This window comes from Lampetra fluviatilis, chromosome 74, assembly GCF_964198595.1.
Source record: "Lampetra fluviatilis chromosome 74, kcLamFluv1.1, whole genome shotgun sequence".
Lineage (NCBI taxonomy): Eukaryota > Metazoa > Chordata > Hyperoartia > Petromyzontiformes > Petromyzontidae > Lampetra > Lampetra fluviatilis.
Window position 1 is genome coordinate 1,085,074 of NC_136348.1, and position 243,793 is coordinate 1,328,866.

The following is a 243,793-nucleotide window of genomic DNA, read 5'->3' on the forward strand; positions in this document are numbered from 1 at the left end:
GGTGAGTGAGTGTGTGAGTGAGTGAATGGGTGAGTTGGTGAATGGGTGAGTGAGTGTGTGAGTGAGTGAGTGAGTGTGTGAGTGAGTAAGTGAGTGAGTGTGTGAGTGGATGAGTGAGTTTGTGAGTGAGAGAGTGAGTGTGTGACTGAGTGAGTGAGTGTGTGAGTGAGTGGGTGAGTGAGTGTGTGAGTGAGTGAATGGGTGAGTTGGTGAATGGGTGAGTGAGTGTGTGAGTGAGTGAGTGTGTGAGTGAGTGTGTGAGTGAGTGAGTGTGTGGGTGAGTGTGTGAGTGCGTGGGTGAGTGAGTGAGTGTGTGGGCGAGTAAGTGAGTGAGTGTGTGAGTGTTGAGTGAGTTGGTGAGTGAGAGAGTGGGCGAGTGGATGAGTGAGTGTGTGAGTGAGAGAGTGAGTGTGTGACTGAGTGAGTGAGTGTGTGAGTGAGTGGGTGAGTGAGTGTGTGAGTGAGTGAATGGGTGGTTGGGTGAGTGGGTGAGTGAGTAGGTGAGTGAGTGGGTAAGCGAGTGAGTGTGTGAGTGGGTGGGTGAGTGAGTGAGTGAGTGAGTGGATGGGTGAGTGAGTGAGTGAGTGGGTGAGTGAGTGTGTGAGTGAGTTATATAGTTAGTGGGTGAATGGGTGAGTGGGTGAATGGGTGAGTGAGTGAGTGTGTGAGTGAGTGAGTGAGTGGGTGAGTGTGTGAGTGAGTGGGTGAGTGAGTGAGTGAGTGTGTGGGCGAGTAAGTGAGTGAGTGTGTGGGTGAGTAAGTGAGTGAGTGTGTGAGTGTTGAGTGAGTGGGTGAGTGAGTGTGTAAGTGAGTGGGTGACTGAATGAGTGGGTGAGTGTTGACTGAGTGGGTTAGTGAGTGGGTGAGTGAGTGAGTGGAGGATTGAGTGAGTGGGTGATTGGGTGAGGAGATGAGTGAGTGTGTGAGTGAGTGAGTGTGTGAGTGAGTGGGTGTGTGAGTGAGTGAGAGAGTGTGTGGGTGAGTGAGTAAGTGAGTGTTGAGTGAGTTGGTGAGTGAGAGAGTGGGCCAGTGGATGAGTGAGTTCGTGAGTGTTGAGTGAGTGGGTGAGTGAGTGAGTGTGTGGGTGAGTGAGTGTGTGAGTGAGTGGGTGAGTGAGTAAGTGAGTGAGTGTGTGGGTGAGTAAGTGAGTGAGTGTGTGAGTGTTGAATGAGTTGGTGAGTGAGAGAGTGGGTGAGTGGATGAGTGAGCATGTGAGTGGGTGAGTGGATGCGTGAGTGGGTGAGTGGGTGTGTGAGTGAGTGAGAGAGTGTGTGGGTGAGTGAGTAAGTGAGTTTGTGAGTGTTGAGTGAGTGCGTGGGTGAGTGAGTGAGTGAGTGTGTAGGTGAGTGAGTGAGTCTGTGAGTGAGAGGGTGAGTAAGTGAGTGTGTGGGTGAGTAAGTGAGTGAGTGTGTGAGTGGATGAGTGAGTTGGTGAATGAGAGAGTGAGTGTGTGACTGAGTGAGTGAGTGTGTGGGTGAGTGGGTGAGTGAGTGTGTGAGTGAGTGAATGGGTGGTTGGGTGAGTGAGTGGGTGAGTGAGTGAGTGAGTGAGTGGGTGCGTGAATGAGTGAGTGGGTGAGTGAGTAGGTGAGTGAGTGGGTAAGCGAGTGAGTGTGTGAGTGGGTGGGTGAGTGAGTGAGTGGATGGGTGAGTGAGTGAGTGAGTTGGTGAGTGAGTGTGTGAGTGAGTTATATAGTTAGTGGGTGAATGGGTGAGTGGGTGAATGGGTGAGTGAGTGAGTGTGTGAGTGAGTGAGTGAGTGAGTGGGTGAGTGAGTGAGTGTGTGAGTGTTGAGTGAGTGGGTGAGTGAGCGTGTAAGTGAGTGGGTGAGTGAATGAGTGGGTGAGTGTTGACTGAGTGGGTGAGTGAGTGGGTGAGTGAGTGAGTGAGTGAGTGGAGGATTGAGTGAGTGAGTGGAGGATTGAGTGAGTGGGTGATTGGGTGAGTGGATGAGTGAGTGTGTGAGTGAGTGAGTGAGTGTGTGAGTGAGTGAGTGGGTGAGTGGGTGTGTGAGTGAGTGAGAGAGTGTGTGGGTGAGTGAGTAAGTGAGTTTGTGAGTGTTGAGTGAGTGAGTGGGTGAGTGAGTGAGTGTGTGGGTGAGTGAGTGAGTCTGTGAGTGAGTGGGTGAGTGAGTGTGTGAGTGAGTGGGTGAGTGAGTAAGTGAGTGTGTGGGTGAGTAAGTGAGTGAGTGTGTGAGTGTTGAGTGAGTTGGTGAGTGAGAGAGTGAGTGGGTGAGTGGATGAGTGAGTGTGTGAGTGAGAGAGTGAGTGAGTGAGTGGATGGGTGAGTGAGTGAGTGAGTTGGTGAGTGAGTGTGTGAGTGAGTTATATAGTTAGTGGGTGAATGGGTGAGTGGGTGAATGGGTGAGTGAGTGAGTGAGTGTGTGAGTGAGTGAGTGGGTGAGTGAGTGAGTGAGTGTGTGAGTGTTGAGTGAGTGGGTGAGTGAGCGTGTAAGTGAGTGGGTGAGTGAATGAGTGGGTGAGTGTTGACTGAGTGGGTGAGTGAGTGGGTGAGTGAGTGAGTGGAGGATTGAGTGAGTGAGTGGAGGATTGAGTGAGTGGGTGATTGGGTGAGTGGATGAGTGAGTGTGTGAGTGAGTGAGTGTGTGAGTGAGTGAGTGGGTGAGTGGGTGTGTGAGTGAGTGCGAGAGTGTGTGGGTGAGTGAGTAAGTGAGTTTGTGAGTGTTGAGTGAGTGAGTGGGTGAGTGAGTGTGTGGGTGAGTGAGTGAGTCTGTGAGTGAGTGAGTGAGTGTGTGAGTGAGTGGGTGAGTGAGTAAGTGAGTGTGTGGGTGAGTAAGTGAGTGAGTTTGTGAGTGTTGAGTGAGTTGGTGAGTGAGAGAGTGAGTGGGTGAGTGGATGAGTGAGTGTGTGAGTGAGAGAGTGAGTGTGTGACTGAGTGAGTGAGTGTGTGAGTGAGTAGGTGAGTGAGTGTGTGAGTGAGTGAATGGGTGGTTGGGTGAGTGAGTGGGTGAGTGAGTGAGTGGGTGTGTGAATGAGTGAGTGGGTGAGTGAGTAGGTGAGTGAGTGGGTGAGTGATTGGGTAAGCAATTGAGTGTGTGAGTGGGTGGGTGAGTGAGTGAGTGAGTGGGTGGGTGGGTGGGTGAGTGAGTGAGTGAGTGGGTGAGTGAGTGTGTGAGTGAGTTATATAGTTAGTGGGTGAATGGGTGAGTGAGTGAGTGTGTGAGTGAGTGAGTGAGTGAGTGGGTGGGTGAGTGTGTGAGTGAGTGGGTGAGTGAGTGAGTGAGTGTGTGGGCGAGTAGGTGAGTGAGTGTGTGAGTGAGTGAATGGGTGGTTGGGTGAGTGAGTGGGTGAGTGAGTGAGTGGGTGTGTGAATGAGTGAGTGGGTGAGTGAGTAGGTGAGTGAGTGGGTGAGTGATTGGGTAAGCAATTGAGTGTGTGAGTGGGTGGGTGAGTGAGTGAGTGAGTGGGTGGGTGGGTGGGTGAGTGAGTGAGTGTGTGAGTGAGTGAGTGAGTGGGTGGGTGAGTGTTGAGTGAGTGGGTGAGTGAGCGTGTAAGTGAGTGGGTGAGTGAATGAGTGGGTGAGTGTTGACTGAGTGGGTGAGTGAGTGGGTGAGTGAGTGAGTGAGTGAGTGGAGGATTGAGTGAGTGGGTGATTGGGGGAGTGGATGAGTGAGTGTGTGAGTGAGTGAGTGTGTGAGTGGGTGAATGGGTGAGTTGGTGAATGGGTGAGTGAGTGTGTGAGTGAGTGAGTGAGTGTGTGAGTGAGTGGGTGAGTGAGTGAGTGTGTGGGTGAGTGTGTGAGTGCGTGGGTGAGTGAGTGAGTGTGTGGGCGAGTAAGTGAGTGAGTCTGTGAGTGTTGAGTGAGTTGGTGAGTGAGAGAGTGGGCGAGTGGATGAGTGAGTGTGTGAGTGAGAGAGTGAGTGTGTGACTGAGTGAGTGAGTGTGTGAGTGAGTGTGTGAGTGAGTGGGTGAGTGAGTGTGTGAGTGAGTGAATGGGTGAGTTGGTGAATGGGTGAGTGAGTGTGTGAGTGAGTGAGTGAGTGAGTGAGTGAGTGAGTGGGTGAGTGAGTGAGTGTGTGGGTGAGTGTGTGAGTGCGTGGGTGAGTGAGTGAGTGTGTGGGCGAGTAAGTGAGTGAGTGTGTGAGTGTTGAGTGAGTTGGTGAGTGAGAGAGTGGGCGAGTGGATGAGTGAGTGTGTGAGTGAAAGAGTGAGTGTGTGACTGAGTGAGTGAGTGTGTGAGTGAGTGGGTGAGTGAGTGTGTGAGTGAGTGAATGGGTGGTTGGGTGAGTGGGTGAGTGAGTGAGTGAGTGAGTGTGTGAGTGAGTGAGTGAGTTTGTGAGTGAGTGAGTGAGTGTGTGGGTGAGTGTGTGAGTGAGTGGGTGAGTGAGTGAGTGTGTGGGCGAGTAAGTGAGTGAGTGTGTGGGCGAGTAAGTGAGTGAGTGTGTGAGTGTTGAGTGAGTGGGTGAGTGAGTGTGTAAGTGAGTGGGTGACTGAATGAGTGGGTGAGTGTTGACTGAGTGGGTTAGTGAGTGGGTGAGTGAGTGAGTGGAGGATTGAGTGAGTGGGTGATTGGGTGAGTGGATGAGTGAGTGTGTGAGTGAGTGAGTGTGTGAGTGAGTGAGTGGGTGAGTGGGTATGTGAGTGAGTGAGAGAGTGTGTGGGTGAGTGAGTAAGTGAGTGAGTGTGTGGGTGAGTAAGTGAGTGAGTGTGTGAGTGTTGAGTGAGTTGGTGAGTGAGAGAGTGGGCGAGTGGATGAGTGAGTGTGTGAGTGGGTGAATGGATGAGTGAGTGGGTGATTGGGTGTGTGAGTGAGTGTGTGAGTGAGTGGAGTGAGTGAGTAAGTGAGTGAGTGTGTGGGTGAGTAAGTGAGTGAGTGTGTGAGTGTTGAGTGAGTTGGTGAGTGAGAGAGTGGGCAAGTGGATGAGTGAGTGTGTGAGTGGGTGAGTGAATGAGTGAGTGGGTGAGTCGGTGTGTGAGTGAGTGAGAGAGTGTGTGGGTGAGTGAGTAAGTGAGTTTGTGAGTGTTGAGTGAGTGCGTGGGTGAGTGAGTGAGTGTGTAGGTGAGTGAGTGAGTCTGTGAGTGAGTGGGTGAGTAAGTGAGTGAGTGTGTGAGTGTTGAGTGAGTTGGTGAGTGAGAGAGTGGGCGAGTGGATGAGTGAGTGTGTGAGTGGGTGAGTGGATGAGTGAGTGGGTGATTGGGTGTGTGAGTGAGTGTGTGAGTGAGTGGAGTGAGTGAGTAAGTGAGTGAGTGTGTGGGTGAGTAAGTGAGTGAGTGTGTGAGTGTTGAGTGAGTTGGTGAGTGAGAGAGTGGGCAAGTGGATGAGTGAGTGTGTGAGTGGGTGAGTGGATGAGTGAGTGGGTGAGTCGGTGTGTGAGTGAGTGAGAGAGTGTGTTGGTGAGTGAGTAAGTGAGTTTGTGAGTGTTGAGTGAGTGCGTGGGTGAGTGAGTGAGTGTGTAGGTGAGTGAGTGAGTCTGTGAGTGAGTGGGTGAGTAAGTGAGTGTGTGGGTGAGTAAGTGAGTGAGTGTGTGAGTGGATGAGTGAGTTTGTGAGTGAGAGAGTGAGTGTGTGACTGAGTGAGTGAGTGTGTGAGTGAGTGGGTGAGTGAGTGTGTGAGTGAGTGAATGGGTGAGTTGGTGAATGGGTGAGTGAGTGTGTGAGTGAGTGAGTGAGTGTGTGAGTGAGTGTGTGAGTGAGTGAGTGTGTGGGTGAGTGTGTGAGTGCGTGGGTGAGTGAGTGAGTGTGTGGGCGAGTAAGTGAGTGAGTGTGTGAGTGTTGAGTGAGTTGGTGAGTGAGAGAGTGGGCGAGTGGATGAGTGAGTGTGTGAGTGAGAGAGTGAGTGTGTGACTGAGTGAGTGAGTGTGTGAGTGAGTGGGTGAGTGAGTGTGTGAGTGAGTGAATGGGTGGTTGGGTGAGTGGGTGAGTGAGTAGGTGAGTGAGTGGGTAAGCGAGTGAGTGTGTGAGTGGGTGGGTGAGTGAGTGAGTGAGTGGATGGGTGAGTGAGTGAGTGAGTGGGTGAGTGAGTGTGTGAGTGAGTTATATAGTTAGTGGGTGAATGGGTGAGTGTGTGAGTGAGTGAGTGAGTGTGTGAGTGAGAGAGTGAGTGTGTGAGTGAGTGAGTGAGTGAGTGTGTGGGTGAGTGTGTGAGTGAGTGGGTGAGTGAGTGAGTGTGTGGGCGAGTAAGTGAGTGAGTGTGTGGGCGAGTAAGTGAGTGAGTGTGTGAGTGTTGAGTGAGTGGGTGAGTGAGTGTGTAAGTGAGTGGGTGACTGAATGAGTGGGTGAGTGTTGACTGAGTGGGTTAGTGAGTGGGTGAGTGAGTGAGTGGAGGATTGAGTGAGTGGGTGATTGGGTGAGTGGATGAGTGAGTGTGTGAGTGAGTGAGTGTGTGAGTGAGTGAGTGGGTGAATGGGTGTGTGAGTGAGTGAGAGAGTGTGTGGGTGAGTGAGTAAGTGAGTGAGTGTGTGGGTGAGTAAGTGAGTGAGTGTGTGAGTGTTGAGTGAGTTGGTGAGTGAGAGAGTGGGCGAGTGGATGAGTGAGTGTGTGAGTGGGTGAGTGGATGAGTGAGTGGGTGATTGGGTGTGTGAGTGAGTGTGTGAGTGATTGGAGTGAGTGAGTAAGTGAGTGAGTGTGTGGGTGAGTAAGTGAGTGAGTGTGTGAGTGTTGAGTGAGTTGGTGAGTGAGAGAGTGGGCAAGTGGATGAGTGAGTGTGTGAGTGGGTGAGTGGATGAGTGAGTGGGTGAGTCGGTGTGTGAGTGAGTGAGAGAGTGTGTGGGTGAGTGAGTAAGTGAGTTTGTGAGTGTTGAGTGAGTGCGTGGGTGAGTGAGTGTGTAGGTGAGTGAGTGAGTCTGTGAGTGAGTGGGTGAGTAAGTGAGTGTGTGGGTGAGTAAGTGAGTGAGTGTGTGAGTGGATGAGTGAGTTGGTGAGTGAGAGAGTGAGTGTGTGACTGAGTGAGTGAGTGTGTGAGTGAGTGGGTGAGTGAGTGTGTGAGTGAGTGAATGGGTGGTAGGGTGAGTGAGTGGGTGAGTGAGTGAGTGGGTGGGTGAATGAATGAGTGGGTGAGTGAGTAGGTGAGTGAGTGGGTAAGCGAGTGAGTGTGTGAGTGGGTGGGTGAGTGAGTGAGTGAGTGGATGGGTGAGTGAGTGAGTGAGTTGGTGAGTGAGTGTGTGAGTGAGTTATATAGTTAGTGGGTGAATGGGTGAGTGGGTGAATGGGTGAGTGAGTGAGTGAGTGAGTGTGTGAGTGAGTGAGTGGGTGAGTGAATGAGTGAGTGTGTGAGTGTTGAGTGAGTGGGTGAGTAAGCGTGTAAGTGAGTGGGTGAGTGAATGAGTGGGTGAGTGTTGACTGAGTGGGTGAGTGAGTGGGTGAGTGAGTGAGTGAGTGGAGGATTGAGTGAGTGAGTGGAGGATTGAGTGAGTGGGTGATTGGGTGAGTGGATGAGTGAGTGTGTGAGTGAGTGAGTGTGTGAGTGAGTGAGTGAGTGGGTGAGTGGGTGTGTGAGTGAGTGAGAGAGTGTGTGGGTGAGTGAGTAAGTGAGTTTGTGAATGAGTGAGTGAGTGAGTGGGTGAGTGAGTGAGTGTGTGGGTGAGTGAGTGAGTCTGTGAGTAAGTGGGTGAGTGAGTGTGTGAGTGAGTGGGTGAGTGAGTAAGTGAGTGTGTGGGTGAGTAAGTGAGTGAGTGTGTGAGTGTTGAGTGAGTTGGTGAGTGAGAGAGTGAGTGGGTGAGTGGATGAGTGAGTGTGTGAGTGAGAGAGTGAGTGTGTGACTGAGTGAGTGAGTGTGTGAGTGAGTAGGTGAGTGAGTGTGTGAGTGAGTGAATGGGTGGTTGGGTGAGTGAGTGGGTGAGTGAGTGAGTGGGTGTGTGAATGAGTGAGTGGGTGAGTGAGTAGGTGAGTGAGTGGGTGAGTGATTGGGTAAGCGATTGAGTGTGTGAGTGGGTGGGTGAGTGAGTGAGTGGGTGGGTGGGTGGGTGAGTGAGTGAGTGAGTGGGTGAGTGTGTGAGTGAGTTATATAGTTAGTGGGTGAATGGGTGAGTGAGTGTGTGAGTGAGTGAGTGAGTGGGTTGGTGAGTGTGTGAGTGAGTGGGTGAGTGAGTGAGTGTGTGGGCGAGTAGGTGAGTGAGTGTGTGAGTGTTGAGTGAGTGGGTGAGTGAGCGTGTAAGTGAGTGGGTGAGTGAATGAGTGGGTGAGTGTTGACTGAGTGGGTGAGTGAGTGGGTGAGTGAGTGAGTGAGTGAGTGAGTGAGTGGAGGATTGAGTGAGTGGGTGATTGGGTGAGTGGATGAGTGAGTGTGTGTGTGAGTGAGTGTGTGAGTGGGTGAATGGGTGAGTTTGTGAATGGGTGAGTGAGTGTGTGTGTGGATGAGTGAGTGTGTGTGTGAGTGAGTGTGTGAGTGGGTGAATGGGTGAGTTTGTGAATGGGTGAGTGAGTGTGTGAGTGAGTGAGTGAGTGTGTGGGTGAGTGTGTGAGTGCGTGGGTGAGTGAGTGAGTGTGTGGGTGAGTAAGTGAGTGAGTGTGTGAGTGTTGAGTGAGTTGGTGAGTGAGAGAGTGGGCGAGTGGATGAGTGAGTGTGTGAGTGAGAGAGTGAGTGTGTGACTGAGTGAGTGAGTGTGTGAGTGAGTGGGTGAGTGAGTGTGTGAGTGAGTGAATGGGTGGTTGGGTGAGTGGGTGAGTGAGTAGGTGAGTGAGTGGGTAAGCGAGTGAGTGTGTGTGAGTGGGTGGGTGAGTGAGTGAGTGGATGGGTGAGTGAGTGAGTGAGTGGGTGAGTGAGTTGTTTGAGTGAGTTATATAGTTAGTGGGTGAATGGGTGAGTGGGTGAATGGGTGAGTGAGTGAGTGAGTGTGTGAGTGAGTGAGTGAGTGAGTGAGTGAGTGTGTGAGTGAGTGAGTGTGTGAGTGAGTGAGTGGGTGAGTGGGTGAGTGTGTGGGTGAGTGTGTGAGTGAGTGGGTGAGTGAGTGAGTGTGTGGGCGAGTAAGTGAGTGAGTGTGTGGGCGAGTAAGTGTGTGAGTGTGTGAGTGTTGAGTGAGTGGGTGAGTGAGTGTGTAAGTGAGTGGGTGACTGAATGAGTGGGTGAGTGTTGACTGAGTGGGTTAGTGAGTGGGTGAGTGAGTGAGTGAGTGGAGGATTGAGTGAGTGGGTGATTGGGTGAGTGGATGAGTGAGTGTGTGAGTGAGTGAGTGTGTGAGTGAGTGAGTGGGTGAGTGGGTGTGTGAGTGAGTGAGAGAGTGTGTGGGTGAGTGAGTAAGTGAGTGTTGAGTGAGTTGGTGAGTGAGAGAGTGGGCGAGTGGATGAGTGAGTTTGTGAGTGTTGAGTGAGTGGGTGAGTGAGTGAGTGTGTGGGTGAGTGAGTGTGTGATTGAGTGGGTGAGTGAGTAAGTGAGTGAGTGTGTGGGTGAGTAAGTGAGTGAGTGTGTGAGTGTTGAGTGAGTTGGTGAGTGAGAGAGTGGGCGAGTGGATGAGTGAGTGTGTGAGTGGGTGAGTGGGTGTGTGAGTGAGTGAGAGAGTGTGTGGGTGAGTGAGTAAGTGAGTTTGTGAGTGTTGAGTGAGTGCGTGGGTGAGTGAGTGAGTGTGTAGGTGAGTGAGTGAGTCTGTGAGTGAGTGGGTGAGTAAGTGAGTGTGTGGGTGAGTAAGTGAGTGAGTGTGTGAGTGGATGAGTGAGTTGGTGAGTGAGAGAGTGAGTGTGTGACTGAGTGAGTGAGTGTGTGAGTGAGTGGGTGAGTGAGTGTGTGAGTGAGTGAATGGGTGGTTGGGTGAGTGAGTGGGTGAGTGAGTGAGTGGGTGGGTGAATGAGTGAGTGGGTGAGTGAGTAGGTAAGTGAGTGGGTAAGCGAGTGAGTGTGTGAGTGGGTGGGTGAATGAGTGAGTGAGTGGATGGGTGAGTGAGTGAGTGAGTTGGTGAGTGAGTGTGTGAGTGAGTTATATAGTTAGTGGGTGAATGGGTGAGTGAGTGAGTGTGTGAGTGAGTGAGTGAGTGGGTGAGTGAGTGTGTGAGTGTTGAGTGAGTGGGTGAGTGAGCGTGTAAGTGAGTGGGTGAGTGAATGAGTGGGTGAGTGTTGACTGAGTGGGTGAGTGAGTGGGTGAGTGAGTGAGTGAGTGGAGGATTGAGTGAGTGAGTGTAGGATTGAGTGAGTGGGTGATTGGGTGAGTGGGTGAGTGAGTGTGTGAGTGAGTGAGTGGGTGAGTGGGTGTGTGAGTGAGTGAGAGAGTGTGTGGGTGAGTGAGTAAGTGAGTTTGTGAGTGTTGAGTGAGTGAGTGGGTGAGTGAGTGAGTGTGTGGGTGAGTGAGTGAGTCTGTGAGTGAGTGGGTGAGTGAGTGTGTGAGTGAGTGGGTGAGTGAGTAAGTGAGTGTGTGGGTGAGTAAGTGAGTGAGTGGGTGAGTGAGTGTGTGAGTGTTGAGTGAGTGGGTGAGTGAGCGTGTAAGTGAGTGGGTGAGTGAATGAGTGGGTGAGTGTTGACTGAGTGGGTGAGTGAGTGGGTGAGTGAGTGAGTGAGTGGAGGATTGAGTGAGTGAGTGTAGGATTGAGTGAGTGGGTGATTGGGTGAGTGGGTGAGTGAGTGTGTGAGTGAGTGAGTGGGTGAGTGGGTGTGTGAGTGAGTGAGAGAGTGTGTGGGTGAGTGAGTAAGTGAGTTTGTGAGTGTTGAGTGAGTGAGTGGGTGAGTGAGTGAGTGTGTGGGTGAGTGAGTGAGTCTGTGAGTGAGTGGGTGAGTGAGTGTGTGAGTGAGTGGGTGAGTGAGTAAGTGAGTGTGTGGGTGAGTAAGTGAGTGTGTGGGTGAGTGAGTGAGTCTGTGAGTGAGTGGGTGAGTGAGTGTGTGAGTGAGTGGGTGAGTGAGTAAGTGAGTGTGTGGGTGAGTAAGTGAGTGAGTGTGTGAGTGTTGAGTGAGTTGGTGAGTGAGAGAGTGAGTTGGTGAGTGGATGAGTGAGTGTGTGAGTGAGAGAGTGAGTGTGTGACTGAGTGAGTGAGTGTGTGAGTGAGTAGGTGAGTGAGTGTGTGAGTGAGTGAATGGGTGGTTGGGTGAGTGAGTGAGTGGGTGAGTGAGTGAGTGAGTGGGTGTGTGAATGAGTGAGTGGGTGAGTGAGTAGGTGAGTGAGTGGGTGAGTGATTGGGTATGCGATTGAGTGTGTGAGTGGGTGGGTGAGTGAGTGAGTGAGTGGGTGGGTGGGTGAGTGAGTGAGTGGGTGAGTGAGTGTGTGAGTGAATTATATAGTTAGTGGGTGAATGGGTGAGTGAGTGAGTGTGTGATTGAGTGAGTGAGTGTGTGAGTGAGTGGGTGAATGAGTGAGTGTGTGGGTGAGTGTGTGAGTGTTGAGTGAGTGGGTGAGTGAGTGTGTAAGTGAGTGGGTGAGTCAATGAGTGGGTGAGTGTTGACTGAGTGGGTGAGTGAGTGGGTGGGTGAGTGAGTGAGTGGAGGATTGAGTGAGTGGGTGATTGGGTGAGTGGATGAGTGAGTGTGTGTGTGAGTAAGTGTGTGACTGAGTGAATGAGTGGATGAGTGAGTGGGTGAGTGGGCGAGTGAGTGTGTGAGTGTTGTGTGAGTGGATGAGTGAAAGAGTTTGTGAGTGAGTGAGTGGGTGAGTGAGTGTGTGAGTGAGTGAGTGTGTGACTGAGTGAGTGAGTGTGTGAGTGATTGGAGGAGTGAATGAGTGGGTGAGTAAGTGTGTGGGTGAGTGACTGAGTGTGTGAGTGTGTGAGTGAGTATGTGAGTGTGTGCGTGAGAGAGTGTGTGAGTGGGTGAGTGAGTGTGTGAGTGAGTGTGTGACTGAGTGAGTGGGTGTTTGAGTGAGTGAGGGGGTGAGTGGGTGAGTGAGTGGGTGAGTGGCTGAGTGTGTGAGTGTGTGAGTGAGTGTGTGAGTTTGTGACTGAATGGATGAGTGCGTCTGTGAGTGTGTGAGTGAATGAGTGGGTGAGTGAGTGGGTGGGTGAGTGAGTGAGTGGGTGAGTAAGTGAGTGAGTGTGTGGGTGAGTGTGTGAGTGAGTGGGTGAGTTAGTGAGTGTGTGGGCGAGTAAGTGAGTGAGTGTTGAGTGAGTGGGTGAGTGAGCGTGTAAGTGAGTGGGTGAGTGAATGAGTGGGTGAGTGTTGACTGAGTGGGTGAGTGAGTGGGTGAGTGAGTGGAGGATTGAGTGAGTGAGTGAGTGGAGGATTGAGTGAGTGGGTGATTGGGTGAGTGGATGAGTGAGTGTGTGAGTGAGTGAGTGTGTGAGTGAGTGAGTGGGTGAGTGGGTGTGTGAATGAGTGAGAGAGTGTGTGGGTGAGTGAGTAAGTGAGTTTGTGAGTGTTAAGTGAGTGAGTGAGTGTGTGGGTGAGTGAGTGAGTCTGTGAGTGAGTGGGTGAGTGAGTGTGTGAGTGAGTGGGTGAGTGAGTAAGTGAGTGAGTGTGTCGGTGAGTAAGTGAGTGAGTGTGTGAGTGTTGAGTGAGTGTGTGAGTGAGAGAGTGAGTGTGTGACTGAGTGAGTGAGTGTGTGAGTGAGTAGGTGAGTGAGTGTGTGAGTAAGTGAATGGGTGGTTGGGTGAGTGAGTGGGTGAGTGAGTGAGTGAGTGGGTGGGTGAATGCGTGAGTAGGTGAGTGAGTAGGTGAGTGAGTGTGTGAGTGAGTTATATAGTTAGTGGGTGAATGGGTGAGTGGGTGAATGGGTGAGTGAGTGAGTGTGTGAGTGAGTGAGTGGGTGAGTGAGTGAGTGAGTGTGTGAGTGTTGAGTGAGTGGGTGAGTGAGCGTGTAAGTGAGTGGGTGAGTGAATGAGTGGGTGAGTGTTGACTGAGTGGGTGAGTGAGTGGGTGAGTGAGTGAGTGAGTGGAGGATTGAGTGAGTGAGTGGAGGATTGAGTGAGTGAGTGGATGAGTGAGTGGATGAGTGAGTGTGTGAGTGAGTGAGTGTGTGAGTGAGTGTGTGGGCGAGTAGGTGAGTGAGTGTGTGAGTGTTGAGTGAGTGGATGAGTGAGTGTGTGAGTGAGTGAGTGTGTGAGTGAGTGGGTGAGTGGGTGTGTGAGTGAGTGAGAGAGTGTGTGGGTCAGTGAGTAAGTGAGTTTGTGAATGAGTGAGTGAGTGAGTGGGTGAGTGAGTGAGTGTGTGGGTGAGTGAGTGAGTCTGTGAGTAAGTGGGTGAGTGAGTGTGTGAGTGAGTGGGTGAGTGAGTAAGTGAGTGTGTGGGTGAGTAAGTGAGTGAGTGTGTGAGTGTTGAGTGAGTTGGTGAGTGAGAGAGTGAGTGGGTGAGTGGATGAGTGAGTGTGTGAGTGAGAGAGTGAGTGTGTGACTGAGTGAGTGAGTGTGTGAGTGAGTAGGTGAGTGAGTGTGTGAGTGAGTGAATGGGTGGTTGGGTGAGTGAGTGGGTGAGTGAGTGAGTGAGTGTAGGATTGAGTGAGTGGGTGATTGGGTGAGTGGGTGAGTGAGTGTGTGAGTGAGTGAGTGGGTGAGTGGGTGTGTGAGTGAGTGAGAGAGTGTGTGGGTGAGTGAGTAAGTGAGTTTGTGAGTGTTGAGTGAGTGAGTGGGTGAGTGAGTGAGTGTGTGGGTGAGTGAGTGAGTCTGTGAGTGAGTGGGTGAGTGAGTGTGTGAGTGAGTGGGTGAGTGAGTAAGTGAGTGTGTGGGTGAGTAAGTGAGTGTGTGGGTGAGTGAGTGAGTCTGTGAGTGAGTGGGTGAGTGAGTGTGTGAGTGAGTGGGTGAGTGAGTAAGTGAGTGTGTGGGTGAGTAAGTGAGTGAGTGTGTGAGTGTTGAGTGAGTTGGTGAGTGAGAGAGTGAGTTGGTGAGTGGATGAGTGAGTGTGTGAGTGAGAGAGTGAGTGTGTGACTGAGTGAGTGAGTGTGTGAGTGAGTAGGTGAGTGAGTGTGTGAGTGAGTGAATGGGTGGTTGGGTGAGTGAGTGAGTGGGTGAGTGAGTGAGTGAGTGGGTGTGTGAATGAGTGAGTGGGTGAGTGAGTAGGTGAGTGAGTGGGTGAGTGATTGGGTATGCGATTGAGTGTGTGAGTGGGTGGGTGAGTGAGTGAGTGAGTGGGTGGGTGGGTGAGTGAGTGAGTGGGTGAGTGAGTGTGTGAGTGAATTATATAGTTAGTGGGTGAATGGGTGAGTGAGTGAGTGTGTGATTGAGTGAGTGAGTGTGTGAGTGAGTGGGTGAATGAGTGAGTGTGTGGGTGAGTGTGTGAGTGTTGAGTGAGTGGGTGAGTGAGTGTGTAAGTGAGTGGGTGAGTCAATGAGTGGGTGAGTGTTGACTGAGTGGGTGAGTGAGTGGGTGGGTGAGTGAGTGAGTGGAGGATTGAGTGAGTGGGTGATTGGGTGAGTGGATGAGTGAGTGTGTGTGTGAGTAAGTGTGTGACTGAGTGAATGAGTGGATGAGTGAGTGGGTGAGTGGGCGAGTGAGTGTGTGAGTGTTGTGTGAGTGGATGAGTGAAAGAGTTTGTGAGTGAGTGAGTGGGTGAGTGAGTGTGTGAGTGAGTGAGTGAGTGATTGGTTGAGTGGCTGAGTGGGTGAGTGAGTGTGTGAGTGAGTGAGTGTGTGACTGAGTGAGTGAGTGTGTGAGTGATTGGAGGAGTGAATGAGTGGGTGAGTAAGTGTGTGGGTGAGTGACTGAGTGTGTGAGTGTGTGAGTGAGTATGTGAGTGTGTGCGTGAGAGAGTGTGTGAGTGGGTGAGTGAGTGTGTGAGTGAGTGTGTGACTGAGTGAGTGGGTGTTTGAGTGAGTGAGGGGGTGAGTGGGTGAGTGAGTGGGTGAGTGGCTGAGTGTGTGAGTGTGTGAGTGAGTGTGTGAGTTTGTGACTGAATGGATGAGTGCGTCTGTGAGTGTGTGAGTGAATGAGTGGGTGAGTGAGTGGGTGGGTGAGTGAGTGAGTGGGTGAGTAAGTGAGTGAGTGTGTGGGTGAGTGTGTGAGTGAGTGGGTGAGTTAGTGAGTGTGTGGGCGAGTAAGTGAGTGAGTGTTGAGTGAGTGGGTGAGTGAGCGTGTAAGTGAGTGGGTGAGTGAATGAGTGGGTGAGTGTTGACTGAGTGGGTGAGTGAGTGGGTGAGTGAGTGGAGGATTGAGTGAGTGAGTGAGTGGAGGATTGAGTGAGTGGGTGATTGGGTGAGTGGATGAGTGAGTGTGTGAGTGAGTGAGTGTGTGAGTGAGTGAGTGGGTGAGTGGGTGTGTGAATGAGTGAGAGAGTGTGTGGGTGAGTGAGTAAGTGAGTTTGTGAGTGTTAAGTGAGTGAGTGAGTGTGTGGGTGAGTGAGTGAGTCTGTGAGTGAGTGGGTGAGTGAGTGTGTGAGTGAGTGGGTGAGTGAGTTATATAGTTAGTGGGTGAATGGGTGAGTGGGTGAATGGGTGAGTGAGTGAGTGTGTGAGTGAGTGAGTGGGTGAGTGAGTGAGTGAGTGTGTGAGTGTTGAGTGAGTGGGTGAGTGAGCGTGTAAGTGAGTGGGTGAGTGAATGAGTGGGTGAGTGTTGACTGAGTGGGTGAGTGAGTGGGTGAGTGAGTGAGTGAGTGGAGGATTGAGTGAGTGAGTGGAGGATTGAGTGAGTGAGTGGATGAGTGAGTGGATGAGTGAGTGTGTGAGTGAGTGAGTGTGTGAGTGAGTGTGTGGGCGAGTAGGTGAGTGAGTGTGTGAGTGTTGAGTGAGTGGATGAGTGAGTGTGTGAGTGAGTGAGTGTGTGAGTGAGTGGGTGAGTGGGTGTGTGAGTGAGTGAGAGAGTGTGTGGGTCAGTGAGTAAGTGAGTTTGTGAATGAGTGAGTGAGTGAGTGGGTGAGTGAGTGAGTGTGTGGGTGAGTGAGTGAGTCTGTGAGTAAGTGGGTGAGTGAGTGTGTGAGTGAGTGGGTGAGTGAGTAAGTGAGTGTGTGGGTGAGTAAGTGAGTGAGTGTGTGAGTGTTGAGTGAGTTGGTGAGTGAGAGAGTGAGTGGGTGAGTGGATGAGTGAGTGTGTGAGTGAGAGAGTGAGTGTGTGACTGAGTGAGTGAGTGTGTGAGTGAGTAGGTGAGTGAGTGTGTGAGTGAGTGAATGGGTGGTTGGGTGAGTGAGTGGGTGAGTGAGTGAGTGGGTGTGTGAATGAGTGAGTGGGTGAGTGAGTAGGTGAGTGAGTGGGTGAGTGATTGGGTAAGCGATTGAGTGTGTGAGTGGGTGGGTGAGTGAGTGAGTGGGTGGGTGGGTGGGTGGGTGAGTGAGTGAGTGAGTGAGTGGCTGAGTGTGTGAGTGAGTTATATAGTTAGTGGGTGAATGGGTGAGTGAGTGTGTGAGTGAGTGAGTGAGTGAGTGGGTGGGTGAGTGTGTGAGTGAGTGGGTGAGTGAGTGAGTGTGTGGGCGAGTAGGTGAGTGAGTGTGTGAGTGTTGAGTGAGTGGGTGAGTGAGCGTGTAAGTGAGTGGGTGAGTGAATGAGTGGGTGAGTGTTGACTGAGTGGGTGAGTGAGTGGGTGAGTGAGTGAGTGAGTGGAGGATTGAGTGAGTGGGTGATTGGGTGAGTGGATGAGTGAGTGTGTGTGTGAGTGAGTGTGTGAGTGGGTGAATGGGTGAGTTTGTGAATGGGTGAGTGAGTGTGTGAGTGAGTGAGTGAGTGTGTGAGTGAGTGTGTGAGTGAGTGGGTGAGTGAGTGAGTGTGTGGGTGAGTGTGTGAGTGCGTGGGTGAGTGAGTGAGTGTGTGGGCGAGTAAGTGAGTGAGTGTGTGAGTGTTGAGTGAGTTGGTGAGTGAGAGAGTGGGCGAGTGGATGAGTGAGTGTGTGAGTGAGAGAGTGAGTGTGTGACTGAGTGAGTGAGTGTGTGAGTGAGTGGGTGAGTGAGTTTGTGAGTGAGTGAATGGGTGGTTGGGTGAGTGGGTGAGTGAGTAGGTGAGTGAGTGGGTAAGCGAGTGAGTGTGTGTGAGTGGGTGGGTGAGTGAGTGAGTGGATGGGTGAGTGAGTGAGTGGGTGAGTGAGTTGTTTGAGTGAGTTATATAGTTAGTGGGTGAATGGGTGAGTGGGTGAATGGGTGAGTGAGTGAGTGAGTGAGTGAGTGTGTGAGTGAGTGAGTGAGTGTGTGAGTGAGTGAGTGTGTGAGTGAGTGAGTGAGTGGGTGAGTGGGTGAGTGTGTGGGTGAGTGTGTGAGTGAGTGGGTGAGTGAGTGAGTGTGTGGGCGAGTAAGTGAGTGAGTGTGTGGGCGAGTAAGTGTGTGAGTGTGTGAGTGTTGAGTGAGTTGGTGAGTGAGAGAGTGAGTGGGTGAGTGGATGAGTGAGTGTGTGAGTGAGAGAGTGAGTGTGTGACTGAGTGAGTCAGTGTGTGAGTGAGTAGGTGAGTGAGTGTGTGAGTGAGTGAATGGGTGGTTGGGTGAGTGAGTGGGTGAGTGAGTGAGTGGGTGTGTGAATGAGTGAGTGGGTGAGTGAGTAGGTGAGTGAGTGGGTGAGTGATTGGGTAAGCGATTGAGTGTGTGAGTGGGTGGGTGAGTGAGTGAGTGGGTGGGTGGGTGAGTGAGTGAGTGAGTGGGTGAGTGTGTGAGTGAGTTATATAGTTAGTGGGTGAATGGGTGAGTGAGTGTGTGAGTGAGTGAGTGAGTGGGTGGGTGAGTGTGTGAGTGAGTGGGTGAGTGAGTGAGTGTGTGGGCGAGTAGGTGAGTGAGTGTGTGAGTGTTGAGTGAGTGGGTGAGTGAGCGTGTAAGTGAGTGGGTGAGTGAATGAGTGGGTGAGTGTTGACTGAGTGGGTGAGTGAGTGGGTGAGTGAGTGAGTGAGTGGAGGATTGAGTGAGTGGGTGATTGGGTGAGTGGATGAGTGAGTGTGTGTGTGAGTGAGTGTGTGAGTGGGTGAATGGGTGAGTTTGTGAATGGGTGAGTGAGTGTGTGAGTGAGTGAGTGAGTGAGTGTGTGAGTGAGTGTGTGAGTGAGTGGGTGAGTGAGTGAGTGTGTGGGTGAGTGTGTGAGTGCGTGGGTGAGTGAGTGAGTGTGTGGGCGAGTAAGTGAGTGAGTGTGTGAGTGTTGAGTGAGTTGGTGAGTGAGAGAGTGGGCGAGTGGATGAGTGAGTGTGTGAGTGAGAGAGTGAGTGTATGACTGAGTGAGTGAGTGTGTGAGTGAGTGGGTGAGTGAGTGTGTGAGTGAGTGAATGGGTGGTTGGGTGAGTGGGTGAGTGAGTAGGTGAGTGAGTGGGTAAGCGAGTGAGTGTGAGTGGGTGGGTGAGTGAGTGAGTGGATGGGTGAGTGAGTGAGTGGGTGAGTGAGTTGTTTGAGTGAGTTATATAGTTAGTGGGTGAATGGGTGAGTGGGTGAATGGGTGAGTGAGTGAGTGAGTGTGTGAGTGAGTGAGTGAGTGAGTGTGTGAGTGAGTGAGTGTGTGAGTGAGTGAGAGAGTGGGTGAGTGGGTGAGTGTGTGGGTGAGTGTGTGAGTGAGTGGGTGAGTGAGTGAGTGTGTGGGCGAGTAAGTGAGTGAGTGTGTGGGCGAGTAAGTGTGTGAGTGTGTGAGTGTTGAGTGAGTGGGTGAGTGAGTGTGTAAGTGAGTGGGTGACTGAATGAGTGGGTGAGTGTTGACTGAGTGGGTTAGTGAGTGGGTGAGTGAGTGAGTGAGTGGAGGATTGAGTGAGTGGGTGATTGGGTGAGTGGATGAGTGAGTGTGTGAGTGAGTGAGTGAGTGTGTGAGTGAGTGAGTGGGTGAGTGGGTGTGTGAGTGAGTGAGAGAGTGTGTGGGTGAGTGAGTAAGTGAGTGTTGAGTGAGTTGGTGAGTGAGAGAGTGGGCGAGTGGATGAGTGAGTTTGTGAGTGTTGAGTGAGTGGGTGAGTGAGTGAGTGTGTGGGTGAGTGAGTGTGTGAGTGAGTGGGTGAGTGAGTAAGTGAGTGCGTGTGTGGGTGAGTAAGTGAGTGAGTGTGTGAGTGTTGAGTGAGTTGGTGAGTGAGAGAGTGGGCGAGTGGATGAGTGAGTGTGTGAGTGGGTGAGTGGGTGTGTGAGTGAGTGAGAGAGTGTGTGGGTGAGTGAGTAAGTGAGTTTGTGAGTGTTGAGTGAGTGCGTGGGTGAGTGAGTGTGTAGGTGAGTGAGTGAGTCTGTGAGTGAGTGGGTGAGTAAGTGAGTGTGTGGGTGAGTAAGCGAGTGAGTGTGTGAGTGGATGAGTGAGTTGGTGAGTGAGAGGGTGAGTGTGTGACTGAGTGAGTGAGTGTGTGAGTGAGTGGGTGAGTGAGTGTGTGAGTGAGTGAATGGGTGGTTGGGTGAGTGAGTGGGTGAGTGAGTGAGTGGGTGGGTGAATGAGTGAGTGGGTGAGTGAGTAGGTAAGTGAGTGGGTAAGCGAGTGAGTGTGTGAGTGGGTGGGTGAATGAGTGAGTGAGTGGATGGGTGAGTGAGTGAGTGAGTTGGTGAGTGAGTGTGTGAGTGAGTTATATAGTTAGTGGGTGAATGGGTGAGTGAGTGAGTGTGTGAGTGAGTGAGTGGGTGAGTGAGTGTGTGAGTGTTGAGTGAGTGGGTGAGTGAGCGTGTAAGTGAGTGGGTGAGTGAATGAGTGGGTGAGTGTTGACTGAGTGGGTGAGTGAGTGGGTGAGTGAGTGAGTGGAGGATTGAGTGAGTGAGTGTAGGATTGAGTGAGTGGGTGATTGGGTGAGTGGGTGAGTGAGTGTGTGAGTGAGTGAGTGAGTGGGTGAGTGGGTGTGTGAGTGAGTGAGAGAGTGTGTGGGTGAGTGAGTAAGTGAGTTTGTGAGTGTTGAGTGAGTGAGTGGGTGAGTGAGTGTGTGGGTGAGTGAGTGAGTCTGTGAGTGAGTGGGTGAGTGAGTGTGTGAGTGAGTGGGTGAGTGAGTAAGTGAGTGTGTGGGTGAGTAAGTGAGTGTGTGGGTGAGTGAGTGAGTCTGTGAGTGAGTGGGTGAGTGAGTGTGTGAGTGAGTGGGTGAGTGAGTAAGTGAGTGTGTGGGTGAGTAAGTGAGTGAGTGTGTGAGTGTTGAGTGAGTTGGTGAGTGAGAGAGTGAGTGGGTGAGTGGATGAGTGAGTGTGTGAGTGAGAGAGTGAGTGTGTGACTGAGTGAGTGAGTGTGTGAGTGAGTAGGTGAGTGAGTGTGTGAGTGAGTGAATGGGTGGTTGGGTGAGTGAGTGGGTGAGTGAGTGAGTGGGTGTGTGAATGAGTGAGTGGGTGAGTGAGTAGGTGAGTGAGTGGGTGAGTGATTGGGTAAGCGATTGAGTGTGTGAGTGGGTGGGTGAGTGAGTGAGTGAGTGGGTGGGTGGGTGAGTGAGTGAGTGAGTGGGTGAGTGAGTGTGTGAGTGAATTATATAGTTAGTGGGTGAATGGGTGAGTGAGTGAGTGTGTGATTGAGTGAGTGAGTGTGTGAGTGAGTGGGTGAATGAGTGAGTGTGTGGGTGAGTGTGTGAGTGTTGAGTGAGTGGATGAGTGAGTGTGTAAGTGAGTGGGTGAGTCAATGAGTGGGTGAGTGTTGACTGAGTGGGTGAGTGAGTGGGTGGGTGAGTGAGTGAGTGGAGGATTGAGTGAGTGGGTGATTGGGTGAGTGGATGAGTGAGTGTGTGTGTGAGTGAGTGTGTGACTGAGTGAATGAGTGGATGAGTGAGTGGGTGAGTGGGCGAGTGAGTGTCTGAGTGTTGTGTGAGTGGATGAGTGAAAGAGTTTGTGAGTGAGTGAGTGGGTGAGTGAGTGTGTGAGTGAGTGAGTGAGTGATTGGTTGAGTGGCTGAGTGGGTGAGTGAGTGTGTGAGTGAGTGAGTGTGTGACTGAGTGAGTGAGTGTGTGAGTGATTGGAGGAGTGAATGAGTGGGTGAGTAAGTGTGTGGGTGAGTGACTGAGTGTGTGAGTGTGTGAGTGAGTATGTGAGTGTGTGCGTGAGAGAGTGTGTGAGTGGGTGAGTGAGTGTGTGAGTGAGTGTGTGACTGAGTGAGTGGGTGTTTGAGTGAGTGAGGGGGTGAGTGGGTGAGTGAGTGGGTGAGTGGCTGAGTGTGTGAGTGTGTGAGTGAGTGTGTGAGTTTGTGACTGAATGGATGAGTGCGTCTGTGAGTGTGTGAGTGAATGAGTGGGTGAGTGAGTGGGTGGGTGAGTGAGTGAGTGGGTGAGTAAGTGAGTGAGTGTGTGGGTGAGTGTGTGAGTGAGTGGGTGAGTTAGTGAGTGTGTGGGCGAGTAAGTGAGTGAGTGTTGAGTGAGTGGGTGAGTGAGCGTGTAAGTGAGTGGGTGAGTGAATGAGTGGGTGAGTGTTGACTGAGTGGGTGAGTGAGTGGGTGAGTGAGTGAGTGGAGGATTGAGTGAGTGAGTGAGTGGAGGATTGAGTGAGTGGGTGATTGGGTGAGTGGATGAGTGAGTGTGTGAGTGAGTGAGTGTGTGAGTGAGTGAGTGGGTGAGTGGGTGTGTGAATGAGTGAGAGAGTGTGTGGGTGAGTGAGTAAGTGAGTTTGTGAGTGTTAAGTGAGTGAGTGAGTGTGTGGGTGAGTGAGTGAGTCTGTGAGTGAGTGGGTGAGTGAGTGTGTGAGTGAGTGGGTGAGTGAGTAAGTGAGTGAGTGTGTCGGTGAGTAAGTGAGTGAGTGTGTGAGTGTTGAGTGAGTGTGTGAGTGAGAGAGTGAGTGTGTGACTGAGTGAGTGAGTGTGTGAGTGAGTAGGTGAGTGAGTGTGTGAGTAAGTGAATGGGTGAGTTGGTGAATGGGTGAGTGAGTGTGTAAATGAGTGGGTGAGTCAATGAGTGGGTGAGTGTTGACTGAGTGGGTGAGTGAGTGGGTGAGTGAGTGTGTAAATGAGTGGGTGAGTCAATGAGTGGGTGAGTGTTGACTGAGTGGGTGAGTGAGTGGGTGAGTGAGTGAGTGGAGGAGTGAGTGAGTGATTGGGTGAGTGGATGAGTGAGTGTGTGAGTGAGTGAGTTTGTGACTGAGTGAATGAGTGAGTGAGTGAGTGAGTGGGTGGGTGAATGCGTGTGTGGGTGAGTGAGTAAGTGAGTTTGTGAGTGTTAAGTGAGTGAGTGAGTGTGTGGGTGAGTGAGTGAGTCTGTGAGTGAGTGGGTGAGTGAGTGTGTGAGTGAGTGTGTGAGTGAGTGAGTGGGTGAGTGGGTGTGTGAGTGGGTGAGTGGGTGTGTGAGTGGGTGAGTGGGTGTGTGAGTGAGTGAGTGAGTGAGTGTGTGGGTGAGTGAGTGAGTCTGTGAGTGAGTGGGTGAGTGAGTGTGTGAGTGAGTGGGTGAGTGAGTAAGTGAGTGTGTGGGTGAGTAAGTGAGTGAGTGTGTGAGTGTTGAGTGAGTTGGTGAGTGAGAGAGTGAGTGGGTGAGTGGATGAGTGAGTGTGTGAGTGAGAGAGTGAGTGTGTGACTGAGTGAGTGAGTGTGTGAGTGAGTAGGTGAGTGAGTGTGTGAGTGAGTGAATGGGTGGTTGGGTGAGTGAGTGGGTGAGTGAGTGAGTGAGTGGGTGTGTGAATGAGTGAGTGGGTGAGTGAGTAGGTGAGTGAGTGGGTGAGTGATTGGGTAAGCGATTGAGTGTGTGAGTGGGTGGGTGAGTGAGTGAGTGAGTGGGTGGGTGGGTGGGTGAGTGAGTGAGTGGGTGAGTGAGTGTGTGAGTGAATTATATAGTTAGTGGGTGAATGGGTGAGTGAGTGAGTGTGTGATTGAGTGAGTGAGTGTGTGAGTGAGTGGGTGAATGAGTGAGTGTGTGGGTGAGTGTGTGAGTGTTGAGTGAGTGGGTGAGTGAGTGTGTAAGTGAGTGGGTGAGTCAATGAGTGTGTGAGTGTTGACTGAGTGGGTGAGTGAGTGGGTGGGTGAGTGAGTGAGTGGAGGATTGAGTGAGTGGGTGATTGGGTGAGTGGATGAGTGAGTGTGTGTGTGAGTGAGTGTGTGACTGAGTGAATGAGTGGATGAGTGAGTGGGTGAGTGGGCGAGTGAGTGTGTGAGTGTTGTGTGAGTGGATGAGTGAAAGAGTTTGTGAGTGAGTGAGTGGGTGAGTGAGTGTGTGAGTGAGTGAGTGATTGGTTGAGTGGCTGAGTGGGTGAGTGAGTGTGTGAGTGAGTGAGTGTGTGACTGAGTGAGTGAGTGTGTGAGTGATTGGAGGAGTGAATGAGTGGGTGAGTAAGTGTGTGGGTGAGTGACTGAGTGTGTGAGTGAGTATGTGAGTGTGTGCGTGAGAGAGTGTGTGAGTGTGTGCGTGAGAGAGTGTGTGAGTGGGTGAGTGAGTGTGTGAGTGAGTGTGTGACTGAGTGAGTGGGTGTTTGAGTGAGTGAGGGGGTGAGTGGGTGAGTGTGTGGGTGAGTGGCTGAGTGTGTGAGTGTGTGAGTGAGTGTGTGAGTTTGTGACTGAATGGATGAGTGCGTCTGTGAGTGGGTGAGTCAATGAGTGGGTGAGTGTTGACTGAGTGAGTGAGTGAGTGGATGGGTGAGTGAGTGAGTGAGTGAGTGGGTGAGTGAGTTGTTTGAGTGAGTTATATAGTTAGTGGGTGAATGGGTGAGTGGGTGAATGGGTGAGTGAGTGAGTGAGTGTGTGAGTGAGTGAGTGTGTGAGTGAGTGAGTGAGTGAGTGAGTGGGTGAGTGGGTGAGTGTGTGGGTGAGTGTGTGAGTGAGTGGGTGAGTGAGTGAGTGTGTGGGCGAGTAAGTGAGTGAGTGTGTGGGCGAGTAAGTGTGTGAGTGTGTGAGTGTTGAGTGAGTGGGTGAGAGAGTGTGTAAGTGAGTGGGTGACTGAATGAGTGGGTGAGTGTTGACTGAGTGGGTTAGTGAGTGGGTGAGTGAGTGAGTGAGTGGAGGATTGAGTGAGTGGGTGATTGGGTGAGTGGATGAGTGAGTGTGTGAGTGAGTGAGTGTGTGAGTGAGTGAGTGGGTGAGTGGGTGTGTGAGTGAGTGAGAGAGTGTGTGGGTGAGTGAGTAAGTGAGTGTTGAGTGAGTTGGTGAGTGAGAGAGTGGGCGAGTGGATGAGTGAGTTTGTGAGTGTTGAGTGAGTGGGTGAGTGAGTGAGTGTGTGGGTGAGTGAGTGTGTGAGTGAGTGGGTGAGTGAGTAAGTGAGTGAGTGTGTGGGTGAGTAAGTAAGTGAGTGAGTGTGTGAGTGTTGAGTGAGTTGGTGAGTGAGAGAGTGGGCGAGTGGATGAGTGAGTGTGTGAGTGGGTGAGTGGGTGTGTGAGTGAGTGAGAGAGTGTGTGGGTGAGTGAGTAAGTGAGTTTGTGAGTGTTGAGTGAGTGCGTGGGTGAGTGAGTGAGTGTGTAGGTGAGTGAGTGAGTCTGTGAGTGAGTGGGTGAGTAAGTGAGTGTGTGGGTGAGTAAGTGAGTGAGTGTGTGAGTGGATGAGTGAGTTGGTGAGTGAGAGAGTGAGTGTGTGACTGAGTGAGTGAGTGTGTGAGTGAGTGGGTGAGTGAGTGAGTGTGTGAGTGAGTGAATGGGTGGTTGGGTGAGTGAGTGGGTGAGTGAGTGAGTGGGTGGGTGAATGAGTGAGTGGGTGAGTGAGTAGGTAAGTGAGTGGGTAAGCGAGTGAGTGTGTGAGTGGGTGGGTGAATGAGTGAGTGAGTGGATGGGTGAGTGAGTGAGTGAGTTGGTGAGTGAGTGTGTGAGTGAGTTATATAGTTAGTGGGTGAATGGGTGAGTGAGTGAGTGTGTGAGTGAGTGAGTGGGTGAGTGAGTGTGTGAGTGTTGAGTGAGTGGGTGAGTGAGCGTGTAAGTGAGTGGGTGAGTGAATGAGTGGGTGAGTGTTGACTGAGTGGGTGAGTGAGTGGGTGAGTGAGTGAGTGAGTGGAGGATTGAGTGAGTGAGTGTAGGATTGAGTGAGTGGGTGATTGGGTGAGTGGGTGAGTGAGTGTGTGAGTGAGTGAGTGGGTGAGTGGGTGTGTGAGTGAGTGAGAGAGTGTGTGGGTGAGTGAGTAAGTGAGTTTGTGAGTGTTGAGTGAGTGAGTGGGTAAGTGAGTGAGTGTGTGGGTGAGTGAGTGAGTCTGTGAGTGAGTGGGTGAGTGAGTGTGTGAGTGAGTGGGTGAGTGAGTGAGTGAGTGGGTGAGTGAGTGTGTGAGTGAGTGAGTGATTGGTTGAGTGGCTGAGTGGGTGAGTGAGTGTGTGAGTGAGTGAGTGTGTGACTGAGTGAGTGAGTGTGTGAGTGATTGGAGGAGTGAATGAGTGGGTGAGTAAGTGTGTGGGTGAGTGACTGAGTGTGTGAGTGAGTATGTGAGTGTGTGCGTGAGAGAGTGTGTGAGTGGGTGAGTGAGTGTGTGAGTGAGTGTGTGACTGAGTGAGTGGGTGTTTGAGTGAGTGAGGGGGTGAGTGGGTGAGTGTGTGGGTGAGTGGCTGAGTGTGTGAGTGTGTGAGTGAGTGTGTGAGTTTGTGACTGAATGGATGAGTGCGTCTGTGAGTGGGTGAGTCAATGAGTGGGTGAGTGTTGACTGAGTGAGTGAGTGGATGGGTGAGTGAGTGAGTGAGTGAGTGGGTGAGTGAGTTGTTTGAGTGAGTTATATAGTTAGTGGGTGAATGGGTGAGTGGGTGAATGGGTGAGTGAGTGAGTGAGTGTGTGAGTGAGTGAGTGTGTGAGTGAGTGAGTGAGTGAGTGGGTGAGTGGGTGAGTGTGTGGGTGAGTGTGTGAGTGAGTGGGTGAGTGAGTGAGTGTGTGGGCGAGTAAGTGAGTGAGTGTGTGGGCGAGTAAGTGTGTGAGTGTGTGAGTGTTGAGTGAGTGGGTGAGAGAGTGTGTAAGTGAGTGGGTGACTGAATGAGTGGGTGAGTGTTGACTGAGTGGGTTAGTGAGTGGGTGAGTGAGTGAGTGAGTGGAGGATTGAGTGAGTGGGTGATTGGGTGAGTGGATGAGTGAGTGTGTGAGTGAGTGAGTGTGTGAGTGAGTGAGTGGGTGAGTGGGTGTGTGAGTGAGTGAGAGAGTGTGTGGGTGAGTGAGTAAGTGAGTGTTGAGTGAGTTGGTGAGTGAGAGAGTGGGCGAGTGGATGAGTGAGTTTGTGAGTGTTGAGTGAGTGGGTGAGTGAGTGAGTGTGTGGGTGAGTGAGTGTGTGAGTGAGTGGGTGAGTGAGTAAGTGAGTGAGTGTGTGGGTGAGTAAGTAAGTGAGTGAGTGTGTGAGTGTTGAGTGAGTTGGTGAGTGAGAGAGTGGGCGAGTGGATGAGTGAGTGTGTGAGTGGGTGAGTGGGTGTGTGAGTGAGTGAGAGAGTGTGTGGGTGAGTGAGTAAGTGAGTTTGTGAGTGTTGAGTGAGTGCGTGGGTGAGTGAGTGAGTGTGTAGGTGAGTGAGTGAGTCTGTGAGTGAGTGGGTGAGTAAGTGAGTGTGTGGGTGAGTAAGTGAGTGAGTGTGTGAGTGGATGAGTGAGTTGGTGAGTGAGAGAGTGAGTGTGTGACTGAGTGAGTGAGTGTGTGAGTGAGTGGGTGAGTGAGTGAGTGTGTGAGTGAGTGAATGGGTGGTTGGGTGAGTGAGTGGGTGAGTGAGTGAGTGGGTGGGTGAATGAGTGAGTGGGTGAGTGAGTAGGTAAGTGAGTGGGTAAGCGAGTGAGTGTGTGAGTGGGTGGGTGAATGAGTGAGTGAGTGGATGGGTGAGTGAGTGAGTGAGTTGGTGAGTGAGTGTGTGAGTGAGTTATATAGTTAGTGGGTGAATGGGTGAGTGAGTGAGTGTGTGAGTGAGTGAGTGGGTGAGTGAGTGTGTGAGTGTTGAGTGAGTGGGTGAGTGAGCGTGTAAGTGAGTGGGTGAGTGAATGAGTGGGTGAGTGTTGACTGAGTGGGTGAGTGAGTGGGTGAGTGAGTGAGTGAGTGGAGGATTGAGTGAGTGAGTGTAGGATTGAGTGAGTGGGTGATTGGGTGAGTGGGTGAGTGAGTGTGTGAGTGAGTGAGTGGGTGAGTGGGTGTGTGAGTGAGTGAGAGAGTGTGTGGGTGAGTGAGTAAGTGAGTTTGTGAGTGTTGAGTGAGTGAGTGGGTAAGTGAGTGAGTGTGTGGGTGAGTGAGTGAGTCTGTGAGTGAGTGGGTGAGTGAGTGTGTGAGTGAGTGGGTGAGTGAGTAAGTGAGTGTGTGGGTGAGTAAGTGAGTGAGTGTGTGAGTGTTGAGTGAGTTGGTGAGTGAGAGAGTGAGTGGGTGAGTGGATGAGTGAGTGTGTGAGTGAGAGAGTGAGTGTGTGACTGAGTGAGTGAGTGTGTGAGTGAGTAGGTGAGTGAGTGTGTGAGTGAGTGAATGGGTGGTTGGGTGAGTGAGTGGGTGAGTGAGTGAGTGAGTGGGTGTGTGAATGAGTGAGTGGGTGAGTGAGTAGGTGAGTGAGTGGGTGAGTGATTGGGTAAGCGATTGAGTGTGTGAGTGGGTGGGTGAGTGAGTGAGTGAGTGAGTGGGTGGGTGGGTGGGTGAGTGAGTGAGTGGGTGAGTGAGTGTGTGAGTGAATTATATAGTTAGTGGGTGAATGGGTGAGTGAGTGAGTGTGTGATTGAGTGAGTGAGTGTGTGAGTGAGTGGGTGAATGAGTGAGTGTGTGGGTGAGTGTGTGAGTGTTGAGTGAGTGGGTGAGTGAGTGTGTAAGTGAGTGGGTGAGTCAATGAGTGGGTGAGTGTTGACTGAGTGGGTGAGTGAGTGGGTGGGTGAGTGAGTGGAGGATTGAGTGAGTGGGTGATTGGGTGAGTGGATGAGTGAGTGTGTGTGTGAGTGAGTGTGTGACTGAGTGAATGAGTGGATGAGTGAGTGGGTGAGTGGGCGAGTGAGTGTGTGAGTGTTGTGTGAGTGGATGAGTGAAAGAGTTTGTGAGTGAGTGAGTGAGTGGGTGAGTGAGTGTGTGAGTGAGTGAGTGAGTGATTGGTTGAGTGGCTGAGTGGGTGAGTGAGTGTGTGAGTGAGTGAGTGTGTGACTGAGTGAGTGAGTGTGTGAGTGATTGGAGGAGTGAATGAGTGGGTGAGTAAGTGTGTGGGTGAGTGACTGAGTGTGTGAGTGGGTGAGTGAGTATGTGAGTGTGTGCGTGAGAGAGTGTGTGAGTGGGTGAGTGAGTGTGTGAGTGAGTGTGTGACTGAGTGAGTGGGTGTTTGAGTGAGTGAGGGGGTGAGTGGGTGAGTGAGTGGGTGAGTGGCTGAGTGTGTGAGTGTGTGAGTGAGTGTGTGAGTTTGTGACTGAATGGATGAGTGCGTCTGTGAGTGTGTGAGTGAATGAGTGGGTGAGTGAGTGGGTGGGTGAGTGAGTGAGTGAGTGGGTGAGTAAGTGAGTGAGTGTGTGGGTGAGTGTGTGAGTGAGTGGGTGAGTTAGTGAGTGTGTGGGCGAGTAAGTGAGTGAGTGTTGAGTGAGTGGGTGAGTGAGCGTGTAAGTGAGTGGGTGAGTGAATGAGTGGGTGAGTGTTGACTGAGTGGCTGAGTGAGTGGGTGAGTGAGTGAGTGGAGGATTGAGTGAGTGAGTGAGTGGAGGATTGAGTGAGTGGGTGATTGGGTGAGTGGATGAGTGAGTGTGTGAGTGAGTGAGTGTGTGAGTGAGTGAGTGAGTGGGTGAGTGGGTGTGTGAATGAGTGAGAGAGTGTGTGGGTGAGTGAGTAAGTGAGTTTGTGAGTGTTAAGTGAGTGAGTGAGTGTGTGGGTGAGTGAGTGAGTCTGTGAGTGAGTGGGTGAGTGAGTGTGTGAGTGAGTGGGTGAGTGAGTAAGTGAGTGAGTGTGTGGGTGAGTAAGTGAGTGAGTGTGTGAGTGTTGAGTGAGTGTGTGAGTGAGAGACTGAGTGTGTGACTGAGTGAGTGAGTGTGTGAGTGAGTAGGTGAGTGAGTGTGTGAGTAAGTGAATGGGTGGTTGGGTGAGTGAGTGGGTGAGTGAGTGAGTGAGTGGGTGGGTGAATGCGTGAGTGGGTGAGTGAGTAGGTGAGTGAGTGGGTGAGTGAGTAGGTGAGTGAGTGGGTGAGTGATTGGGTAAGCGATTGAGTGTGTGAGTGGGTGGGTGAGTGAGTGAGTGAGTGGGTGGGTGGGTGAGTGAGTGAGTTAGTGGGTGAGTGAGTGTGTGAGTGAATTATATAGTAAGTGGGTGAATGGGTGAGTGAGTTAGTGTGTGATTGAGTGAGTGAGTGTGAGTGAGTGGGTGAGTGAGTGAGTGTGTGGGTGAGTGTGTGAGTGTTGAGTGAGTGGGTGAGTGAGTGTGTAAGTGAGTGGGTGAGTCAATAAGTGGGTGAGTGTTGACTGAGTGGGTGAGTGAGTGGGTGAGTGAGTGAGTGAGTGGAGGATTGAGTGAGTGAGTGATTGGGTGAGTGGATGAGTGAGTGTGTGAGTGAGTGAGTGTGTGACTGAGTGAATGTGTGAGTGAGTGAGTGGGTGGGTGAATGCGTGTGTGGGTGAGTGAGTAAGTGAGTTTGTGAGTGTTAAGTGAGTGAGTGAGTGTGTGGGTGAGTGAGTGAGTCTGTGAGTGAGTGGGTGAGTGAGTGTGTGAGTGAGTGAGTGTGTGAGTGGGTGAGTGGGTGTGTGAGTGAGTGAGAGAGTGTGTGGGTGAGTGAGTAAGTGAGTTTGTGAGTGTTGAGTGAGTGAGTGGGTGAGTGAGTGAGTGTGTGGGTGAGTGAGTGAGTCTGTGAGTGAGTGGGTGAGTGAGTGTGAGTGAGTGGGTGAGTAAGTGAGTGAGTGTGTGAGTGTTGAGTGAGTTGGTGAGTGAGAGAGTGAGTGGGTGAGTGGATGAGTGAGTGTGTGAGTGAGAGAGTGAGTGTGTGACTGAGTGAGTGAGTGTGTGAGTGAGTAGGTGAGTGAGTGTGTGAGTGAGTGAATGGGTGGTTGGGTGAGTGAGTGGGTGAGTGAGTGAGTGAGTGGGTGTGTGAATGAGTGAGTGGGTGAGTGAGTAGGTGAGTGAGTGGGTGAGTGATTGGGTAAGCGATTGAGTGTGTGAGTGGGTGGGTGAGTGAGTGAGTGAGTGAGTGGGTGGGTGAGTGAGTGAGTGAGTGGGTGAGTGAGTGTGTGAGTGAATTATATAGTTAGTGGGTGAATGGGTGAGTGAGTGAGTGTGTGATTGAGTGAGTGAGTGTGTGAGTGAGTGGGTGAATGAGTGAGTGTGTGGGTGAGTGTGTGAGTGTTGAGTGAGTGGGTGAGTGAGTGTGTAAGTGAGTGGGTGAGTCAATGAGTGGGTGAGTGTTGACTGAGTGGGTGAGTGAGTGGGTGGGTGAGTGAGTGAGTGGAGGATTGAGTGAGTGGGTGATTGGGTGAGTGGATGAGTGAGTGTGTGTGTGAGTGAGTGTGTGACTGAGTGAATGAGTGGATGAGTGAGTGGGTGAGTGGGCGAGTGAGTGTGTGAGTGTTGTGTGAGTGGATGAGTGAAAGAGTTTGTGAGTGAGTGAGTGGGTGAGTGAGTGTGTGAGTGAGTGAGTGATTGGTTGAGTGGCTGAGTGGGTGAGTGAGTGTGTGAGTGAGTGAGTGTGTGACTGAGTGAGTGAGTGTGTGAGTGATTGGAGGAGTGAATGAGTGGGTGAGTAAGTGTGTGGGTGAGTGACTGAGTGTGTGAGTGTGTGAGTGAGTATGTGAGTGTGTGCGTGAGAGAGTGTGTGAGTGGGTGAGTGAGTGTGTGAGTGAGTGTGTGACTGAGTGAGTGGGTGTTTGAGTGAGTGAGGGGGTGAGTGGGTGAGTGTGTGGGTGAGTGGCTGAGTGTGTGAGTGTGTGAGTGAGTGTGTGAGTTTGTGACTGAATGGATGAGTGCGTCTGTGAGTGTGTGAGTGAATGAGTGGGTGAGTGAGTGGGTGGGTGAGTGGGTGAGTAAGTGAGTGAGTGTGTGGGTGAGTGAGTGAGTGTGTGGGTGAGTGTGTGAGTGAGTGGGTGAGTGAGTGAGTGTGTGGGCGAGTAAGTGAGTGAGTGTTGAGTGAGTGGGTGAGTGAGCGTGTAAGTGAGTGGGTGAGTGAATGAGTGGGTGAGTGTTGACTGAGTGGGTGAGTGAGTGGGTGAGTGAGTGAGTGGAAGATTGAGTGAGTGAGTGAGTGGAGGATTGAGTGAGTGGGTGATTGGGTGAGTGGATGAGTGAGTGAGTGTGTGAGTGAGTGAGTGTGTGAGTGAGTGAGTGGGTGAGTGGGTGTGTGAATGAGTGAGAGAGTGTGTGGGTGAGTGAGTAAGTGAGTTTGTGAGTGTTAAGTGAGTGAGTGAGTGTGTGGGTGAGTGAGTGAGTCTGTGAGTGAGTGGGTGAGTGAGTGTGTGAGTGGGTGAGTGAGTAAGTGAGTGAGTGTGTGGGTGAGTAAGTGAGTGAGTGTGTGACTGTTGAGTGAGTGTGTGAGTGAGAGAGTGAGTGTGTGACTGAGTGAGTGAGTGTGTGAGTGAGTAGGTGAGTGAGTGTGTGAGTGAGTGAATGGGTGGTTGGGTGAGTGAGTGGGTGAGTGAGTGAGTGAGTGGGTGGGTGAATACGTGAGTGGGTGAGTAAGTAGGTGAGTGAGTGGGTGAGTGATTGGGTAAGCGATTGAGTGTGTGAGTGGGTGGGTGAGTGAGTGAGTGGGTGGGTGGGTGAGTGAGTGAGTGAGTGGGTGAGTGAGTGTGTGAGTGAATTATATAGTTAGTGGGTGAATGGGTGAGTGAGTGAGTGTGTGATTGAGTGAGTGAGTGTGAGTGAGTGGGTGAGTGAGTGAGTGTGTGGGTGAGTGTGTGAGTGTTGAGTGAGTGGGTGAGTGAGTGTGTAAGTGAGTGGGTGAGTCAATGAGTGGGTGAGTGTTGACTGAGTGGGTGAATGAGTGGGTGAGTGAGTGAGTGGAGGATTGAGTGAGTGAGTGATTGGGTGAGTGGATGAGTGAGTGTGTGAGTGAGTGAGTGTGTGACTGAGTGAATGAGTGGATGAGTGAGTGGGTGAGTGGGCGAGTGAGTGTGTGAGTGTTGTGTAAGTGGATGAGTGAAAGAGTTTGTGGTGAGTGAGTGAGTGAGTGAGTGAGTGAGTGATTGGTTGAGTGGGTGAGTGAGTGTGTGAGTGAGTGAGTGAGTGTGTGACTGAGTGAGTGAGTGTGTGAGTGAGTGGAGGAGTGAATGAGTGGGTGAGTGAGTGTGTGGGTGAGTGACTGAGTGTGTGAGTGTGTGAGTGAGTATGTGATTGTGTGCGTGAGAGAGTGTGTGAGTGGGTGAGTGAGTGTGTGAGTGTGTGAGTGAGTGTGTGACTGAGTGAGTGGGTGTTTGAGTGAGTGAGGGGGTGAGTGGGTGAGTGAGTGTGTGAGTGGCTGAGTGTGTGAGTGTGTGAGTGGGTGAGTGAGTGAGTGGGTGGGTGAGTGAGTGTGTGGGTGAGTAAGTGAGTGAGTGTGTGGGTGAGTGAGTGAGTGAGTGGGTGAGTGAGTGTGTGAGTGTTGAGTGAGTGGGTGAGTGAGCGTGTAAGTGAGTGGGTGAGTGAATGAGTGGGTGAGTGTTGACTGAGTGGGTGAGTGAGTGGGTGAGTGAGTGAGTGAGTGGAGGATTGAGTGAGTGAGTGTAGGATTGAGTGAGTGGGTGATTGGGTGAGTGGGTGAGTGAGTGTGTGAGTGAGTGAGTGGGTGAGTGGGTGTGTGAGTGAGTGAGAGAGTGTGTGGGTGAGTGAGTAAGTGAGTTTGTGAGTGTTGAGTGAGTGAGTGGGTGAGTGAGTGAGTGTGTGGGTGAGTGAGTGAGTCTGTGAGTGAGTGGGTGAGTGAGTGTGTGAGTGAGTGGGTGAGTGAGTAAGTGAGTGTGTGGGTGAGTAAGTGAGTGTGTGGGTGAGTGAGTGAGTCTGTGAGTGAGTGGGTGAGTGAGTGTGTGAGTGAGTGGGTGAGTGAGTAAGTGAGTGTGTGGGTGAGTAAGTGAGTGAGTGTGTGAGTGTTGAGTGAGTTGGTGAGTGAGAGAGTGAGTTGGTGAGTGGATGAGTGAGTGTGTGAGTGAGAGAGTGAGTGTGTGACTGAGTGAGTGAGTGTGTGAGTGAGTAGGTGAGTGAGTGTGTGAGTGAGTGAATGGGTGGTTGGGTGAGTGAGTGAGTGGGTGAGTGAGTGAGTGAGTGGGTGTGTGAATGAGTGAGTGGGTGAGTGAGTAGGTGAGTGAGTGGGTGAGTGATTGGGTATGCGATTGAGTGTGTGAGTGGGTGGGTGAGTGAGTGAGTGAGTGGGTGGGTGGGTGAGTGAGTGAGTGAGTGGGTGAGTGAGTGTGTGAGTGAATTATATAGTTAGTGGGTGAATGGGTGAGTGAGTGAGTGTGTGATTGAGTGAGTGAGTGTGTGAGTGAGTGGGTGAATGAGTGAGTGTGTGGGTGAGTGTGTGAGTGTTGAGTGAGTGGGTGAGTGAGTGTGTAAGTGAGTGGGTGAGTCAATGAGTGGGTGAGTGTTGACTGAGTGGGTGAGTGAGTGGGTGGGTGAGTGAGTGAGTGGAGGATTGAGTGAGTGGGTGATTGGGTGAGTGGATGAGTGAGTGTGTGTGTGAGTAAGTGTGTGACTGAGTGAATGAGTGGATGAGTGAGTGGGTGAGTGGGCGAGTGAGTGTGTGAGTGTTGTGTGAGTGGATGAGTGAAAGAGTTTGTGAGTGAGTGAGTGGGTGAGTGAGTGTGTGAGTGAGTGAGTGAGTGATTGGTTGAGTGGCTGAGTGGGTGAGTGAGTGTGTGAGTGAGTGAGTGTGTGACTGAGTGAGTGAGTGTGTGAGTGATTGGAGGAGTGAATGAGTGGGTGAGTAAGTGTGTGGGTGAGTGACTGAGTGTGTGAGTGTGTGAGTGAGTATGTGAGTGTGTGCGTGAGAGAGTGTGTGAGTGGGTGAGTGAGTGTGTGAGTGAGTGTGTGACTGAGTGAGTGGGTGTTTGAGTGAGTGAGGGGGTGAGTGGGTGAGTGAGTGGGTGAGTGGCTGAGTGTGTGAGTGTGTGAGTGAGTGTGTGAGTTTGTGACTGAATGGATGAGTGCGTCTGTGAGTGTGTGAGTGAATGAGTGGGTGAGTGAGTGGGTGGGTGAGTGAGTGAGTGGGTGAGTAAGTGAGTGAGTGTGTGGGTGAGTGTGTGAGTGAGTGGGTGAGTTAGTGAGTGTGTGGGCGAGTAAGTGAGTGAGTGTTGAGTGAGTGGGTGAGTGAGCGTGTAAGTGAGTGGGTGAGTGAATGAGTGGGTGAGTGTTGACTGAGTGGGTGAGTGAGTGGGTGAGTGAGTGGAGGATTGAGTGAGTGAGTGAGTGGAGGATTGAGTGAGTGGGTGATTGGGTGAGTGGATGAGTGAGTGTGTGAGTGAGTGAGTGTGTGAGTGAGTGAGTGGGTGAGTGGGTGTGTGAATGAGTGAGAGAGTGTGTGGGTGAGTGAGTAAGTGAGTTTGTGAGTGTTAAGTGAGTGAGTGAGTGTGTGGGTGAGTGAGTGAGTCTGTGAGTGAGTGGGTGAGTGAGTGTGTGAGTGAGTGGGTGAGTGAGTAAGTGAGTGAGTGTGTCGGTGAGTAAGTGAGTGAGTGTGTGAGTGTTGAGTGAGTGTGTGAGTGAGAGAGTGAGTGTGTGACTGAGTGAGTGAGTGTGTGAGTGAGTAGGTGAGTGAGTGTGTGAGTAAGTGAATGGGTGGTTGGGTGAGTGAGTGGGTGAGTGAGTGAGTGAGTGAGTGGGTGGGTGAATGCGTGAGTAGGTGAGTGAGTAGGTGAGTGAGTGTGTGAGTGAGTTATATAGTTAGTGGGTGAATGGGTGAGTGGGTGAATGGGTGAGTGAGTGAGTGTGTGAGTGAGTGAGTGGGTGAGTGAGTGAGTGAGTGTGTGAGTGTTGAGTGAGTGGGTGAGTGAGCGTGTAAGTGAGTGGGTGAGTGAATGAGTGGGTGAGTGTTGACTGAGTGGGTGAGTGAGTGGGTGAGTGAGTGAGTGAGTGAGTGGAGGATTGAGTGAGTGAGTGGAGGATTGAGTGAGTGAGTGGATGAGTGAGTGGATGAGTGAGTGTGTGAGTGAGTGAGTGTGTGAGTGAGTGTGTGGGCGAGTAGGTGAGTGAGTGTGTGAGTGTTGAGTGAGTGGATGAGTGAGTGTGTGAGTGAGTGAGTGTGTGAGTGAGTGGGTGAGTGGGTGTGTGAGTGAGTGAGAGAGTGTGTGGGTCAGTGAGTAAGTGAGTTTGTGAATGAGTGAGTGAGTGAGTGGGTGAGTGAGTGAGTGTGTGGGTGAGTGAGTGAGTCTGTGAGTAAGTGGGTGAGTGAGTGTGTGAGTGAGTGGGTGAGTGAGTAAGTGAGTGTGTGGGTGAGTAAGTGAGTGAGTGTGTGAGTGTTGAGTGAGTTGGTGAGTGAGAGAGTGAGTGGGTGAGTGGATGAGTGAGTGTGTGAGTGAGAGAGTGAGTGTGTGACTGAGTGAGTGAGTGTGTGAGTGAGTAGGTGAGTGAGTGTGTGAGTGAGTGAATGGGTGGTTGGGTGAGTGAGTGGGTGAGTGAGTGAGTGGGTGTGTGAATGAGTGAGTGGGTGAGTGAGTAGGTGAGTGAGTGGGTGAGTGATTGGGTAAGCGATTGAGTGTGTGAGTGGGTGGGTGAGTGAGTGAGTGGGTGGGTGGGTGGGTGAGTGAGTGAGTGAGTGGCTGAGTGTGTGAGTGAGTTATATAGTTAGTGGGTGAATGGGTGAGTGAGTGTGTGAGTGAGTGAGTGAGTGAGTGGGTGGGTGAGTGTGTGAGTGAGTGGGTGAGTGAGTGAGTGTGTGGGCGAGTAGGTGAGTGAGTGTGTGAGTGTTGAGTGAGTGGGTGAGTGAGCGTGTAAGTGAGTGGGTGAGTGAATGAGTGGGTGAGTGTTGACTGAGTGGGTGAGTGAGTGGGTGAGTGAGTGAGTGAGTGAGTGGAGGATTGAGTGAGTGGGTGATTGGGTGAGTGGATGAGTGAGTGTGTGTGTGAGTGAGTGTGTGAGTGGGTGAATGGGTGAGTTTGTGAATGGGTGAGTGAGTGTGTGAGTGATTGAGTGAGTGAGTGTGTGAGTGAGTGGGTGAATGAGTGAGTGTGTGGGTGAGTGTGTGAGTGTTGAGTGAGTGGGTGAGTGAGTGTGTAAGTGAGTGGGTGAGTCAATGAGTGGGTGAGTGTTGACTGAGTGGGTGAGTGAGTGGGTGGGTGAGTGAGTGAGTGGAGGATTGAGTGAGTGGGTGATTGGGTGAGTGGATGAGTGAGTGTGTGTGTGAGTAAGTGTGTGACTGAGTGAATGAGTGGATGAGTGAGTGGGTGAGTGGGCGAGTGAGTGAGTGAGTGTTGTGTGAGTGGATGAGTGAAAGAGTTTGTGAGTGAGTGAGTGGGTGAGTGAGTGTGTGAGTGAGTGAGTGAGTGATTGGTTGAGTGGCTGAGTGGGTGAGTGAGTGTGTGAGTGAGTGAGTGTGTGACTGAGTGAGTGAGTGTGTGAGTGATTGGAGGAGTGAATGAGTGGGTGAGTAAGTGTGTGGGTGAGTGACTGAGTGTGTGAGTGTGTGAGTGAGTATGTGAGTGTGTGCGTGAGAGAGTGTGTGAGTGGGTGAGTGAGTGTGTGAGTGAGTGTGTGACTGAGTGAGTGGGTGTTTGAGTGAGTGAGGGGGTGAGTGGGTGAGTGAGTGGGTGAGTGGCTGAGTGTGTGAGTGTGTGAGTGAGTGTGTGAGTTTGTGACTGAATGGATGAGTGCGTCTGTGAGTGTGTGAGTGAATGAGTGGGTGAGTGAGTGGGTGGGTGAGTGAGTGAGTGGGTGAGTAAGTGAGTGAGTGTGTGGGTGAGTGTGTGAGTGAGTGGGTGAGTTAGTGAGTGTGTGGGCGAGTAAGTGAGTGAGTGTTGAGTGAGTGGGTGAGTGAGCGTGTAAGTGAGTGGGTGAGTGAATGAGTGGGTGAGTGTTGACTGAGTGGGTGAGTGAGTGGGTGAGTGAGTGGAGGATTGAGTGAGTGAGTGAGTGGAGGATTGAGTGAGTGGGTGATTGGGTGAGTGGATGAGTGAGTGTGTGAGTGAGTGAGTGTGTGAGTGAGTGAGTGGGTGAGTGGGTGTGTGAATGAGTGAGAGAGTGTGTGGGTGAGTGAGTAAGTGAGTTTGTGAGTGTTAAGTGAGTGAGTGAGTGTGTGGGTGAGTGAGTGAGTCTGTGAGTGAGTGGGTGAGTGAGTGTGTGAGTGAGTGGGTGAGTGAGTAAGTGAGTGAGTGTGTCGGTGAGTAAGTGAGTGAGTGTGTGAGTGTTGAGTGAGTGTGTGAGTGAGAGAGTGAGTGTGTGACTGAGTGAGTGAGTGTGTGAGTGAGTAGGTGAGTGAGTGTGTGAGTAAGTGAATGGGTGGTTGGGTGAGTGAGTGGGTGAGTGAGTGAGTGAGTGAGTGAGTGGGTGGGTGAATGCGTGAGTAGGTGAGTGAGTAGGTGAGTGAGTGTGTGAGTGAGTTATATAGTTAGTGGGTGAATGGGTGAGTGGGTGAATGGGTGAGTGAGTGAGTGTGTGAGTGAGTGAGTGGGTGAGTGAGTGAGTGAGTGTGTGAGTGTTGAGTGAGTGGGTGAGTGAGCGTGTAAGTGAGTGGGTGAGTGAATGAGTGGGTGAGTGTTGACTGAGTGGGTGAGTGAGTGGGTGAGTGAGTGAGTGAGTGAGTGGAGGATTGAGTGAGTGAGTGGAGGATTGAGTGAGTGAGTGGATGAGTGAGTGGATGAGTGAGTGTGTGAGTGAGTGAGTGTGTGAGTGAGTGTGTGGGCGAGTAGGTGAGTGAGTGTGTGAGTGTTGAGTGAGTGGATGAGTGAGTGTGTGAGTGAGTGAGTGTGTGAGTGAGTGGGTGAGTGGGTGTGTGAGTGAGTGAGAGAGTGTGTGGGTCAGTGAGTAAGTGAGTTTGTGAATGAGTGAGTGAGTGAGTGGGTGAGTGAGTGAGTGTGTGGGTGAGTGAGTGAGTCTGTGAGTAAGTGGGTGAGTGAGTGTGTGAGTGAGTGGGTGAGTGAGTAAGTGAGTGTGTGGGTGAGTAAGTGAGTGAGTGTGTGAGTGTTGAGTGAGTTGGTGAGTGAGAGAGTGAGTGGGTGAGTGGATGAGTGAGTGTGTGAGTGAGAGAGTGAGTGTGTGACTGAGTGAGTGAGTGTGTGAGTGAGTAGGTGAGTGAGTGTGTGAGTGAGTGAATGGGTGGTTGGGTGAGTGAGTGGGTGAGTGAGTGAGTGGGTGTGTGAATGAGTGAGTGGGTGAGTGAGTAGGTGAGTGAGTGGGTGAGTGATTGGGTAAGCGATTGAGTGTGTGAGTGGGTGGGTGAGTGAGTGAGTGGGTGGGTGGGTGGGTGGGTGAGTGAGTGAGTGAGTGGCTGAGTGTGTGAGTGAGTTATATAGTTAGTGGGTGAATGGGTGAGTGAGTGTGTGAGTGAGTGAGTGAGTGAGTGGGTGGGTGAGTGTGTGAGTGAGTGGGTGAGTGAGTGAGTGTGTGGGCGAGTAGGTGAGTGAGTGTGTGAGTGTTGAGTGAGTGGGTGAGTGAGCGTGTAAGTGAGTGGGTGAGTGAATGAGTGGGTGAGTGTTGACTGAGTGGGTGAGTGAGTGGGTGAGTGAGTGAGTGAGTGAGTGGAGGATTGAGTGAGTGGGTGATTGGGTGAGTGGATGAGTGAGTGTGTGTGTGAGTGAGTGTGTGAGTGGGTGAATGGGTGAGTTTGTGAATGGGTGAGTGAGTGTGTGAGTGAGTGAGTGAGTGAGTGTGTGAGTGAGTGTGTGAGTGAGTGGGTGAGTGAGTGAGTGTGTGGGTGAGTGTGTGAGTGCGTGGGTGAGTGAGTGAGTGTGTGGGCGAGTAAGTGAGTGAGTGTGTGAGTGTTGAGTGAGTTGGTGAGTGAGAGAGTGGGCGAGTGGATGAGTGAGTGTGTGAGTGAGAGAGTGAGTGTGTGACTGAGTGAGTGAGTGTGTGAGTGAGTGGGTGAGTGAGTTTGTGAGTGAGTGAATGGGTGGTTGGGTGAGTGGGTGAGTGAGTAGGTGAGTGAGTGGGTAAGCGAGTGAGTGTGTGTGAGTGGGTGGGTGAGTGAGTGAGTGGATGGGTGAGTGAGTGAGTGGGTGAGTGAGTTGTTTGAGTGAGTTATATAGTTAGTGGGTGAATGGGTGAGTGGGTGAATGGGTGAGTGAGTGAGTGAGTGTGTGAGTGAGTGAGTGAGTGTGTGAGTGAGTGAGTGTGTGAGTGAGTGAGTGAGTGGGTGAGTGGGTGAGTGGGTGAGTGTGTGGGTGAGTGTGTGAGTGAGTGGGTGAGTGAGTGAGTGTGTGGGCGAGTAAGTGAGTGAGTGTGTGGGCAAGTAAGTGTGTGAGTGTGTGAGTGTTGAGTGAGTTGGTGAGTGAGAGAGTGAGTGGGTGAGTGGATGAGTGAGTGTGTGAGTGAGAGAGTGAGTGTGTGACTGAGTGAGTCAGTGTGTGAGTGAGTAGGTGAGTGAGTGTGTGAGTGAGTGAATGGGTGGTTGGGTGAGTGAGTGGGTGAGTGAGTGAGTGGGTGTGTGAATGAGTGAGTGGGTGAGTGAGTAGGTGAGTGAGTGGGTGAGTGATTGGGTAAGCGATTGAGTGTGTGAGTGGGTGGGTGAGTGAGTGAGTGGGTGGTGGGTGAGTGAGTGAGTGGGTGAGTGTGTGAGTGAGTTATATAGTTAGTGGGTGAATGGGTGAGTGAGTGTGTGAGTGAGTGAGTGAGTGGGTGGGTGAGTGTGTGAGTGAGTGGGTGAGTGAGTGAGTGTGTGGGCGAGTAGGTGAGTGAGTGTGTGAGTGTTGAGTGAGTGGGTGAGTGAGCGTGTAAGTGAGTGGGTGAGTGAATGAGTGGGTGAGTGTTGACTGAGTGGGTGAGTGAGTGGGTGAGTGAGTGAGTGAGTGGAGGATTGAGTGAGTGGGTGATTGGGTGAGTGGATGAGTGAGTGTGTGTGTGAGTGAGTGTGTGAGTGGGTGAATGGGTGAGTTTGTGAATGGGTGAGTGAGTGTGTGAGTGAGTGAGTGAGTGAGTGTGTGAGTGAGTGTGTGAGTGAGTGGGTGAGTGAGTGAGTGTGTGGGTGAGTGTGTGAGTGCGTGGGTGAGTGAGTGAGTGTGTGGGCGAGTAAGTGAGTGAGTGTGTGAGTGTTGAGTGAGTTGGTGAGTGAGAGAGTGGGCGAGTGGATGAGTGAGTGTGTGAGTGAGAGAGTGAGTGTGTGACTGAGTGAGTGAGTGTGTGAGTGAGTGGGTGAGTGAGTGTGTGAGTGAGTGAATGGGTGGTTGGGTGAGTGGGTGAGTGAGTAGGTGAGTGAGTGGGTAAGCGAGTGAGTGTGAGTGGGTGGGTGAGTGAGTGAGTGGATGGGTGAGTGAGTGAGTGGGTGAGTGAGTTGTTTGAGTGAGTTATATAGTTAGTGGGTGAATGGGTGAGTGGGTGAATGGGTGAGTGAGTGAGTGAGTGTGTGAGTGAGTGAGTGAGTGTGTGAGTGAGTGAGTGTGTGAGTGAGTGAGAGAGTGGGTGAGTGGGTGAGTGTGTGGGTGAGTGTGTGAGTGAGTGGGTGAGTGAGTGAGTGTGTGGGCGAGTAAGTGAGTGAGTGTGTGGGCGAGTAAGTGTGTGAGTGTGTGAGTGTTGAGTGAGTGGGTGAGTGAGTGTGTAAGTGAGTGGGTGACTGAATGAGTGGGTGAGTGTTGACTGAGTGGGTTAGTGAGTGGGTGAGTGAGTGAGTGAGTGGAGGATTGAGTGAGTGGGTGATTGGGTGAGTGGATGAGTGAGTGTGTGAGTGAGTGAGTGTGTGAGTGAGTGAGTGGGTGAGTGGGTGTGTGAGTGAGTGAGAGAGTGTGTGGGTGAGTGAGTAAGTGAGTGTTGAGTGAGTTGGTGAGTGAGAGAGTGGGCGAGTGGATGAGTGAGTTTGTGAGTGTTGAGTGAGTGGGTGAGTGAGTGAGTGTGTGGGTGAGTGAGTGTGTGAGTGAGTGGGTGAGTGAGTAAGTGAGTGCGTGTGTGGGTGAGTAAGTGAGTGAGTGTGTGAGTGTTGAGTGAGTTGGTGAGTGAGAGAGTGGGCGAGTGGATGAGTGAGTGTGTGAGTGGGTGAGTGGGTGTGTGAGTGAGTGAGAGAGTGTGTGGGTGAGTGAGTAAGTGAGTTTGTGAGTGTTGAGTGAGTGCGTGGGTGAGTGAGTGTGTAGGTGAGTGAGTGAGTCTGTGAGTGAGTGGGTGAGTAAGTGAGTGTGTGGGTGAGTAAGTGAGTGAGTGTGTGAGTGGATGAGTGAGTTGGTGAGTGAGAGGGTGAGTGTGTGACTGAGTGAGTGAGTGTGTGAGTGAGTGGGTGAGTGAGTGTGTGAGTGAGTGAATGGGTGGTTGGGTGAGTGAGTGGGTGAGTGAGTGAGTGGGTGGGTGAATGAGTGAGTGGGTGAGTGAGTAGGTAAGTGAGTGGGTAAGCGAGTGAGTGTGTGAGTGGGTGGGTGAATGAGTGAGTGAGTGGATGGGTGAGTGAGTGAGTGAGTGAGTTGGTGAGTGAGTGTGTGAGTGAGTTATATAGTTAGTGGGTGAATGGGTGAGTGAGTGAGTGTGTGAGTGAGTGAGTGGGTGAGTGAGTGTGTGAGTGTTGAGTGAGTGGGTGAGTGAGCGTGTAAGTGAGTGGGTGAGTGAATGAGTGGGTGAGTGTTGACTGAGTGGGTGAGTGAGTGGGTGAGTGAGTGAGTGGAGGATTGAGTGAGTGAGTGTAGGATTGAGTGAGTGGGTGATTGGGTGAGTGGGTGAGTGAGTGTGTGAGTGAGTGAGTGGGTGAGTGGGTGTGTGAGTGAGTGAGAGAGTGTGTGGGTGAGTGAGTAAGTGAGTTTGTGAGTGTTGAGTGAGTGAGTGGGTGAGTGAGTGTGTGGGTGAGTGAGTGAGTCTGTGAGTGAGTGGGTGAGTGAGTGTGTGAGTGAGTGGGTGAGTGAGTAAGTGAGTGTGTGGGTGAGTAAGTGAGTGTGTGGGTGAGTGAGTGAGTCTGTGAGTGAGTGGGTGAGTGAGTGTGTGAGTGAGTGGGTGAGTGAGTAAGTGAGTGTGTGGGTGAGTAAGTGAGTGAGTGTGTGAGTGTTGAGTGAGTTGGTGAGTGAGAGAGTGAGTGGGTGAGTGGATGAGTGAGTGTGTGAGTGAGAGAGTGAGTGTGTGACTGAGTGAGTGAGTGTGTGAGTGAGTAGGTGAGTGAGTGTGTGAGTGAGTGAATGGGTGGTTGGGTGAGTGAGTGGGTGAGTGAGTGAGTGGGTGTGTGAATGAGTGAGTGGGTGAGTGAGTAGGTGAGTGAGTGGGTGAGTGATTGGGTAAGCGATTGAGTGTGTGAGTGGGTGGGTGAGTGAGTGAGTGAGTGGGTGGGTGGGTGAGTGAGTGAGTGAGTGGGTGAGTGAGTGTGTGAGTGAATTATATAGTTAGTGGGTGAATGGGTGAGTGAGTGAGTGTGTGATTGAGTGAGTGAGTGTGTGAGTGAGTGGGTGAATGAGTGAGTGTGTGGGTGAGTGTGTGAGTGTTGAGTGAGTGGATGAGTGAGTGTGTAAGTGAGTGGGTGAGTCAATGAGTGGGTGAGTGTTGACTGAGTGGGTGAGTGAGTGGGTGGGTGAGTGAGTGAGTGGAGGATTGAGTGAGTGGGTGATTGGGTGAGTGGATGAGTGAGTGTGTGTGTGAGTGAGTGTGTGACTGAGTGAATGAGTGGATGAGTGAGTGGGTGAGTGGGCGAGTGAGTGTCTGAGTGTTGTGTGAGTGGATGAGTGAAAGAGTTTGTGAGTGAGTGAGTGGGTGAGTGAGTGTGTGAGTGAGTGAGTGAGTGATTGGTTGAGTGGCTGAGTGGGTGAGTGAGTGTGTGAGTGAGTGAGTGTGTGACTGAGTGAGTGAGTGTGTGAGTGATTGGAGGAGTGAATGAGTGGGTGAGTAAGTGTGTGGGTGAGTGACTGAGTGTGTGAGTGTGTGAGTGAGTATGTGAGTGTGTGCGTGAGAGAGTGTGTGAGTGGGTGAGTGAGTGTGTGAGTGAGTGTGTGACTGAGTGAGTGGGTGTTTGAGTGAGTGAGGGGGTGAGTGGGTGAGTGAGTGGGTGAGTGGCTGAGTGTGTGAGTGTGTGAGTGAGTGTGTGAGTTTGTGACTGAATGGATGAGTGCGTCTGTGAGTGTGTGAGTGAATGAGTGGGTGAGTGAGTGGGTGGGTGAGTGAGTGAGTGGGTGAGTAAGTGAGTGAGTGTGTGGGTGAGTGTGTGAGTGAGTGGGTGAGTTAGTGAGTGTGTGGGCGAGTAAGTGAGTGAGTGTTGAGTGAGTGGGTGAGTGAGCGTGTAAGTGAGTGGGTGAGTGAATGAGTGGGTGAGTGTTGACTGAGTGGGTGAGTGAGTGGGTGAGTGAGTGAGTGGAGGATTGAGTGAGTGAGTGAGTGGAGGATTGAGTGAGTGGGTGATTGGGTGAGTGGATGAGTGAGTGTGTGAGTGAGTGAGTGTGTGAGTGAGTGAGTGGGTGAGTGGGTGTGTGAATGAGTGAGAGAGTGTGTGGGTGAGTGAGTAAGTGAGTTTGTGAGTGTTAAGTGAGTGAGTGAGTGTGTGGGTGAGTGAGTGAGTCTGTGAGTGAGTGGGTGAGTGAGTGTGTGAGTGAGTGGGTGAGTGAGTAAGTGAGTGAGTGTGTCGGTGAGTAAGTGAGTGAGTGTGTGAGTGTTGAGTGAGTGTGTGAGTGAGAGAGTGAGTGTGTGACTGAGTGAGTGAGTGTGTGAGTGAGTAGGTGAGTGAGTGTGTGAGTAAGTGAATGGGTGAGTTGGTGAATGGGTGAGTGAGTGTGTAAATGAGTGGGTGAGTCAATGAGTGGGTGAGTGTTGACTGAGTGGGTGAGTGAGTGGGTGAGTGAGTGTGTAAATGAGTGGGTGAGTCAATGAGTGGGTGAGTGTTGACTGAGTGGGTGAGTGAGTGGGTGAGTGAGTGAGTGGAGGAGTGAGTGAGTGATTGGGTGAGTGGATGAGTGAGTGTGTGAGTGAGTGAGTTTGTGACTGAGTGAATGAGTGAGTGAGTGAGTGAGTGGGTGGGTGAATGCGTGTGTGGGTGAGTGAGTAAGTGAGTTTGTGAGTGTTAAGTGAGTGAGTGAGTGTGTGGGTGAGTGAGTGAGTCTGTGAGTGAGTGGGTGAGTGAGTGTGTGAGTGAGTGTGTGAGTGAGTGAGTGGGTGAGTGGGTGTGTGAGTGGGTGAGTGGGTGTGTGAGTGGGTGAGTGGGTGTGTGAGTGAGTGAGTGAGTGTGTGGGTGAGTGAGTGAGTCTGTGAGTGAGTGGGTGAGTGAGTGTGTGAGTGAGTGGGTGAGTGAGTAAGTGAGTGTGTGGGTGAGTAAGTGAGTGAGTGTGTGAGTGTTGAGTGAGTTGGTGAGTGAGAGAGTGAGTGGGTGAGTGGATGAGTGAGTGTGTGAGTGAGAGAGTGAGTGTGTGACTGAGTGAGTGAGTGTGTGAGTGAGTAGGTGAGTGAGTGTGTGAGTGAGTGAATGGGTGGTTGGGTGAGTGAGTGGGTGAGTGAGTGAGTGAGTGGGTGTGTGAATGAGTGAGTGGGTGAGTGAGTAGGTGAGTGAGTGGGTGAGTGATTGGGTAAGCGATTGAGTGTGTGAGTGGGTGGGTGAGTGAGTGAGTGAGTGGGTGGGTGGGTGGGTGAGTGAGTGAGTGGGTGAGTGAGTGTGTGAGTGAATTATATAGTTAGTGGGTGAATGGGTGAGTGAGTGAGTGTGTGATTGAGTGAGTGAGTGTGTGAGTGAGTGGGTGAATGAGTGAGTGTGTGGGTGAGTGTGTGAGTGTTGAGTGAGTGGGTGAGTGAGTGTGTAAGTGAGTGGGTGAGTCAATGAGTGTGTGAGTGTTGACTGAGTGGGTGAGTGAGTGGGTGGGTGAGTGAGTGAGTGGAGGATTGAGTGAGTGGGTGATTGGGTGAGTGGATGAGTGAGTGTGTGTGTGAGTGAGTGTGTGACTGAGTGAATGAGTGGATGAGTGAGTGGGTGAGTGGGCGAGTGAGTGTGTGAGTGTTGTGTGAGTGGATGAGTGAAAGAGTTTGTGAGTGAGTGAGTGGGTGAGTGAGTGTGTGAGTGAGTGAGTGATTGGTTGAGTGGCTGAGTGGGTGAGTGAGTGTGTGAGTGAGTGAGTGTGTGACTGAGTGAGTGAGTGTGTGAGTGATTGGAGGAGTGAATGAGTGGGTGAGTAAGTGTGTGGGTGAGTGACTGAGTGTGTGAGTGAGTATGTGAGTGTGTGCGTGAGAGAGTGTGTGAGTGGGTGAGTGAGTGTGTGAGTGAGTGTGTGACTGAGTGAGTGGGTGTTTGAGTGAGTGAGGGGGTGAGTGGGTGAGTGTGTGGGTGAGTGGCTGAGTGTGTGAGTGTGTGAGTGAGTGTGTGAGTTTGTGACTGAATGGATGAGTGCGTCTGTGAGTGGGTGAGTCAATGAGTGGGTGAGTGTTGACTGAGTGAGTGAGTGAGTGGATGGGTGAGTGAGTGAGTGAGTGAGTGGGTGAGTGAGTTGTTTGAGTGAGTTATATAGTTAGTGGGTGAATGGGTGAGTGGGTGAATGGGTGAGTGAGTGAGTGAGTGTGTGAGTGAGTGAGTGTGTGAGTGAGTGAGTGAGTGAGTGGGTGAGTGTGTGGGTGAGTGTGTGAGTGAGTGGGTGAGTGAGTGAGTGTGTGGGCGAGTAAGTGAGTGAGTGTGTGGGCGAGTAAGTGTGTGAGTGTGTGAGTGTTGAGTGAGTGGGTGAGAGAGTGTGTAAGTGAGTGGGTGACTGAATGAGTGGGTGAGTGTTGACTGAGTGGGTTAGTGAGTGGGTGAGTGAGTGAGTGAGTGGAGGATTGAGTGAGTGGGTGATTGGGTGAGTGGATGAGTGAGTGTGTGAGTGAGTGAGTGTGTGAGTGAGTGAGTGGGTGAGTGGGTGTGTGAGTGAGTGAGAGAGTGTGTGGGTGAGTGAGTAAGTGAGTGTTGAGTGAGTTGGTGAGTGAGAGAGTGGGCGAGTGGATGAGTGAGTTTGTGAGTGTTGAGTGAGTGGGTGAGTGAGTGAGTGTGTGGGTGAGTGAGTGTGTGAGTGAGTGGGTGAGTGAGTAAGTGAGTGAGTGTGTGGGTGAGTAAGTAAGTGAGTGAGTGTGTGAGTGTTGAGTGAGTTGGTGAGTGAGAGAGTGGGCGAGTGGATGAGTGAGTGTGTGAGTGGGTGAGTGGGTGTGTGAGTGAGTGAGAGAGTGTGTGGGTGAGTGAGTAAGTGAGTTTGTGAGTGTTGAGTGAGTGCGTGGGTGAGTGAGTGAGTGTGTAGGTGAGTGAGTGAGTCTGTGAGTGAGTGGGTGAGTAAGTCTGTGTGTGGGTGAGTAAGTGAGTGAGTGTGTGAGTGGATGAGTGAGTTGGTGAGTGAGAGAGTGAGTGTGTGACTGAGTGAGTGAGTGTGTGAGTGAGTGGGTGAGTGAGTGAGTGTGTGAGTGAGTGAATGGGTGGTTGGGTAAGTGAGTGGGTGAGTGAGTGAGTGGGTGGGTGAATGAGTGAGTGGGTGAGTGAGTAGGTAAGTGAGTGGGTAAGCGAGTGAGTGTGTGAGTGGGTGGGTGAATGAGTGAGTGAGTGGATGGGTGAGTGAGTGAGTGAGTTGGTGAGTGAGTGTGTGAGTGAGTTATATAGTTAGTGGGTGAATGGGTGAGTGAGTGAGTGTGTGAGTGAGTGAGTGGGTGAGTGAGTGTGTGAGTGTTGAGTGAGTGGGTGAGTGAGCGTGTAAGTGAGTGGGTGAGTGAATGAGTGGGTGAGTGTTGACTGAGTGGGTGAGTGAGTGGGTGAGTGAGTGAGTGAGTGGAGGATTGAGTGAGTGAGTGTAGGATTGAGTGAGTGGGTGATTGGGTGAGTGGGTGAGTGAGTGTGTGAGTGAGTGAGTGGGTGAGTGGGTGTGTGAGTGAGTGAGAGAGTGTGTGGGTGAGTGAGTAAGTGAGTTTGTGAGTGTTGAGTGAGTGAGTGGGTAAGTGAGTGAGTGTGTGGGTGAGTGAGTGAGTCTGTGAGTGAGTGGGTGAGTGAGTGTGTGAGTGAGTGGGTGAGTGAGTAAGTGAGTGTGTGGGTGAGTAAGTGAGTGAGTGTGTGAGTGTTGAGTGAGTTGGTGAGTGAGAGAGTGAGTGGGTGAGTGGATGAGTGAGTGTGTGAGTGAGAGAGTGAGTGTGTGACTGAGTGAGTGAGTGTGTGAGTGAGTAGGTGAGTGAGTGTGTGAGTGAGTGAATGGGTGGTTGGGTGAGTGAGTGGGTGAGTGAGTGAGTGAGTGGGTGTGTGAATGAGTGAGTGGGTGAGTGAGTAGGTGAGTGAGTGGGTGAGTGATTGGGTAAGCGATTGAGTGTGTGAGTGGGTGGGTGAGTGAGTGAGTGAGTGGGTGGGTGGGTGGGTGAGTGAGTGAGTGGGTGAGTGAGTGTGTGAGTGAATTATATAGTTAGTGGGTGAATGGGTGAGTGAGTGAGTGTGTGATTGAGTGAGTGAGTGTGTGAGTGAGTGGGTGAATGAGTGAGTGTGTGGGTGAGTGTGTGAGTGTTGAGTGAGTGGGTGAGTGAGTGTGTAAGTGAGTGGGTGAGTCAATGAGTGGGTGAGTGTTGACTGAGTGGGTGAGTGAGTGGGTGGGTGAGTGAGTGGAGGATTGAGTGAGTGGGTGATTGGGTGAGTGGATGAGTGAGTGTGTGTGTGAGTGAGTGTGTGACTGAGTGAATGAGTGGATGAGTGAGTGGGTGAGTGGGCGAGTGAGTGTGTGAGTGTTGTGTGAGTGGATGAGTGAAAGAGTTTGTGAGTGAGTGAGTGAGTGGGTGAGTGAGTGTGTGAGTGAGTGAGTGAGTGATTGGTTGAGTGGCTGAGTGGGTGAGTGAGTGTGTGAGTGAGTGAGTGTGTGACTGAGTGAGTGAGTGTGTGAGTGATTGGAGGAGTGAATGAGTGGGTGAGTAAGTGTGTGGGTGAGTGACTGAGTGTGTGAGTGGGTGAGTGAGTATGTGAGTGTGTGCGTGAGAGAGTGTGTGAGTGGGTGAGTGAGTGTGTGAGTGAGTGTGTGACTGAGTGAGTGGGTGTTTGAGTGAGTGAGGGGGTGAGTGGGTGAGTGAGTGGGTGAGTGGCTGAGTGTGTGAGTGTGTGAGTGAGTGTGTGAGTTTGTGACTGAATGGATGAGTGCGTCTGTGAGTGTGTGAGTGAATGAGTGGGTGAGTGAGTGGGTGGGTGAGTGAGTGAGTGGGTGAGTAAGTGAGTGAGTGTGTGGGTGAGTGTGTGAGTGAGTGGGTGAGTTAGTGAGTGTGTGGGCGAGTAAGTGAGTGAGTGTTGAGTGAGTGGGTGAGTGAGCGTGTAAGTGAGTGGGTGAGTGAATGAGTGGGTGAGTGTTGACTGAGTGGCTGAGTGAGTGGGTGAGTGAGTGAGTGGAGGATTGAGTGAGTGAGTGAGTGGAGGATTGAGTGAGTGGGTGATTGGGTGAGTGGATGAGTGAGTGTGTGAGTGAGTGAGTGTGTGAGTGAGTGAGTGGGTGAGTGGGTGTGTGAATGAGTGAGAGAGTGTGTGGGTGAGTGAGTAAGTGAGTTTGTGAGTGTTAAGTGAGTGAGTGAGTGTGTGGGTGAGTGAGTGAGTCTGTGAGTGAGTGGGTGAGTGAGTGTGTGAGTGAGTGGGTGAGTGAGTAAGTGAGTGAGTGTGTGGGTGAGTAAGTGAGTGAGTGTGTGAGTGTTGAGTGAGTGTGTGAGTGAGAGACTGAGTGTGTGACTGAGTGAGTGAGTGTGTGAGTGAGTAGGTGAGTGAGTGTGTGAGTAAGTGAATGGGTGGTTGGGTGAGTGAGTGGGTGAGTGAGTGAGTGAGTGGGTGGGTGAATGCGTGAGTGGGTGAGTGAGTAGGTGAGTGAGTGGGTGAGTGAGTAGGTGAGTGAGTGGGTGAGTGATTGGGTAAGCGATTGAGTGTGTGAGTGGGTGGGTGAGTGAGTGAGTGAGTGGGTGGGTGGGTGAGTGAGTGAGTTAGTGGGTGAGTGAGTGTGTGAGTGAATTATATAGTTAGTGGGTGAATGGGTGAGTGAGTTAGTGTATGATTGAGTGAGTGAGTGTGAGTGAGTGGGTGAGTGAGTGAGTGTGTGGGTGAGTGTGTGAGTGTTGAGTGAGTGGGTGAGTGAGTGTGTAAGTGAGTGGGTGAGTCAATGAGTGGGTGAGTGTTGACTGAGTGGGTGAGTGAGTGGGTGAGTGAGTGAGTGGAGGATTGAGTGAGTGAGTGATTGGGTGAGTGGATGAGTGAGTGTGTGAGTGAGTGAGTGTGTGACTGAGTGAATGTGTGAGTGAGTGAGTGGGTGGGTGAATGCGTGTGTGGGTGAGTGAGTAAGTGAGTTTGTGAGTGTTAAGTGAGTGAGTGAGTGTGTGGGTGAGTGAGTGAGTCTGTGAGTGAGTGGGTGAGTGAGTGTGTGAGTGAGTGAGTGTGTGAGTGGGTGAGTGGGTGTGTGAGTGAGTGAGAGAGTGTGTGGGTGAGTGAGTAAGTGAGTTTGTGAGTGTTGAGTGAGTGAGTGGGTGAGTGAGTGAGTGTGTGGGTGAGTGAGTGAGTCTGTGAGTGAGTGGGTGAGTGAGTGTGTGAGTGAGTGGGTGAGTAAGTGAGTGAGTGTGTGAGTGTTGAGTGAGTTGGTGAGTGAGAGAGTGAGTGGGTGAGTGGATGAGTGAGTGTGTGAGTGAGAGAGTGAGTGTGTGACTGAGTGAGTGAGTGTGTGAGTGAGTAGGTGAGTGAGTGTGTGAGTGAGTGAATGGGTGGTTGGGTGAGTGAGTGGGTGAGTGAGTGAGTGAGTGGGTGTGTGAATGAGTGAGTGGGTGAGTGAGTAGGTGAGTGAGTGGGTGAGTGATTGGGTAAGCGATTGAGTGTGTGAGTGGGTGGGTGAGTGAGTGAGTGAGTGAGTGAGTGGGTGGGTGAGTGAGTGAGTGAGTGGGTGAGTGAGTGTGTGAGTGAATTATATAGTTAGTGGGTGAATGGGTGAGTGAGTGAGTGTGTGATTGAGTGAGTGAGTGTGTGAGTGAGTGGGTGAATGAGTGAGTGTGTGGGTGAGTGTGTGAGTGTTGAGTGAGTGGGTGAGTGAGTGTGTAAGTGAGTGGGTGAGTCAATGAGTGGGTGAGTGTTGACTGAGTGGGTGAGTGAGTGGGTGGGTGAGTGAGTGAGTGGAGGATTGAGTGAGTGGGTGATTGGGTGAGTGGATGAGTGAGTGTGTGTGTGAGTGAGTGTGTGACTGAGTGAATGAGTGGATGAGTGAGTGGGTGAGTGGGCGAGTGAGTGTGTGAGTGTTGTGTGAGTGGATGAGTGAAAGAGTTTGTGAGTGAGTGAGTGGGTGAGTGAGTGTGTGAGTGAGTGAGTGATTGGTTGAGTGGCTGAGTGGGTGAGTGAGTGTGTGAGTGAGTGAGTGTGTGACTGAGTGAGTGAGTGTGTGAGTGATTGGAGGAGTGAATGAGTGGGTGAGTAAGTGTGTGGGTGAGTGACTGAGTGTGTGAGTGTGTGAGTGAGTATGTGAGTGTGTGCGTGAGAGAGTGTGTGAGTGGGTGAGTGAGTGTGTGAGTGAGTGTGTGACTGAGTGAGTGGGTGTTTGAGTGAGTGAGGGGGTGAGTGGGTGAGTGTGTGGGTGAGTGGCTGAGTGTGTGAGTGTGTGAGTGAGTGTGTGAGTTTGTGACTGAATGGATGAGTGCGTCTGTGAGTGTGTGAGTGAATGAGTGGGTGAGTGAGTGGGTGGGTGAGTGGGTGAGTAAGTGAGTGAGTGTGTGGGTGAGTGAGTGAGTGTGTGGGTGAGTGTGTGAGTGAGTGGGTGAGTGAGTGAGTGTGTGGGCGAGTAAGTGAGTGAGTGTTGAGTGAGTGGGTGAGTGAGCGTGTAAGTGAGTGGGTGAGTGAATGAGTGGGTGAGTGTTGACTGAGTGGGTGAGTGAGTGGGTGAGTGAGTGAGTGGAGGATTGAGTGAGTGAGTGAGTGGAGGATTGAGTGAGTGGGTGATTGGGTGAGTGGATGAGTGAGTGAGTGTGTGAGTGAGTGAGTGTGTGAGTGAGTGAGTGGGTGAGTGGGTGTGTGAATGAGTGAGAGAGTGTGTGGGTGAGTGAGTAAGTGAGTTTGTGAGTGTTAAGTGAGTGAGTGAGTGTGTGGGTGAGTGAGTGAGTCTGTGAGTGAGTGGGTGAGTGAGTGTGTGAGTGGGTGAGTGAGTAAGTGAGTGAGTGTGTGGGTGAGTAAGTGAGTGAGTGTGTGACTGTTGAGTGAGTGTGTGAGTGAGAGAGTGAGTGTGTGACTGAGTGAGTGAGTGTGTGAGTGAGTAGGTGAGTGAGTGTGTGAGTGAGTGAATGGGTGGTTGGGTGAGTGAGTGGGTGAGTGAGTGAGTGAGTGGGTGGGTGAATGCGTGAGTGGGTGAGTAAGTAGGTGAGTGAGTGGGTGAGTGATTGGGTAAGCGATTGAGTGTGTGAGTGGGTGGGTGAGTGAGTGAGTGGGTGGGTGGGTGAGTGAGTGAGTGGGTGAGTGAGTGTGTGAGTGAATTTTATAGTTAGTGGGTGAATGGGTGAGTGAGTGAGTGTGTGATTGAGTGAGTGAGTGTGAGTGAGTGGGTGAGTGAGTGAGTGTGTGGGTGAGTGTGTGAGTGTTGAGTGAGTGGGTGAGTGAGTGTGTAAGTGAGTGGGTGAGTCAATGAGTGGGTGAGTGTTGACTGAGTGGGTGAATGAGTGGGTGAGTGAGTGAGTGGAGGATTGAGTGAGTGAGTGATTGGGTGAGTGGATGAGTGAGTGTGTGAGTGAGTGAGTGTGTGACTGAGTGAATGAGTGGATGAGTGAGTGGGTGAGTGGGCGAGTGAGTGTGTGAGTGTTGTGTAAGTGGATGAGTGAAAGAGTTTGTGGGTGAGTGAGTGAGTGAGTGAGTGATTGGTTGAGTGGGTGAGTGAGTGTGTGAGTGAGTGAGTGAGTGTGTGACTGAGTGAGTGAGTGTGTGAGTGAGTGGAGGAGTGAATGAGTGGGTGAGTGAGTGTGTGGGTGAGTGACTGAGTGTGTGAGTGTGTGAGTGAGTATGTGATTGTGTGCGTGAGAGAGTGTGTGAGTGGGTGAGTGAGTGTGTGAGTGTGTGAGTGAGTGTGTGACTGAGTGAGTGGGTGTTTGAGTGAGTGAGGGGGTGAGTGGGTGAGTGAGTGTGTGAGTGGCTGAGTGTGTGAGTGTGTGAGTGGGTGAGTGAGTGAGTGGGTGGGTGAGTGAGTGTGTGGGTGAGTAAGTGAGTGAGTGTGTGGGTGAGTGAGTGAGTAGTCACGAGGATTGAAGACTGCTGAGATTCCGCGTGAACGAACAAGAAAGCTGGAGGGGCAAGTGCTGGTTTGTAGCAGGCAGTGTCTAGACACACACACACTCACTCACCCATCCAACCACCCACCCACTTACCCCCTCACCCATCAACTCAACCACCCACTCCCTCACCACAACACAAATTCACTCACTCACCCACCCACTCACCCACTCACCCACCCAACCACTCACTGAACCAACCACCCACTGTCCCATGCACTCACCCACTCAACCACGCACTCACTCACCCACCGACCCACTCTCACCCACTCATCCACCCACTCTCACTCACCCACCCACTCACTCACCCACCCAAACACTCAACAACAACAACCGCCATTCGCCACTAAGTGGTGGTGACGTCACCATGACGCTTGTGCCAGGCCATGTGCACCTTGAGACCACGTGAAGTGTCGAACGCCCGCTGGCTGCAGGTCACGGGGCAGACCCAGGTGCCACGGGTCGACTGACTGAGATGACCGAGATGACTGGCTGATGCACCAGCTGTGCCCCCTACTGTGCCAACTTGCTGTGCTTTAGCCATCCGGCGTTCCGCTCGTTGTTGTGAGCGTCGCTCCTCCGCCCTCCGTTGTTGGAGGGTGACTGCCTCCAACTGACCAGTATCGTCCTTCACGAGTCTCTTCCACAGAGGCCGATCTTGACACCGCTGGTACCAGTCATCGGCAAGTCCACTCAGCTCCACATCTTCCTGTACCACATCACTCCATCTCTTTTCTAGCCCGTGCCACGCCCGTTTAGCCCCGTCGATCCGGCCGAACAAAAGCTGTTTAGGCATGCGGAGGCTGGGCATGCGGGCTACATGACCCAGACAATGCAGCCTTGCCTGCCGGAGGAGCTCACCCATGGGACTTTGCCCAGATATTTCAATGATTTGTGAGCTCCTCACACAATCCAGCCTGGATAAACCCAGGATGGATCGATCGTAGGCAGGCCAGCCTAAATGTTTCTAACCGGCGAAGTTCCATTAGGGGGGTCCACATTTGCAAGCATAGAGAAGGGAGAGAATGACTGTGGCCGAGAAGACCTGAAGCTTTGTGCGGAGCGACAGATCAGGTAGCTTCCACACAGCGTTATGCAACTGATGAAAATATAATCCCGCTCGAATTATTCGGAGTGAGACCTCTGATGTCAAACCGGAGCCGGTCATGACCACAATACCCAGGTATGGGAAACTCTCCACTCTCTCCAGAACTGCCCTATCACCAATTGGGAGTTGTGGGGGTGGAGTGTCCGATGGTACAAAATACCCACGCAGGTTTTTTTTTTGGTGGGGCTGATGGTAAGGCCCCACCTCTTAGTGGCACGCTCCAGTCTCAGCAGCAGCGTCTCCAACTCCTCCTCTTAATGAGCAGCTATTACCAAATCATTGGTATACATAACGTGGTTGACCAATAGGGAGCCATCCCTTGATCGCATCCGGGCATCGATCGCTGTCCCATTATATCTGTACCAAATGAAAATTGCCCCGGTACAGCTATTGAATGCTTCACAAACTACATGTTCAAAATAGATGTTAAATAATCTGGGAGCCAGAGGACATCCCCGTCGCACCCCAAGGTGTACAGGGAATGGTTCTGACTCCCGGCCATGTAGTTTTACCCGGGCCCGCTCACCATCATTAAGGTTCATCTTCTTGGTTTTTTCGGTAAAGTCACGTAGAAGGGATGTAATAAAATAATGCAAATAAAACATAATAAAATAATTCTCACGACGTTTCGGCTACAACGCAAGCAGCCGTCTTCAGGTGAAGAATGAGACACTGCCAAGCTAGGAGCTTATATATAAGCTGAGTTGGGGGTGTAAGAAGAGCACCTTAACAAAAGAATGTGCATATCAAGAGGAATTTAGCATATTCATGGGAAATGCGTAGGAGGTGGGCGGGGGGGTTTCAAAGTCATATTATGCCCATGCATTATGCAGGATCAGCAGCACCAAAAGGAGGGGGCAGGGGGTAGCATTAACAAAGGGAGGGAATGTTAATAGTATGTAGAAGCAATGAAACATGTGAATGGGAGAGCGGTGGCAGGAGACCCGCAGCGGAGCAAATAATGCATTCCCTGTGGAGAACACAAGATACACAGTTAATGCCAGTGAGTGGACTGCGGTCTGAAAGTCACCGTAAACGTGAACAACAATCAGTTAAGATCCGAAATGGTTTATTACGTCCTTCCAATGATTGCTGAGCCAGAATCCATCTTCTCGGTTGAAATTGTCTCTGTGTTTGTATATGTGGATCGCCTCATGAACGAATCTCTCATGGTAGCCAGATGGCTTGCAGAGAACCTCTGTCTTGGAGAAGTCAATGTCATGTGAGCTCACTGAATTGTAACAGTGATCTGCCACGGCTGAGGTGTTTGTCCTACCGTGTTTCAGGTCTGCTTTATGTTCACGGATGCGGTCCGAGACATGTCGTTTGGTTTCTCCAATGTAACTGCTACCACAGAGGCAACTTAGTTTGTAGACGCCATTGTACTGTATGTCTGGAACCACGTCTTTTACAGACGGGACCAGATCACGGATTTTACGTACTGTGTTGAATCGGACCTGAATCTTGTGTTTAATTAGGATTTTGGAGATATTTTTTGTGACCCCAGCAATGTAGGGTAAGGTGATGGTTTTGAAAGGCTCCTCAACAGGATCCTTCTTGATGGTTGGAGTGATGGCTTTACGGATTGTGTAGTCGGAGTAACCATTAGCCTTAAGAGCTTGGCGTACGTGTTTGAGTTCACTGGCAATGTGTTCCTGGTCGGAGATGCATTGGGCTCTATGGTATAGAGTCTTGATGAGGGAGTTCTTCTGGGATGGATGGTGGTGGGAATCCGGTTTTAGGTAGGCATCCGTATGGGTGGCTTTCCTGTAGACAGAGTGGCTCATTGAACCATCAGGTCTCCTTCCAATTAGGACATCCAAAAAGGGTAGCTTGCCATCTTTTTCGACTTCTATGGTGAATCTGATGGCTGGGTGTATGGAATTGATGTGGTCGAGAAATTGGTCTAGAGCAGGCCGGCCATGTGGCCAGATGACAAAAGTGTCGTCTTCGTACCTCTTCCACAAGGTCGGGCGTAAAGTGGCAGTCCGGATGGCGTCAGTCTCAAATTTAGCCATGAAAATGTTGGCTACAACCGGAGATAGGGGGGAGCCCATTGGGGTGCCCTCAGTTTGCTTGTAGAAAGTTCCATTCCAGGTGAAGTATGTATTGGTTAAGCAGTGTCTCACCAGGGGGGGTACCCCAGCATTCAGTCCTTGATGAACCAAGTCTTCAATGATTGCGATGGTGTCAGGCACAGGAACCTTGGTGAACAAGGAAACCACATCAAAACTGACAAGCAGGTCGTCTGGGGACAGGGAAATCCCCTTGATTGTCGATACCAGGTCAGTAGAGTTTAGTACCGCAGAGGTGGTTTTTCCAGTGAAAGGCCGTAGGATTTCAAACAAAAAACGAGCCAGTCGTTTTGGCAAACGAGGTGGTGGCTGGCCAAACCATGCCTCGCTGTTTGTCTCCGGAGTGATGACGGATACAAACCAGACCAAGCGGAGACCATGTACCAGATCGGATTTTGGTAACTGATGTTAGAATGATTGTGTTGCAAGTGTAGTCACCACGCGTCTGTACTTGCTCACTCCCGAAGCTCGGCGGTTTTTGGCAACGCTACGGGGCTGCGTTCACTTTCAATCGAGAACAATGGAGGGCATGGGGAACGTGTTTTTCCAGCGCTAATCCCATTTATTCAAAATAAGCGCACAATTACACACTGAGATGCACTTACATATTCATGCATGAAGCACAATGGGCACATTACTCTTCGGTATGTTAATAGACATGCGGATTGTACCTTCCAAAATTAACAATCGAATGCAAATATCCTGAAAGGCAAAGGAATGGATCCTAGGGGGGGAGTTATAAGGCAACTCAGAAGCAGAGCTCAATGCCATTTCGAGAGGGAACCTGATGAGGTTGGACGCTCGACTCATCGCTCTGCTGATCGCCCTTCAACCGCGAGACAACGCAGCCTGGCCAGCACAATTGCTGTGTCGACAGTTAGGCGACTTTGCGTCGGGAGAGTTCGTGGCGACATCTTCAGATGGGTTCCAGACATCGATATACCGTGAATCTCCAAGTAAGTGTCTATTTTCGCGGATAAACTCTTAAACGTGTTCGTCGTCAAATTAGCGGGATCTTTTTGCGTCTCGGTTAGACGCGAGTGTCGTTCTTGTTTTAGCAGTTTACAAAATCCAAAACTCAACGCTAAACATCCTTGCGGCCGATAACGTACTTTTGACTCAATAACACCGCTACTGTTACTATGCTCACATGGAGCAGAGACGCTCTCCAAAGCCCCATGTACACGGAGGCAAGAAGCCATTCAATTGCTCTGTGTGTGAGAAGACATTTTCACGGCCATCACATCTTCAGAGACACCAGAGAACACACACGGTCGATAAACCATTCAATTGTTCTGTGTGTGGGAAGGCATTTGCACAGTCATCAAAACTGAAAAGGCATCAGAAAACATACGGGCGAAAATCCATTCATGTGTTCTCTGTGTGGAAAGGCATTTTCACTTTCGGCAAACTGCCGACGCCATCAGAAAACACACACGGGCGAGAAGCCATTCCTGTGCCCTGTGTGTGGGAAGACATTTGCACACTCATCAAACATGAACAGGCATCAGAAGGTCCACAATGATAGGAAACGGAAATCAAAAGCTGAAATTTAAGGTGCTGCAATGAGTCCTGAATAAGTTTCCAACTTCGATCCCATGCAGTTGGATCCCGAGAGATGGCTGGATGTAATGGAGTGGCTCGAGAGTCAAACAGAGAGCTCGGGGTGACTGAAAAAATATTACGTCATATGGTTATACCTTTTCAATACCAACCATCATCATTACCACCCTTCATAATCACCACCCATCATTATCATCACCACCATCCATTATCAAGAAACATCATCATCATTACCCATCATAAATGAACAAACACACACAGCTACAAACATAGATATGTAACCTGACACAGACATAGATAACAGACACACACAAATAAACAATCTCATTAACAACTTAATTATAAAAAGCCCATATTACCACTGCCAGGATAGGTGCACACAGACAAATCCTTTACACAATAATAATTTACATGGAACTCAAATTCACACTTAGTACAACCACCTCACTCACTTAAATATAACTACAGATCAATAACTATACTACAAACCTGAATTTAAAACTAAATAATCCAATGGGATGGTGTTTATACGCTTGCAATTTAATTAATGAAATGCAAGTTAATAATTCCAATTAAACAAAAAATAACTATGAACAAATATGAAGCCTGAGGCCTAGGTATATGCCAGGCCTGATGGCCAGGCATCGCTTCAGTCCTCGCCGCAGTAACGGCGACATCAAAGACAGCACAAAGCGAGGGGGCAAATGTTTAATGTCGAAACGAGGACTCTGCTGTTTCCGGTGACGCACACCACCCGCACTGCACCACGTGGTGCGCCCGCCAAGCGCGTGGGGGCGGAGCCACGCTGTAGTGACGTCACCTCTGTTACGTCATAGCCACGCCTCCACCCGCAGTCGAGAGGAATGCGCACGAGTGAGCAGCAGCAGAAGAAGCCTTTGCAGAGCGAATCCTCAACGAGGTGAGCGTCCCTGTTGACGATGTGTGTTGTTTATTTTTATTGCACGTTTTGACTACAAACTAAAGCTTCATTACTTTTGTATTTGTTGGTATTTGGATTTTCTAAAACCAAATTAGGACTATTAGTTAGGTTACTTGGCATGTGTGACAACACCGCGCCCAGCCCGCTGCTGCAGGCGTCGGTGTCCAAAATAAAATCGGTGGTAAAATCGGGGAAAGCGAGGGTGGGGGCGTGGGTGAGGTGATCTTTGAGAGTGGTGAAGGCCGTCTGGCAGGCCCCCGTCCACTGATAGGGGTGCTTAGGGGAGGTGAGTTGGGTGAGAGGGCGTGCAATCTCGCTAAATCCCTTTATAAATCGACGATAATAGGTGGCGAGCTCCAAAAAGTATCTGATCTCCGTCAGATTCCTTGGCCGTGGCCACTCCACTACGGCGCGTACCTTCTCCGGATCGGTGCGTACGCCTGCCTCGCTGACGCGATGCCCGAGGTACCCCACCTCGCGTTGTGCGATGTAACACTTACGTGGCTTGAGCTTGAGATGAGCCGCTCGCAGTCGCTGGAACACCTCTCGTAGCCTGGACCAGTGCTCAGACAAAGATCTACTGAACACTATCACATCGTCCAAGTAAATCAGGCACTGTTCCCATTGCAAGCCCCGCATCACCAACTCTATCAGCCGCTGGAACGTCGCGGGCGCATTAGTGAGTCCGAACGGGAGTACTCGAAACTCGAATAGTCCCATCGGGGTGGTGAATGTGGTTTTTGGCCGATCCTCCTCCGCCATCTCCACCTGCCAGTACCTGGACGCGAGATCGAGGGTGGAAAAATATCGCGCTCCAGCGAGGCTGTCAAAAGTGTCGTCGATGCGGGGTATGGGGAAGGCGTCGCCGAGCGTGACTGCGTCCAGTTTACGGTAATCGACGCAGAACCGGGTTGACCCATCCTTTTTCGTTACTAGTACCACCGGGGCTGACCAGGGGCTCGCCGAGGGTTGAATTATGTTATCGCGAAGCATGTCCCCAACCGCCTCTTTGATCTGGGTGCGTTCGGGTGCGCCCACTCGGTACGCAGGGAGTTTGATGGGTCGGGCTGCACCGGTGTCAATTTGGTGCTTAACAAGGTCGGTCCGACCCACGTCCGAGTCGTGTTCGCTGAACACGTCGGCATACTCCCGCAGTAACTCGCGCAGCCGATCGGCCTCTCCCTTAGGTAAATCCGCCCATGGTACATGTAACACGTCGAGCAGGGGAACGACCTCGGCTCGGGGAGTCGGGCCGAATCGCCTGGCCAGGTCTTGGTCACCCTCAGGACGACCGGGGTCCTCAGCCCAGAGTGCAAACACCGAGTCGTTAGAGTGGCGTGCGTGCAGGGGGTGTACGGTGGCTATCGGGGTGCGCCGTCGCAGTATCGCTGGGGTACTGTGGGGGTTAAACATCCGCATAAACAATCGGTCCCCATCTGCGTTTACCAACGTGGCGGATCCCACGACCCCATACCGTTTTGCCAACTCCGGGTGAGGAGTTAGCATTACCTCCCCTGATGGTCAGAGCGCGGGTCGGTGGGGGATGTTGCCACCGGCACCAGCATCTCGGTGAGCGGCCCGATGGTGACTGCCGTCGCCAGGATAGCGGCCACAGGTGCGAAGCGGGGGCGCATCGGTTCTCGTCCCAGGAAAGGAATCCGCTCGCCGTTGCTCTCCATGGTGGCGCATCGCTGGCGGGGTTGCACGTTGAGTCCCAACCGTTCTAGGAGGTCGGTACCTGCGATACACTCGTGACACAACGCACTCGACAGGTAGAATTCCTGGGTGCACACCTGGCTGCCTATGCGGACCTCTAGGGTTGCTCTCCTCAGCAACCCCATTCCGGCTCCGCTCGCCGTGTGCAGCACGCGGTTCGGGGCTTGCAGGTGACGCACGTCGACCCCGATCGCGCTGCAGTGCGCTGCACTCACGAGCGAGGCCACCGCCCCCGTGTCCAGCAGGATTCGGGTACGCACTCCGTTTACCTCCCCTTCCATCAGCGACGTGGCCCCCGTGATCCCCGCCACCAGCTTCCGTAGCCAGTCGCCAGGAGTCACCGTTTCCGGGGGCGTTGTTGCTGGAACCTGTGTGGAGATCACTCGCTCGCCATTATTCTCATCATCGTCTATTTGTATCGGGACCGCGTCGATTGCACCCCTAGTTGGTCCGCTCTCTAGGGGGCGCTGGAGTTTAACCCCCGCGTCTGCCTAACTCGGGTGATTTCAGGACAGTCTCTCACTAGATGCCCTCGGCGATCGCACATATAACATGCCCGGGGAGGGGGGGGGGCTCCGTAGCGGGTCCCCTGTCCGCCCCCTCTCCCTCCCCCAGTACGCAGTTGTCCCAAATCGGACTCTAATTGGGACACCCTCCCGGCTAGCCCCCCTACTGTCGAGCGTAGTTCACCCATCTCAGACTGGAGGGTCTTCATATTTTTATTTGCTTCCTCGCGTATATCTCCTATGCCGGTCTGTAGCCCGGCTACCCAACCCGGGGTTGTCTCGCTGGGTCTCTGGGGCTCCCTTGCACCCGTCCTCTTACTGCGATGGCGAGTTCTTCCTCCTCGTCGGAGAGTAGGCTCGCTATGGCGCACTCTCGTCCCCTCCCTCGAGGCTGCGCGCGCTCACCCGAGAGTTTCTCGCATTTGCGCGGCGCGCTTGACGAGGGTGTCAAAGGAGAGGCGTGCACCGTCGACATTTGGCTGCCACCACGGGGTTTGTGCCAAATATCGCTGGACCTTCCCGGCGGCGAGGCCCTCAATTATTTTCGACTTGTACTCTGGGTACGCGAGCTGGGTCAGCGTGCGTACGTCCTCGGCGTAATCTCGCAGATCCTCGCCGGGTTGGCGGCGACGTGCCTCTAAGGCCGCCTGCGCCTCCTCTTCGTCATAGGTGCCGAAGCGCTGTTCGAGTTGGCACATTAATTCTTCCCACTGAGTTTGTGCGCTTGCGGGCAAAGGTTCCACAAAGTCAGCCGCCCGCCCATCTAAATGTAGCTCTAACTGCTGCAATGCCTCCTCATCTGACCACCCATTAACCTTTTTAGCCCCCCTGATGCTGCGAGCAAATGATTTCCATGATGGAATTCCTTTGCCCGTAAATGTGCATTTGATTTTAATCTGGGTTGGGGGGCCTCTTTCCCTTGGGGGTGCGGGGGATCGTCCCGTTTCTGACACCAATTTGTCGGGGTCGCTGGCCCCCGAGATCCCTCCTTTGATAATGCTAACGGCCGGGCTAACATCATTACTCGCCCCCCCGCTGCTAGGCGAACCACTGCTAGGTTCCTCACCCATGGGGTGTGAGCCGTCGCTCGAGGATTCCCCCCCAGCGCGGGTCCGCGTCGTAGGCATGGTTAGTTAACGAGTGGTATTATGCCCCCTTTACGCTACCACAATACCTCCCTTTCCTAATCGCGCACCTGCAACCCCCACGGAGCGAACGTACGCACACCCACACACGCAGCTCCGTGCACTCCAACTCAACTCTGACTACTCACGTTATGATCGCGCACCTGTATCACACACGGAGTGAACACACGCGCACACACGCAGCTCCACACGCGACACCCACTCTCGCGCCGCTCTGCGCAGCGCTCCCCCGAGGCGAGCCGCAGCACTACACGCGTTCACACCACTCACGAGATCACACGAGGCCACGATTCGCTATTAATGGTTTATTATCTGCTACCTGGTAATTAATGTTAAATCAGTATGAATCGACGAGGCTGGCCTATTCCACTACCCCTGTACCTATTCCCTATTTATCGGCTATGATCCTACTTCACCTCCTTACTCACTGTTAGGTGCCCACAACGGTTCGTTGATCCCGTACTCGCAGCGTACCTCGATGCGTCTCACGGACGTTCGGGTCGCTGGGCTGGAGCTGCGTCTTGTCGCCTGGCGCTGGAGTAAGAGAGCGATTTCCCCTTTGCACCCCCTTTTTATCCTCCCTACATCAAAGGGATGCGGCTCTCAGTTTTTCCTTAACAATGGGCTCGCGCCCGCTGGCATGCGCACGGCGGCTCCGGGCGCGACGCTTGCATATTGATAGCGCCGCCGTTTCTGTTGATTAGTGCCGGCTTCTGCTTAAAACACGCTCCTTCGGAGTGGGCAGGTAGGAACTTGGTTGGACAGCGCATTCGTGCACGACAGAGAGACCAATAATTCCTGGTGGGCAAGTGTGGAACCTGTTGTTCCTACCTGTATTAATCTCCCTCTCATGCATGGCGCCGTGCTCCTGCGCACCATGCAGCGGCGTCCATCACCACGGCCCGCTGCGGAAGTTAAGCGCGGAGCATCCGCATGTCCCCACCACCTGCCCTATCAACTGCGCACCCTAAACTATGCCGCCCCGTCCCCCCTCTGCCTGTCTCGTCGACCCGTGGGGGTGTGTGTGGGGGGATGCGTTTCAACCGCGGTGGCCGAATGCCCTTCGCCGCGACCATACCATCTTACGGCCGGTCGCAGTGCCGTGGTGCAAAGTAGCGTCGGAGGGGAGGTCGTCCAATTCCCTGGTCGCCGGAAACTGTGAAAGTCAATCCCGATAAGGGCTTCTCGGATAAAAACCGGTCGATCAGGTGATCTCCCCTTCCAGCTCTACGGGTGGGGGGAAATGCGTGCGGGTGTGTTCATGTGAGGTGAGGTGAGGGGGACGCGGGATCGGCTCCGTCGCTTGGTGGTGGCGAGGTCGCAGAGGGGGCGCCTTCCGAACGGCTTCGTGGCGGCGGCATCACACAAGCTCTGATATGTTGCTGTTACTGTCATTGTTTAGACCCAAAGCAGGTCAACATTTAAAACGTTCATAACTAACCTGTTTTAATCTTATATAATATGATTAACATGTCTATATTGATTGTGTTCTGATTGCCTGCATCATTGTGCCCTGCATTACATGTATTGAATGTTATCCAACACGGGGGAGGAGTCTGCCTTTTAGTTCAGACCCTAGCTGCTGCCATAGACGTCTCCTATCTGTGATGTCACAGCCACATGGGCGGTATCTCTGACATCAAGTGACCTACGACGTCATTCTCGGGTTAGGGTTAGGGGGGCCTTTATCAAACAGTCGATTAATAACAAATGGGCTGTGCATCAACATGCTTGTCTGGATTAGATGTTAAACATCACGGTTATGTCTGGCGATTATGTTTAATGCAATAGGCAGTTGGAATAAATATGTTCGCGTGGGTGGATGAGTGAGTGATCTGACGCACGCGTGAGTGGGCAAACAAGCGAGTGAGTGGACTTGTAAAACAAACGGCACTAAAGTGATTGGATTGGTACAGCGAGTGGTCAAATTTGTAATAATTGAGAGGATGAGTGATTCAAAAGGTTGCTAAATCTGAGCGTTTTTACAACCTCCCCAGGCCCTCCAACATCAAACAGAAACGACTCCTTCACCACAAAACATGGACAGACAACGCAAGTGGGCTGACATCTTGGAGGACTATGATGGTAAGTCCCAAATACCTGCAGCACGTGGCTTTAATGCAGAGGAGGCAGCTCCCTGATTATTTTTAGTAGACGTGGCTTGGTGGTGATGGGAAGAGGTAACGGTCAAGTGTGGCAGACAGCATGGATTTAGAACTGAGTTTCAGCCATATTGGTTTAACTGGGGGTCTCAACTTTATGAAATTGATGATCTCAACATGCTTACAAAAATATGACTTGTAAAGTTTAACTGCCATGTGATTAATATTTCTCAACAGCAGGTCATGTTATGTGTTAAGAGGTAATTACAGGGATCTCAGAATTAGTTATGTGAATATCCACGTGCTTCGTTCTCTAATACATTACTCTTTGAATTAATTTTGTTTTCCGTAGCCCAGGAGTCATGGCGCCAGTCGACCACGTGGGGGGACATTATGGATGCAGTGGACCCTTTCTCAGGCCAAAGCTATGAAAATCGTTCCCCAAAGGTGTTTATGGGGTCTATGGAGGTCAAACACCACATTCTCTCCACACTCCCACACCATTGCACCAAAACATCACTACACCTCACATCACCACACCATCTCTTCACATCACCTTTCTCATCACACTACACCACCACCAACTCAATACAATATACTCTTATGAATCCTTGCAGTCACGAAAGCTTCAAATCGAGAATCAATACAATATCATAGAGCCTCATAAAGCGTCAATACCATCACAAGGCACCGTCTCTCCAGAACATTCCACAATTTCACCTCTCCATATCACAACACAATCTCCCAACACCATCACTTCATCCCTCCATCATCACGTCATGCCATGAGTTAATGTGCATGTTTGCATCCAGACATAGATGTGCCAGTATGCATTTTTGTTTGTCTATGTGCCCGTCTATGTTTGTGTGCCTGCGAGAATATATTTTGTCCTGAGTGTGCATGTCTGAATAGTCATGTGCTTATCTTCGCGTGAACAGAGGAGCATTGGGGAGGTGAAGAACTTTAGCGGAGTGAAGCGTCTCCAGGAGGACAAATCGCCTTGCGAAGGAGAAATGCACAATGGAAGAGAAGCGCCCCAACGAGGTGAAGCACCTCGCCAAGGTGAAGCACCAAACGGAGCAGAGGTGCCTTCGAAATAATATCCTCAACGACGTAAAACGCGTCATGGAAAAGCGCCTCCTTGAAGAAACGCGCTTCATAGAGGAAAAGCACCTTCGCGAGGCGAAGCATCTCAAGGAGAAGCATCTGGAGGAAGAGAAGCGCCTCATAGATGTGAAGCGGGTCAAGGAAGAGAAGCGCCTCATGGAGGAGAAGCGGGTGGAAGAAGAGAAGCGCCTTGTCGAGGAGCAGCGCCTCATTGAGGTGCAGCGCCTCATTGAGGTGCAGCGGGTCGAGGAAGAGAAGCACCTCATGGAGGAGAATCGCCTCTTTGAGGTGAAGCGTCTCATAGAGCTGAAGCGTCTCGAGAAGAAGAAGAAGCGTCTTGAAGAGAGGCGCTTTCGCAAGGTGAAGCTCCTCGAGGAGAAACGTCTCATGCAGGAGAAGCGCCTCTTTGAGGTGAAGCGTCAAGAGGAGGAGGAGCACTTGATGGAGGAGAAGCGTCTTGTGGAGCAAAAGCGCCTCGAGGAGGAGGAGCGCCTCGCCAAGATCGAGCGACAATGGCTCCAGACCGATACCACCAGCAGCACCACCACCGCCGCCACCACCACCACGTCCTCCAATCCTGTGTGGGGCCCAATAGCTCCGAGCTTTGGAGAAGAGGGCTTCCAAGAAAATAAAGCAAACTCCGGAGTCGCTGAACCACGGTAAACCACTCTGCGTATGCGCCCTGTGTGGTTATTTTTGTTATTTATTGCCATGCTTCTCACGCAGCATCAGCCTTACTCGGTCTCAAAACTTTTTTTCAGGAGGATCCTGCCAAGTTTGCTCGCATTTTGCAAGAAAGTTGCTACTGTTTGCGATCCAAATTGAACGATTTGCATTGCTTGTGTGGGTTCAGTAACAGGGAGAAAGCTGCAGAACCTTCCCAGAACAGCTGGCTGCATAATCCACACGGAGCATGTGGCCAAACGTGGAAATCAAACCAAGGTCAATGTTGCTGTGACGCACAGGTGCTCAAGCCTTGTCGCTCTCTCAAAATTCACAGACACTGCAAGCCCCACGTGTACATTCCGCTCTACTGAGGACAGATTTATTTTTCATAACTGGTTTCTGGGTTAGACCACATAACGAAGTGGACATATCTTCACCATGTAACCCTCCATCCACCGTGAGATTTTCGCTGTCTATCGCCTGTTGCCAGGCCAGCTGCCAAGTCGCCTCGTAATGCACAGCGACAGCTACCACTGAGAGGGGTGTCCAATTTAAAACGCGATGAGATGAGAGATGCGAGAGGCTCATCGCATGCAATGCACTCTGAGATGCCTTCGATGTCAAGGGAGGTGGCTCTCTCGACCACAAATCACCGACGGACTTTTTTGAAATCGTGAATGTGTTGAAGCAGCCAAATGGTCGTGCACTCATTCTTCACTGCTTACAGTTCAGATCTTGCTTCCCGCCCTGGCTATTATTGCTGCTGCATTGACCACACAGATCCACACCCATTCCGTCACAGTGGACGTGCAGGATCTCTATCGATGCCATTTGAAATGCTAAGGACATTATGTGCAAGGGGTCAATTAGAATATACATATATAAAAATGTCAATCTAGATTTGAAGTTTTCGTGACTACAGGGATCCATACTATTTGGTTATATCGGTAAATTCACGTAGGTATGAAATCAAATAAATTAAATCACGACGTTTCGATGGCCATGTCGTTATTGCAAGAACGTTTCTTGCTGTGGTTTTCCCACCTGATGATGACTGCTCGTGTTGCAATCGAAACGTTGTGATTTAATTTATTATATTTTATACCTACGTGACTTTACCGAAAGAGCAAAAATAATGTCACTTCAAATTATTCAGCTAAATTTGCACAGCAACACCACTACTGTGAAACTACAGCAGTCTGTGTGAGACACAGCTGCACCTATATCAAGGATAGCCTGGCGCCATGAGAATGACAGCACCAATACTAAGCACACTCACTGGCCATGTCGTTATTGCTGTTTCTATTCAGCTCGAATTAATCCGCCACACATTCCACCCACGGACGATGGGGAGATGGCCATGTCTGCCGTAGCAGCAAAGTGGAACGGTGTCGTGTTGTCTCTTCACAGATCTGAGCCAGTGCAGCCCTCCTCCTCACTCGTCCAGGCCTTTGAAGTGAAGACAGGTTATGGAAGAGACGAAGGAAGAGGTGAAGGAGATGATGGAGGATGAGGTAGAGACAGAGGAGGAGAAATCGGAGGAAGAGAATGCAAAGGAGGATGAGATTGTGATGGTGACAATGGAGAACACGGAGGGAGAGGAGAAAGACAATACGGAGATGGAGGACAAGGAGACAACAAAGGATGAACAGATGGTCGTGGTGGAGGACATGAAGACGACGGACAAAGGGGAAACAATGGTGGTAGAGGAGAAAGAGAAAACGGTGGTGGAGATGGTGGTGCCAGAAGGTGAGGAGGAGATGAAGGAGGAAGAGATGGTGCTAGCGGAGGAGAAGAAGATTGAGAAGATGGAGGTGGCGCAGGAAGAGGAGGTAGAGGAGAAGATGGTGGTGGAGGATGAAGAAGAGGGGATGGAGGAGGATGAGACGGAGGAGAAAATGGAAGAGGTGCAGGTGGAAATGCACGAAAAGAAGAGGAAGCGAGGGGGCCTCGTTCTCGTGGCGACAGCGATCGCCTCACTCCTTCGCCGCGTGCTGCTTTGTGGTGGCAGGTCCACCGCCCAGTAGGGGTGGTGGCGGTGGTCGTGGATTGGTGCCAACCGTGACCGCTATCACCACACTACCCACCCCGTGATACTCGCTACACACACCACACGGTTCCCCAGAGAGACGGTGCCACTGGGACCACAGCTGGGGAATGAAGCTGAGCAGCAGATGCCAGGACTACAGCGGAGAATGACTGCTGCCAGGAGACCTCACATCACACACACACGGGACTATTCCATTAGCATAGCCGGCCCCACACTGGGCTCCTTCCATGCTGGTTTTCATCCAGGCAGTCCTCATGTCTGGATGTTTTCGCCTGAGGACGACCGCTCGTGTTGCGATCGAAACGTCGTGATTTATTTATTATTATTTTATTTTTTCTATCTACGTGACTTTACTGAAAGAACCAAAGAGTATGAAAGACGTCGTCTGCTGATCTTGTTCATATCTGTGTACATCGATATCCCACATTGCTTACACGTTCACACCACAGACAATGAAATAAATAGAAACTAGAACGACTTCCGGGGATGGGCAAAGATCGAGGAAACTCTTTCAATGGAGCGAGTTCAGTGTGTTCGATTCAACATCTCTCTGTCCGCCTGTCTTGTCTGTCTGTGTGTCTGTCTATCAGCGTCTGTCCAACCGGAGTCAACGACTGTCAGTAGCAGCAGGCGCCCGTTCAACTCCCACGGCTACACGCCACTCAAACTTGCTCCCAACACAAAGATCCCCTGTATAGCCTTAACAGACTGTAGGGGCAAGTGCTGTTAGCGAGCACCTATTAAGGGTGGGACGGCACACGAGGGGGTGGGTGGCCAGCACCACGCCCGGCCGCCTTTGTCTCCCTAGTGGCGATGTTGACACACCGCACCGGGTACTCGTTTGAGGCTGAGTCGAGGTAGGGGAGGCTCAGGGCCGGTTCAGAAAGTCGTCACTGGCGGTGTTGGCCACGAGCGGGAATGGAACTCGGCTGGTCGGTGCGGAGCGCAGCGCTCACCACGACACTGCCGCTACCCTTCTGTTAACAAACTTGAACTCTGACCCCGCTCTCTGACGTCCCGCACAGCATGACCTCATCGGCGTCAAACGCCAGGGGGAGGTGAGCCTCGCTAGTGACGTCATGTCACCTACCCCGACCACGGCTCTCTTGTGCGTGACGTCACCTCCGCTCGGCCGCAGCCGATATGTCCCAGTGCCAATCCTTATTTGGGCAAAGCCACGCCGGGTGACTGGCGGCTAATTAACATAATGTATTCGTGAAAGCCGTCGCGAGTTGAGAGCCGCTCATTGTGGGAGGGGAGTGTCATTGTACCCCGCAAGTGACGTCATGTCACCTGCTGCCGCGTGACGTCGCGAGGAACCAGGAAGTTGCCGCTCCGCCCGTGCACTGAAATCCGAGGTGAGAAATTCTCATCGCGGTTGTGGTTGTGGTGGTTGTTGTTGTGGTTGTTGTTGTTTACCGAGGTAGAGCCTCGCTCTCTCTCTCGTAGAGATGTCAATTGAGTAGCAGCGAGCATGGAAGCGATGTCCAGGTTGGAACTTTACAACGCGGGGCCTTGCCTCCTGCCCTCGGCTGATCGCGTTTGCTTCAATTCTCTCGCTTAGTTTAGCAATCTGTGGAAGAACGTAATCAGCCAGGCTACGCGTTGTGTGTTGACCGACTTTCTGTGTTGCATTGCATTACATTTCAAATGTTAAGAAGTTTGTTTGATTAAGTGCAGTCACCAAACCTCCAAATCTCTCATTGACACAAGGCCCTAATTATAATATGTTGTAATAATTATAATTTTGTAATAATTAATAAATGTTATTTTAATTAAAATATATAATTATAATATGTTGTAATAATGATAATATGTTATAATAATTATAATATATATTGAGGGGACATACCCCCCCCAATAATCAAATTTGCTCAAAATCCCCCCCCCCCCCCAATATATTGCTATAAAAATATATTTTTAACTAATAATTGCGATGCTATGTTAATAAAAACAATTTGCTAAACCTCGGCCACAAAATCTGGACTTGTCTTCATATAACAATGCATAGATTTCGGTTTATATGATTGCGTTGTACTTTATGAATCCCTAATCTCTGCCATTACACACTATGAAACAAGAAAAGGTTAAAAAGAAAAAACATAGCAATGTAATACAATACACTATTAGGCATTATTGTATAAAATAAAATAAATTCCATCCCATGTGTTAGTGAACTTTAAAAAATATTTTAGGGAGGAAATGGCAGGAAATTAGTTTTCAAATTTTTCTGGGGGGGGACCCCAGACCCCCTGGTAGATTTGGTCTCCCCCAATGTTGACTCCATGGCTACGGCCTTGCCTTGACATGCTAATTTCTCTACCCCCCCCCCCTCTCTCTCTACCCCCCTCTCTCTGCCCCCCTTTCTCTAAGTCCTCGACACAGGCGTTGTTTTTCTGTGTGCCTATGTGTGTCATCTCTGTGTGCCTGTGTGTGTCATCTGTCTGTGTCATCTCTCTGTGTGTCTATGTGTGTGTGTCTCTCTCTGTGTCTGTGTCATCTCTCTCTGTGTGTCTGTGTGTGTGTCTCTCTCTCTGTGTGTCTTTGTGTCATCTCTCTCTGCTTATGTGTCTGTCTGTGTCTCCGTGTCTGTGTTTTGTCTCTCTCTCAAATTGAGCAATCTTTGGAAGAATGTTATCAACCAGTTGGGGTGTTGACTGTTATGTTAGCTGACTCTCTGTGTTGTATTGCATTACATTTATAAGTTTACTAGGTTTTTCCTCTTTCATTTGTACCTGATGATGATTGCTTGTGTTGCAATAGAAAGGTCGTATGCTATTTGCACACAGCGTTGGTGTACGATGCTTTTTGTGGAATATTTAGCTGTTTTTCCCTGGATTTTATGTTTGCACAGTCACATAGTCACTTTAAGATGTTTTCTCGTTCATGTTTTTGTTTTTTGTTTGTTGCGGTTGCATCTTATTCAAGAGCCGAATGGCTCACAGGACTATACCAAATAAATGAAACTGAAACTATTATTTAATTGATTTATTTTACCTGACTTTACCGAAAGAACCAAAAAGTATCTTGCTTAAGTTTTAATTTCTCTTCACCTGGCTCGCTACTTTGTAACTTGGTTTTATTTTAAATATACACAGGTTTTTTTTTCATTTTTTACCAGGCCACGCCCGCTTGAGCTGCTGTACCGCTCTTGTTTTGAGAAGCGACCTGCCCACAGCAACAATAACAACAAGGTGGGGCTTGTCAACAGCATGGCGGTGTTCACTCTGGACGCGTGGCGGTGTTTACTCTGGACGCGTGGCGGTGTTCACTCTAGACGCGTGGCGGTGTTCATTCTGGACGCGTGGCGGTGTTCACTCTGGACGCGTGGCGGTGTTCACTCTGGACGCGTGGCGGTGTTCACTCTGGACGCGTGGCGGTGTTCACTCTGGACGCGTGGCGGTGTTCACTCTGGACGCGTGGCGGTGTTCACTCTGGACGCGTGGCGGTGTTCACTCTGGACGCGTGGCGGTGTTCACTCTGTACGCGTGGCGGTGTTCACTCTGTACGCGTGGCGGTGTTCAATCTAGATATGTGGTGGTGTTCACTCTAGATGCGTGGCGGTGTTCACTCTGGATGCGTGGCGGTGTTCACTCTGGATGCGTGGCGGTGTTCACTCTAGAGGCGTGGCGGTGTTCACTCTAGAGGCGTGTCGGTATTCACTCTAGACACGTGGTGGTGTTCACTCTGGACGCGTGGCGGTGTTCACTCTGTACGCGTGGCGGTGTTCAATCTAGATATGTGGTGGTGTTCACTCTAGATGCGTGGCGGTGTTCACTCTTAATGCGTGGCGGTGTTCACTCTGGACGCGTGGCAGTGTTCACTCTAGACACGTGGTGGTGTTCACTCTAGATGCGTGGTGGTGTTCACTCTGGACGCGTGGCAGTGTTCACTATGGACGCGTGGCGGTGTTCACTCTCTGCATGTGGAGTGGGGACAACCGGGGGATCCGGAGGGAAATCCACATGACCACGGGAAGAGAGAAACACACGCAAACTAAAAATATACAGCAGGTTTCAGGGTTAGGATGAACCGACGACTTCCTGTATGCCAGGAGAGGTAGTTAACATCTCACCATGGGGAGCGAGAGAGACACGCAACCTCGGGGGTGTTGATTAATCCTCATTGAATTACTTGGATGAGTAAGGAAGCATTAACAGTAAGCGGATGAAAGTGGCCAGGCATGGGTCTGGACACACCACCACCTGTTAACCATGCCAGTGTGTTCCAGTATAAAGTTTGTGTTGGCAGTTAAGTCTATTAACTCTATTGAACACAAAGGTTATATGACAACAATAGTTTGTTTTTGTTTTCCTCTGGAACTTTATAAGAACACAGCACACACATGCAGCTGAAGTCAGATCTGTTCATTCCAGCGTGCAAGGACATCGTGAGCCTGGCTGGCTTCACACCTCTAAGTTGCGATTGAACATTAATTTATACATTTTTGCATAACACAAATAGTATTATTTTCAACACCCTTTGCTTTGTCAGATAAATTTAGCTTTCATAAATATTCCTTTTGTAGCTAGACAGCCAAAATTGTGTGCTCGGAGTTTTAGGTTAACATTCATTTTGAAGATACGAGGGCTTCCAGGCATGTTTATGAACATTCGCCCTCTTATTGTGTGCCAGAACAGCCCGTGTGATGAATTTGGTAAACTTTTTCACTATATCATGAATATATGAATAAGTGTCGACTTATAAGTCATGTGTTACAGTGTAAATATGCATTCCTCTGTGCATCGATACTGATGTGGATATAACTTTTTTTCTGTCTGCAGCTGTCGCTTCCTCTGTCGAATTTGTCTGATGGAGCAAAGGCACTCGGCGCAGCTCGGTGCCAAGAGTCAACAATGCGACCGGTGTGCATACAGCACGGATCGTCCTGGACATTTGACAAGGCACCAGAGAACTCACACAGGAGAGAAACCCTTCAAGTGCACTGTGTGCGGCAACGCGTTTTTAGATTCATATACTCTTGTAAAACACCAGAGAACACACACGGGAGAGAAACCCTTCAAGTGTAGTGTGTGTGGGAAGGCGTTTGCACGTTTATCCACTCTTGTAGCACACCAGAGAACACACACGGGAGAGAAACCCTTCAAGTGCAGTGTGTGTGGGAAGGCGTTTTCAGAGTCATCTACTCTTGTAACACACCAGAGAACTCACACGGGAGAGAAACCCTTCAAGTGCAGTGTGTGTGGGAAGGCATTTGCACAGTCATCTGCTCTTGTAGCACACCAGAGAACACACACGGGAGAAAAACCCTTCAAGTGCAGTGTGTGTGGGAAGGCGTTTGTATGTTCATCTGTTTTTAAAAAACACCAGAGAACACACACAGGAGATAAACCCTTCAAGTGCAGTGTGTGTGGGAAGGCGTTTGCACAGTCATCTGCTCTTGTAGCACACCAGAGAACACACACGGGAGAGAAACCCTTCAAGTGCAATGTGTGTGGGAAGGCGTTTGCACATTCATCTGCTCTTGTAATACACCAGAGAACACACACGGGAGAGAAACCCTTCAAGTGCAGTGTGTGTGGGAAGGCGTTTGTACGTTCATCTGCTCTTCATGCACACCAGAGAACACACATGGGAGAGAACCCCTTCAAGTGCAGTGTGTGTGTGAAGGCGTTTGCACAGTCATCTGCTCTTGAAAGACACCAGAGAACACACAAGCATCAGAAGATCCACAAGGACTGGAGTCTGAAATCAGCTTGTGAAAGTCAAAGTGCCGCAATGAGCCCATCCCTCATCAAACAAGAATCGGAAGAAAATCCTAGCTTGGACACTTTTAAAGGTATCGAGGTGAAATGTGAAGAAGTGATGGTGAAGAATGAAGAAGTGACGGTGAAGAGTGAAGAAGTGATGGTGAAGATTGAAGAAGTGAAGGTAAAATGTGAAGATGATGATTCAACTCCAAAATCGGACATTCACATCGATGGAGGCAACGTGAAGCAGGAGGAGAATTCTGACTGTGAGGCAGAGCGAGGCAACTCCCAGCAGTTTGTGGAAGTGGAGGTGTGGGTGGACTTCCTCTGAGACAATACAAAGTCAAATGGAGACCCGGGAGATGTGTAAACTTGACACAATGTCGCTCCAATAGATGCTACGTTGTCACTGGCCTTTAATGACAAGAATGTGAAGTTGAACAATCAATTGCTAAGTTCAACCTGCAGGGTAAGAGCAGCCAGTCTTTGTGTGGGTTTGGTAGATCTCTAACCAGGAGCGAGAGCCAATAAGCTCCCAAGCATTCACTATGTTTTAATAATTCCATTTATATGGTGCTTAATAGCCCCGGCAATTCGGAGTTTTGTATCGTATCTCGTCTCAAACACTCGAAGAGCATCCCCAGGTAGCAGCTGCCCCTGTGTGGCATAAGGTGGTGGCCCTGCACCGGCCTGCATGTGGACAAGATCCTGTTTGGAATTTGCTCAATTTTGACCCAGACGCCAGCATGCAATGGCCTCGTATTGAAAGGCGCAATAGTATATTGTACATACTGTTAAACAGACGGTGCATATTTTTTTTTAAATAGCTTCTTGTTAATACGATGTAATCTGTTCCAGTATATTTCAGTGCAGTAATTTAATTTTGTTAAAATTACTCCATAATTTAGAATGAATACTTGTATGATTGTGTGTGTACATGTAACATTTTGTCTATAAGGGTCAAACATTGAATAAGTGATGTTAGGACAAAGAGTGTGTTTTGGAATAACCTGTAAAGATAACTCGGGTGAGACCCGTTGTTCTTCTGATACAGGTCAAAGGGTATTTTACAGGTAGGAACAATGTTCCACACTGCCCACCAGGGATTTTTTGTCTGTCTGTCTGTCTGTCTGACTGTCGTGCAACTCGTTCCTTCGGAGTGGGCAGGTAGGAACTTGTTGGACAGCGCATTAGTGCGATCCGTGTTGGATACCATAGTCGTGTTGGAGGTTGTAGCTGTTACTATTGCATCTGATGATGATTCTTGATTTATTGCTGTAGGTATTTTAAGTTCATGCGGCTGCTGCAGCAGGTCGCGCCTGTGCTGTGACGCCGCCTCCTGCGTGTTACACGCGCGCCAATCCACCTGACCTGGTCCTTGAACGGCCACGATGCTGTCGTAATGGCGCACCAGGTGCATGATGTTGAGCAGGGCGTAGACGCCGCAGTCGTAGCCGTTCGGTTGCTGCGGCACAAGCACCGTGGTGATTGCCACGGTGGTGATCGCCACCGGCGTGCTCACCGATTCGGTACGCTCGAGCCGGGCCACTACCTTGCTGGCGAAGGCCGCGATGCTCTTGGCATTGCGCGACTGCCCCCATGCAGCCATTGAGTCTAACAGCATGGCAGTCGACCTTGGTGGGCACGTGGCGTTGACGACCAAGATCTGCCAGTGCGACTGCTCGTGCATTGGTATGATCCACCACCGGCCTGGAAGACACGCCATCGAAGACACAATTCAAGTCGTCGAGATGGCCCGCCAAGAACGTTGTGTACAGGAATGTGTTGAACAGGTGGACGTATGCCGCTCGCGGCAGGCAGTAGAACTGCCCGAACAGGTTGATGATGGTGTCGTTCAACCACTGGCCAGGTTGTAAGCAGCGGAAGTCGTTCGGGAACAGCCTTCCGTACCCCGAAACGAAGACGACGTGTTCGACCGAGACGGGGCGGACAACGTGGAGTGACGCCGGGCGAAGGCGGGCTTGGTCGCCGCTTCACTGCCACAGCAGACTCTTGCGGCGTCGGAGCTGGCTCCTCCGGCCGCGACCATTTCCCGCGCGGGACGAGTGGCTTGCGAGCCTGTGGTCCCGCGCGTGGTTGCCACATGCCGTTTTTGCCAATGTCTATTCGCCATTTCGTCGAATGTATATTCGGCCGCAACGTCTTGAGGTGCGCCTTCCGGAACGAGGGTGCCAAAGGAAAACAACGGAATCGACACGCCTGCCGCACGCGGCTGAACATCACGTACAGCAACTCGAATGACAGATTCGGGCTGCCGCGACTTGACTCCAGCAGGGTGATGATGTACGCGAACGTCGCGCCCTGGCATTTCCATGTGGTGATTGCAAACGACAGGTCGACTGCGTGCATCTCGTAAGCGACCGTGACCTTGCCGATCCGGATCGTCTTCGGCTTGCCTTGGATCAGCCCGATCGGGATGTGGACCGCGTCGACACCACCGTCAGCATCGCGCGGAGCGACGTTGAGATGACGCGGCCATGCGGCCACCGACCCCATGCACGGAGACGATGATATGGTTAGGCGGCATCGGCACGTCAATGACACGGAGGACGCCGCCGTCGTCGCCGCTGTCGCTTTGAGCACGTATGGCGGCGATGGTGGCGCGGCGTTCGTCCGCATTGTCCCACGCAACGGATACCAGCGTGCAGGGCGTGCCATTCACGACATTGTAGACGACGTTTCCGTTGCCATTATCAAGGATCTGGGCAGGGCAGCCAGCGACGAAGTACCCGAACAGCTCGGGATTGTCCTCCTGGCAGAGCAGTGACTGCAGCGAGACAGGAACGTCGCGCTTCAGGCGCCGACGCCACCGCAGAACGTGTCGACCCGTGGCGACGGCGACGTGTACAGCACGTGCAGCATTGATGGCGGCCCGATCGCGATTGCCTGTCGTCCGGCACGTGGATTCCGTGAGCCAGGCCGGATCTGCGGCGATCTCGGTATTGGTAATCGGTGCCGTCAGGCCATTGATTATGTCGTCGGTGATGGGGCGGAAGGCGCAGTCGGCATCCGTCCAGCGGGTCCCCGTCGGGTAACGCCGTGGTAGCGCCCGCATCCCCTGGAGGCGCCGGCAATGATCCGGACAGCCAGTGGCCCAGAGCTGCTCAGTCATCTCGAATACATGGAATCGCTCGAATAGGGAGCGCGCCATCAGGTCTTCCGACGACACGGCGCCGTACATGACGCGATTATAAATCGCGCCCGCATGTAACCGGCAGCTGTATGAAGTCGCCCACCAGGAGGATGGAGATGCCCCCGAAAACCACGCGTGGATTGTATATTGAGGGCAGGCGCTGGTCCAACAGCACGAGGAAGGCAGCCGGCAGCATGCTGACCTCGTTGATGACGACGAGGTGCAAACTGTCGCCGCCGATGACGTTGAAAATCAAGTCCATCAGCTGGCCGGCGTCCAGGTCCTTGACGAACGACTTCCACATGGCGGAAAAAGTCTGCCCCTGGGGCAGCTGGCAGGCGTCGCGGGTCCATTAGGCCCACGCAGGCTCTCATCGTTGAAGACAAAGGCGTCGGGATGGTTTGCGCACAAGTGGAAATACAGCAGCGCCAGAAGCGGATCCTTCGCAAAATTTTGCGACTTCGCCAGGAACCTGACGGTCTCCTCACTAGGGTCCTGCTCAGCGAGAGCGGTCTCGGCCAGAGACGCCAGCATGGCATCCTCAGTATCGACGCTGACGCGTCGCTTCTCGGCCTTTGCGACACGCGCGCGCTCCAGTCGGGCAGCATGCTCTTCGGGCGTTTCGTCCTTTATTGTGCGCCCGCCGCTGTACTGTGGACAGACGTTGCCGATGGTTGCGAACATCCCCACTATCTCCACACCGCCGATGGTTGCACTGAACGTCAGCGATCACGCCAGCAAACTTTTGCAGTCAGGCAAACTGCAATATGCCAAGACAGTCACAGTCACTGAACTGCGCAGTGCACAACAGACAAATATGCACGACAGACAGACAGACAAATAATCCCTTTTCACACTCACGATGTATGTATCATGTCAGAATTATTTATAATTAATAAATGCCAAACAGAATTTTTCAAATTAATAAATGGCAACCTCGTGTCTTACCCACAAATCTAGCAACTACCCAAAGTGTTGAGTAAGCACGTAAAATATATTCATCAACTGAAGTTTATTATGCTCCTGACAAATAAACAATGCACGTGAGATTTGATAATTTACGATGCATGTACATTACATGCCAGTGTTCATCATCATCATCAGCCATGCTCAATCGACTGCTGGGAGAAAAGGTTCCAAAATATTGTCATCATTCTTCATGATCCTGCGATCCACTCAGCTCCTGCGCATTAGATGATCTCATTGCTTCATCTCTGTGGTGGTTATTCTCTCAGGTGTGTTTTCTCCTTCGGCTGATATTCCATCCCAAGTTCTGTCCACTTGTAATTATCCCTTTTAGCCACATTGTGTCTTGCCCAAGCCTGATTAAAACTCAATAAGCATTTTTGCAATGTTGCATTGAGGATAAAGTAAAGTAACCAAAAAATAACTGTATGAATAAAAAATGAGATGGTCAAAATGAATTAAAATAATTAAATCATGACTGTAAATCAATCACAATTAATTGAATCACTGGAAAGTGTGCTGGGAGTGGGGGTGGACTCCAGATAAATCGTAAACATGGCCACAGGCAGCCATTGCCACCATGCACACATGCCCAGTTAGGGATGTTCATTGAATTTTTAAGGGTTTTACGATAATTGCATGCACAAAAGCCTATTAAAAAAACCATTACCAATCTTCACCACACCCACAATGACCGGAGTGAAGTATGGTCAAAACAAGCTCAATGACTGACATGGCGTGGTTAGGCCTTCATCTCGCAGTGGCTTGACCAAGTGGTGTACGTTTATTACTAGCAGTCGCCGCCCGCTTGGTTGGTGGAGAGTTGAAAGTGGCTGGACACAATATACATGTTTTGGTGATTGTTTTATGTTTATTTTTGTGAGGTTATATGTATTTTAATGAGACGCTCAATCGACAATATTCAATAATGCAACTTATTCAAATATAGAATGCAACTTATTCAAATATCTGGCGATACACGATATTGATGCAGCTAATCTGGCTGTGACGGTCCCACCTGATGACGGAGACTTGTGTTGCCTCCGAAACGTCGTGAATTTTTTTTTTTTTTTTTTTTTTTTTTTTTTTATTTTACTTTCATTACTTTTAATGTTTTACCTACGTGACTTTACCGGAAAAAAACCTGAGAATATGATACACGATATTCTTCGTGTACACTCCGTCTTCCTCCTCGTCGTCAAGTCCCTCAATAAGCGCCTTGATGTTGGATCTTGCCGTGACTCGCGATAGTGCCACGTACAGTTGGCCGTGCGAGAAACATGGCGTTGATAGATATAATCCCAGGTTTGCCTTTGCGCCTTGTTTATGGTCATCGCGAAGGCTGGGACAATGGGGAACTGCTTGCGCGGAAGTCGAAATGGGAAGTCCTTTGTGTCGTCGCTGATGAAGATGATCCAAGGAATCAACACCTCACCGTTATGGGTTCCTGTCATGATAGTCGCGTGAATGACGTGTGGCTTCATTTCCACGATGCGAAGCCGTGTTCCGTTGCACAGGCCAGCGTCCGGGTTCAAGTTGCGCATCATCATCACTGGGATGCCTTTGTTGAGGATCAACTTGTGTGGCAGAACCCTGTTGATGTTCACCGAGTTGAGGACCTCTGTCTCAAAGAATGCTGACCCTGCTCTCTCGTCGTCCTCAACCGAATCTGTAGACAGGTACACTTGTGGAGCTTCTCTGAGGCGATCCGCGACAGCCTCATTCACTCGCTGCACAGCGGCATTGGTCGGCGTCAGAATAGTGCGGCGAGCGAAGTAGTCGTTCGTTGCCACCGTAGGGTAATTCAATTCATCTGCACTGTACATGGCATCGACAATCCTCTTCAACCCGAGTGGCACGGGCAGATGACTGCCGTCCTCATCTCCGTCTGTCTGGGTCGTATTCAGGATTGTCGATCACCATGGCACGCGGAATCTTCATGCAATCCGGACCGAGGTCTGGATCAACTTCATGCCTACCCTCTCCGACTTCCAAAAGAAAATCTGAAAAGGCAGCAAGTTCTGTGGCTGATTCTTGGTTCTCTGCGCACTGGACTCTCATGTTCACAGTCAGATGAACTTTCTTTAAGTTCGACCGCATGTCGGACGACTTGAAACACGCATCCACAGTATCAGCTGGTGTTCCTTTCTTGACAACTGGAAGAATCTGTCGAAAGTCACCGGACAGGACAACCACTTTGCCTCCAAACGGTTCATGCAGATTGTCCAAAATATCGCGAAGCGTGCGATCCACCGCTTCAAACGCAAACCGGTGCGTCATTGGGGCTTCATCCCAAACGATAAGACTTGCCTCCTTGATAAATGCTTTGAGCTTGGACTGTTTGCTAATGAAGCATGTGGATATGTTCGTCGGTTTCAACGGGATCTTGAACGTGGAATGCGCGGTACGGCCGCCTGGAAGCAGCAGCGAGGCAATGCCGCTGGAAGCAACAGCAATCGCAATCTTGCCTTGAAGACGTATCTTCGCCAGCACATGGTTGAGCAGCGTGGACTTCCCCGTGCCGCCCGGACCATCGATGAAGAACAGCTTTTGATCGGGTTGACTGTCTTCGACTGAGCCAACAATTTCGTCGTAGATTTCTCTCTGGTTCGTGTTGAGTCTGTCAGCACGTTCTATGATGTCTTGTAGCTCGTTTCTATCATATCCTTCCAATTCGCGGCAGATATGGTTGTTCTCAAGCAGCGAGTCCAAGACCAAGTGTGGGTACTCGGAAAGCTGCGGGAGGTCGTCAAAGTCCGACAGAGCCATCCCACCTGCCGTGAGGAACTCGTGGAGGCTGTGAAGGGTCTTGAACTTTACCATTTCTTTTATTTTCTTTGATGCTGCTAATCCTGCATAATGCACGGGTATAAGTAGTACTAATCACATACCTGCATTTCCCATATCCCCTCCCTTTGATGCTGCTAATCCTGCATAATGCACGGGCATAAGTAGTACTAATCACATACCTGCATTTTCCATAAATATGCTAAATTTCTCTTGATATGCAAATTATTTTGTCAAGGCGCCCTTTCCCCCCCTTCCAACCCAGCTTATATATATGCTCCAAGCACGTGTGCTGTTTCATTCAGACGCTGTCGCCTCGACAGACCTGGTTTTCACCTGAGGACGGCTGCTTGCGTTGTGGCCAAAACGTCGTGAGAGTTATTTTATTATGTTTTATTTTTCATTATTTTATTACTTCCCTTCTACGTGACTTTACCGAAAGAACCAAGAAGATTTACCATTTCTTCTTTGTTGGTCAGCTGGCGGTACTGGTACTCGTAATCGCGAGCCAATTCGTCGTAGAATTTATCCCAGAGAACCTTCGTATCTGCTGGCATGGAATACAGCAGAATCGTAGCGAAGAGTTGACGAAGCTGGTACGGCATCTGAAAGAGTGAGGCTTCTTCCAGACACGCAACCCATTCGCGATCGCTCTCAAGGTAGCCTGCTCGCATTACTGCTTCCAGCGGTTTGTTTTGCTTTATTTTATTCGTAACGCACCATCCATATGCGCTCCACCATCCACCATGCCCTTGCATCGCAAATACACAGCTCCGGTGTGCGTCAGCGTGTGCGCCATCCACAGTGACATTGGTCAGCAATTGCACCGTTCCGATCGCACACAGGTTGGCCCCTGCATCCTCCGTCTGTATGTACACACACAGACAGATGCGCTATGGGGCCACCTATTTTTTTCTTATATTAAAATGTATTTTGTTGGTGTTTTTACGTTTACGTATTCCCATTGTGGGTGTTTTACGCATGCATCAGATTTTTGGGTTCCTCACATATGGTATCAGAGGTGTGGGTCACTCCATTTTCTCAATCGAACAATAACGGGGATCGTTTCAGTTATTACAGCTTGCAGATAGAAACATTGCATGATCGTACACTAATAATGACAGAATTTGTACCCCAGTGGAGGGCATCCCTCACCCGGCGCTTCTTACCGGTACTGTGAGACTTACAAATCCAGACCTCTCCTCCTGAACCGTTCACAATACCCTGTGGTAGTACCATAATCATCTCAATAAAGTGATCACTTTCCAATGCCCATTTTGATCCCGGGAGTTACCCGGGTGGTGTCACACTGTACTCATTGTTTTGGCATGTCGCAAATTCCGATATGGCTTGTTCAACGGCCAGAGAGTGACAGCGGCGGGGGCCGGGCTGCAACCTTTTTTGACAGTTTATTACATTTCAAAGTGCATGGGATTGGCACTCCAAAACATGATAAATGTACAGTAACGCCAACTGCATCCGTGGCAAACATGATACGAGGACACATGCTGCATATTATGCAACACATGCCCTTACAGCAGCTGCATGCACAACATCTCAATTACACAACCGAAGTAGACAGCAAGCCGTCCATGGAGACGTGATCAACGTCAATACATAATAATAATAATGGTAATAAGCCGGATAAACCAAAAAGTACCCATTGTACCCATCAAACAGTCAGCTGGGTTGCCCCATGGGGGTATTGACCCATGGGCGAAACTGTAGGGGGCGCTACGCAACTGGCCGTGGTCCCGGCAGGTGAATCTGCCAGCTCATTCCGCTAAGACTCAATGTATAGCGACCCCTGCCTACTCGTAAGGTAAAGTTGTTTGGGGACTCCACTAATCGCAGCACGCAGCACCCATTTTTTTTACATAAATTTACGTAATATTACCGTAACTACCATTCGCACACTTGCATTCACACCACACTCACACAGCGCAGGGTCTGCGCCCACAGTGCACTGCACCACTGCGGCGCAAACCTTGCCAGACCTATGCTTTCGATCTCTTCCGGCTGTTTTATTTTTATCGACTCAGAGTGAGCTGTCTGGGCGGGCCAGTAAATAAACAAATATACGTACGGCCACGCACGCAGAAGACCAAACCAGCGTAGTTGTTTAAGATATTGTTTATATTGTATATATAATGATCAGAACAATGACAGTGCAACATGCGTCTGTAAAAATGCATCCCATGCGCCAAGCAGTTTGATCAAGCACTCAAAAAGTAGAAGATTATAGATTCCATGACTTAGGAATCAATACAATATTCCATAAGCAAACGGTAGAAATCGATAATAAAAGTGCAGGAGATACAAAACACTGAGTACTCTTTGCCAGTACTCTAACTTACAATACGATATTATTTGTGCATAGGCAGCTTACTCTGCGTCAAGAGATACGAGAGAAAAGCTTATCAATATACTCATGGTCCTTTTAGTGATAAAGGAAATATATGTGGAGTCACGTACCGCCTTGAAGACTCTTAATAGAAGACTCTTAATATTTACGTTGAAGCCTATTCGCCATTGCTTGAAGCAGCATCGGTGGGGGAGGGAGAGAGCACAGAGGTGGTGGGGTGGGAAAGGACTGGCACCAAGATGCCCTCGAGTGGCATGGGAGAGTTAACGCAGCAAATAATATGCACGACAGACAAACAAATAATCCCTGGTGGGCAGTGTGGAACCTGTTGTTCCTACCTGTATAAAAATAACTTGACTTTAGGTAGCCAGGCAGCTAGCCCCCTTAACTATCCCCCCCCCTCCCTTAGGCCCCTCTCCTGACCACCCCCCATATCCTTAGGCCCCTCCCCTGACCACCCCCCCATATTCTTAGGCCACTCCCCTGACCCCTCCCTTAGGCCCCTCCCCTGACCCCCCCTCCCTCAGGCCCCTCCGCTGACCCCCCCCCTCAGGCCCCTCTCCTGACTCCCCCCTTCCTTAGGCCCCTCCCCTGACCCTCCTCCCTTAGGCACCTCCCCTCTCCGTACCCGGCAGTAGGTCTCCACCAATCAAAGAGCTGTTTATATTATATATTAATATATTTATTTATGCACGACAGACAGACAAAAAATCCCTGGTGGGCAGTGTGGAACATTGTTCCTACCTGTATAAATGTAAGAATCTGTATAGCATAATAGCATATTTCACGTAGAATCTCTTGAGCAAGGGCATGCAGGTTGTCCCTGTAGGGTGTTGGTAGTCCCATAGACGTGAAGTATTTTCCAGCAATAAAGTTCAGTTTGTCGTGAAGGAGGATGAGGGCCTGTTTGAAGATAACGTCAGAAAAGTTGACGTCCAGGTTTGTATTTTGTTATTGAGCTCCATGGAGGATGTCCACACTCATACCCTCTTTGTATTTTGCCAGAGTCCCATGGGGTTAGATGGGCTGCAAACTTGAAGATTCATGCAGAAGAGCAATGTCAGTTGGAAAGGGGACTGACCAACAGAAGCTTCTGTCATAGCTTTATGAATAAGGTGATCATGCGCAAGAATTACACGAAGATTGCAAGCTTCCCTGTAGGTTTTACAGACAACTCGTTCCACTTTTTATAGGTCTTGGAAAGATCTGTGCCTTTTGGCAACATGGAAAAGCATTGGGAGAAAATAGCACTGCTGATTGTTGGGATGAACTGTGCAGACTCGTCCGAAGGCATCTGATTCACCGTCATCAGCACTTCGCTTCCATTTTTTTAGCAGTCCATGTGTAGTGGGTTCGAATTAGGTGCACACACATGCAGCTTGGAGGCAACACTATTTATTAAACGGTAAGTAATATAACACTGTACATGAGGTGGTGACCACCTTCCTCAACTCACTAACACTCTGGAACACGACACAGACTGGACCAGGCAGGCAACGGCCTGCCTGGTCCAGGACGACGACCCGGGACTTGAGGACTGATGATGTCGTCTTCACTTCGGAGTTTAACAGCCTCGCTCTGCGTTCACACCACGCTTATATCTGCTCTGGCGTGGCCGGCTCTGCCCAGGCCACACCTCCCTTCCCAGGCCACGCCTCCCTTCCCCCACCTCACGGGAGGTCTGGGTCCCTCCACCACGTGACCCCCCCAGGCACCCTCTTGGGGCCCCCAGCCCTCGTACGGGCCGACACAGTAGTGACGTCTTATGTCACTACATCACCCCCCCCTCTGTATAAACACACAGCCGTCCCCGGCTGTAACACAACTGTGAAACATCGAAAAGGTGTGCCTCTGAACCAGCAACATCAATAAATAACCGGCGACCGATAAGAAATACAATCACGTAATATACACAGAATCGACGAGGGTAAAAGGAAGGGAACCGCATAGAAAATGGGGAATTAACAACAACAAATATACATGAAAACTGGCTAACCCACTTACGCTCCAGCACAGCCTCCCCGTAAGAATCACCGACATGTGAGTTTGGCCATTGGAACGACGGCGTAGGCAATGAGCAAGGCGTCTGAGAGCCATGTAGAGCAGCCAGTCTTCCATGAGTACATGTGGCCGGGCCCCCCCAGGGGAGGTGCACACACCCCCCCTGGAGGCCCTGGGGAGCCAGAAGCGGCCCAAAGGGCACGGCCCCTCCCCAGGAGTTAAGAACAGGAGGAGCAGGAGTAGCTGACGCATGCTCCACTCCCTCCCCCCCCCCCAGTCCATAGCCGGTCGGCATAACCGGCGACTCCAAGGTGCCAGGTAGATACTGCCTCCTGTGACGAGAAACAAACCCTCCTGAGGCATCACTCAACGAACACTCGCCTCCGCTCTTCGGACATGACAGTCACCCGTTAGCACCCCCCCGCCTTTCCGACGTGGGGTCTCCATCCTAAAACCGTGCACATCGGCCATATCGGGGGGGGGGATTTCCATGTTACCACCCCACCGCCTTTCCGACGTGGCGTCACAACCAGTAGCACGCGTCGGCCATATCGGGGGGGGGGAATTTCCATGTTACCACCCCACCGCCTTTCCGACGTGGCGTCACAACCAGTAGCACGCGTCGGCCATATTGGGGGGGGGGAATTTCCATGTTACCACCCCACCGCCTTTCCGACGCGGCGTCACAACCAGTAGCACGCGTCGGCCATATCGGGGGGGATTTTAACCCAGTCGCTCTCCAAGACTTGCATCGCAGCATATAGCTGTACCGACCGAGCTGAGACGACCCATCGTTCACTCACTGCACAACATGCACCCTAACAACTGAAGGGATACAGTTACACGTAACAGGACAACTCCACCTGAACACTACGAATCTCCAGCCCACTGTTTCAACGCGCCCCGGAGGGTCTCAACCTCCGGGCTGTCAGGTAAAGCCGTCAGACATAGCATGACGGGACCACACTCTCCGAGCCATGTGAGCGCACAGCCCATTAGGCTAGACATGCCACGGAGTGTTTCAATCTCCGGGCTGTCAGGTCAAGCCGTCAGCCATAGCATGACGGGACCACAACGTTCGTGTTAGACACGCAACACTCCCTGGGCCATCCTGGTCAGGATCTGCGCCCCAAGATAGGTGACAGCCAGCACCACAATTCCAAATCCCTGGCAGCATGTCACCATCGCAATCGAAATGCTCCATACCAATGACGGCAGAGCCACAAACCAAGGCAGTCATCCCCCACACAATCGCAATTTAACACCATCACAACACATACAATTTGAATTAGGATCCAATGCCGAACAGGTACGCACAATTTGTGACGATCCAGAATATTCAATGGTCACAAAAAAACACCTCACATCCCGTATCCCGTACACATCATCTCCGAGACTCGCATTGCAGCATGCAGCTGTACCAACCGAGTTGAGAGAGCAACGCAATTTGACGGCAATTAACGGAAACACACCCCCGATCCATGTAGAACACAAGAGGCATTCCCGCACAAAAGACATCATATGTGCAACAACGGGACAGGAACCAACCAGTGAGTTTGAAACACACCGAACCTGTCATTTCAAAATCCCCTTCAACATTAACCATGGGACTCAATCGCCGAATTGATTAATACCGTATATGCAGTATACGAAGTTCGTACAGTCAATCATTTGGAGCAATGCTACATCCATGGCAACACACACAATCAATACTCCAGACAATCCGTACATAGTAAATAATTACAAGCAATTACCCAACAGTCCATACACCTTAAAACACTCTCGAGCAAAGATCCATGCGGTCTGTACCTTGGCAACAATGACGATCAAAGTTTCTGACAGTTACACGTGACAATCACGAGCGAAACTCCATACAGTATACACAATAACAATGGCGATTTCGCAACAAAATGATGTAACAACACGAGTCATTAACACGGCAACCTACAGGATATCAACGGAGCTCGGGACACCCAACAACGAATTAATCATTAACTACACCCTGAGGATACCGATCTCGACGCCGTAATTAACAACAACACTGTTACAAGCAGACACCCGCATGGACGCCGCGTCAATTTATCACGCACACAACCGGACGAACACGCTCCGCAACCCAGCGAGTAAAAAAAAACACGCGATCGCAACCCAGCACATGCAAGATGGGTGGAGTTATTATTATTTTTCTTGGGGCCGGGTGCTTGTCATGTCACGACTCGCCTGGCAAACTGTGAATAGCGGAGGGCGGCAAGGTGGAGCACTGGGACACCCCGAAGAATCTTGCATGGTGAATACGGCCTGCTCTTGCGCCACCCGAACGTGTGGACCTCCCCCTCCGCAGGCGTTGATGTCGGCGGGAGCGGCATTTCGGCAGCAGGAGCGGCGTTTTGGCGGGAACAACGCGCCGACCAGCCGCCGAAATGGCGGGAGCGGCGCTTTGGCGGGAACAGCGCCCCGACCAGCCGCCGAGTTGGCGGGAGCGGCGTTTTGGCGGGAACAGCGCCCCGACCAGCCGTCGAGTTGGCGGGAACAGCGCCCCGACCAGCCGCCGAAATGGCGGGAGCGGCGCTTTGGCGGGAACAGCGCCCCGACCAGCCGCCGAAATGGCGGGCCCACAGTGTGGCCCGCATGCCCGGGCCTCCCCCGCCAGCCCCCGCAGCGACGATGGTGTCCTCTCCCCGCGGCTCCGTCGCTCCGTTCCCAATGGCGGCGAAGCAGCAGTGCGATGCCAGTCCCGCCGCTCCGCGTGCAGTGCCATCTCTCTCTGTCACCGGGGCTGCCATCCCCGGGGCTGTCCGAAGGATGGTCGTCACACCGTCCCCGTCGTACGAAGGCGTCCAGGTGAGTTTCATATTTGTTTTTTGTGTGCCCATTTTACTTCCCTAGGATAACACCTAGCAATATTTATTTTTCCACAACTTCTGACGCCAAATGTAGTGGGTTCGAACCCCACTTCTGACACCAAATGTAGTGGGTTCGAATTAGGTGCACACACACGCAGCTTGGAGGCAACACTATTTATTAAACGGTAAGTAATATAACACTGTACATGAGGTGGTGACCACCTTCCTCAACTCACTAACACTCTGGAACACGACACAGACTGGACGATGACCCGGGACTTGAGGACTGATGATGCCGTCTTCACTTCGGAGTTTAACAGCCTCGCTCTGCGTTCACGCCACGCTTATATCTGCTCTGGCATGGCCGGCTCTGCCCAGGCCACGCCTCCCTTCCCAGGCCACGCCTCCCTTCCCCCACCTCACGGGAGGTCTGGGTCCCTCCACCACGTGACCCCCCCAGGCACCCTCTTGGGGCCCCCAGCCCTCGTACGGGCCGACACAGTAGTGACGTCTTATGTCACTACACATGTATAGTAGGAGGGAACTTAATGGTAGAGCAGGTTGGCAGCAAATGGGTCACTTGGGCACAAAACCAAGAACGCCATAAGGGTGGTATCTTGTAGAGCCAGGGCCTGTTGTTGGGCATTTCCTTTGGTGACATAGATGCGTTGACCATTTTGGAGGTGAAGTGCCAAATGGACGACTGGGGGAACGGTCATGGATGGGGAAGCCAAGAATTAAGCAAATGGCCTCATTGTTGCTGATGTATCTTGCTTGGAAAAAAAGTTTTGGGTCATGCACACTTTGCCCGTCTGTTTTTTAAGGCAAAGACAACAATGTCAGAGCCTTTTTACTTAAAAATGTCATGGTGAAATTTCCCACTTTTTTATGTAATATATAGGATACTAAGGCTAAGCACACCCGAGGATTGTACTTTTGTTGAAAAATGAAGCTGTAAAAATTTGGCCATTATTGGCCAAAACGGCATAGGTTAGCATGCCGATTTTCTATATTGGGACGTGAACATTTCATCATAAAATGTTCCACTTTTAATCTAACACATAGCATACTAAGGGTAAATACAATAGATGAATGAACATTTTGTTGAAAAATTAAGCTATGAAAATGTGGCTTATTTTGGATAAAACTGGCATAAGTACCCGATTTTCCTTTTGGGACGTGAAAATTTAATCATGAAATTTCTCACTTTTAAAGTAATTTAGAGCATACTAATGCTTAACAAAATGGAGGAATTCAGTTTTTCTTGAAAAATCTAGCTATGAAAATGTAGCAAATTTTGGCCAAGAACGGCATTGGTAAAGTATGCCGATTTGATCTTTTTACTTCAAATTTCATCGTAAAATTTTCCACTTTTAATATAATACATAGCATACTAAGGCTAAATACAATAGAGGAATTAACTTTCGTCCAAAAATAAAGCTGTGAAAGTTGGGCATATTTGGCCTAAAATCGGCACAGTATGCCGACGTAATATATAGTCTACTCAGGCTAAACACAACCAAGGAATGCACTTTTCGTTGAAAAATAAAGCTAGGAAAATTGGATACATTTTTCCAAAAAACGGCATCGGTTAGTATGGCGATTTTCTTTTTATGGACGTGAAAATGTCATCGTGAAATGTCGCCAGCGGTGTGCTGGAGAGCCAAGCCACAACATCTACAAAGTGCTGCTCACAGCAAGCAGCACCGATGGAAGTCGTCACGGCACCCGAGGGGGTGGGTGGCCAGCACCACGCACGGCCGCCTTTGTCTCCCTTGTGGCGATGTTTACACACCGAACCGGGTACTCGTTTGAAGCTGAGTCGAAACTCTCGCTCCCTTTATGTCAACAAACTTGAACTCTGACCCCGCTCTCTGACGTCACCGCTCAGCGTGACCTCATCAGGCGTCAAACGCCAGGGGGAGGAGTTCCTTGCTAGTGACGTCATGTCACCCACACCCGACCACCGCGCTCTGGAGCGTGACGTCACCTCCGCTCGGCCGCTGTCGATATCTGTCCCATTGCCAATCCTTATTTGGGCAAAGCCACGCCCGGTAACTGGCGGCTCATTAACATAATGTTTTCGTGAAAGTCGTCGCGAGTTTCGAGCCGCTCATTGTGGGAGGGGAGTGTCATCGTACCCCGCAAGTGACGTCATGTCGCCTGCTGCCGCGTGACATCGCGAGGAACCAGGAAGTTGCCGCTCCGCCCATGCACTGACATCCGAGGTGAGAAATTCTCATCGCGGTGGTGGTTGTGGTGGTTGTTTTTGTTGTTTACCGAGGTAGAGCCTCGCTCTTTCTCTCGTAGGGATGTCAATTGAGTATCAGCGAGCATGGAAGCGATGTCCAGGTTGGAACTTTACAACGCGGGGCCTTGCCTCCTGCCCTCGCCTGATCGCGTTTGCTTCAATAGCACTGGTCAAAACACTTTATCTGGCATAAGGTATTCCAACGTGTTTAAGGTTATTTTGGGGTGCTGATTCCAAATCTGGCATCAGTTTTTGTCTATCACAGGTTTTTGAGATAACAAATATTTCATTTTCAATAAAAACAGCAAATGTATGCTCCTATACAAATAGCTAAACAGACATCCATACAAGAATAAGATAAGATACAATATACAATAATAATGAAACAAACATTTAATGAGCCGTAGCACAAAGTTGTGAGAGTGACTGCATATCAATTTGAGTGAATGCATATTACCATGTAAGAATTGAATTGTGAAGATAAGAAAGATATGTACAAAAAGGTCATTCACAATAGTGATGTTACATCTGCCTAAACGACCTCTTCTTTGACGATCTCCGATGTACAGCTTGTGGTGGAATACCTCTCATCAAGGACCAGCAGTAATCTGCCGTCATGTTTGAGTCCCATCGGCCTTGGTAACGTTCTTCCATAACTTTAATGTCTTGATGAAAGCGTTCACCTTGCTCTTCGCTCACGTGACCCATGTTCTCTGGAAACTGGGCCAAGTGACTATGTAAGTAGTGAACCTTGATGCTCATTCTACATCCAAGTGCTTGGAAACTCAAAAGCAGCTCCGCCACAATCTCTCGATAATTGTCTGCTTTCCTGTTCCCAAGGAAATTCCGCACCACATCAGAGAATGCATTCCAAGCTCTAGCCTCTGCCGCAGTCATTGTTGTAACAAAGTGTGTATCCCTGATGAGTATTCTTATTTGAGGGCCATCAAATATTCCTGCCTTTTTCTTCTTGGCACTGAGACTTGAAAAGGTTGAACATATATAGCTGAAGCAGTCTCCAGTGTGATCAAGAGCTTTGACGAATTGCTTCATTAACCCAAGTTTTATGTGCAGTGGGGGAAATACAATTTTATTCCTATCAACCAGAGGCTCATTTTTGATGTTCTTGTCACCAGGCGTCAAACTGATTCTTGGTGGCCAGTTCTTTTTAACCCAGTGTTCTAATGTAGCCCTACTGTCCCAGTAGCACAGGAAACAAGGGTATTTGGTGTGACCTCCTTGCTGACCCAGCAGAAAATTAACCATTTTCAAATCAACACAAATTAGCCATCCATGAACATGGTATTCCAATCTATCCAGAACAATCTTGATGTTGGCATACTCTTCATTCATTTTTACAGAGTATCCTATTGGGATTGAATCATATATATTTCTGTTGTGAAGTAACACACATTTCAAACTCCTTTTACTACTGTCAATAAAAAGTCTCCATTCACTTGAATCATATGCGGGCAGTCCCATATTGAGAAGAAGCCCTTCAACATCATTACAATAAACAAGTTGACCATCTGAAGGAAGTACTTTCGCAGTGCTGCTTCTCTGTTACGATAAAAGGAGACACTAGTGCCAGGTCTGAGTAGTCTTTTTTCTTGCAGCCTGGAAGGCAACAATTCAGCAGACTGCTTTGACAAATACAAATCTCTTACAAGATCATTCAATTCAGGCTGACTAAACAGAGACATTTTATCAAAATCTGCATCAGATGGCGTATATTCGATCTGAGCATCATCATCTGTAGAAGCAGGTAAACAGGGATTCAACATCAATTGCTGGTAGCTCAGTAAATACAGGCACAGGTATTTCTTCACAGTGCTCAACTGGTCGTCTGGCAGATGGGATATCTGGGTATTACAAGTGTTGTTTGTTTTTCTTATTGAAACCTTTTACATTGACAAGGCAGAAGTAGCAGTTATCCAAATGGTTTGTAGCTTTTCTCCAAACCATTGGCACACCAAACTTCAGCTTAGCTTTCTTTCCTTTAGACCATGATCGCAAAGTTTCAACACAGGTTTTACACACTTTGTGAGGAGCCCAATTTTTGTCTTGGTCTCCAAGTCGTACTTTAAAGTAGGCAAGATAAACCTTCTTGACAAAGATATTGATGTTGTGCCTTTGATCCTGCAAAGTGAAGCTGTCACAGATGTAGCAGAATATATCTGGGTCATTACTGCATTTCCTTCTTTCGGATGTTGTAGCCATTGTTAGATCACGCCCTGCAGAAGAAAAATATTAAATAAATGTGGATATCTACATAAAATCATATTATAAACACACTATCCTAAAAATACAGCACCATATTTTAACACGAAAGCAGTCACTGACTCGCAACAACTTGCAATCATAAGTGACAGAGTTAATTTCGGGTAAAATCAATGAAAATGGGGTATGCCGATAGCATAAAAATTAAATGTGATAGAGCAAATCTGAGATCAAATTTGGATTCAGCACCCTAAAATTATTATTTGGTTCTTTCGGTTAAGTCACGTCTAAAGATAAAATAATAAATTAAATTAAATAATAGAATACGACGTTTCGATTGCAACACAAGCAATCATCATCAGGTATAATGAAATAGCGACATAAAATCTAACCAGAAAACTATAGACAGACATATTAGCAAACAGATATCACCAAGATACATAGCGGGAGCAACACAGGTAACAGAGAGGGGTGATCGTCTCTGTGGGGTGGCCTTAAATAGACGGAGGGGGGGGGGGGCGGAGGCAGAGAAATACGTAATCAACCAGGCTATGCGTTAATTGTGTGTTGACCGACCCTCTGTGTTGTATTACATTACATTTCGATATTTTTACTAGGTTATTTAATTTTAGTGTGTCCTCCTGATTTTCAGGCTTACTTGCCGTGCAGCACCACGTCTGTTGACCACTCATTGATATGCAATTTTTTTCTCTAACCCACCTTCCTTCTCTCTGCCTCCGCCCCCCCCCCCCTCCGTCTATTTAAGGCCACCCCACAGAGACGATCACCCCTCTCTGTTACCTGTGTTGCTCCCGCTATGTATCTTGGTGATATCTGTTTGCTAATATGTCTGTCTATAGTTTTCTGGTTAGATTTTATGTCGCTATTTCATTATACCTGATGATGATTGCTTGTGTTGCAATCGAAACGTCGTATTCTATTATTTAATTTAATTTATTATTTTATCTTTAGACGTGACTTAACCGAAAGAACCAAATAATAATTCCTGCAGTCACGAAAGTTCTAAAATTAAGATTGAACCACTTCTACGGGGAAGTTTTAAGCTTATCTTTTTTCTCTCTCTCTGGCGACTTGTTTTCTCTGCCTGTGTCCTCTTTAGAATGTTCACACTTAAATTCTAACTTAGCAATCTTTGAAATACGTAATCAACCAGGCTATGCGTTAATTGTGTGTTGACCGACCCTCTGTGTTGTATTACATTACATTTCGATATTTTTACTAGGTTATTTAATTTTAGTGTGTCCTCCTGATTTTCAGGCTTACTTGCCGTGCAGCACCACGTCTGTTGACCACTCATTGATATGCAATTTTTTTCTCTAACCCACCTTCCTTCTCTCTGCCTCCGCCCCCCCCCCCCTCCGTCTATTTAAGGCCACCCCACAGAGACGATCACCCCTCTCTGTTACCTGTGTTGCTCCCGCTATGTATCTTGGTGATATCTGTTTGCTAATATGTCTGTCTATAGTTTTCTGGTTAGATTTTATGTCGCTATTTCATTATACCTGATGATGATTGCTTGTGTTGCAATCGAAACGTCGTATTCTATTATTTAATTTAATTTATTATTTTATCTTTAGACGTGACTTAACCGAAAGAACCAAATAATAATTCCTGCAGTCACGAAAGTTCTAAAATTAACCCTAAAATTAGTCTAAAACAGCTGCAAAAGTCCAGGCCAGAATTTTTTTTTGTTGACCAGTGTTATCTCGCTTAAGTTGAATTTGTCTTCACCTGGCTCGCCACTTTGTAACGTTGTTTTACTTTAAATATTAACACAGTTTTAATTTTTTACCAGGCCAAGCCCGCTTCAGCTGCTATACCGCTCTTATTTTCAGAAGCGATCTGCCCACAACAACAACAACACAAGGTGAGGCTCGTCAACAGCATGGCGGTGTTCACTCTGGACGCGTGGCGGTGTTCACTCTAGACGCGTGGCGGTGTTCACTCTGGACGCGTGGCGGTGTTCACTCTGGACGCGTGGCGGTGTTCACTCTGGATGCGTGGCGGTGTTCACTCTCTGCATGTGGAGTGGGGACAACCGGGGGATCTGGAGGAAATCCACGCGACCACGGGGAGAGAGAGAGACACAAACTCCAAATATACAGCAGGCGTCAGGGTTGGGATCGAACCCTCGACTTCCTGTATGCCAGGAGAGGAAGTTAACATCAAACCACGGAGAGAGAGACATGCAGCCTTGGCGATGTTGATTGATCCTCAATGAATTACTCAATGAATTACTTGGTGGAGTCAAGCATTAATAGTGAGCGGATGAAGGTGGCCAGGCATGGGTCTGGACACACCACCTGTTAATCATGCCAGTGTGTGACAGTGTAAAGTTTGTATTTGCAGTAAAGTCTTAACTCTATTGAACACGGAGGTTATATCAAAGCAGTAGTTTATTTTTGTTTTTCTCTGGAACTCTTTGTAAGAATGGAAACAGTCAAGAAGTTGACACAGCACACAATGCAGCTGAAGTCAGATCTGTTCATCCCAGCATTCAAGGACATCGTGAGCCTGGCTGGCTTCACACCTCTAAGTTGTGATTGAACATTCATTTATGCAATTATGCATAACACAAATAGTTTTATTTACAACACCTTTTGCTATGTCAGCTGAATTTTGCTTTTATAAATATTTGTTTTGTAACCAGACAGCCGAAATTGTGTGCTCGGAGTTTTGGGATAACATTCATTTTGAAGATACTAGGGCTTCCAGGCATGTTTATGACCATTCGCCCTCTCATTGTGTGCCATAACAGCCCGTGTGATGAATTTCGGAAACCTTTTCACGATATGAATAAGTATAGACGTGTAAGGCACGTGTTACTGGATCTAATTTATTTCTGTCTGCAGCTGACGCTTCCTCTACAGAATTGGTCTGATGGAGCAAAGGCACTCGGCGCAGCTCAGTACGACAAGGCATCAATGCGACCGGTGTGCATTCAGCACGGATCGTCCTGCACATTTGGCACGGCACCAGAGAACTCACACAGGAGAGAAACCCTTCAAGTGCAGTGTGTGTGAGAAGGCGTTTGCACAGTCATCTACTCTTAGAAAACACCAGAGAACTCACACAGGAGAGAAACCCTTCAAGTGCAGTGTGTGTGGGAAGGCGTTTGCACATTCATCTGCTCTTGTAGAACACCAGAGAACACACACGGGAGAGAAACCCTTCAAGTGCAGTGTGTGTGGGAAGGCTTTTTCACATTCATCTGTTCTTAAAAAACACCAGAGAACACACACGGGAGAGAACCCCTTTAAGTGCAGTGTGTGTGAGAAGGCGTTTGCACAGTCATCTACTCTTAAAAAACACCAGAGAACACACACGGGAGAGAAACCCTTCAAGTGCAGTGTGTGTGAGAAGGCTTTTGCACGTTCATCAAATAGTCGTGTACACCAGAGGACACACACGGGAGAGAAACCCTTCAAGTGCAGTGTGTGTGGGAAGGCATTTCCACAAACATCTGCTCTTAAAAAACACCAGAGAACACACACGGGAGAGAACCCCTTCAAGTGCAGTGTGTGTCCAAAGGCGTTTGCACAGTTATCTACTCTTGTAGCACACCAGAGAACACACACAATAGAGAACCCCTTCAGGTGCTTTCCATGCGGAAAGGCGTTTGCACTTTCACCACATCTTCAAAGACACCAGAAATCACACAAGCATCAGAAGATCTTCAAGGAGTGGAGTCTGAAATCAGCTTGTGAAAGTCAAAGTGTCGCAATGAGCCCATCCCTCATGAAACAAGCACCGGAAGAAAATTCTAGCTTGGACACTTTTAAAGGTATCGAGGTGAAATATGAAGAGGTGAAGGCGAAATGTGAAGAAGTGATGGTAAAGAGTGAAGAAGTGAAGGTAAAATGTGAAAATGAAGATTCAACTCCAAAATCGGACCTTCACATCGAAGCAGGCAACGTGAAGCAGGAGGAGAATTCTGACTGAGTCAGAGCGAGGCAACTCCCAGCAGTTGGTGGAAGTGGAGGTGTGGGTGGACTTCCTCCGAGACAATACAAAGTCAAATGGAGACCCGGTACATGTGTAAGCTTGAGATGATGTCGCTCCAATAGATGCACCTTTGTTACAGGCTATTAATGACAAGAATGAAGTTGAACACTCAATTGCTAGCGACCAGTCTTTTTGGACCTGTGGGTTGGGTAGATCTCTAACAAGGAGCGAGAGCCAATAAGCACCCAAGCATTCCCTATGTTCTAATAATTGAATTTATTTGGTGCTTGCTTAATTGATTCGGCAATTCGGAGTTTTGTATCGTATCTCGTCTCAAACACTCCAAGAGCATCCCCAAGTAGCAGCTGCCCCTGTGTGGCACAAGGTGGTGGCCCTGCACCGGCCTTTCAGTAGGCGGCGGTCATTGATGTGCCATCTCTGTTGTCCAATTTTGACCGTGACACCAACATGCGTTTTGAATGGCGCAATAGTATGTTGTACATACACTGTTAATCGGACAGTGCATACTTTTTAAAATCGCTTCTTGTTAATGCGATGCAACCTGATGCAGTATATTTCAGTGCAGTAATTAAATTTTGTTAATATGCCTGTCAATTTAGAATGAATACTTGTGTAATAAAGCAGGTCGACGACGGCTCTCTCAGTCGTTCTGCGGTGCGTCGCGGGAGCTAGCGTCACGCTCTCGCGAGCCCAGCTTCCAGCTCTCACCAACTGACCCCGAGTCCCTTCCGGCTCTCCCTTGTATCCCCTTCCCGCGTCACCCAGACTCCGCCCTTCACCACACCCCTTAAGAACTTTCCAGATAATACCACTCCCGAGCGCCCGCGGGCTCCGCCCTTGAACCCTGCCCCCGGACGCACGACGTCTTGTCCGGGTCCGTGGCAACACCGTCCGAGCTGACAACATGTCCCAAATAACGCACGGAGTGTTGCAAGAGGTGGCACTTTTTAGGTTTGAATTTGAGATTTGCGGAACGCATCCTGTTGAAAACAGCCCTCAATTTCTGAAGGTGTTCCTTGAACGTACGACTGAACACAATCACGTCTAAGTATATCAGACACGTGTCCCATTGTAACCCGGTCAACACCAGTTCCCTCAACCGCTGGAACGTAGCGGGAGCGACGGTGTAAAAGACTAGCTGTCCTGGCTAATTCAGGATAATACCATAATGCGAGAGACATAGTAACACAGTAATGGACAATTTGAACGAGCAACGCATAACAACAAGGAACGGTAGCAATCAATGGAAGGGAAGAAACTTGGATCTGGTACGCGACGCGCGACCATCCCTTGCATGAACAGGGGGCTTCGCTGACTGCAATCCAGGTGGGGTTGGAAGAGCGGCGGAATCGACATCCTTCGCCGCAGGTGAAGGCCTGGCCGGTGCAGGATCACCTGTGTCCGGTTGGCTCAGGGCCACCGAGTCTGTGGGAGGCACAACAGGCCACTTCGGAGGTTCAACAGGCAAGGGGGGTGGCTCGCTGGACACATCAGACACCGGCAAGGCAACCTTTGGGGATGATGGATCGACGCGCGGGGCAAAGAAAGGTTTTAACCGCGAAGTGTGGACATACCAACGGCGCGACCCTGCCCGGATGCGTGCGCACTGGGGACTAGATACCTCGATCAATTGCACAGGACCTTACCAAGGTCTGTGCAGCTTGGGAGAGGTCCCCACCGGCACCTGTGGGCAATGGAGCCAGGCCCGGTCCCCGACAGCCCATGGCATTGCGCGTTGGGAGCGCCGAGTGCACCGCTCGTCACGGGCCTGGGTTTTAGACATGGTAATCCGTGCCGCATCTTGCGCCTCCGTGACGTGGCAAACCATGTCGCGAACGTATTCGAGGAGAGTCTGCGTGGGCTCCTTCACGCACGCACCCAACTGCACATCAACAGGCGGCACGTTCTCACACCCATACATGAGGAAAAAAGGTGAATACCCAGTGGACGCGTGCGGTGCCATCCAGTAGGCGGAGAACACGCCAGGGATGAGCAGATCCCAATCGGCCTGCTTCTCGCTAACCGTATGGCAGAGCATAGCCGACAGCGTATGGTTCAACCGCTCAACCATCCCATCCGTTTGCGGGTGGTAGGGTGAAGTGCGTATTTTCCTGGTGCCCAATGCATCACACACATTACGCAACAACTTAGACGAGAAGTTGCGGCCTTGATGTGTAAGCAGCCGTTCGGGCGTGCCCTTGTCCATCACGTACCCGTACAGAAATGCCTCCATGATGGATGATGCCGACTGATCGGGCAAGGGCCAAGCCACCGGCCACCGCGAGACGGTGGCGGCTGCAGAGGTGGGGATCCGGAAAGAGGCGGATGGTGGGGATGACTCCGACAGTCCCATGCGAAGTGGCCCGGCCGGCCACACCAAAAGCACGCCTTGCCGGCTCGCCGGTCGGCCCCACCGACGTCCCGGAGCGGCGCCGACGAAGCACCTGAACGCGCCTCGGTCCTCCTCCTCGGGACCCAGTAGCCCGCAGGTCGCCGATCCCCGCGTCGTCCGGAGTGCGGACGACCCGTGACGGCACCCATCCCGTAGGGTGACCATCCACAGCAGGGTCGCCCGTCCAGGTGGCCATCTGCGCCCAGCGGCGCAAGTTGAACTGGGCGTCGAGGCATTTGGTGGCCAACCGGAAAGTAAGCGGCTCATGGCCACACACCGGCATCGGAATGCTGAGTTCCTTAGATAGCTCCAACATCTTGCCCAGGATGAGGGGGTCGAGCATGTCGGACTTAGCTTCAAGGTAGGCAGCCATTGCAAGCGCCACCAGGGTGCCACGATAGGCGATTCATCTGCACCATGCTGACGCTGCACAAACTTGCGGTGAGTATCGGATGGTGGCTCTTAAACTTCAGCCATTTTGGCAAACGCCTTCCACAGTGTCGCCTTCTCAGCGGGAATGGAGTGGAATACCACGAGCGATATGTCATTGAGGAGCGTAGGCAAGGCCTCCAACGCCGCCTCCGTCCATCGGACGGAGTGAAAAGCGGACTCGAAGCGCCAAGTGAAAGCGCTCCAGTCCCCTCCCGCGCTGAATTATTTTATGTTCGGAAGACGATGGCTGTGCCCCGCACCGCTGTCCCCACCGGGCCCAGCCTTTCGTGCGCCATGTTCCAAGCGGCACCGCCAAAATGGCGGGCTCCCGCAGCGCACTCGCGGACCCGCCAAAAATGGTGTCATCTTGCCGCGTGGCCGCAATGGCGGACAGCCTTCCCGAGGCCGCAATGGCGGCCGATGCTTGCCCGAGGGGACCCTCCGAGACCCCCCGAGGGGGGCCCTGCTCGTCACCACTCGGCAGCATTCCATGCGGACGTCCTGGCGCCGCGGTCGGCGCGACCAGTGTCACCAGGTTAAGCAGGATGGCACGCAGCGAGTCGATCTGCTCCGCCACATGCCGCCAGCCGTCACCAGCGCCTGGAGATGAAGAGATGTGCGAATGCAATTTTGAGAGTGAGTGCCAGCCCCCACGGGCAGATGCAGCTCGAGTTGAACTGATGAGCAACGTCAAGCAATCAACCTCGAGAAAGGGCAGAAAGCGCCAAACATCGACCAAGCCAGCATCGCAGAGAACCAGCTGCAGCCCAAGAGATAGTGAAGAGCCACGATGAGCAATCAACTGGGAGAAAGGGCGGAAAGCATCAAGCATCTGTTGGGGCCGCTGGCCCCCGAGGTCTCTCCCTGCTGGGCGCCGACTGCAGGGGTCCCGCCATTTCCCGACCCTTCGCTGGTATGCGAACAGCTGCTGCCGCTGCTGGGCTCATCACTCGCGGGGTAAGGGCTGTCGCCTGACGGTTCCCCTCCCTGGTTCGCATCTCCGTGAGTTCGCGAGAGAGGCATGGCTCGTCGCCGGCTCCCGTACGCCTGTAAACACAGCGTTGCCTCTCCGCCAATCAAACGCGACGCCTCCCCTCACACAGCCCCGTGCAGCAATCACACGCTCTGAACGGGGGGTCAGGGGTCGGAGGGCGAATGACGTTGCTCGCACACGCGTGGCCGCCGTGAGCGGGTGATAACGCTCGTTTAAAGGGGCCGTGGAACAGGTGTTTGTGGTGGGTGTGAGCCCTCACGCAGCACGCATCTCAACACCGACCACCCACGTTACGAGCGCACACCCGTGGAGCACTGACTACACACGCTGTGAGCGTACGTACACACAGCACCACGCGCTTGCACACGCTCGTCCAAACCACACGAGGCTGCGATGGGTTATTAAGGATTTATTATCGGCCGACTGTGATTTACTGTTGGGTCAGTATGGATCGGCAAGGCAGGCCTACACTATCGCCCAAGGTTCTGTACCCGATTTATCTAATTTGATAGGCTCTAAGCGGTTTTGGTTACTCACAGTTTAGATACGTACGGCGCTCCAGTGGTCTCGTCCTCTCTGCACACTTCGACGTGTCACACGGACGTTCGAGTGGCCGCACTGGGAACCGTCCCGGGCGCTGACTTCCGGAGCAAGAGACCGCTCTACCTGTCTGCGCCCCCCTTTTATCCTTAACCTACATCAAAGAACGCCGACCCAAGGGCGTTCTTGGCCAATCAGGTCGCCACGCCCCTTCAGCCGCATTCCCGGTCTCCCTAACAATGGGTCCGCCGCTGACTGCGGCGGCGGTGGTCCACGTGCGCTTTTGCTATGCTAATCAGCCGCGGTTTCCGTAACAAAGGGCTCGCCGTGGACTGCTGCGCGGCGGCGGTCCCCAAGCCCACCCGCTATGCCAATTAGCCACCCCCCCCTGGCTTCTCCCTTCATTAGTGGCTGCGGACCCCTGCCTGCCTTGCCGATACATGTGTGGGGGGTGCGTTTTAACCGTGGTGGCTGTACAGCCCCCGCCGTGACCATGAAATCTCAACCCAGACCACAGCGCCGCGATGCGAATTAGCATCGGGGGAGGTCGCCCAATTCCCTGGCCGCAGGAAACCGTGAAGGTTATCCCTATGAGGGCTTTCGGGTGAAAACCTGCTGGCCAGGTGACCTCCCCTCGGAGCTCTATGGAGGGGAAATGTGTGAGGGTGTGTTTATGTGGGGGGCGGTGAGGGGGAAGCGGGGTCGGCCCCGTCGCTTGGTGGTGGCGAGGTCGTAGATGGGGCCCCCGCTGAGCGGCTTCGCGGCGGTGGCATCACACATCGACCAAGCGAGCATCGCACAGCATCGGCAACTAGCTGCACGTGCAACCGGGCATGGCCAGAGAGCACGGAGCCATAGCGCGCAGTAGCGCCAGCCGCGCCACCGAGCAAGGGTGTCACCTGCCAGCAGACAAACAGCGAGCACTACGAGCACCTTCAAAGACAAGCGTCGTGCCAACTCAGCTCATCCAGCAGGGGAAAGAGCCTGACCAGCCACCTGTGAGGAAGAGGAGAGCGCCGACGAGAGCGCCGTGGGTTCGACCCCACACACACCGACCAGCACCAGCTGGGAACCAAGACAAGAGTGAGGAACAGCGGCCAGCAGACGAGCTGCAGGCACTATCTGACGATGGAATCATCGCGCACTGCCGACGGCGAGCGTCGTGCCAACTCGTCATCCAGCAGCTGGCAGCAGCTGCCGCCGAGCAAGAAACGAGCGAGGAAGCTATTTGTATGCCCATCCCCCACACACAACAACGCATTGCCCAGCGTCTGCCTGACGCAAAGAATTGATGAAGGAGTCCAAACCACCACACACACATAAACACATACCCGGACTGATAATAAGAAGACCAATTATAAGAGTGCATAAACCATTAGCTGATCATGAAGAACATGTCTGGCCATTGAGTTATGTGGATACGATTGTTAGATGTATTTTAGTCATTCGTTTTTGTTAATTGCATAATCTTGCCAATGAATTAATTGATAACTACTCTTGCTTTCGGAACATGTTCCTTCATTACTGTTTGTATGAATATTGTTACATTCATTTTAAGGACTTTTTCTATCGCCGTATATGCTCACGTTACTCTGAGGAATGATTTGATTGTTCTGTTACCCAGTTTAACATAATCATTGAGATTGTTTTATCCCGATTGATAAAACAACATTAGACAACAAAGGTAAGTCAAATTAGCATAACTACATATATTAGCATAATCACATTTACATACCGTAATATGATCACATCTCCCTAATTAGCATAATTGATGCACACAATTACATGAATTAGCATAAATTCGGGTAATTACGTATCCATTTTCATTTTTTTTATTCAAGACCCGGCATATACAACACCGGGAAAAAAAGACAGACACACCGACTTACACACACATGGACCTAAACGCAAACACACATTGACACACACACATCGACTTACATAGCAATCCCCGATGATGCCACAGCTAGAGAAATTTTCTCTCTCTGGCGAGCCTTTGCGAGGAGCAGTTTGAAAACAAAGGTCTTCCCAGTACTGGCAGGTGCACCAAGGATAAAAATGACTCGATTTGTAGTCTCAATGTCTTCCAATATTTTCGTGTAGGCTTCTATTTGTGCATTCATCAGCTTTGGTTAATTTTCCTATGTGTCATCGCACTTGCAGCACCACGTTTTGTTGTCCACTCATTGATATGCAAATTTTTTCTCTAACCCCCCTCCCTCTCTCTGCGTCCGCCCTCCTCTGTCTATTTAAGGCCACCCCAGAGACGACCACCTCTCTCTGTTACCTGTGTTGCTCTCTCTATGTATCTTGGTGATATCTGTCGGCTAATATGTCTGTCTATAGTTTTCTGGTTAGATATTATGTCGCTATTTCATTATACCTGATGATTATTGCTTGTGTTGCAATCGAAACGTATTCTATTATTTAATTTAACTTATTATTTTATCTTTAGACGTGACTTAACCGAAAGAAACATAATATTTCCTATGTAAATTTAAGAATCTGTAAAGCATAATAGCATATTTCACGTAGGATCTCGAGCAAGGGCATGCAGGTTGTCCCTGTAGGGTGTTGGTAGTCCCATAGACGTGAAGTATTTTCCAGCAATGGATTTGTTGTGAAGGAGGATGAGGGCCTGTTTGAAGATGACATCAGAAAAGTTGACGTCCAGGTTTGTATTTTGTTATTGAGCTCCATGGAGGATGTCCACACTCATACCCTCTTTGTATTTTGCCAGAGTCCCATGGGGTTAGATGGGCTGCAAACTTGAAGATTAATGCAGAAGATCAATGTCAGTTGGACAGGGGACTGACCAACAGAAGCTTCTGTCATAGCTTTATGAATATGGTGATCATGCGCAAGAATTGCACGAAGATTGCAAGCTTCCCTGTATATTTGACAACTCGTTCCACTGTGTATAGGTCTTGGAAAAATGTTTGCCCTTTGGCAACATGGAAAAGCATTGGGAGAAATTAGCACTACTGATGACATGTATTGTCTCGTCCTAAGGCATCCGATTCACCGTCAGCAGCAAGTCGCTTCCATGTTTTTAGTAGTCCATGTAGAGTAGGAGGGAACTTAATGGTAGAGCAGGTTGGCAGAAAATGGGTCACTTGGGCACAAAACCAAGAACGCCATAAGGGTGGTATCTTGTAGAGCCAGGGCCTGTTGTTGGGCATTTCCTTTGGTGACGTAGATGCATTGACCATTTTGGAGGTCATGGATGGGGAAGCCAAGAATTAAGCAAATGGCCTCATTGTTGCTGTTGTATCTTGCTTGGAAAAAAAGTTTTGGGTCATGCACACTTTGCCCGTCTGTTTTGTAAGGCAAAGAAAACCATGTCAGACCCTTTTTATTTAAAAAATTCATGGTGAAATTTCCCACTTTTTTACGTAATATATAGGATACTAAGGCTAAGCACACCGGAGGATTGCACTTTTGTTGAAAAATGAAGCTGTAATAATTTGGCCATTATTGGCCAAAAACGGCATAGGTTAGTTTGCCGATTTTCTATATTGGGACGTGAACATTTCATCATAAAATGTACCACTTTTAATCTAATACATGGCATACTAAGGGTAAATACAATTGATGAATGAACTTTTTGTTTAAAAATAAAGCTTACAAAATTTTGATTATTTTGGTTAGAACTGGCATAAGTAATAATGCCGATTTCCTGTTTGGGACGTGAACATTTCATCGTGAAATTTTCCACTTTGAATCTAATACATAGCATACTACGTCTAAATACAATTGAGCAATTAACTTTTGTCGACAAATAAAGCTGTGAAAGTTTGGCCAATTTTGGCCAAGAACGGTAGAGGTTAAGTATGCCGATTTGATTTTTTTACTTCAAAATTTCATGCATGAAGTTCCCCACTTTTTAACGTAATATTACTCGGGCTAAACACAACCAAGGAATGCACTTTTCGTTGAAAAATAAAGCTAAGAAAATTGGGTCAATTTTGCCAAAAAACGGCCTAGGTTAGTATGGCGATTTTCTTTTTATGGACGTGAAAATGTCATCGTGAAATGTCGAGAGCCAAGCCACAACATCTACAAAGTGCTGCTCACAGCGAGTAGCACCGATGGAGGTCGTCACGGCACACGAGGGGGTGGGTGGCCAGCACCACGCCCGGCCGCCTTTGTCTCCCTAGTGGCGATGTTGACACACCGCACCGGGTGCTCGTTTGAGGCTGAGTCGACACTGCCGCTCCCTTTCTGTAAACAAACTTGAACTCTGACCCCGCTCTCTGACGTCACCGCTCAGCGTGACCTCATCGGCGTCAAACGCCAGGGGGAGGTGTTCCTCGCTAGTGACGTCATGTCACCCACCCCCGACCACCGCGCTCTTGAGCGTGACGTCATCTCTGCTCGGTCGCTGCCGATATCTGTCCCAGTGCCAATCCTTATTTGGGCAAAGCCACGCCCGGTACGTGGCGGCTCATTAACATAATGTATTCGTGAAGCCGTCGCGAGTTGAGAGCCGCTCATTGTGGGAGGCGAGTGTGATCGTACCCCGCAAATGACGTCATGTCGCCTGCTGCCGCGTGACGTCGCGAGGGACCAGGAAGTTGCCGCTCCGCCCGTGCACTTGAATCCGAGGTGAGAAATCCTCATCGCTGTTGTGGTGGTGGTTGTTGTGGTGGTTGTTGTTGTTTATTGAGGTAGAGCCTCACTCTCTCTCTCGTAGGGATGTTAATTGAGTAGCAGCGAGCATGGAAGCGATGTCCAGGTTGGAACTTATCAACTTGGGGCCTTGCCTCCTGCCCTCGCCTGATCGCGTTTGCTTCAATTATCTCGCTTAAGTTGAATTTGTCTTGACCCGGCTTGCCACTTTGTAACTTTGTTTTACTTTAAATATTAACACAGTTTTTATTTTTACCAGGCCAAGCCCGCTTGAGTTGCTATACCGCTCTTGTTTTCAGAAGCGACCTGCCCACAACAACAACAAGGTGAGGCTCGTCAACAGTGTGGTGGTGTTCACTCTGGACGCGTGGCGGTGTTCACTCTAGACGCGTGGCGGTGTTCACTCTCTGCATGTGGAGTGGGGACAACCGGGAGATCCGGAGGGAAATCCACGCGACCACGGGGAGAGAGAGAGAGACACGTAAGCTCCAAATATACAGCAGGCGTCAGGGTTGGGATCGAACCCACGACTTCCTGTATGCCAGGACAGGTAGTTAACATCTCACCACAGAGAGAGAGACATGCAGCCTCGGCTGTGTTGGTTGATCCTCAATGAATTACTTGGTGGAGTGAGGAAGCATTCATACTGAGCGGATGAAGGTAGCCAGGCATGGGTCTGGACACGCCACCACCTGTGAACCATGTCACTGAAAAACCCTGAAAATTTGATTCTTGTAAGAAAGAAAAAAGCTGAAAGAAATCAATTTAACTAAATCGGATGTTTTTCACTGAAGGAAATTTAACCTTAACCCACTTCTACGTAATGTCGATTTTGGCATCTCGGAAAGGGAATGACGTGGCAAGCTGAAAATAGTCGTGTTCACTTATAAATTCCAGACAGCATAAGCTGTGAAAATTTCATGACGCCAGAGCTCGGCGTTGGAGAGTTTTTGCTGCTTCACACAAACAAACAGATGTAATTTCTATTCTTAGGTTTTTTCGGTAAAGTCACGTAGGTAAAACATCAAAATTAATGAAAATAAAATAAAACTAAAATCACGACGTTTCGGAGGCAACACAAGTCTCCGTCATCAGGTGGGACCGTCACAGCCAGATTAGCTGCATCAAGTGAGGCAATGATTCAAGATGTAATCCCTTATAAGCAAGTTGAAGCAGCTAATCTGGCTGTGACGGTCCCACCTGATGACGGAGACTTGTGTTGCCTCCGAAACGTCGTGATTTTTGTTTTATTTTATTTTCATTAATTTTGATGTTTTACCTACGTGACTTTACCGAAAAAACCTAAGAATATGATTCCTTGCAGTCACGAAAGCCTCAAAGCTAGATGTCATTTCTGCTTTATATTTAAGATAGCAGTTGTACCTGTTCTTCACACGGATATGTATTGAAACTCCGAGAAGCCAATGGCTTCATCGGCCAGGAGCGAAGCGCCACCTAAAATCTCCCGGCACGCTGTTAACAGCTCTAGAAGTACGGCGCACGAAGAGCCATATGGTAGGGGTAAGCGTTGCAGAGCGCTTAACTCAGTTGTGTTGCGGGTTGACGCCACATACTCCATGGTCATTTCTCCCCCCCCCTCCCAAAATACAAGTCTATTTTTTATAGTTTTTACATTGTGTACAGTATGGAACCTACCCACATGCCAAATTTCAAGTGTGTTGCATGTTGGGAAGTATGCTAAACATTTCGAACAGACACACGTATCTACACATTTCCCTTTTATATATAGACTAGCTTTACTACCCGGCTTCGCCCGTGACTTGGATTCTTGTCTTGGATTAAAACACTGCCTACGTGGAGTGTTTGGGGGGGGGGGGTGACGTCAGCAAGCACACTGCGTAACGCTGCCGCATGCGGGTGTGACATCACAGATGTGATGACAGATGTGATGTCACCACTCACTTGCGTGCAAAATAAATGCATTACAGTGATCCCTCGTTTATCGCGGTTAATGGGGACCGGAACCCCTCGTGATAGGTGAAAATCCGCGAAGTAGGATTGGCCCACCTAGGAATTTCCATATATGTGTGTGTGGGTACCAGAATGTTTAAAATATGTATATTTATACTTTATATATATATTTTACTTAAATCTATTTAATTATAAAACCTTAATATTATACATTCACTCTCTCATACGATATGTATTATGGTGTTCTACACTGACCAGTTAATTTCGAACACAACACTATGATACGCAAGACACAGTTGACAGCGTGAACGAGAGTGGCGAGATACAACAAGGGAAGAAGCTGGGAGAGGATGCGATGATGCGCAGCCAATCAGCTCACGGGATACTGTACATCCACTCGTGCTCTCATTCGTCGATCTCGCGCTGGGAACCAATCACAAAGCCTCTGAGAGAGTTTCTCTCTTTGTCTGGTATCCTGGGAAACCGTTTCTCTCGCGCATCACGATGAAACAACGCTGCTTTCCGCAATACGGCTGCCGATATGGCAGTATTTTTTAATTTAAATTTTTCGATGAATATTTTTGAAAAATCTGCGATGCACTGAGGCCGCGAAACTTGAACCGTGAAGTGGCGAGGGATTACTGTATTGCGCCCCCGCCCCCTCCCCAAAATACAAAAGTCTATTTTTATACTTTTCGCATTGTGTACAGTCTGGAAGCTAACCACATGCCAAATTTCAAGTTTGTTGCATGTCGGGAAGTATGCTAAACATTTCGAACAGACATTCACAAACTTCCCTTTTTTATATATAGATAAATCAGCATTTTGCGACCGCCACCGTGTGGCATATTATTATGTGCCAGGGACTCTTGAGAGGACAACAGTCCAAGACCATAATTTGCAATAAGTAACAGCAAAGCAGTTACAAGCGACTCGTAGAATTGTGCGCAGTTGCGTATACAGTACACGGCTTCCCTGAAGGCAAACACCTTCAGCGAGCGCGATGCCGATCACACGCGTCGAATAAAAAGCAAGGGACAAGTCCTTACTAATAACTCTTTACTAACAACTCCTTACTAACAACTATCATTATTTCTAGATTTTAAGCTATCGTGACTGCAAGGATTCATACTCTTAGGTTTTTTCGGTAAAGTCACGTAGGTAAAAGATTAAGTAAAATAATAATAAATGAAAAAAAATCAATTAAAATCACGATGCTTCGGAGGCAACACAAGCCTCCTTCATCAGGTGTCAAAAGGCACAGCAAAATAACTGTAGTGGGAGTTATTTGTGATGGGGCATTTAATATATAGGGTAAGAGGAGGGGGGAGGAGCCAAGGGGGGCGGGTGCAGGATGGGGGGGGGGGTTGAGGTGTGGGTGGAGCCAGGAATGTGAAAATAGTAAAACGTTGTAGGAAGGTGAAAATAGTAAAACGGCGTCTAAATAGTCGTTGGAGGGAGGACGAAGTGTAGGATGGGGGAGGGGGGGTTGGGATGTGGGTGGAGCCAGGAAGGTGAAGGTGGAACTAAAAGACGGCTTCACGGATGGTGGAGGAGGGACGCAGAGCGTGGGGGAGTGGCGATTTAAGTTTAACATGGTTAATCACATCTTTCCAATGATTGCTCAATTTGAATCCATCTTCTCGGGTGAAGTTGTGTTTGTATATCTGTATGGCTTCATGGACAAATCTTTGGTGGTATCCAGCCGGCTTGCAGAGTACCTTCGTATCGGAGAAAACGATATCATGATCACCCACAGCGTTGTAACAATGATTGGTAACGGCTGAAGAATTTGTTCTGCCATATTCTTAGGTTTTTTCGGTAAAGTCACGTAGGTAAAAAATTAAAATTAATAAAAGTAAAATAAAATAAAAAATTAAATATAAATCACGACGTTTCGGAGGCAACACAAGCTTCCGTCTTCAGGTGGAACCGTCACAGCCCGACAGCTGTGTCAAGTAAATGAGAGATTACAAGAGATGCCACTCCGTATATATAAGGTTGAGGGGGGGGGAGGGCCAGGAATGGCCCACTTTTTATTATTATGGTAAGGTGCGGCTTGAGACTATGAATAGACTGCATAACAAAAGACTGAGCCTTCATTATGGAGAGGTTCGGTTTGTGACTACGCCTAGCCTACATAACAAAAGTGTGAAAAAAGAAAGCTAAACCTGGTAGAAAGCTAAACCTGTTTTTGTTTTACCAGGTTTAGATTTATACCAGGTTTAGCTCTTGTAATCTCTAATTTACTTGATTCAGCTGTCGGGCTGTGACGGTTCCACCTGAAGACGGAAGCTTGTGTTGCTTCCGAAACGTCGTGATTTTTATTTTATTTTACATGTATTAATTTAAATTTTTTACCTACGTGACTTTACCGAAAAAACCTAAGAATATGAATCCTTGCAGTCACGAAAGCTTCAAATCTAGAATTGTTCTGCCATGTTTCAAATCTGATTTGTGTTCGCGAATTCGGTCCGAAATATGTTGTTTCGTCTCCCCGATTATAGCAGTCCCCGCAGGTACAACTCAATTTGTAAACACCGGGGTTCTGTAAGTCCGGAATGACATCCTTTACGGATGGGATCAGATCCCGGATTTTATGTTCTGTACTGAATCGGACTTGGATCTTATGTTTGTTTAGAATTTTGGAGATCTGTTTGGTCACGCCTGCTATGTATGGCAATGTGATAGTTTTGATCGGAGTTTCAAGTGGTTGTTTCTGTATGGTGGGAGAAACAGCTTGGCGGATAGTGCGGTCAGAGTATCTGTTTATCTTGAGGGCCAAATGTACATGTTTCAGTTCACTGGCCAGGTGGTGTTGGTCACAGATGCAATGAGCTCTCTGGTATAGTGTTTTGATGAGAGAATTATTTTGAGCCGGATGGTGGTGGGAATCAGGTTTCAAGTAGGAATCTGTATGGGTGGCCTTCCTGTAAACACAATGTCCCAAAGATCCATCAGGTCTCCTCTCAAACAACATCCAAGAATGGTAGTCTGCCATCTTTCTCCACTTCCATGGTGAATTTGATGGATGGGTGTCTGGAATTGATGTGGTCCAGGAAATGGTTTAATGCTGGGAGGCCATGTGGCCAAATGACGAAAGTGTTATCCACATATATCTTCCACAGGAAAGGACGTAGGGTGGACGTCTGGATGGCGTCTGATTCAAACTTTTCCATGAACACATTGGCTATCACTGGTGACAAGGGGGAGCCCATGGGGGTACCCTCATTCTGTTTGTAGAAGGTGCCATTCCAGGTAAAGTAGGTGTTGGTTAGGCAATGCCTAACCAGCGCAGGTACATCCGAGTTCAGTCCATATTAGACCAAGTCTTCGATTATTGTTAAGGTGTCAGGAACTGGGACTTTGGTAAACAGAGATACCACATCAAAACTGACGAGGATATCGTCAGGAGACAGTACCATGTCCTTGACCATAGAGACCAATTGGGTTGCGTTAAGTACTGCTGACGAGGTCTTGCCAGTGAAGGGGAGCAGAGTATCTGATAGAAAACGGGCCAGTTTGTATGTAGGAGAGTTGATTATGGACACTATGGGTCGTAGTGGGGAGCCTTCTTTATGGATCTTGGGAAGACCATAGAATCTGGGAGGTCTTGCAGCCGAGGGTTTTAAGGAGGGACGTTTGGTTGGTTCGATTAGGGACGTCGAACTCGTGATGATCTTGTTGGTCTTTGTCGTTAGGCTGTTAGTCGGATCCTACTGATGATCTTGTTGGTCTTTGTTGTTAGGCTGTTAGTAGGATCCTACTAACAGCCTAACGACAAAAACCAACAAGATCGAACCAACGTCTTTTACGAGGATTCATGTCTGCATTTACCACAATACTTGCAGTGAAATGCGAACAAAACACACTATGATAATATATGCATAAAATTTCGATTTAAAGCTTTCGTGACTGCAGGGATTCATCTTCTTGAAACTGATTGGTCCACACCAAGGGACGGCTTTTTTTGAGCCTCGACCCAATTGGTGCTTGACCAGAGGACACCAATTGGTGCTCGACCAGAGGACGCCAAAAGGCGTACTGCTCACACATATTATCATAGTGTGTTTTTGTTTGCATTTGACTGCAAGTATTGTGGTTAATGCAAATGTAGTGCCATGGATGGGCTGCACTTGCAGGCAACGACAGACATCCCAGAAGCGTTTGGGGGTTGTGAGGGGTCCTACGATCCCTCGCAAACACTCCTAACGGCCGGGGGGGCTACGGACGTACTGGCCTGCAATGGCAGACATGCAGACCTCGGTGAGGGACTCTGGGGTCACCCACGTCTCTCACGGAGGTCCGCACCTCGGCTGAGAAACGTATATAAGGTGGACCTCTGGAGAGGTCCTGGCAGTTGAAGACGACCAGTTGAAGCAAGAAGACCTGCTAGAATAGGACCCTGGACCACTAGCTTCGCCGTCTTTTTAAGGGCTGAAGCTCTGTGAGGCCAGTGGTGGACCCTGGGTCTCCCATAGGATATTATAGCCAGAGGACCTGGAGCGCAGCCGGGGCAGGCATGTTACGTAGGAGGCGTATAATATACCGAGTGGAAGTACTCGAGATAAACTGTACGAGGAGTTGATGTTTAGTAGTTAGGGCGCGTGTGTATAATAAAGACGTGCCCCCAACAAAGTGTCTCCGGAGAAAACACGACACAGACATGAATCCTCAAGGTTTCAGTTTTGTTGCCAGAAAAAAGGGGACAACTCCTATTATTAACTCCTATAATTTTTCATTGCTGGAGGGTTTGCCCCCCTCCCTACCTTAAAATACTGGCTCCGCCCTTGATTGTGTGACAGTGTCAAGTTTGTATTTGCAGTAAAGTCTATTAATTCTATTGAGCACAGAGGTTATATCAAAACGGTAGTTTATTTTTGTTTTCATCTGGAAGTCTTTGTAAGATTGGAGTCAGGAAGTTATCACAGCACATGTGCAGCTGAAGTCGGAACTTCATCCCAGCATTCAAGGACATCTGTGCCTGGCTTCACACCTCTTAGTTGCGATTGAACATTAATTTATGCATTTGTGCATAACACAAATAGTATTATTTTCAACATCCTTTGCTATGTCAGCTGAATTTAGCTTTCATAAATATTCCTTTTGTAGCCAGACAGCCGAAATTGTGTGCTCGGAGTTTTGGGTTAACATTCATTTTGAAGATACTAGGGCTTCCAGGCATGTTTATAACCGTGTGCCATAACAGCCCGTGTGATGAATTTGGGACACTTTTTCACTATATCATGAATATATGCATAAGTATAGACTTGTAAGTCACGTGTGACTGTATATATGCATTGATACTGATGTGTAGATGGTGTGGATATATTTTTCTGTCTGCAGCTGCCGCTTCCTCTGCAGAATTGGTCTGATGGAGCAAAGGCACTCGGCGCGGTTCGGTGCAAAAAGGCAACAATGCGACCTGCGTGCCAACAGCACAGATCGTACTGAACATTTGACACAGCACCAGAGAACTCACACAGCAGAGAAACCCGTCAAGTGCAGTGTGTGTGGGAAAACGTTTGCACAGTCATCTACTCTTGTAAAACACCAGAGAACACACACGGGAGAGAAACCCTTCAAGTGCAGTGTGTGTGGGAAGGCATTTTCACAGTTAGCTACTCTTGTAGCACACCAGAGAACACACACGGGAGAGAAACCCTTCAAGTGCAGTGTGTGTGGGAAGGCATTTTCACAGTCAACTAATCTTGTAGCACACCAGAGAACACACACGGGAGAGAAACCCTTCAGGTGCAGTGTGTGTGGGAAGGCGTTTGCACAGTCATCTGCTCTTAACAAACACCAGACAACACACACGGGAGCGAAACCCTTCAAGTGCAGTGTGTGTGGGAAGGCGTTTTCACATTCAGCTAATCTTGTACCACACCAGAGAACACACACGGGAGAGAAACCCTTCAGCTGCACTCTGTGCGGGAAGTCGTTTGCACTTTCACCAAATCTTCAAAGACACCAGAGAACACACAAGCATCAGAAGATCCACAAGGAGTGGAGTCTGAAATCAGCTTGTGAAAGTCAAAGTGCCGCAATGAGCCCATCCCTCATCAAACAAGAACCGGGAGAAAATCCCAGCTTGGACACTTTTAAAGGTATCGAGGTGAAATGTGAAGAAGTGAAGGTGAAGAGTGAAGAAGTGATTGTGAAGAGTGAAGAAGTGAAGGTAAAATGTGAAGATAAAGATTCAACTCCAAAATCGGACCTTCACATCGATGGAGGCAACGTGAAGCAGGAGGAGAATTCTGACTGCGAGGCAGAGCGAGGCAACTCCCAGCAGTTTGTGGAAGTGGAGGTGTGGGTGGACTTCCGAGACAATACAAAGTCAAATGGAGACCCAGGAGATGTGTAAGCTTGAGACGATGTTGCTCCAATAGATGCACCTTTTGTCACAGACCTTTAATGACAAGAAAGAAGTTGAACACTCAATTCCTAGGTTCAACTTGCAGGGTAAGAGCGGCCAGTCTTTATGGACCTGTGGGTTGGGTAGATCTCTAACCAGGAGCGAAAGCCAATAAGCTCAAAAGCATTCACTTTGTTCTAATAATTCATTTACTAGCAGTCGCCGCCCGCTTCGCGGGCGGTGTGTATATACTTGGTTGGTGGGGAGTTGAAAGTGGCTGGACACAATAGACATGTTTTTGTGATTGTTTTATGTTTCTAGATTTGAAGCTTTCGTGACTGCAAGGATTCATATTCTTAAGTTTTTTCGATAAAGTCACGTAGGTAAAACATTAAAATTAATACAAGTAAAATAAAATAAAAATCACGACGTTTCGGAGGCAACACAAGCTTCCGTCTTCAGGTGGAACCGTCACAGCCACGACAGCTGTATCAAGTAAATGAGAGATTGCAAGAGCTACCACTCCGTATATATAATGGTTGGAGAGGGGGGAAGGGCCAAGTACGGCACACTTTTTATTCATATGGTAAGGTGAGGCTTAAGAGGGTGAGCCTTTGTTATGGAGAGGTACGGTTTGTGACTAAGCCTGGCCTACATAATAATAGTGTGAAAAAAGAAACAACTAAACATGGTAAAACAAGCCTGGCTGTCTATCAATAACCTGTAATAGTTGTCTGGCAAATAAGACAAACATAAGATCCAAGTCCGATTCAGTACAGTGCATAAAATCCGTGATATGATTCCATCTGTGAAGGATGTCGTTCCTGACTTACAGTATCCTGGAGTCTACAAATTGAGTTGCATTTGTGGTGATTGCTACATTGGAGAAACGAAACGTCATGTTTCTGATCGTGTCCGCGAGCACAAGTCAGATCTGAAACACGGCAGAACTGATTCTTCGGCCGTTGCCGATCATTGCTACAACTCGGTGGGCTCTCATGAAATTGTATTTTCCGAGACCAAGGTTCTCTGCAAACCTCCTGGCTACCATCAAAGGTTTGTACACAAAGCCATACAAATATACAAACACAGACATAATTTCAACCGTGATGATGGTTACAAACTGAGTAATCATTGGAAAGATGTGATTAACCATTGCAAAAAAGATTTAACTACACTTATTTGACCAATCTTATTTATTATTTGACAGACAACTATTACAGGTGTACCATGTTTACCATGTTCACCATGTTTAGTTGTCACAAACCATAACAAAGGCTCAACCTCTTTAGACTCACCCTACCATATGAATAAAAAGTGTGCTGTACTTGGCCCTTCCCCCCTCTCCAACCATTATATAAACGGAGTGGTAGCTCCTGCAATCTCTCATTTACTTGATACAGCTGTCGTGGCTGTGACGGTTCCACCTGAAGACGGAAGCTTGTGTTGCCTCCGAAACGTGATTTTTATTTTATTTTACTTTTATTAATTTTAATGTTTTTACCTATGTGACTTTACCGAAAAAACCTAAGAATATGAATCATTGCATTCACGAAAGCTTCAAATCTAGAATAACTAAATATTACTTTGTTTAACTATAACCGCGGCACCATCCAGGCAAGTAAAGGAAGAGCAGAGCCCGAATCGAAAGCCGCCACCCGAACATCAGCAGCAGTAGATCGCGTGATTCTAATAGGACCACGTTGTTATTATAATAATTTTAATGCGATCAAAACCGCGCACCTCCCATTTTGCATTTACGACTCGCGATGTGCATCTACATACAACATAAAATAGCTCAGTGTAATTCTAATACGACCATAGTGTAATTCTAATAATTTTAATCCGATCCTAATCCTGCACACCCCCCCCAGTTCGCATATACGACCTCCTGTTCGCATATCCAAAGGCCATATTACATACATACAAGCACAGTTCGCTTGCACGTACACTACACATACATGCGCAAAGTGTGATTCTAATACGATCACATTGTGATTCTAATAATTGTAATGATATTCAAACATTGTTTTGAAGCTTTCATGACTGCAGGAATTAATACGCTTTGGTTCTTTCGATAAAGTCACGTAGGTAGAATTAAAGCAAAATTAATCACGATGTTTCGGAGGCAACACAAGCGCCCGAAACGATGTCTGCAGCAGACATCGCGGATATCGCTTATGGTGTTATAAATGACGTATTAAAAAAAACTATTTTATAGTCGTCTAATGTTGAGTGTAATCTTTAGAGTGTTACAGTTTACATGTTTTAGAGTACAAGTGATCTCCGGTATACTTCGAGGGACCGGAAGGTTGCTAAACTATAACGGGGACATTTCCCCTCTAGGACCACATGTTGATGGGGGAGACAGCCAAGATGTTGCCGGTTAAGGTCAGACTTGTGTGACGGAGATGCTCCACCTGAAACTCGGCTTCACACGTTTTTGCTTTGAACATTGTACAATAAATAACGGACAATCAGTTGTTAAAATACTTTTTTATTCAAATGCAAGATATTTACGTAAAAACTCGTATCGAGGGTTTATTACGTCCAATTTTCAAATAGTTACAGTAAAATGTAAACGATGTCAATTCCAGGAATACCAAAGCGTCAGCGTATCATTCCCGTTTGAAATGGGTGTAGACCTCGGGTCATAAAGAAGTGGCCGGGGCTAGTGATGTTCACGTGAGAAATTAGCATGTAACTTTAGAAAAGGAAGAGAGCGGCCTTCTCGACGAGGGAGTGAAACCCAATGAGTAATATTCTTTTACAGCGTTACAATGGATAGGTTGTAGTTCATAGGTTATAATATTATGTTTCACTATGTTAGAGCTTAACATGTGAGAGTCTACAATATCAGAGTTGATCAAATGCGAATGATCAAGGGCGTCAATCGGGTGAGTTTGATCAGAGGCTTTAATCAAAGGCGTCATCCCATCACGGAACATCACCTCCCTGCGTTTATTACAGCAACAGAAGCAACTACAGCAGCAACAACAGCAGCGACAACAGCAGCAGCAACATCACATTTCGAGGGCGACGCAGCTACTTCCGATTCTGCTGCCCAGCTGTTTGTAGTCAGGACCTGCTCTCGCAGGACCCCACACGTCTTTGGAAATGATTGCGATGGTCATGTCTGAGCTGAGAATTAAGTCACTCAAGATTAATTCTAGATTTGAAGCTTTCGTGACTGCAAGGATTCATATTCTTAGGTTTTTTCGTCGTGATTTTTTTATTTTACTTTTATTATTATTTTACCTACGTGACTTTACTGAAAAAAACCTAAGAATACACTCGATTACTTTGTTTGACCATAACGTTAGGTAGGTTAGTGTCATCGGGGCTGTGTGAATACTACTCATGAATGAAATCACACTCCTGTATGACCGACATTGTACTAATTTTGGTTGATCGAGTAGAACAAGGCACGTGCCATGTCCAGACGAGTTTTTATCAACAACAGTGTCCTTATATATGATGCTAGGTTGGAGGGGGAGAGGTGGGAAGAAGAGCGCCTTGACAAAATAATTTGCATATCAAGAGGAATTTAGCATATTTATGGAAAATGCGTAGGAGGTGGGCGGAGGGTTTCAAAGTCATATTATGCCCGTGCATTATGCAGGACCAGCAGCATCAAAGGGAGGGAATGGAGGTAGCATTAACAAAGGGAAGGAATGTTAATAGTATGTAGCTGCAGTTAATAAACAAGTATAAACTACATAGTATCATCAGAATACTAAATATACTCTCCAATAAGCTGAGCTACTAACAGTAAGTAATACATTACAATTCTATGTCGCAAAAATATAATATGCTTCCAGCTAAACTTTTTTCTCTTACATCACACGGGTCTACCCCGTACTATATACTACCAAATAGCAATATTCAGTATATGTAAAATAATCGCACAAACCCAATATTAGCCCGTGAAATAATGAATCGTTACAATTGTAATGACTCCGGACTCAGACTGCAGAGGGTTATTTTATTTAGCCTTTAACGCGGTTTGAGACCCCAGGCGTTACGATATAGTAACGACGACGACGAGACAGAAACCAGCCAACACAGCCCCAAACCTCGTTCCTCCTTCTCTCTCATTCTCGGCGTGAACCTCCGCCCACACTTGGTCCCGCCTTCCCTTCACGAACTCTATCTTGTCACCACTTGTTCCTTAGTTGACGCACTGTCTTTACATCACCCACCTCTATGACCTCTACCTGACCCCGCCATGGGCGGAGCAACTTGGGGGACATACCCGGTGGCACCTGTGGGCAATACAACCATGCCCTGTCCCCGACCACTCATGGAAGCACGTGCTCCCGCCAGCCCGTGTTCTTTACATTGGCGGCTTAAGCTCTGGTGGGGAAAGGTCCTCGTTATGAATCGTTTCGCAACATTCAGGTCCAGAATACCGAAGTATACCGGGAATCACCTGTACTTAAAAACATGTGAACTGATAACACTAAAAACAATAACACTAAACATTAAACGACAATAAAAATATCAACTGGTTTTGTAATTTATAGCACCATAAATGGAGGTAGGGTATTTAAATCTCATTAGAAGTATTAAAATCTCACTCTACACGTATATATGTAAATTATCTGTTCAATCGAACCGGAGGTCGGATATGTGAACTGTGGGGGGGGGGGGGGGGTACAAATTTTAGAATAACAATATGGTCGTATTAGCATTTTAATGGGCTTTAATGTATGTTATGTACAAATGCAAATCGTTAACATTTATTGTAGCATCATATTTAAGGACACTGTTGTTGATAAGAATTCGTCTGGACATGGCACGTGCCTTGTTCTACTCGATCAACCAAAATTAGTACAATGTCGGTCATACAGGAGTGTGATTTCATTCAAGAGTAGTATTCACACAGCCCCGATGACACTAACCTACCTAAAGTTATGGTTAAACAAAGTAATCTTGAGTGACTTAATTCTCAGCTCAGACATGATCATCGCAATCATTTCCAAAGACCCCCGGGGTCGGTCACCGCTGGCCGACGGTGCCGATCCGTACTCTGTGTGTGTGGCGATCTCGCCACTCTCCCCAGCCTTCGCCTTGCGTGGCCTTACTCTAGCCCAGTCTCCAACAACCTCCCTTCCTCTTCCGGTTTCTCCCCTTTTAGACTTGAACCCTCTCCCCCCACGTGACGTAACTCCTCCCCCCATGACGTCACATCCGGAAGGTCGTTTACGCCCGCATTACACCACCCTCCCCCGTAGAGAAAATCCAGCCGACCTCGGCTGAACAACTCCAACAAGTAATGCGAGCGAACACGACCGAACACGTTAAAGGACACGAAGCATACAATAATATAACAGTAAGAACAAGAACACAACACAACAGTCAACGAAATGTGAGGGATTTTGAGCGGGTGCGGGTCGCCGGCCCATCCCGGACGGTCGGCGGCCCTCCCGCCGAGCGGGAACGTGACAGGGTTTTAGGAGCGACAGGATAAAGTTCATCTGTCGCTATTGGAGGCCCGCCAACGTCCCATATTCCCGAAGGCCCAGCGTCAGAGGTGTCCCGCGATCGCGTCTGCGGCGGGGTCGGAAGGGCTGCGGGTCTCAGAGTTTTCGCAGCCGTAGTAGGCACACCCCGAGCAGAGCCTCCTCTCTCCTGCGGCGTCACGGCCGGCTTGTCTGTAAAAGGCACGACAGGCGCTCTTGCAAGGTCAACAGGCACAGGCAAGGGCGAGTCGGCAGCAACAGACCCCGGCAAGGCAACATCAGGAGATGACGCATCAGGTCGAGGGGCCACGTATGGTTTCAAGCGAGATGTGTGAACGAACCAACGCCGAGATCCAAACCGAACACGCGCCGACTGTGGGTTGGGAACCTCGATGAGGCGAACCGGCCCTTGCCATGGTTTATGTAATTTAGGAGAGGTACCTGGCCGCACTTGTGGGCAATGGAGCCAGGCCAGGTCCCCCACTTTCCAGGGGCACTCCCCCTTAGAGCGTCGAGCACACCGCTCGTTCCGGGCCTGGGCTTTGGCCGTAGCCATGCGGGCCCCTTCCCGCGCCACAGTAACACGGCGAACGGTGTCCTGAATATAATCAGGAAGAGGCTTAACAGGTCCCCTCACTCCAGTTCCCAACTGCACATTAATCGGCGGCACGTTTTCACGACCGTACATAAGAAAAAACGGCGAATATCCTGTAGCCGCATGCGGCATCATCCGGTACGCCGAAAGTACCCCAGGGATATGCAAATCCCAATCTGATTGTTTTTCACTCACCGTGTGACACAACATGGCGGACAAGGTGCGATTTAGCCGTTCAACCATACCATCCATTTGTGGGTGGTAGGGAGATGTCCGTATTTTCTTAGTTCCGAGAGCCGCACACACTTCCCCCAACAATTTAGAAGAAAAATTTCGGCCCTGATCCGTGAGGAGCCTCTCCGGCGCCCCCTTGTCCATAACGTACCCAAATAGAAAGGCGTCTGTAATGGACGCCGCTGACTGGTCGGGCAAGGGCCAGGCCATCGGCCAGCGGGAGAGGTACTCCACGCCAACTAGCAAATATTTATTTCCCTTAGCGGATGGCGGAAAGGGTCCCAAAATATCTAACGCCACCAATTCATTAACTCGAGACACCTGAATAGACTGTATCGGCGGCACATATGGATGTTTAGGTGGCTTCCGGCGGGCACAATCGGGACACGCGCGAACGTGACCGACGACGTCTGTCGTCATGCCGTGCCAATAGTAACCTCGCTGCAGCGTCAATCGGGTCTTCTGCACCCCCAGATATAAAAGCGTGTCGCAATGCAGAGTCCTAATCAATTCGTACCGCGAAGATGCCGGTACAACCAGACGCCAGCGTTCCTGTATCCCTTCCCTCCACATCAGCAGACCATCACGGAGAGCGGTTTCCGGCACACCCCCCGTACCCGGTCCCCCACCCTCCTTCACAGGCCGCTTACGTAAAGTCACCAATGAATTGTCCAACATTTGTTCCCGAATCCACACAGACCTCGGGAGATGCAAAATCCCATCAGCCGGTCCCCCATCAGCCGGCCCCGGCTCATTCGGAGCTTCAGGCACTTCGACCGCCATCGCGACAGGCTGAGGGGGGTGCCGAATCGGCCCACATCTATGCGTTCCAGACGCGCACGCGCAAGGGGATCGCTGTGGCAACCTGGAAAGCGCGTCCGCATTGGCGTGACACACCCCCTTCCGATGGTGAATTTGGAAGGAAAATTCTTGCAGCGTGTCCAACCACCGCGCCAGCTGGCCGGATGGCTGGTCCATCTTAAGAGCATACTGCAAGGCTGCATGATCCGTGCGTACAATAAACGAACGACCGTACAGATACGGTCGAAATTGGTGGAGAAAAAAAACAATAGCCAACAGTTCCCTGCGAGTGACGCAGTAGCGGGTTTCCGCGGGAGACAAAACCCGGCTACCGTACGCCACCACGCGTTCCACACCACCTTTGGACTGAGACAACACCGCCCCAATGCCCGTGTCGCTCGCGTCCGTATCCAGAATGAAAGGATGTTCAAAATCTGGATAATCCAACGTCGGCGCCGTAGCCAATAGATCGCGCAGGCCCAGAAATGCCGCCTCTTCTGGCGGTCCCCAAGCAAATTTGTGTCCTTTACCCGTAAGGAGGTGCAAGGGCCTCGCGATCGTCGCAAAATTCGGAACAAACCTCCGATAATATGAGGCAAACCCCAAAAACCGACGCACATCCCCCACCGTGGCCGGGGTTGGCCAGTCACGGACGCACGCTGTTTTTTCCGGATCCGTGGCCACCCCGTCCGCACTAACGATGTGCCCCAAGTAACGCACGGAGTGTTGCAGTAGGTGACATTTCTTAGGCTTAAATTTCAAATTAGCGGAACGCATCCTCGTGAACACAGCCTCCAACCGCAGTAAATGCTCGTCAAATGTGCGGCTGAAGACGATAATATCGTCTAAATATATCAGACATGTCTCCCACTGCAACCCCGTTAATACCAACTCCATAAACCTTTGAAAAGTGGCAGGGGCCGCATTCAACCCCATCGGAAGACAGTTAAATTGGAATAACCCCTGCGGCGTACGGAAAGCAGTCTTCTCCCGCGAGGACTCGTCAAGGGGAAGCTGCCAGAAGCCCGAAGAGAGATCCAGCGTTGAAAAGAACTTAGCCCCCGACAAGGCATCGAGAGAGTCGTCCATATGCGGCAGGGGGTACGCATCTGCCACCGACACTTTATTTAATTTGCGGAAATCTACACAAAATCGCAATTTGCCGTCCTTCTTCTTAACCAAAACAACAGGCGCGCCCCATGGGCTGTTAGATGGAGATATTATGTCCGCAGCCAACATGTCATCCACTGCCCCTCGAACGTGCTCTCGCTCAGCCGGACTCATCCGATGCGAGTTTAACCGAAAAGCGGCAGCGTCCCCTGTGTCAATATGATGGTAAAGCAACGAGGTGCGTCCCAAGTCCAAATCGTCGGAGCTAAATACATCAGAATAACTCAATAATAATTTACGAATCGCACAACGTTGTTCCCCAGAAAGGGCAGAATTCTCCCCACACAATTCGGCGATCCAGCGATTATCTGCAGCCTCAGGGCCTGAAACACCACCAACCATAACCTGGCTGGCCAGATAATCATGAGCCGTAAACGCAGTAGTGGCATGTGCCACAACCGTACCAGCCGGTACACACACACTTTCTGTACTTGCGTTAAGCACCTGCAAAAATGGCTGCTGGTCCGGCCGGACAATAGTTTCGATCCGCCCGTGATGGTGGCGGACGGCGACAACAAAACCCCAATAGCTCCCTGACGACCAGGCACAGGCTTCCGATATCGCAAGGGAATAAGCATCTGTGAGCCTGGTGGAATATCAACAGATACTTCGGACAGCGCCTGCACCTGGGCGACAGGAGCAGGTCGCACCCAAGGCGACGGCAGAAATGTAATTTTACGCCCCTCCGGTAATTCAATGCAGTTCTCATTAATTCGAATTAGAATGGGCATCTTGGCCAAAAAAATCGGTTCCCAACAAACAAGGAACCGCGAGGGACCTCGAAATTAACACGATTCCCGAGGCCGACACTCCCCTGATAGATATTTTAGCGTCCACCTGGCCCACAATGCTCATGCTACCCCCGTTTGCAGCGACGCAGGAAGCGTAAGCCGGACTCACGGCCTCTGGTGGGATGTTCAACAGATGGAATATTACATCCGATATAATGGTCGCGGACGCTCCGGAATCCACCAAAATACGTACGTCCACCCATTGTATTGACCCAGGTACAGTGGACGAACCGGTAGCAGCCGCGACAACCCGCCGAGCCAACTTACGCCACTGCGTTACCGAGCGACATGGCCCAGTCAATGGCCTCCCGTTATTGACAACACCCGGATCGCATGACAACAGTGATGAGTGAGGTGTCAAGCCTTGCCGGGTGTCTGGTGCGCACCGACTTGCCTGTGCTGGAGGATCCTTCCGTGGTGCGTCCGCTGTCGAGGCCTCCTGCTGGGGCGGACCTGAGACGCGGGCCCAGCAGTCCCTGGCGTAATGGCCCTTACGGCCGCAGCGGAAGCAGTCGACGTCGTTGCGCCGCGCCGCGGGCACCCCGTCCCGACGCGGCCGCATCGGCGGCGCAGCCCGCGGCCCCGGCCCACTGCGGACCGGCCACGGAGCAGAGGCGGCTGACAGCTCTTGCGGGTCCCTCTCGTCAGGCACATACACCGCCTTTGTGGGATCCCAACCCACGGCTCCTCCCGCGACGATGGGCCCCCCCGTCCACGCCGTGACTTGTTTCCACCGGCGCAGGTTAAACTGGGCATCCAGACATTTAGCCGCAGCCCGGGATGTCAGCTTTTCATGGCCACACACCGGCATAGGAATGCCCAGATCCCGGGACAGCTCCAGCATCTTACCCAAGATGAGAGGTTCCAGCAGGTCAGGCTCCGTCTCCGGGTATGCGGCCATAGCCAGCTCCAGTACCGCACCCCTATATGTCACCGGCGACTCCTCAGGTGCTCGCTGTCGTTGCACACACCGGCGATGAGCATCATTCGGCGGCTCGTAAGCATCTGCCATTTCGTCGAACACTCCTCGCAATGTTTTCTTCTTCGCGGCCTTTATAGAGCGAAAGAATCTGACCGACTCGTCATCAAGAAGAGGCGGCAGAACTTCCAACGCCTCAGCGTCAGTCCACCTTGCAGAGCGTACCGCCGCCAAAAATCTGCAGGCGAAAGCACTCCAATCGCCCCCGATGGAGAATTCTTTAACAGTTCTAAGATGCCGACTGCGACTCCTTGGCGCGCCGTCTTCAGCCGATGACTCATCTGGTGGCATGTTCAACATGGCGTCGCATCGTGGCGTGGTCAAGATGGCGGCCTCCCGCCGCGGAGAGCGCAAAATGGCGGCTTCCCGCCTTCCTTCGCCTGCCACGCCCAAGATGGCGTCTTCGTGCCGCGTGGCCGATGGCGTCGACAGCGAAGGCAGAGCGGCGACCTGCGGACCACCATCGGCTCTCCCCGACGCCGTCCCCGGCGTGACGAGCTCACACAACTGCGCCAGTACGTTTTTCAGTGTTTCAAGCTGCACCGCCATCTGTCCCCATCGTAGATCCACGGCATTTGGTGCAGATGGGTCCGCCGACGCGGCGACATCTTGGACCCTCGGCTCCGCGCTCGTTCCAGCACGGATCTCCTTCTCCATCGTAGTCAGGTCCCCCGCTGGAGGAAGGTCGTCGTCGTAGGACGATGAAGCAGATGCTGGCGACGGAATATTATTTTTTCTTAGTTGTTTTGCCATGCCGTTACACTTCTGACACCAGTGTAATAAAGGACTCGACCACGGTATCTGGCTTGGTGTCCTTTATTCGGGTTCGTATACTTTTCCCACACGGCTCTTTCTTCTCCGGTAGCAGCCTCACTGCTAATCTCCTCGTGCAGCCTCTCCAGCTGCCCTCGCGGCAGCCCCACCGCTGCTCCCCGCTTCCCCGGGGTCGGTCACCGCTGGCCGACGGTGCCGATCCGTACTCTGTGTGTGTGGCGATCTCGCCACTCTCCCCAGCCTTCGCCCTGCGTGGCCTTACTCTAGCCCAGTCTCCAACAACCTCCCTTCCTCTTCCGGTTTCTCCCCTTTTAGACTTGAACCCTCTCCCTCCACGTGACGTAACTCCTCCCCCCATGACGTCACATCCGGAAGGTCGTTTACGCCCGCATTACAACAATAACACTGTAAACTAATTTTATAGTAAAATCTCATGTTGTGAACTCTAACAATAAAACCTATGAGCTCTACATTATACCGCTAAAAATAACATTATAAGCTAGTGTTATAGATTGGAACACCATACAATGAAGTGTGATATTGGAATCGCATTCCAATTATTAGAATTACTCCGTGGTCCTCTTGGAATCACACTATGCTCGTAAGTACGTTACATGTCTTTATGTAACATGTCTGTTTGTAATATGGACGTGCGAACCAAGGATGGGATCTGTGAAACGGAAGGTGCAGGATCAGGATCTGATTAAATATTTTGTCGTACCAGAATTACACTGTGCCCAAATCTACGTTATATGTAAGTACGGATCAGAAGACCAACATGTGGCCTGCTAGGTGCCAGGTTTATAATCGCATAAAATTATTAGAATCACACCATGGTCGTATTAGAATCAAGTTGCCCAATGATTGATGAATGTTCCATCTCAATGGCATCGAATAACAATAAACAAGTATGGAAATATATATATAATTGAACAAACCAACTATGAGCTCGTGAGATTATGAATCGTTACAATTGTGATGACTCCAGACTCAGACTGTAGAGGATTATTTTATTTAGCCTTGAACACTGCTTACGACCCCGGAATCATGATCTAGCAACGACAACTGTGATGCCGCCGCCACGAAGCCGTTCAGCAGGCGCCCCATCTACGACCTCGCCACCACCAAGCGACGGAGCCGACCCCGCGTCCCCCTCACCTCACCTCACATGAACACACCCGCACGCATTTTCCCCCCACCCATAGAGCTGGAAGGGGAGGTCACCTGATCGACCGGTTTTTATCCGAGAAGCCCTTATCGGGATTGACTTTCACGGTTTCCGGCGACCAGGGAATTGGACGACCTCCCCCGACGCTACGTTGCACCGCGGCGCTGCGACCGGCCTTAAGATGGTATGGTCGCGGCGAGGGGCATTCGGCCACCGCGGTTGAAACGCATCCCCCACACACACCCCCCACGTACCGACGAGGCAAGCAGGGGAGAGACGGGACGGCATGATTAGCAGGACTGCAGGGGCTCTTGCGCGTAGTCGCTGATGGTTAGGATAATTACGCTTGAGCGCGCAGGCACCATTGTTAGGGAAGGTAAAGGATTAAGCTGAAAGTATGAATAATCAGGAGAGTGGAGGCACGCAGGGAGCCCGTGCACAAATTCCCACGGCGAGCCTTTGTGATGGACGCCGCCGCATAATCTGCAATAATAAAGGCATGCGTGAGAAATGGATTAATTAGAATTTACGCCGCGCACGCAGCACATTGATTAGCATATGCGCCGCGCATGAGCGGAGAGTATTCGGGGAGTCCGGGAGAGAGGATAAAAGGGATCGTAGCAAGGTAGAGAGATCTCACTTCTCTTGAAGAGGCCCACGTTCAAGTCGGCTCCCAGCTCTGCCCTCCGGACGTCCGCGTGACGTGTCCCGACAGCATCGAGGAAAAGCCACAGGACGCCGAATACTTCGAACCGTGAGTAGCAAGGTGAAAGGGTATCGTAAGCCGATAAATAGGGAATAGGTCCAGGGGTAGTAGGATAGGCCAGCCTCGTCGATACGTACTGACTCAACAAACAGTTCCAGGTAGCAGACAATAAATCATTAATAGCGAAGCGTGGTCTCGTGTGATCTTGTTGAGCAGTGTGTCGCGTGTGGAGCTGCGTGTGTGCGCGTGCGTTCACTCCGTGTGCGATACAGGTGCGCGATCATAACGTGAGTAGTCAGTGTTGAGTTGGAGTGCCCGGAGCTGCGTGTGTGTGTGTGGGTGTGCGTACGTTCGCTCCGTGTTGGTTGCAGGTGCGCGATTAGGAAAGGGAGGTATCGTAGTAGCGTGAAGAGGGGCAGAATACTACTCGGTAACTAACCATGCCTATTACGCGGACCCGCGGTGGAGGGGAATCTTCGAGCGACGGCTCCCACACCATGGGTGAGGAACCCAGCAGCGGTTCACATAGCAGCGGGGGGGCGAGTGATGATGTTAGCCCGGCCGTTAGCATTATCGAGGGAGGGATCTCGGGGGCCAGCGACCCCGACACAACGACGAAACAGCAACCAGCCAGGACCCAATATTCCACAAAAACAGCCCCGGACCTCGTTCCTCCCCCGCTCTTATTCTCGTTGTGAATCTACCCCACCCTTTGTCCCGCCTTCCCTTATTTAACTCTTTATATCCTAGTAATAGGTTTTAAAAATAAAACATAATAAAATAATTATCACGACGTTTCGGCTACAACGCAAGCAGCCATCCTCAGGTGAAGAATGAAACACTACCAAGCTTGGAGGGTTGGAGGGTGAAGAAGAGCGCCTTGACAAATGAATTTGCATATCAAGAGGAATTTAGCATTTTTATGGGAAATGCGTAGGAGGTGGGCGGGGGGGTTTCAAAGTCATATTATTTTCCTTCTACGTGACTTTACCGAAAAAAACAAGAAGATAAATTTAAATGCGATTAAAACCGCACACCTCCTAGGTTACATTTACGACTCCCGATGTGCATCTACATATAACATACATTCTAGCTCAGTGTAATTATAATATGACCATAGTGTTATTCTAATCATTTTTATTAGATCCTAATCCTGTACCCTCCAGTTCGCATATCAGACCCCCGGTTCGCATGTCCAACGGACATATATATTACATACATATGAGCACAGTTCGCTTGCACGTACCCTATTATACATACATATGCGCAGAGTGTGATTCGAATACGATCACATTGTGATTATAATACTTCGAATGATATTCTAATATTGATTTGAAGCTTTCGTGACTGCAGGAATTAATACTCGTTGTTTTTGTCGGTAAAGTCACGTAGGTAGAAATAAAACAAAATAAATCACGACGTTTCGGACGAAACACAAGCGCCTTCAGGTGAGAATAGCGATATCCGCGATGTCTGCTGCGAGCAGCACGATGTCTGCTGCAGACATCGTTTGTGCGCTTGTGTTGCGCCCGAAACGTCGTGATTTATTTTGTTTTATTTCTTCCTACGTGACTTTTGCTGAAAGCACCAAAGAGTATAGATATTCTAATACTGTCCCTCCGTTTACGGTGTTATAAATTACATTTAAAAAAACTAGTTTATAGTCGTTTCATGTTTCATGTTATCTTTAAAGTGTTACAGTTTACATGTGTTAGAGAACACGGGTGCCCGCTCCGTCTGTCGCCGTGGAGACTTGTGCGGTGTGATGGCTCACACCCACCGTAAACACCTGTTCCGCGGTCCCTTTAAACGAACGTTATCACCCGCTCGCGGCGGTCGCGCGTGTGCGAGTAACGTCATTCGCCCTCCGACCCCTGACCCCCGTTCAGAGCATGTGATCGCTGCGCGGGGCTGTGTGAGGGGAGGCGTCGCATTTGATTGGCGGAGAGGCAACGATGTGTTTACAGGAGTATGGGAGCCGGCGACGAGCCATGTCCCTCTCGCGAACTCGCGGAGGTGCGAACCAGGGAGGGGAACCGTCGGGCGACAGTCCTTACCCCGCGAGCGATGAGCCCAGCGGCGGCAGCATCTGTTCGCAGACCAGCGAGGGGTCAGGGAACGGCGGGACCCCTGTAGTCGGCGCCCAGCAGGGAGAGACCTCGGGGGCCAGCGGCAAAGACAGGACCACGGTGTAAAGCTAAGAATTCGAATGAGATTCGAATATCACACTTCAATGTACGGTGTTCTAATCTGTAACACTAGTTTATGATGTTACTAGCGGTTATTACCCGGCGTTGCCCGGGCGAAAAAGGCAGACACACATGTAGTTACACACGCAAATCCTTTGATACACACACATAGAGTTACACGCACAAATGGACTCACACATACATACATAGACTGAACAACAATAATCGCCATTCGCCAATAAGTGGCGGTGACGTCACAACAACGCTTGTGCCAGGCTATGTGCACCTTGAGGCAACGTGAAGTGTCGAACGCCCGCTGGCAAGAGGTCACGGGGCAAACCCAGATGGCACAGGTTGACTGACTGAGACGACTGGCTGATGCACCACCTGTGGCCCCTACTGTGGCAACTTTCTGTGCTTTAGCCACCCGGCGCTCCGCTCGTTGTTGTGAGCGTCGCTCCTCCGCCCTCCGTTGTTGTTGGAGGGTGACTGCCTCCAACTGGCCAGTAGCGTCCTTCAGGAGCCTCCTCCATAGTGGCCGATCTTGACACGGCTGGTACCAGTCATCCGCAAGTCCACTCAGCTCCAAGTCCTCCTGTAGCACATCACTCCATGTCTTCTCCAGCCCGTGCCACGCCCGTTTAGCCCCCTCGATCCGGCGGAACAAAAGCTGTTTAGGCATGCGGTGGCTGGCCATGCGGGCTACATGACTCAGGCAATGCAGCCTTGCCTGCCGGAGGTCACCGATGGGACTTTGTCCACATCTTTAAAGGATTTGTGAGCTCCTCACACAATGCAGCCTGGTTAAACTCAGGATGGATCGTAGGTAGGCCATCTTAAATGTTTCTAACCGGTGAAGATGTTCCACTATGGGGTCCAAGTTTCGCAAGCGTAGAGAAGGGAGGGAATAGATAGATCGTTTATTGTCATTGTCACCAGTACAACGAAATTTAAAATGCTCACCAGTCAGGGCATCATTCATAAATTTAAATCAAATAAAACAAGAAAATAAAAATAAAATTAAATGAAAAGATAATCAATTTATACTATATATAAAAACAGCCCAAGTAAACCCACATACCCACATAAGGTTACATTTTGTCATTGCACATCTCTATTTCACAGTCAATTGTAAACACTATTACTTAATAATTAATTAGCATTATTGAGTGTGGTGATCGCTGTAGGATAAAAGCTCTGTTTGAATCTGTTTGTCCTTGTTTTGACTGATCTGAATCGTCTGCCTGATGGCAACAGCTCAAACAGTGAGTGTCCAGGGTGAGAAGAGTCTTTTATAATGTTCTGTGCTTTTTTGATGCAACGTGAACTATGTAGTTCTTCCAGTGTGGGGAGATGGCAGCCGGCGATCTTTTGGGCTGTGTTGATGACCCTCTGGAGCGCTTTCCTCTGAGCCACTGTGCAGCTGGTGTACCATACACAGATGCAGTATGTAAGAATGCTCTCAATGGAGGCTCGGTAGAAGGACACCAGCAGTTTCTGTGTGATTTTATTATTCCTGAGAATTCTCAGGAAGTAAAGTCTCTGCTGGGCCTTCTTCAGAAGCTCAGTGCTGTTAGCGCTCCAGGTCAGGCCCTCCCCAATGTGGACTCCCAGGAAGCAGAAGTCTGCCACCCTCTCCACACAGTCCCCGCTGATGATTAGTGGTGGAGTGCCCGTTTTCTTTCTCCTGTAGTCTATTATGAGCTCCTTGGTCTTTGCGGTGTTAAGGAGCAGGTTGTTGCCCCTGCAGTATGCTGTCAGCCGCTCCACCTCGTCCCTGTAGGCAGACTCATCCCCCCCAGAGATGAGCCCCACCACTGTGGTGTCATCAGCGAACTTCACAATGGTGTTGCTATGGTGGACGGCAGCACAGTCATGTGTGTAGAGGGAGTAGAGCAGGGGGCTCAGTACACAGCCCTGGGGGGAGCCGGTACTGAGGCTCAGGGCTGTGGATGTATGACGGCCCACTCTGACCCTCTGTCTGCGGCCCGAGAGGAAACTATGTATCCACATGCAGGTGGAATGTGGAATCCCCAGGCCGCACAGTTTTTCCACCAGTTTGTGTGGGAGGATGGTGTTGAACGCAGAACTGTAATCCACGAAGAGCATCCGCACATAGCTCCCCTGCTGCTCCAGATGTGACAGTGCAGCATGTAGTGCTGTGGCCACGGCGTCCTCCGTGGATCGGTTCGCTCTGTAGGCAAACTGGTTGGGGTCAAGGTTTCGGGGCAAGCTTCCTATGATGTGACTCCGGACCAGTTTTTCAAAGCACTTCATCACCACTGGCGTGAGTGCTACCGGCCGGTAGTCGTTGTAGCTGGAAATGTGGGTTTTTTTGGGCAGCGGGACTATGGTGGAGGACTTTAGGCAGGTTGGTACAGTGGACTGTTCCAGAGACAGGTTGAAAATCCTTGTGAAGACTCCAGCCAGCTCGTCAGCACAGTCCCTCAGCACACGTCCCGGGACGCCATCAGGTCCCGCAGCCTTCCTCGGGTTGACGGCCCGCAGCGTGCGCCTCACCTCATGCTCCTCTACTGTGAGGTTTAAGCTGCTGTGGACCGTGAGGTTTGGTGACGATGTTCCTTGTGGTGTCACCTCAAAGCGGGCAAAGAAGAGGTTCAACTCCTCTGCCAGAGCGTTTTCACCATCAGCAGCTCCGCGGTTGGCCCTGTAGTTGGTGAGGTGCTGGACTCCCTGCCACACCTGCCTGCTGTCGTGACTGTCCAGGCGTTCCTCAATCCTCCTCCTGTAGTCTGCTTTGGCCTTGCGGATGCCTCTCTTCAGGTTAGCTCGAGCTGTACTGTAGAGAGCTTTGTCTCCGGAGTTGAAGGCGTTGTTCCTCTCCTTCAGCAGTTGCTGGACCTCCCGGGTCATCCAGGGCTTCTGGTTCGGGTAAACCCGAACGCGTTTGTCCACAGTGACAGTGTCTATGCAGTTTTTAATGTAGCACAGTACACTATATGTGAACACCTCTAGGTCCTGATGTTCGAAGACCCCCCAGTCGGTCCTATCAAAGCAGTCCTGCAGCTGCTGGGTGGCACCCTCAGGCCAGATGGCGACAGTTTGTGTGATGGTAAGAGCCGTTTTCTTAATGGGGGCGTATGCAGGGATCAAAAGCAGGGACAAATGGTCAGACTGGCCCAGGTGTGATAGTGGTCTAGCCCTGTAGCCTAGTTTGATGTTGGTGTAGACCTTGTCCAGAATCTTAGTTCCCCTAGTAGCACACTTAACATGCTGATGGAATTTAGGGAATGCTGCTTTTAAGTCTGCATGGTTGAAATCCCCTGCTACAATCAGCACAGCGTCAGGATACTTGCTCTGCTGAATGCTAATGCTGCCATGTAAAAGTCCAATAGCTGAGTTAGCATTATCATCCGGTGGGATGTAAACAGCAGTTATCATGACCACAGTAAACTCTCTTGGGAGGTAAATCGGCCTGCATTTAACAGTCACATACTCCAGATCTGGGGAGCAGTGGCTGTCTACAGTCACAGTGTTAGTACACCAGCTCTTATTCACGTACACACAGAGCCCCCCTCCTCTGCTCTTACCGGAGTCTACTGTTCTGTCCTGGCGCTGTGGTGTGTAGCCTGCGAGCTCAATAGCAGAGTCCGGGATGGCTGAATGAAGCCAGGTTTCTGTGAAAAGCAGAATGCAGCTGTCCTTGACTACGTTGCTCGCTGTAGTCTGTAGCCTCAATTCATCCATTTTGTTCGCGATGGATCTGGCGTTCGTGAGAAATAGGCTGGGTAGCGGTGGAATGACCGTGGCCGAGAAGACCTGAAGCTTCGTACGGAGTGATAGACCAGGTAGGTTCCACACAGCGTTACGCAGCCAATGAAAAGATACTGCAGCTCGACTGATTTGGAGTGAGACCTTTGCTGTTAAACTGGAGCCGGTCATTAGCACACTGGCAAGGTATGGGAAACTCTCCACTGTCTCGACAACTGCCCCAGAGTTGTGGTGGTGGAGTGTCCGATGGTACAAAATAGACAGGCAGGTGCTTAGTTTTGTTTGGGCAGATGGTAAGGCCCCACATGTTGGTGGCAAGCTCCAGGTTCAGCAGCAGCACCTCGAACTCCTCCTCCGAGTGAGCAGCCATTAGCAGATCATCGGCATACAGAACGTGGTTGAGCAATAGGGAGCCATCCCTTGACCGCACCCGGTCATCGATCAGCCTCCCATTGTATCTGTAGCAGATGGGAATTCTTCCGGTACAGGCATTGAAGGCTCGACGAACTACGTGGTCCAATGTGGGAGCCAGAGGACATCCCTGTTGCACCCCAAGATGTAAAGGGAATGGCTCTGACTCACGGCCACGTAGTTAAGACGCGGGACCGCTCACCATCATGAAGGTCCTTAAGGATAGTTATGAGTGGGTTCGGGACTCGGAAAGCACGAAGAGCAACCCAGAGGCCAGGTCTACTGATAGTATCATAGGCCTTGAGCAGGTCAATAAAGCACACGCATGGACTAAGATGCACATATGGACCTACAGACACGCAAATAAATGGAGTTACACTGACTAACATGGAGGCATGCACACACAGCGACTAACATACACGCACATGGACTAAGAAACACACACATATGGACTGACACACACAAACACATCGACTTACAGACACACACACATATGGACTCACACACACATAGACATGCACTTGAGATACGCACACATGGAGTTACACACACATATCGACGTACACACATACAGCGACACGCACACATACATAGAGTGACACACACATTGCCGTACACACACATACACATGTGGACTGTCACACAGACATCCACTTGAGATATACACACATGGAGTTGCACACACATATATGGACGTGCACACATACAGCGACTCACACACACACCGACTCGCACACAGCAATACGTGGACTCAAACACACATTGACGTAAACACACATATGTATTCTAGATTTGAAGCTTTCGTGACTGCAATGATTCATATTCTTAGGTTTTTTCGGTAAAGTCACGTAGGTAAAAACATAAAAAAGTAAAATAAAATAAAAATAAAATAAAAATCACGACGTTTCGAAGGCAACACAAGCTTTCGTCTTCAGGTGGTACCGCCACAGCCACGACAGCTGTATCAAGTAAATGAGAGATTTCAGGAGTTACCACTGCGTTTATATAATGGTTGGAGAAGGTGGTGGGGCAAGGGCCGCATACTTATTATTAATATGGTAAGGTGAGGCTTGAGACTAAGAATAGACTGCATAACAAAGGCTGAGCCTTTGTTATGGAGAGGTGCGGTTTGTGACTCAACCTGTAACAAGAAGACCACCACTAAACATAGTAAAACAGTAATGGTTGTCTGTCAAATAAGATTGGCAAATAAGTGTAGTTAAATCTTTTTTGCATGGTTAATCACATCTTTCCAATGATTACTCAGTTTGTAACCGTCATCACGGTTGAAATTATGTCTGTGTTTGTATATTTGTATGGCTTCGTGTACAAACCTTTGATGGTAGCCAGGAGGTTTGCAGAGAACCTTGGTCTCGGAAAATACAATTTCATGAGAGCCCACCGAGTTGTAGCAATGATCGGCAACGGCCGAAGAATCAGTTCTGCCGTGTTTCAGATCTGACTTGTGCTCGCGGACACGATCAGAAACATGACGTTTCGTTTCTCCAATGTAGCAATCACCACAAATGCAACTCAATTTGTAGACTCCAGGATACTGTAAGTCAGGAACGACATCCTTCACAGATGGAATCAAATCACGGATTTTATGCACTGTACTGAATCGGACTTGGATCTTATGTTTGTTTAGAATTTTGGAGATCTTTTTGGTCACGCCTGCTATGTATGGCAACGTGATAGTTTTGGTCGGAGTTTCATGTGGCTGTTTCTGTATGGTGGGAGAGACAGCTTGGCGGATAGTGCGGTCAGAGTATCCGTTCATCCTGAGGGCCCGATGTACATGTCTTAATTCACCGGCCAGGTGGTGTTGGTCAGCAATGCCATGGGCTCTGTGGTATCGCGTTTTGATGAGATAATTTTTTTGAGATGGGTGGTGGTGGGAATCCGGTTTCAAGTAGGAATTTGTGTGGGTGGCTTTCCTGTAGACAAAATGTCCCAAGGATCCGTCAGGCCTCCTCTCAAACAGAATATCGGTAAACTACCATTCTTGGATATCCAGCTCACAACACGGACTACCCACCTGTGGTGCCACAACTGCGGAGCAACTCTGCAAGCGCCGCGACTCCCTCCCGGCCCCCGCAACTAAACACACGTAGTGTCCTGGCTGGGGGTTGCCTGGCACATCGAGTTTTAATCCGAAAGGCCCCAAGGTGGGAGAGTCCCACGGTTTCCCGGTGCCAGTAGATTGGCCAACCCCCACAGGACAGGTTACATTCTGGTGCCCCAAATTGACTCCTGCAATCGCCATCTGGCCAACTCGGTTGTCCCGGGCTCCCTCAGCAGTGCAGGTGGCGTCCATTGCTCTTGGCGCTCGCCCTGCCTCCTTTTCTTAGGAAGGTTCCCTGGGCCAACTGCAATGAGTTACACACAACATTGTTGGGAGGACGGAGGGTGGAATATTAGGCTTAAAGACCAGACCCTGAGACGCAAACTTCTGCGCACGTGAGAACAATGGGTAAGGGGCAAAAAGGGTAAAAAATTGAAGGCACGAACTAAGAAAACGATGGGTGGAGACATAATGGACGCTCCAGGTGAGGGCGGGGCATCAGTTGTAAAGCGTGATTGACCCTGCCGTCCTGCCTCCTCGAGCCGCTCGCAGCATCCGTGTGATGCCGGCGAGTGCTGCTACGAGGCAGTGATAGGCGAGGTTGTCGCTCGTCCGTTTCCCTCCGACTCTCACAGCGTCCGTGCGACGCCTTGTGTAGAGCTACGAGGTACGTGGTAGAACGTTTGTGTAACTGGGTTCATAGGCAGAGTTAGGCTAGGCTCTTCTTGAGAAATATTCCTCCTCCGTTAATAAACGTTAGTTCAGAGTATCGGTGCAGTGTGATTTCTGTGTGTGTGGGTAGAACCTCGGTGTGGTGTCTGATTTTTGTGTGGAGCAACTGCGTGGGGAGACGGTGTTGCGTGAGAAAGCGAGCGCAACGCTGCAGAGTGTCAGAGCGAGGTTGGTGTGTAAGGCGCGCCTATATTATGACATATACTGCCGCCGTTGATCGCGTCTGTTTGCGCGCGCGTGTGTGTGGAAAACGAGCGCCTGATCGCCACGTTAGTAAATTGGGGGGCGGGAAACTCTAAATCCACTCACCCTCGTTTGCGCGTTAAGCCCTAATCCGCGTGCATGCGGATTAGGTCTTAACCACCCGGGCGCGACGCTTGCATATTGATAGCGCCGCCGTTTCCGTTGATTAGCGCTGACCTAAATTTCGATTTAAAGCTTTCGTGACTGCAGGGATTTATCTTCTTGGTTCTTTCGGTAAAGTCACGTAGAAGGGAAGTAATACAATAATAAAAATAAAACATAATAAAATAATTTTATTATGTTTTTTTTTATTTTAATTTTATTATGTTTTTTTTTATTACTTCCCTTCTACGTGATGACTTTACCGAAAGAACCAAGAAGATAGCGCCGGCCTCTGCTTAACACATTCGCATGCAGGGGCGCGCGCGTGCACGCCACCGCGTTCGTTTTGGTGGTGGTGTACTTGTGGGAGATAGCCAGCCAGTTAGCCACGTCCCTCAGAGAGGGCGCTGGCGCAGGGGGGCCGATCACTCGATCAGAGGGAGCTCGGCGAGAGGCGGACAACGAGGAGGTGGTGGGAGTGGAGGGGGTGGACGTCGCGACCCACCCGCTCACGGGGAGCAGGGAGTTGGACGTCGGCCTCCACACGTGCCGCACCCATTTTCACTGCTTGGTGCACAGAGGCAAGGGGATTTAAGATACTTAATCATTTGTTTTAATTGCTGAGGCAGATGGAGCAGAGGGGCAGTGGGGCAGAGAAGCAATTTGGCAGTGGAGCAGTGCAGCATTGGGCAGAGGAGGGGCGGTTTGTTATGAAGAAGGCGAATCACATGAATATGTTTTCCCACCACCGCTTGTATGTATAATGACCATTTCCCAAAACGTCTCTTGTTGTCTATTGTCTTTGTACCGCCGCACACACAGCTGGGACACCACAAACACGAGCCAAGGCTCATTTAAAGAAACCCAGGCAGCACTCGCAAGCAATGCAACGTTACGTTGTGTCCTCATGGGTTGGTTTCACGAAGTTTATAGTAACAACAACAAAAACAATTATATTGATCCTAATTCTTAACACAGCATCCTTGAGACTTGGCACGTGCATGTTTTGTTAATTGTCTGCACCAGACCCCTCCAGCTTTCTCACCCTGGGTCAGCTGCCCCTTCCATGTCCTGGAAACCATGGCAAGGTCATCCCATGAGGACCGCCTGGATGAAAACCAGCATGGAAGGGCCCAGTGTGGGGTCGGCTATGCTAAAGGCATAGTCCCGTGTGTGTGTGTGATGTGGTCTCCTGGCAGCAGTCATTCTCCGCTGTAGTCCTGGCATCTGCTGCTCAGCTTCATTCCCCAGCTGTGGTCCCAGTGGCACCGTCTCTCTGGGGAACCGTGTGGTGTGTGTAGCGAGTATCACTGGGTGGGTAGTGTGGTGATAGTGGTCACGGTTGGCACCAATCCACGACCACCACCACCACCCCTACTGGGCGGTGGACCTGCCACCACAAAGCAGCACGCGGCGGAGGAGTGAGTTGATCACTGACGCCACTCGAGCGAAGCCCCCTTGCTTCCTCTTCTTATTGTGCATCTCCAACTGCACCTCTTCCATCTTCTCCTCCGTCTCATCCTCCTCCATCCCCTCTTCTTCATCCTCCACATCCATCTTCTCCATCTTCTTCTCATCCGCTAGCACCATCTCTTCCTCCTTCATCTCCTCCTCACCTTCCGGCACCACCATCTCCACCACCGTCTTCTCTTCCTCCTCCACCACCATTGTTTCCCCTTTGTCCGCCGTCTCCATGTCCTCCACCACGACCATCTGTTCATCTTTTGTTGTCTCCTTGTCCTCCATCTCTGTATTGTCTTTCTCCTCTTCCTCCGTGTTCTCCTCCATTGTCACCATCACAATCTCGTCCTCCTTTGCCTTCTCTTCCTCCGAGTTCACCTCCTCTGTCTCTACCTCATCCTCCATCATCTCCTTCACATCTTCCTTCGTCTCCTTCTCCACAACCTCTGTCTTCACTTCAAAGGCCTGGACGAGTGAGGAGGAGGGCTGCGCTGGCTCAGATCTGTGAAGAGACAACACGACACCGTTCTAGATTTGAAGCTTTCGTGACTGCAATGATTCATATTCTTAGGTTTTTTCGGTAAAGTCACGTAGGTAAAAAACATTAAAAAGTAAAATAAAATAACATAAAAAATTAAAATCACGACATTTCGGAGGCAACACAAGCTTCTGTCTTCAGGTGGTACCGTCACAGCCACGACAGCTGTATCAAGTAAATGAGAGATTGCAGAAGCTACCACTCCGTTTATATAATGGTTGGAGAAGGTGGTGGGGCAAGGGCCGCATACTTTTATTAATATGGTAAGGTGAGGCTTAAGACTAAGAATAGACTGCATAACAAAGGCTGATTAATTCGAGGTGAATAGAAACAGCAATAACAACATGGCCAGTGAATGTGCTTAGTATTGGTGCTGTCATTCTCATGGCGCCAGGCTAAGCTTGAGATAGGTGCAGCTGTGTCTCACACAGACTGCTGTAGTTTCACAGTAGTGGGTGGCGTTGCTGTGCAAATTTAGCTGAATAATTTGAAGTGACATTCTTTTTGGTTCTTTCGGTAATGTCACGTAGGTGTAATATAGTTGAAGACTCTTGGACGCCGGGGTTGGAGACACACGGGTTTATTCCGAGATATTTGGCACAATCACGGACATACAACACTGGAGGGGGTATCGGCCCCCTCACCCGGCTAGCTGGGGATACACTTGCTAGCTATGCCTAACCTACCTCCTAGTCCTCCACTAACGGGCTAGGGGAGGCTATCTGGCCCGACACTGGTAAGTCGGGCTCACGGTTCCCAGAGTCCCAGACCAGCTCTGATAAGAGCACCGGCTCTGGCTTTCGGGACCACGCCGCTGGCTCGGTCCTGTGCGGCCCTGATAAGGGCGGCGACTCAGGGGAGTCCAGGGCTCTAGCTAGACGATCTTCGGTCTTCACTGGTTTAGCTTTAACATTGTTCCCCGAGCTCTCCGGCTCATCCCCTTTTATACCAAAACCCCCCGCTGAGGGGTGGGGCCCCGGGGGATCACAACTCCGGGTCAGCCCCCCAGGCTGCCCGGTGCGGACGTCGTTGAGAGCACCTCCCCGTGCACTCACGTAGCCCCGCCCACTGTGTTTGTTTCCCGTGTGATCCCATGTATACAGCCCCTCCGTAACACCCCTACATAGGTATAAAATAAAATAAATTAAATCACAACGTTTCGATTGCAACACAAGCAATCGTCATCAGGTGGGAAAACCACAGCAAGAAACGTTCTTGCAATAACGACATGGCCATCGAAACGTCGTGATTTAATTTATTTGATTTCATACCTACGTGAATTTACCGATATAACCAAAGAGTATGGATCCCTGTAGTCACGGAAACTTCAAATCTAGATTGACATGTTTCTATATGTATATTCTAATTGACCCCTTGCACATAATGTCCTAAGCATTTCAAATGGCATCGATAGAGATCCTGAACGTCCACTGTGACGTAATGGGTGTGGATCTGTGTGGTAAAATGCTGCAGCAGTAATAGCCAGGGCGGGAAGCAAGATCTGAACTGTAAGCGGTGAAGAATGAGTGCACGACATTTTGGTCGCTTCAACACATCCACGATTTCGAAAAAGTGTCCGACAGTGATTCGTGGTCGAGAGAGCCACCTCCCTTGACGTCGAAGGCATCTCAGAGTGCATTGCATGCGATGAGCCTCTCGCATCTCTCATCTCATCGCGTTTTAAATTGGACACCCCTCTCAGTGGTAACTGTCGCTGTGCATTACGAGGCGACTTGGCAGCTGGCCTGGCAACAGGCGATAGACAGCGAAAATCTCACGGTGGATGGAGGGTTACATGGTGAAGATATGCCCACTTCGTTATGTGGTCTAACCCAGAAACCAGTTATGAAAAATAAATCTGTCCTCAGTATAGCGGAATGTACACGTGGGGTTTGCAGTGTCTGTGAATTTTGAGAGCACGACAGAGCTTGAGCACCTGTGCGTCACAACAACATTGACCTGGGTTTGAATTCCACGTTTGGCCACATGCTCCGTGTGGATTATACAGCCAGCTGTTCTGGGAAGGTTCTGCAGCTTTCTCCCTGTTACTGAACCCACACAAGCAATGCAAATCGTTCAATTTGGATCGCAAACAGTAGCAACTTTCTTGCAAAATGCGAGCAAACTTGGCAGAATCCTCCTGAAAAAAAGTCTTGAGACCGAGTAAGGCTGATGCTGCGTGAGAAGCATGGCAATAAATAACAAAAATAAACACACAGGGCGCACACGCAGACTGATTTACCGTGGCTCAGCGACTCCGGAGTTTGCTTTATCTTCTTGGAAGCCCTCTTCTCCAAAGCTCGGAGCTATTGGGCCCCACAAAGGATTGGAGGATGTGGTGGCGGTGGTGGCGGCGGTGGCGGCGGCGGTGGCGGCGGTGGCGGCGGTGGTAGCGGTGGACACCCCTCTCAGTGGTAGCTGTCGCTGTGCATTACGAGGCGACTTGGCAGCTGGCCTGGCAACAGGCGATAGACAGCGAAAATCTCACGGTGGATGGAGGGTTACATGGTGAAGATATGCCCACTTCGTTATGTGGTCTAACCCAGAAACCAGTTATGAAAAATAAATCTGTCCTCAGTATAGCGGAATGTACACGTGGGGTTTGCAGTGTCTGTGAATTTTGAGAGCGCGACAGAGCTTGAGCACCTGTGCGTCACAACAACATTGACCTGGGTTTGAATTCCACGTTTGGCCACATGCTCCGTGTGGATTATACAGCCAGCTGTTCTGGGAAGGTTCTGCAGCTTTCTCCCTGTTACTGAACCCACACAAGCAATGCAAATCGTTCAATTTGGATCGCAAACAGTAGCAACTTTCTTGCAAAATGCGAGCAAACTTGGCAGAATCCTCCTGAAAAAAAGTCTTGAGACCGAGTAAGGCTGATGCTGCGTGAGAAGCATGGCAATAAATAACAAAAATAAACACACAGGGCGCACACGCAGACTGATTTACCGTGGCTCAGCGACTCCGGAGTTTGCTTTATCTTCTTGGAAGCCCTCTTCTCCAAAGCTCGGAGCTATTGGGCCCCACAAAGGATTGGAGGATGTGGTGGCGGTGGTGGCGGCGGTGGCGGCGGCGGTGGCGGCGGTGGCGGCGGTGGTAGCGGTGGACACCCCTCTCAGTGGTAGCTGTCGCTGTGCATTACGAGGCGACTTGGCAGCTGGCCTGGCAACAGGCGATAGACAGCGAAAATCCCACGGTGGATGGAGGGTTACATGGTGAAGATATGCCCACTTCGTTATGTGGTCTAACCCAGAAACCAGTTATGAAAAATAAATCTGTCCTCAGTATAGCGGAATGTACACGTGGGGTTTGCAGTGTCTGTGAATTTTGAGAGCGCGACAGAGCTTGAGCACCTGTGCGTCACAACAACATTGACCTGGGTTTGAATTCCACGTTTGGCCACATGCTCCGTGTGGATTATACAGCCAGCTGTTCTGGGAAGGTTCTGCAGCTTTCTCCCTGTTACTGAACCCACACAAGCAATGCAAATCGTTCAATTTGGATCGCAAACAGTAGCAACTTTCTTGCAAAATGCGAGCAAACTTGGCAGAATCCTCCTGAAAAAAGTCTTGAGACCGAGTAAGGCTGATGCTGCGTGAGAAGCATGGCAATAAATAACAAAAATAAACACACAGGGCGCACACGCAGACTGATTTACCGTGGCTCAGCGACTCCGGAGTTTGCTTTATCTTCTTGGAAGCCCTCTTCTCCAAAGCTCGGAGCTATTGGGCCCCACAAAGGATTGGAGGATGTGGTGGCGGTGGTGGCGGCGGTGGCGGCGGCGGTGGCGGCGGTGGCGGCGGTGGTAGCGGTGGTGGCGGTGGCAGTGGTAGTGGTGCTTCTGCTGGTGGTATCGGTCTGGAGCCATTGTCGCTCGATCTTGGCGAGGCGCTGCTCCTCCTCAAGGCGCTTTTGCTCCACAAGACGCTTCTCCTCCATCAAGTGCTCCTCCTCCTCCTCTTGACGCTTCACCTCAACGAGGCGCTTCTCCTGCATGAGACGTTTCTCCTCGAGGAGCTTCACCTTGCGAAAGCGCCTCTCCTCAAGTCGCTTATTTTTTTTCTCAAGACGCTTCAGCTCTATGAGACGCTTCACCTCAAAGAGGCGATTCTCCTCCATGAGGTGCTTCTCTTCTTCCACCCGCTTCTCCTCCATGAGGCGCTTCTCTTCCTTGACCTGCTTCACATCTATGAGGCGCTTCTCTTCCTCCAGATGCTTCTCCTTGAGACGCTTCACCTCGCGAAGGCGCTTCTCCTCTATGAAGCGCGTTTCTTCAAGGCGGCGCTTTTCCATGACGCGTTTTGCGTCGTTGAGGATATTATTTCGAAGGCACTTCTGCTCCGTTTGGTGCTTCAACTTGGCGAGGTGCTTCACCTCATTGGGGCGCTTCTCTTCCATTGTGCATTTCTCCTTCGCAAGGCGCTTGTCCTCCTGGAGACGCTTCACTCCGCTGAAGTTCTTCACCTCCCCAATGCTCCTCTGTTCACGCGAAGATAAGCACATGACTATTAAGACATGTTCACTCAGGACAAAATTTATTCTCGCAGGCACACAAACATAGACGGGCACATAGACAAACAAAAATGCATACTGGCACATCTATGTCTGGATGCAAACATGCACATTAACTCATGGCATGACGTGATGATGGAGGGATAGAGTGATGGTGTTGGGAGATGGTGTTGTGATATGGAGAGGTGAAATTGTGGAATGTTCTGGAGAGACGGTGCCTTGTGATGGTATTGACGCTTTATGAGGTTCTATGATATTGTATTGACTCTCGATTTGAAGCTTTTGTGACTGCAAGGATTCATACTCACGTATGTCACTTTACCGAAAAAAACCTAAGAAAGAGTCACATACGTGACTTTACCGAAAAAACCTAAGAGTATATTGTATTGAGTTGGTGGTGGTGTGGTGTGATGAGAAAGGTGATGTGAAGAGATGGTGTGGTGATGTGAGGTGTAGTGATGTTTTGGTGCAATGGTGTGGGAGTGTGGAGAGAATGTGGTGTTTGACTCCCATAGACCTCATACACACCTTTGGGGAACGATTTTCATAGCTTTGGCCTGGGAAAGGGTCCACTTCATCCATAATGTCCCCCCACGTGGTCGACTGGCGCCATGACTCCCGGGCTACGGAAAACAAAATGTATTCAAAGGACGAGTAATGTATTAGAGAACGAAGCACGTGGATATTCACGGAACTAATTCTGAGATCCCTGCAATTACCTCTTAACACATAACATCACCTGCTGTTGAGAAATATTAATCACATGGCAGTAAAACTTTACAAGTAAATATTTTTGTAAGCATGTTGAGATCATCAATTTCATAAAGTTGAGACCCCCATTTAAACCAATATGGATGAAACTCAGTTCTAAATCCATGCTGTCTGCACACTTGACCTTTACATCTTCCCATCACCGCCACGTCTACTAAAATAAATTAATAAGGGAGCTGCCTCCTCTGCATAAAAACCACGTGCTGCAGGTATTTGGGACTTACCATCATAGTCCTCCAAGATCTCAGCCCACTTGCATTGTCTGTCCATGTTGTTGGGAAGCAGTAGTTTCTGTTTGATATTGGAGGGCCTGGAGAGGTTGTAAAAACGCTCAGATTTATCAGCCTTTTGAATCACTCATCCTCACAATTATTCCATATTGACCACTCGCTGTACCAATCAAATCACTTTCGTGCCGTTTGTTTTACAAGTCCACTCACTCGCTTGTTTGCCCACTCACGCGTGCGTCAGATCACTCATCCACCCACGCGAACATGTTTATTCCAACTGCCTATTGCATTAAACATAATCGCCAGACATAACCGTGATGTTTAACCTCTAATCCAGACAAGCATGTTGATGCACAGCCCATTTGTATTAATCGACTGCTTGATAAAGGCCCCCCCTATGTCTTGTAGGTCATTGGGGTCAAATGACAATACTTAAATCATTTGTTATAACTCGAGAATGATGTCGCTGGTCACTTGATGTCAGATACACCGCCCATGTGGCTGTGACATCACAGATAGGAGACGTCTATGGCAGCAGCTTGGGTCTGAACTAAAAGGCAGACTCCTCCCCCGTGTTGGATAACATTCAATACATGCAATGCAGGGCACAATTATGCAGGCAATCAGAACACAATCATTATAGACATGTTAATCATATTATATAGGATTTGAACAGGTTAGTTATGAACGTACTTAAATGTTGACTTGCTTGGGGTCTAAACAATGACAGTAACAGAAACATATCAGAGCATGCCAAGTAACCTAACTAATAGTCCTAATTTGGTTTTAGAAAATCCAAATACCAACAAATACAAAAGTAATGAAGCTTTAGTTTGTAGTCAAAACGTGCAATAAAAATAAACAACACACATCGTCAACAGGGACGCTCACCTCGTTGAGGATTCGCTCTGCAAAGGCTTCTTCTGCTGCTGCTCACTCGTGCGCATTCCTCTCGACAGCGGGTGGAGGCGTGGCTATGACGTAACCGATGTGACGTCACTACAGCGTGGCTCCGCCCCCACGCGCTTGGCGGGCGCACCACGTGGTGCAGTGCGGGTGGTGTGCGTCACCGGAAACAGCAGAGTCCTCGTTTCGACATTAAACATTTGCCCCCTCGCTTTGTGCTGTCTTTGATGTCGCCGTTACTGCGGCGAGGACTGAAGCGATGCCTGACCATGAGGCCTGGCATATACCTAGGCCTCAGGCTTCATAATTGTTCATAGTTATTTTTTGTTTAATTGGAATGATTAACTTGCATTTCATTAATTAAATTGCAAGCGTATAAACACCATCCCATTGGTTTATTTAGTTTTAAATTCAGGTTTGTAGTATAGTTATTGATCTGTAGTTATATTTAAGTGAGTGAGGTGGTTGTACTAAGTGTGAATTCGAGTTCCATGTAAATTATTATTGTGTAAAGAATTTGTATGTGTGCACCTATCCTGGCAGTGGTAATATGGGCTTTTTATAATTAAGTTGTTAATGAGATTGTTTATTTGTGTGTGTTTGTTTTCTATGTCTGTGTCAGGTTACATATCTATGTTTGTAGCTGTGTGTGTGTTTGTTAATTTATGATGGGTGGTGATGATGATGTTTCTTGATAATGGATGGTGGTGATGATAATGATGGGTGGTGATTATGAAGGGTTGTAATGATGATGGGTGGTGATGATGTGTAGTGATGATGATGGGTGGTAGTAATGATCATGGGTGGTGGTAATGATTGGTGAGGTTATGATGATGGGTGGTGATGATGATGGGTTGTTGTGATTATGGGTGTTGATGATGATGGATGATTGGTGGTGGTTATGATGAATGTTGGTTGTGATGGTTGGTTGGGGGTGGTGACGATGGTTGGTGATGGTGAGTTGATAGTGATATTGATGATTGGTGATGATAATGGGTGTTGATACTGATTATTTGTGTTGATGATTATGGGTGGTGATGAGTAAATGAGCCACCACCAGACACATAACAGCAACAGAAGTAACTAAAGCAGCACCAATAACATCAGCGACAACAGCAGCAACAACACATTTTGAGGGCGACGCAACTACTTCTGATTCTGCTGTTTCTGCTGCTCGACTATTTGTAGCCAGGCCTTGCTCTCGCGGGACCCCACACGTCTTTGGAAATTATTGCGATGATCATGTCTGAGCTGGAAATTAAGTGACTAAACGTTACTTTGTTTAACCATAACTGTGTGTAGGTTAGTATCTGGGGGCTCAGCGAATACTACTCATGAAATAACTCGTACTCCTTTATGACCGACTTTGTACTAATTTTGGTTGATCGAGACGAACACTGGATTAAACATGCACCTCTTAACCCCTGCCTCGCATTTACGACTAATAATTTGCATTTACACAAAACATACAGTCAAGCACAGTAAAATACTAATACGACAATATTTCGATTTAAAGCTTTCGTGACTGCAGGGATTCATCTTCTTGGTTCTTTCGGTAAAGTCACGTAGAAGGGAAGTAATAAAATAATAAAAATAAAACATAATAAAACAATTCTCACGACGTTTCGGCCACAACGCAAGCAGCCGTCCTCAGGCGAAAGAACCAAGAAGATACGACAATATTGTTATTCTAGGAATTTGAATTCGATTCTAACCCTGCACCCCACAGTTAGCATATCCAACCCCCGGGTCGATTGAACGTAAGCTTTCTTTTATATGAGCAGATTGCGATTTTAATACTTGTAATGAGATTCGAATACCGTATCCATGAATCTCCTAAATATGAACATGTGTCATTTAACCCGCCACCACCCACACACCCAATTAGTAAGGTTTGTCACGTGAACAGGACATGCTAATTCGTTACTAGTCCAGCACAATGGTGTGTTGGAGAGCCAAGCTACAACATTTACAATCTGAGTACGACGTTTCGCCAGTAATTACAACAATCTTCATTAGGCGACGGCCAGTTTTGTGGAGAAGTGCTCCTGTTTCGTTCCGTAAATAGAGAGGTAGATGTGATGACAAAACGTGTGTGCTCTTCTTGCGCGAAGTGGGGAAGGGGGGGTGTTAATGGATACATATATATATGGCTATGGGTACCCATTACCGTTTGGGTTATTTATATGATAATCAACGTACATTAGGCATGCGAATTAAGTGAGCCCATTGTCCTTGTGCTTCCTGTCGATTGTGTGTACTAAAATAGCCGTTCCAACGGTATTCCCTATTGAAGAATAGTGACCGGAATAGACATGCTTTAGTAACGAATTGTCATGTTCTGTTTAAGTGACAAACCTTACTATTTTGATGTGTCGGGTGGTGGCGGGTTTATCAAAATATATTTTTTACTTACGCAATTTAACCCCAAAAACCTGTTCGATTGAACATACACTATACATATTTATAAGCAGAGTGCTATTCTAATACTTATAATGAGATTTTAATACCGTACCTCCGTTAATGGTGTAATAAATTATTACACCAGTTTATAGTAGTTTAATGTTTAGTGCTATCGTTTATAATGTTACAGTTGACATGTTATAGAGTACAGGTGATCTCCAGTATACTTCGGGATTAGGGACCAGAATGCTGCGAAACGATTTATAACGGGGCCATTCGCGTCTAGGAACATGTTAATGGGGAGACAGCCAAGATGCTGCTCGTTAAGGGCAGACTTGTGTGACGGTGATTAGCGAATACTACCGAATAATTAGCTCACACTCATTTATGACAAGATTTGTCGTAATTTTGGTTGATTACGGAGAACAAGACACCTGCTATGTTGACGAATTCTTAGTACATATAGTGTACTTACCTATATTGCTAAAATATCGTTAACACTAGAATGAACTTGAAGTTCTTAGCCATCTCATCACGTTGCTTCAAATATGCTCTAGGTTGAGTGTCCTGATGTGGTCTGAAGCATTTACTGTGATTAAATTGAAGCATTCAAAGCGGTCCACAACCCTGAATTGTGTAGCTTGGAATAAAGGAGGAATTCGCATTTATTTTTTTGTTTTTTTGAACCTGAGGCCATAATTAGGAGGTACATCACAAGCGAAAGCGATAGTATTTGCCAAGAATATCTTCATTAATCGAGAACGAAAGTAGGAAGTTCAAATGGTGTCATATACCGCCTAATTTTCGAGTTGGATCTTTGGGGCTGTATAATGTGTAAAGTTGAAGGTGCTAGGTGTTGTCTTCTTCTAACAGCTACTAACGTGCGTGTGGTCTGTTTTTAGGATTTGTCCATTGCTGTTGTTAGCTTTGTCGTGCACATTTCTTGTTGAGTTCTGCCACTTTAGTGTTGCAGTTTGATAAATAATCCGCCACGTGAGCGTGATGTTTTGCTTAGTGGGAATTTCGCTTTGTTACAATTTGTGATTGTTATAATAATTGTAACAATTCATAAGCTCATGAGCTTATAATGTGTTTATGCGTTTATTTATGAATAGAAAATTGTCTATTGTTCTTCGATACCATTGAGATGTAACATTCATCCAGCAGTGAAAATCGTGATTCTATAACGACCGTAGTGTAATTGTAATGATTTTAATCCGATCCTTGCACGTACACTATACATACATGAGCAAAGTGCTATTCTAATAAGACCACACTGTGATTCTACTGCTTATGAGATTCTAATACGTTACCTCCGTTGATATCGTTCTAAATTAAAACACTAGTTATACTCGTTTTATGTTTAGTATTATCGTTTATAGTGTTACAGTTTACATGTTATAGAGTACAGTTTATCCCCGGCACACTTCGGGATTAAGGACTGGTACGTGGAGAAACGATTAACTACGGGACCTTTCCCCTCAAGAAACACGTGTTAATCGGGTAGACAGCCAAGATGCTGCCGGTTAAGGGCACACTTGTGTGACGGAGATCATCCACTTGAAACTCGCTTAATATGTTTTTTGCTAGGAACATTATAAAATAAAGAACGGACAAACATTTGTTAAAAATACGTTTTTATTCATCTGCAATCATTTTTACATCAAAACTCGAAGGGAATATTTATTATGTCCTATGTTCACACATTTCCAGTACAATGCAAACCATTTCCGTTCCAGGAATACCAACGCGTTAAAGTATCATTCCTCATGATTTCCTTATTAGTTCACCACATTGGTTCACTGTGCGTCTATGTTGAAGTCAAGGCCATATATCCAACGAACGCGTCATCAATGTACATCCTTAAATCGTATATCTAAAGTCGATTAATACCAACCAAAAAAAGCTATATACTTGAAAAAAACTTTAAAATGTTGAGTAAAGATATACTTCCAGACGCATTCCAACTTTAGCTCAACAGGAACACTTAACGACTACAATTGAACCCTCTCACAACCAGTGCTCATCACACCACTTCGGCAAGTAATCGGATAACATTACAAACCACCACTGTGCACGTAATTAAACTCACAAAAACTGTAAAACAAAAATGGTAAAAATTATACACAAAAGTACTCGATACGGCTTAAAAGGAATAGCCACATGACATCACATTTTTTCAGTCACCCCGAGCTCTCTGGTTGACTCTCGAGCCACTCCATTACATCCAGCCATCTCTCGGGATCCAACTGCATGGGATCGAAGGTGGAAACTTCTTCAGGACTCATTGCAGCACCTTGAATTTCAGCTTTTGATTTCAGTTTCCTATCATTGTGGACCTTCTGATGCCTGTTGATGTGTGACTTGTGTGCAAATGTCTTCCCACACACAGAGCACAGGAACGGCTTCTCGACTGTGTGTGTTTTCTTGTGACTCTGAAGATGTGATGACTGTGCAAATGTCTTCCCACACACAGGGCACAGGAATGGCTTCTCGCCCGTGTGTGTTCTCTGATGAGTTTGAAGAGTTGATGCCTGCGCAAATGTCTTCCCACACACAGGGCACAGGAATGGCTTCTCGCCTGTGTGTGTTCTCTGATGAGTTTGAAGAGTTGATGAGTCTGCAAATGTCTTCCCACACACAGGGCACAGGAATGGCTTCTCGCCCGTGTGTGTTCTCTGGTGAGTTTGAAGATTTGATGCCTGTGCAAATGTCTTCCCACACACAGGGCACAGGAATGGCTTCTCGCCCGTGTGTGTTCTCTGATGACTCTGCAGATTTGATGCCTGTGCAAATGTCTTCCCACACACAGGGCACAGGAATGGCTTCTCGCCCGTGTGTGTTCTCTGATGACTCTGAAGATGTGATGAGTGTGCAATTGTTTTCCCACACACAGAGCACAGGAATGGCTTCTCACCCGTGTGTGTTCTCTGGTGTCTCTTAAGACTTGATGACCATGAAAATGCCTTCCCACACACAGAGCAATTGAATTGTTCCTTGCCCCCGTGTGCGTGGGGCTGTGGAGAGCGTCTTTGCTCCATGTGAGCGTAGTAACAGCAGCGATGTTATCGAGTCAAAAGTACGCTATCGGCCGCAAGGATGTTTAGTGTCGAGTTTTGGATTTTGTTAACTGCTAAAACAAGAACGACACTCGCGTCTAACCGAGACGCAAAAAAATCCCGTAAATTTGACGACGGTCACGTTTAAGATTTTATCCGCGAAAATAGATACTTACTTGGAGATTCACGATATATAAACCCGTCTGAAGATGTCGCCACGAACTCTCCGAACGAAGTCGCCTAACTGTCGACACAGCAATTCTGCTCGCCAGGCTGCGTTGTCTCGCGGTTGAAGGGCGATCAGCAGAGCGACGAGTCGAGCGTCCAACCTCATCAAGTTCCCTCTCGAAATGGCATTGAGCTCTGCTTCTGAGCCGCCTTATAACTCCCCGCCCTAGGATCCAATCCTTTGTCTTTCAGGATATTTGCATTCGATTGTTAATTTTGGAATGCACAATCCGCATGTCTATTAACATACCGAAGAGCAATGTGCCCATTGTGCTTCATGCATGAATATGTAAGTGCATCTCAGTGTGTAATTGTGCGCCTATTTTGAATAAATGGAAAACTTTGTCCACGATTTAAAGTGAATGCAGAGAAATAGCAATATTCAGTATGTATATATAAAATAATCGCACAAACCCAATATTACATACATACATGTTACATACATACATGTTACATACTTACGACTGTAGTGTGATTCGAAGAGGATTACGGAGTGATTCGAATAATTCGAATGCGATTAGAATATCACACTTCAATGTAGGTTGTTCTAATCTATAACACTAGTTAATAATGTTATTGTATAGCGTTATAATGTATAGCTTGAGGCCCGGGGTGCCTCAAGGTTCCGCCACGTGCAAAGGCAACCGGTGCCTGGAGCCTGGTCAAATTCTTCAAAAGAAGCCAGGGACCTGCCTAATCCTTCAAGGCTTCGGTGCGAACCCTTGACGCCCCGAAATGCACAAGAATCTACCATGGGCGCGGGACGGGCGTCGAGAACCAGGTCAAAATGCGCAAGGTTGCGCTTGAAGGCTCCAGGCCCAATATCAACACTGTATAGTGCTATTCGGTGCCATTCAGATCGAACATTCTACCAACAGTGGGCAGCTTGATTCTAATACGACCATGGTGCGATTGTAATAATTTTGATGCGATTATAAATCTGGTACCACCCAGGCCGCATTTACGACTCCCGATGTGCATCTACATTTAGCATACATTCTAGCTCAGTGTTATTCTAATACTACCAAAGTGCTATTATAATCGTTTTAATCCGATCATAATCCTGCACCCCTCGTTCGCATATCCGACCACCGGTTCGCATGTCCAAAGGCCATATATGCATATTACATGCATACGAGCACAGTTCGCTTGCACGTACGCTATACATACATATGCGCAGAGTGTGATTTTAATACGATCACGTTGAAATTATACTACTTGTAATGAGATTATAATACCGTACCTCTGTTTTTGCTGTTATAAATGATGAAACTAGTTTATAGTAGTTTAATGTTTCGTGTTATCGTTTATAGTGTTACAGTTCACATGTCTTAGCGTACAGGATTCCCTGTATACTTGATGATTAGGGACCGTAACGTTGTGAATCGATAAATAAACGGACACACATTTGTTAAAAAAACGTTTTTATTCATCTGCAATCATTTTTAAGTCAAAACTCGAACCGAATGTATTATGTCCTATGTTCAAACAGTTACAATACAATGCAAACCATATCCGTTCCAGGAATACCAACGCGTTAAAGTATCATTCCCCATTATTTCCTTATTAGTTCACCACATTTGTTCACTGTGTGTCTATGTTGAAGTCAAGGCCATATATCCAACGAACGCGTCATCAATGTACATCCTTAAATCGGTTATTTAAGTGTCCTTAAATATGATGCTAAAATAAATGTTAACACTGGATTAAACGTGCACGTCGTAATCCCTTCCTCGCATTTACGACTAACGATTTGCATTTGCACATAACATACATTCAATCACAGTAAAATGCTAATACTACCATATTGTTTTCTAAAATTTGAATGCGATTCTTGCCATTTACCCTCCACAGTTCACATATCCGACCCCCGGTTCGATTGAACAGATAATTTACATACATATGTGTAGAGTGCGATTGTAATACTTTTAATGAGATTTAAATACCGTACCTCCGTTTATGGTGCTATAAATTATAAAACCAGTCGATATTTTTTTTGTCGTTTAGTGTTATTGTTTATAGTGTTATAAATTTGCATGTGTTTAAGTACAGGTGATTCCCCGTATACTTCGGTATTCTGGACCTGAAGGTTGCGAAACGATTCATAACGAGGACCTTTCCCCACCAGAGCGCAATTCGCGAATGATAAGAACTCGGGGCGGCGGGAACACGTGCTTCCATGGGCAGTGGGGGACAGGGCATGGTTGTATTGCCTACAGGTGCCACCGGGAAAATCCCCCAAGTTGCTCCGCCCATGGCGGGGACAGGTAGAGGTCATAGAGGTGGGTGATGTAAAGACAGTGCATCAACTAAGGGACAAGATAGAGAGAGTTCGAGAAGGGAAGGCGAGACCAAGTTTGGGCGGAGGTTCTCGCCGAGAATGAGAGAGGGGGAGGATCGAGGTTTGAGGCTGTGTTGGCTGGTTGCTGTCTCGTCGTCGTCGCTATATCGTGACGCCTTGGTCCTAAGCCGCGTTAAAGGCTAAATAAAAGAACCCTCTGCAGTGTGAGTCCGGAGTCATTACAATTGTAACGATTCATTATTTCACGGGCTAATATTGAGTTTTTGCGATTATTTTACATATTCATACTGAATATTGCTATTTGATGCCATTGAGATGGAATATTCATCCAATAGTGGACAGCTTGATCCTAATACCACCAAAGTGTTATTCAAATATTTGTAATCCCATCCTGATCCTGCACCTTCCATTTCACATATCCCACCCTTGGTTCGCACGTCCATATTACATGCATACATTTTACATACAGACATATGACATACAGACATGTTACATACTTACGAGCATAGTGTGATTCTTAGAGGACCACGGTGTGAAGCTAAGAATTCGAATGAGATTCGAATAGCACACTTCAATGTACGGTGTTCTAACCTGTAACACTAGTTAATGATGTTATTTTATAGCGTTATAATGTGTCGCTCATAGCTTATATTGTTAGAGTTCACAACATTATAGTTTACTATAACACTAGTTTGTAGTGTTATTTTAAAGCGTTGCAATGTATAGCTCATAGTTTAAAGGTTATATTGTTAGAGTTTATAATGTTAGAGTATGCAATGTGAGTTTACAATTTGAGAGTTTGTGGACGTGCCCTATTCTCGTGGGACCCGACACAGATTTGTAAATAATTGCTATGATTATGTCTGAGCTGGGATGAGCGACGAATGTTTACTTTGTTTAATCATAACTGTGTGTAGGTTAGTGCTATCGGGGCTTAGTGAATACTACTCATGAATGAACTCATACTTCTTTCGGATAGAAATTGAAATCTTGCTGGTAGAACAAGTCGCCTGCCTTTTCTAGACGAATTGTTATCTTCAAGTGCGTCCGTAAATATAGTGCTAAAATAAGCAGCATAGGGAAGGCTGCCTTGTTCGGGAGATGTAGTTTGGCTAAGGCGCTGTGGCCGGGTGATGACACGGATTCTGAAACAATGAAGTTAAACACTCGCTGCTTGTCCCCATCGACAGCAGCGAAGGCTGTCATGTACCGCTCCATTTACAAGTTGGATGTATAATGTGTATAGTTGAAGGTGCTAGGTGTTGTCTTCTTCTAACAGCTACTAACGTGCGTGTGTTGTCTGTTTTTAGGATTTGAGCAGCACTGGGACACTCTGACCATGTCATGGTCCACCTAATTCCTGCATACAGGCAGAAACGAAAGCTCTGTAAACCTGCTGTGAGGACATTTAAACAGTGGACTAGTGAGGCTATAGAGGAATTGCGGGCGTGCTTGGACTGTACTGACTGGGATATGTTCACGACTGCTACCAATAGTCTGGATGAACTCACAGAGGCTGTGACGTCGTACATCAACTTCTGTGAGGATTGCTGTATTCCAACACGCACCAGGGTGAACTTCAACAACAACAAGCCCTGGTTCTCAGCAAAGCTCAGAAGGTTGAGGTTGGAGAAGGAGGAAGCGTTTAGGAGTGGGGATAGAGACAGATTCAAGGAGTTGAAGAACAGGTTTAGCAAGGCGGTGAGAGAGGCTAAACGATTGTACTCAGAGAGACTAAAACACCAGTTCTCTGCTAACGACTCTGCTTCTGTCTGGAGAGGGCTCAGGCAGATCACCAACTACAAGCCCAGAGCCCCCCACACCACTAACGACTCCCGCCTAGCCAACGACCTGAACGAGTTCTACTGCAGATTTGAAAGACAATTGGACTGTCCTGAACTACCCCTTCCCACCCAAGAGGCCCCTATCCCACCCCACACTACAGAGACAACTATCTCCATTCAGGAGGGAGAAGTTAGAAAACTTTTCAAGAGGCAGAACCCACACAAAGCAGCTGGGCCGGACTCTGTCTCTCCAGCCACCCTCAGGCACTGTGCGGACCAGCTGTCCCCAGTGTTCACCAACATCTTTACCACCTCCATGGAGACATGTCATGTACCAGCCTGTCTCAAGTCCTCCATCATCATTCCAGTGCCCAAAAAGCCAAGGCCAACAGGATTAAATGATTACAGACCAATCGCCCTTACCTCCGTGGTAATGAAGTCTTTTGAGCGCCTGGTCCTGGCACACCTCAAAGCCATCACAGACCCTCTACTGGACCCCCTTCAGTTTGCCTACAGAGCCAACAGGTCTGTGGATGACGCAGTTAACATGGCCCTCCACTTCACCCTACAGCATCTGGACTCCGCAGCATCCTACGCCAGGATCCTGTTTGTGGACTTTAGCTCGGCTTTTAACACCATCATTCCTAGCCTGCTTCAGGACAAGCTCTCCCTGCTGAACGTGCCAGACTCCACCTGCAGATGGATCACAGACTTCCTGTCTGACAGGAAGCAGTGTGTCAAACTGGGATCACAAGTTTTTGCCTCCAGGTCAATCAGCACCGGATCTCCTCAGGGCTGCGTCCTTTCCCCTCTGCTATTCACCCTGTACACCAACAGCTGCACCTCCAGTCACCAGTCCGTCAAACTCTTGAAGTTTGCGGACGACACCACCCTCATTGGGCTAATCTCTGATGGGGATGAGTCTGACTATAGGAGGGAAGCTGACAACCTGGTGACCTGGTGTAGCCAGAACAACCTGGAGCTTAATGCTCTTAAGACCGTGGAGATGGTTGTGGACTTCAGGAAGAATTCAGCCCCACTCACCCCCATCACTGTGCGACTCCCCAGTCACCAATGTTGAGTCCTTCCGCTTCCTGGGCACTATTCTTTCCCAGGACCTCAAGTGGGAACTGAACATCAGCTCCCTTATCAAGAGAGCTCAACAGAGAATGTACTTCCTACGGCAGCTGAAGAAATTTAATCTGCCAAAGACAATGGTGGTGTGCTTCTATACAGCCATCATTGAGTCCATCCTCACCTCCTCCATCACCGTCTGGTACGCTGCTGCCACTGTCAAGGACAAGAGCAGACTGCAGCATATCATCCGCACTGCTGAGAAGGTGATTGGCTGTAATCTACCAACCCTTGAGGACCTGCACACTTTGAGGACCCTGAGGCGAGCGAGGAACATTGCGGACGATTCCTCGCACCCGGGATACTCTCTGTTCCAGCTACTCCCCTCCGGCAGAAGGCTGCGGTCCATCAAGACCAAAACCTCACGTCATAAAAAGAGTTTTTTCCCATCCGCTGTTGGCCTCCTCAACAAGGCCAAGGGCTTAAAATGACTTTTACACTTAAAATGACTGTTACACTTACTATAACATTTTATCTACATAATTACACCTTTCCATACTTACAACGTGTAATCTTATTTGTATTTTTGTATTTTAAGATTGTTTAATACGGCTAATTAACATTTTACATTTCGCATTTTATAAGGTCTACTTATTCATAATTTTAAAGATTTTTGCCCTTTAGTATTACTTATACTTTGTAACGTTAGTATAGTTAGAGTGTATACCTTTTATATAAGTTAAGATTCCTACTTGTTCAATGTATGCACCGTCCCGCCATAGTGAATTCCTTGTCTGTGCAAACTTACATGGCGATTAAAACCGTTTCTGATTCTGATTTGATAACGCAAGCAGCCGTCCTCAGGTGGAGAACAGGTCCGTCAAGTAGAGAGTCTGAATGTCTACTTGACGGACCTGTTCTCCACCTGAGGATGGCTGCTTGCGTTGTGGCCGAAACGTCGTGAGAATTATTTTGTTTTATTTTTATTATTTTATTATTATTATGATTGTTTGTGTTGCAATCGAAATTTCGTATGCTATTTGCACACAGCGTTGGTGTACGGTGCTTTTTGTGGAATATTTTGCTGTTTTTCCCTGGATTTTATGTTTGCACAGTCACATAGTCACTTTAAGATATTTTCTTGTTCATGTTTTTGTTTGTTGTTTGTTGCGGTTGCACCCGATTCAGGAGCCGAATGGCTCACGGGGCTATACCAAATAAATGAAACTATTATTTAATTTATTTATTTATTCTACGTGACTTTACCGAAAGAACCAAAGAGTATCTTGCTTAAGTTTTAATTTCTCTTCACCTGTCTCGCTACTTTGTAACTTGTTTTGTTTTAAATATTCACAGTTTTCTTTTCCATTTTTTACCAGGCCACGCCCACTTGAGCTGCTGTACCGCTCTTGTTTTCAGAAGCGACCTGCCCACAACAACAAGGTGGGGCTTGTCAAGAGCGTGGCGGTGTTCACTCTTGACACATGGCGGTGTTCACTCTATACGCGTGGTGGTGTTCATTCTAGACACGTGGCGGTGTTCACTCTAGACGCGTGGCGGTGTTCACTCTAGACGCGTGGCAGTGTTCACTCTCTACATGTGGAGGGGAAACCGGTGGATCGAGAGGGAAATCCACACGACCATGGGGAGAGAGAGAGAGGCACGCAAACTCCAAATATACAGCCGGCGTCAGGGTTGGGATCGATCCCACGACTTCCTGTATGCCAGGAAAAGTAGTTAACATCTCACCACGAGGAGAGAGAGACACGCAGCCTCGGCGATGTTGATTGATCCTCAATTAATCTATTGGTGGAGTAAGGAAGCATTAATACACCACCACCTGTTAACCATGCCAGTGTGTGACAGTGTAAAGTTTGTGTTTGCAGTAAAGTCTATTAACTCTATTGAACAGGGAGGTTATATCAAAGCTGTAGTTTGTTTTTTGTTTTCCTCTGGAACTCTTTGTAAGAATGGAAACAGTCAAGAAGTTAACACAGCACACACATGCAGCTGAAGTCAGATCTGTTCATCGCAGCATTCAAGGACATCGTGAGCCTGGCTGGCTTCACACCTCTAAGTTGCGATTGAGCATTAATTTATGCATTTCTGCATAACACAAATAGTATTATTTTCAACACCCTTTGCTAAATATTCCTTTTGTAGCCAGACAGCTGAAATTGTGTGCTCGGAGTTTTGGGTTAACATTCATTTTGAAGATACGAGGGCTTCCAGGCATGTTAATGACCATTTGCCCTCTCATTGTGTGCCATAACAGCCGGTGTGATAAATTTGGGACACTTTTTTACTATATCATGAATATATGAATAAGTATAGACGTGTAAGTCACGTGTGACTGTGTATATGCATTCCTCTGTGCCTCAATACTGACGTGTAGATGGGGTGGATATTCTTTTTTTCTGTCTGCAGCTGTCGCTTCCTCTGCAGAATTGGTCTGATGGAGCAAATGCACTCGGCGCAGCTCGGTGCAAAAGGGCAACATTGGGACCAGCGTGCAAACAGCACGGATCATCCTGGAAACTTGACACAGCACCAGAAAACTCACAAAGGAGAGAAACCTTTCAAGTGCAGTGTGTGTGACAAGGCATTTGCATGGCCATCAGTCCTTCAGGCCCACCAGAGAACACACACGGGAGAGAAACCCTTCAAGTGCACTCTGTGTGATAAGGCGTTTTCAGATTCATACAATCTTTTAATACACCAGAGAACTCATACAGGAGAGAAACCCTTTGAGTGCAGTGTGTGTGGGAAGCCATTTGCACATGCATCTACTCTTGTAATACACCAGAGAACACACACGGGAGAGAAACCCTTCAAGTGCAGTGTGTGTGTGAAGGTGTTTGCACATTCATCTCATCTTGTAGCACACCAGAGAACACACACGGGAGAGAAACCCTTCAAGTGCACTCCGTGCGGGAAGGCGTTTACACATTCATCAAATTTTTATGTCCACCAGAGAACACACAAGCATCAGAAGATCCACCAGGAGTGGAGTCTGAAATCAGCTTGTGAAAGTCAAAGTGCTGCAATGAGCCCATCCCTCATCAAACAAGAACCGGAAGAAAATCCCAGCTTGGACACTTTTAAAGGTATTGGGGTGAAATAGGATGTGAAGGTGAAATGTGAAGAAGTGATGGTGAAGAGTAAAGAAGTGAAGGTAAAATGTGAAGATGAAGATTGAACTCCAAAATCGGACCTTCACATCAATGGAGGCAAAGTGAAGCAGGAGGAGAATTCTGACTGAGGCAGAGCGAGGCAACTCCCAGCAGTTTGTGGAAGTGGAGGTGTGGGTGGACTTCCTCCGAGACAATACAAAGTCAAATGGAGACCCGGGAGATGTGTAAGCTTGAGATGATGTCGCTCCAATAGATGCTCCTTTGTCACAGGCCTTTAATGACAAGAATGTGAAGTTGAACACTCGGTTCCTAGGTGCAACCTGCAGGGTAAAAGCGGCCAGTCTTTGTGGACCTGTGTGTTGGGTAGATTTCTAACCAGGAGCGAGAGCCAATAAGTTCCCAAGCATTCACTATGTTATCATATTTACATTTATATGGTGCTTGCTTAATCGCCTCTGGCAACTCGGAGTTTTGTATCGTATCTCTTTTCAAACACTCTAAGAGCATCCCCAAGTAGCAGCTGCCCCTGTGTGGCACAAGGTGGTGGCCCTGCACCGGCCTGCATGTGGACAAGAGCCTGTCAGTAGGGAGTGATGGTTGATGTGGCATCTCAGTTTGTAGGTAATGTTTAGAATTTGATCAATTTTAACCAAGACGCCAGCATGCAATGGCCTACTCGTTTTGAATGGTGCATTAGTATGTTGTACATACTGTTAAGCAGATTTTGCGTATTTTTAAAATTAGCTTCTTGTCAATGCGATGTAACCTAGTGCAGTAATTAAATTTTGTTAACATGCCTGTCACTAATTTAGAATGAATACTTATCTGATGGTGTGCATACATGTAACATTTTGTCTACAAGGGTCAAACATTGAATAAGTGATGTTAGGCTAAAGTGTGTGTTTTGGAAGTAACCTGTACAGATAACTCAGGTGAGACTCATTGTTCTTGTGATACAGGTCAAAGGGTATTTTTGTGCTTTCAGGAAGCGTCTGCCTCGAGGGCAACTCATTGTCTTTGAAATAGGGAGCACACTCGGATCATTCATCAGTTACAAGGCATACCACTCAAAAGTTACACGTAGAGGAGGTACATTCTCTACAACACGAATTATAATTTTGTATTACGTGTTGACGTAGATTTTGTCTAACTCGGACGAGAAATACTCCTTACTGATTAACGTCTGGATGTTCACAACCATTGGTTGAAACATGCCCGGCTGCTGTTGAGACGCCGTGCACCAATAAGGGTCCACAGGTGGCTTGCACTGAATCATTGACGTGCTCCCAGAAGGCTGTGCTAGTTATAGTTTGTGTAAAACATTCCTTTGTTTCGTGGAGAGATCGATAAATGAAAGATGTCGTGTCTGCTGATCTGCTTCATAGCAAGGAGGTAATTTTAAGAGCACATTTGGAATGCATTTTTGGTACAGATTTGTATTCGGTTACAAGGCAGAGCACATCTACTAGATACATTCTCCACAACACTCATTAGAATTTTGCATGACGTCTTATATGTTGGCGAACTAGGACAAGAAATGGTCCTTGCCGATTAACGTCTGGATGTTGACAACCATGGGTTGAAGCAAGCCTGACTGCCTGCGATGCCCCTCACAACCATTTACGGCCTTGGGCCAGGAAAGTCATGAAAAATTGCACACGAACGACGCATTCACGCAGCACCCAATGCTCCGTTTTGAAGTTTTAAAATGAAACAACTTTGAATTGTATTATTTTAAATTGTGTTTCTTCAATAAAAGCTTATATCATTTTACATCTGGAAGACTTAATTTAAAACGACATTTCGTGTGAATTGTCTCTAGTCGTTAAGTAGATGGCCTTATTGGGGTTCGGTTCGATGCGGACTTTAACCTGGTTGGGATCACGGGATCGAGATGAGGCGACACAGAGCTGGCCGTGCGAGAAGACCGCCGTCTGCAGATCGATTCCAACATAATCGAACGTCTGTCCCTGTGCCTCCGTCGTTCATGCAGAAGGCGCGTAGGTTTACAGCGCCCCCTGCATGAAAACGACGGAAAGTGCAGCATTCGTCACAGACAGATTAAGTTGTGCGCTTATATAAAACAGTATCGCCAGTGGGTTTTCAAAGTACCTTCGTCTTACAGAAATCAATTTCGCGTGAGCCCACCGCATTAAAACAATGCTCAGCTGTAGCTCACGTGACTTCTGCCGCGACAATGTCTGGATGTTTTCGCCTGAGGACGACCGCTCGTGTTGCGATCGAAGCGTAGTGATTTATTTATTATTATTTTATTTGTTCTATCTATGTGACTTTACTGAAAGAACCAAAGAGTATGAAAGACGTCTTGTCTGCTGATGTTGTTCATGTCCGTGTACATCGATATCCCACATTGCTTACACGTTCACACCACACACAATGAAATAAATATAAACTAGAACGACTTCCGGGGATGGGCAAAGATCGAGGAATCTCTTTCAATGGAGCGAGTTCAGTGTGTTCGATTCAACATATCTCTGTCCGTCTGTGTCTCTGTTCGCCTCTGTGTGTTTCTCTCTCTGCCTGTCTCTGTCTATGTCGTCTCTGTGTCTCTGTTCCTCTTGTCTGTGTCTGTCCGCCTGTCTTTTCTGTCTTTGTCTATCAGCGTCTGTCCAACCGGAGTCAACGACTGTCAGTAGCAGCAGGCGCCCGTTCAACTCCCACGGCTACACGCCACTCAAACTTGCTCCCAACACACAAAGACAAAGATCCCCGTAAAGCCTGGACAGAATGCTGGGGCAAGTGCTGTTAGTGAGCACCTAAGACAAAGACCCCCCGTATATCCTGGACAAAATGTTGGGGCAAGTGCTGTTAGTGAGCACCTAAGACAAAGACCCCCCCATATAGCCTGGACAGACTGTAGGGGCAAGTGCTGTTAGTGAGCACCTAACACAAACACAAAGATCCCCCGTATAGCCTTAACAATTTTATTTAATTTAATTGGTATAGCCCTGTGAGCCATTCGGCTCTTGAATCGAGTGCAACCACAACAAATAAAAAACAAAAACATGAACAATAAAACATCTCAAAGTGACTATGCGCAAACAGAAAAATCCAGGGAAAAACTGCAAAGTCTTCCAGAAAAAAGTACCGTACACCAACGCTGTGCAAAAATCCCAGTGGGATGCAAGTCAAACAACAACAACCACAAGACAACTTAGATTAAAGCCATCATTCTAACTCACCAAAATAAAGCCATAAGCAATGTAACAGTGATCATAGGAACTGTGACCGAAAGTTCACAATAAACGACAAAAACATTATGAGACATCTCCTTTACCAGTGGCAAAATATAGTAATAGGTTTTTACCCTTTCAACTGGTACAAAAACTGACACCTTTATACAAGGCATGTTTGCAATAACCACAGCACAAGCAGTCAAAATGCAAACAAAAAGAAACAACTCTGATAATGACCAGATGACGCCACTTGCCAAAAGGCGTCATCTGGTCCAACACCAATGGAGACTAGGCTCTAAGAAAAGCTGTCTCGGGTGTGGACCAATCAACTTCAAGGACAGTGCATATCATTATCAGAGTTTCTTTTTGTTTGCATTTTGACTGCTTGTGTTGTTGTTATTGCAAACATGATGCCATGTATAAAGGTGTCAGTTTTTGTACCAGTTGAAAGGGTAAAAACCTATTACGACAAAAAACATGTACCACCAAACTCTGTAGCGATAGCTGGCTGCATGAGTCACTCCACAACAGCAGGAGCATCAGTAGGAGTATAAAATCAATTTCAAATGCACCTTTAAAGATCAAAGATGGAGAGCTCTGAAATCAGCTCGTATGCAGGTGCTCCGTGGATTGTAGCATTGCAAGAAAATTTGATGATGACAGCTTGGAGAGGCCTCCATCCAGCATTGGATTTAATTTTGGTTGATAATGATGATGAACATGAATCTATAACTAAGCGTTGCCGCCCGTTTACTTAAAAGACTCGTCTGAGCTGTATCGCTACTAGGTGGCACCATATTACAATTTACTCCAATTCTGGCAATATGTTCAGGAGATAAACGAAAATGTCGAGGTCTGCTAGCCAGAAGAGGGCTTCGGGAGAGAGTTGGTGTAGCTTTGTTATTCCTTCATTGCAGGAACGAAGACTACAGTGGTTTACTATATGGTTTACTGTATTTACCGGGTAAGGTTGCCCTTTGGGTTTATTGCCGACGCAACTCAACATCATGAGCAAGATAAGCGGGCTTCTTCACTGCTCTGAATGTGAACCAACGCTAACAGACGGGGCAGTAACAAGGATATGGCCTCGCGGCTAGGAACGGAAGCGCACCATCCCTGCAGATCATTGCCAAAAACCTCGACTGCCGCTGGGACATTCCAAACAAATACAATCACAGTTGGAATGTTTCCATAAAAGCAAACCGTCCTGGATTGTTTAAAACTATTTCTAAAGACCAGCATAAATTATCCATTTCTCTATTAAATGTTCACCATTCATCTCCTCTGGTTAGTAATGTCAGACAAGCACTGTGACACACTGGGTGTGGCAGGACAAAGTGTCAAACTGTCAAGCGAGTTCTAGATTTGAAGCTTTCGTGACTGCAAGGATTCATTGATGCAGTAATTTTAGCTGTGACGGTCCCACCTGATGACGGTGACTTGTGTTGCCTCCGAAACGTGATTTATTATTTTATTTCCATTATTACTTTTATTAACTTTTAATTTTATTTTTTACCTACGTGACTTTACCGAAAAAACCTAAGAGTGTCAAGCGAGTGTAGCAGCGGGAAAGCCAACTAGTTTCCCTTGCCAAATGAATCTAACCAAAAAAACGCACAGAGTTCGGGCCTTTAATAACCCTTGAACAAGATCAAAATTTACATCTTGTGTGGGGCAGTGTGTCAGTTGTAAAGGTCACAAGGCTATCACAAATTGTTCAATAAATTGTGCAACGCAACAGTAAATTCCACTCCACTTAGTGCAAGTGAAGGATAATTTATTCCATCAAGCGGTAATATTTAACTCTTAGGTTATTTCATTGTTGCCGTTGTTGTGATGGGAAATGAACAGAAACACATTCCTGCGGAGGGAGCTGGTAGGAACGTTGGGTTGCTCGGTCAATGGCCAGGGTCAACGGCGGCGTGGTGTATTCCGCAAATATGCCCGACTGTGAGGGCGGGCACAAGCCGGCGTGAGTAGGTTAAACATTGAGTTTTATAAGGGCACCACGGGGTGACCAGCCCCTCCCCACCCAGCCCCTCCCCACCCTCCCCTCCCCACCCAGCCCCACCCCTCCCATCCAGCCCCACCCTCTCCACCCAGCCCGTCCCCACCCCACCCAGACCCTCCCTTCCCACCCAGCCCCTCCCCATCCAGCCCCACCCTCTCCACCCAGCCCCTCCCCACCCAGTCCCTCCCTTCCCACCCAGCCCCTCCCCATCCAGCCCCACCCTCTCCACCCAGCCCCTCCCCACCCAGCCCCTCCCCACCCTCCCCTCCCCACCCAGTCCCTCTCTCCCCACCCAGCCCCTTCCTGCACGACGGACGGACGGACACAATAATCCCCTGTGGGCTGGTGTAACCAGGAGGTTCCAACCAGTATAACTTGTGCTACCTGCGGCAATGTCAAGGTTGCTGTCCTGGCTTCCATTGCTGCCACCAAAATCCAGCAGCTCATCTTCCCTCCCAAGATCCATCAAGTCGTGAGTCTGCAGCTGGGCCGACGCCGCTCTTGTGATTGCACCTGTTGACAACGGACCACCTGGTTGCAATCTCTGCCTGACATGAGCCACATCTGCAGACATGGAGTGGTTCCGGCGATAGGGAGGCAACAGAATGTCGGGGCAAGTTCTGTTAGCGAGCACCTATTAAGGGTGGGACGCCACACGAGGGGGTGGGTAGCCAGCACCACGCCCGGCCGCCTTTGTCTCCCTAGTGGCGATGTTGACACACCGCACCGGGTACTCGTTTGAGGCTGAGTCGACGTAGGGGAGGCTCAGGACCGGTTCAGAAAGTCGTCACTGGCGGTGTTGGCCACGAGCGGGAATGGAACTCGGCTGGTCGGTGCGGAGCGCAGCGCTCACCACGACACTGCCGCTCCCCTTGTCAACAAACTTAAACTCCGACCCCGCCCTCCTACGTCACCGCTCAGCGTGACCTCATCGGCGTCAAACGCCAGGGGTAGGTTAGCCTCGCTAGTGACGTCATGTCACCCACCTCCCCACCACTGCGCTCTTGAGCGTGACGTCATCTCTGCTCGGCCGCTGCCGATATCTGTTCCAGTGCCAATCCTTATTTGGGCAAAGCTACGCCCGGTGACTGGTGGCTCATTAACATAATGCATTCGTTAAAGCCGTCGCGAGTTTATTGCGACGGGTTCAGCACGCGCGCCCCACCCCTCCGTCGTATGGGCTGGACTCATTAACATAATTTATTCAAGTTAAGACCCGCTCATTGCGGGAGGGGAGTGTTTTGTACCCAGGAAGTGACGTCACGGCCTGCTGCCGCGTGGCTGTTGCATCTCCGCGCGTGAACTGAAATCCGAGGTGAGAAATTATCATCGCGGTTGTGGTGGTGGTTGTGGTGATGGTTGTGGTGATGGTGGATGTGGTGGTGGTGGTGGTGGTAGTGGTGGTAGTGGTGGTGGTAGTGGTGGTGGTTGTGGTGGTTGTGGTGGTGGTTGTAGTGGTGGTTGTAGTGGTGGTGGTTGTGGTGGTGATTGTGGTTGTTGTTGTTTACCGAGGTAGAGCCTCACTCTCGTAGGGATGTCAATTGAGTAGCAGCGAGCATGGAAGCGATGTCCAGGTTGGAACTTTACAACGCGGGGCCTTGCCTCCTGCCCTCGCCTGATCGCGTTTGCTTCAATTCTCTCGCTTAGTTTAGCAATCTGTGGAAGAACGTAATCTGCCAGGCTATGCGTTCATTGTGTGTTGACCGACTCTCTGTGTTGCATTGCATTACATTTCCAAATTTTACGAAGTTTGTTTGATTAAGTGTGCTCTCTCTGTGTCCTCTACTGCAGTCACCAAACCTCCAAATATCTCATTGACACAAGGCCATAATTATAATATGTTAGAATAATTATTATATATTATAATAATTCTAATAATCAAATATGCCCCTCCAATTTATTGCTATAAAAATCTTCTTTAAAAGTAATAATTGCGATGCTATGTTAATAAAAACAACAATTTGCTAAACCTTGGCCACGAAATCTGGACTTGTCTTCATATAACAATACATAGATTTCTGTTTATGTGATTGCGTTGTACTTTATGAATCCCTAATCTCTGCCATTACATACTATGAAACAAGAAAAGGTTAATAAAAAAACACAGCAATGTAATACAATATACTATTACACATTATTGTATCAAATAAAAAAAATTCCATCCCATGTGTTAGTGAATTTTTAAAAATATTTTAGGGAGGAAATGGCAGGAAATGAGTTTTCAAATATAGATATTTTTCTAGTGGGGGACCCTTGACCCCCTGTAAGATTTGATCCCCCCCCAATGTTGACTCCATGGCTACGGCCTTGCATTGACATGCTAATTTCTCTACCCCCCCCTCTCTCTCTACCCCCCCCTCTCTATTTAAGACCTCGACACAGAAGCATTGTTTCTCTGTGTGCCTATGTGTGTCTCTCTCTGTCTCTCTGTCATCTCTCTCTGTGTCTCTGTGTCATCTCTCTCTGTGTGTCTATGTGTGTGTGTCTCTCTCGGTGTGTCTATGTGTGTGTGTCATCTCTCTCTGTTCATGTGTCTCCGTGTCGGTGTTTCATCTCTCTCAAATTGAGAAATCTTTGGAAGAACGTAATCAACCAGGTGGGGTGTTGACTGTTATGTTAGCCGACTCTCTGTGTTGTATTGCAATACATTTATGAGTTTACTAGGTTTTTTTCCTCTTTCATTTGTACCTAATGATGATTGCTTGTGTTGCAATCGAAATGTCGTATGCTATTATTTTTTTTTATACATTACTTTACTGAAAGAACCAAAGAGTATCTTGCTTACGTTTTAATTTTTCTTCACCTGGCTCGCTACTTTGTAACTTTGTTTTATTTTAAATATTCACAGTTTTTTTTCATTTTTTACCAGGCCACGCCCGCTTCAGCTGCTGTACCGCTCTTGTTTTCAGAAGCGACCTGCCCACAACAACAATAACAACAAGGTGGGGCTTGTCAACAGCGTTGCGGTGTTCACTCTAGACGCGTGGCGGTGGTCACTCTAGACGCGTGGCGGTGTTCACTCTAGACGCGTGGCGGTGTTCACTCTAGACGCGTGGCGGTGTTCACTCTAGACGCGTGGCGGTGTTCACTTTCGACGCGTGGCGGTGTTCACTCTGGACGCGTGGCGGTGTTCACTCTGGACGCGTGGCGGTGTTCACTCTGGACGCGTGGCGGTGTTCACTCTGGACGCGTGGCGGTGTTCACTCTGGACGCGTGGCGGTGTTCACTCTGGACGCGTGGCGGTGTTCACTCTGGACGCGTGGCGGTGTTCACTCTGGACGCGTGGCGGTGTTCACTCTGGACGCGTGGCGGTGTTCACTCTGGACGCGTGGCGGTGTTCACTCTGGACGCGTGGCGGTGTTCACTCTGGACGCGTGGCGGTGTTCACTCTGGACGCGTGGCGGTGTTCACTCTGGACGCGTGGTGGGTAAACCGGGGAATCCGGAGGGAAATCCCCATGACCACAGAGAGAGAGACACGCAGCCTCGGCTGTGTTGATTGATCCTCAATTATTTACTTGGTGGAGTGAGGAAGCATTAATACTGAGCAGGTGATTGTGGCCAGGCGTGGGTCTGGACACACCACCACCTGTGAACTATGCCAGTGCGTGACAGTGGTGGAGGAAGTGGGGGTGGAGTGGCACGTGCCCCCCCAATGGTCCGATCGAAATCACTAATTTCGATGGGATCATTGGGGTTTATTAGTAACATGCTTCACTACGTGGCTTCGCCCGGGACTTGGATTCTTGTCTTGGATTAATTTCATATTCCCTTTTATTTCATTGTAAAATCCTGAAAAAAATGTATGCTTGCAAGAAAGAAAAAAGCCTAAACAAATCAGTTTAACTAAATCGGATGTTTTTCACTGCAGGAAATTCAACCTTAACCCTCTTCGACGTAAGGTCGATTTTGCAACTCGGGAAGGGAATGACGTGGCAAGCTGAAAATAGTCACGTTCACTTAGACATTCCAGACAGCATAAGTTGTGCAAATTTAATGATGCTAGAGCTCAGCGTTGGAGAGTTTTTGGTGCTTCACACAAACAAACAGATGTAATTTCTGCTTCATATTTAAGATAGCAGTTGTACCTGTTCTTCGCACGGATATGTATTGAAACTCCGAGAAGCGAATGACTTCATCGTCCAGGAGCGACGCGCCACCTAAAATCTCCCAGCACGCTGTTAACAGCTCGAGAAGTACGGCGCACGAAGAGCCATATGGTAGGGGTAAGCATTGCAGAGCGCTTAACTCAGGTGTGTTGCGGGCTGACGCCACACACTTCATGGTCATTTCCCCCACCCCCCCCCCCCCCAAAATATAAACGTCTATTTTTATACTTTTTTCATTGTGTATAGTATGGAACCTACCCACATGACAAATTTCAAGTGTGTTGCATTTTGGGAAGTATGCTAAACATTTCGAACAGTCACAAACACATATCCACACATTTCCCTTTTATATATAGACTAGCTTTACTACCCGGCTTCGCCCGGGACTTGGATTCTTATCTTGGATTAAAACACGGCCTACGCGGAGTGTTGGGGGGGGGGGGGATGCGTGACGTTAGCAGGTACACTGCGTAACGCTGCCGCATGTGGGTGACATCACCGATATGACATCACCGCTCACTTGCGTGCAAAATATATACAAAAGTCTATTTTTATACTTTTTGCATTGTGTCCAGTCTGGAAGCTACCCACATGCCAAATTTCAATTTTGTTGCATGTCGGGAAGTATGCTGAACATTTCGAACAGACACACATTCACAAATTTCCCTTTTATATATAGATATCCATAATTGCGCCCCCCCCAAAAATATATAAAAGCCTATTTTTATACTTTTTGCATTGTGTACAGTTTGGAAACTACCCACGTGACAAATTTCAAGTTTGTTGTATGTCGGGAAGTATGCTAAACATTTAGAACAGTCACATTCACAAATTTCCTTTTTATATATATATAGATAAATCAGCATTTTGCGACCCCCACTGCCACCGTGTGGAATATTATTACGTGCTAGGGACTCTATGAGATGATAGGACAACAGTCCATGTCCATAATTGGCAATAAGTAACGGCAAAGCTGTTACAATCAACTTGCAGAATTGTGCGCAGTTGCATATCCAGTACACGACTTCAGCGAGCGCGATGCCGATCACACGCGTGAAATAAAAATCAAGGGACAAGTCCTTACTTAATAACAACTCCTACGATTTTTCATTGCTGGAGGGGTTGTCCCCTCTACCTGAAAATCCTGGCTCCGCCTCTGAGTGTGTGACAGTGTCAAGTTTGTATTTGCAGTAAAGTCAATTAACTCTATTGAGCACGGGGGTTATATAAAAACAATAGTTTTTTTTGTTTTCCTCTGGAACTCTTTGTAAGAATGGAGTCAGGAAGTTATCACAGCACACGTGCAGCTGAAGTCGGAACTGTTCATCACAGCAATCAAGGACATCTGTGCCTGGCTTTACACCTCTTAGTTGCGATTGAACATTAATTTATGCATTTGTGCATAACACAAATAGTATTATTTTCAACATCCTTTTCTATGTCAGCTGAATTTAGCTTTCATAAATATTCCTTTTAAAGTCAGACACCCAAAATTGTGTGCTCGGAGTTTTGGGTTAACATTCATTTTGAAGATACGAGGGCTTCCAGGCATGTTTATAACCATTTGCCCTCTCATTGTGTGCCATAACAGCCCGTGTGATGAATTTGGGACACTTTTACAACTATATCATGAATCTATGAATACGTATTGGTGTGTAAGTCACGTGTGACTGTGTATATATGCATTCCGCTGTGCCTCGATACTGACGTGTACAAGGTGTGGATTTTCTTTTTTTTCTGTCTGCAGCTGCCGCTTTCTCTGCAGATTTGGTCTGATGGAGCAAAGGCACTCAGCGCAGCTCGGTGCAAAAAGGCGGCAATGCGACTGGTGTGCATACAGCACGAATAATCCTGGAAATTTGACACGGCACCAGAGAACTCACACAGGAGAGAAACCCTTCAAGTGCAGTGTGTGTGGGAAGGCGTTTGCACAGTCATCTACTCTTGTAGAACACCAGAGAACCCACACGGGAGAGAAACCCTTCAAGTGCGGTGTGTGTGAGAAGGATTTTGCACAGTCATCAAATCTTCATGTACACCAGAGAACACATACGGGAGAGAAACCATTCAAGTGCGGTGTGTGTGAGAAGGATTTTGCACAGTCATCAAATCTTCATGTACACCAGAGAACACATACGGGAGAGAAACCATTCAAGTGCAGTGTGTGTGGGAAGGCGTTTGTACAGTCACCACATCTTCAAAAACACCAGAGAACTCACAAGCATCAGAAGATCCACCAGGAGTGGAGTCTGAAATCAGCTTGTGAAAGTCAAAGTGCTGCAATGAGCCCATCCCTCATGAAACAAGAACCGGAAGAAAATCCGAGCTCGAACACTTTTAAAGGTATCGAGGTGAAATATGAGGAGGTGAAGGTGAAATGTGAAGAAGTGATGGTGAAGAGTGAAGAAGTGATGGTGAAGATTGAAGAAGTGATGGTGAAGAGTGAAGAAGTGATGGTGAAGATTGAAGAAGTGAAGGTAAAATGTGAAGATGAAGATTCAATTCCAAAATCGGACCTTCACATCGATGGAGGCAACGTGAAGCAGGAGGAGAATTCTGACTGAGGCAGAGCGAGGCAACTCCCAGCAGTTTGTGGAAGTGGAGGTGTGGGTGGACTTCCTCCGAGACAATACAAAGTCAAATGGAGACCCGGTAGATGTGTAAGCTTGAGACGATGTCGCTCCAATAGATGCACCTTTGTCACCGGCCTTTAATGACAAGAATGTGAAGTTGAACACTCGGTTCCTAGGTTCAACCTGCAGGGTAAGAGCGGCCAGTCTTTGTGGGCCTGTGTGTTGGGTAGATTTCTAACTAGGAGCGAGAGCCAATAAGCTCCCAAGCATTCACTGTTATAAATTGCATTTATATGGTGCTTACTTAATCGCCTCGGCAACTCGGAGTTTTGTATCGTATCTCGTTTCAAACACTCGAAGAGCACCCCCAAGTAGCAGCTGCCCCTGTGTGGCACAAGGTGGTGGCCCTGCACCGGCCTGCATGTAGACAAGAGCCTGTCAGTAGAGGGCGATGGTTGATGTGGCACCTTGGTTGTGGAGTTTATAGGTAATGTTTCTAATTTGCTCAATTTTGACCCAGACACCAGCATTCGTTTTGAATGGCGCAATAGTATTAGTTAAAATGATTGTCAATAATTTAGAATGATTACTTGTCTGATGGTGTGCGCACATGTAACATTTTGTCTATAAGGGTCAAACATTGAATAAGTGATGTTAGGACAAAGTTTGTGTTTTGCAAGTAACCTGTACAGATCACTCGGGTGAGACTCATTGTTTTTGTGATACAGGTCAAAGGGTACTTTTGTGTTTTCAGGAAGCGTCTGCCTCTGGAGCAACTCATTGTCTTTTAAATAGTGAGCACGCTCGGATCATTAATCAGTTACAAGGCATACCAATTAAAAGTTACACGAAAAGGAGGAACATTCTCTACAACACGAATTATAATTTTGTATTATGTGTTGACATACATTTTGTCGAATTAGGACGAGAAATGGTCCTTGCTGATTGTAAAGTGACGAAAAAAATTGCACACGAGCGACGCATCCACGCAAGCTCCCGATGCTCCGTTTTGAAGTTTGAAAATGAAACAACTTTGAATTGCATTCTGTTTTGAATTACATAAATGTACTTCATTAAAAGCTTATTCATTGAAAACGATATTTCGTGTGAATTTTCTCTCGTCGTGAAGTAGATCGCCTTGCTGGGAGTTCAGTTTGATGCGGACTTTCACCTGTTTGGGATCGCGGGATCGAGATGAGGCGACACAGAGCTGGCCGTGCGATAAGACCGCCGTCTGCAGATCGATTCCAACGCGATCGAACGTCTGTCCCTGCCCCTCCGTTGTTTATGCAGAGGGCACGTAGGTTTGCAGCGCCCCCTGCATGAAAGCGACGGAACGTGCAGCGTTCGTCACGAAGTTGTGCGTAAGCGCCATAACAAGGCGCTGTAAGCTGACCTGCCACCAAGTGCACTGGTCAACAGGGAGCAGGCGAGAGAGAGCGAGGTGCGTAGGGGTCGACCAAAGGTTAAACCCCCGGCCCCCCACCGTGACCGGAGACTAACACCCCTGACCCCCCACTCGTCCCTAAGGCCCATTAAGATCTTTCAGAAGGTTCTGGGACGGGGGGGGGGGGGTCAGGAGGGGAGGGGTGATCCCGACCTGGGGATAAAAGGCCGGCCCTCTGGACGGACCGGGCAGTGTTCACCAACTCAAGCCTGAGGACATCCGAAGACCTGAAGACTGGAACATCACCCGGGGACCCTCAACCGAGGCTCTTGTTAGAGCCGGGTTGTAGCGTACCCGAGGTGAGCTCAGACACTCTGGGACCCTCCCCCAGCTCTAGCCAGAGCCGGGTTGTAGCGGACCAGAGGTGAGCTCCAGTACCCTGGGTGAGACGGGTCGTCCAGTCTTCCCTTAACGCCGGGCTAAGGGACCCGTGGGTGGCAGAGCCCGGAGTGTGCAGGCTGCGATAGAAACGAGGCTGTCACTCCCGTAGGCTATCGGGTGGAAGGGGTGGTACCCCTTCGTGTTTCAGTCCTGTGTAGAGCCGAGTTCGAAAGAGTTATAATAAACGTGTTGCCTCAACCAGACGTCCCCGTGTGGTTAGTTAAGGACACAACACTTATATAAAAGAGTATAGCCAGCGGGTTTTCAAAGTACCTTCGTTTTACAGAAATCAATTTCGCGTGAGCCCACCGCATTGAAACAATGCTCAGCTGAGCGAGGCGAGCCCCGGGAGTGGGGGGGGCTCACCTCATCTTTGTCACGTGCCGTAGCTCACGTGAGGACGATCGCTCGTGTTGCGATCGAAACGTCGTGATTTATTTATTATTATTTTATTTGTTCTACCTACGTGACTTTACTGAAAGAACCAAAGAGGATGAAAGACGTCTTGTCTGCTGATCTTGTTCATATCCGTGTACATCGATATCCCACATTGCTTACACGTTCACACCACACACAATGAAATAAATAGAAACTAGAACGACTTCTGGGGATGGGCAAATATCGAGGAAACTTTCAATGGAGCGAGTTCAGTTAGTTCGATTCAACACCTCTCTGCCCGTCTGTGTCTCTGTTCGCCTCTGTGTGTTTCTCTCTGCATGTGTCTATGTCGTCTCTGTGTTCCTCTTGTCTGTGTCTGTCCACCTGTCTTGTCTGTGTGTGTCTGTCTATCAGCGTCTGTCCAACCGGAGTCAACGACTGTCAGTAGCAGCAGGCTCCCGTTCAACTCCCACGGCTACACGCCACTCAAACTTGCTCCCAACACACAAAGACAAACATCCCCCGTGTAAACTGGACAGAATGTCAGGGCAAGTGCTGTTAGCGAGCACCTAATACAAACACAAAGATCCCCCGTATAGCCTGCACAGAATGTTGGGGCAAGTGCTGTTAGTGAGCATCTAAGACAAAGACCCCCCATATAGCCTGGACAGACTGTAGGGGCAAGTGCTGTTAGCGAGCACCTAACACAAACAGAAAGATCCCCCATATAGCCTTAACAGTTTCATTTCATTTTCATGTATTTGGTATAGCCCTGTGAGCCATTCGGCTCTTGAATCGGGTGCAACCGCAACAAATAAAAAACAAAAACATGAACTAGAAAACATCTCAAAGTGACTATGCGCAAACAGAAAAATCCATGGAAAAACTGCAAAGTCTTCCAGAAAAAAGCACCGTACACCAACGCTGTGCAAAAATCCCAGTGGGATGCCAGTCAAACAACAACAACAACCACAAGACAACTTAGATTAAAGCCATCATTCTAACTCCGTATTACAACAAACATGGCTAAACCAAAAATATTTTTGAAATCACTAAAATAAAGCCATAAGCAATGTAACAGTGATCATAGAAACTGTGACCGAAATTTCACAATAAACGACAAAAAACATGTACCACCAAGAAATGGTAAATCTTCTTGGTTCTTTCGGTAAAGTCACGTAGAATGAAAATAATAAAATAATAAAAATAAAACATAATAAAATAATTCTCACGACGCTTTGGCCACAACGCAAGCATCCGTCCTCAGGCGAAGAACAGGTCTGTCAGAAAGACAGCGTCTGAATGAACACCACCAGGCTTGGCAGCGTATATTTAAGCTGGGTTGGAGGGGGAAGAGCGCCTTGACAAAGGAATTTGCATATCAAGTGGGATTTAGCATATTCATGGTAAATGCAGGTATGTGATTAGTACTACTTATGCCCGTGCATTATGCAGGATTAGCAACACCAAAGGAAGGGGATATGGGAAATGCAGGTATGTGATTAGTACTACTTATGCCCGTGCATTATGCAGGATTATCAGCATCAAAGGGAGAGACTATGGGAAATGCAGGTATGTGATTAGTACTACTTATGCCCGTGCTTTATGCAGGACCAGCAGCATCAAAGGGAGGGGATGGGGGTAGCATTAACAAAGGGAAGGAATGTTAATAGTATGTGGCTGCAGTTAATAAACAACCACGTAAAAAACGAAAGTATAAACTACATAGTATCATCAGTATACTAACTATACTCTCCAATAAGCTGAGCTACTAAAAGTAAGTAATACATTACAATTCTACGTCGCAAAACATATAATATGCTTCTAGCTAAACTTTTTTCTCTTACATCACACGGGTCTACCCCGTACTATATACTACCATAGACAAACTCAACATTAAATTATATACTGTATTACTATACACCACTCTATACCTTCGACTATAATATTATTCTACCCATCCTAGTGTATACCACATTGCTGTATATTCACTATACATTTACGATACTGTATATTACCTTATACATTGTATTAAACATTACAATTTTATACTATTTATACAATCTGCTATACTCTATACCATTGACCTTCGCGTGAAAGATACTAAGAGGAAGCAACGAAATATGTCAATGGGAGAGTGGTGAAAGGAGACTGGCAGGGGAGCAAAGAATCCATTCGCTGTGGAGAATACAAGATATTTTGTCAATGCCAGTGAGTGGACTGCGGTCTTTTTTACGTGGTTGTTTAGTAACTGCAGCTACATACTATTAACATTCCATCCCTTTGTTAATGCTACCCCCATCCCCTCCCTTTGATGCTGCTGGTCCTGCATAATGCACGGACATAATATGACTTTGAAACCCCCCCCACCTCCTACGCATTTACCATATATATGCTAAAATCCTCTTGATATGCAAATTATTTTGTCAAGGCGCTCTTCTTCCAACCTCCCCCCTCCAACCCAGCTTAAATATACGCTCCAAGCTTGGTGGTGTTTCGTTCTTCACCTGAGGACGGCTGCTTGCGTTGTGGCTGCATTTTAATTATGTTTTATTTTTATTATTTTATTACTTCCCTTCTACGTGACTTTACCGAAAGAACCAAGAAGATAAATCCCAGCAGTCACGAAAGCTTTAAATCGAAATTTAATGCGATTCTTGCCCTGTACCCCCCACAGTTCACATATCCGACCCCTGGTTCGATTTAACAGATAATTTACATACATATGTATAGAGTGCGATTTAATACTTCTAATGAGATTAAAATATCGTACCTCCGTTTATGGTGGTATAAATTATTAAACCAGTTGATAGTTTATAGACGTTAAATGTTCAGTGTTATTGTTTATAGTGTTATCAGTTTACGTGTTTTTAAGTACAGGTGATCCCCGGTATACTTCGGTATTCTGGACCTGAACGTTGCAAAACTATTCCTAACGAAGACATTTCCCCACCAGAGCGCAAGCAGCTAATGAAAAGAACACGGGCCGGCGGGAGCACGTGCTTCCATGGTTGGTCAGGGAGAGGGCATGGTTGTATTGCCCACAGGTGCCATCGGGTATGTCCGCCCATGGCCGGTTCCGGTCGAGGTCATCGAGGTGGGTGATGTAAAGACAGTGCGTCAACTAAGGGACAAGTGGTGACAACAAGATAGAGAGATTTCGAGAAGGGAAGGCGGGACCAAGTGTGGACGGAGGTTCATGCTGAGAATACGAGAGGGGGAGAAACGAGGTTCGGGGCTGTGTTGGCGGGGATTAGGGTCGAGGCTGGTTGCCGTCTCGTCATCGTTGCTATATTTTGACGCCTGGGTCCTAAGCCGCGTTAAAGGCTAAATAAAAGAACCCTCTGTAGTCTGAGTCTGGAGTCATTACAATTTTAAGGATTCATAATTGCACTGGCTTATATTGGGTTTGTTCGATTATTTATATATTCATACTGAATATTGCTATTTGATGCCATTGAGATGGAACATTCATCCAGCAGTGGACAGCTTAATCCTAATACCACTAAAGTGTTATTCAAATAATTGTAATCCCATCCTGATCCTGCACCTTCATGTTTCACATTTCCCACCATTGGTTTGCCCGTGCATATTACATGTTACATGCATACATGCTACATACAGACATATCTCATGCATACATATTACATGCAGACATGTTACATACTGACGAGCAACGTGTGATTCCTAGAGGACCACGGTGTGAAGCTAAGAATTCGAAAGAGATTCGATTATCACACTTCAATGTACGGTGTTCTAATCTGTAACACTAGTTTATGATGTATTTTTATAGCATTATAATATATCGCTCATAGCTTATATTGTTAGAGTTCACAGCATTATAGTTTGCTATAACACTAGTTTGTAGTGTTATTTTAAAGCGTTACAATGTGTAGCTCATAGTTTAAAGGTTATGTTGTTAGAGTTTATAATGTTAGAGTATACAATGTGAGTTTATATTTTGAGAGTTTGTGGTTGTGCCCTGTTCTCGTGGGACCCGACACGGATTTGGAAATAATTGCTATGATCATGTCTGAGCTGGGATGAGCGACTAATGTTTACTTTGTTTAATCATAACTGTGTGTAGGTTAGTGCCATCGGTGCTTAGTGAATACTATTCATGAATGGACTCATACTTCTTCTTGGTTCTTTCGGAAAAGTCATGTAGAAGGGAATTAATAAAATAATAAAAATAAAACATAATAAAATAATTCTCACGACGTTTCGGCCACAACGCAAGTAGCCGTCTTCAGGTGAAGAATGAAACACTGCCAAGCTTGGAGCGTATATATAAGCTGGGTTGGAGGTGGAAGAAGAGCGCCTTGACAAAAGAATTTGCATATCAAGAGGAATTCAGCATATTTATGGGAAATGCGTAGGAGGTGGGCGGGGGGGTTTTCAAAGTCATATTATGCAGGATAAGCAGCATCAGAGGGAGGGGGTAGTATTAACAAAGGGAGGGAATGTTAATAGTATGTAGAAGCCACGAAACATGTCAATGGGAGAGCGGTGAGACAACAGCAGCAACAACAGCAGCGACAACAACAGCAGCAACATCACATTTCGAGGGCAACGCAGCTACTTCCGATTCTTCTGCCCAGCTGTTTGTTGTCGGGACCTGCTCTCGCAGGACCCCACACGTCTTTGGAAATGATTGCGATGATCATGTCTGAGCTGAGAATTAAGTCACTCAAGATTACTTTGTAGGTTAGTGTCATCGTGACTATGTTAATACTACTCAGGAATGAAATCACACTGCTGTATGACCGACGTTGTACTAATTTTGGTTGATCGAGTAGAACAAGGCACGTGCCATGTCCAGACGACTTCTTATCAACAACAGTGTCCTTAAATATGATGCTAAAATAAATGTTAACACTGGATTAAACGTGCACCTCTTAACCCCTCCCTCGCATTTACGACTAACGATTTGCATTTGTACATAACATACATTAAAGCCCATTAAAATGCTAATACGACCATATTATTATTCTAAAATTTGAATGCGATTCTTGCCCTGTACCCCCCCCCCCCCCCCCCCACAGTTCACATATCCGACCCCCGGTCCGATTGAACAGATAATTTACATACATGTGTAGAGTGAGATTTTAATACTTCTAATGAGATTTAAATACCGTACCTCCGTTTATGGTGCTATAAATTATAAAACACGTTGATAATTTTGTTGTCGTTTAATGTTGAGTGTTATTGTTTATAGTGTTATCAGTTTACGTGTTTTTAAGTGCAGGTGATTCCCGGTGTACTTCGGTATTCTGGACCTGAACGTTGCGAAACGATTCATAACGAGAACCTTTCCCCACCAGAGCGCAAGCCGCTAATGAAAATAACTCGGGCGACGGGTCACGTGCTTCCATGGGCAGTGGGGGACAGGGCATGGTTGTATTGCCCACAGGTGCCACCGGGAAAATCCCCCAAGTTCGCCCATGGCGGGGTCAGGTAGAGGTCATAGAGGTGGGTGATGTAAAGACAGTGCGTCAACTAAGGGACAAGTGGTGACAACAAGATAGAGAGAGTTCGAGAAGGGAAGGCGAGACCAAGTGTGGGCTGAGGTTCACGCCGAGAATGAGAGAGGGGGAGGAACGAGGTTTGGGGCTGTGTTGGCTGGTTGCTGTCTCGTCGTCGTCGTTGCTATATCGTGACGCCTGGGGTCTGAAACCGCGTTAAAGGCTAAATAAAATAACCCTCTGCAGTGTGAGTCCGGAGTCATTACAATTGTAACGATTCATTATTTCACGGGCTAATATTGGGTTTGTGCGATTATTTTACATATTCATACTGAATATTGCTATTTGATGCCATTGAGATGGAACATTCATCCAATAATGGACAGCTTGATCCTAATACCATCAAGTGTTATTCAAATAATTTTAATCCCATCCTGATCCTGCACCTTCCATTTCACATATCACACCATTGGTTCGCACGTTCATAATACAATCATACATTATACATTCATACATGTTACATACAGACGTAACATTCATGCATATTACATTCAGACATGTTACATACTCACGAGCATAGTGTGATTCTTAGAGGACCACGGTGTGAAGCGAATGAGATTCGAATATCACACTTCAATGTACGGTGTTCTAATCTGTAACACTAGTTTATGATGTTATTTTATAGCGTTATAATGTATCGATCATAGCTTATATTGTTAGAGTTCACAACATTATAGTTTACTATAACACTAGATTGTAGTGTTATTTTAAAGCGTTACAATGTCTAGCTCATAGTTTAAAGGATATATTGTTAGAGTTTATAATGTTAGAGTATGCAATGTGAGTTTACAATTTGAGAGTTTGTGGACGTGACCTGTTCTCGTAGGACCCGACACGGATTTGGAAATAATTGCTATGATCATGTCTGAGCTGGGATGAGCGACTAATGTTTACTTTGTTTAATCATAATTGTGTGTAGGTTAGTGCAATCGGGGCTTGGTGAATACTACTCATGAATGAACTCATACTTCTTTCGGATAGAAATTTGAAATCGTGTTGGTAGAACAAGTCGCCTGCCTTTTCTAGACAAATTTCTTATCTTCATGTGTGTCCGTAAATATACTGCTAAAATACACATCATAGGGAAGGCTGCCTTGTTGGGGAGATTTGACCAGAGGTCTACACCCATTTCAAACCTTTTTAAACAGTCTGCCTCAGCAGCAGACCATGCTGTGCCACCTGACGGACGCTTGTATTGCGCCCGAAACGTCGTGAATTATTTTATAGCTACGTGTCTTTTACTGAAATAACCAAAGAGTATATAATATTATAAACTATGAACTACAATCTATCCATTATAACTCCGTAAAATACTATTAATTGTTATAGTGTATGATCACGTAAATGGAGGTATGGGATTATAATCGCATACAAATCATTAGAATCGCACTGTGCTCATTAGAATCACAGTGTGGTAGTACGAATGGTAAGTGAATATGCGAACACGGGGGTAGGATATGCAGGATTAGAAACGAATTACAATTATTCGAATCCCACTAGCCGGATTAGAATCACACTGTACACTGATGGATGAATGTGTCGTATCAATGGAATCGAATCGCTATATACAGCATATATATACACGTACAAAGATTATAACAATCGCACATTATAACATCTATACAATACACATGATTTAAAAAACGTATTTAAACATTTCTATTCATTTTTTTTAAAACTGAGAATGTCGTTGTCCATGTGGGGAGATGGAGCGCAGTGGATCGTATCGTCTAAGCTGCTTTTCGGAATCCGTGTGATACCCCAGTCACATCGCCTAACTCCAGTTGCAGCACATTACCCAAGCTACATCTCCCCAACAAGGCAGCCTTACCGATGCTGTGCATTATGTTTATGGGATAAAAGAGGTGTGTATTTTCCCATACGCCTTGCCCAAAAAGACTGATTGTCCGCTTAACAGCCTAGCCTGTAAACCACCATTGGTGATAGTATTGTTTGAGAGCAGCTAATAAAGTGGCTTTGGCGACTTTAATAGCTGCTGGTGGCTGGCCAAACCATGCCTCGCTGTTTGTCTCCTGAGTGATGACGGATACAAACCTGACCAAGCGGAGACCATGTACCAGATCGGATTTTGGTTACTGATGTTAGAGTGATTGTGTTGCAAGTGTGGTCACTACGCGTCTGTACGTGCTCACTCCCGAAGCTCGGCGATTTTTGGCAACGCCACGGGGCTGCATTCACTTTAAATCGAGGACAATGGAGGGCATGGGGAACGTGTTTTTCCATTTATTCAAATTAAGCGCACAATTACACACTGAGATGCACTTACATATTCATGCATGAAGCACAATGGGCATATTACACTTCGGTATGTTAATAAACATGCGGATTATACCTTCCAAAATTAACAATCGAATGCGAATATCATGAAAGACAAAGGATTGGATCCTAGGGGGGAGTTATAAGGCGGCTCAGAAACAGAGCTCAATGCCATTTCGAGAGGGAACTTGATGAGGTTGGACGCTCGACTCGTCGCTCTGCTGATCGCCCTTCAACCGCAAGACAACGCAGCCTGGCGAGCACAATTGCTGTGTCGACAGTTAGGCGACTTTGCGTCGGGAGAGTTCGTGGCGACATCGATATACCTTGAATCTCCAAGTAAGTGTCTATTTTCGCGGAACGTGTTCGTTGTCAAATTAGCGGGATTTTTTTGCGTCTCGCTTAGACGCGAGTGTCGTTCTTGTTTTAGCAGTTAACGAAATCTAAAACTCAACGCTAAACATCCTTGCGGCCGATAGCGTACTACGCTCACATGGAGCAGAGACGCTCTCCACAGCCCCACGCACACGGAGGCAAGAAGCAATTCAATTGCTCTGTGTGTGGGAAGTCCTTTTCATGGCCATCACATCTTCAGAGACACCAGATAACACACACGGGCGAGAAGCCGTTCCTGTGCTCTGTGTGTGGGAAGGCATTTGCACAGTCATCAACTCTTCATAGTCATCGGAAAACACACACTGGTGAGAAGCCATTCCGGTGCCCTGTGTGTGGGAAGACATTTGCACACTCATCACATCTTCAGAAGCACCAGAGAACACACACGGGCGTGAAGCCATTTTTGTGCTCTGTGTGTGGGAAGGCATTTTCACAGTCGTCAAATCTTAACAGGCATCAGAAGGTCCACAATGATAGAAAACTGAAATCAAAAGCTGAAATTCAAGGTGCTGCAATGATTCCTGAAGAAGTTTCTATCTTCGATCCCATGCAGTTGGATCCCGAGAGATGGCTGGATGTAATGGAGTGGCTCGAGAGTCAACCAGAGAGCTCGGGGTGACTGAAAAAATATTATGTCATGTGGTTATACCTTTTAATCCGTATCGAGTACTTTTTTGGTTATAATTTTGACCATTTTAGTTTTACAGTTTTTTTTGTTTAATTACGTGCACAGTGGTGGTTTGTAATTGTATCGGATTACTTGCCGAAGTGGTGTGATGAGCACTGGTTGTGAAAGGTTTCAATTGTAGTCGTTCAGTGTTCCTGTTGAGCTAAAGTTGGAATGCGTCTGTAGGTACATCTTTACTCAACATTTTAAACGGTTTTTTTCAAGTATATGGCTTTTTTTGATTGGTATTAATCGACTTTAGATAGCCGATTTCAGGATGTACATTGATGACGCGTTCGTTGGATATATGGCCTTGACTTCAACATAGACGCACAGTGAACAAATGTGGTGAACTAATAAGGAAATCATGGGGAATGATACTTTAACGCTTTGGTATTCCTGGAACGGAAATGGTTTGCATTGTACTGGAAATGTGTGAACATAGGACGTAATAAATATTCCCTTCGAGTTTTGACGTAAAAATGATTGCAGATGAATAAAAACGTATTTTTAACAAATGTTTGTCCGGTCTTTATTTTATAATGTTCCTAGAAAAACATGTTCAGAGAATTCTAGATTTGAAGCTTTCGTGACTGCAAGGAATCATCTTCTTAGGTTTTTCCGGTAAAGTCACGTAGGTAAAACATCAAAATGAATGAAAATAAAATACAAAATCACGACGTTTCGGAGGCAACACAAGTCTCCGTCATCAGGTGGGACCGTCACAGCCAGATTAGCTGCTAATCTTTACCGAAAAAACCTAAGAAGATGTTCAGAGAATTTCAGGTGGAGGATCTCCATCACACAAGTGTGCCCTTAACCGGCAGAATCTTGGCTGTCTACCCGATTAACACGTGTTCCTTGATAGACAAATCCTAAAAACAGACAACACACGCACGTTAGTAGCGGTTATAAGAAATCAACATCTAGCACCTTCAACTATACACATTATACATCCAACTCGTAAATGGAGCGGTATATGACAGCCTTCGCTGCTGTCGACGGGGCCAAGCAGCGAGTGTTTAACGCCATTGTTTGAGAAACCGTGTCATCACCCGGTCACAGCGCTTACCCAAACTGCATCTCCCCAACAAGGCAGCCTTCCCTATGCTGTGTATTTTAGCAGTTTATTTACGGACGCACTTGAAGATAACAATTCGTCTAGAAAAGTCAGGCGACTTGTCCTACCAACAGGATTTCAAATTTCTACCGAAATAAGTATGAGTTCATTCATGAGTAGTATTAATAAGCCCCGATAGCACTAACCTACACACAGTTATGATTAAATAAAGTAAACATTAGTCGCTCATCCCAGCTCAGACATGATCATAGCAATTATTTCCAAATCCGCGTCGGGTCCTACGAGAACAGGGCACGTCCACAAACTTTCAAATTGTAAACTCACATTGCATACTTTAACATTATAAACTCTTCTTGGTTCTTTCGGTAAAGTCACGTAGAAGGGAAGTAAAAAAATAATAAAAATAAAATAATTCTCACGACGTTTCGGCTACAACGCAAGCAGCCATCTTCAGGTGAAGAATGAAACACTGCCAAGCTTGGAGCGTATATATAAGCTGGGTTGGAGGTGAAAGAAGAGCGCCTTGACAAAATAATTTGCATATCAAGAGGAATTTAGCATATTTATGGGAAATGCGTAGGAGGTGGGCGGGGGGGTTTCAAAGTCATATTATGCCCATGCATTATGCAGGATTAGCAGCATCCAAGGTAGGGGGTAGCATTAACAAAAGGAGGGAATGTTAATAGTATGTAGAAGCAATGAAACATGTCAATGGGAGAGCGGTGAAAGGAGACCCGCAGCGGAGCAAATAATGCATTCCCTGTGGAGAACACAAGATACACAGTCAATGCCAGTGAGTGGACTGCGGTCTGAAAGTCACCGTAAACGTGAACAACAATCAGTTAAGATCCGAAATGGTTTATTACGTCCTTCCAATGATTGTTGAGCCAGAATCTATCTTCTCGGTTGAAATTGTCTCTGTGTTTGTATATGTGGATCGCCTCATGAACGAATCTCTCATGGTAGCCAGATGGCTTGCAGAGAACCTCTGTCTTGGAGAAGTCAATGTCATGTGAGCCTACTGAATTGTAACAGTGATCTGCCACGGCTGAGGTGTTTGTCCTACCGTGTTTCAGGTCTGCTTTATGTTCACGGATGCGGTCCGAGACATGTCGTTTGGTTTCTCCAATGTAACTGCTACCACAGAGGCAACTTAGTTTGTAGACGCCAGGGTACTGTATGTCTGGAACCACGTCTTTTACAGACGGGACCAGATCACGGATTTTATGTACTGTGTTGAATCGGACCTGTATCTAAGAATCACACTATGCTCGTGAGTATGAAACATGTCTGTATGTAATATGCATGAATGTAATATGTCTGTATGTAACATGTTTGCATTTAATGTGTATGTATGTAATATGGACGTGGCGAACCAAGGGTCTAATATGTGAAATGGAAGGTGCAGGATCAGGATGGGATTAAAATTATTTGAATAACACTTTGGTGTTATTAGGATCAAGCTGTCCACTATTGGATGAATGTTCCGTCTCAATGGCATCAAATAGCAATATTCAGTATGAATATGTAAAATAATCGCAAAAACTCAATGTTAGCCGGTGAAATAATGAATCATTACAATTGTAATGACTCCGGACTCAGACTGCAGAGGGTTCTTTGATTTAGCATTTAACGCCGCTTAGGACCAAGGCGTCACGATATAGCAACGACGACGACGAGACAGCAACCAGCCAACACAGCTTCAAACCTCGTTCCTCCCCCTCTCTCATTCTCGGCGTGAACCTCCGCCCACACTTGGTCTCGCCTTCCCTTCTCGAACTCTCTTTATCTTGTTGTCACCAATTGTCCCTTAGTTGACGCACTGTCTACCTGTCCCCCACTGCCCATAGAAGCACGTGTTCCCGCCGCCCCGAGTTCTTTTCATTAGCTGATTGCGCTCTGGTGGGGAAAGGTCCTCGTTCTGAATCGTTTCGCAACGTTCAGGTCCAGAATACCGAAGTATACTGGGAATCACCTGTACTTAAAAAACATGTTTATTGATAACACTAAAAACAATAATAATAAACATTAAACGACAACAAATATCAACTGCTTTTATAATTAATAGCACAATAAACGAAGGTACGGTATTTAAATCTTATTAGAAGTATTAAAATCGCACTCTACAGATATGTACGTAAATTATCTGTTCAATCGAACCGGGGGTCGGATATGTGAACTGTGGGGGGTGCAGGGCAAGAATCGCATTCAATTTTTAGAATAACAATAGGGGCGTATTAGCATTTTACTGTGCTTGAATGTATGTTATGTGAAAATGCAAATCGTTAGTCTAAAATGCGAGGGAGGGGTTAAGAGGTGCACGTTTAATCCAGTGTTAACGTTTATTTTAGCATCATATTTCAGGACACTGTTGTTGATAAGAATTCGTCTGGACATGGCACGTGCCTTCTTCTACTCGATCAACAAAAATTAGTACAATGTTGGTCATAAGGGAGAACGGATGTTAGAGTGATTATGGTCACTACGCGTCTGTACGCGTTCACTCCAGAAGCTCGGCGGTTTTTGGCAACGCCACGGGGCTGCATTCACTTTAAATCGAGGACAATGGAGGGCATGGGAAACGTGGTTTTCCAGCGCTAATCCCATTTATTCAAAATAAGCGCACAATTACACACTGAGATACCCTTACATATTCATGCATGAAGCACAATGGGCACATTTCCTGTTAATAGACATACGGATTGTACTTTCCAAAATTTGCAATCGAATGCAATTATCCTGAAAGACAAAGGATGCGATTCCTACCCTGCATCCCCCACAGATCGCATATCCGACCCTCGGTTCGATTAAACGTACATTTTATATACATATGAGCAGAGTGCGATTATAATACTTCTAATGAGATTATAATACCGTACCTCCGTTTATGATAGTATAAATTATAAAACCAGTTCATAGTTTATAGTCGTTTAATGTTCAGTGTTTTCAGTTTACGCGTTTTAAGTACAGGTGATTCCCGGTATTCTTCGGTATTCTGGACCTGAACGTTGTGAAACGATTCAGAACGAGGACCTTTCCCCACCAGAGCGCAAGCCGCTAATGATAAGAACACGGGGCGGCGGGACCACGTGCTTCCATGGGTGGTCAGGGTGGTCAGGGACATGGTTGTATTGCCCACAGGTGCCAGCGGGTACGTCCCCCAAGTTGCTCCGCCCATGGCGGGGTCAGGTAGAGGTCATAGAGGTGGGTGATGTAAAGACAGTGCATCAACTCAGGGACAAGTGGTGACAACAAGATAGAGAGAGTTCGAGAAGGGAATGCGAGACCAAGTGTGGGCGGAGGTTCACGCCGAGAATGAGAGAGGGGGAGTAACGAGGTTTGGGGCTGTGTTGGCTGGTTGCTGTCTCGTCGTCGTCGTTGCTATACCGTGACGCCTGGGGACTTAAGCCGCGTTAAAGGCTTAATAAAAGAACCCTCTGCAGTCTGAGTCCGGAGTCATTACAATTGTAACGATTCATTATTTCACGGGCTAATATTGGGTTTGTGCGATTATTTTACATATTCATACTGAATATTGCTATTTGATGCCATTGAGATGGAACATTCATCTAGCAGTGGACAGCTTGATCCTAATACCACCAAAGTGTTATTCAAACAATTTAAATCCCATCCTGATCCTGCACCTTCCGTTTCACATATCCCACCCTTGGTTCGCACGTCCATATTACATGCATACATGTTACATACAGACATATGACATACAGACATGTTACATACTCACGAGCATGGTGTGATTCTTAGAGGACCACGATGTGAAGCTAAGAATTCGAATAAGATTCGAATATCACACTTCAATGTACGGTGTTCTAATCTGTAACACTAGTTAATGATGTTATTTTATAGCGTTATAATGTATCGCACATAGCTTATATTGTTAGAGTTCACAACATTATAGTTTATTATAACACTAGTTTATAGTGTTATTTTAAAGCGTTAGAATATATAGCTCATAGTTTAAAGGTTATATTGTTAGAGTTTAAAATGTTAGAGTATACAATGTGAGTTTACAATTTGAGATTTTGTAGACGTGCCCTGTTCTCGTGGGACCCGACACGGATTTGTAAATAATTGCTATGATCATGTCTGAGCTGGGATGAGCGACGAATGTTTACTTTGTTTAATCATAACTGTGTGTAGGTTAGTGCCATCGGGGCTTAGTGAATACTACTCATGAATGAACTCATACTTCTTTCGGTAGAAATTTGAAATCGTGTTGGTAGAACAAGTCGCCTGCCTTTTCTGGACGAATTGTTATCTTCAAGTGCGTCCGTAAATATACTGCTAAAATACACAGCATAGGGAAGGCTGCCTTGTTGGGGAGATGTAGTTTGGGTAAGGCGCTGTGACCGGTTGATGACACGGATTCTGAAACAATGGAGTTAAACACTCGCTGCTTGGCCCCGTCGACAGCAGCGAAGGCTGTCATATACCGCCCCATTTACGAGTTGGCTGTATAATGTGCATAGTTGAAGGTGCTAGGTGTTGTCTTCTTCTAACAGCTACTAACATGCGTGTGATGACTGTTTTTATGATTTGTCCATTGTTGTTGTTCTTTTTTTAGGCTTTTTTACTTGAGTTCTTTCACTTGAGTGTTGCAGTTTGAGAATTCGTCATGTGACAGTCGTGTTTTTCTAAGTATTAATATAATAATATTCCGTCTTTTGCGATTCGATGACATTGAGATGAGACCTTCATCTAGCAGTGAAAATCGTGATTGTAATACGACCGTGTTGTAATTTTAAAATGTTTTATCCGATCCTTGCACGTAGACCATACATACATATGAGCAGAGTGTGATTCTAATACGACCACACCGATTCTAACGCTTCTAATGAGACTATAATACCTTACCTCCGTTTATATGGTTCTAAATTTAAACACTAGTTTATAATCGTTTAATGTTTAGTGTTTTCGTTTATAGTGTTACAGTTTACATGTTATAGAGTAGAGTGTATCCCCGGCATACTTCGGGATTAGGGAATGGTAGGTTGAAAAACGATAAACAACGGGGACCTTTCCCCTCAAGATGCTGCCGGTTAAGGGCACACTTGTGTGACGGAGATCCTACACCTGAAATTCTCTGAACATGTTTTTGCTAGGAACATTATAAATGAAGACCGGACAAAACACTTGTTAAAAATACGTTTTTATTCATCAGCAATAATTTTTACGTCAAAACTCGAAGGGAATATTTATTACGTCCTATGTTCACACATTTCCAGTACAATGCAAACCATTTCCGTTCCAGGAATACCATAGCGTTAAAGTTTCATTCCCCATGATTACCTTATTAGTTCACCACATTTGTTCACTGTGCGTCTATGTCAAGGCCATATATCCAACGAACGCGTCATCAATGTACATCCTGAAATCGTATATCTAAAGTCGATTAATACCAATCAAAAAAAGGTATATACTTGAAAAAAATCGTTTAAAATGTTGAGTAAAGATGTACCTACAGACGCATTCCAACTTTAGCTCAACAGGAACACTTAACGACTACAATCGAACCCTCTCACAACCAGTGCTCATCACACCATTTCGGCAAGTAATCCGATAACATTACAAACCACCACTGTGCACGTAATTAAACTCTCACAAAAACTGTAAAACTAAAATGGTCAAAATTACACACAAAAGTACTCGATACGGATTAAAAGGTATAACCACATGACATAATATTTTTTCAGTCACCCCGAGCTCTCGATTTGATCCTCGAGCCACTCCATTACATCCAGCCATCTCTCGGGATCCAACTGCATGGGATCGAAGGTGGAAACTTCTTCAGGACTCATTGCAGCACCTTGAATTTCAGCTTTTGATTTCAGTTTCCTATCATTGTGGACTTTCTGATGCCTGTTCATGGTTGATGAGTGTGTAAAGGCCTTCCCACACACAGGGCACAGGAATGGCTTCTCGCCCGTGTGTGTTCTATGGTGACTCTGAAGATGTGATGAGTTTGCAAATTTCTTCCCACACACAGGGCACAGGAATGGCTTCTCGCCCGTGTGTGCTCTCTGATGAATTTGAAGATGTGATGACTGTGCAAATGTCTTCCCACACACAGGGCACAAGAACGGCTTCTCGCCCGTGTGTGTTCTCTGATGGTTCTGAAGAGTTGACGAGTGTGCAAATGTCTTACCACACACAGGGCACAGGAATGGCTTCTCACCCGTGTGTGTTTTCTTATGATCTTGAAGAGTTGATGACTGTGCAAATGTCTTCCCACACACAGAGCACGGGAATGGCTTCTCACCAGTGTGTGTTCTCTGGTGACTCTGAAGATTTGACGAGTGTGCAAATGTCTTCCCACACACAGGGCACAGGAATGGTCTCTCGCCCGTGTGTGTTCTCTGATGAGTTTGAAGAGTTGACGAGTGTGCAAATGCCTTCCCACACACAGAACACAGGAACGGCTTCTCGCCCGTGTGTGTTCTTTGGTGTCTCTGAAGATGTGATGGCTGTGAAAATGACTTCTCACACACAGAGCAATTGAATTGCTTCTTGCCTCCGTGTGCGTGGGGCTGTGTAGAGCGTCTCTGCTCCATGTGAGCGTAGTAACAGCAGCGGTGTTATCGAGTAAAAAGTACGCTATCGGCCGCAAGGATGTTTAGCGTTGAGTTTTGGATTTTGTTAACTGCTAAAACAAGAACGACACTCGCGTCTAAACGAGAGGCAAAACAAATCCCGCTAATTTGACGACGAACACGTTCAAGAATTTATCTGCGAAAATAGACACTTACTTGGAGATTCACGGTATATCGATGTCTGGAACCCGTCTGAAGATGTCGCCACGAACTCTCCCGACGCAAAGTCGCCTAACTGTGTCGACTCAGCAATTGTGCTCGCCAGGCTGCGTTGTCTCGCGGTTGAAGGGCGATCAGCAGAGCGACGAGTCGAGCGTCCAACCTCATCAAGTTCCCTCTCGAAATGGCATTGAGCTCTGCTTCTAAGCCGCCTTATAACTCCCCCCCTAGGATCCAATCCTTTGTCTTTCAGGATATTTGCATTCGATTGTTAATTTTGGAAGGCACAATCCGCATGTCTATTAACATACCGAAGGGTAATGTGCCCATTGTGCTTCATGCATGCATATGTAAGTGCATCTCAGTGTGTAATTGTTCGCTATTTTGAATAAAAATTTTGTCCTCGATTTAAAGTGAATGCAGAGAAATTAGCATGTAACTTTAGAAAAGGAAGAGAGCGGCCTTCTCGACGAGGGAGTGAAACCCAATAGGTAATATTCTTTTACAGCGTTACAATGGATAGGTTGTAGTTCATAGGTTATAATATTATGTTTCACTATGATAGAGCTTAACATGTGAGAGTATACAATATCAGAGTTGATCAAACGCGACGATCAAGGGCGTCAATCGCGTGAGTGTGATCAGAGGCTTTAATCAAAGGCGTCATCCCATCACGGAACACCACCTCCCTGCGTATATCACAGCGACAGAAGCAACTACAGCAGCAACAACAGCAGCGACAACAACAGCAGCAACATCACATTTCGAGGGCGACGCAGCTACTTCCGATTCTGCTGCCCAGCTGTTTGTAGTCGGGACCTGCTCTCGCAGGACCCCAGACGTCTTTGGAAATGATTGCGATGATCATGTCTGAGCTGAGAATTAAGTCACTCAAGATTACTTTGTTTAACCATAACTTTATTTAGTTTAGTGTCATAGGGGCTCTGTGAATACTACTCATGAATGAAATCACACTCCTGTATGACCAACATTGTACTAAATTTGGTTTATCGAGTAGAACAAGGCACGTGCCACGTCCAGACGAATTCTTATCAACAACAGTGTCCTTAAATATGATGCTAAAATAAATGTTAACACTGGATTAAACGTGCACCTCTTAACCCCTCCCTCGCATTTACGACTAATGATGTGCATTTGCACATAACATACATTCAAGCACAATAAAATGCTAATACGACCATGTCCTGGAAACCATGGCAAGGTCATCCCATGAGGACTGCCTGGATGAAAACCAGCATGGAAGGGGCCCAGTGTGGGGCCAGCTATGCTAATGGAATAGTCCCGTGTGTGTGTGTGATGTGAGGTCTCCTGGCAGCAGTCATTCTCCGCTGTAGTCCTGGCATCTGCTGCTCAGCTTCATTCCACAGCTGTGGTCCCAGTGGCACCGTCTCTCTGGGGAACCGTGTGGTGTGTGTAGCGAGTATCACTGGGTGGGCGGGTAGTGTGGTGATAGTTGTCACGGTTGGCACCGATGCACGACCACCGCCACCACCCCTACTGGGCGGTGGACCTGCCACCACAAAGCAGCACGCGGCGGAGGAGTGAGGCGATCGCTCTCGCCACGCGAGCGACGCCCCCTCGCTTCCTCTTCTTTTCGTGCATCTCCACCTGCACCTCTTCCATCTTTTCCTCCGTCTCATCCTCCTCCATCCCCTCTTCTTCATCCTCCACCACCATCTCCTCCTCTACCTCCTCCTCTTCCTGTACCACCTCCATCTTCTTCTCCTCCGCTAGAACCATCTCTTCCTCCTTCATCTCCTCCTCAACTTCCGGCACCACCATCACCACCGTCTTCTCTTCCACTTCCACCACCATTGTTTCCCCTTTGTCCGTCGTCCCCATGTCCTCCACCACGACCATCTGTTCATCCTTTGTCTCCTTGTCCTCCATCTCCGTATTGTCTTTCTCCTCTCCCTCCGTGTTCTCCTCCATTGTCACCATCACAATCTCGTCCTCCTTTGCCTTCTCTTCCTCCGATTTCTCCTCCTCCTCTGTCTCTACCTCATCCTCCATCATCTCCTTCACCTCTTCCTTCGTCTCCTCCATAACCTCTGTCTTCACTTCAAAGGCCTGGACGAGTGAGGAGGAGGGCTGCACTGGCACAGATCTGTGAAGAGACAACACGACACCGTTTCACCTTCCTGCTACGGCAGGCATCGCCATCTAATAATAATAATAGTTCAATTTGTAACGCGCGCAAATTTGCAGACGTAGTGGCCGCAACTCAGAGGCGCGGAGCCAAGCTCAGAGTCGCTCAAAAGCATAATTGTAGAGGTGAGCTTTTAAGTGTCTCTTGAAGGAGGCGATTGAGGTGATGCTGCGAATGTGCAGAGGGATATCGTTCCAGACTGTTGGGGCTGCCACCGAGAAGCGGCGCATAGACATGACCATCCTGGATCTTGGTATCGAGAGGAGGTCGTGAGTCGCGCTGCGCAGGCATCTGCCGTGTGCTGAGCTGCAAGTTGTCAATAATGAAGAAAAGTACGGCGGGCAGGCGATATGAAGGCATCGTCCGTGGGTGGAATGTGTGGCGGATTAATTCGAGCTGAATAGAAACCGCAATAACGACATGGCCAGTGAGTGTGCTTAGTATTGGTGCTGTCATTCTCATGGCGCCAGGCTATCCTTGAGATAGGTGCAGCTGTGTCTCACACATACTGCTGTAGCTTCACAGTAGTGGGTGGCGTTGCTGTGCAAATTTAACTGAATAATTTGAAGTGACATTATTTTGGCTCTTTCAGTAAAGTCACGTAGATATAAAATATAGTAAATTAAATCACAACGTTTCGATTGCAACACAGGCAATCATCATCAGGTGAGAAAACCACAGCAAGAAACGTTCTTGCAATAACAACATGGCCATCGAAACGTCGTGATTTAATTAATTTGATTTCATACCTACGTGAATTTACCGAAATAACCAAAGAGTATGGATCCCTGTAGTCACGAAAACTTCAAATCTAGATTGACATGTTTCTATATGTGTATTCTAATTGACCCCTTGCACATGATGTCCTAAGCATTTCAAATGGCATCCGTAGAGATCCTGAACGTCCACTGTGACGGAATGGGTGTGGATCTGTGTGGTCAATGCAGCAGCAATAATAGCCAAGGCGGGAAGCAAGATCTGAACTGTAATGGTGAAGAATGAGTACACGACAATTTGGTCGCTTCAACACATCCACGATTTCAAAAAAGTGTCCGTCAGTGATTTGTGGTCGAGAGAGCCACCTCCCTGGACGTCGAAGGCATCTCAGAGTGCATTGCATGCGATGAGCCTCTCGCATCTCTCATCTCATCGCGTTTTAAATTGAACACCCCTCTCATTGGTAGCTGTCGCTGTGCATTACAAGGCGACTTGGCAGCTGGCCTGGAAACAGGCGATATACAGCGAAAATCTCACGGTGGATGGAGGGTTACATGCTGAAGATATGTCCACTTTGTTACGTGGTCTAACCCAAAAACCAATTATGAAAAATAAATCTGTCCACAGTATAGCGGAATGTACACGTGGGGTTTGCAGTGTCTGTGAATTTTGAGAGCGCGACAGGGCTTGAGCACCTGTGCGTCACAGCAACATTGACCTGGCTTTGATTTCCACGTTTGGCCACATTCTCCGTGTGGATTATGCAGCCACCTGTTCTGGGAAGGTTTTGCAGCTTTCTCCCTGTTACTGAACCCACACAAGCAATGCAAATCGTTCAATTTGGATCGCAAACAGTAGCAACTTTGTTGCAAAATGCGAGCAAACTTGGCAGGATCCTCCTGAAAAAAAGTTTGGTGACCGAGTAAGGCTGATGCTGCGTGAGAAGCATGGCAATAAATAACAAAAATAAACACACAGGGGATGCACACGCAGACTGGTTTACCGTGGCTCAGCGACTCCGGAGTTTTCTTTATCTTCTTGGAAGCCCTCTTCTCCAAAGCTCTGAGCAATTGGGCCCCACACAGGATTGGAGTATGTGGCGGCGGTGGTGGTAGCGGTGGTGGCGGTGGCAGTGGTGGTGGTGCTGCTGGTGGTATCGGTCTGGAGCCATTGTCGCTCGATTTTGGCGAGACGCTCCTCCTCCTCCTCGAGGCGCTTTTGCTCCACAAGACGCTTCTCCTCCATCAAGTGCTCCTCCTCTTGACGCTTCACTTCAACGAGGCGCTTCTCCTGCATGAGACGTTTCTCCTCGAGGAGCTTCACCTTGCGAAACGCCTCTCCTCAAGACGCTTCTTCTTCTTCTCGAGACGCTTCAGCTCTATGAGACGCTTCACCTCAAAGAGGCGATTCTCCTCCATGAGGCGCTTCTTTTCCTCGACCCGCTGCACCTCAATGAGGCGCTGCTCCTCGACAAGGCGCTTCTCTTCTTCCACCCGCTTCTCCTCCATGAGGCGCTTCTCTTCCTTGACCTGCTTCACATCTATGAGGCGCTTCTCTCCCTCCAGATGCTTCTCCTTGAGACGCTTCACCTCGCGAAGGCGCTTCTCCTCCATGAAGCGCGTTTCTTCAAGGAGGCGCTTTTCCATGACGCATTTCACGTCGTTGAGGATTTTGTTTCGAAGGCACTTATGCTCCGTTTGGTGCTTCAACTTGGCGAGGTGCTTCACCTCATTGGGGCGCTTCTCTTCCATTGGGCATTTCTCCTTCGCAAGGCGCTTGTCCTCCTGGAGACGCTTCACTCCGCTGAAGTTCTTCACCTCCCCAATGCTCCTCTGTGCACGCGAAGATAAGCACATGACCATTCAGACATGTGCACTCAGGACAACATCCATTCTCGCAGGCACACAAACATGGACGGGCACATACACAAACAAAAATGCATACTGGCACATCTATGTACAGATGAAAACATGCACATTAACTCATGGTATGACGTGATGATGGAGGGATGGAGTGATGGTGTTGGGAGATGGTGTTGTGATATGGAGAGGTGAAATTGTGGAATGTTCTGGAGAGACGGTGCCTTGTGATGGTATTGACGCTTTATGAGGCTCTATGATATTGTATTGATTATCGATTTGAAGCTTTCGTGACTGCAAGGATTCATACTCACGTATGTGACTTGAGTTGGTGGTGGTGTGAAGAGATGGTGTGGTGATGTGAGGTGTAGTGATGTTTTGGTGCAATAGTGTGGGAGTGTGGAGAGAATGTGGTGTTTGACCCCCATAGACCCCCATACACACCTTTGGGGAGGGATGGTCGTAGCTTTGGCCTGGGAAAGGGTCCACTTCATCCATAATGTCCCCCCACGTGGTCGACTGGCGCCATGACTCCCGGGCTACGGAAATTAAAATTAATTCAAAAGACGAGTAATGTATTAGAGAACGAAGCACGTGGAGATTCACGGAACTAATTCTGAGATTCTTGTAATTACCTCTTAACACATACCATGACCTGCTGTTGAGAAACATTAGTCACATGGTAGTAAAACATTACAAGTCATATTTTTGTAAGCATGTTGAGATCATTAATTTCATAAAGTTGAGACCCCCGTTTAAACCAATATGGCTGAAACGCAGCTCTAAATCCATGCTGTCTGCCACCCTTGACCGTTTACCTTTTCCCATCAGGGAGCTGCCTCCTCTGCATAAAAGCCACGTGATGCAGGTAACTGGGACTTACCATCATAGTCATCCAAGATATCAGCCCACTTGCGTTGTCTGTCCATGTTTTGTGGTGAAGGAGTCGTTTCTGTTTGATGTTGGAGGGGCTGGAGAGGTTGTAAAAACGCTCAGATTTATCAGCCTTTAGAATCACTCATCCTCACAATTATTCCATATTGACCACTCGCTGTACCAATCAAATCACTTTCGTGCCGTTTGTTTTACAAGTCCACTCACTCGCTTGTTTTCCAACTCACGCGTGCGTCAGATCACTCACTCATCCACCCACGCGAACATGTTTATTCCAACTGCCTATTGCATTAAACATAATCGCCAAACATAACCGTGATGTTTAACCTCTAATCCAGACAAGCATGTTGATGCACAGCCCATTTGTATTAATCTACTGCTTGATAAAGGCCCCCCTATGTCTTGTAGGTCATTGGGGTCAAATGACAATACTTCAATTATCTGTTATAACCCGAGAATGACGTCACTGGTCACGTGATGTCAGAGGTACCGCCCATGTGGCTGTGACGTCACAGATAGGAGACGTCTATGGCAGCAGCTAGGGTCTGAACTAAAAGGCAGACTCCTCCCCCGTGTTGGATAACATTCAAAACATGTAATGCAGGACACAATTATGCAGGCAATCAGAACACAATAATTATAGACATGTTAATCATATTATATGAGATTTAAACAGGTTAGTTATGAACGTTTTAAATGTTGACTTGCTTTGGGTCTAAACAATGACAGTAACAGCAACATATCAGAGCATGCCAAGTAACCTAACTAATAGTCTTAATTTGGTTGCAGAAAATCCAAATACCAACATACACAAAAATAATGAAGCTTTAGTTTGTAGTCAAAACGTGCAATAAAAATAAACAACACACATCGTCAACAGGGATGCTCTCACCTCGTTGAGAATTCGCTCTGCAAAGGCTTCTTCTGCTGCTCACTCGTGCGCATTCCTCTCGACTGCGGGTGGAGGCGTGGCTATGACGTAACAGAGGTGACGTCACTACAGCGAGGCTCCGCCCCCACGCGCTTGGCGGGCGCTCCACGTGGTGCAGTGCGGGTGTTGTGCGTCACCGGAAACAGCAGAGTCCTCGGTTCGACATTAAACATTTGCCCCCTCGCTTTGTGCTGTCTTTGATGTCGCCGTTACTGCGGCGAGGACTGAAGCGATGCCTGGCCATCAGGCCTGGCATATACCTAGGCCTCAGGCTTCATATTTGTTCGTAGTTATTTTTTGTTTAATTGGAATTATTCACTTGCATTTCATTAATTACATTTCAAGCGTATAAACACCATCCCATTGGTTTATTTAGTTTTAAATTCAGGTTTGTAGTATAGTTATTGATCTGTAGTTATATTTAAGTGAGTGAGGTGGTTGTACTAAGTGTGAATTTGAGTTACATGTAAATTATTATTGTGTAAAGGATTTGTCTGTGTGCAACTATCCTGGCAGTGGTAATATGGGCTTTTTATAATTAAGTTGTTAATGAGATTGTTTATTTGTATGTGTCTGTTATCTACCTCTGTGTCAGGTTACATATCTATGTTTGTAGCTGTGTGTGTTTGTTATTTATGATGGGTGGTGATGATGATGTTTCTTGATAATGGATGGTGGTGATGATGATGATGGGTGGTGATTATGAAGGGTTGTAATGATGATGGGTGGTGATGATGTGTAGTGATTATGATGGGTGGTAGTGATGATGATGGGTGGTGGTAATGATTGAGGAGGTTATGATGATGGGTGGTGATATTTATGGGTGGTGATGATGATGAGTTGTTGTGATTATGGGTGTTGATGATGATGGATGATTGGTGGTGGTTATGATGAAAGTTGGTTGTGATGGTTGGGTGGTGGTGGCGACGATGGTTGATGATGGTGAGTTGATAGTGATAATGATGATAATGGGTGTTGATACTGATGATTTGTGTTGATAATTATGGGTGGTGATGAGTAAATGAGCTTCCACCCGACACATAACAGCAACAGAAGTAACTAAAGCAGCACCAATAACAGCAGCGACAACAGCAGCAGCAACAACAAATTTTGAGGGCGACGCAACTACTTCTGATTCTGCTGTTTCTGGTGCTCGACTAATTGTAGCCAGGCCCTGCTCTCGCGGGACCAACCCACACGTCTTCGGAAATTATTGCGATGATCATGTCTGAGCTGAAAATTAAGTGAATAAACGTTACTTTGTTTAACCATAACTGTGTGTAGGTTAGTATCTGGGGGCTCAGCGAATACTACTCATGAAATAACTCGTACTTCTTTATGACCGACATTGTACTAATTTTGGTTGATCGAGACGAACACTGGATTAAACATGCACCTCTTAACCCCTGCCTCGCATTTACCACGAATAATTTGCATTTACACATACCATACAGTCAAGCACAGTAAAATGCTAATAAGACAATATTGTTATTCTAGGAATTTGAATTCGATTCTAACCCTGCACTCCCACAGTTCGCATATCCAACCCCCGGGTCGATTGAACGTCAGCTTTCTTTTATATGAGCAGATTGCGATTTTAATACTTCTAATGAGATTCGAATACCGTATCCATAAATTGCCTAAATATGAAAATGTGTCATTAAACTCGCCACCACCCACACACCCAATTAGTAAGGTTTGTCACGTAAACCGGACATGCTAATTCGTTACTAGTCCAGCACAATGGTGTGATGGAGAGCCAAGCCACAACATTTACAATCTGAGTACGACGTTTCGCCAGTAATTACAACAATCTTCATTAGGCGACGGCCAGTTTTGTGGAGAAGTGCTCCTGTTTCGTTCCGTAAATAGAGAGGTAGATGTGATGACAAACGTGTGTGCTCTTCTTGCGCGAAGCGGGGGAGGGGGGGTGTTAATGGATACATATATATATATGGCTATGGGTACCCATTACCGTTTGGGTTATTTACATGGTAATCAACGTACATTAGGCATGCGAATTAAGTGAGCCCATTGTCCTTGTGCTTCCTGTCGATTGTGTGTACTAAAATAGCCGTGCCAACGGTAATCCCAATTGAAGAATAGTGACCGGAATAGACATGCTTTAGTAACGAATTGTCATGTTCTGTATTAGTGACAATCCTTACTATTTTCATGTGGCGGGTTTAACAAAATATATCTTTTACTTACGCAATTTAACCCCAAAAACCTGTTCGATTGAACATACACTATACATATTTATGAGCAGAGTGCTATTCAAATACTTCTAATGAGATTTTAATACCGTACCTCCGTTAATGGTGTAATAAATTATTAAACCAGTTTATAGTAGTTTAATGTTTAGTGCTATCGTTTATAATGTTACAGTTGACATGTTATAGAGTACAGGTGATCTCCAGTATACTTCGGGCTTAGGGACCAGAATGCTGCGAAACGATTTATAACGGGGCCATTCACCTCTCGGAACATGTTAATGGGGAGACAGCCAAGATGCTGCTCGTTAAGGGCAGACTTGTGTGACGGTGATTAGCGAATACTACCGAATAATTAGCTCACACTCATTTATGACAAGATTTGTCGTAATTTTGGTTCATTACGGAGAACAAGACACCTGCTATGTTGACGAATTCTTAGTACATATATTGTACTTACCCATATTGCTAAAATATCGTTAACACTAGAATAAGCTTGCAGTTCTTAGCCATCTCATCTCGTTGCTTCAAAGATGCTCTAAGTTGAGTGTCCTGATGTGGTCTGAAGCATTTACTGTGATTACATTGAAGCATTCAAAGCGGTCCACAACCCTGAATTGTGCAGCTTGGAATAATGGAGGAATTCGCATTAATTTTTTTGTTTTTTTGAACCTGAGGCCATAATTAGGAGGTACATCACAAGCGAAAGCGATAGTATTTTCCAAGAATATCTTCATTAATCGAGAACGAAAGAAGGAAGTTCAAATGGTGTCATATACCGCCTAATTTTCGAGTTGGATCTTTGGGGCTGTATACTGTGTAAAGTTGAAGATGCTAGGTGTTGTCTTCTTCTAACAGCTACTAACGTGCGTGTGGTCTGTTTTTAGGATTTGTCCATTGCTGTTGTTAGCTTTGTCGTGCGCATTTCTTGTTGAGTTCTGCCACTTTAGTGTTGCAGTTTGTTAAATAATCCGCCACGTGAGCGTGATGTTTTGCTTAGTGGGAATTTCGCTTTGTTACAATTTGTGATTGTTATAATAATTGTAACGATTCATAAGCTCATGAGCTTATAATGTGTTTGTGCGTTTATTTATTAATAGAAAACTGTCTATTGCTCTTCGATACCATTGAGATGGAACATTCATCAAGCAGTGAAAATCGTGATTCTATAACGACCGTAGTGTAATTGTTATGATTTTAATCCGATCCTTGCACGTACACTATACATACATATGAGCAAAGTGCTATTCTAATAAGACCACACTGTGATTCTACTGCTTATAATGATATTTAATACCTTACCTCCGTTTAGATCGTTCTAAATTAAAACACTAGTTTATAGTCGTTTATTGTTTAGTATTATCGTTTATAGTGTTACAGTTTACATGTTATAGAGTACAGTGTATCCACGGCATACTTCGGGATTAAGGACTGGTAGGTTGAGAAACGATTAACTACGGGGACCTTTCCCCTCAAGGAACACGTGTTAATCGGGTAGACAGCCAAGATGCTGCCGGTTAAGGGCACACTTGTGTGACGGAGATCCTCCACCTGAAATTCTCTTAACATGTTTTTGCTAGGAACATTATAAAATAAAGACCGGACAAACATTTGTTAAAAATACGTTTTTATTCATCTGCAATCATTTTTACGTCAAAACTCGAAGGGAATATTTATTATGTCCTAAGTTCACACATTTCCAGTACAATGCAAACCATTTCCGTTCCAGGAATACCAAAGCGTTAAAGTATCATTCCCCATTATTTCCTTATTAGTTCATCACGTTTGTTCACCTGTGCGTCTATGTTGAAGTCAAGGCCATATATCCAACGAACGCGTCATCAATGTACATCCTGAAATCGACTATCTAAAGTCGATTATTACCAACCAAAAAAAACTTTATACTTGAAAAAAAACCTTTTAAAATGTTGAGTAAAGCTCTAACTACAGACGCATTCCAACTTTAGCTCAACAGGAACACTTAACGACTACAATTGAACCCTCTCACAACCAGTGCTCATCACACCACTTCGGCAAGTAATCCGATAACATTACAAACCACCACTGTGCACGTAATTAAACTCACAAAAACTGTAAAACAAAAATGGTCAAAATTATACACAAAAGTACTCGATACGGCTTAATAGGTATAGCCAAATGACATAATATTTGTTCAGTCACCCCGAGCTCTCTGGTTGACTCTCGAGCCACTCCATTACATCCAGCCATCTCTCGGGATCCAACTGCATGGGATCGAAGGTGGAAACTTCTTCAGGACTCATTGCAGCACCTTGAATTTCAGCTTTTGATTTCAGTTTCCTATCATTGTGGACCTTCTGATGCCTGTTCCTGGTTGATGAGTCTGCAAATGTCTTCCCACACACAGGGCACTGGAATGGCTTCTCGCCCGTGTGTGTTCTCTGATGATTATGAAGATTTGATGACTTTGAAAATGTCTTCCCACACACAGGGCAAAGGAATGGCTTCTCGCCCGTGTGTGTTCTCTGATGACTATGAAGCGTTGATGAGTCTGCAAATGTCTTCCCACACACAGGGCACAGGAATGGCTTCTCGCCCGTGTGTGTTCTCTGATGACTATGAAGATTTGATGACTTTGAAAATGTCTTCCCACACACAGGGCACACGAATGGCTTCTCGCCCGTGTGTGTTTTCTGATGGTGTTGAAGAGTTGATGACTGTGCAAATGCCTTCCCACACACAGAGCACAGGAACGGCTTCTCGCCCGTGTGTGTTCTCTGGTGTCTCTGAAGATGTGATGGCCATGAAAAGGACTTCCCACACACAGAGCAATTGAATGGCTTCTTGCCTCCGTGTACGTGGGGCTGTGGAGAGCGTCTCTGCTCCATGTGAGCGTAGTAATAGCAGCGGTGTTTTCGAGTCAAAAGTACGCTATCGGCCGCAAGGATGTTTAGCGTTTATCCGCGAAAATAGACACTTACTTGGAGATTCACGGTATTTCGATGTCTGGAACCCGTCTGAAGATGTCGCCACGACCTTTCCCGACGCAAAATCGCCTAACTGTCGACACAGCAATTGTGCTCGCCAGGCTGCGTTGTCTCGCGGTTGAAGGGCGATCAGCAGAGCAACGAGTCGAGCGTCCAACCTCATCAAGTTCCCTCTCGAAATGGCATTGAGCTCTGCTTCTGAGCCGCCTTATAACTCCCCCCCTAGGATCCAATCCTTTGTCTTTCAGGATATTCGCATTCGATTGTTAATTTTGGAAGGCACAATCCGCATGTCTATTAACATACCGAAGGGTAATGTGCCCATTGTGCTTCATACATGAATATGTAAGTGCATCTCAGTGTGTTATTGTGCGCTTATTTTGAATAAATGGAAAAACACGTTCCCCATGCCCTCCATTGTCTTCGATTTAAAGTGAATGCAGCCCCGTTGCGTTCCCAAAAATCGCCGAGCTTCGGGAGTGAGCACGTACAGACGCGTAGTGACCACACTTGCAATACAATCACTCTAACATCAGTTACCAAAATCCGATCTGGTACATGGTCTCCGCTTGGTCTGGTTTGTATCCGTCATCACTCTGGAGACAAACAGCGAGGCATGGTTTGGCCAGCCACCAGCAGCTATTAAAGTCGCCAAAGCGACTTTAATAGCTGCTCTCAAACAACACTATCACCAATGGTGGTTTACAGGCTAGGCTGTTAAGCGGACAATCAGTCTTTTTGGGCAAGGCGTATGGGAAAATACACACCTCTGTTATCCCATAAACATAATACACAGCATCGGTAAGGCTGCCTTGTTTGGGAGATGTAGTTTGGGTAAGGTGCTGTCACTGGAGTTAGGCGATGTTACTGGGTTTTCACACGGATTCCTAAAAGCAGCTTAGACGATATGATCCACTGTGCTCCATCTCCCCACATGGACAACGACATTCTCAGTTTTAAAAAAATGAATAGAAATGTTTAAATACGTTTTTTTAATCATGTGTATTGTATAAATGTTATAATGTGTGATTGGTATACTCATTGATACGACACATTCAACCAACATTGTGTCCAGCCACTTTCAACTCCCCACCAACCAAGTATATACACACCGCCCGCGAAGCCGGCGGCGACTTCTAGTGCAGCATGTGATCGAAGACTCGCCCGGCCACTTCCCTGCTCGACACTTCGAGCAAACCGAAGTTGGCTCTGGTAGTTTGTGTCTTCCTGCGATGATATTCTTCCCCGAAACTCTGAAGACTTCAAACTCGTCTTGGTTGGCGAGGGCGTCCTTGTAGCGCTTGGTTCGCCGTTGAACGCGTCGCTGTTCCAGCGTCTCCTCGACTTCGTTTTCTGTCCTCTCCATTTGCCGTTGGGACTGGCGCTGTCGCATCTCCTCTTGTTGTTCTTCCGTCATCCTGGCGAGACGTTCAGCTTCTAGCTCAGCATGGCGTCGACGCGCTTCCTCCTGCTGTTCTTCCGTCAACCGCCCGCGGCGCTCCGCTTCCAGCACACTGTGGCGACGTCGTTCTTCGTCTTGCTGCTGTTCCGTCAACCTTCGGCGCCGCTCAGCTTCCGAGTTACTGCGACGATATCGTTCATCCAGTAGTCGCTCGGCAGTCATTCTCGAACGACGCTGGGCCTGCAGCGCAGCGCGATGCGCTCGCTCAGCATCTTGTTGAAACGTAGATTGCTCAGCACGTCGCTTTAGGCGACGCAACTCCTGAAGGCCCAGTGTGAGTTGTGGATCCTCCCGCGCTGCGGCTCGAGCAATGACAAAGTCAGGGACGTCTTCTTCTTGCTTACCTTCCTCAAGATGCACGTGGAAGTCGCCGGGAGAAACGACATGATCGTGTACGTCCATGAGGACATCCTGCATATCACTTGGTTGATCCATTGCGTCGTTGGCAGCGTTGGTTTCTATGTGCCCTTCATGGATAACATTCCCGATGTCAAGCTCTCGCATGGCCTTATTCAACCGAAATCGCTTCACTCGGCGGCGATTGCGGCGACGATCTTTGACCTCCTTCGGCTCGGTGACTATGAAATAGTTGAGCAGCTTAGGCACCCGTTCCACGACCACGGTTTGTAGTAATCGTGGTGGCTGTCGTCAGATATCTGGAAGTCTGCGTACACAAACGTGACGCGTTAGACAGCAAGCCTATGCAAACCGCGTTGCCTCTCAGTCCGTGACATCTGAAGCACTGTACAATATATATCTCGCTGTACTGTTGCGCACGGGTACTGGCAGATAAAGTCCCCCCGACTGACGCACAAACGTTGTGACGACAGATATAATACACGCAGTGCCTCTGTTGGGGTCGCTGGCCCCCGAAGTCCCTCCATGCTCCGTGCGTGTGGCAGGGGCCCCGCCGTGCGCCGACCCCTCGCTCCTCTGCGAGTAGCTGCTGCCGTCGCTGGGCTCATCGCCCGACGGCTCCCCTCCCTGGTCCGTCCCTCCGCGAGCTCGTGTGAGAGGCATAGCTCGCCGCCCGCTCTCGTTCACCTGCAAACGCTGCGTTGTCTCTCCACGGCTCACGCGCTATTAAACGGGGGTCAGGGGTCGGAGGGCGAACGACGCTGCCCTCACACTGCGCGAGTCCCGGCGGCGACAGACGGAGCGGGGACCTGCGGGCGCACCGACCCCTTCCCCCACACTACGAGCGCACACACCTGCACACACGCGACACCCACTCGTGCGCCGCTCTACGCAGCGCTCACTCACGTGGCGAACTACTGTGTACACACGCGCACCCACACACGCCGCTCCGCGCACTCCAACTCAACTCACGTTATGATCGCGCACCTGTATCACACACACAGCTCCCCACGCGACACACTGCTCAACAAGATATACCACCATAGTGTTATTCTAATCATTTTAATCCGATCCTAATCCAGCACCCCCCAGTTCGCATATACGACCTCCGGTTTGCATGTCTAAAGGACATATTACATATGCATATTACATACGTACATACGAGCACAGTTCGCTTGCACGTACACTACACGTAAATATGCGCAGAGTGTGATTCTATTACGATCACATTGTGATTCTAATACTTATAATTATATTCTAATTTTGATTTGACGCTTTCTTTCGCTAAAGTCACGGAGGTAAAACAATTATAATAAAATAAAAATAAATGAAAATAACTAAATTAATTCACGACGTTTCGGAAGCAACACAAGGCTCCGTCATCAGGTGTAACTGCTCCAGTAAAATTACTGTAAGCTATTCAAGACACGTGTTTTTTTTATCGGGTGCTGGGCAGGGAGGAGCCAATGAGTCGGGGGGGGGGATAGTTTTCTCCCCCCCCCCCCCAACTCATTGGCTCCTCCCTGAATAGCTTTCTTCACACGCTACAGAAGTTACACCTGATGACGGAGGCTTTTGTTGTTAGAGCTTAACATGTGAGAGTATACAATATCAGAGTTGATCAAATGCGACGATCAAGGGCGTCAATCGGGTGAGTTTGATCAGAGGCTTTAATCAAAGGCGTCATCCCATAACGGAACACCACATTACTGCGTTTCTTACAGCAACAGAAGCAACTACAGCAGCAACAACAGCAGCGACAACAACTGCAGCAACATCACATTTCGAGGGCGACGCAGCTACTTCCGATTCTGCTGCCCAGCTGTTTGGAGTCAGGACCTGCTCTCGCAGGACCACACACTTCTTTGGAAATTATTGCGTGATCATGTCTGAGCTGAGAATTAAGTCACTCAAGATTACTTTGTTTAACCATAACTTTAGGTAGGTTAGTGTCCTCGGGGCTCTGTGAATACTACTCTTGAATGAAATCACACTCCTGTATGACCGACATTGTACTAATTTTGGTTGATCGAGTAGAACAAGGCACGTGCCATGTCCAGACGAATTCTTATCAACAACAGTGTCCTTAAATACGATGCTAAAATAAATGTTAACACTGGATTAAACGTGCAACTCTTAACCCCTCCCTCGCATTTACGACTAACAATTTGCATTTGCACATAACATACATTCAATCACAGTAAAATGCTAATACGACCATATTGTTATTCTAAAATTTGAATGCGATTCATCTTCTTGGTTCTTTCCGTAAAGTCACAGAGAAGGGAAGTCATACAATAATAAAATAAAACATAAATAAAATAATTCTCACGACGTTTCGGTCCCAACGCAAGCAGCCGTCTTCAGGTGAGGAATGAAACACCACCAAGCTTGGAGCGTACATTTAATCTGGGTTGGAGGGGGGGAGGTGGGAAGAAGAGCGCCTTGACAAAATAATTTGCATATAAATAGGAATTTAGCATATTTATGGGAAATGCGTAGGAGGTGGACGGGGGGTTTCAAAGTCATATTATGCCCGTGCATTATGCAGGACATTAAATTACATACTGTATTACTATACATCACTCTATACCTTCGACTATAATATTACCGATTTAAAGAGTTCGTGACTGCAGGGATTCATCTTCTTGGTTCTTACGTGACTTTACCGAAAGAGCCAAGAAGATATAATATTACCCTCAGTATTATTCTACCCACCCTACTGTATACCACACTGCTGTATATTCACTATACAATTACGATACTGTATATTACGTTATACATTGTATTAAACATTACAATTTTATACTATTTATACAATCTGCTATACACTATACCATTGACCGTCGCGTGAAAGATACTAAGAGGATGCAATGAAATATGTCAATGGGAGAGTGGTGGTCGGAGACTTGCAGCGGAGCAAAGAATCCATTCCCTTTGGAAAATACAAGATATATAGTCAATGCCAGTGAGTTATTCAATGACATCTAGCAGTGAAAATCGTGATTGTAATATAACCATGTTGTAATTGAAATATGTTTTATCCGATCCTTTCACGTACACTATACATTCATATGAGCAGAGTGCGATTCTTATACGACCACACTGTGATTCTAATGCTTCTAATGATATTATAATACCTTACCTCCGTTTATTTGGTTATAAATTAAAATACTAGTTTATAATCGTTTAATGTTTAGTGTTATCGTTTATAGTATTGCACTTTACATGTTATAGAGTACAGTTTATCCCCGACATACTTCTGGATTAGTGACCGGTACGTTGATGAACGATTAACAACGGGGACCTTTCCCCTCAAGGAACACGTGTTAATCGAGTAGACAGCCAAGATGCTGCCGGTTAAGGGCACACTTGTGTGACGGAGATCCTCCACCTGAAATTCTCTTAACATGTTTTTGCTAGGAACGTTATAAAATAAAGACCGGACAAACATTTGTTAAAAATACGTTTTAATTCATCTGCAATAATTTTTACGTCAATACTCGAAGGGAATATTTATTACATTTCCAGTACAATGCAAACTATTTCCGTTCCAGGAATACCAAAGCGTTAAAGTATCATTCCCCATGATTTCCTTAATAGTTCACATTTGTTCACTGTACATCTATGTTGAAGTCAAGGCCATATATCCAACGAACGCGTCATCAATGCACATCCTGGAATCGGTTATCTATAGTCGATTAATACCAACCAAAAAAAGCCATATACTTGAAGAAAATCCGTTCAAAATGTTGAATAAAGATGTAACTGGACGCATCCCAAATTTAGCTTAACGACTACAATTGAACCCTCTCACAACCAGTGCTCATCACACCACTTCGGCAAGTAATCCGATAATATTACAAACTACCACTGGGCACGTCATTAAACTCTCACAAAACTGTAAAACTAAAATGGTCAAAATTACACACGAAAGTTATCGATACGGATTAAAAGGTATAACCGCATGCAACATTATATTTCAGTCATCCCTGACTCTCGGTTTGATCGTCGAGCCACTCCATTACATCCAGCCATCTCTCGGGATCCAACTGCATGGGATCGAGGGTGGAAAATTCTTCAGGACTCAATGCAGCACCTTGAACTTCAGCTTTTGATTTCAGTTTCCTATCATGGTGGACCTTCTGATGCGTGTTAAGATTTGCCGACTGTGCAAATGCCTTCCCACACACAGGGCACAGGAATGGCTTCTCACCCGTGTGCGTTCTCTGATGCTCTTGAAGAGTTGATGACTGTGCAAATGCCTTCCCACACACAGAGCACAGGAACGGCTTCTCGCCCGTGTGTGTTCTCTGATGAGTTTGAAGATTTGATGAGTTTGCAAATTTCTTCCCACACACAGGGCACAGGAATGGCTTCTCGCCCGTGTGTGTTCTCTGATGGTCTTGAAGAGTTGACGAGTGTGCAAATGCCTTCCCACATACAGAGCACAGGAATGGCTTATAGCCCGTGTGTGCTCTCTGATGAATCTGAAGTTGTGATGACTGTGCAAATGTCTTACCACACAAATGGCATAGTAATGGATTCTCGCCCGTGTGTGCTCTCTGATGAATCTGAAGATGTGATGAGTTTGCAAATTTCTTCCCACACACAGGGCACAGGAATGGCGTCTCGCCCGTGTGTGTTCTCTGGTGTCTCTTAAGATGTGATGACCGTGAAAAGGACTTCTCACACACAGAGCAATTGAATGGCTTCTTGCCTCCGTGTACGTGAGGCTGTGGAGAGCCTCTCTGCTCCATGTGAGCGTAGTAACAGCAGCGGTGTAATTGAGTCAAAAGTACGCTATCGGCCGCAAGGATGTTTAACGTTGAGTTTTGGATTTTGTTAACTGCTGAAACAAGAACGACACTCGCGTCTAACCGAGACGCAAAAAAATCCCGCTAATTTAACGACGAAAACGTTTAAGAGTTCATCCGCGAAAATAGACACTTACTTGGAGATTCACGGTATATCGATGTCTGTAACCCGTCTGAAGATGTCGCCACGAACTCTCCCGACGCAAAGTCGCCTAACTGTCGACACAGCAATTGTGCTCGCCAGGCTGCGTTGTCTCGCGGTTGAAGGGCGATCAGCAGAGCGACGAGTCGAGCGTCCAACCTCGTCAAGTTACCTCTCGAAATTGCATTGAGCTCTGCTTCTGAACCGCCTTATAACTCCCCCCCCTAGGATCCAATCCTTTGTCTTTCAGGATATTTGCATTCGATTGTTAATTTTGGAAGGCACAATCCGCATGTCTATTAACATACCGAAGGGTAATGTGCCCATTGTGCTTCATGCATGAATATGTAAGTGCATCTCAGTGTCTAATTGTGCGCTTATTTTGAATTAATGGAAAAACTTCTTCCTCGATTTAAAGTGAATGCAGAGAAATTAGCATGTAACTTTAGAAAAGGAAGAGAGCGGCCTTTCCGACGAGGGAGTGAAACCCAATAGGTAATATTCTTTTACAGCGTTACAATGGATAGGTTGTAGTTCATAGGTTATAATATTATGTTTCACTATGTAAGAGCTTAACATGTGAGAGTATACAATATCAGAGTTGATCAAATGCGACGATCATGGGCATCAATCGGGTGAGTTTGATCAGAGGCTTTAATCAAAGGCGTCATCCCATCACGTAACACCACCTCCCTGCGTATATCACAGCAACAGAAGCAACTACAGCAGCAACAACAGCAGCGACAACAACAGCAGCAACATCACATTTCGAGGGCGACGCAGCTACTTCCGATTCTGCCGCCCAGCTGTTTGTAGTCGGGACCTGCTCTCGCAGGACCCCACACGTCTTTGGAAATGATTGCGATGATCATGTCTGAGCTGAGAATAAAGTCAATCAAGATTACTTTGTTTAACCATAACTTTAGGTAGGTTAGTGTCATAGGGGCTCTGTGAATACTACTCATAAATGAAATCACACTCCTGTATGACCAACATTGTACTAAATTTGGTTGATCGAGTAGAACAAGGCACGTGCCACGTCCAGACGAATTCTTATCAACATCAGTGTCCTTTAATATGATGCTAAAATAAATGTTAACACTGGATTAAACGTGCACCTCTTAACCCCTCCCTCGCATTTACGACTAATGATGTGCATTTGCACATAACATACATTCAAGCACAATAAAATGCTAATACGACCATGTCCTGGAAACCATGGCAAGGTCATCCCATGAGGACTGCCTGGATGAAAACCAGCATGGAAGGGGCCCATTGTGGGGCCTGCTATGCTAATGACATAGTCCCGTGTGTGTGTGATGCATTTGCACGTAACATATATTAAAGTCCATTAAAATGCTAATACGACCATATTGTTATTCTAAAAATTGAATGCGATTCTTGCCCTGTACCCCCCCCCCCTACAGTTCACATATCCGACCCCCGGTTCGATTGAACAGATAATTTACATACATATCTGTATGTCCCCCAAGTTGCTCCGCCCATGGCGGGGTCAGGTAGAGGTCATAGAGGTGGGTGATCTAAAGACAGTGCATCAACTAAGGGACAAGAAAGAGAGAGTTCGAGAAGGGAAGGCGAGACCAAGTGTGGGCGGAGGTTCACGCCGAGAATGAGAGAGGGGGAGGAACGAGGTTTGGGGCTGTTTTGGCTGGTTGCTGTCTCGTCGTCGTCGTTGCTATATCGTGACGCCTGGGGTCTGAAACCGCGTTAAAGGCTAAATAAAATAACCCTCTGCAGTGTGAGTCCGGAGTCATTGCAATTGTAATGATTCATTATTTCACGGGCTAATATTGGGTTTGTGCGATTATTTTACATATTCATACTGAATATTGTTATTTGATTCCATTTAGATGGAACATTCATCCATTAGTGGACAGCTTGATATTAATACCACCAAAGTGTTATTCAAATAATTTTAATCCCATCCTGATCCTGCACCTTCCGTTTCACATATCCCACCCTTGGTTCGCACGTCCATATTACATGCATACATGTTACATACAGACATTACATTCATGCATATTACATACATGTTACATACTCACGAGTGTGAAGCTAAGAATTCGAATGAGATTCGAATATCACAATTCAATGTACGGTGTTCTAATCTGTAATACGAGTTCACAACATTATAGTTTACTATGACACTAGTTTGTAGTGTTATTTTAAAGCGTTGAAATGTATAGCTCATAGTTTAAAGGTTATATTCTTAGAGGTTATAATGTTAGAGTATGCAATGTGAGTTTACAATTTGAGAGTTTGTGGACGTGCCCTATTCTCTTGGGACCCGACACGGATTTGGAAATAATTGGTATGATCATGTTTGAGCTGGGATGAGCGACTAATGTTTACTTTGATTAATCATAACTGTGTGTAGGTTAGTGCAATCGGGGCTTAGTGAATACTACTCATGAATGAACTCATACTTTTTTTGGATAGAAATTTGAAATAGTGTTGGTAGAACAAGTCGCCTGCCTTTTCTAGACGAATTGTTATCTTCAAGTGCGTCCGTAAATATACTGCTAAAATACACAGCATATGCGTTGTTCGGGAGATGTAGTTTGGCTAATGCGCTGTGACCGGGTGATGACACGGATTCTGAAACAATGGAGTTAAACACTCGCTGCTTGGCCCCGTCGACAGCAGCGAACGCTGTCATATACCGCCCCATTTACGAGTTGGCTCTTTGGGGCTGTATGTGTATAGTTGAAGGTGCTAGGTGTTGTCTTCTTCTAACAGCTACTAACGTGCGTGTGTTGTCTGTTTTTAGGATTTGTCCATTGATGTTTTTTTTATTGCGGCGTTTTTTTGTTGAGTTCTGTCACTTGAGTGTTGCAGTTTGTTTAAGAATTCGTCACGTGAGCGTGGTGTTTTGCATGTGGGAATTTCGCTTTGTCACAATTTGTGATTGTTATAATAATTGTAACGATTCATAATCTCATGAGTTTATAATGGGTTTGTGCGTGATTCTTATACGACCACGCTGTGATTCTAATGATATTATAATACCTTACCTCCGTTTATATGGTTATAAATTAAACACTGGTTTATAATCGTTTAATGGTTAGTGTTATCGTTTTTAGTATTACAGTTTACATGTTATAGAGTACAGTTTATCCCCGACATACTTAGGGATTAGGGACTGGTACGTTGATGAACGATTAACTACGGGGACCTTTCCCCTCAAGGAACACGTGTTAATCGGGTAGACAGCCAAGATGCTGCCGGTTAAGGGCGGATGTGTGACGAAGATCCTCCACCTGAAACTCGCTTAAAACACGTTGTTGATATGAATAAATAAACGGACACACATTTGTTAAAAAACGTTTTTATTCATCTGCAATCATTTTTAAGTCAAAACTCGAACCGAATGTATTATGTCCTATGTTCAAACAGTTACAATACAACGCAAACCATATCCGTTCCAGGAATACCAAAGCGTTAAAGTATCATTCCCCATTATTTCCTTATTAGTTCACCACATTTGTTCACTGTACATCTATGTTGAAGTCAAGGCCATATATCCAACGAACGCATCATCAATGTACATCCTTAAATCGGTTATCTAAAGTCGATTAATATCAACCAAAAAAAGCTATTTGCTTGAAAAAAACCCGTTAAAAATGTTGAGAAAAGATCTAACTAAAGATGCATTCCAACTTTAGCTCAACAGGAAGACTTAAACACTACAATATTGTCCGGAATTGAATAATATCACAACCACTGCTCATCACGCCACTTCGGCAAGTAATCCGATAACATTACAAACCAACATTGTGCACGTCATTAAACTCTCACAAAAACGGTAAAACTAACAAATATTACCTGACGTAATATTTGTTCATTCATCCCTGACTCTCGGTTTGATCGTCGAGCCACTCCATTACATCCAGCCATATCTCGGGATCCAACTGCATGGGATCGAAGGTGGAACATTTTTCAGGACTCATTGCAGCACCTTGAACTTCAGCTTTTGATTTCAGTTTCTTATCATTGTGGACCTTCTGATGCGTGTTAAGATTTGACGACTGTGAAAATGCCTTCCCACACACAGGGCACAGGAATGGCTTATCGCCCGTATGTGTTCTCTGATGGTCTTGAAGAGTTGACGAGTGTGCAAATGCCTTCCCACATACAGAGCACAGGAACGGCTTCTCGCCCGTGTGCGTTCTCTGATGAGTTTGAAGAGTTGACGATTGTGCAAATGCCTTCCCACACACAGGGCACAGGAATGGCTTCTCGCCCGTGTGTGTTTTCTGGTGACTATGAAGATGTGATGACTTTGCAAATGCCTTCCCACACACAGAACACAGGAACGGCTTCTCGCCCGTGTGTGTTCTCTGGTGACTCTGAAGATGTGATGACTTTGCAAATGCCTTCCCACACACAGAACACAGGAACGGCTTCTCGCCCGTGTGTGTTCTCTGGTGACTCTGAAGATGTGATGACTTTGCAAATGTCTTACCACACACAGGGCACAGGAATGGCTTCTCGCCCGTGTGTGTTCTCTGGTGACTCTGAAGATGTGATGACTTTGCAAATGTCTTCCCACACACAGGGCACAGGAATGGCTTCTCGCCCGTATGTGTTCTCTGGTGGCTCTGAAGATGTGATGGCCGTGAAAAGGACTTACCACACACAGAGCAATTGAATGGCTTCTTGCCCCCGTGTGCGTGGGGCTGTGGAGAGCGTCTCTGCTCCATGTGAGCGTAGTAACAGCAGCAGAGTCAAAAGTACGTTATCGGCTGCAAGGATGTTTAGCGTTGAGTTTTGGATTTTTTTAACTGCTAAAACAAGAACGTCACTCGCGTCTAACCGAAACAAATCCCGCTAATTTGACGACGAACAAGTTTAAGAATTTATCCGCGAAAATAGACACTTACTTGGAGATTCACGGTACCCGTCTGAAGATGTCGCCACGAACTCTCCCGACGCAAAGTCACCTAACTGTCGACACAGCAATTGTGCTCGCCAGGCTGCGTTGTCTATCGGTTGAAGGGCGATCAGCAGAGCGACGAGTCGAGCGTCCAACCTCATCAAGTTCCCTCTCGAAATGGCATTGAGCTCTGCTTCTGAGCCGCCTTATAACTCCCCCCCTAGGATCCAATCCTTTGTCTTTCAGGATATTTGCATTCGATTGTTAATTTTTGAAGGCACAATCCGCATGGCTATTAACATACCGAAGGGTAATGTGCCCATTGTGCTTCATGCATGAATATGTAAGTGCATCTCAGTGTGTAATTGTGAGCTTATTTTGAATAAATGGAAAAACATTGTCCTCGATTTAAAGTGAATGCAGAGAAATTAGCATGTAACTTTAGAAAAGGAAGAGAGCGGCCTTCTCGACGAGGGAGTGAAACCCAATGGGTAATATTCTTTACAGCGTTACAATGGATAGGTTGTAGTTCATAGGTTATAATATTATGTTTCACTATGATAGCGCTTAAGATGTGAGAGTCTACAATATCAGAGTTGATCAAATGCGACGATCAAGGGCGTCAATTGGTTAAGTTTGATCAGTCTTTGATCAAAGGCGTCATCCCATCACGGAACACCACCTCCCTGTGTATATCACAGCAACAGAAGCAACTACAGCAGCAACAACAGCAGCGACAACAACAGCAGCAACATCACATTTCGAGGGCGGCGCAGCTACTTCCGATTCTGCTGCCAAGCTGTTTGTAGTCGGGACCTGCTCTTGCAGGACCCCACACGTCTTTGGAAATGATTGCGATGATCATGTCTGAGCTGAGAATTAAGTCACTCAAGATTACTTTGTTTAACCATAACTTTAGGTAGGTTAGTGTCATCGGGGCTCTGTGAATACTACTCATGAATGAAATCACACTCCTGAATAACCGACATTGTACTAATGTTGCACTAATTTTGGTTGATCTAGTAGAACAAGGCACGTGCCATGTCCAGACGAATTCTTATCAACAACAGTCTCCTTAAATATGATGCTAAAATAAATGTTAACGCTGGATTTAACGTGCACCTCTTAACCCCTCCCTCGCATTTACGACTAACGATTTGCATTTGCACGTAACATATATTAAAGCCCATTAAAATGCTAATACGACCATATTGTTATTCTAAAAATTGAATGCGATTCTTGCCCTGTACCCCCCCCCCCCCACAGTTCACATATCGATTGAACAGATAATTTACATACATATCTGTATGTCCCCCAAGTTGCTCCGCCCATGGCGGGGTCAGGTAGAGGTCATAGAGGTGGGTGATCTAAAGACAGTGCATCAACTAAGGGACAAGAAAGAGAGAGTTCGAGAAGGGAAGGCGAGACCAAGTGTGGGCGGAGGTTCACGCCGAGAATGAGAGAGGGGGAGGAACGAGGTTTGGGGCTGTTTTGGCTGGTTGCTGTCTCGTCGTCGTCGTTGCTATATCGTGACGCCTGGGGTCTGAAACCGCGTTAAAGGCTAAATAAAATAACCCTCTGCAGTGTGAGTCCGGAATCATTGCAATTGTAATGATTCATTATTTCACGGGCTAATATTGGGTTTGTGCGATTATTTTACATATTCATACTGAATATTGTTATTTGATTCCATTTAGATGGAACATTCATCCATTAGTGGACAGCTTGATATTAATACCACCAAAGGGTTATTCAAATAATTTTAATCCCATCCTGATCCTGCACCTTCCGTTTCACATATCCCACCCTTGGTTCGCACGTCCATATTACATGCATACATGTGTAATGCGGGCGTAAGCGACCTTCCGGAGGTGACGTCACGGGGGGTGGAGTCATGTGACGTGGGGGGAAGGTTCGGGGCTTTAAGCGGGTAAACCGGAAGGGGAAGGCAGTCGGGGTGTGAGCGGAAAAGAGTGAGGCCACGCGGGCAAGTGTGGAGAGGGGGGGCGCCGACGGCCATCGGGAGCCAACCCCGAAGATAAGAGGAAGCTGCGGAGTGGTGTGCAGCTGGGGAGGAGACAGCCAGGAGGGCTGCGTGTTAGAGGCAGCGGTGTGGCTGCCAGGAGGAGCTGCGGAGAGAGAGAGAGAGGGGGCTGCTTGTTAGAGGCAGCGGTGTGGCTGCCAGGAGGAGCTGCGGAGAGAGAGAGAGAGAGCAAGAAGCTGTGAGAGCTGCGGAGGGAGAAGAGCAGCAGAGAGTACAGCCAAGGGAGGCTGTGTGAGAGAAACAGCAGCGGAGCTGCTGTTGTGGATCGGGCCGACATTGGAGTCAGCAACGTGGAGAAGCTACGGAGTAAAGACAGCCGTGTGGGTGTACAGCACGAACCGAATAATAAAGGACACTGAGACAGACATCGTGGTCCAGTCGTTTATTACACTGGTGTCAGAAGTGCAACGGCATGTCGAAACAAGTGAGGAAGAAAGTTACTCCGGCGCCTGCATCGGCTTCTTCGTCCGACGACGACGAACTCCCTCCAACCACGGATCCTGTTGGGGTGGTGGAGGAGAGCCCGGCTGAGGCGACCACGGGAACAGGAGTGGAGGATGTTGGCGCGGTGGCGGGTCCGTCCACATCATCAGACGCGGATCAACGATGGCAAGCGATGGCGGTACAACTGGAGGCACTTAAGGACGTCCTGGCGCATCTATGCCATCTCGTCGCGCCAGGGACGATGGATGATGCAAGTGGTGCTCCGCGGGCCGCCACGTTGCCTGTCCTGCCGCCGCCATTGCCCACGCGGCAAGAGGCCGCCATTTTGCGCGCTCCGTGGCGCCAAACCGCCATCTTGGCCACGCCGCGGGCCGACGCCATTTTGAATTTGCCATCACAACCACCACCATTGGAAGACGGCGGGAAGAGGAGTCGGAGTCGCCACCTTACAACAGTTAAAGAATTTTCCGTCGGTGGGGACTGGAGCGCGTTCGCCTGCCGCTTCTTGGCGGCGGTACGCACAGCAAGATGGACCGATGCGGAGGCTTTGGAGGTGTTGCCGACTCTCCTGGACGACGAATCTGTCCGATTCTTCCGTTCCATAGCGACCGATAAGAAGGCAACTTTATGTGGTGTTTTTCAGGAAATGGCCGATGCTTATGAGCCACCAGATGATGCGCATCGGCGATTCGCTCAACGACAACGAGCACCAGAGGAGTCGCCCGTGGCGTTCAGGGGTGCGGTGCTGGAGCTGGCCATGGCAGCTTATCCTGAGACGCCACAGGACCTGCTTGAGCCTCTCATATTAGGGAAAATGTTGGAGCTGTCTCGGGATCTAGGGATCCCCATGCCTGTGTGTGGGCATGAGAAGCTAACTTCCCGGATGGCTGCTAAGTGTCTCGATGCGCAATTCAACCTCCGTCGCTGGAAACAAGTGACGGCGTGGACGGGGGGGCCCGTCAAAGAAGGGGAGGCGTTGGGGTGGAACCCTGCGCAGGCCGTCTATGTTCCGGATGACCGGGGCCCTCAACAACTGACGGCCGCCTCCGCTCCATGGACGGGACGCGGCGGGCCGAGACCGCGCGCGGTGCTACCAGAACGGGGCCGTCAGGAGGCGAGGCCTGCGCTTCGGCGCAACGAGGCCGAATGTTTCCGCTGCGGGCGTAGGGGCCACTACGCCAGAGACTGCTGGGCCCGCTTCCCGGCTCCGCCGCAGCAGGAGGCCTCGGCACCGGTCAAGTCGGCTAAAGATCCTCCGAAACAGGCATGTCGGCACGCACCAGACACTCGGCAAGGCTTTCCACCTCACCCACCACCTGTGTTGCGCGATCCTATTGTTGTTGTTAAAGAAAGGCCATCGACGGGGCCTTTTCATTCAGTTACGCAGTGGCGCAAATTGGCACGGAGAGTTGTCGCGGCCGCTACGGGTTCGTCCACTGTACCGGGGTCCATACAAGGTGTGGACGTGCGCATTTTGGTTGACTCGGGGGCGTCTGCGACTATTATATCGGATGTCATTTTCCATCTGTTGGGCATTCCGTCGGGGGCTGTGCGTCCGGTTTATGGGTCGTGCGTCGCTGCGAACGGGGGTAGCATGGGTATCGTGGGTCAGGTGGATGCTAAGATATCTATTGGGGATGTGTCGGCCTCGGGTGTTGTGTTGATATCGAGATCTTTGGCGGTTCCTTGTTTGTTAGGCACCGATTTTTTGGCTAAGATGCCCATTTTGATCAAAATCAATGAGAATTGTATTGAACTGCCGGGGGGCCGTCAAATCTCGTTCCTGCCGTCGCCCTGGGGGCGACCTGCTTCGGCCGTACAAGTGCAGGCGCTGTCCGTCGCATCTGTGGACATCCCACCTGGTACACAGATGCTTATACCCTTGCGGTATCGGAAGCCCCTGCCTGATCGGCTAGGAGCAGTAGGGGTCTTGTTGTCACCGTCCGCCACGATATCAACCGGGTTGGCGTTAGTGGGGGCACAGACCATCGTCCGGCCGGATCAATTACCGTTTTTACAGGTGCTTAATGCGGGGGGAGAAAACGTCCGTGTCCCGGCCGGTACGGTTGTGGCACATGCCACTACGGCGTTTGCGACCCATGATTGTCCACATAGCCGGGGAGTTGTTGCTGGGGTTTCCGAGCCAAGGAGTTCGGATGATCGTTGGGTTGCTCATTTATGTGACGAAAATTCTTCCCTGTCCATGGAGCAACGTGGTGCGCTGCGTAAATTGTTGTTGACATATTCCGATGTGTTCAGCTCCGATGATTTGGATTTGGGCCGCACTTCCTTGCTTTACCATCACATTGAGACGGGCGATGCTGCCCCTATTCGATTAAATTCGCATCGGATGAGTCCTGCGGAGCGAGAACACGTACGGGGGGCAGTGGAAGACATGTTGGCTGCGGACATTATATCGCCATCTAACAGCCCATGGGGCGCTCCAGTCGTTTTGGTTAAGAAGAAGGATGGCAAATTGCGATTTTGTGTTGATTTCCGCAAATTGAATAAGATATCGGTGGCAGATGCGTACCCCCTGCCGCGTATGGATGACTCCCTCGACGCATTGTCGGGGGCTAAGTTCTTTTCCACACTGGACCTCTCTTCGGGATTTTGGCAGCTTCCCCTTGACGAGTCCTCACGGGAGAAAACCGCATTCCGTACGCCGCAGGGGTTATTTCAATTCAACTGTCTCCCGATGGGATTGAATGCGGCCCCTGCTACATTTCAAAGATTGATGGAGCTCGTTTTGATGGGGTTGCAGTGGGAGACATGTCTTATATATTTGGACGATATCATTGTCTTCAGCCGCACATTCGATGAACATTTGACGCGGCTGGAGACAGTGTTCACGAGGATGCGTTCTGCCAAATTGAAATTCAAACCAAAGAAATGTCACCTACTGCAACGGTCCGTCCGCTATTTGGGGCACATCGTGAGCGCTGAGGGAGTGTCCACGGATCCGGAAAAGACGGCGTGCGTCCGGGATTGGCCGACTCCGGCCACCGTGGGGGATGTTCGGCGGTTTTTGGGATTTGCCTCGTATTACCGAAGATTCGTGCCGGGTTTTGCGACGATTGCGAGGCCTTTGCATCTCCTTACGGGTAAAGGACGGAAGTTTGTTTGGGGACAGCCGGAGGAGGCGGCCTTTCGGAGTCTGCGTGATCTATTGGCCACGGCCCCAACATTGGATTATCCCGATTTCGATCACCCATTCATTCTTGATACGGACGCGAGTGACACAGGTATTGGGGCGGTGTTATCACAGTCTAAAGGGGGTGTAGAGCGTGTCGTGGCGTATGGTAGCCGAGTCTTGTCTCCTGCGGAAACCCGCTACTGTGTCACTCGCAGAGAACTATTGGCGGTTGTTTTTTTCCTACGGCAATTTCGACCATACCTCTACGGTCGTTCTTTTATTGTGCGTACGGATCATGCGGCCTTGCAATATGCCCTTAAAATTGACCAGCCATCCGGACAGTTGGCACGTTGGTTGGACACGCTACAGGAATTTTCCTTCCAAATTCAACATCGGAAGGGAGTGCGCCATGCGAACGCTGACGCACTTTCCAGATTACCGCGGCGCGCCCCTTGTAAATGTGAGTCGGGGACGCATAGGTGTTCGCCGATTCCAAACCCCCCTCAGCCGCTCACGTTGGCCGTCGAGAAGTCGGACACTCCGATGGAACCGGGACCGGCTGACGGGGTTTTGAATCTGCCGCGGTCTGTCTGGATCCGGGAACAGATGATGGATGAGTCATTGGTGTCCTTGCGGAAGCGGTCTGCTAAGGACAATGGGAGTCCGAGTACGGCTGTGGGGCCGCAAACCGCTCTCCGAGATGGTCTGCTTATGTGGCGGGAGGGGTTCCAGGAACGTTGGCGCCTGGTGGTACCAACGTCCTTGCGGTTCGAGTTGATTAGAACCCTCCATTGTGACACTCTCTTACATTTAGGGGTGCAGAAGACCTTGTTGACGTTGCAACGTCATTATTTTTGGCACGGCATGGCGACAGATGTCGTAGGGCACGTGCGCGCGTGCCCTGCGTGTGCACAACGTAAGCCGCCGAAACATCCTTACGTGCCGCCTCTCCAGTCGATTCAGGTGTCTCGAGTCAATGAATTGGTGGCGCTGGACATATTGGGACCTTTTCCACCATCGGCGAGGGGTAATAAATATTTGCTGGTAGGGGTTGAGTACCTCTCCCGTTGGCCGATGGCCTGGCCGTTGCCCGATCAGTCGGCCGCGGCCATTACCGACGCCTTTTTGTTTGGGTATATTATGGATAAGGGGGCGCCTGAGAGACTCCTCACGGACCAGGGCAGGAATTTCTCTTCTAAATTATTGGCGGAAGTGTGCGCGGGCCTTGGGACTAAGAAAGTACGGACATCCCCATACCATCCGCAGACGGATGGTATGGTTGAACGGCTGAACAGGACGTTGTCTGCCATGCTTTGCCATACCGTGAGTGAACAACAATCAGATTGGGATCTGCACTTCCCCGGGGTGCTTTCGGCGTACAGGATGACGCCTCATGCGGCTACAGGATATTCGCCGTTTTACCTTATGTATGGTCGGGAAAACGTGCCGCCGGTGGATGTGCAATTGGGAACTGGGGTGAAGGGACCTCGTAAACCACTTCCTGAATACATTCAGGACACGGTTCGCCGAGTCACGGAGGCGCGGGAGAATGCCCGCGTGGCTACGGCCAAAGCCCAGGCCCGGAACGAGCGATATGCGCGACGGTCTGAGGGGGAGTGCCCTTGGAAGGTTGGGGACCTAGCCTGGCTTCATTGTCCACAGGTACGTCCGGGGACCTCGCCGAAATTGCACAAACCCTGGCATGGTCCCGTACGCCTCATTGCGGTTCCCAACCCACAGTCAGCACGCGTCCAGATTGGGTCTCGTCGCTGGGTTGTGCATACGTCGCGCTTGAAACCATATGTTGCTCCCTTACATGATGCGTCATCCCCCAATGTTGCCTTGCCGGGGTCTGTTGCTGCTGACTCTCCCCTGCCTGCGTCCATTGATCTCGCTAGAGCGCCTGTCGTACCTGTTCCAGACAGGCCGGCCGTGACATTGCGGGGGACGAGGGGCCCTGCTCGGAGGACGCCTGCCAGGTCTGCGGGACCTTCGAGCCCTGCAGCTCTTCCGACCCAGCTGCGGGCACGGTCACAGGACAAGCCCAAGACTAACTCTTTAGGGACACGGGACGTCGGTGGACTTCCGGCTACGACAGGGGGATTACCCCCTGTCATTCCTCGACTTTCATCGCGTTCCCGTTCTGCGAGTGGGCCGCCGACCGTCCGGGACGGGCCGGCGACCCGCACACGTTCCAAATCGCTTACGTTTCGTTGATTGTTGCTGTCTTGTTATTTTTTTCTTACAGTTGTATTTATTGCATGCTTTTGTACGTTCGTTGATGTTAATTGCGTTGTTGTTGTTCTTGTTGTTACATTATATGCTTAGTGTCCTTTAGGGGGGGAAGCTCGGTTCGCCGCATTACGATTTGCTATTAGTCAGCCGAGGTCGGCTGGGATTTTTCTACGGGGGAGGGTGGTGTAATGCGGGCGTAAGCGACCTTCCGGAGGTGACGTCACGGGGGGTGGAGTCATGTGACGTGGGGGGAAGGTTCGGGGCTTTAAGCGGGTAAACCGGAAGGGGAAGGCAGTCGGGGTGTGAGCGGAAAAGAGTGAGGCCACGCGGGCAAGTGTGGAGAGGGGGGGCGCCGACGGCCATCGGGAGCCAACCCCGAAGATAAGAGGAAGCTGCGGAGTGGTGTGCAGCTGGGGAGGAGACAGCCAGGAGGGCTGCGTGTTAGAGGCAGCGGTGTGGCTGCCAGGAGGAGCTGCGGAGAGAGAGAGAGAGGGGGCTGCTTGTTAGAGGCAGCGGTGTGGCTGCCAGGAGGAGCTGCGGAGAGAGAGAGAGAGCAAGAAGCTGTGAGAGCTGCGGAGGGAGAAGAGCAGCAGAGAGTACAGCCAAGGGAGGCTGTGTGAGAGAAACAGCAGCGGAGCTGCTGTTGTGGATCGGGCCGACATTGGAGTCAGCACCGTGGAGAAGCTACGGAGTAAAGACAGCCGTGTGGGTGTACAGCACGAACCGAATAATAAAGGACACTGAGACAGACATCGTGGTCCAGTCGTTTATTACACATGTTACATACAGACATTACATTCATGCATATTACATACATGTTACATACTCACGAGTGTGAAGCTAAGAATTTGAATGAGATTCGAATATCACAATTCAATGTACGGTGTTCTAATCTGTAATACGAGTTCACAACATTATAGTTTACTATAACACTAGTTTGTAGTGTTATTTTAAAGCGTTGAAATGTATAGCTCATAGTTTAAAGGTTATATTCTTAGAGGTTATAATGTTAGAGTATGCAATGTGAGTTTACAATTTGAGAGTTTGTGGACGTGCCCTATTCTCGTGGGACCCGACACGGATTTGGAAATAATTGGTATGATCATGTTTGAGCTGGGATGAGCGACTAATGTTTACTTTGATTAATCATAACTGTGTGTAGGTTAGTGCCATCGGGGCTTAGTGAATACTACTCATGAATGCACTCATACTTCTTTCGGATTTAAATTGAAATCCTGTTGGTAGAACAAGTCGCCTGCCTTTTCTAGACGAATTGTTATCTTCAAGTGCGTCCGTAAATATAGTGCTAAAATACACAGCATAGGGAAGGCTGCCTTGTTGGGGAGATGTAGTTTGGCTAAGTCGTTCTCGCCGGGTGATGACACGGATTCTGAAACAATGGAGTTAAACACTCGCTGCTTGGCCCCGTCGACAGCAGCGAAGGCTGTCATATACCGCCCCATTTACGAGTTGGCTGTATGATGTGTATAGTTGAAGGTGTTAGGTGTTGTCTTCTTCTAACAGCTATTAACGTGCCTGTGTTGTCTGTTTTTACGATTTGTCCATTGATGTTGTTTTTATTGCGGCGTTCTGTCACTTGAGTGTTGCAGTTTGTTTAAGAATTCGTCACGTGAGCGTGGTGTTTTGCTTGTGGGAATTTCGCTTTGTCACAATTTGTGATTGTCATAATAATTGTAACGATTCATAATGTCATGAGTTTATAATGGGTTTGTGCGTGTATTTATATAAATATATTCCGTCTTTTGTTTTTCGATGACATCTAGCAGTACACTATACATACATATGAGCAGAGTGCGATTCTTATACAACCAGTGTTCTTCTAATGATATTGTAATACCTTACCTACGTTTACATAGTTATAAATTAAACACTAGTTTATAATCGTTTAATGTTTAGTGTTATCGTTTATAGTATTACAGTTTACATGTTATAGAGTACAGTTTATCCCCGACATACTTCAGGATTAGGGACTGTTACGTTGATGAACGATTAACTACGGGGATCTTTCCCCTCAAGGAACACGTGTTAATCGTGTAGACAGCCAAGATGCTGCCAGTTAAGGGCACACTTGTGTGACGGAGATCCTCCACCTGAAATTCTCTTGACATAGGAACATTATAAAATAAAGACCGGACAAACATTTGTTAAAAATATGTTTTTATTCATCTGCAATCATTTTTACGTCAAAACTCGAAGGAGATATTTATTATGTCCTATGTTCACACATTTCCAGTACAATGCAAACCATATCCGTTCCAGGAATACCAAAGCGTTAAAGTATCATTCCCCATGATTTCCTTATTAGTTCACCACATTTGTTCACTGTGCGTCTATGTTGAAGTCAAGGCCATATATCCAACGAACGCGTCATCAATGTACATCCTGAAATCAGCTATCTAAAATCGATTAATACCAATCAAAAAAAGCTGTACACTTGACAAAAAAATCTTTAAAATATTGAGCAAAGATGTACCTACAGATGCATTCTAACTTTAGCACAACAGGAACACTTAACGACTACAATTGAACCCTCTCACAACCAGTGCTCATTACACCACTTCGGCAAGTAATCCGATAACATTACAAACCACAACTGTGCACGTCATTAAACTCACAAAAACTGTAAAACTAAAATGGCTAAAATTACACACAAAAATACTCGATACGGATTAATAGGTATAACCACATGACATAATATTTTTTCAGTCACCCCGAGCTCTCTGGTTGACTCTCGAGCCACTCCATTACATCCAGCCATCTCTCGGGATCCAACTGCATGGGATCGAAGGTGGAAACTTCTTCAGGACTCATTGCAGCACCTTGAATTTCAGCTTTTGATTTCAGTTTCCTATCATTGTGGACCTTCTGATGCTTGTTCATGGTTGATGACCGTGCAAATGCCTTCCCACACACAGAGCACGGGAATGGCTTCTCACCAGTGTGTGTTCTCTGATGGTTTTGAAGAGTTGACGAGTGTGAAAATGCCTTCCCACACACAGGGCACAGGAATGGCTTCTCACCCGTGTGTGTTCTCTGATGACTCTGAAGATGTGATGACTGTGCAAATGCCTTTCCACACACAGAGCACAGGAATGGCTTCTCTCCCGTGTGTGTTCTCTGATGGTCTTGAAGAGTTGATGAGTGTGCAAATGTCTTCCCACACACAGGGCACAGGAATGGCTTCTCGCCCTTGTGTGTTCTCTGGTGTCTCTGAAGAAGTGATGGTCGTGAAAAGGACTTCCCGCACACAGAGCAATTGAATGGCTTCTTGCCTCCGTGTGCGTGGGGCTGTGGAGAGCGTATCTGCTCCATGTGAGCGTAATAACAGCAGCGGTGTTATCGAGTCAAAAGTACGCAATCGGCCTCGATTTAAAGTGTTTAGCGTTGAGTTTTGGATTTTGTTAACTGCTAAAACAAGAACGACACTCGCGTCTAAGCGAGACGCAAAAAATTCCCGCTAATTTGACGACGAACACGTTTAAGAGTTTATCCACGAAAATAGACACTTACTTGGAGATTCACGGTATATCGGTGTCTGAAACCCGTCTGAAGATGTCGCCACGAACTCTCCGGACGCAAAGTCGCCTAACTGTCGACACAGCAATTGTGCTCGCCAGGCTGCGTTGTCTCGCGGTTGAAGGGCGATCAGCAGAGCGACGAGTCGAGCGTCCAACCTCATCAATTTCCCTCTCGAAATGGCATTGAGCTCTGCTTCTGAGCCGCCTTATAACTCCCCCCCTAGGATCCAATCTTTTGTCTTTCAGGATATTTGCATTCGATTGTTAATTTTGGAAGGTACAATCCGCATGTCTATTAACATACCGAAGGGTAATGTGCCCATTGTGCTTCATGCATGAATATGTAAGTGCATCTCAGTGTGTAATTGTGCGCCTATTTTGAATAAATCGAAAAGCTTTGTCCTCGATTTAAAGTGAATGCAGAGAAATTAGCATGTAACTTTAGAAAAGGAAGAGAGCGCCTTCTCGACGAGGGAGTGAACCCCAATAGGTAATATTATTTTACAGCGTTACAATGGATAGGTTGTAGTTCATAGGTTATAATATTATGTTTCACTATGATAGAGCTTAACATGTGAGAGTAGACAATATCAGAGTTGATCAAATGCGACGATCAAGGGCGTCAATCGGGTGAGTTTGATCAGAGGCTTGAATCAAAGGCGTCATCCCATCACGGAACATCACCACCCTGCGTATATCACAGCAACAGAAGCAACTACAGCAGCAACAACAGCAGCGACAACAACAGCAGCAACATCACATTTCGAGGGCGACGCAGCTACTTCCGATTCTGCTGCCCAGCTGTTTGTAGTCGTTTCACATATTCCACCCTTGTTTCGCACGTCCATATTACATACATACATTTTACATGCATACATGTTACATACAGACATATTACATTAATGCATATTACATACAGACATGTTACATACTCACGAGCATAGTGTGATTCGTAGAGGATGACGGTGTGAAGCTAAGAATTCGAATGAGAGTCGAAAATCACACTTCAATGTACGGTATTCTAATCTGTAACACTAGTTTATGATGTAATTTCATAGCGTTATAATGTATCGCACATAGCTTATATTGTTAGAGTTCACAACATTATACTTTACTATAACACTAGTTTGTAGTGTCATTTTAAAGCGTTACAATGTATAGCTCATAGTTTAAAGGTTACATTGTTAGAGTTTATAATGTTAGGGTATTCAATGTGAGTTTACAATTTGAGAGTTTGTGGACGTGCCTTGTTCTCGTGGGACCCGACACGGATTTGGAAAAAATTGCTATGATCATGTCTGAGCTGGGATGAGCTACTAATGTTTACTTTGATTAATCATAACTGTGTGTAGGTGAGTGCAATCGGGGCTGAGTGAATACTACTCATGAATGAACTCATAATTGTTTCGGATATAAATTTTAAATCGTGTTGGTAGAACAAGTCGCCTGCCTTTTCTAGATGAATTGTTATCTTCAAGTGCGTCCATAAATATACTGCTAAAATACACAGCATAGGGAAGGCTGCCTTGTTGGGACGATGTCGTTTGGCTAAGGCGCTGTGGCAGGGTGATGACACGGATTCTGAAACAATGGAGTTAAACAATCGCTGCTTGGCCCCGTCGACAGCAGCGAAGGCTGTCATATACTGCCCCATTTACGAGTTGGCTGTATGATGTGTATAGTTGAAGGTGCTAGGTGTTGTTTTCTTCTAACAGCTACTAACGTGCGTGTGTTGTCTGTTTTTAGGATTTGTCCATTGATGTTGTTTTTTTTTACTGCGGCGTTTTTTTTGTTGAGTTCTGTCACTGAAGTGTTGCAGTTTGTTTAAAAATTCGTCACGTGAGCGTGGTGTTTTGCTTGTGGGAATTTCGCTTTGTCACAATTTGTGATTGTTATAATAATTCTAACGATTCATAATCTCATGAGTTTATAATGGGTTTGTGCGTGTATTTATATAAATATATTCCGTCTTTTATTATTTGATGACATCTAGCAGTGAAAATCGTGATTGTAATATGAACATCTTAAACAACTACGCTGGTTTGGTCGTCTGCGTGCGTATCTGGACGTTAATTTGTTTACGGTCCCGCCCAAACAGCTCGCTCTGATTTCGAAGAGAGCGAAAGCTCACTTTCATTCGATAAAAATAAATAAATAAAACGCCCGGAAAAGAGCAAAAGCATAGGTCTGCCAAGGTCTGCGCCACAGTGCTGCAGTGCACTGTGGGCGCAGACCCTGCGCTGAGTGAGTGCGGTGTGTATGCAAGTGTGCGAATGGTAGTTACGCTAATATTACGTTTATTTATGTAAAAAATGGGTGCTGCGTGCTGCGATTAGTGGAGTCCCCAAACAACTTTACCTTACGAGTAGGCAGGGGTCGCTATACAGTGAGTCTTAGCGGACTGAGTTGGCAGCTTCACCTGCCGGAACCACGGAGGGTTGCGTAGCGCCCCCTACAGTTTCGCCCATGGGTCAATACCCCCATGGGGCAACCCAGCTGACTGTTTGATGGGTATAATGGGTACTTTTCGGTTTATCCGGCTTATTACCATTATTATGTATTGACGTTGATCACGTCTCCATGGACGGCTTGCTGTCTACTTCGGTTGTGTAATTGAGATGTTGTGCATGCTGCTGCTGGTAAGGGCATGTGTTGCATAATAGGCAGCATGTGTCCGCGTATCATGTTTGGCACGGATGCAGTTGGCGTTACTGTACATTTATGATGTTTTGGAGTTCCAATCCCATGCACTTTGAAATGTAATAAACTGTCAAAAAAGGTTGTAGGCCGCCCCCCGCCGCTGTCACTCTCTGGCCGTTGCACAAGCCATATCGGAATTTGCGAAATGCTAAAACAATGAGTACAGTGTGACACCACCCGGGTAACTCCCGGGATCAAAATGGGCATTGGAAAGTGATCGCTTTATTGAGATGATTATGGTACTACCACAGGGTATTGTGAACGGTTCAGGAGGAGGAGAGGTCTGGATTTCTAAGTCTCACAGTGCCGGTAAGAAGCGCCGGGTGGGGGATGCCCTCCACTGGGGTACAAATTCTGTCATTATTAGTATACGAACATGCAATGTTTCTATCTGCAAGCTGTCATAACTGAAACGATTCCTGTTATTGTTCTATTGAGAGTGACCCACACCTCTGATACCATATGTGAGGAACCCCAAAAAACTGATGCATGCGTAAAACACCCACAATGGAAATACGTAAACGTAAAAACACCAACAAAATATTTTTTTATAAGAATAAAATAGGTGGCCCCATAACGGATTTGTCTGTGTGTGTACATACAGACGGAGGATGCAGGGGCCAACCTGTGTGCGATCGGAACGGTGCAATTGCTGACCAATGTCACAGTGGATGGCGCACACGCTGATGCACACCGGAGCTGTGTCTTTGCGATGCAAGGGCATGGTGGATGGTGGAGCGCATATGGATGGTGCGTTACGAATAAAATAAAACAAACCGCTGGAAGCAGCCATGCGAGCAGGCTACCTTGAGAGCGATCGCGAATGGGTTGCGTGTCTGGAAGAAGCCTCGCTCTTTCAGATGCCGTACCAGCTTCGTCAACTCTTCGTTACGATTCTGCTGTATTCCATGCCAGCAGGCTCTGGGATAAATTCGACGACGAATTGGCTCGCGATTACGAGTACCAGTACCGCCAGCTGACCAACAAAGAAGAAATAGTAAATCTTCTTGGTTCTTTCGGTAAAGTCACGTAGAAGGGAAGTAATTTAATAATAAAAAATAATAAAATAATTCTCACGACGTTTTGCCCACAACGCAAGCAGCCGTCCTCAGGTGAAAACCAGGTCTGTCGAGGCGACAGCGTCTGAATGAAACAGCACACGTGCTTGGAGCATATATATAAGCTGGCTTGGAAGGGGGGGAAAGGGCGCCTTGACAAAATAATTTGCATATCAAGAGGAATTTAGCATATTTTTGGGAAATGCAGGTATGTGATTAGTACTGCTTATGCCCGTACATTATGCAGGATTAGCAGCATCAAAGGGAGGGGATATGGGAAATGCAGGTATGTGATTAGTACTACTTATGCCCGTGCATTATGCAGGATTAGCAGCATCAAAGGGAGGGGATATGGGAAATGCAGGTATGTGATTAGTACTACTTATACCCGTGCATTATGCTGGATTAGCAGCATCAAAGAAAATAAAAGAAATGGTAAAGTTCATGACCCTTCACAGCCTCCACGAGTTCCTCACGGCAGGTGGGATGGCTCTGTCGGACTTTGACGACCTCCCGCAGCTTTCCGAGTACCCACACTTGGTCTTGGACTCGCTGCTTGAGATAAACCATATCTGCCGCGAATTGGACACGAAGGACTTCCCATTTCGACTTCGGCGCAAACAGTTCCCCATTGTCCCAGCATTCGCGATGACCATCAACAAGGCGCAAGGGCAAACTGTTCACATCCTGGGATTATATCTACCAACGCCATGCTTCTCGCACGGCAAACTGTACGTGGCACTATCGCGAGTCACGGCAAGATCCAACATCAAGGCGCTTATTGAGGGACCTGACGACGAGGAAGAAGACCGAGTGTACACGAAGAATATCGTGTATCGCCAGATATTTCAATAAGTTGCATTATATATTTGAATAAGTTGCATTCTTTAATATTGTCGATTGAGCATCTCATAAAAATGCATATAACCTCACAAAAATAAACATAAAACAATCACCAAAACATGTCTATTGTGTCCAGCCACTTTCAACTCCCCACCAACCAAGTATGTACACACTGCCCGCGAAGCGGGCGTCGACTGCTAGTCTCTATATAAGGTACAGATATTTTGCTGTGACGGTTTCACCTGAAGACGGAAGCTTGTGTTGCCTCCGAAACGTCGTGATTTTTATTGTTTTATTTGTATTAATTTTAATTTAATTTTTAACCTACGTTACTTTACCGAAATAACTAAGAGTATGAATCCTTGCAGTCACGAAAGCTTCAAATCTAGAATCATTACCACCCTTCATAATCACCACCCATCATCATCATCACCACCATCCATTATCAAGAAACATCATCACCACCCATCATAAATAACAAACACACACAGGTACAACCATAGATATGTAACCTGACACAGACGTAGATAACAGACACACACAAATAAACAATCTCATTAACAACTTAATCATGAAAAGCCCATATTACCACTGCCAGGATAGGTGCACACAGACACATCCTTTACACAATAATAATTTACATGGAACTCAAATGCACACTTAGTACAACCACCTCACTCACTTAAATATAACTACAGATCAATAACTATACTACAAACCTGAATTTAAAAGTAAAAAAACCAATGGGATGGTGTTCATACGCTTGAAATGTAATGAATGAAATGCAAGTTAATAATTCCAATTAAACAAAAAATAACTACGAACAAATATGAAGCCTGAGGCCTAGGTATATGCCAGGCCTGATGGCCAGGCATCGCTTCAGTCCTCGCCGCAGTAACGGCGACATCAAAGACAGCACAAAGCGAGGGGGCAAATGTTTAATGTCGAAACGAGGACTCTGCTGTTTCCGGTGACGCACAACACCCGCACTGCACCACGTGGTGCGCCCGCCAAGCGCGTGGGGGCGGAGCCTCGCTGTAGTGACGTCACGTCTGTTACGTCATAGCCACGCCTCCACCCGCAGTCGAGAGGAATGTGCACGAGTGAGCAGCAGCAGAAGAAGCCTTTGCAGAGCGAATCGTCAACGAGGTGAGCGTCCCTGTTGACGATGTGTGTTGTTTATTTTTATTGCACGTTTTGACTACAAACTAAAGCTTCATTATTTTTGTGTATGTTGGTATTTGGATTTTCTGCAACCAAATTAGGACTATTAGTTAGTTTACTTGGCATGCTCTGATATGTTGCTGTTACTGTCATTGTTTAGAACCAAAGCAGGTCAACATTTAAAACGTTCATAACTAACCTGTTTAAATCTCATATAATATGATTAACATGTCTATAATTATTGTGTTCTGATTGCCTGCATAATTGTGCCCTGCATTGCATGTATTGAATGTTATCCAACACGGGGGAGGAGTCTGCCTTAAGTTCAGACCCTAGCTGCTGCCATAGACGTCTCTTATCTGTGATGTCACAGCCACATGGGCGGTATCTCTGACATCACGTGACCTACGACGTCATTCTCGGGTAATAACAAATGATTTAAGTATGGTCATTTGACCCCAATGACCTACAAGACATAGGGGGGCCTTTATCAAGCAGTCGGTTAATACAAATGGGCTGTGCATCAACATGCTTGTCTGGATTAGAGGTTAAACATCACAGTTATGTCTGGCGATTATGTTTAATGCAATAGGCAGTTGGAATAAACATGTTCGCATGGGTGGATGAGTGAGTGATCTGACGCACGCGTGAGTGGGCAAACAAGCGAGTGAGTAAACTTGTAAAACAAACGGCACGAAAGTGATTTGATTGGTACAGCGAGTGGTCAATATGGAATAATTGTGAGGATGAGTGATTCAAAAGGTTGCTAAATCTTAGCGTTTTTACAACCTCCCCAGGCCCTCCAACATCAAACAGAAACTACTGCTTCCCAACAACATGGACAGACAACGCAAGTGGGCTGAAATCTTGGAGGACTATGATGGTAAGTCCCAAATACCTGCAGCACGTGGTTTTTATGCAGAGGAGGCAGCTCCCTTATTAATTTATTTTAGTAGACGTGGCGGTGATGGGAAGATGTTAAGATCAAGTGTGGCAGACAGCATGGATTTAGAACTGAGTTTTATCCATATTGGTTTAAATGGGGGTCTCAACTTTATGAAATTGATGATCTCAACATGCTTACAAAAATATTTACTTGTAAAGTTTAACTGCCATGTGATTAATATTTCTCAACAGCAGGTCATGTTATGTGTTAAGAGGTAATTACAATAATCTCAGAATTAGTTGTGTGAATATCCACGTGCTTCGTTCTCTAAGACATTACTCGTCTTTTGAATTAATTTTGTTTTCTGTAGCCCGGGAGTCATGGCGCCAGTCGACCACGTGGGGGGACATTATGGATGAAGTGGACCCTTTCCCAGGCCAAAACTATGAAAATCGTTCCCCAAAGGTGTGTATGGGGTCTATGGGAGTCAAACACCACATTCTCTCCACATTCTCACACCATTGCACCAAAACATCACTACACCTCACATCACCACACCATCTCTTCACATCACCTTTCTCATCACACCACACCACCACCAACTCAATACAATATACTCTTAGGTTTTTTCGGTAAAGTCACGTATGTGACTCTTTCTTAGGTTTTTTCGGTAAAGTCACATACGTGAGTATGAATCCTTGCAGTCACGAAAGCTTCAAATCCAGAATCAATACAATATCATAGAGCCTCATAAAGCATCAATACCATCACAAGGCACCGTCTCTCCAGAACATTCCACAATTTCACCTCTCCATATCACAACACCATCTCCCAACACCATCACTCCATCCCTCCATCATTACGTCATGCCATGAGTTAATGTGCATGTTTGCATCCGTACATAGATGTGCAAGTATGCATTTTTGTTTGTCTATGTGCCCGTCTATGTTTGTGTGCCTGCGAGAATATATTTTGTCCTGAGTGAACATGTCTGAATAGTCATGTGCTTATCTTCGCGTGAACAGAGGAGCATTGGGGAGGTGAAGAACTTCAGCGGAGTGAAGCGTCTCCAGGAGGACAAGCGCCTTGCGAAGGTGAAATGCCCAATGGAAGAGAAGCGCCCCAATGAGGTGAAGCGCCTCGCCAAGGTGAAGCACCAAACGGAGCAGAATTGCCTTCGAAATAATATCCTCAACGACGTGAAACGCGTCATGGAAAAGCGCCTCCTTGAAGAAACGCGCTTCATGGAGGAGAAGCGCCTTCGCGAGGTGAAGCGTCTCAAGGAGAAGCATCTGGAGGAAGAGAAGCGCCTCATAGATGTGAAGCGGGTCAAGGAAGAGAAGCGCCTCATGGAGGAGAAGCGGGTGGAAGAAGAGAAGCGCCTTGTCGAGGAGCAGCGCCTCATTGAGGTGCAGCGGGTCGAGGAAGAGAAGCGCCTCATGGAGGAGAAGCGGGTGGAAGAAGAGAAGCGCCTTGTCGAGGAGCAGCTCCTCTTGAGGTGCAGCGGGTCGAGGAAGAGAAGCACCTCATGGAGGAGAATCGCCTCTTTGAGGTGAAGCGTCTCATAGAGCTGAAGCGTCTTGAGAAAAAAAATAAGCGACTTGAGGAGAGGCGCTTTCGCAAGGTGAAGCTCCTCGAGGAGAAACGTCTTATGCAGGAGAAGCGCCTCGTTGAGGTGAAGCGTCAAGAGGAGGAGGATGAGCACTTGATGGAGGAGAAGCGTCTTGTGGAGCAAAAGCGCCTCGAGGAGGAGGAGCGCCTCGCCAAGATCGAGCGACAATGGCTCCAGACCGATACCACCAGCAGCACCACTACCACCGCCACCACCTCCACCACCACGTCCTCCAATCCTGTGTGGGGCCCAATAGCTCCGAGCTTTGGAGAAGAGGGCTTCCAAGAAGATAAAGCAAACTCCGGAGTCGCTGAACAACGGTAAACTATTCTGCGTGTGCGCCCTGTGTGTTTATTAAATCCTTTATATTAAGTTCGCTTGCTTGCGTGCTTGCGTGCTTACTTGCTTGCTTACGACCGTGCAAATCTTTCGGTCGTTTTTTAACCCACTTCCCGTGATCCATTCGAGCTGACATTTTGCACACAGACTCGTTGTGCGAGACAATTAATGTTCGTGAAAAATTTTTTCAAAAATTTTACACTGTTTAGGGAAAACAAATTAAATATTTAATTACCAATTGGTTAATACTGGCAGACAATCATCTGACCCATAGGTGGCAGCCATCTCAAGCCAGAGGACGAGAGGACTCTAGCCGCCACGCATATAAAGGAATTATAGTGAAAAACTTTGTTTTTACGGGTTACACTTATTTTTGCTATTTATCGCCATGCTTCTCACGCAGCATCAGACTTACTGGGTCTCAAGACTTTTTTTCAGGAGGATCCTGCCAAGTTTGCTCGCATTTTGCAACAAAGTTGCTACTGTTTGCGATCCAAATTGAACGTTTTGCATTGCTTGTGTGGGTTCAGTAACAGGGAGAAGGCTGCAGAACATTTCCAGAACAGGGGGATGCATAATCCACACGGAGAATGTGGCCAAACCTGGAAATCAAACCCAGGTCAATGTTGCTGTGACGCACAGGTGCTCAAGCCCTGTCGCGCTCTCAAAATTCACAGACACTGCAAACCCCACGTGTACATTCCGCTATACTGTGGACAGATTTATTTTTCATAATTCGTTTTTGGGTTAGACCACGTAACAAAGTGGACATATCTTCACCATGTAACCCTCCATCCACCGTGAGATCTTCGCTGTCTATCGCCTATTTCCAGGCCAGCTGCCAAGTCGCCTTGTAATGCACAGCGACAGCTACCACTGAGAGGGGTGTCCAATTTAAAACGCGATGAGATGAGAGATGCGAGAGGCTCATCGCATGCAATGGATGTGTTGAAGCGGCCAAATGGTCGTGCACTCATTCTTCACCGCTTACAGTTCAGATCTTCCTTCCCGCCCTGGCTGTTATTGCTGCTGCATTAACCACACAGAGCCACACCCATTCCGTCACAGTGGACGTTCAGGATCTCTATCGATGCCATTTGAAATGCTTAGGACATTATGTGCAAGGGGTCAATTAGAATATACATATATAAAAATGTCAATCTAGATTTGAAGTTTCCGTGATTACAGGGATCCATACTCTTTGGTTATATCGGTAAATTCACGTAGGTATGAAATCAAATAAATTAAATCACGACGTTTCGATAGCCATGTTGTTATTGCAAGAACGTTTTTTGCCGTGGTTTTCTCACCTGATGATGATTGCTTGTGTTGCAATCGAAACGTTGTGATTTAATTTACTATATTTTATACCTACGTGACTTTACCGAAAGAACCAAAAAAATGTCATTTCAAATTATTCAGCTAAATTTGCACAGCAACGCCACCCACTACTGTGAAGCTACAGCAGTCTGTGTGGGACACAGCTGCACCTATCTCAAGGATAGCCTGGCGCCATGAGAATGACAGCACCAATACTAAGCACACTCACTGGCCATGTCGTTATTGCTGTTTCTATTCAGCTCGAATTAATCCGCCACACATTCCACCCACGGACGATGCCTTCATATCGCCTGCCCGCCGTACTTTTCTTCATTATTGACAACTTGCAGCTCAGCACACGGCAGATGCCTGCGCAGCGCGACTCACGACCTCCTCTCGATACCAAGATCCAGGATGGTCATGTCTATGCGCAGCTTCTCGGTGGCAGCCCCAACAGTCTGGAACGATATCCCTCTGCACATTCGCAGCATCACCTCAATCGCCTCCTTCAAGAGACACTTAAAAGATCACCTCTACAATTATGCCTTTGAGCGACTCTGAGCTTGGCTCCGCGCCTCTGAGTTGCGGCCACTACGTCTGCAAATTTGCGCGCGTTACAAATTGAACTATTATTATTATTATTAGATGGCGATGCCTGCCGTAGCAGGAAGGTGGAACGGTGTCGTGTTGTCTCTTCACAGATCTGTGCCAGTGCAGCCCTCCTCCTCACTCGTCCAGGCCTTTGAAGTGAAGACAGAGGTTATGGAGGAGACGAAGGAAGAGGTGAAGGATATGATGGAGGATGAGGTAGAGACAGAGGAGGAGGAGAAATCGGAGGAAGAGAAGGCAAAGGAGGACGAGATTGTGATGGTGACAATGGAGGAGAACACGGAGGGAGAGGAGAAAGACAATACGGAGATGGAGGACAAGGAGACAAAGGATGAACAGATGGTCGTGGTGGAGGACATGGGGACGACGGACAAAGGGGAAACAATGGTGGTGGAGGAGGAAGAGAAGACGGTGGTGATGGTGGTGCCGGAAGTTGAGGAGGAGATGAAGGAGGAAGAGATGGTTCTAGCGGAGGAGAAGAAGATGGAGGTGGTACAGGAGGAGGAGGAGGTAGAGGAGGAGATGGTGGTGGAGGATGAAGAAGAGGGGATGGAGGAGGATGAGACGGAGGAAAAGATGGAAGAGGTGCAGGTGGAGATGCACGAAAAGAAGAGGAAGCGAGGGGGCGTCGCTCGCGTGGCGAGAGCGATCGCCTCACTCCTCCGCCGCGTGCTGCTTTGTGGTGGCAGGTCCACCGCCCAGTAGGGGTGGTGGCGGTGGTCGTGCATCGGTGCCAACCGTGACCACTATCACCACACTATCCACCCACCCAGTGATACTCGCTACACACACCACACGGTTCCCCAGAGAGACGGTGCCACTGGGACCACAGCTGGGGAATGAAGCTGAGCAGCAGATGCCAGGACTACAGCGGAGAATGACTGCTGCCAGGAGACCTCACATCACACACACACACGGGACTATTCCATTAGCATAGCTGGCCCCACACTGGGCCCCTTCCATGCTGGTTTTCATCCAGGCAGTCCTCATGGGATGACCTTGCCATGGTTTCCAGGACATGGTCGTATTAGCATTTTATTGTGCTTGAATGTATGTTATGTGCAAATGCACATCATTAGTCGTAAATGCGAGGGAGGGGTTAAGAGGTGCACGTTTAATCCAGTGTTAACATTTATTTTAGCATCATATTTAAGGACACTGTTGTTGATAAGAATTCGTCTGGACGTGGCACGTGCCTTGTTCTACTCGATCAACCAAATTTAGTACAATGTTGGTCATACAGGAGTGTGATTTCATTCATGAGTAGTATTCACAGAGCCCCTATGACACTAAACTACCTAAAGTTATGGTTAAACAAAGTAATCTTGAGTGACTTAATTCTCAGCTCAGACATGATCATCGCAATCATTTCCAAAGACGTCTGGGGTCCTGCGAGAACAGGTCCCGACTACAAACAGCTGGGCAGCAGAATCGGAAGTAGCTGCGTCGCCCTCGAAATGTGATGTTGCTGCTGTTGTTGTCGCTGCTGTTGTTGCTGCTGTAGTTGCTTCTGTTGCTGTGATATACGCAGGGAGGTGGTGTTCCGTGATGGGATGACGCCTTTGATTAAAGCCTCTGATCACACTCACGCGATTGACGCCCTTGATCGTCGCGTTTGATCAACTCTGATATTGTATACTCTCACATGTTAAGCTCTAACATAGTGAAACATAATATTATAACCTATGAACTACAACCTATCCATTGTAACGCTGTAAAAGAATATTACCTATTGGGGTTCACTCCATCGTCGAGAAGGCCGCTCTCTTCCTTTTCTAAAGTTACATGCTAATTTCTCTGCATTCACTTTAAATCTTTCTCTGCATTCACTTTAAATCGAGGACAAAGTTTTTCCATTTATTCAAAATAAGCGCACAATTACACACTGAGATGCACTTACATATTCATGCATGAAGCACAATGGGCACATTACCCTTCGGTATGTTAATATACACGCATATTGTACCTTCCAAAATTAACAATCGAATGCAAATATCCTGAAAGACAAAGGATTGGATCTTAGGGGGGGGAGTTATAAGGCAGCTCAGAAGCAGAGCTCAATGCCATTTCGAGAGGGAACTTGATGAGGTTGGACGCTCGACTCGTCGCTCTGCTGATCGCCCTTCAACCGCGAGACAACGCAGCCTGGCGAGCACAATTGCTGTGTCGACAGTTAGGCGACTTTGCTTAGGGAGAGTTCGTGGAGACATCTTCAGACGGGTTCCAGACATCGATATACCGTGAATCTCCAAGTAAGTGTCTATTTTCGCGGATAAACTCTTAAACGTGTTCGTCGTCAAATTAGCGGTATTTCTTTGCGTCTCGATTAGACGCGAGTGTCGTTCTTGTTTTAGCAGTTAACAAAATCCAAAACTCAACGCTAAACATCATTGCGGCCGATAGCGTACTTTTGACTCTATAACACCGCTGCTGTTACTACGCTCACATGGAGCAGAGACGCTCTCCACAGCCCCACGCACACGGAGGCAAGAAGCCATTCAATTGCTCTGTGTGTGGGAAGTCCTTTTCCCGGCCATCACATCTTCAGAGTCACCAGAGAACACACACGGGCGAGAAGCCGTTCCTGTGCTCTGCGTGTGGGAAGGCATTTGCACAATTGTCAACTCTTCAAACTCATCAGAGAACACACACGGGCGAGAAGTCATTCCAGTGCTCTGTGTGTGGGGAGGCATTTGCACACGCGTCAACTCTTCAAGACCATCAGAGAACACACACGGGCGAGAAGCCATTCCTGTGCTCTGTGTGTGGGAAGACATTTGCACAGGCATCAACTCTTCAAAACCATCGGAGAACACACACGGGCGAGAAGCCATTCCTGTGCTCTGTGTGTGGGAAGACATTTGCACACTCATCAAAACGGAAGAGGCATCAGAAGGTCCACGATGATAGGAAGCTGAAATCAAAAGCTGAAATTCAAGGTGCCGCAATGAGTCCTGAAGATAATTCCACCTTCGATCCCATGCAGTTGGATCCCGAGAGATGGCTGGATGTAATGGAGTGGCTCGAGGATCAAACCGAGAGCTAGCGGTGACTGAAATATAATGTTGCATGCGGTTATACCTATTAAGCTGTCTTGAGTACTTTTGTGTGTAATTCTGACCCTTTGGTTTTGCAGTTCGTTTGAGAGTTTATTGACGTGCAGGTAGTGATTACTTGGTGAAGTGGTGTGATGAGCAGTGGTTGTGATATAGTTCAATTTCAGACAATATTGTTGTGTTTAAGTCTTCCTGTTGAGCTAAAGTTGGAATGCATCTGTAGTTAGATCTTTACTAAACATTTTTTTTACGTTTTTTTTTTCAAGTATAAAGCTTTTTTTGGTTGGTAATAATCGACTTTAGGATGTACATTGATGACGCGTTCGTTGGACTTCAACATAGACGAACAGTGAACAAACGTGGTGAACTAATAAGGAAATCATAAAAACGTATTTTAACAAATGTGTGTCCGTTTATTTATTTTATAATGTTTATAGCAAAAACGTGTTTTAAGCGAGTTTTAGGTAGAGGATCGTCGTCACACAAATCTGCCCTTAACCGGCAGCATCTTGGCTGTCTCTCCATTAACATGTGTCCCTGGAGGGGAAAGGTCCCCATTATAAATCTATTCGCAACGTTACGGCCCCTAATCATCAAGTATGACGTGTGAACTGTAACACTATCAACGATAACAAAAATAGTTAAAATAAATAATCTATTAACTAGTTTCATCATTTATAACACCAAAAACAGAGGTACGGTATTATTAGTTTTTAACAAAATAAATGTTAAGTGAATGCGGACCGGGGGTAGGATATGCAAGATTTGAACCTCATTACAATGATTAAAATCCCACTGTAGTCGTATTAGAATTAAACTGTCCACTGTTGGATGAATGTTATGTTAATTTAATCGAATAGCTATATACGCTATGTAAACATATAAAGTGTATAACAATCACATATTATAACATAATTGCATTTCATATGATTTGAAAAACATACGTTCATTTAAAAAAAAGAACTGAGAATTTCGTGTATAATAGTGTACGTGCAAGCGAACTGTGCTCGTATGTACGTATGTAATATGCATCTATGGCCTTTGGACATGCGAACCGGTGGTCGGATATGCGAACGGGGGGGGGGGGTGCAGGATTATGATCGGATTAAAATGATTAGAATAACACTAGGGTCGTATTAGAATTACACTGAGCTACAATGTATGTTATATGTAGATGTACATCGGGAGTCGTAAATGCGGCCTGGGTGGTGCCAGATTTAGAATTGCATCAAAATTATTAAAATCGCACCATGGTCGTATTAGAATCAAGCTGCCCACTGCTGGTAGAATGTTCCATCTCAATGGAACCGAATAGCAATATACATCTTCTTGGTTCTTTCGGTAAAGTCACGTAGAAGGGAAGTAATAAAATAAAAAAAACATAATAAAATAATTCTCACGACGTTTCGGCCACAACGCAAGCAGCCGTCCTCAGGTGGAGAACAGGTCCGTCAAGTAGACGTAGTCTGTATGTCACGCTCCAGGCTTGGAGCGACTATTTATGCTGGGATGGAGGAGCGAAGAGCGTTTGACAAAATAATTTGCATATCAAGAGGATTTTAGCATATTTATGGGAAATGCAGATATGTGATTTGCATTACTTGTGAAATGCGTAGGAGGTGGGCGGGGGGGTTTCAAAGTCATTATGTCCATGCATTATGCAGGATTAGCAGCATCAAAGGGAGGGAGTAAGGTCAGAATCTATATATAAAATCGCAAATCTGTCTGGTGAATGGTGAGGGTGAGTGGTGAGGGTGAGTGTTGAGGGTGAGTGGTGATTGGTGAGGGTGTGATTGGTGAGGATGATTGGTGAGGGAGAGTGGTGAGGGAGAGTGGTGAGGGTGAATGGTGAGGGTGAGTGGTGAGGGTGAGTGTTGAGGGTGAGTGGTGATTCGTGAGGGTGTGATTGCTGAGGATGAGTGGTGAGGGAGAGTGGTGAGGGTGTTATTGGTGAGGATGAGTGGTGAGGGAGAGTGGTGAGGGAGAGTGGTGAGGGTGAATGGTGAGGGTGAGTGCTGAGTGGTGAGGGTGTGTATATATGTAAGGTTATTAAGAAATATATTTTTCACCCGGGCAACGCCGGGTACTACTGCTAGTTAATAATATACAGCATTGATATTTTGCGTGGAGCCTACAAGCGCAACCTTGCGCATTTTGACCTGGTTCTCGACGCCCGTCCCGTGCCCATTGTAGATTCTTGTGCATTTCGGGGCGTCAAGGGCTCGCACCACAGCCTTGAAGGATTAGGCAGGTCCCTGGCTTCTTTTGAAGAATATGACCAGACTCCAGGCACCGGATCTTCGCACGTGGCGGATCCTTGAGGCACCCCGGGCCTCAGGGGCTCGGAAATTGTGGGCGCCACAACACATTTCATTTGGCGTAAGGTTTCCATTGCCGAGTGCCCCACCACGTTGGACACACCAGACTTGGGCTGTACAGGACATGTCATGTTGCTGCTGCTGTATTTTCTTCTGCGTCGATCAAGATTGACGCTCTTGATCAACTCTGACATTATAAACTTTCACATGTTAAACTCTAACATAGTGAAATATAATATTATAACCTATGAACTACAACCTAGCCATTGCTACGCTTTAAAATGCGATTAACTGTTATAGTGCAGAACCACATAATTGGAGGTATGGGATTATAATCGCATATTAATCATTAGAATCGCACTGAGCTAATTAGAATCACACTGTGGTTGTACGTATGGTAAGTTAATATGCCAACCGGGGGTAGGATATGCAGGATTAGAATCGAATTACAATTATTCGAATCCCACTCGTATTAGAATCACACTTTCCACTGTTGGATGAATGTGTCGTATCAATGGAATCGAATAGCCATATAAGTATATACAGTATACACAAATAAAGAGTATAACAATCACACATTGTAACATAGATACAATACACATTATTTAAAAAACGTATTTACAAATATATGTTCCACTTTTTTAAAACTCAGAATGTCGTCGTTCATGTGGGGAGATGGAGCGCAGTGGATCGTATCGTCTAAGCTGCTTTTCGGAATCCGTGTGATAACCCAGTCATATCGCCTAATTCCAGTGACAGCACCTTACCCAAACTACATCTCCCCAACAAGGCAGCCTTACCGATGCTGTGTATTATGTTTATGGGATAACAGAGGTGTGTATTTTCCCATACGCCTTGCCAAAAACGACTGATTGTCCGCTTAACAGCCTAGCCTGTAAACCACTATTGGTGACAGTGTTGTTTGAGAGCAGCTATTAAAGTCGCTTTGGCAAACGAGGTGGTGGCTGGACAAACCATGCCTCGCTGTTTGTCTCCGGAATGATGACCGATACAAACCAGACCAAGCGGAGACCATGTACCAGATCGGATTTTGGTTACTGATGTTAGAGTGATTGTGTTGCAAGTGTGGTCACTACGCGTCTGTACGTGCTCACTCCCGAAGCTCGGCGATTTTTGGCAACGCCACGGGGCTGCATTCACTTCAAATCGAGGACAATGGAGGGCATGGGGAACGTGTTTTTCCATTTATTCAAAATAAGCGCATAATTACACACTGAGATGCACTTACATATGCATGCATGAAGCACAATGGGCACATTACCCTTCGATATGTTAGTATACATGCGGATTGTACCTTCCAAAATTAACAATCGAATGCAAATATCCTGAAAGACAAAGGATTGGATCCTAGGGGGGGAGTTATAAGGCGGCTCAGAAGCAGAGCTCAATGCCATTTCGAGAGGGAACTTGATGAGGTTGGACGCTCGACTCGTCGCTCTGCTGATCGCCCTTCAACCGCGAGACAACGCAGCCTGGCGAGCAGAATTGCTGTGTCGACAGTTAGGCGACTTCGTTCGGAGAGTTCGTGGCGACATCTTCAGACGGGTTTATATATCGTGAATCTCCAAGTAAGTATCTATTTTCGCGGATAAAATCTTAAACGTGACCGTCGTCAAATTTACGGGATTTTTTTGCGTCTCGGTTAGACGCGAGTGTCGTTCTTGTTTTAGCAGTTAACAAAATCCAAAACTCGACGCTAATCATCCTTGCGGCCGATAGCGTACTTTTGACTCGATAACACCGCTATTGTTACTACGCTCACATGGAGCAAAAACGCTCTCCACAGCCCCACGCACACGGGGGCAAGGAACAATTCAATTGCTCTGTGTGTGGGAAGGCATTTTCATGGTCATCAAGTCTTAAGAGACACCAGAGAACACACACGGGTGAGAAGCCATTCCTGTGCTCTGTGTGTGGGAAAACATTTGCACACTCATCACATCTTCAGAGTCATCAGAGAACACACACGGGCGAGAAGCCATTCCTGTGCCCTGTGTGTGGGAAGACATTTGCACAGGCATCAAATCTTCAAACTCACCAGAGAACACACACGGGCGAGAAGCCATTCCTGTGCCCTGTGTGTGGGAAGACATTTGCAGACTCATCAACTCTTCATACTCATCAGAGAACACACACAGGCGAGAAGCCATTCCTGTGCCCTGTGTGTGGGAAGACATTTGCGCAGGCATCAACTCTTCAAACTCATCAGAGAACACACACGGGCGAGAAGCCATTCCTGTGCCCTGTGTGTGGGAAGACATTTGCACAGTCATCACATCTTCAGAGTCACAAGAAAACACACACAGTCGAGAAGCCGTTCCTGTGCTCTGTGTGTGGGAAGACATTTGCACACAAGTCACACATCAACAGGCATCAGAAGGTCCACAATGATAGGAAACTGAAATCAAAAGCTGAAATTCAAGGTGCTGCAATGAGTCCTGAAGAAGTTTCCACCTTCGATCCCATGCAGTTGGATCCCGAGAGATGGCTGGATGTAATGGAGTGGCCCGAGAGTCAACCAGAGAGCTCTGGGTGACTGAAAAAATATTAAGTCATGTGGTTATACCTATTAATCCGTATCGAGTACTTTTTGGTTATTATTTTGACCATTTTAGTTTTACAGTTTTTGTGCGAGTTTAATGACGTGCACAGTGGTGGTTTGTAATGTTATTGGATTACTTGCCGAAGTGGTGTGAAGAGCACTGGTTGTGAGAGGGTTCAATTGTAGTCGTTAAGTGTTCCTGTTGAGCTAAAGTTGGAATGCGTATGTAGGTACATCTTTACTCAACATTTAAAAGTTTTTTTTTCAAGTATATAGCTTTTTTTGATTGGTATTAATCGACTTTAGATAGCGATTTCAGGATGTACATTGATGACGCGTTCGTTGGATATATGGCCTTTACTTCAACATAGACGCACAGTGAACAAACGTGGTGAACTAATAAGGAAATCATGGGGAATGATACTTTAACGCTTTGGTATTCCTGGAACGGAAATCGTTTGCATTGCACTGGAAATGTAATAAATATTCCCTTCGAGTTTTGACGTAAAAATGATTGCAGATGAATAAAAACGTATTTTTAACAAATGTTTGTCCGGTCTTTATGTTATAATGTTCCTCGCAAAAACATGTTAAGCGAGTTTCAGGTGGAGGATCTCCGTCACACAAGTGTGCCCTTAACCGGCAGCATCTTGGCTGTCTACCCGATTAACACGTGTTCCTTGAGGGGAAAGGTCCCCGTAGTTAATCGTTCATCAACGTAACAGTCCCTAATCCCGAAGTATGTCGTGGATAAACTACACTATAACATGGAAACTGTAATACTATAAACGATAACACTAAACATTAAACGATTATAAACTAGTGTTATAATTTATAACCATATAAACGGAGGTAAGGTACTATGCTAGATGTCATCGAATAACAAATGACGGAATATATTTATATAAATACCCGCACAACCCCATCATAAACTCATGAGATTATGAATCGTTACAATTATTATAACAATCACAAATTGTGACAAAGCGAAATTCCCACAAGCAAAACACCACGCTCACGTGACGAATTCTTAAACAAACTGCAACACTCAAGTGACAGAACTCAACAAAAAACGCCGCAATAAAAAAAACAACATCAATAGGCAAATCCTAAAAACAGACAACACACGCACGTTAGTAGCTGTTAGAAGAAAACAACACCTAGCACCTTCAACTATACACATCATACAGCCAACTCGTAAATGGGGCGGTATATGACAGCCTTCGCTGCTGTCGACGGGGCCAAGCAGCGAGTGTTTAACTCCATTGTTTCAGAATCCGTGTCATCACCCGGTCACAGCGCCTTAGCCAAACTACATCTCCCCAACAAGGCAGCCTTCCCTATGCTGTATATTTTAGCACTATATTTACGGACACACATGAAGATAACAAATTTGTCTAGAAAAGGCAGGCGACTTGTTATACCAACACAATTTAAAATTTCTATCCGAAAGAAGTATGAGTTCATTCACGAGTAGTATTCACTTAGCACCGATGTCACTAACCTACACACAGTTATGATCAAACAAAGTAAATATTAGTCGCTCATCCCAGTTCGGACATGATCATAGCAATTATTTCCAAATCCGTGTCGGGTCCCACGAGAACAGGGCACGTCCATAAACTCTCAAATTGTAAACTCACATTGAATACCCTAACATTATAAACTCTAACAATATAACCTTTTTACTATGAGCTATACATTGTAACGCTTTAAAATAACACTACAAACTAGTGTTATAGTAAACTATAATGTTGTGAACTCTAACAATATAAGCTATGATCGATACATTATAACGCTATAAAATAACATCATAAACTAGTGTTACAGATTAGAACACCGTACATTGAAGTGTGATATTCGAATCTCATTCGAATTCTTAGCTTCACACCGTGGTCCTCTAAGAATCACACTATGCTCGTGAGTATGTAACATGTCTGTATGTAATATGCATGAATGTAATATGTCTGTATGTAACATGTATGCATGTTAAATGTATGTATGTAATATGGACACAGAGCAATTGAATGGCTTCTTGCCTCCGTGTGCGTGGGGCTGTGGAGAGCGTCTCTGCTCCATGTGAGCGTAGTAACAGCATCGGTGTTATCGAGTCAAAAGTACGCAATCGGCCTCGATTTAAAGTGTTTAGCGTTGAGTTTTGGATTTTGTTAACTGCTAAAACAAGAACGACACTCGCGTCTAACCGAGACGCAAAAAATTCCCGCTAATGGAAGAGGTGCAGGTGGAGATGCACGAAAAGAAGAGGAAGCGAGGGGGCCTCGCTCGCGTGGCGAGAGCGATCGCCTCACTCCTCCGCCGCGTGCTGCTTTGTGGTGGCAGGTCCACCGCCCAGTAGGGGTGGTGGCGGTGGTCGTGCATCGGTGCCAACCGTGACCACTATCCCCACACTACCCGTCCACCCCGTGATACTCGCTACACACACCACACGGGTCCCCAGAGAGACGGTGCCACTGGGACCACAGCCTGGAAATGAAGCTGAGCAGCAGATGCCAGGACTACAGCGGAGAATGACTGCTGCCAGAAGACCTCACATCACACACACACGGGACTATGTCATTAGCATAGCCGGCCCCACACTGGGCCCCTTCCATGCTGGTTTTCATCCAGGCGGTCCTCATGGGATGACCTTGCCATGGTTTCCAGGACATGGAAGGGGCAGCTGACCCAGGGTGAGAGAGCTGGAGGGGTCTGGTGCAGACAATTAACAAAACCTGCAAGTGTCAAGTCTCAAGGATGCTCTGTTAAGAATTATGATCAATATAATTGTTGTTGTTGTTGTTACTATAAACTTCGTGAAATCGACCCTTGAGGATACAACATAACGTTGCATTGCTTGCGAGTGCTGCCTGGGTTTCTTTAAATGAGCCTTGGCTCGTGTGTGCGGTGTCCCAGCTGTGTGTGCGGCGGTACAAAGACAATAGACAACAAGAGACGTTTTGGGAAATGGTCATTATACATACAAGCGGTGCTGGGAAAACATATTCATGTGATTCGC

At 48.0% G+C, this 243,793-nt stretch overlaps 1 protein-coding gene across 1 annotated transcript; it reads left to right on the forward strand.

Moving 5' to 3' along the window:
- The first annotated feature begins 67,831 nt into the window (after positions 1-67,831).
- LOC144953338 (uncharacterized) lies at positions 67,832-235,985 on the forward strand. Its single transcript, XM_078883901.1, has 17 exons — positions 67,832-67,909; positions 69,673-69,745; positions 71,336-72,581; positions 73,317-73,324; positions 74,804-75,008; positions 75,574-75,894; positions 93,736-94,806; positions 97,098-97,325; positions 97,942-98,172; positions 103,761-103,802; positions 104,213-104,307; positions 111,105-111,701; positions 156,065-156,484; positions 167,835-168,111; positions 179,171-179,424; positions 235,391-235,736; positions 235,977-235,985. Exons 3-17 carry the CDS (start codon positions 71,364-71,366, stop codon positions 235,983-235,985), a joined length of 5,322 nt encoding a protein of 1,773 aa, XP_078740027.1. The 5' UTR covers positions 67,832-67,909; positions 69,673-69,745; positions 71,336-71,363.
- The last annotated feature ends 7,808 nt before the right edge of the window (positions 235,986-243,793 follow it).

Coding starts and splice junctions, on each gene's coding strand:
- LOC144953338 (XM_078883901.1), top strand. CDS start 71,364: ATGGAGCAAAGGCACTCGGCGCAGCTCGGTGCCAAGAGTCAACAATGC. Junction 97,326..97,941: donor CGGGACCCAGTAGCCCGCAG/GTCGCCGATCCC, acceptor CACCGGGCCCAG/CCTTTCGTGCGCCATGTTCC. Junction 103,803..104,212: donor CCCGTGCACTTGAATCCGAG/GTGAGAAATCCT, acceptor TGTTCACTCTAG/ACGCGTGGCGGTGTTCACTC.